The sequence below is a fragment of the Pituophis catenifer genome, unplaced genomic scaffold (assembly GCF_029215685.1).
Source record: "Pituophis catenifer annectens isolate HBS135680 unplaced genomic scaffold, rPitCat1.0.hap2 SCAF_7, whole genome shotgun sequence".
In the NCBI taxonomy this organism is placed as follows: Eukaryota; Metazoa; Chordata; class Lepidosauria; order Squamata; family Colubridae; genus Pituophis; species Pituophis catenifer.
In genome coordinates, this window is record NW_027256887.1 from 86,365,384 (window position 1) to 86,653,741 (window position 288,358).

The 288,358-nt window shown below is 43.9% G+C and overlaps 3 protein-coding genes across 6 annotated transcripts; all 3 read right to left on the reverse strand.

Moving 5' to 3' along the window:
- Positions 1-26,556: 26,556 nt before the first annotated feature.
- On the reverse strand, positions 26,557-114,492 carry PFKFB3 (6-phosphofructo-2-kinase/fructose-2,6-biphosphatase 3). Of its 3 annotated transcripts, none has more exons than XM_070948083.1 (16): positions 114,342-114,492; positions 51,118-51,243; positions 50,150-50,246; positions 48,150-48,216; positions 46,960-47,034; positions 44,289-44,345; positions 43,176-43,300; positions 42,592-42,799; positions 41,866-42,012; positions 40,415-40,519; positions 39,351-39,480; positions 37,853-37,915; positions 36,603-36,667; positions 34,790-34,966; positions 32,368-32,390; positions 26,557-29,474 (listed from the first exon to the last, which is right to left on the reverse strand). In XM_070948083.1, exons 1-16 carry the CDS (start codon positions 114,355-114,357, stop codon positions 29,468-29,470), a joined length of 1,488 nt encoding a protein of 495 aa, XP_070804184.1. In that variant the 5' UTR covers positions 114,358-114,492; the 3' UTR covers positions 26,557-29,467. The 3 variants fall into 3 exon arrangements, with proteins under 3 accessions (XP_070804184.1, XP_070804181.1, XP_070804183.1); XM_070948080.1 differs by lacking the exon at positions 114,342-114,492 and adding an exon at positions 64,206-64,657; XM_070948082.1 differs by lacking the exons at positions 32,368-32,390; positions 114,342-114,492 and adding an exon at positions 64,206-64,657.
- Positions 114,493-120,130: 5,638 nt separating this feature from the next.
- RBM17 (RNA binding motif protein 17) lies at positions 120,131-143,120 on the reverse strand. Of its 2 annotated transcripts, none has more exons than XM_070946879.1 (12): positions 142,953-143,120; positions 141,177-141,307; positions 136,855-136,971; positions 134,576-134,742; positions 133,239-133,336; positions 131,839-131,895; positions 130,655-130,790; positions 126,684-126,835; positions 125,457-125,533; positions 124,283-124,381; positions 122,434-122,506; positions 120,131-120,433 (listed from the first exon to the last, which is right to left on the reverse strand). In XM_070946879.1, the coding sequence occupies exons 2-12, from the start codon at positions 141,297-141,299 to the stop codon at positions 120,330-120,332; spliced, it is 1,203 nt and encodes a 400-aa protein (XP_070802980.1). In that variant the 5' UTR covers positions 141,300-141,307; positions 142,953-143,120; the 3' UTR covers positions 120,131-120,329. The 2 variants fall into 2 exon arrangements, with proteins under 2 accessions (XP_070802980.1, XP_070802979.1); XM_070946878.1 differs by lacking the exon at positions 142,953-143,120 and adding an exon at positions 142,753-142,923.
- Positions 143,121-149,448: 6,328 nt separating this feature from the next.
- Positions 149,449-160,965, reverse strand: THAP7 (THAP domain containing 7). Its single transcript, XM_070947191.1, has 5 exons — positions 160,888-160,965; positions 157,780-157,859; positions 156,175-156,327; positions 152,111-152,227; positions 149,449-150,429 (listed from the first exon to the last, which is right to left on the reverse strand). The coding sequence occupies exons 2-5, from the start codon at positions 157,857-157,859 to the stop codon at positions 149,874-149,876; spliced, it is 906 nt and encodes a 301-aa protein (XP_070803292.1). The 5' UTR covers positions 160,888-160,965; the 3' UTR covers positions 149,449-149,873.
- Positions 160,966-288,358: the final 127,393 nt, after the last annotated feature.

The window sequence follows — 288,358 nt, forward strand, 5'->3', positions numbered from 1 at the left end:
AATGGGACGAAACTCCTTAACCGTCTCACTCAGCAACCGGAAATTTGCGTTCAACTGTTGTCCTAAGTCGAGGACTCTGTGGGTATGTCCTCTGCCTGCAGGCTGGATTGTCTGTTTTTTCAATCTAGATTGGGGTGTCCAAATTCGTCAACTTTAAGATCTGTGGACTTCAGACTCCTAGAATTCTGGGAGTTGAAGTCTACAGGTCTTAAACTTCCCAAGGTTGGACATCCCTGATCTAGAGAGATCTGTCTTTTCACGGTTGCAAAGGTTTGCATGGGTGGGCTTCAAAAATTTTAGCAAGGGGTTCTCTGCCCGGTTACTGGGTGGGTGTGGCCATGGTGGGTGTGGCCTAGTCAGCCTCCTGCACCATGGGGGGGGCATTTTTGCCCTCCCTGGGCTCCGGAGGCTTTTCTCGAGCCTCCGGGAGGGCGAAACAGCCTCCCCAGGCTCCAGAGGTCCTCTGGAGGCCAGAAACAGGCCTGTTTTCTAAACTTCTGGTAGGCCTATTTTTCACCCTCCCTGAGTCTCCGCGCACGACCTGCACTTACCTGTATCCAAAATGGGCCACGTGAGGACTCCTGGGAGGGGAGGGGAAGGTGGGCGGGGCCAAACAGGAGTGGGATTTGGGGGTTCTCCGAACTGCACAGAACCTTAGCTAGAGGTTCTCCTGAACTCCTGCGAACCCCCACCCCTGCGTGCAGCAGAGAAGAGTAAACAATGGACAACCTTCCCAAACTTTGCAACCTGAGGAGAAAACCTCTGAATTCCCCTTTGCTGAGGACGAAGGAGAAACATCCTCTTCCAAACTTCTGCATTATTTGTAAATAAGGAAGTTGAGGGAAGAAGGATTTGGGGTGGAAATAGCACATCAAAACAACCCTCAAGGCAAGATAGGACTGCAGATAACCTGGCCTTTGTTTACTTATCATTGTACCTTGAGAATGCAGTCAAAACCATCCAATCCCGCTAAAAGATTGCGGAATGCAAAGAGTTTCTGAATTGCCTTTGCCAAGCTGAGGCCTGGGGGCAGATAAGGTCATCCTTATTTATCATTAGCGATAAAGCAAAGTCTTCTGAACATCGCTCCTCGGCTGGTTTATCACTTCTTGTTTGCAAGAAACCCAGGCGTCCCTTAGAGACAGCAGCTCTGCTACTGATAATAAGGCAGAATAACCAAATAGCGTCTGAAAAGTTGCCAAAGATGAAAAACATGGCTTTAGATCTCCATAAATTTTGTCTAGCTTCTTAGCCAAACAGTCTACCATGGCAAGAATTAATTTGCAGGATGTGTTGTCCCAGCTGAACTGTCCCTTAGACCAGCGTTTCTCAACTGTAACAGTTTAAAGATGTGGGGACTTCAACTCCCAGAATTCCCCAGCCAGCATAACACAGACACGGGGACTGGCATAGCATAGTTGGCTGTGGAATTCTGGGAGTTTATTTATTTATTTATTTAATTTGTATACTGCCCTTCTCCCAAAAGGGACTCAGGGCGGTGAACAACCAAAATTAAAATACATACAATACAAAAGTTAAGATAATTAAAAAAGATTAAATCAATCGGCCTCCCATTTTAAAACCCAAAGTCCAAAATTTTTTTTAAAATCCCATTAAAAACCCTTTAGGCTAGGCCAGCTTGCTGGAATAAATAAGTCTTCAGGGCCTTACGGAAAGTACGAAAGTCCGGGATCAGTCGTATTCCAGGAGGTAGCTCATTCCACAGGGCGGGCGCCCCCACAGAGAAGGCTCTCCCCCTGGGGGCCGCCAGCCGACATTGCTTGATCGACGGCACCCCGAGGAGGCCCTCTCTGTGAGAGCGTATGAGCCGGTGGGAGGTTATCGGTAGCAGCAGGCGGTCTCGTAAGTACTCTGGCCCTAAACCATGGAGCGCTTTAAAGGTGAGAACCAACACCTTAAAGCGCACCCGGAAGACCACTGGGAGCCAGTGCAGCTCGCGCAGGAGAAGTGTTACATGGGAGCGCCACGTCGCTCCCATAATCACCCGCGCGGCCGCATTCTGGACCAGTTGGAGCCTCCGGGTGCTCCTCAAGGGGAGCACCCGGAGTTGAAGTTGAAGTCCACACATCTTCAAACTGTCAAGGTTGAGAAACACTGGTCTAAACGACAGTTCGGCTGGGACAATTAATTCTATAAGTTAATTCTTCTTAATGTATGGATTGCTTGCTGCGGTTCAAAAACCTGCTTGGGGTGTAAACTAGTGGTGAAATCCAATTTTTTTTTACTACCAGCTCGGTGGGTGTGGCTTGGTGGGCGTGGCGTGGTTTGGTGGGCATGGTAAAGGAAAGGATACTGCAAAATCCCCATTCCCACCCCACTCCAGGGGAAGGATACTGCAAAATCTCCATTCCCACCCCACTCTGGGGCCAGCCAGAGGTGGTATTTGCCAGTTCTCTGAACTACTCAAAATTTCCGTTACCGGTTCTCCAAACTGCTCAAAATTTCCGCTACCGGTTCTCCAGAACCTGTCAGAACCTGCTGGATTTCACTCCTGGGTGTATCTCTCACCTTTGACAGATTAACAGAATAACAGAGTTGGAAGGTTTGGTCTCAGGTTAGAAGTCTCAGGAGTCTTCTAGTCCAAACTCACTTAAGAACACTCTCTCATAGGAATAGAAATTTTGGGCTTAATTGTGGTCGTAAATTCAAGGACTACCTGTAATGGGAAGACATCTCATTTCTCCTTTTTTTCAGACCTACGTACTCCTCGGGTGTCTTTGTGCTCCCTAGGATGCGAGTTTTTGGACATAAGTGATAATTTATGAAGGGACCTCTTATCCCGGTGGTCTTCCGGGTGCGATTCAAGGTGTTAGTTATCACCTTTCAAGCGCTCCATGGCTTAGGACCTGGGTACCTACAAGACCGTCTTTTGCCACCAATAGCCTCCCACCGACCATTCGTTCTCACAGGGAGGGACTACTCAGGGTACCGTCAGTCAAATTATGTCGACTGGCGACTCCCAGGGGGAGGGCCTTCTCTGTGGGGGCTCCAACCCTTTGGAATGAACTGCCCCCAGAGATACGGAATATCCCTGAACTCCGTGCTTTCCGCCGTGCCCTCAAAACCCTGATGTTCCAACAAGCGGGGCTAAACATATGAACATGTGAATGTTTTTAAAATGTTATCTAATTTTAGGTTCTATTTAATCGGGCCAAACTATGTTATAATAATAATTTTAATTAGCAATTTTATGATGTTTGTGTATCTATATTTTTCTTGACTGTACACCGCCTTGAGTCCTATGGGAGAAAGGCGGTATAGAAATATAATAAATAAATAAATAAATAAATAAATAAATAAATAAATAAATAAATAAATAAATAAATAAATAAAATACAATATATGAGGCAATATTTTCTTTAGAGGTAGTCCTTTGACTCACAACTTTTTGTTTAGCGACAGTTCAAAGTTACAGTGGCACTGAAAATAGTGACTTACAACCACTCCTCCCAATTTACGACCAGGGTACTATCTCCAAGAGTCACGTGGAAATTCAAAATTCAGGCGTTTGGCAACTGGCATGGACTTATGACGGTTGCAGCATCCAGAGATGACATGATCATTTCCGATCTTCCTAGCCAGCCTCCCACAAGCAAAATTAGTGGGGGGAGCCAGAATTTGAGAGCAGGGATCTGCAACCTTAAACACTCAAAGAGCCATTTGGACTCGTTTCCCACAGAAAAGAAATCACCGGGAGCCACAAAACCTGGATGGGCTTGGCCAACTCGACATCACTCACTCCCGTTCAGTAACATGACACGACCCCTTCCCCAGCCACGCTTACCCAGGTTTTGTGGCTCCTGGTCAGTGGTGGGTTTCAAATTTTTTTACTACCGGTTCTGTGGGTGTGGCTTTGTGGGTGTGGCATGGCTTTGTGGGCGTGGCAGTGGAAGGATACTGTAAAATCTCCATTCCCTCCCCAACCCAGGGGAAGGTTACTGTGAAATCCCCATTTCCTCCCGATCAGCTGGGACTTGGGAGGCAGAGAATAGATGAGGATGGGGCCAGTCAGAATTGTTACTACCGGTTCTCCAAACTACTCAAAATTTCTGCTACTGGTTCTACAGAACTGGTCAGAACGTGCTGCAACCCACCTCTGCTCCTGGTGTTTTCTTTTCTGTGGGACAGGTATCTCTATGTCTCTCTTTCTCTGACTATCTCCCTCTCTCATCTCCCTCTCATCTCTCTCATCTCTCTCTTTCTCTCTCTCTCCCTCTCTCTTTCCCTCTCTCATCCCACTCTCATCTCTCTCATCTCTGTCTATCTCTCTCCTTCTCTCATCTCCCTCTCATCTCTCTCATCTCCCTCTTTCTCTCTCTCTCCCTCTCTCTTACCCTCTCTCATCTCACTCTCATCTCTCTCTTTCTCTCTCTGTCTCTCTCTCCCTCTCTCATCTCCCTCTCATCTCTCTCTCCCTCTCTCTTTCCCTCTCTCATCTCACTCTCATCTCTCTTTCTCTCTCTGTCTCTGTCTCTCTCCCTCTCTCATCTCCCTCTCATCTCCCTCCTTCTTTATCTCTCTCCCTCTCTCATCTCACTCTCATCTCTCTCTTTCTCTGTCTATCTCTCTCCCTCTCTCATCTCCCTCTCATCTCTCTCATCTCCCTTTTTCTCTCTCTTTCTCTTTCCCCCTCTCATCTCACTCTCATCTCTCTCATCTCTCTCCCTCTCTCTCCCTCTCCCTCTCTCATCTCTTTCTATCTGTGTCTCGTGTGTGTGTGTGTGTGTGTGTGTGTGTGTGTGTGTGTGTGTGTGTTCCCTCGTGAACCATCTCCAAAAACAGTCGAGGGTTGGTGATTCTCAGACATCCAGGTCATGGTTGTCCGAAGGGTGCTTTTTTTCGGTTCCAATTGTAGTCGTAATTCAAAGACTACTGGTATATTTATGTTGTCAGGCACTTCATCAGGGATGTAGATCACAAAATAATCATATGCTTATGCAATTGCTATTTAGCAAGGATCAGATCTTGTTAGGAACCCTCGGGGTGTGTTCCCAGCTTACATAACCGGATAGGACAGTACATGCTTACAACTCAAGAAACACGCATATCATATCTACCAGTTCAGGAATGATCAGATTCTGCAGCATGTGACTCTGTGCACCTGGAATAACCTGCTTCCTCCTAATGAAGGCATTCTTAGTCATGTTTTCCATTTCAACCTTACATTTAATACCTTGCCTTCCCTCCAAATACAGGGGCTTCGTTGATCAGAATCCTTAATGTGCTTAACGTTCTCGGAACGAACGCAAACTTCATTGCTTTTTCTCTGCCCCAAATTTTTTGAAGGTGACTTCTGTCTTTGCAAAACTTTAGGAAGATTTATCCCCTCCCGCAAAGCTGTTTCCATCACGATAAACTCGGGTCGCTTTTGAATTTAAAAACAAAAAAACGATGAAGCCAAATTAGATCAGATTCCACAAACAGAAGTAATTACTGTAATGTTTGTTTTAATGTAGATCGGTATCATTTGTTTTAATGATAGGGTTGGAAGGGGCCTTGGAGGTCTTCTAGTCCAGCCCCGTGCCCAAGGAGGAGACCCTATACCTGTGATGGCGAACCTATAGCACGTGTGCCAGAAGTGGCATGTGGAACTCTCTCTGTGGGCACATGTGCACTGGCCAGCCGGTCTTCATGGACACCGAAGCACCAGAAAGCGGCCTGAAAATGGCCTAAAACATCCCAAAATAGGCTGTTTCCAGGCCCTCTTCAGGCCATATTTGGGCTGTTTTTTGGGCCATTTTCAGGCTGTTTTTCAGACCATTTTCCAGGCTTCAGGTGCTTTAGAGAATAGTTTGACTCCCTCTTCTTTGTGGCAGCCTCTCAAATACTGGAAGACTGCTAACATCTCACCCCAGTCCTTCTTTTCATTAGACTAAGGTGAAGGTAAAGGTAAAGGTTTCCCTCGCACATATGTGCTAGTTGTTCCTGACTCTAGGGGGCGGTGCTCATCTCCGTTTCAAAGCCGAAGAGTGAGCGCTGTCCGAAGACGTCTCCGTGGTCATGTGGCTGGCATGACTCAACGCCAAAGGTGCACGGAATGCTGTTACCTTCCCACCAAAGGTGGTCCCTATTTTTCTACTTGCATTTTTTTAATGTGCTTTCGAACTGCTAGGTTGGCAGAAGCTGGGACAAGTAACGGGAGCTCACCCTGTTACGCGGCACTAGGGATTCGAACCGCTGAACTGCCGACCTTTCGATCGACAAGCTCAGCATCTTAGCTACTGAGCCACTGCATCCATTAGACTAGACATACCCAATTTCAGCAACCATTCTTCCTAGGTTTTAGTCTCCAGTCTCCTGGTCATCTTTGTTGCTCTTTTTTGCACTCTTTCCAGAGTCTCAATATCTTTTTTATATTGTTTATGTAATTTTTGCTCACCAAAACTGGATGCAGTATTCCAACTATGGTTTTATCAGGACATTCATTATAACGTAGTATGAACACTTCACGTGATCTTGATTCTATCCCTCTGTTAATTCATCGTGCGTGTCCGTGTGTCCGTGTGTGAACCCAACCGATCAGGTTACTTGGAACCCTGATAGTATGCATGTGTGCATGCCAGAGCACTAGAAATCTGAAGATCAGCTGGCCAGCATGTGCACGCCTGTTTTTGGCTGTTTTTCAGGCCGTTTTCCGGCTGTTTTTGGCCCGAAAAATGGCCTGTTTTGGGGCTGCCTTTACTTTTACCTATACCTTAGTCCTGTGATGGCGAACCTATGGCATGCGTGCCACAGGTGGCATGCGGAGCCATATCTGTGGGCACGCAAGCGTTGCCCTAGCTCACCTCCAGTTCATTTGCGTGCGCCGGCCAGCTGATTTTCGGGTCTTCCGGGCCCACTGGAAGTTGGAAAACGAGCCGTTTCCGGCCTCCAGAGGGCCTCCGGGGGTTTGGGAAGGCTGTTTTTGTCCTCCCCAGGTTCCTAGAAAACCTCTGGAGCCTGGGGAGGGTGAAAAACGGGCCTACCAGGCCCAACGAGCCATCGCATGCCAAAAGTGGGGGAATGGCAGGAGGGGTCATGCAGGCATGCGCCGGGGGGGCGCATTGAAGTATGGGTATGCAACCCCCCCTCTCCCCGTACTCCACCCGCTTTTGGCACGTGACGGCAAAAAGGTTAGCCATCCCTGCCTTAGTCTAATGAAAAGAAGGACTGGGGTGACAGAAGAGAGAGTCAAGCTATTCTCTAAACCACCTGAAGGCAGGACAAGAAGTAACAGATGGAAATTGATCAAGGAGAGAGGCAACCTTGAACTAAGAAGAAATTTCTCGTACCTTGATGAACATATCTTTTCTTTTATGCACACTGAGAGCGTATGCACCAAGACAAATTCCTTGTGTGTCCAATCACACTTGGCCAATAAAAAAAATTCTATTCTATTCCTGACAATGAGAACAATTAACCAGTGGAACCACTTGCCCTCCAGAAGTTGTGGGAACTTCATCATTGGAGGCTTTCAAGAAGAGATTGGACAACCATTTGTCTGAGATAGTATTGGGTCTCCTGCTTGAGTAGGGGGTTGGACTAGAAGACCTCCAAGGTCCCTTCCAACTCTTAAAAAGAGCCGAGGTGGCGCAGTGGTTAGAGTGCTGTACTGCAGCTACTTCAGCTGACTGCTAGTTCAGCAGATCAGCGGATCAAATCTCACCGGCTCAAGGTTGACTCAGCCTTCCATCCTTCCGAGGTGGGTAAAATGAGGACCCAGATTGTTGGGGGCAATATGCTACTTAGTATACTGTCGATTGTTGTAAGCCGCTCAGGGTCCTCGGAGAGTGGGCGGCATAGAAATATGATTAATAAAAATAATAATAATAATAATAAAAACTCTGCTGTTCGGTTAAATAAATGAATCAAACAGCAAGCCACGAGGCAGGTTGATTCCTTAGTCTCCAAGCCTTCATTGTGTAGGAAGTTAGCACCCACCCCTTTCCTAGAAGAATGAAATATTTTAGGAAATATTAAAAAGGCAGAATATTATGTTTCCGTGGATGAGAAATGGAGAATCATGTTTTAAAGACGAAGCAGCTCTCACCTTCTTGGGCCCCCCACCACCCTTTGTCAATGGGCCAGAGGCAGAAACTCAATTCCTTCCCATCTTTGTCAATGGACCATCATCTGCAACACAATAGGACCCATCTAGCAACAGAAACTAACACAAAGGACCCATCTAGCAACAGAAACTAACACAAAGGACCCATCTAGCAACAGAAACTCACCACATGGCACCTGTAAAGATTACATCAGCCAGCAAGGCTAGCTAAGACCCCCACCCCCTGGGAGTCTGACAACCAATCAGGATACTCTTTCTGGGCCCCAGGAAGTTCAAAGCTCAGAGAGGGCATAAAATCCGGGGACTCGCAGCATCTCCCCCACTTTTCTGTTCAGGAACTCAAACCATGTGGTCCTGTCCACCATTAAACCATCTTTCCAAGCAGTCTCCATGTTTCCGGTGTCTTTTCCCCCACTTGGAGCTGAACCCAGAAGGATATTTCTTCTAACAATTGCATACAGGGAAAAAAATGAATTAATTCAAGGGAGAAGCCTTGGAAAGAGCTAACAAGGCCACCTTCCTTTTTCTCTGCCCAACTTCCTGCAATTAGCTGGGTTTCTGTCTGCCTTTTGTGGGAAGTTGTGTTGCCTGAATGAGAATGTTGTCTATGTGACCCAGGACAGGTTTTGCACGAAGCTCTGCGGTTCCCCTACAGTTGTTGGAGAAATGAGTCACGAAAACGAGAAGATGTGACTAAAAGCACCTTAAGAGATTGGCAGAGAGAGGGAAAATCCGAGTCGCTTTTGCTTTCTGTTCGCCGTCTGCCCGTAAAACAGAATCGGAAGGGGGAAAAAAGATAGTTTTTTAAATTACAGATTAACAGAGTTGGAAGGGACCTTGTAGGTCATCTAGTCCAACCCCCTGACAGATGGCAGTCCCGTCTCTTCTTAAAAGCCTCCAGTGATGAAGCTCCCACAACTTTCGAAGGCAACTTCTGTTCCATGGGTTGATTCTTCTCACCGTCGGAAAATTTCTCCTTATTTCCAGGTTGAATCTCTCCTTGATCAGATTCCATCCATTAATCCTTGTCTAGCTTTCGGGTGCTTTGGAAAATAGCTTATCTTCCATGGGTAACCATGAACTCAACTTTCAAGATTTCCTTCGAAACCTTTCTTCTAGAAATCTTGTCGTCTCTCTGTCCAAACTCTGGAGAAAGGGGCAATTTAGGGTGAGGGTAACGCAAAGGAGAGCAAGGCCAGGCAATTAGAAAAGTAAAGATTCTTGGCTTTATGTGATAAAGGAAGAAATGTTTTCCAGCGACTGGCAAATCCAAAACGTCTCACAACATGCCCTGAAAGCCATTTATTGTGTCTAATATTTAGAGACAATACGTAAAGAAATAAAGCTGAAGGTCAGAACAGTAGACACTATACTGGTTTTTCTGATTTTTATTTTTATTTTCCAAAGCTTACATTTTACACGAGTAACAAAAACAGCATTCGGATTTTCCATTCTACTTTGCAATCACAGTGCATTTTTTTTTCTCAGTCATAAAAAAAATAGAATTATTCAAAATGCCTTGGATAAAATCCAGGGGTGGGGGGGAAAACATGCATTTTTCTCCAGGCTGATTCTGCCCTTTGTATTTTATTCCTAATGGAAAACCAAAACACCAGGATAGGGAACCTGCTTTCTATAGTTACCCGGATTAATATGTCAACATATCTCAAAGATTTTCCTAATGAAACAAACATCTAATTTCTTTTTTTTAAGCCACAATCATTTTACTAAACTTTATTAAAGTCTGTTACCTTTTTAAAAAAAAATTGATTTATATGCCACCCTTCTCCGGAGACTCAGTGCGGCTTACAATGCGTTAAGCAATAGCCTTCATACTTTTGTATATTTATACAAAGTCATCTTATTACCCCCATAATCTGGGTCCTCATTTTACCTACCTTAGAAAGGATGGAAGGCTGAGTCAACCTTGAGCCTGGTGAGATTTCTTCTTCTGTATAAAGGTAAAAGTAAAGGTTCCCCTGGCACATATGTGCTAGTCGTTCCCAACTCTAGGGGGCGGTGCTCATCTCCGTTTCTAAGCCGAAGAGCCAGCTCTGTCCGAAGACGTCTCCGTGGTCATGTGGCCAGCAAGACTGAACGCCAAAGGCGCACAGAACGCTGTTACCTTCCCACCAAAGGTGGTCCCTATTTTTCTACTTGCATTTTTTACGTGCTTTCGAACTGCTAGGTTGGCAGAAGCTGGGACAAGGAACGGCAGCTCCCCCCGTTACGCGGCACTAGGGATTCGAACTGCTGAACTGCTGAACTTTAAATCAACAAGCTCAACCACTAAGCCACCGTGTCCCTTCTGTATAGATTCCCATAAAAATGTGCTGAATTAGATTTCTCCATGCTGTTTGAGGCGAGGATTCTTGTGGTCCTTGATTTACCATCATAATTGAATACAGAATTATAAATCTTGGGGTCATTAAGGGAGGTGTCCATGCAATCCCATCTCTTCCTGTTGTGGTCATTATGTGGAGCATGGGTTTCCTTGGGTGTGTGTGTGTGTGTGTGGAGTCCTGGAGTTGTTGAACAAATGGTCATATCTCAAAGACTATCTGTATTTTATACTTCTTAAAGCAAAGCATGCTTAAGTCTTTCTTTGGATTAACCAAATTGTGGCAGCTTGGATATCCAGATAACTTCCTGTCTTAAACTAAAATTGACATGGAATTGAGATGAAATTGAAAAAAATACTTTATAATTTAATACATGGAATTTTCCACAAAGAAAATGAGGATTTCTCTTTAGTTCTATCTTAATATTTCGGTTATATCAGTCTTCCTAAATTAGAACAGGTTTTTAGCACCAAGGATAAAATTTATCATTGTTTATAATTTCATGCTATGATTCGTGTCATGATTCAAAGTCTTTAAAAGGCTATGATATACTTAGAGATTTACCATCAATGAACGATACATTGGAAAATTAATAATTTCTGTGACGCGCTTGTAATTAATTCCCTTGGGTTTTTTTCATTATACCAATAGTAAAAGCCCTTAGACTTGTATACCGCTTAACAGTGCTTTACAGCCCTCTCTAAGCGGTTTACAGAGTCAGCCTATTGCCCCCTGCAATAATCTGGGTCCTCATTTTACTGACCTCGGAAGGACGGAAGGCTGAGTCAACCTTGAGCTGGTGAGGATCGAACTGACAGCAGATGGCAGTCAGCAGAAATAGCCTGCAGTACTGCATTCTAACCACTGTATCACCATGGCTCTTCCTTCCTTCCTTCCTTCCTTCCTTCCTTCCTTCCTTCCTTCCTTCCTTCCTTCCTTCTTTCCTTCCTTCCTTCCTTCCTCCCTTCCCCTTCCTTCCTTTCCTTTCCTTCTTTCCTTTTTCTCCCTTCCTTCCTTAGCACTTAGCAATAGCACCTATATATTTATACTTATATAAGTCCCCATATAAAGATAATCCTCAACTTACAACCACAATTGAGCCCAACATTTCTGTTGTTAAGTGAGACATTTAAAAGTGAATTTTGCCCCATTCTACGACCTTTCTTTCCTCCGCCGCTAAGTGAATGACTGCAGTTGATAAGTTAGTAACCCGGTTGTTAAGTGAATCTGGCTTCCCCATTGACTGCGCTGGTCAGAAGGTCGCAACTGGGGCCCGCACGACCCCAGGGACTCTGCAACCGTCATAAATATGAGTCAGTTGCTAAACATTCGAATTTGGCTCTCGTGAGAATGCTGCAAAGGTCTCATAACGGTGAAAAACGGCCATAAGTGACTCTGCACAGTGACGCTGCAACTTTGAACGGTCACTAAACGAATGGTTGTAAGTCAAGGACTTCCTGTAGGGTGTAATATCTTGACTGCAGATGCAGAAAAAGCTGTGAGAACTCAACAGCCAGCAATGAGCTCTCTTTAACAGAATTGTTTTGTTTTCAGGTTATTCCTCCTTGTGGAGGCCTGGCCGGAAGATCTCCCAAAGGGGGTTGGGGACTTCAAGGGATGGTATGCCAGCCTCTCCGGAGGCTTCCAAATTGGGCACAATGTCTCCCAACCCTCCCAGCTTTTTCTCCTTCGGAGTGACTTATTTTTAAAGCCGTGGGAAAGTTGCTTTCTGAAGAAGAAGAAGAAAAAAAAAACATTTCGACGAGACAAGCAATTTGGCTCCCCAAAGAAGGAGCTGAAAGGAGGTGCATAAAAACATTATTCAGAAGGAGAAGAAAAGGACACACATACACAAAAACAGCCTCCAAGGATTTTCATGGCCTTTTACTGGCATGTTACTAATCTAATACATTTCCCTCCCCTTTTCTTCTTTGCCTAACAGAATAACTGAGTTGGAAGGGACCTTGGAGGTCTTCTAGTCCAACCCCCTTCTCAAGCAGGAAGCTCTATCACTGGAGACAGATGGTTGTTGTCCAAACTCTTGTTAAAAACTTCCAGTGTTGGAGCATTCACAACTTCTGGAGGCAAGTAGTTCCACTGGTTAATTGTTCTCTCAGGAAATTTCTCCTCAGTTCTAGGTTGCTTCTCTCCTTGATTAGTTTCCACCTGTTGCTTCTTGTCCTGCCCTCAGGTGCTCTGGAGAATAGCTTGACTCCCTCTTCTTAAAGTTGGTTCAGCATCAGAACCAGTTTGGTGTACTAGTGACGGTGCTGGCCTAGAAACCAGGAGACTTTGAGTTCTAGTTCCACTTTAGGCCTGACAGCTGGCTGGGTTACTTTGGGTCAATCACTAGGAGACGGTGAGTTCTAGTCCTGCCTTACACTTGAAAACTGGCTGGGTTACTTTGGGTCAATTACTAGGGGATGGTGAATTCTAGTCCCACTTTAGGCCTGACAGCTGTCTGGGTTACTTTGGGTCAATCACTAGGAGATGGTGAGTTCTAGTTCCACCTTAGGCATGAAAGCCAGCTGGATGACTTTGGACCAATTGCCAGGAGACTTTGAGTTCCAGTTCTACCTTAGGCCTGAAACCTGACTGGGTTACTTTGGGCTAATCACTAGGAGATGGTGAGTTCTAGTCCCACTTTAGGCCTGAAAGCTGACTGGATAACTTTGGGTCAATCACTAGGAGACGGTGAGTTCTAGTCCCACTTTAGGCCTGAAAGCTGGCTGGGTAACTTTGGGTCAATCACTAGGAGACGGTGAGTTCTAGTCCTGCCTTACACTTGAAAGCTGACTGGGTTACTTTGGGTCAATTACTAGGGGACGGTGAATTCTAGTCCCACTTTAGGCCTGAAAGCTGACTGGGTAACTTTGGGACAATCACTAGGAGACGGTGAGTTATAGTTCCACTTTAGGCCTGAAAGCTGGCTGGGTAACTTTGGGTCAATCACTAGAAGATGGTGAGTTCTAGTCCTGCCTTACACTTGAAAGCTGACTGGGTTACTTTGGGTCAATTACTAGGGGACGGTGAATTCTAGTCCCACTTTAGGCCTGAAAGCTGACTGGGTAACTTTGGGACAATCACTAGGAGACGGTGAGTTATAGTTCCACTTTAGGTCTGAAAGCTGGCTGGGTAACTTTGGGTCAATCACTAGGAGACGGTGAGTTCTAGTCCTGCCTTACACTTGAAAGCTGACTGGGTTACTTTGGGTCAATTACTAGGGGACGGTGAATTCTAGTCCCACTTTAGGCTTGAAAGCTGACTGGGTTACTTTGGGTCAATTACTAGGGGATGGTAAATTCTAGTCCCACTTTAGGCCTGAAAGCTGGCTGGGTGACTTTGGGCCAATCACCAGGAGACTGTGAGTTCTAGACTTGCCTTAGCGATAAAAACCAATTGGATGACTTTGGGCCGCTCACTTTCTCTCAGCCCAACCAAACTCACGGGGTTAGTTTTGTGGCGAAAATAGAAGAAGGAGAATTAGGTATTTTCTTCACCTTGAGTTACTTATAAAGGAGTAAAGGAGGGATAAAAATAGAACAAATGAATAAATCTTTATCTTTTTTCCAGCTTTCCACGGATCTGTGATCGTTGGAAGGACAAAGGCATAGTGGGGACTTATCTTGGATGCCAAATCCTTGGCAAATGGAGAGAAAATGATAAGATTTGTTTACCTCCTGACTGACCGTCTATTGTTTAACTCTTCATGCAATTAATACTAATCTATTGTGTCTTCACTGGAATTGATAAGGAATTTAAGGAGTGGAAGTTTTAAGCCCATCGCTTTAGCTGGCTGCTGGCTAGAAAATAAATGCTTCACCTTTTGAATTTCCTGGCAATATACAGATGTCAGGAACACAGCAGCCTTGGAAAATGGCCTCTAATTAAAGAGTTCTTGATAAGGTAAACTAAATTTCTATGTCCAAAAATTGAACCAAAACACCACAGAATGTAGTCTCTCTTACCACATGGTTGTGTGAATCCAGCTATTGTTTACCACAATTGGTGGGTTTGTCGGTTGTCCTGATGACAGCAGTGTTCAATCAGCAGGCTCAAATTATCCTATTTTGGATAGTCTGGATTCTCTAGAAAAAGCTGTAATACTGGGAAAGGTGGAAGGAAAGAGAAAAAAGGATGATCAGCACCAGAAGACAGAATATGGTATCAGAATACCAAGATCTATCTATCATCTATCTATCTATCTATCTATCTATCTATCTATCTATCTATCTATCTATCATTAGAATACCAAGAGATAGATCTATCTATCTATCTATTTATCTATCTATCTATCTATCTATCTATTAGAATACCAAGAGATAGATAGACAGCCAGACAAACATAGAGATAGAGATTATATATATACATACATACATACATACATACATCTTTATCTATCTATCTATTAGAATACCAAGAGATAGATAGCCAGACAAACATAGAGATAGAGATTATATATATACATACATACATACATACATACATCTTTATCTATCTATCTATCTATCTATCTATCTATCTATCTATCTATCTATCTATCCATCCATCCATCTATCTATCATCTCTATCTATCTCTATCTATCTATCTATTAGAATACCAAGAGATAGACAGAAAGACAGACAGACAGACAAACATAGACAGAGATTATATACATACATACATACATACATACATACATACATACATATATCTTTATCTATCTATCTATCTATCTATCTATCTATCTATCTATCTATCTATCATCTATCTATCTCTATCTATCTATCTATTAGAATACCAAGAGATAGATAGAAAGACAGACAGACATAGAGATAGAGATTATCTATCTATCTATCTATCTATCTATCTATCTATCTATCTATCTATCTATCTTAGAATACCAAGAGATAGATAGACAGCCAGACAGACAAACATAGAGATTATATACATACATACATACATACATACATAATCTTTATCTATCTATCATCTATCTATCTATCTATCTATCTATCTATCTATCTATCTATCAGAATACCAAGAGATAGATAGATAGATAGATAGATAGACAGACATAGAGATAGAGATTATATATATTTATATATGTACATACATATATCTTATCTCTATCATCTACCTACCTACCTACCTACCTACCTACCTATATCTTGGTATTCTGTTATCATATTCTCTCTCTCTCTCTCTCTCTCACACACACACACACACACACACAAAATGGATGGATTTGGTTACAGCAAGAACCTGAAGGCCTACGTTGAAGTAGATGATCATTGAGAAGAAAAATTTTCTCACGAGTACCCAGAAAGTTAGATCGTTTATGTCTCCTCCCTCCCTCCCCCTCCCATTCTCCATGTCCAATTGCCTGTGTCCTCCTTTGCCTGCTGTGATTTTTGATTACCCTAAACTGGATTCACCCAATATGTGTTAAAAGGAGTCTGGCGAGTTCTTTGTTCGATGGACTGTGAAATCGCAGCCGAACCACAATCCACAGTGCCATTCCATTATCATGTTAGAGATAAGTAATATCTCGAATTATCTCAATGTAGAGATAACCTTTGTCCTTGATTTTCAATCGACTGCATATTCCAATCAACTTTAATGAGGCTGTTGATCTTCCCTTGTTTTCAGTTGAACTTTTTTGCCCCCCGTTACCGTTATCTTGCTTACAACATTGTGCCTCTCCCAAGATTGCAGGATACAATCTGAGTCGATCACTGGGACTAAAAGTTTATTCTTCCAAGCGTTCGGACTTGTGTTGGAGCCCCATTAATTAATTAATTAATTAATATCTCAGGGGCTTCCACAGAGAAGAGGGAGTCAAGCTCTTCTTCAAAGCCCCTGAGGGCAGGACAAGAAGCAATGGGTGGAAACTAATCAAGGAGAAAAGCAACCTAGAACTAAGAAGAAATTTCCTGACAGTTAGAACAATTCATCAGTGGAACAACTTGCCTCCAGAAGTTGTGAATGCTCCAACACTGGGAGTTTTTAAAGAAATATTGGATAACCATTTGTCTGAAGTGGTGTAGGGTTTCCTGCCTAAACAGGGGGTTGGACTAGAAGACCTCCAAGGTCCCTTCCAACTCTGTTATTCTATTCTATTCTATTCTATTCTATTCTATTCTATTCTATTCTATTCTATTCTATTCTATTCTATTCTATTCTATTCTATTCTATTCTATTCTATTCTAATTAAGTGTTTAGCAGCAGAATCTCTCTTCTGAGTCATGTTTAATTTGTTGTTGTGAAGGACACCCAGTTCCTTTTCACATGTATACTTCCCTTCCTATACTGGTGCTTTTTGTGTTTTCTGTTCAGATTTCAGCACTTTATAATATACTAGTTAATACCAATGTATAACGCCTTGGTAAGATCACACTTGGAATACAGCATCCAGTTTTGGTCGCCACGATGTAAAAAAAAAATGTTGAGACTCTGGAAAGAGTGCAGAGAAGAGCAACAAAGATGATGAGGGGACTGGAGGGTAAAACATATGAAAAACAGTTGCTGGAATAGGCTGGAAAAGAAGGATGAGGGGTGACATGATAGCAATATTCCAATATCTCAGGGGTTGCCACAAAGAAGAGGGAGTCAAGCTCTTCTTCCAAAGAACCAGAAGGCAGGACAAGAAGCAACAGATGGAAAGTAATCAAGGAGAGAAGCAACCTGGAATTAAGGAGAAATTTCCTGACAGTTCGAACAATTAATCAGTGGGACAACTTGCCTCCAGAAGTTATGGGTGATCCATCACTGGAGGTTTTTAAGAAGAGATTGGACAGTCATTTGTCTGAAATGGTATAAGATTTCCTGCCTGAGCAAGGAGTTGGACTATAAGACTTCCAAAGTCCCTTCCAACACTGTTATTCTGTTATCCTGTTACTTTCGAGTTTAGCCATTGAATTTCCTGGTGGTCTCTTTTCTACTTCATCCAAAATTAATTTTCCAGTATAAAATTGCGGGTATTTAAGCTACTGTATCTTCCTTTTTAAAAATGGGATTTTAGAAGGACGCGCCATCTTGCAGTGATAATATGTAATTGGGTTTTCATAAATAAGGAAGATCAGGAAAAAAAAAAGGAAGAAAAGATTCAAAAGCATTGCTACAGATGCTTTATTAAGGGTGTGCTGGCTGCGTCTAAGGAAGGCTTTTCGAAAGACAGAATTCAAAATAGCTACGAGGTAATACTTCACACAAGCAAACCGAGAGGCCTCTTGGGTATCTGTGTAGGAGGGGGGGAAAAAAACCAAGGAAAGTTTGAACAGCTCTTCCCTCGAGAATTAAGATTTCTCACTAGTCCAAGATGTTGGCTGGTTTATGTTTGCAAATTCGCCCTGAGTCTTCGGAAAGGGGCGGCATATAAATTTAATCAATTAAATTATAAATGTAATCAATTAAATTCAAACCCAAGCAATGTCACCAGTCCTTATTCAAACAGGCCCATGGAGTTTTATTTGTGCGACAGTCTCTTCTTGATCTTGGGTGGGCCAGTTGTCCAAGGTTGAAGTCTAACTAGAAGATGTGTGGACTTCAACTCCCAGAATTCCTCAGCCAGCACAATGATTCTCGGCCTCAACAATTCTAAGATCATAGACTTCAACTCTCTGAGCTTTTTGGGAATATGGTTGGACTAGAAGACTTCCAAGGTCCTCTCCAACTTTTCTGTTCTGTTCTGTTCTGTTCTGTTCTGTTCTGTTCTGTTCTGTTCTGTTCCGTTCCGTTCCAGTTCAGGACAGTCCTGATGTTAAACCAAACTAATCCACCATTAAAAGAGATTCTGGATCCTGAAATGTCCCATTGCAGCTGAAAATGGGTTGGCTGGCTTGCAGAAATACAGGCAATCCTCGATGTACGACCACAACTGAGCCCAAAACAATACTTTAATTGTTAAAGTAGCGACACGGTTGTTAAGTGAATCTGGGATTCCCCACTGACTTTGCTTGTCGGAAGGTCACAAAAGAGAGATCACACGACTACGGGACACTGCAACCGTCATAAGTATGAATCTGTTCCCAAGAGTCTAAATTTTGATCCCGTCACCACGGGGATGCTGCCACGGTCCTAAGTGTGAAAAACGGTCCTAAGTCACTGTATCCAGTGCTGTTGTAACTTCCAACAGTCACTAAACGAAGTGTTGTAAATGTGGAGGCCTACCTGTAGTTCGGGCAACATAAACCTGACCCAGGCAAGTCTCGAATATTTCCAGAAAAAAATTAGTAAGGAAAATGTATATTTGTAATAATAATGTAATAATGTAATAACAGCTGCAAGAATTGTGTATGCTCAAAATTGGAAATCAGAGAAAATACCGTTGGAAGAAGAAGTAATAAAAAAAAAAAATTAGACTGTGCAGAAATGAATAGATTAACTTTGATGATTAAAGATAAGGAGGAATCGGAATATTTTAAAACATGGAATTATTTTTATAGTTGGTTGGAAAAGAGATATAAATGACTGATACTATAATTGTGTAGAAATGATGATTATAATATTGATTTAGAAATGAAATGTTAGAATGGTTTGGATGAATATGAAGATAGAAGAAACTTATGGAAGATGGAGAAGAAGCCTAGAAGATAACACCGAGGCGTCACAGGAAAGGGAGGATTGATGTATTAAATGTTTGTTTGTCTTAAAAAAAAAAAATTACCCCCCCCCCCCAAAAAAGAAAGGAGATGGAAAATGAGGGTTCCTTGGTGCTCTCTGAGCTTGCTCATTTTCTTGCAGACGTTTCATGACCCAATTAGGTAACATCATCAGTGCTAGGAGGGAGTGGGGTTTACAAAGTAGAGGAGAAAGAGAATGGGGGGGGAGGAGGAGGAGGAGGAGAAGGACCGTGGGTTCCTTGGTGCTCTTTGAGCTTGCTTGTTTTCTTGTAGATGTTTCACGACCCAACTAGGTAACATTATCAGTGCCAGTAAGGAGTGCTATTTGCTGTCAGTTTATATTCTGGTGTCTTGCCTGTCTATATGGGTAGGGATGGCCTTAAGTGATTCTTTTAGTTGGGCTTTTTACGGATGGCTCTTTGGCAGTTTCTTGACTTGAGTATTGGTGTGAAGTTGACCTTGGAGTTAATCTCTGCTGATCTAGGATCTGATTGTTGATGGGGCCTTTTTGGGCTGGTTGATTGTCTCTTTTGCATAGTCTATAGAAGTTGTTAATGTTTATGTGTCTATTGATGGCTGATTGGTCAGAGTGTACCAGGGGTCTAGAAATTTTGGGCTGGTCTGGGATGCTCACATTTTCCCCAATGGAAACTACGGTTCAATCTGTCTATACGTGATGGAAATTAAAGAATTTCCATCATGTCTTCTGACTGCCGGTTGGCGTTCGTGGATGCGTTCCTCCAGTCTTCTACCAGTTCGTCCTACATTGTGAGCCACCGTGGCGCAGTTGTTAGAGTGTATTACTGCAGACTACTTCTGCTGACTGCCGGCTGCCTGCAATTTGGCAGATCGAATCTCACCAGGCTCAAGGTTGACTCAGCCTTCCATCCTTCCGAGGTGGGCAAAATGAGGACCCAAATTGTTGGGGGCAATAGGCTGACTCTGTAAACTGCTTAGAGAGGGCTGGAAAGCACTGTAAAGCGGTATATAAGCCTAAGTGCTATTGCTGTTGTGGTTGTTGCAGGTCTTATGTTGTTGTTCTGCCCCAGCTACAGACTCCAAAGAACGCAGCACACACAAAGTCCGTACAAACCTTAGTTTATTAATTAAGGACTATTAATGAGCTTTCTTAGTAGTTGTTTGAACACAAGTACAGTTTAAATCAGTCTTTTCTGAAGGGCTGTTAATTTAACTTCATGAACAGCCGACAAGAATCCAAAGAATAATAACTCAATTCTGAGGCACAGCATTTCAGATAACCGTAATCTTACTGTGGTTGGCAGAATGCCCAGAAGCAATTTGCAGGAAAACTGACAAAGAGATAAACAAGAGCCGAATCAAACTTTTCTGGAATCAAGACGCGAAGGAAGATGAATGAAGTTGTTTCCTGCAAATTGCATCAGTCGTCGTCCTTCCTTAAATAGGCTAGGGGAGTGGCCAATTAGCTCCAAGCCTTACTCTCGAGGAGACCTCCTCCTGAGACGCCACTCCTGCCTTTTAACAGCTCTGCTCGCTTGTGCATCGAGAAGAGGCTCCTCCTCTTCTTCCTCTTCACTTATGGGAACTTCTGGAGGTTCTGAAGGCCCTGGCTGAATCCCCGCCTCTGGCACCACATCTTCTACAGCCTCCTCGTCTGACTCGAGCGCCAGCTGCCCAGGCTGCTGGCGCAGCACCACACCAGCCTCCTCGCTGTCGGAATCAGCTACTAACTGCACAGACCGCTGACGGGCCACAACAGTTGTAGAGGACTCCTTTTTAAATATATATTTCTGGGGTTGCTGGGACTTTTGGTTTGCTTTGCTGGAAAATCCCAGTTGTAAAGCATGCTTGCTTTTAAAACCCAGCTTTGATCAGCAAAGGTTTATAGAGAACAAAGATGCTCCTATTTTGGAAGATTATCGAGAATATCTTTGAAGGACTCTTTGTCCTGCCAAAAAACCTCGGCCCTTGAGATGAAAGATGGTAACCGAGCCATAAGCAAACAGTTCGGATCTCACCTCCCTCTTAAAAATGGGACGGAGTGACCATTCCTATTGTCAGTCCTGAAACTGATCCTGCAACTTGTTTTTCTGATAATTTGAGAGCGGGCTAGAAAAATAAAAGTTAGGGTCTGTCTTCGCTCTTTAGGCTCAGGAAGTAAAATTGGAACACACGCACACAATCATGAGTGTCTCTGTGTGTATCAAAACACGGCAAGATAACAACCAGAGAGGAATTATTGAGTCTGCCACCTGCACCTCTATAACTACCACGTAACTATGTACTACCAAGAGCCTTGGTAGTACAGTGGCCTAAGGCACCCGGTTATTCAGCTGGTTATTAAGACCAGATGCCTGCAATTACTGCAGGTTCGAATCTCGCCAAGGCTCAAGATTGACTCAGCCTTCCATCCTTTCTAAGGTAGGTAAATTGAGGACCCAGTTGTGGGGGCAATAAGCTGACTTTGTATAAATATACAAAAGAATGAAGGCTATTGCTTAGCGCATTGTAAGCCGCCCTGAGTCTCCGGAGAAGAGCGGCATATAAATCAAATTAAAAAAAAAAAAAGAACTGTCTGGTTTGGCTCTGCAACCCAACAAGACGGACACAGACTTCAGAGGATCATTAGAACTGCAGAAAAAACAATGGCTACCAACCTGCCTTCCATGGAGGACCTGTATACTGCACGAGTCAAAAAGAGGGCTGGGAAAATATCTACAGACCCCTCACATCCTGGACATAAACTGTTTCAACTCCTACCCTCAAAACGACGTCATAGAGCACTGCACACCAGAACAACTAGACACAAGGACAGTTTTTTCCCAAATGCCATCACTCTGCTACACAACTAATTCCCTCAACACTGTCAAACTATTTATTAAATCTGCACTACTATTAATCTTCTCATCGTTCCCATCACCCATCTCCTTCCACTTATGACTGTATGACTAACTTTGTTCCTTGCACCCTTAGGATTTATATTGATATTGTTTCCTAGTATGATTTGATTGCTTATTAGTAACCTATGACTATCACTAAGTGTTGTATTTTATGATTCTTGACGCATGTATTTCTTTTTTTATGTACACTGAGAGCCTATGCACCAAAGACAAATTCCTTGTGTGCCCAATCACACTTGGCCAATAAAGAATTCTATTCTATTCTATTCTATTCTATTCTATTCTATTCTATTCTATTCTATTCTATTCTATTCTATTCTATTCTATCCTACCCTACCCTACCCTACTCTACTCTTATTCTTAATTTTATCCTATCCTATCCTATCCTATCCTATCCTATCCTATCCTATCCTATCCTATCCTATCCTATCCTATCCTATCCTATCCTTCTCTATTCTATTCTATTCTATTCTATTCTATTCTATTCTATTCTATTCTATTCTATTCTATTCTAACCATAGCCACCTCCTCTCCTTTATGATACAGGTAGTTGTTGACTTAAAACAGTTCATTTAATAACAAGTTACAATGGCACTGAAAAGTGACTCATGGCTGTTTTTACACTTATGACCGTCATGGTATTCCCCATGGTCACATGATCAAAATTTAGATGTTGAGCAACTGACTCGTATTTATGACGGTTGCATTGTTCCCGGGGTCATGCGATCCTCTTTTGCGACCTTCTGACAAAGAAAGTCAATGGGGGAGCCAGAATTCGCTTAACAACCGTGTTCCTAACTGAACAACTGCACTGATTCACTTAACAACTGTGGCAAGAAAGGTTGCAAAATGAGGCAAAAGTCGCTTAACAACTGTCTTGCTTAGCAACAGAAGTTTTGGCCTCAGTTGTGGTCATAAATTAAGGACTACCTACACCGAATCTGGGTTTCTACTGGGAAATCACTTCTACATTTTGTGCTTTCTGCAGGTAGCCCACAACTAACAGGCATTCATTTAGTGACCATTTGAACAACGCCACTGAAAAAAAGGCCGTAAATCGAGGATTACCTGTACATAGACATCTGGATTTTGTGTGCGAGATGGAAAGAAATGAAATTTTGACTGTGGGTTTTGTCAATTCGATACATATGTTGTTATAGAGATGATTAGTGCATATTAAGTATGTAGAAGTACATGTTGAGACTGTAATGCTACTATATTTTATTCTATGGCACGAAAGAGTTGGAAGTCAATGCTTTTCTTTTCTTTTCCCTCTGTACCTTACACTTCTTTTTCTTCCCTTTTTCTCCCCTCATTTTATTTATTTATTTATTGGTTCGATTTATATGCCGCCCTTCTCCGGAGACTCAAGGCGGCTTACAATGCGTTAAGCAATAGCCTTCATACTTTTGTATATATCTGCTTAATAGGGCTTTCGCCCCCCCTCCCCTAAACGGTGTTCTTTTTTATACAAAGTCAGCTTATTGCCCCCACAAACCAGGTCCTCATTTTACCTACCTCGAAAGGATGGAAGGCTGAGTCAACCTTGAGCCTGGTGAGATTCAGACTTGCAGTAATTGCAGGCAGCTGGTGTTACTTAACAGTGCATTAGTCTGCTGCGCCACCAAGGCTCTTTCCCCCTAGTTTCACTTTCTTTTGTGTTTTATAGCTTGAAAAACATAATAAAATTGATGATGTTACCCATTTAGTCGTGTCTGACTCTTGGCCATTCTATGAGCCAGGTCTCTCCATGTTTTCTGATCTTGCCTTACTTTTTTGAGTTGTTCTATGCTTTTGTCCTGACCTAGGCTTCACAAAGCAGACTCCGTGTCCCGACAAAACCCCTTTTTATTAGGCGAATGTGAATTCCTCTCATTCACATCCAGCAAAGTCCCGGCAAACAGTCTTTCCAGGGTGAATTTACAACCACAGACCTTATGAGGCTTGGAGAGCTGCCAGGCCAATATCTTCCAAACGCAACGCTGTACAAGAACATACTTGGCAAGGAGCCTCTGAGAGTCACAGATCTTCACACTAGTGAAATGAACTAATTGTCTCCTGCAAACTCCACTCCCCTTTCGCTCCTCTTTATTCCCTATGGGAGGGGCCATTCACCGTCCATCTCTGCCTTTACTCCCGAGTCGGCCCTTGTTCCTTAGCTGTTCCCTTCTCCTGGCAGCTCTGCGCATGTGCACATCAGGAACAGGCTCCAGCTGTTCTTCTGTCCCACTGATATCCGACTCCGAAGGCAGCTGATAACTGTCAGACGGCCCTGGCCCCATCTCTGCCTCCGATGTAGAGCCCTCAACAGAGCCTTCCCCAGACTCCGGGACTGGCCCATGTTCCTCCCCAACCTCCTCACTGTCCAAATCTGCTGCCAGCTCCACTGGTGGGCCACAACAGCTTTGGCTGGTGTCAGCTTTGATGGTGTCCAGACATTATGTTGTTTGGTGGTCTGGTTTCTTTACCGCTAACTCTTCCAAGCATAATGCCAAGTTTTGAGGTTGTCTCAAATAAATTGCATTTCAAACAAAGTCTTTGAAGAAAAACTCCTATTTATTAAGCACGGCATTCTAAACCCGACTCCATTGAAGCCAACACTGACTTCCAGCCCCCAAACCCTCCCTTTCCGTTCCCCACTCCCCTGCACTCATTGGCCATCTTCCAAGTCATTCTACCCCTAATCTACTCCAGCTCAAAGGAATTTCCCCCCTCCCATCCCATCTCCTAGGGGATATTATCTCCAGGGAAAATAAGTAGGTGAAAAGTCAAACGTCCCTTTCCAGACGCCTCCCTTCTCCTTCTTATGTCAGCACTAGAGTAAATGCAGCTTGAAGTGATGACGCATAATTGTTTTCTCCAGGGAATTTCCCTGCATGAATAGCAGACTTCGAAGAGACCCAAAGGTGCCTTTTCAAGAGGCAACTGGAACACACCTTTGGGACAACCCTGACCTGAATCTCCATAGATCTGAAGGGACCTTGGAGATCTTCCAGTCCAACCTCCCGCACAAGCAAGAGACCCTATACCCATGATGGCGAACCTATGGTACGCGTGCCAGAGCCATATCTGCGGGCACGCAAGCATTGCCCTAGTTCAGCTCCAGTGTGCATGTGTGAGCCTGTCAGCGGATTTTCGGGCCTTCCGGGCCCACTAGAAGTTGGGAAATGGGCCGTTTCTGGCTTCCGGAGGGCCTCCAGGGCGGTGGGGAAGGCTGTTTTTGCCCTCCCCAGGTGCCAAGAAAGCCTCTGGAGCCTGGGGAGGGCGAAAAAACGGGCCTACTGGGCCCACCGGTAACCTCTTTGCCGTCACGTGCCAAAAGTGGGGGAGCACGGGGTGGTATTGAATTATAGGTGTGGGCATGCACGCGCACGCCACCATGCTTTTGACACAGATGGCAAAAAGGTTAGCCGTCACTGCCCTATACCAGGGGTGGGCAAATGTGGGCTCTTTTACAACCTGTGGACTTCAACTCCCAGAATTCCTGAGACAGCCAAGCTGGCTCAGGAATTCTGATGTCAGCACTCCAAACTACATTCGTTCCAGTGCTGACATAAGGAGAAAAGGGGGCAGCTGGCAAGAGGACGCTTGACTTTTCACCTACTTATTTTCCCTGAAGATAATATCCCCTAGGAGATGAGATGGGAGGGGGGACATTCCTGGGAGCTGAAGTAGTAGATATGGGGAGAGTGATTTGGAAGATGGCCAATGAGACGCAGAGAATTGGGGAACGGAAAGGGAAGGTTTGGGGTCAGTAAGTCAGTGTTGGCTACGATATGATCGGGGACAGATTGCTGTGCTTAATAAATGAAAGATTTCATCAAAGACTATTTGTTTGGAAATGCAATTTATTTTGAGACGACACTGAAACCTGACATCTGGGAGTTGAAGTCCACAGGCTGTAAAAGAGCCACATTTGCCCACCCCTGTCCTATACCATTCTGGACAAATGGGAGGTCCAATCTCTTAAAAAACCTTCAGTGATGGGAGTTCCCACAACTTCTGGTGGCAAGTTGTTCCAACGGTTAATTGTTGTGCCAGGAAATTTCTCCCTAGTTCCAGGTTGCTTCTCTCCTTGATTAGTTTCCATCCATTGTTTCTTGTCCTGCCTTCAGGTGCTTTTGACTTCTTTGTGGCAGCCCCTCAAATATCGGAATACTGATCTCATGTCACCCCTAGTCCTTCTTTTCATTAAACTAGACATACCCAATTCTAGCCAAAAGTTAACATGGCCCAAATAAAATTATGATAAATAAATAACCTATCCTGATTTCTAAAGACCGATCGATCCAACCCAACTCCAACCCATCGTCCACTATCCACAAGAGAGGAGAAATTTGATGAACAACAAAAAAAAACCTCTCAATTCCGATAGTTCTAGTTAAAGATGGTATTTTAATTGGTCCGGCAATTGCAAAATATACAAATTTCCAAAAAAGGGGCAGGCCTGTTTTATAAGCCACGCTGCTCTTCACCTTCAGGGATGAGGGGGAAAGAAAATAGATTAAAATCATCCCGTACAGACACACAAAACTTAAAATTTCAATACAAAATTTATGAAGACTGGAACAGGGGGTTGTGGGGGGGGGAAAGACTCCGTGGTTCTGCGAGATCAATTAAATAAATAAAATAGCCTCTTGCTCTTAAAAATGGTTTTTTTTAAAAAAAAATCTAACTTCAAGTATCAAAGAGGGGAAAAAAGCCCCAACCAACCCGAGGAATCACCATTGCTACGATTTTAAATAGCATTTAAATAGGATTTCCATGCCATGCCCCACACTCACAAAAACCGTTACACAATCCCACAATAATACGGTAATTAACAGCCTTTTAAGCTTTCTCCCTCCTTTCAAACAGGAAAAATCCATTTCGTTCTGAGATTTCATCCCCCCCATTTCCTTATTTCCGTCTCTTTCAAGGTGGACAGCATTTGTAAGAAAACAATTTGGCCTAAAACCATTATTGTAAAATGCACTTTATCCAGAGAAGGGGGGGGTGGCTTTTTAGGGGGGGCAGGGTAAGGATGGGAAGTGTTAAGTTTTTGTTTTGCCCCCATTTGCTCTATTTTGTGGTGGCAGAATTTCAAAAGGAAATATCTGCCACAGAATTTCAAAAGGAAATATTTGCCACAGAATTTCAAAAGGAAATATTTGCCACAGAATTTCAAAAGGAAATATTTGAGGGTGGGAGATGAGGCCATTCACACCTAGGTAAAAGTGTTTTGTTTTGTTTTTTAAAAAAAGAAACATTCAGAATAATAAAAAATGTCTTTAAAAACCAAACAAAATTCAAAGAAGTTAATCTTAACAAGCAGAAAAAGCTTTTCGTTTACACTAGGAGTAAGGGCCCGATGGTCCCCTTATGACTTATGGACTTCAACTCCCAGAATTCCTGAGCACGGTTGGCTCAAGAATTCTGGGAGTTGAAGTCCACCAGCCATAAAGGAGCCATCAGTCCCCTACCGCCGATCTACATGGAGTCTTATTATAAACATATAAACCCTCTCAGATTAGCAAGTCAGCACTTAGGCCTTGGGTCAAACAATCCTTTATTTGGAAAATAAAAATCACCTTTATCGCCCTGCAACCGTCCGCTTTGGGGACCTCATCCTCACCTACCAGTTGTCTACTTCCTATCTCATCATCCTGGACAGCTTTTCCAGGGTCAACTTTGGCAGAACAGTTCAATCTTAAAAAAAGAGGGCTTGCGTTCGAAACTAGACTTATTGTTACTTTTGTCCGTCACACACACATCATCCTCAAGCGGTTGGCATCAACTTGAGACGACGCGCCTGGCGGCCCAAATTCCCTCAAAGTTCCCAAAGACTTAATTACGTTCGAGTATTTTAAATTATGTTGGGTTTTTTGTTTTTTTTTAAAAAGCGTTTGTTTTATTTGAGCCCGCTGTCGAATTGAGTGGCACACCTGGGAAACAGGAGAAACAGGCTGAGAAGTCACCAGGAGAAATTCTGGTCATAAAGGAAAGCAAGCTTATTTACTCAGATGTCCTTCAAAACTAGCAAAAACAATCATTTAAAACTAATACTCTACAACTACTGCTAAGAATAGTTATTTCAACATGTAAAAAAAAAAGGGGGAGGCCCATAATAAATCAATCCACCTGAATGAAACTAACCTTAACTTTGTTCCTAAACATGCTATTCTAATGCGTTGAGCACCTACATCAGCCGTTCTTCAACTGTGCAATTTTTATTGGCAACACATGATTAGGACAAAACTCTAGCCCTAGAACCCTCTCTCCCTTTTCCTTGATATGAAAACTTGCAGATTTATGCTGGATACACGGCGAGGGTCTGAAATCCGTTTCCAGTGGCTAAAACAAGAGTGGAAAGCTGGAAAAAAAAACAGCCTTGCCGGCTGTAAATTTGCAGATATCCACGAGTGACTCGGTTTGCTGGAAGCTCATTCGTTGTCGGTCGGTAGGAACATACCCTGTTTGCACCGCGAGATGCTTGTAACGTAAACGATGCATCTTATGACTTCACTGGTCTCCAAAGAGACCTTCCCACAAGCCACACACACAAAGGTGGGGGAAAGGCAAGGCGGGGCAGAATCCCCCAGTGCCTCTCTCTTAACACCGGACTTAAAAAAAATGGGCCTTTCCTGAGTGGAAAGTCCCCCACCCACCCTAGAAAAGAAGCCAGGGTGTGCCAAGTGTCGTGTCCCATCACTCTCTCTCACACACACACACACAAACATCCCAAAGCAGGGTCAGGACACAGTCCCTGTAGAGACAGGATGTTCAGGGGGACGGAACTTTTTATGCACCCCTAAAGAAGAGAGGAGAGGCCCTCGCTTACAAAAAGTGCGGACCAACTTTTCACAATTGTTTTATGGCCTCTTATCTCTCTTCTCTGCCTAGTCTGGGAGCAACTGATCGGGCTCTGTCTCGGACCAGTTCGCCAAGGACAGCTAAAATTCAGTGAACATCTAAGGTGGAAACGAAGAGATGGGACAGACTCACGAATGTTCACACTTTTCATCTCCCCTTTCGCCTCTGTCTTAGCTACAAAGCCCACCTAAGATGACCCTAACCCTTTTATCTTAAAGAGATGCTGGGGGTCAACATAGTAATCTTCCGCAAGGCAAGCTCGCTGCTTTAAAACCGAAACAAAACAGAATAACAATGACCAAAACTTGTAGGACGTATGGTGTGTAACAGAAGCACTTTGGTGCTTGCTGGAGTCAAATTGGAGTAGATGGGGGGGAAAAAACCAAACCCAGCTTTAAAATCAGGTTCAGATCCACAGTTTATATGCTGATGAAATAAAGTCTCTTTCTTTTCCTTTATTTTTTCCTCCATCTCTCTCTCTCTTTTTCTTTCTTTCTCTCTCTCTCTGGTGTTTCCTCCTTCCGCCGCTCCATATTTCTTAAGTCCAAGAAGGCAAGATAAACCAGCGATGGAGATCATCAACAGATCAACTGGAGTCGAACGGAGATGTTGTGGAGCAGGCTGCCAAGTTTCGGAGATGAATGATGGCACGGCGGTTGGCTTCCACCAAGGTTCCTGAAGTCCCGCCGAAAGAGATTCTCAAGGTTGGGTGTGTGGAGGATTCAGGTTCTGCCGACAAAGGAAGAAAAAAAAAAAGAGAAGAAGACCAACGTGAGATGGTGGCTTTGGGTTTGGAGAAATGGGTGGAGAAGCGGCTGAACTAGAACTAGACATGCAGAAGAGACAGTCACGGTAAGAAAAATGATCTAGAGAGGGGGACAAACGGGAGGTGGAGAAAAAAGGTTTGTTAGATGTGCGTGCAAGAGGTCCTGTTTCTCTGTACCAAAGGTTAGGCTTGTCCATGTCTCTTGGACCGAATTCTACAAAATAGTCAAACCATCTGCAATCTGCAGACAATTGATTGCGTTTCGAAGCTTCCTGCCTACTCACATAAAACTGACGATGTTACTTAGCTTGGTAATGAAACGTCTGCAAGAATGCCAGCAAGCTTAGAAAGCACCAAAGACCCCACCGTTCAACCCGGGGAGGGGAGGGGAGGGGAGGAGGGAGGAGAGGGGAGATGAAGAAGGCAAGGGAAAAGGGGAGGGGAGGGAGAAGGGGAGGGAAAGAGAAAGAGCGAAAGGAGGGAAGGGGAGAGGGGGAGGAGGGAAAATGGGAGGGTTGGAGAGAGGAGGGGAGGAGAGGAGGCCAGGGAGAGGGGTGGGAAGGAGAGAGAGAGGAGAGGGGAGATGGAGAAGGCAAGGGAAAAGGGGAAGTGAGGAGAGGAAGAGAGGAGAGAAGGAGTGAAAGGAGGGAAGGGGAGAGGAGAGGGAAGGAGAGGAAGGGAGGAGAGGGGTGATGTAGAAGGGGAGAAAAGGGAAGGAGAGAGGAGAGGGGAAGGGAGGAGAGAGAGAGGGAAGGAGCGAAAGGAGGGAAGGGGAGAGGGAAAAGGGGAGGGGTGGAGAGAGGAGGTCAGGGAGAGGAGAGGAAGGGAATGGAGTGGGGAGGGAAGGAGAGAAACCCAAAATGTTTGCAACACCTGTTACTCCAATACAAAGAAGTGAGGCTAGCTAGTCCAAATGTCACACACAACACAGCAAACTCCCTTTGGGGGGAAAAAATGAAGCTGAAAGTGTGAAGTGAAGCTGAAAGACCCACATCCGTATTTCAGTACAAGAAGAACAAAGACAAGGAGGTGAATAATAATAATAATAATAATAATAATAATAATAATAATAATAATAATAATAATAATAATAATAATAATAATTATTATTATTATTATTATTATTATTATTATTATTATTATTATTATTATTATTATTATTATTATTATTTTATTTCTATACCGCCCTTCTCTCGAAGGACTCAGGGCGGTGTACAGCCAAAAAAAAAGATGACCACCTGTCATGGGGCAGAAGGAAAGGCTTGCCCCAGCATTGCTCAAAGTAGGGATGTAGATGCTTCACCAGCACCCCAACATTAAATTTGGCTTCCATAACTACCTTTAAGACAAGTCTTCTCTGCTGCCCTTTTGCCCTCGCTTTGCTAACCCAGGAAAAGACGGTGGCAGAATTGATTCCAAAGAAAATTCAGTTTCTGAACTTCCCATGCTGCATTACAGGAACAGAGGTAGTCCTCGACTTACGACAATTGAGCCCAACATTTCTGTTATTAAGCGAGACAGTTAGATGAGCTAATTTCCAATGGTGGCGCAGTGGTTAGAATGCAGTATTGTAGGCAAACTCTGCCCACTGCCAGGAGTTCGATCCTGACGGGCTAAAGATTGACTCAGCCTTCTGAGGTCGGTAAAATGAGGACCCAGATTGTTGGGGGACACAGACTGACTCTGTAAACCGCTTAGAGAGGGTTGTAAAGCAGTACAGAGCAGTATATAAGTCTAAGTGCTATTGCTAATTCTCTCTCTCTCCATCCAATTTCCCTCATCTATCTAGGATCTGTCCGTCTATCTGTCTATCTATCTGTCTGTCTGTCTGTCTGTCTATCTGTCTGCCTATCTATCTATCTATCTATCTATCTATCTATCTATCTATCTATCTATCTCTATCCATCCATCCACTCTCCCTCATCTATCTAGGATCCCTCCCTCCCTCCCATCTATCTATTCTCTCTCTCTCTCTCCATCCAATTTCTCTCATCTATCTAGGATCTGTCTCTGTCTGTCTGTCTGTCTGTCTGTCTGTCTATCTGTCTATCTATCTATCTATCTATCTATCCATCCATCCATCCATCCATCCATCCATCCACTCTCCCTCATCTATCTAGGATCCCTCCCTCCCTCCCATCTATCTATCTATTCTCTCTCTCCATCCAATTTCCCTCATCTATATAGGATCCGTCCGTCCGTCTGTCTGTCTGTCTACCTACCCTGTTTCCCTGAAAATAAGACATCCCCAGATAATAAGCCCAACTGGGCTTTTGAGCGCATGCGCTAAAATAAGCCTCCCCCTGAAAATAAGCCCTCCCTGAAAATATTTAAACGCAGAGTTGGAAATCAGTTAAGGTGGCAAGAGGAGCCCCATCTTGCTCCACGTGCCCCAAAATAATAAGACCTCCCCGAAAATAAGGCCAAGCACTTATTTTGGGGTTCAAAAAAAATATAAGACAGGGTCTATCTATCTATCTATCTATCATCTATCTATCCATCTATCCATCCATCCAGTCTCCCTCATCTATCTAGGATCCATCCATCCATCCATCCATCCATCCATCCATCCATCCATCCATCCATCTGCTATCCTAGGCCAAAATACTATTCTCTTGGTGCATGAAAACAGGAAATGATTTTCTAACGGTTAATGACAGAAATGCAACAGCCAGATGGAAAATCAAAAGCTCAACATGGATTCTTGCCAGCAAAACCAAAAGTCACCGTATCGGCGAGATGGGTGGCATATAAATTTAATAAATGATTAAGAAACAAAGACACAGCCAGCCAGGCAGCAACGAAACAGGTTAAACCAACACACACACACACACACACACACACAAAGTTACTTACAGGCAAGCCTTCCCCAGTAATGGCTGTAAAGAGAGAAAAGAAAAAAAAGAGAGAAAAGAAATAAAATAAAGGGAAAGAAATCAGTGAAGGCGCATGAAAGCTTAGCAATCAGAAAATGGCAGCCCAGAGATGGAAAGCAATGGGGTAGAAGTAGATAAATCAAGAGACATGAAGCAGCTGATTCAGGATCAGCCTTCGTGCATGGAGAAGAAGCACCAAAAAACCAGCAACTAGGAGTCTTTTCAAACAAGGGCTGCTAATTGAGATCGTTTCAGACTTTTTATGAGAACAGTATTTCTCAACTTCGGCCATTTTAAGAGGGGTGGACTTCAACTCCCAGAATCCCCCAGCCAGCAGCTGAGGGATTCTGGGAGTTGAAGTCCACCCCTCATAAAATGGCCAAGATTCAAAACGCGGCAGTTTAGTATGAAGCCATTGTTGTACTGCTCTCTATCTGGCAGAAACACAGAAAAATTGTCTCATTTAAAAATAAAAAAAATAAAAAAATAAAAATGGGTCGCGTCAGGGCAATCTTGTTCCTTTGGCCCTCTAAAATAGCCTTGGGACAGAGATTACGAGCCAACAGACAAAATATTTGCAGACTTTCTCCAGGCTGAGGCTCATGGAGCCTGCCGGCAGTCGAATGCAAAAATGTTCCTTTTTTTTATTTTTCATTGTCTAAAACCATTCGGTGGCCTGGATCTCAAAGGAGTCACACCCCCCCCAAATAAATACGACGAGCAATTGATCTGAGGAGGGGTCCTTGGTGCTCTCTTGAGCTTGGTGGTTTTCTTGCAGACGTTTTATCACCCAACTAGATAACCTCATCAGCGCTGGAAGGGAGTGACAGGAGCAAATCATACCACCTACTAACACTGATGAAGTTACCTCGTTGGGTAACGAAACGTTTGCAAGAAAACCACCAAGCTCAGAGAGCACCGAGGACGTCTCACATTTCAACCCTGAGCTACAAATATTTTCCTCAGTCGGTAACTGATCTGATGCCCCTGAAATCCTTGGCTCCTAATTAGGGCCTAACCCAAAGGTGCTTTTTCAGGAGACAACTGGATTTTCTTGGATTTTTTTTTTCTTTTGAAGACGTTTCGCTTCTCATCCAAGAAGCTTCTTCAGCTCTGACAGGATAGTGACCTTAAGACATGGTTATTTCGCCAGTCCGGATTGGACTGAAGGGGTTTTTAAAGGGAGTTTTAATGGTTTTTAACACTTAATATTGATTTTATCTGTTTTTATTGCTGTGAGCCGCCCTGAGTCCTTTCCGGAGAGAGGGCGGTATATAAGCTTAAATAAATAAACAGATAGATAGATAGATAGATAGATAGATAGATAGATAGATAGAGGGGAATGGAAGGATTAATATTATATTCATTTAGATTCCCCACTATCTTGTCAGAGCTGAAGAAGCTTCTTGGATGAGAAGCGAAACCTTTTCAAAGAAAAACCAGAAAGTCCACTTGCCTCCTGAAAAAAAGCACCTTTGGGACAACCATGACTTGGATGACTGAGAATCTCTACAAACAATCAGGGCCTATTAGAAACTTTTGAGAAGGGTTAGTGGAGATGATTAAAAAAAAGCAACGTGCAAATCAAACCTACGTTCTTCAATGCATGTTCAAAAAAAAAAACGTTTAAGGAAAAAAAATGCCTTTCTGGGATTGTAGGCAGTCCTCGACTTCCAACCATCTGTTTTAGTGACCGTTCGAAATTACAACGGTGCTGGGAAAAAGGGACTTACAACTGGTCCTTCCGCTTACAACTGCAAGTAGCAGCATCCCCATAGTCATGTGATTCAAATTTAAGTGCTTAATAATTAGCACGTCATTATGACAGATGCAGCATCCCGGGGTCATGCGATCGCTATTTTTATGACCTTCCCGGCTGACTTCTGACAAGCCGAGTCAATGGGGAGGGGGGGGGGGGAGAGCCAGATTTGCTTAACGACGGCCTGATTTGTTTAACGACTGCAGTGGCTCGCTCAACAACGGCAGGGATTCGCTCAACTGCGGCAAAATAGGGGTGCAAAAACAGCCACTGCCTTGCTAAGCAATGCAAATTCTGGTCGCCATCTTGGTTGTAATTCGAGGACTGTCTGTATTCGGCGTGACTGATCCCCGTGGCGACTCAAGGGCTTGCCCAGTCGAGATTAAGCCGCTCACACCCTCACACACGCCCGTGCAAGTTAGTTAGTTAGTTAGGTTAGCTAGCCGAAAACATTTTGAACCCTCCAATGCTACCATGAGAAGGTCAGCGAGGAAGTGTGTCCGTTCAAACAAAAATTAAGCAAGACCAAGCATGTCCTCCTAAGATGTCACACAAACGGGACGGTCAGGCATGCTGGAAATTACGACCCACCATCAGCCATCACCACAAAAACACAACACCAACAAAAGAAAAAAGAACCAACTTGTCCGGGAAGCTGTACGGGGCCTTCCGGAGAGAGGCAGGTATGGACTGGTAAGGCGGCTGAAGCAGCGGCATGTTCTTCAAACCTGTTCATGCGAGGTTTTTTGACGGGTTCTGGACTGGCCAGAGGGACCACGCTATTACGCCTCATGAGCGCATGTGGTCCCTTCTTTGCGTCCTAGATCGGAGCGAGAGAAAGATAACAAAAATAACAACAACAATAATAATAATAAAGGGAGATGAAAGCTATCAAGAAAAACAAAAAGAGAGCATTTAAAAACAAAACAAAATGGGATAATCGGTTCACCGTCGCACACACAAAAGCGAAAGCAAAAAGACAAAAAAATTTTCGTCAGAGGGTCAGACTAGATGACCTCTGAGGTGCTTTCCAAGCCGGACGTTCTACAGTTTCTGGGAAACGGGATTTGAGAAGCCCAAAGAAGAACCAGATTTTTTTTCCTAGTTTTTTGCAAGCAGATGAAGAGGATGGAAAGATTTGGGGGAATTGGGAGCTCAGCGATGAGGTCTGAGGTCATTGTTTGATCCAGAGAGGGGTGTCCTACCCCCCCAAAAAGGAGGTGGGGTCAAACTAAAGAGGTAGGCGGAGCCAGACTGAAATCAACGTTCCATTAAACTTGACTATCTTTTTACCTACAAAATGTGGGATGGAAGCCAACAGCTTTTTTACCCTAGTGAAACATTTAGCGCTTAGCTTCAACAGTGAGATAAGCTGTAATATATAAATTTAGAAATAAAATTTGAAAGATAAATAGCTGATGACATTGATCGTTGAGAATCGGCTGCTTTCACTGAGGAGGAAGGTACCTGGACAGCAAAGTGAAGGCACAGAAGATCAAATCTGACCACTGTCTTATCTTTATCAACACTTTTAAAGGCTTGTAAAATTATCCAGTTCCTTTTATGCAAAATTAAAGCTTGCCTTTTCAGCTCAAAATTCCTACATTGGTAAGCTGTTGAATAAACATCATTTTAAAGGGGGCACAGCCTGGCTTTAAGCCACAGAAAAAAAGGCCTCTGATTGAATCAATTCTTATTCCTTATTTACTGGCCACAGTGATAGACTAGACTAGACTGAGTTGGAAGGGACCTTGGAGGTCTTCTAGTCCAACCCCCTGCTTAGGCAGGAAATCCTACACCATTTCAGACAAATGGTTATCCAATCTCTTCTTTAAAACTTCCACTGTTGGAACATTTACAACTTCTAGAGGCAAGTTGTTCCACTGGTTAATTGTTCTAACTGTCAGGAAATTTGTCCTTAGTTCTAGGTTGCTTTTCTCCTTGATTAATTTCCACCCGTTGCTTCTTGTTCTACCCTCAGGTGCTTTGGAGAACAGCTTGACTCCCTCTTCATTGTGGCAGCCCCTCAAATATTGGAAAACTGCTATCATGTCACCCCTGGTCCTTCTTTTCATTAAACTAGACATACCCAGTTCCTGCAACCTTTATTTCTAGATTTTATCCTCCAGTCCCTTAATAATCTTTGTTGCTCTTCTCTGCACTCTTTCTAGAGTCGCCACATCTTTTTTACATCGTGGAGACAAAAACTGGATGCACTATTCCAAGTGTGGCCATACCAAGGCATGATGAGTAACAAGATTGTAAATAAGATTTGCCGCCCTGCAGCTGGAAAGGCCAATAACTGAACTGGGAATCCTTTGCAGAGTAAAATAAGGGGCATCCGATGCTGAACATTTTTTTGGGAATAGGTGCCTGTGCGATAAGCTCATGAGGTATTTTGGGGGTGGGGGGGGGAAAGAGAGAGAATGGCCCCTTAGCAAGCCAGCTGCACTCACCTCTGGCCTGTCCCGGTGAGTATTCACAGCTTCAACATTCAGATAGATGGACTCCACTCGGCAACCTTAGAGAAAGAGGAAAGGAGGATGTGGCAGGATGAGGAACATGTCAGCACTTCAGCTGCGCTGTTTTAATCCGATTATGAGATTAAAACAGACTCAAGTACTTGGGGGGTGGGGTGGGGTGTTAAATGTAATTTAAATTAAATCAGTTGGGCAATTAATTCTTCAAAGCAACACTGAACCTGCAGGGGTTCAAACAGCACCCAGGAAAAAGCATTTTTTTGTCCTTCAGGAATGCCAGAGAGAAGAGCAAAGATAGTCAAATTCAAGTCAAAAGTATGAGAACAGCAGCAGTTATTATTATTATTATTATTATTATTTTTTAATTAGGGGACAACCCTGGGAGTTTTATATGCACTGCTCTGTGATAACCCTGGTTATGTTGACTAAAAAATGGGTAAAGCAAATAGGAAGTGAGGCACAGGGCAATTTTCCTGAGCTAAACCATCTGTTCTGGATGCAAATCAGCTAAGGTAGCATTATGGGGTATTGATCGGGGCTGATACAATCAATGCTAAATTGACTTTTGCATTCTGTGGAACCTCTTGAGCTGAACTGCCTTCAATCTTATCTTAACTCCTAGATAAGAGTAAAAGACGGGGAAGGGAAGGCAGTAAACCCTCCATTCTCTTGCTAAACAGACACAGTTCTTGATTCTTCCCTTGTAGCTTGGGAGATTTCCCCAGTCAAGTTGCTCATAGAGATAGTCTTCGATTTACGACCATAATGAAGCCCGAGATTTCTTTTCGCTAGCTAAGCCAGACATCTGTTAAGTTCAATTTTGTTCCCTTTTATGACCTTTCTTGCCACAGTCATTAAATGAATCCCCGCAGTTGTTTTAAGTTAGTAGTGCGATCCAGGGGTGGGTTCTACCTTAAGAGGTTGCAGAAAAAAATGCTTTTAAAAGCCTCTGACGATCAGGCAGCCCAGCTGGGATTGTGTCAGAGGCTTTTAAAGGCATTTTTTTTCCTACAACCTCTTTGGCCGGGGATGCGGCAATGGTCGTTAAGTGTGAAAAGCGGTCATAAATTACTTTTTTCAGTGCTTTTGCAACTTCGGTCGCAAAACGAATGGTTGTAAGTTAAGGACTATCTGTAACCACACCAATCGCCTCATGTGCCTGATTTTAGCCAAGCTGAGCGTGTTGTGCGAACACAGCTGTTCTCTTACGAAACATATTTGCTCACCGTAAGCCACAGGACTCAGTTTCAGGACTGTATGGAGAGGACATTTCAGATAGGGCATTTCTTCTGAAAGGCAAAATAAAATAAAGGATTAAAACCGATCGACTGGATTCATGCTACACCTGGACACAAACGGTCCCCCCATCCTGCTTCTACAACTCCCTTTTAATCCAGCCTTTTCAAACTTCAACTCCCAGAATTCAGAACGGTGCCCAGGGAATTCTGGGAGTTGAAATTGTCCCGTTTGAACAGAAAAAAAAAAAACTGCTCGAAATCCCGAAGGAGCTGAAGAAGCTTCTTGGATGAGAAGCGAAACGTCTTCAAAAGAAAAAATAAGAAAGTCCAGCTTCAGCTGGTGCAGAATGCAGCCGCGCGGGTAGTGATGGGAGTGTCCCAATGCTCCCATGTCACACTCCTCCTGCGTGACCTGCATTGGCTACCGGTTGCCCTCCAGGTGAGGTTCAAGGTGTTGGTGATTACCTATAAAGCCCTACATGGCTTAGGCCCGGGATATTTGGCGGATCACCTGCGGCCAGCAACAGCTCCCCATCGCCCAGTGCGCGCACACAGAGAGGGCCTACTTGGGGTCCCGTCGGCCAAGCAATGTCGACTGACGGCCCCTAGGGAGCGAGCCTTCTCTGTGGGCGCACCTACCCTCTGGAATCAGCTCCCCTTGGAGCTCCGGGTGGCCCCCGACCTTCGCTTTTTCTGCCGTGACCTTAAAACATGGTTGTTTCGCCAGGCTGGCCTGGACTGAATGGGGTTTTAATGGGAATTTTAGTTTCTTTTATTGTTTGAATTTTAATCTGGACTTGCTGTCGCTTATTGCTGTGAGCCGCCCTGAGTCCCTGTGGAGAAGGGCGGCATATAAGTCTGATAATAAATAAAGTTGCCTCCTGAAAAAGCACCTTTGGGACAACCTAGGTGACTGAGAAACTCTACAGATTTTTAACTCTACAATTTGGGACGGATACTCTTTGAATAGTGTGGGAGTAGGAATTGCTATCCAGAGGAAAAAATTGCAGACTACAGGAATCAGGAGCACCACTCAGGTGACCCTGAGGACACAGAGAAACCTCCAAGTGGCCTCAACGACCCTCTTAAAAGGATGCAAATGACCAGCTGTCTGCAAGGAATATAAATCCTTTCTTTCCCCATTATCCTGTCAGAGCTGAAGAAGCTTCTTGGATGAGAAGCGAAACGTCTTCAAAAGAAGAAAAAACAAGAAAGTCCAGTTGCCTCCTGAAAAAAAGCACCTTTGGGAAAATCCCAAAGGTGTTTATTTTTTCCAAAAGACAATTGGACTTTCTTGAAGTCCTTTGAAACGTTTCACTTCTCGTGCAACAAGCTTCTTTGGTTCCAGATCCTGCTTGAAAGTTTCTCCCCTGCTTGGTGGGTGGATGGTGGGGGGAGTCAGTTAACACCCCCCTTGCAAGGATCACAGCGCCCATCCTAAATTCATTTCTTCCATTCCTGCATCAGGGAAGTTGCAGAGGCCCACCTGCGCTTTTGTCGAGGAAGTAAGCCAAGAGGCAACGCATGACGGCCTGGTGACAAATCACAAGGACGTTTTCCTGTCTTTCCAGCTCCATGATGACCGGTTCCAATCTCTGCACCAGATCTTGATAGGACTGAGGAGTTTGGGGGAGAAAAAAAAAGGACCAAGAGAAGGTGATGAGAAACAGATTTGTCTTTCTGCAGAAATAAATGAGCCGCAGAGCCCGGATCTCCAACCTTGGCCACTTTTAAGACTTGTGGACTTCAACTCCCAGAATTCCTCCGCCAGCATCAACTCCCAGAATTCTAGAGAAACGTCCATCAAATGAATTGGTTGGCTGAGGAATTCTGGGGATTGGAGTCCACGAGTCTTAAAGTTGTCAAGGAAGGCTGGAGATCCCCGATTAGAGGAAGCAAAAACTATGCAGTGCCAGAAATGGGCAATCTTTTGGATCCTGTAAGAGGAATTTCCTGGCCTCCTTTAGTACAGGGAGTCCTCGACTGTTTTTCACACTTATGACCATTGCAGCATCCCCACGGTCACATGATCAAAATTCAGATGCTTGGCAACTGACTCGTATTTATGACGGTTGCGGTGCCCTGGCATCACATGATCCCTTTTTGAGGCCTTCTGACGGCCAAAATCAATGGGGAAGCCAGATTCGCTTAAAAATCACGTTACTAAGTTAAAACCTGTGGTGATTCACTTAACAACAAGAAAGGTGGAGAAATGGGGCAAAACTCATTTAACAAATGTCTCAGTCACAGAAATTTTGGCTCCAATCGTGGTCGCGAATTGAGGACTACCAATATGAGGACCAGTTCTAAGTCATATTTTTTTTAGCGCAGGTGTTAACTTCAAATAGTCGCTAAACAAACGGTTGCAAGTCGAGGATTACCTGTACACAATTGTTTTAATAATTCCAACATTGGCCCAAGAGCCACACGGGGTGGGAGGAAATGTTAAGGCTCCCGATTTCAGGTTTCAGGAGATCAGCACTAGCATATTGCTTGGGCATCCATCCCACCCAACGGTTAAAAACACACTTGGTGTGACAAAACACAAACCTCTCCTGATGGATAGCGGTAATAATATTTGTCTTGGTCACGTAGAACAAATTCTTCCGGATACTTTTCTTTGATTTCGTCATAAGTCATATCTTCACACACACCCTACAAAAAAAAAGAAAAGAAAAAAGAAATGATGAATGATGATGGAGAAGGAGAAGGAGAAGAGGAGGAGGAGGAAGAACAAGAGGAAGAAGAAAAGGAAGGGGAGGGGGAGAGGGAAAGGGAGAAGGAGTGGAAGAGGAGGAGGATGAAGAGGAGGAGGAGGAGGAGGAGGAGGAAGAAGAAGAAGAAGAAATAATCCACTTTACAGCGCTTTCCCAAAATTCTGCCAATCTTTACACCAGACTGTGCTCAGCAGCCATAACTCAAAACAAATTTCAACATCTGCTGTATTTTCATATCTATTTGGGGAATTTTGCAGAGGTCTTCAAACTTGGCAGCTTTAAGACTTGTGGACTTCGACTCCCAGAATTCTCCAGACAGCATAGCTGGAGAATTCTGGGAGTTGAAATCTACAAGTCTTAAAGCTGCCAAGTTTGGGGACCCCTGTCCTAGAGTGTCTCTGCCAGTCTGGACAACTTCCAGCTCTGTGGCCTTCAACTCCTAGAATTCTACATAATCACCTTGGTTATTCAGATCAATTGGCTGGCTGAGGAATTCTGGGAGTTGAAGTCCCCAAGTCTTAAAAGTTGCCAGATTTGGCCACCCTTGCTATGTGGAAATAAGTTCCAAACTCTCTTGCATTCTCTTTTTCCTTCCAACTTTTGCAAGAACTTCTTGTCCCCTTCTCTCCAAACAGGCCGGTCTCGGGCCCTTGGCACCTGTCCACCTTTGTTCTTATCTCATGTTTACAGACTGAGTGGAAACTTAATTCTCACACTCAGAACGGACGGGAAAATGAAGGGGGCCTTTCTTTCTCCACTAACCTAAGAGTGGTCAGCCAAATTCTTCTCAATCCTTCCTTGGAGAGCCAGGAGGGTCTCTTTTTGGAGAGAGAGTGAGATGGGGGGGGTGAAGGAAGAGAATGGACAGCTTTTCCCACCAATAGGTAAAGGTAAAGGTTCCCTTCGCACATATGTGCTAGCTGTTCCCAACTCTAGGGGGCGGTGCTCATTTCCGCTTCAAAGCCGAAGAGCCAGCGCTGTCCGAAGACGTCTCCGTAGTCATGTGGCCAGCATGACTCAACGGAAAAGGCACACAGAATGCTGTTACCTTTCCACCAAAGGTGGTCCCTATTTTTCTACTTGCATTTTTGACGTGCTTTCGAACTGCTAGGTTGGCAGAAGCTGGGACAAGTAACGGGAGCTCACCCTGTTATGTGGCACTAGGGACTCGAACCGCTGAACTGCCGACCTTTTGATCATCTTAGCCACTGAGCCACCATGTCCCATTCCCACACAATACCCTTGGGTTTATTCTGCAATGCTCCCCAAAAAAGTGGTTCTTACAGCATCAATTTCATTCAAAGCCTTCCACTGCTCATAGGGCAAGTCAAGAGCTTCTGCCGTCTGGATTGTCCTCTTTAGATGGCTGGTCCAGACTCTGAGATCATTCAGATTTTGCTCCTTGACAAAATTGTTCAGCTCGCTGGCAAACTAGAAAAGAAAGGAAATATACAGAAAATGATGACTCAGCTCCTGTGGGTTTGGGCTAACTGTTTGTCAGGGCCAAAGTATTTGGTCTAGACTCTAGCCCAAAGCTGTGGGCCAGACAGGAAAATTGAAAAAAAAATAATCCTGAAAATTACTTCCATTAAACTACAAAGACGTGTCAAAGAAAGTCAACAGAAACTGAACTATTCAAAGGAGATCTTCCCTCAAAGGGTTGGGGAAGATGGAACTCATTCAAGAATGTCTTCTAGACAACCACAAAGTTCTCCAGAAGCTTCAAGGTTCGCCACGGTTCCTGAAGAGTTCCTCTGTCTTCCAAAATGGTTTTATGGAGGAACAAACTAAAGAGAAGTTCGTCTTTTCCATAAAGCAAGCTCTCTCAAGAAATACTTTTGGAAATTGGTTAACCTTGGTGGTCACCACAAGCATTGTAAGATGTTTTCAGTGGACCTTCGCTGGCTTTCTGTGAAGGTCACCCCTTCTTCTTTGTGAAGGCAATTCTGGCTTACACTCCTACCACCCCACTCCCAGGTCCATTTACTCAGAAGTAAATGACACCCATACCTTCTTGCCTCTGCTGGAGAGCCCCGAGTCGCCCCCGATCTTCCCTTTGAGGTTGAATTCGCTCTCGCCGTGCCGACACAAGTAGATAGTCCGGGGTTGCACGTGGATGTTCATCAGGTAGTAGACAATCCGACTTTGGATGTGATCCTGGACTCTGTTCACCAGGTACCTTCGACCAACGTCGATCACTTTGATGAGCGACAACTCTCTAGGGGACGAAAACACAAAGGATGACCATGGTAGCGTGAAATAGCCCTCAAAGCCACAGTGAGATCAACTCTCTCAGAGCACTGATGATGTTACCTAGTGGGGTCATGAAATGTCTTCAAGCAAACAACCCAGGTCAGAGAGCACCAAGGACCCTAAAGTCCTCCTCCACCACCGCAAACCACACTCCGTGAGACTTCAAGGACTGATTGTATGTCCCTTCATTCCACGCCGTTGTAACTTTGAACAATCACTAAATGAACGGCTGTTAGCTGAGGACTACTTGTATTTTCAGCAAAGAAGCAGCTAGTTTGAGTAGCTTGAATGCAAATCTGGACTCAGCTGAACCAGGAGTAGTAATCCCGGTGTTTCCTGACCTGTCGTATCCATCCGGATCAAGAGGCTGGTAACTGGATTGATAGCAGCTGATTCTCTTCATGAAATCTTCCATGGCGTCCGTTGAGTTGCAGTCTTTATAATCTGGGCTGGACAGCTTGACTTCCTAAAAAATAGGAAAGGTTAAAAATAGCAACAAGCCCATCGTTATATCAAGTCTGTTTTAGCGATGTTAAAAAAAGCAGCGTTTGTCAACCTGGCCAACTCTTAAGATATGTGGACTTCAACTCCCAGAATTCCCCAGCCAGCCGGCTAGGGAATTCTGGGAGTTGAAGTCCACACATCTTAAGAGTTGGCCAGGTTGACAAACACCGTTAACAAAATAAAGTCCACAGTGTTCAATCTGTCTTGTGGCTAAGTCCTCGACTTAGGACCGCAATGGAGCCCCAAATTTCCATTGCTAAGTGAGACAGTTTTGCCCCGTTTTACCACCAGTGGTTAAGTTGATCGTTGAAGTTGCTAAGTTAGTAACCCAGGTTGTTAAGCGAATCTGGCTTCCCCATCGACTTTGCTTGTCAGAAGGACGCAAAAAAAGTGATCCCGTGACCCCAGGACACTGCGATCGTCATAAATATGAGTCAGTCACCAAGTGTCTGAATTTTGATCCCATGACCATGGAGAGGTTGCCGTGGTGCGAAAAACAGTCGTAAGACACTAGGTTTTTTTTTTTTTTCAGGGTCATTGTAACTTTGAACAATCACCAAACAAACTGATCAGTTGGTGAGAGATGTTCTCACTCAACTCTGATCCCTTCCAGTGGTGGGATTCAAATAATTTAACAACCGGTTCTCTGCCCTAATGGTTAGGTGGGTGTGGCCATGGTGGGAGCAAAAATGGGCCGCTGGGGGGGGGGCACACCATTTTGGCCCTAGTAGGCCTCCCTGTAGCCTCCTGGGAGTCAAAATGGGGCACCTGGGGACTCCTGGAAGGGATGGGGTGGGGCCAGCCAGCAATTTAACTACTGGCTCGCCCGAACCGGCTGAATCCCACTACTGATCCCTTCCCAGAAATATTATTCTTCTCCAGCCCAATCTGAAGGATTTTCTGGGGATCCAGACAGGACTTGAGGGACAGGAAACTCTCTTCATATTTACCATGATGTTGCTCGCCACCACAGTCGGGTCGTTGCAGACGGACTCAATGAAGAACACCTGAGGGAAGGAGAAGACATTAGAATTAAGGCATCATGGCCGTATGACTTTTCTATGCGCAGAAGTGGAAGGACAGTTCGATTCCTAACATGGACGGAATGGTTGCAGAAGTTGATGGAGTTGGCTGAAATGGCGAAACTGACCACTTTGATTGAAGAAAAGAATATTATACAGTCGTGGCCAAAATTGTGGAAATGGCTCAGGAATTCTGGGAGTTGACGTCTGTAGATCAAAAAGGGGGCATACTGTAGTGGCCAAAATTGTGGAAACCTTTTGGGAAAAGTGTATTTTTGAGGTTTGATGGCTAATCACACCACTTTTTTGGGGAGTTTCAAGATAATCCTATTCCACTGCTGGAATGGCCTGGGAATAGCCCAGACCTTCACCCAATTGAAAATCGATGGAGCCGACTAAAGAAACTTGTTAGTCAGAAGCGACCCAGCAATAAATAAAATCCAGTTAATAGAAGCCATCATTCAATCTTGGTTTCACATTAGAACATCTGCAGAACTCAAAGACTTGGTTCACTCTATGGGAAGACGTTGTAAGGCCGTCATTCATGCTAAAGGTTACCCAACTAACGGACATGGTGATAATTTTTGTATACCTCGTTTTTTCTACGTATTTCACTTTTCTTCTTTATACTGCAACTGCTATTCTAATAGCAAATCCTTCCTAAAAATTATTGCATTACATTCTTGATTAAATTATCTTTCCATTGATATATCATTTTATGGTACTACTACTACCAAAAAAAGTGGTATTATTAGCTAGTTTTAGAAAATACACTTTTCCTAAAAGGTTTCCACAATTTTGGCCACTACTGTAAGTATTTTTGCTTCTAAACTTTGTGGATGAAGTGGAAAAGAATGGAACTTTGATCTTGGGTTTTACCGAGTAGATTGATAGATCTTTATAGAAACGGCTTGCTCATATTATTATGAAAAAGCAAAAAGTTGTGATTTGATGTGAATGCCTTATTTTACTGGAACAGAGAGAGTTGGAAGTCAATCTTTCTTTTTCTTTTTTCTTTATCCTTCCTCACTTCTTTTCCCCCTCTTCCTCCCCACCGTTTTCCTATTTATTTTGTATTTTGCATCTTATCTTATCACCCAGTAAAAATGTATTTTACTAATGACTGTATGACTTTGCTGGATACAAGGTTGAAGGATCCCGCCAACATTTTTCTATGCAATTAAACACTACAGCTCCTGCAGAAAAGTCTTCCTCAAATCTTCAAGCAGAAGACAAGAAGGACTCCGTGACAGCCTCTTCTGCATATTAACTATTATGGCCACCATAAGAGAAGATTGTCCCACCTTCTCCAATCTCCCACTCTCCTAAGAATTCATCCGAGTTCTCCAACTTCTACAGATTTTTCTCGACTTACGAGTCCAAAATTTCCGTTGCTAAACAGGACAGCGGTTGAGTTTTGCCCCATTTTACGACCTTTTTTACCGCAGTTGTTAAGTGAATCGCTGCAGAACGCTAAATTAGTTAACACGGCTGTTCAGTGAATCTGGGTTCCCCACTGACTTTGCTCGTCAGATGGTCACAAGAGGATCACGTGATCCCGGGATACTGCAACCGTCATAAATACGAGCCAGTTGCCGAGCGTCTGAATTTTGGGGGGTGATGCTACAACAGTCGTGTGAAAAACGGTCGTAAGTCACTACCAGCTACTGGGCTGCTGTTATAACTTTGAATGGACAGTAAACATCATCTCCTTTTTATGACCTCATAATCCCTTGCGGGGTGGAGTCTGGGCAACTGAATGGAGCGAGCTGAGTGTTTACTGGCCAGATGCCCTTCCTGTCGCCAATGTGGAATTTTATTCAGCAGATAAATTCTCATTGTGCCCAGAGAGAGAGAGAGAAATATCTGCCTCTGCCTAGGATCGAACTCACAGCCTCCTGATTGTGAGGCGAGAGCTCCACCTCTAGCCACCGCACCACACTAAGCGAATGGTTGTAAATCGAGAACTACCCGTTTGTCCCGAGAAGCAGACCTACAGCCACACCAATGTTCTCCAAAGGGTTCCTATCAAATGTGCTGGGCGGAAAGGCCCATAATCCTTATGTCAGGTTTCGATGTCGTCTCAAATAAAATAAATTGCATTTCCAAACAAATAGTCTTTGATGAAATCTTTCATTTATTAAGCACGACCATCTGTCCCCGATCATATCGTAGCCAACACTGACTTCCTGACCCCAAACCTTCCCCAATTCTCTGCGTCTCATTGGCCATCTTCCAAATCACTCTCCCCATATCTACTACTTCAGCTCCCAGGAATGCCCCCCTCCCATCTCATCTCCTAGGGGATATTATCTTCAGGGAAAGTAAGTAGGTGAAAAGTCAAGCGTCCTCTTGCCAGCTGCCCCCTCTTCTCCTTCTTACGTCAGCACAAGAGTAAATGCAGGTCGAAGTGCTGACACCTTACCCTGCTGGGAATTATGGCAGTTGAAAGCCAGCCCTACCTGTAGGGAATTGGGTTGGGGAAAGATTTGAGTCTGGGCAAGGTGCCGGCTAAGTCCAGAGGGAGGGAACCTGTACAAACAGCAGTAGGCCAAGTCTTAAAATCCCCTCACGTTTTTGGTTCAAGAATGTCACTCACTTTGTATCCGTTTTCTTTGGCAAAATGCAAGACTATGGATCTTCGCTCGCGGGTTGTGTTGGTGGCGTCAAAAACCTGGGAAGGGAAGAAAGATAAAAAAAAAGACATCAGACGGCTCATTTTTGTCAGTTGGTTTTCAAGAAAGAGATAAACTTTTCCCAACCATCTTTAAATTAAGATGAGCACAATTGTTCTGCTTTCCATAATTGAAAGCAATTCCTCCAGCGTGGACATGGGATGGATGCGTGGAATAATTAAGAGTTTTGGTTTTTTTTAAGCTGGGACACATCCTTAAGGTCCCCAGGGCAATGTTTATCTCTTCTCCTCTTCAGAAAAGCCAGACTTCCATCCCACATATTTTTAGCTATCAAGATGCTAAGAATTATAAATTTGAGAGGTCCTTGGTGCTCTCTGAGATTGGTTGTTTTCTTGCAGAATTTCATTACCAAAACTAAATAACGGGAACTGATGATGTTATGAAACGTCTACAAGAATACAACCAAATTAGTGGTGAAATTCAAATTCTGTGGGCGTGGCAGGGGAAGGATACTGCAAAATCTCCATTCCCACCCCACTCCAGGGGAAGGATATTGCAAAATCTCCATTCCAACTCCACTCCAGGGGAAGGATACTACAAAATCTTCATTCCCTCCCCACTCCTGGGGGAAGGATACTGCAAAATCTTCATTCCCTCCCCACTCCTGGGGGAAGGATACTGCAAAATCTCCATTCCCTCCCTACTCCTGGGGGAAGGATGCTGCAAAATCTCCATTCCCACCCCACTCCAGGGGAAGGATATTGCAAAATCTCCATTCCCACTCCACTCCAGGGGAAGGATACAATCTGGGGCCAGTCGAGAGTTGGTATTTGCCGGTTCTCCGAACTACTCAAAATTTCCGCTACCGGTTCTCCAGAACCTGTCAGAACCTGCTGGATTTCACCCCTGAACGAAACTCAGGGAGCACCAAGGAACCCCTCATGTCAATCCTGAGTCACAAATATTCTCCTTTATTGGAATCATTAAGCTTGGACTCAGAGATCTTTAAGGATTCCTGCAAATTTAAAAACCACAGGGTAGATCTGGAGGAGGTTCGTTAAGACAATTTAAATTAGACCAGGCTGGGCTCTCCCGAATAAGGACACCTTTCACAAGATGTCTTCTCCGAGGTGCTTCAAGGAACGTCACTTACTGCAATCTGTCCACCTTCCTCAGACAGGTAGAGTTTGACGTCTCTCAAGGCACTTAAGGCACACTGTCTGTAAGGAAAGCACAAAAACGCCGATTAAAGCCTGTTTAGATCACACAAAGAGTTTAGAAGCAACTCTCCAGCTGTCCGTTGTAACTTCCAAATGGCCACTAAACGAACGGTTGTAAGTTCAGGACTATCTGTAGAGGTATGTGTAAGTATAGCTTCATCCATAGCCCTGAGGACTAGCGCCTTAATTGATACATAGGTAGGAGCTCGCACACATAAAGCAATTTTAGCCTCGATTTTGGAAAAGCGATGAGTCCGTTGGCAATTAAAAAAAAAATTCCTTTATCACTGCAGCTGAGGTTGCTGGTAGATTGACTCCTGCAAAGAAATTGCTTTCTCTTTGCCCGGCGAAGGCAAAGATTTTAGGCCATGGGGTTGCATGGAATCTGTTGTGGGCTTGTATGCCACAAAACCTGCGTTTGGGTGCCAATCCAGCTCCTTAGGAGAAGGAGGCGATTGTGTCTTGTTCAAACAGCCGGCTGGAACAGTCAACAAAGGACAATGTCCCCATTTACGAATTTAAGAATACGTCTGCGGATTTTTCAAAAGGACGGCCTCTCTCAAGTGCCGAAAGCAGGAAGATTAAAGATCTTTTTAAGATCTTTAAAAGGCCTTTTCACATGCTTGGAAACGTTCTACCCACGATACAGGTAGTCCTCGCTTAGTGTTGAAGTTCAAAGTTACGACCATCCTGGGAAAAGGGACTTATCTCATCTGGGTCCAAAGTTCCACCGGTTGGGCCACCTGCCCCCCCCTTTCGCAGTCACGTGATCGCATTTTGGGCATTTGGCAATAAAGCCACATTTGCAGCATCCCGTGGTGATATGATCGTGTTTTACAACAGTTTTGCCCGAAACTGGGACTTCTGGTTTTCATCAGAACCGTGCCATAGCACGCAATGGGTTTGCTTAAGGACCGTCATGTTTGCTTTATGACTGCCATGTTCACTTTACGACCGCAGCAAAAAAAAGGTAATAAAAATTATGATGGGCAGGCTCCATTATGGCTGTAACTGAAAGACTACCTGTAGTTCCCCCCCACCAACTTCATAATCCTATTATTTCCTGGTGGCCTCCCATTCAAATCTAGTCTGTTAAGCTTTCAAATGCACCTCTGCTTAAGGTAAGGTAAGGTAAGGAAAGAAAAGAAGGAAAAGAAGGAAAAGAAAGAAAGAGGGAAATGGAAGAAAGGAAAAAAGAAAGGGAGAGGAAGGGAGGGAGAGAAGAAAGGACAGGAAGGAAGGAAAGGAAGGAAAAGAAAGAGAAGGGAGAGAGAAGAATGGAAAGGAAAGGAAAGGAAAGGAAGGAAAGAAAGAAAGGGGGAAAGAAAGAGAAAGAAAAGAAAAGAGAGGGAAAAAGGGAAATGGAAGGAAGGAAAAAAGAGAGGGGGAGGGAGGGAGGTAGAGAAGAAAGGGCAGGAAGGAAAGGAAGGAAGGAAAGGAAGGAAAAGAGAAGAAAGAAAAGGAAAGGAGGGAGGGAAAGGAAGGAAGGAAAGAAAGAGAGAAAGAAAAGAAAAGAGAGGAAAAAGGGGAAATGGAAGGAAGGAAAAAAGAGAGGGAGAGGGAGGGAGGGAGAGAAGAAAGGACAGGAAGGACAGGAATGAAGGAAAGGAAGGAAAAGAAAGAGAAGGGAGAGAGAAGAATGGAAAGGAAAGGAAGGAAAGAAAGAAAAAGAAAAAGAAAAGAGAGGGAAAAGGGAAATGGAAGGAAGGAAAAAAGAGAGGGAGAGGGAGGGAGGGAGAGAAGAAAGGACAGGAAGGACAGGAAGGAAGGAAAGGAAGGAAAAGAAAGAGAAGGGAGAGAGAAGAAAGAAAAGAAAGGAAAGAAAGGGAGGAGGGAGGGAGGGAAGGAAGGGAGGGAAAGGAAGGAAGAAAGAAAGAAAAAGAAAGGAAGGAAGAAAGAAAGAAAGACCAACTCAAGGAAATCTGAGACTTACTTGCGGACTTTCATGGCCTCCTCGTTGTCAGGACGGAAGAAGTTGTAAGAGCTGTAATGTTTCACAGCCTCCCGGCGATACTCGCCCACATTAAACACTGCCAAAGCAGATGAAGATGTCAATCAAGCTTCTTATAAAACTTTTTGTGCCCTCTTCAGAATTCCTGGGGGTGGTTCTCCATCCAGGTTTGATCCTGCCTGGCCTGATCCAGAGACCACCTAGGCCTGCTAGATGCTGCAGCCAAGCTGGGATCATGGTTTATACACCCACAGGATCCACTCTTGGACATTAAGAGCACCCCACTTCAATAACTGTCGCTACACATATTCCGTACATAGGCAGGTAGTCCTCGACTTACAACTGTTGGTTTAGGGCAGAGGTCTTCAAACTTGGCAGCTTTAAGACTTGTGGACTTCAACTCCCAGAATTCTCCAGCCAGCTGGCTGGAGAATTCTGGGAGTTGAAGTCCACAAGTCTTAAAGCTGCCAAGTTTGAAGAACTCTGATTTAGGGACTGTTCAAAATTGCAATGGAACTGAAAAAAGTCCCTTATGACCGTTTTTCACACACTTATGACCACTGCAGCGTCCCCATAATCACATGATCAAAATTCGGACGCTTAGGAACCGACTCACACTTATGACGATTGGAGTGTCCCGTGGTCACGTGATCCCCTTTTTGCGACCTTCCAACAAGCTAAGTCACTGGGGAAGCCAGATTCACTTAACAACCGTGTGACTTAGCTAATAATAGCAGCCATTCACTTAACAACTGTGGCGAGAAAGGTCGTAAAATGGGGCAAAACTCCCCGATTGTCTCACCTAAGAATCGAAATGTTGAGCTCAACGCTGGTCATAACTCGAGGACTACCTGTATCCCCTCAGGTTGAAGGCCTCAAACCTGACGCTCGCAAGCATTTTGATTTTGCACCACCCATTTAAAAAAAAAACGATTTGCCTCAGAGCTCACCTTTCGTCGGCACGCCAATCCAGTTGAGGTAGCGGGTTAGTTTTTTGGAAATGTAGGTTTTCCCGCGAGCCGGCAGTCCAACCATCACGATTACGGTGGGGGAATTGGTGAGCTGCGGACCACATACTGTAGGAAGAAAGGCAGAAAGAAAGAAAAAAAGATAAGTTAAAAAACTTTTTTAGGGAGAGATGGGTTTGATATTCCACATTAATGTCGAATATATACATAAGGAGTGGTGCGGTGGCCTAGAAGTGGCACTCTCGCCTCACAATCAGGAGGCTGTGAGTTCGATCCTAGGTAGAGGCAGGTATTTCTCTGGGCACAACGCGGATATATCTGCTGAACAAAACTCCGCATTGGCGACAGGAAAGGCATCCGGCCATTACACACTCTGCTAGCTCCATTCAGTTGCGCAGACTCCACCCCGCAAGGGATTATGGGGGTCGTTAAAAGATGATGATGATGAATGTCATCGTTAAATGATGATGATAATGATGAATGTCTAATATATACATACCCAAATATACATTAAATAGCAAAAAAAAAAAAAAAAAAGAGGCAACCCAGGAAGTTTGGTGAGCCGAAATCTAAAAGGCTCACTTGCAAATGGACAAGGCTACTACTAAAAATCCAAACTCTTCATCTTGGTGAACAGCTGTAAACAGGGTGGATTTGATTTAAATCGAGTTGATTTAAATCACAATTTAAATCATGATTTAAATCACTAGTAAAAAGGCTTGATTTAAATCAACTCGATTTAAATCATAATTTTTAAAGAGCAACTGTCATCTCTGCTACTCCTTTGACCCACTGTTGACTCACCGACAGTCCCAGTGTTGCAGAATATACAGCCTCATGCTACATAACTAAGCTCCATTTCATGCTGAATAAGCTAAATTATTTATGTATTTTAAATAGAAAACTATGTTACGATAGATTTTTACCCCAAAAGTTTTTTATTAAAATAAATTCGATTTAAATAAAAAAAATCCGATTTAAATAAAAAAAATCTGATTTTTTTTAATTTTTTTTTAAAAAATGATTGATTTTTATCCACCCTGGCTGTAAATAATACCACAGGTTCACAGCCTCAGTCTTCCTTATCCACAGAATGGGGCTAATGCCACAAATAACACAGAACAGGTTGATAAACAGCAAGCACCTGTTAGATCTGGCAAAAAGAATTGCCTTGTGGAGAAGACGGGCAACCGACAAATTTTTTAAAAAATAAATAAAAGGCACATTGTGAGTACCATCAAGGACCTACATTTAACCGCACGAATCACGGGATTCCCCAATTTTAACCTTCTCCCCTCTCCTAATCAAATTCGCTCCACTTAGTCAAAATCAAAATGCAAAATGCTGTTTTGCGGCCCGGAGAATCTTGATCCGAGAGCCTTGGTCAAGGAAGCTGTTAAACCACATCCTTTCCTCCTCCCTCTTTAAAATACAACAAACCACAATGCACCTCGGCGATTAAACATACACCAGAAATAAAAACTGCCTGGATATCTTATCATTTTTCTCCACAAGGTTAAGTTTTTAGGCTTCAGCATCGCAAAGCTGAGGCAACTGTCCTAAAATAAACTTTCCAGGCATGATGCATTGGACTACAACTCCCATCAAGCTCAGCCAGGATGGCTGTTGTAATATGCCAGCAATCAGTGTGGCTTAGACCAAGGGTCTCCAAACTTGGCAACTTTAAGATTTGTGGACTTCAATTCCCAGAATTCCCTAGCCAGCAAAGCTAGTCCACAAGTCTTAAAGTTGCCTGGCTGGGGAATTCTGGGAGTTGAAGTCCACAAGTCTTAAAGTTGCCAAGTTTGAATACCCCTGGCCGAGACTCGTCTTAAAATATTCTTGGGATCTCTAAAGCACCACACAACATACCCACATGGCATTTAAAGGCCCACCCTATCATTCTCTAGACCACTGGACTTAAAAACTGATCTTTTTGGAAAAGTTAAGATTTTTTAAAAAATCTTTTAGGTTAAGGAAAAAAAAAAGAGTAACTTGCAATTAAATCTTACCCTGACTACCTTAAGTCTATACTTGCTGTCTTATAAATCTAGATGAATGGCTTTGCTAAACCCAGAACTGCCTTCAAATCAAATGTGGGCCTGTGATTTACATTCTCACTCCATCCAAAAGCTTCTGTGTCCAGTTCAGCCATCCATTCTGAAAAATATGGTATTTTGGCTCCTGTTTCTTGAATGACAAATAAATGTGTCAAGACTGCTAAATATGTTCATTGCTGTCATATTTTTGATACAGCAATGGCAAAGTGAAGCTGAATCACACAAGGAACGTTGGGACTGCACAATTTGCTTTCATGCATCACGCTAAGCCATAATGTGCTTTATAAACCACGATTCATGGCTTGCAGTAAATTCTGTCGCAGACCTAACAAACCTGGCCTGTAGAGAAGGCGGGCAAGAAACAGAGTGAAAAGGAGTGACGTGAATGAGTATTCCTCGCATGGCTGCATCTAAAGCTTTAAAAGATCAGGAATGGCATTTACTATTCTTGAGTCAATGCTATAAATATTGTTGGATTAGTATAATAAATAACACGAAAAGCGCATGGAATGGAACCCCTTTTTCCACATGGTAATCGAAGGCTACACTACTAAGGTTCGGTGAATGATTTATCAGTGGCAAAACAATAGTGAATAAACAGTGGTTATTGATATCAAGATTTTCTCCTTGGCACTTTAAATAATTTCAAGACAAGAGTTATATGCACATTTAGTGCTGGTCACCAAAATAAGAACACTTTCTTCCATTTTAGCAAGAAACCTGCTGCAACCAGTAGGAGATTTGCTTGGAATTTGAATAAAACCTGAATATGTACAGGCTTTAAACCCTCTGGACTTTTGCTCTTCCAAAATGCAGCTATTTTACAAATCAGTAGTCGCGCTTAAACAAACAAGCAGCTTTATTTGGGAGCAAATCCTTTTATAACAAAGTTAGGAAGGAAAAAAAACCTGAAAGCATCCAAAACCGCCGGTTTCACAGAAAGCATCTTGGATCTTTGCATCAAATAGTAATTTTTTTAAAAAAAAAAAACCCAACAATCCTGTGCGAAATGTATTTTGTCCCCTTTACAGTAGATTATGAAGTTCAGAGGTAGACAGACCGCTTTCGTGACTAACGGAGCGGATTAAAACACCCTTAAAGTTTACACCCTACAAACGAGACAAGAGAAAATATCAATATTTGAGAGATCGTAAGGGTATGTATGTATGTATGTATGTATGTATGTAGGTAGGTAGGTAGGTAGGTAGGTAGGTAGGTGTTTGGTTATTCGGGTTTTCTCCCACGTAAAATTGGAAGTGTCTTGGTGATGTTTCGACGAAGTCTCATTGGTCATTTGTCATCTTCAGGCTGGTGTGACGAATGAGACTTCGTCGAAACATCGCCAAGACACTTCCAATTTTACGCGGGAGAAAACCCGAATAACCAAAGATATATATATATATAAGCCTGATGATGGCAGATGGGATTCTGCCGAAATGTCGCTTCTACCCTTTTAGGGATATATCCACAATTACACGGGAAGAAACCCGAAATATTAACTATACACACATACATACCCGTGAAAACTTACATAAACAAATATATATATATATATATATATATAGTTCTTTTTCGTAGGTCTATATGTGCATTACTGTTCTAGCCAGGGTTTTTCCTACATAAATCAAGATGTTTGTATTGCCATAGTTAAGTGACATCCCATATCACTATTTTCTAGGCTTTATCAGACATTTAAGTAGCATTACCTCAAGTCTTACAGCAGACAACATAATGCTACTTAAATGTCTGATAAAGCCTAGAAAATAGTGATTTGGGATGTCGCTTAACTATGGCAATACAAACATCTTGATTTACGTAGGAAAAACCCTGGCTAGAACAGTAATGCATATATCTATATCTATATCTATATCTATATCTATATCTATATATGAAGACATTATTGCAATTGCTCAACTCAGACTCAGGAAGATAAAGGGAAGTGTCTATGCATTAGAAACCGTGCAAAGCTTTCGCCCAACCCTGCGTGCAGAGACTCACGCTGCCACTTTTCCCTAACTCCATCCTCAGCCAGCCCTAATGTAAGCTCCAGAGACTCTTACGTGGTGGACGTGCCATCTGGCAGAAAACGAATGGATCGCCCTTCGGAATCCTAGCTGAAGCATCCCTTCCCTGGAGGAGGAGCCAGGGGGTGAGGAGGTGGCATGCAAAACACACTCACGAATCCAAAGGCATCCAAAGCCAGCTTCGGGGTGCTTGGAAAAGGAGAGAAGCCACGCACCCGCCCCGTTGTGGGTTTTCCATTCTTATTTGCATTGGAGATGCACACAAACGCACGCACGCCAAGGCAGCTATTTGCATCCAAGATAGGTATTTGCAACTCCCCCTCCCCTTCTTCTTCTTCTTTTTTTTAATTTAAAGCAGCAGATATGTGCTCTGAGTAGAATTTCGCTTAGTTGGCTACCCATTCAGAAAAAAAAAATCAAACCCAGAGAACTGAAATACACAAAAGAAGCATCAGGGTAGTGGATCCTGGAAGGATGATTTAAAGACACAAAAGAAAGAATTTCCTTTGTGATTAAGCCCCCGGGGCTTAAGTGTCTGAGACAGCCCCAATTTGCAAAAAAATATTGGTGAGATTGGCTTCCGAGCTGAGGCTATAGATTTAACAAAACCCTCCAGAGAAAAAAGGACATTTTTTTATTTTTTTTGCATTCGGACAAGAATACAGCACTTCTACAAGGGATCCGAGATTGTTTTTAAATAACTTGCTTTCGTGGTGGTACTGAATGCCTAACGAATCTGATGAAAGACTCGTTAGAAAACTCATTCTTTTAAAATAAAGTCTCTACTTCAGCTCTTCCACTTTTCCTTCTGTCCTCAAAAGTCCCCCCCCCTACCCAAGACCCACTTACAAAGAGATTATCTGAGTAGCTCAAGGCAATTTTCAAGGAGGAGGAGGAGGAGGAGGAGGAGAAGGAGAAGAAGGAGGAGAAGGAGAAGAAGGAGAAGAAGAAGAAGGAGGAGGAGGAGGAGGAGGAGGAGGAGGAGAAGAAGAAGGAGAAAAAGAAGGAGAAAAAGAAGAAGAAGAAGAAGAAGAAGAAGAAGAAGAAGGAGGAGGAGGAGGAGGAGGAGGAGGAGGAGGAGGAGGAGGAGGTGCTACTACTACTAATCCATGTTAGGTTGATATTTAAATAAACCCAGTAGGGATTTTTCTCTATTAATTTGCAAAAGTCATGGCACAAACTGTTTTCACACAACATATTAAGCCAATACCAGACAAATGCATTAATCTTATCAGAATGACCTGACCTGTAAAACAAAAGATATCAACCTTTAAAAAAAAATAGGCAACCACTTTAAACTTCAGAGTTTTAAGAAGCTAGACTTATCAAAGATGGTTTAATTGGTCCTTCCGCATATTTCAGAAGGCTGGATTAGAGGACATTTGTGGTCCCATCTTAACTCCACAATTCTGTGATTTGGCCTCTCCTGTCAATGGCCCTGAATTGACACCTCCTAAAAGGGAAGAGAGGATCTGAGCCACAAAAGAATTCACACCCTTCAGATAAGACAACACAAACAGGAATCTCCTTGGCCTGCCCAATTGCTATCTCTTAATTCTACTGCCTTTGCAGAAAATAGGCATAAAACTATTATGTTGTGTTCACCAAAAAGCAGAGTTTTCTTACTGAAGGTGGTAGAGAGGAATACAGTATTAGGATCAGGGTGGATAAAAATCAATGATTTTTTTTTAAAAATCAGATTTTTTTTATTTAAATTGGATTTTTTTGATTTTTATCGAATTTATTTTAATAAAAAACTTTTGGGGTAAAAATCTATCATAAGATAGTTTTCTATTTAAGATACATAAATAGTTTATTCAGCATGAAATGGAGCTTAGTTATGTAGCATGAGGCTGTATATTCTGCAACACTGGGACTATCGGTGAGTCAACAGTGGGTCAAAGGAGTAGCAGAGATGACGGTTGCTCTTTAAAAATTATGATTTAAATTGAGTTGATTTAAATCAAGCCTTTTTACTAGTGATTTAAATCATGATTTAAATCAACTCGATTTAAATCAAATCCACCCTGATTAGGATTAAACGGAGGGGATATCTTGGTGTATTTAGTCGGGATGAAGAGATTATGTTTTTTGCAGCAAAGTAAAAGACTGGAAATTGATTTTAAAATAAAAACAACCAACCCAGGTATTTCTAAAGCCCAGTTTGGCACGCTTCTGAACCCAAATAAAACGTGCTTCACACAATAAACCATTGTTCTCTTAATGAACACAACTGTGATGATTTACAAAATTAGCAAATCTAGAAATGAAGTCCATTCTAGCTAGATGGGCCCAGATTTCTGGAGATTTATCGGTCTTTTCAAGTTCTTTGATGAATGACAAAAGCCTGCAATAACCCCAAGTGATTTCTTCCAAGCGTAATAGGAGAAAGGTCCATAGGGATTCCCCTGGCAGTTTTCTTTGAGCACATCTTTTCACAAATAATTCAGAGGAGGAGGAAGAGGAGAACAAAGGAGAATTTACAACCTATTATTTCTTCCTCACCTTCCCTGAGCCACTGCAGAAATTAGTTTCAAGAGACCGGTGGTGGCCAGGAAGGATTTGAAAAGGTGTCTTGACTTTCCCCATCTAAGGCTATCCAAAGTTAAATCAAGGAGTTGCCTCCAATCAAGAGTTTGCATTCATTCCAACAAGTATTTCCCCCACACACCCACACAATTGTGAGCCCTTCCAAGATAAGATACTGGGCAGAACTGCTGGTGACATCTGCCTCTCCCTTGGTGGCCTTTAAGGACAATAAAGGGAAGGAGGAAATGGAGAAATAAATGGATTAACACAGTGTTAAGTATCGTTTCCCCGCCTGCCCAGGTACATATTAGGACAGGAAACCAGAAGAGAAATCCTCGAAACGCAATTAAGACAGCAGCATCATAAAATTTGTATTAGGGTCTGTTGCATCTCATCCCTGGCTCTTTTTTTAAAAAGCTGGAAATGTATAATGGATAGAAGAGAATTATCTTTCTTGCAAATGTTTCATTACCAAACTAGGTAATTATCAACAGTGCTAGACGGATGATGCACTGATGATGTTACCCAGTTTGGTAATAAAACGTCTGCAAGAAAACAACCAGTTCCAACGACCCCACCCCGCCCTTTTCCTCCTTCTCCTCCCCTCCTCCCTCTCAGAAACTCTACTCCCCTTCTAGAACTGATGATGTTCCCTAGTTTGGTTAATGAAATGTTTTCAGAAAACCACCAAGTTCAGAGAGCACCAAGGACCCCACAGGCGTTTTGCTCTTCCTCCACTCTGCAAATCTCACTCCCTTCTAGCATTGATGATATTACCTAGTTTGGTAATGAAACGTCTGCAGACAGCAAACAACCAATCTTAGAGAGCACCAAGGACCTCACAGTTGTTAACTCTTAATGACCACATAATTTTTTTTTTCATGATGATCTATCCCTATCCTGGTCTTTCAACAACAAACTTGACAAAACTTTTAGGGTGGCCTCAAGTCTGGGCCAACCCAATGCACTACGTCTGGTTATGATTCAAGGTCCTGTGTGAAAACAGGAGCTAAGTTCACAACTGTTTGGATAAGAGCTGATGAAAAAGGTTGGGCTGCTTGGTTCGAGACAAACACAACTTTCACACTGAGCGAAGTAAGGGCTTCTGGGAGGTGCCTCCATCTCTGGGGCTTCACTTTCCAGTCCCGAGTCACCTGGCAGGACCGGCTCCTGATTCGACAGGCGGCTTTCGAGGATTGCAGCTGCAACCCAGCCTTTCACCAGCAGCAATGTGCAGTTATACCCATTCACACAGCTTTGCGGCCCATCCAAAAGGGTACTTACATAATTAGTTAATAACTCACACACAAGGGATACACATACACACACATACATAGTACCATACATATACATACATACACACATACATATAGATATAGATATATATATACACACATACATACATACATACATATTACAAACTATTCTAAAAATATGAGTTCCAAGTATATTAGTAAAGAAAGAAGCAGACATCCTGCGAGCTCCGGAACTTAAAATTTTAAAATAATTAAGTTCCGGAGCTCGCAGGATGTCTGCTTCTTTCTTTATACATACATACATACATACATACATACATACATACACACACACACACACACACACACACACACACACACACACACAGATATATACATACATATATACACACATACACACATATACATACACATATACACACATATATACATACATACATACACATATATACATACTTATACTCACATATACACACATAGTACTATACATATACATGCATATACATACACACATATATACATGTGTGTATATGCATATTCTTTCTAGCCAGGTTAGAGAGATGTGTATATGAGACACGTGTGTATATATATATATATACACATGTGTGTATATATACACATGTGTGTATATATATATATATACACACACACATACACATGCATACACATACATATACACACCCTCATATACTCATACACACACATACACACATAGTACCATATACATGCATATACATATACACACATAGATACATATATGTACACACACACACACATACACATATATACATACATACACACACACACATATACACACAAATATATTATATATACACATACATATATATGCTTATACGTCAAATCCAAGAAGTGAATATACTTTCTGCACAATATAAGATTACAGCAACTCCTTGACTTTACATTTGTTTAGGGACTGTTCAAAGTTACACCATTGAAAAAAGAGACACATCATTTTCCACACTTAACGACCGTCGCAGCCTCCCCATGGTCACGTGATCAAAATTACAGACGCTGGGCAACTGGCATGGACTTATGCCCCAGGGTCACGTGATTCCCCTTTTGCGACCTTCTGACGAGCAAAATCAATGAGGAAAGCCAGATTTCCCTCAACAACTGTGTTACTAACTCAACAACTGCAGTGATTCGCTTAAAAACTGCGGCAAGAAAAGTCGCAAAAACGGGGCAAAACTCAGTGAACGAGTGACTTGCTTAGCAACAGAAAGTTGGGGCTCAGCTTGTGATCGTAAGTTGAGGACTAACTGTATTTGGCAATCTCCCAGAATATAAAATAAGTGCAAAAAAATTTATTGTTTCTCCTCTGCAGATAAAAGTCTGGGCAAAGGTAGGATAAATTAAGCCATGTCAGCCGAGCATCCGTGTCCTTTAATCAGCACTACACAGTGCAGGACCGTAGCCAAGTGTAATCTAATCCTGCTCGTACCTTTCACAACAGCTTGGATCCAAGAAAACAAGTAAGTGGCTCTTATCACCCGACAGCAAAGGTTCATTTACCTGGCTCACCTTCATTGCCGCCAGAAGGTTCTTAAAAGGCCCAGGGGTCTGGCCAAACAGCAGAAAAAGTGGCACCCCAAATCACAAAGCAGTCACTGGAGGGGAAGCGGGGAGGACCTATGGGTCTAATCTGTACCCTTTCCCCAACAAGTAGTTCTTGATTTAAAACCGTTCGTTTAGTGACCAGAGATACTGGAAAAAGTGACATTTTGACGCTTTTGCCCATTGCAATGCAATCAGTGATCCAAACTGCAGCTTCCTGGGATCGTGTGATTGCCAATTTGTACACTTCCCAGACGGCGTCTGACAAAGCCCAAGGGGGGGAAGCTGGAGGATTCACTTCACCAACGTATGAATCGCTTAACAACCACGCAGCGATCCGCTTAACAACCGTGGCAAAAAGGTCTTCAAACGAGCCAAAACTCACTTCGCCCCCATCTCGCTTAGGAGCAGAAGGTTTGAGCCTCAATTGCGGTCACAAGAGAAGGATTACTTGTAGTCAAGGGGCGCAGAATCAAACAAGTGGGGAGGGGAGAAGGGAAGGAGGGGCAATGTAGGCAAGGCAACCCACCCTTCGCCCCACTCTTGCAGGCTGCAGGGCATCTTCCCAACTTGAGCATCCCGGAGACCGAGTGCACTTTTTTTCCCGGCCTCCCCACAGACGTCTCCGGGATAGTTTGGGTGGGTGGGACCCTCCACAGCTGCAGCGGATCACTCAATCTGAAAGCATCAACGGCCACACAACCTCACCCAGGGACCAGAAACGCTTCCTTGGTGCTCTCTGAACCTTTCCTTCAACCATATTCCCTTCTAGCCCTGATGATGGTTCTCCTTCTTCCTTCCTCCTTCTTCTCTTCCTTCAACCATATTCCCTCCTAACCCTGATGATGGTTCTCCTTCTTTCTTCCTTCTTCTCTTCCTTCAACCATATTCCCTCCTAACCCTGATGATGGTTCTCCTTCTCCCTTCCTCCTTCTTCTCTTCCTTCAACCATATTCCCTCCTAACACCGATGATGGTTCTCCTTTTCCTTCTTCCCCTTCATTCCTTCTCCTTCTTCCTTCCTCTTCTTCTCGTCCCCCTTCATTTCCTTCAACCCATATTCCCTCCTAACCCTGATGACGGTACCTAGTTAGGCCACAAAACATCTACAAGAAAACCACCAAGCTCAGAGAGCACCGAGGACCCCACAGCTCCTTCCTCTCCTCCTCCGTCCCCTTCATTCCTTATTCCTTCCTCTCCTCCTTCTACCATATTCCCTCCTAACCCTGGTTCTCCTTCTTCCTTCCTCCTTCTTCTCTTCCTTCAACCATATTCCCTCCTAACCCTGATGATGGTTCTCCTTCTTCCTTCTTCTCTTCTTTCAACCATATTCCCTAATACTGATGATAGTTCTCCTTCTTCTTCTCTTCCTTCAACCATATTCCCTCCTAACCCTGATGATGGTTCTCCTTCTTTCTTCCTTCTTCTCTTCCTTCAACCATATTCCCTCCTAACCCTGATGATGGTTCTCCTTCTCCCTTCCTCCTTCTTCTCTTCCTTCAACCATATTCCCTCCTAACACCGATGATGGTTCTCCTTTTCCTTCTTCCCCTTCATTCCTTCTCCTTCTTCCTTCCTCTTCTTCTCGTCCCCCTTCATTTCCTTCAACCCATATTCCCTCCTAACCCTGATGACGGTACCTAGTTAGGCCACAAAACATCTACAAGAAAACCACCAAGCTCAGAGAGCACCGAGGACCCCACAGCTCCTTCCTCTCCTCCTCCGTCCCCTTCATTCCTTATTCCTTCCTCTCCTCCTTCTACCATATTCCCTCCTAACCCTGGTTCTCCTTCTTCCTTCCTCCTTCTTCTCTTCCTTCAACCATATTCCCTCCTAACCCTGATGATGGTTCTCCTTCTTCCTTCTTCTCTTCTTTCAACCATATTCCCTAATACTGATGATAGTTCTCCTTCTTCTTCTCTTCCTTCAACCATATTCCCTCCTAACCCTGATGATGGTTCTCCTTCTTCCTTCTTCTCTTCTTTCAACCATATTCCCTCCTAATACTGATGATGGTTCTCCTTCCTTCTTCTCTTCTTTCAACCATATTCCCTAATACTGATGATAGTTCTCCTTCTTCTTCTCTTCCTTCAACCATATTCCCTCCTAACCCTGATGATGGTTCTCCTTCTTCCTTCTTCTCTTCTTTCAACCATATTCCCTAATACTGATGATGGTTCTCCTTCTTCTTCTCTTCCTTCAACCATATTCCCTCCTAACCTTGATGATGGTTCTCCTTCTTCCTTCTTCTCTTCTTTCAACCATATTCCCTCCTAATACTGATGATGGTTCTCCTTCCTTCTTCTCTTCTTTCAACCATATTCCCTAATACTGATGATAGTTCTCCTTCTTCTTCTCTTCCTTCAACCATATTCCCTCCTAACCCTGATGATGGTTCTCCTTCTTCCTTCTTCTCTTCTTTCAACCATATTCCCTAATACTGATGATGGTTCTCCTTCTTCTTCTCTTCCTTCAACCATATTCCCTCCTAACCTTGATGATGGTTCTCCTTCTTCCTTCTTCTCTTCTTTCAACCATATTCCCTCCTAATACTGATGATGGTTCTCCTTCCTTCTTCTCTTCTTTCAACCATATTCCCTAATACTGATGATAGTTCTCTTTCTTCTTCTCTTCCTTCAACCATATTCCCTCCTAACCCTGATGATGGTTCTCCTTCTTCCTTCTTCTCTTCTTTCAACCATATTCCCTCCTAACCCTGATGATGGAACCTAGTTGGGCCACCAAACGCCTGCAAGAAAACCACCAAAGCTCAGAGCCCGCGGAGGGACCCCCTCTCATTTTCAACCCGGAGATTAAGCGCTCCAGCGCGAGGGCCTTGGGTTGGAGGAAGGGAGGGCGCCGGTTGGGGAAGCCCGGGAGACAGCACCGCCCCCACCCCTCCGCGTGCGGCAGACAGGGCTGGCGACGACCCGCCCTTCCCTCCGCCATGCGCTGCGTGCCATGCCCGGCATCGCCACCACTAACCATCACCGCCAGCCAGCCAAGCCATCCAACCAACCAGCGCTCCGCAGCCGGGATGCTGGAGAGAGACCGAGCTCCGCCAGCCAGATCCGCCCGGAGTTTGCATGCAACGCCCGCAAAAAAAAAAAAGGATGATGATGATGATGATGATGATGCGGCGGCGATTACGGAGCTCTTGCAACGGGGGAAAAAAAAAAAAAAGATAAAACCCCAAGCACGCTTCGTGCAACAAGCAGCAGCTCGGCTCGCCTGCAAAGCGCTACCAAAAAAAAAAAAAAAGGAAGCGGCCGCTGGAGACGCTGCAGCGGCATCGCGGAGCTGCTCAGTCCGTCCGCCCCGAGATGATGCCCCGGATCCCCGCTTGGATCTCTCTCTCTCTCTCTCCCGCCTCGGAAGATCAGCCTCTCCCACCCGATTGGGTCTCTTTTTCCCCGGGGATCGGCTTTGATTCCCGGCACTTAAATGCCTCTTCCCGGCTTTGGGGTGTGTGTTTTTTTCCCCCCTTCTTCTCTCCACCCTTCCTCTCCTGGTTTGGTTTGGCTGCAAAGCCGGCATCTCTCTCTCTCCTTTTTTTCCCCCTCCGTCCATCAAATCCGGCCGGGACCCTCCGTCCTCCTTTTCCTCCCCCAGCCACCCCTTACTCACATCGGCGCGGCAACGTGGGGTGATTGTCGGGCGGCAGCCAAATCTTCTGGATCCGGCTCTGCGTCAACTCCATGGGCATCTTGGCGAGCAAGGTGTCGCCGCGCTCCGACTCCACCTTCGTTGCGGATGCGGGGCGAGGAAAGGGGGGAGAGGGAGGGAAGGAGGGGCACCCAAAAAAAAAAAAAAAAGTGGGGGGGCGATCGGTCGGTCGGGGTTTCTTTTTTTGGGGGGTGGGTGGGTTATTTATTGGGGAGGGGGTTTCCCCCGTCTGCTTTATCCTTTTTGCAAGAAATGGAAGGGGCGTCGGAGGGGGGGGGGAAGCCCCCAAAATCGACCCTTAGAATCCGGGATCCGCAACAAGTCCCCTTGCTCGGGCCGAAGGAAGCCTCAATCTCTTGGAGGAGGTGGGGAGGGGGGCTGAGATCGGACGGCGGACCTTGAACTGAACTGGGTCGGCGTGGCTGGAGAAATGAAGCGCGGCCGCCCTTGCGCTGCTCTTTTCTAGGAGCCGGCCGGCACTGTGACGTCACGGGGGTGGCCCCGCCCTGCTTTCTTTTCCTCCCCCCCCGACCCTTCCCCCCCCCGCCGCAACCGCTGGGAGGGGCGGCGGGATTCTTCTTTCGTTTCCCGCTGCTGCCCCCGCCAGGCGCCTGGCTGAAGGGAGGTGCGCCCGCGGGCGCTCTTGCTCTTTCTTTCTCTTTCTCTCTCTTTCCTCCTTCCTCTTTTTCTCTGTCTCTTCTTCCTTCTTTTTCTCTCTCTCCCTCCCTTTTTTCTCTCTCTCCCTCCCTTTTTTCTTTCTCCTTCCTCTTTTTCTCTCTTCCTCTTTCTCTTTTTCCCTTTCACTCTCTCTTCCACCTTTTCTCTTTCTCTCTTTTCTCTCTCTTTCTCCCTGTTTTTCTCTTTCTCCGCCTTCCTCTTTTTCTCTTCCTTTTTCTCTCTTTTTCCCTTGCTCTCTCTCTTCCACCTTTTCTTTCTCCCTCTTTTTCTTTCTCTCTTCCTCCTTTTCTCTCTCTTCCTTCCTCTATCCCTCCTTTTCTTTCTCTCTTTTCTCTCTTTCTCCCTTGCTCTTTTCCCCTCTCTCTCTTCCTTTTTCTCTCCCTTTTTTCTTTCTCCTTCCTCTTTCTCTCTCTTCCTCTTTTTCTCTCTTTTTCCCTTTCTCTCTCTATTCCACCTTTTCTCTTTCTCTCTTTTCTCTTTCTCCCTGTTTTTCTCTTTCTCTTCCACCTTTTCTCTTTCTCTCTTCCTCCTTTTCTCCCCCTTCCTCCCTTTTTTCTTTCTCCTCCTTGTTTTCTCTCTTCCTCTTTCTCTCTTCGTTTTTCTCTTTCTTTTTCCCTTTCTCTCGCTTCCTTCCTTCCTCTTTTTCTCTCTTCCTCTTTTTCTCTCTCCCTCCATTTTTTCTTTCTCCTTCCTCTTTGTCTCTCTTCCTTTGTCTCTCTTCCTTTTTCTTTCTTTTTCCCTTTCTCTCTCTATTCCACCTTTTCTTTTTTTCTCTCTTTCTCCCTGTTTTTCTCTTTCTCTCTTCCTCCTTTTCTCTCCCTTCCTCCCTTTTTTCTTTCTCCTTCCTTGTTTTCTCTCTTCCTCTTTCTCTCTTCATTTTTTCTCTTTTTTCCCTTTCTCTCTCTCTTCCACCTTTTCTTTCTCTCTTTCTCCCGTCCTCCTTTTCTCTTTCTCTCTTCCACCTTTTCTCTTTTCCTTCCTCTCTTCCTCCTTCTTTCTCTTTCTCCCTCTTTCTTTCTCCCTTGCTCTTTTCCTTTCTCTCTTCCTCCTTTTTTCTCTTTCTCCCTTCCTCTTTTTCTTTCTCGTTCTTCCCCACTCTCTTCCTCCTTTTCTCTCCTTTCTCTCTTCCTCCCTCTTTTTCTCTTCCTCTCTCTTCCTTTTCTCTTACTCTTCCTTCCTCTCTTCCTTCTTCTCTTTTCTCTTTCCCTCTTTCTTTCTTCTCCCTTGCTTTTTCTCTCTTCCTCCTTTTCTCCCTTTTTTCTCTTTCTCCCTTCCTCTTTTTCTCTTTTTCTTTCTTCCTCTCTCTTTCTCTTCCTTCCTCTCTCTCCCTCCTTTCTCTTTCTTCCTCCCTCTTTTTCTCTTTCTCTTCCTTCCTCTCTCTCTTTCTTCCTTCCTCTTTTTCTCTCTTTCTCTCCCCCACTCCTTGGAAATCAGGAACTATCCTCCCCAGTTTGAATTCTCTCAGGAAGTCTACAGTATATGTGGCATTCTAGAATAAAGCCACATAACCTCCTTTCTGGCCAGGCTAAGAAGCCGATTTTTGATCCATTCTCCACATACAGGTAGTCCTTGACTTACAACAGTCCATTTAGTGACCGTTCAAAGTTACCAAGGCACTGAAAAAAGGGACTTATGACCGTTTCCCACAGTTACGACCGTTGCAACATCCCCTGTGATCACGTGTTCAAAGTCTAGATGCTTGGCCACTGGTTCATATTTATGACGGTCGCAGTGTCCCTGCCGTCACGTGACCCCCTTTTGCGACCTTCTAACAAGCAGAGTCAATGGGGGGAAGCCGGACTTGCTTAAGAACTGTGTTACTAAATGATTCACTTAACAACTGTGGCAAGAAAAGTCATAAAAGGGGCAAAACTCAAAATGTTTCGCTTAGCAACATAAATTTTGGGCTCGGTTGTGGTCGTAACTCGAGGACTACTTGTATTTCAAAGGGAGCACACTGCAGGATTTTAGGGATCCCAGGGAGCTGCCTTAGATCAAGTCACTTCCTTTTTCTCTCCTCTGGATTTGCCATTCTCCAGATCTCCAGCAAAACGTTTTTGCATTACCTGCTGCCTGATCTCCTTCATCTAGCATCCCTAAGGACTTAATTAGGATTAAATAGCCCTCGATTTATAACCATTCATTCAACGACTAATTGAAGTTACAAAGGCATTGGAAAAACGACTTATGTCCGGTCCTCACACTTATGACCATCACACGAGTACATGATCAGAATTTGGATACTTGGCTACTGCTGAATCCCGGGGCCATCTGATCCCCCTTTGCAATCTCATTTTCCCAGAAGCAAAGTCAATGGGGGAAGGTGGGTTCGTTTAGCGACAACTTGATTCACTTAACAACTGCAGCGGTTTGGTTAACACCCGCGGCAAACAAGGTCGTAAAATCCGACACCGCTCGCTTAGCAACCCCCCCTTGTTTAGCCCTGGAAATTCTGGTCCCAATTGCGATTGTAAATTAATGACCTGAGGTGCTGCAAGACAGAAATACTGCCCTTAAATCAATGTTTCTCCCAATACTCTTCACCTGTCCGGGTCAAGGTGTTTCAGTCAATGGGCAGACACCTGGCTGCATTTATGGATACAAAAAATGCAATAAACTGCATTATAACTTAATGAACTTTCATGCTTATGTGGTAACCATGAGTCATCTTCTTTTAATGACCTGATAATCCCTTGCCAGGTAGAGTCGGGGCAACTGAATGGAGCTAGCAGAGTGTTTTATTGGCCGGATGCCCTTCCTGTTCGCCAATGCGGAGTTTTGTTCAGCAGATATATTCTCATTGTACCCAGAGAGAGAAATATCTGCCTCTGCCTCGGATCGAACTCACAGCCTCCTGATTGTGAGGCGAGAGCTCCACCTCTAGGCCACCGCACCACTCCCCACCACACCACACCACACCCATCAGTGAAATAAGGAAATTATGAGAAACTTACAGAAATAGGACAGTCCACATACAGAGGGAATGCCTAGACGGTGGCATTTTGGCTAGCATCTAACTTTATGCCACAAATAACCAAGTTCGCACAGGATGCTATACAGATAGTCCTCGACTTACAATCATTTGTTTAATGACCAAAGTTACAACAGCAATTTATTTTATTTTTTTTATTTTTTTTTATTTAATTTTTATTTATTTTTATATGCCGCCCGTCTCCGGAGACTCAGAGCGGCTTACAATGCGTTAAGCAATAGCCTTCATACTTTTGTATATTTTATACAAAGTCAGCTTATTGCCCCCACAAACCGGGTCCTCATTTTACCCACCTTAGAAAGGATGGAAGGCTGAGTCGACCTTGAGCCTGGTGAGAATTGAACCCGCAGTAATTGCAGGCAGCTGGACGTTAAATGCTGCCTGCAATTACAGCAACGAAAAAAACCCTGACTTATGACCGTTTTTCACATTCATGACCATTGCAGCATCCATCCCCATGGTCACACATGATCAAAATTCAGATATTTGGCCAACTGGCATGTACCGTATTTATGACATGGGGTCATTGATCACCGTGTGTGATCTTTCAACAAGCTAAGTCCACGGAGAAGCCAGATTCACTCAACAAACGTTTGACTAACTTAACAACTGCAGTGATTGACTTAAGAATTTTTGGCAAGAAAGGCTGTCAAATAGGACAAAATTCACTTAACTGTCTTGCTTAGCGATGGAAATTTGGGATTCTGTTGTGGTTATAAGTCGAGGACTACCCGTTCTATAATATCTTGGCAAACTGCACCATCGTATTTTGCAGGCACACTTTATGGCCTGGTGGGTTGTGAGAATCTGACCAACAATAGCTTATTCAACAAGCTTCTGGGTAAACAAATTGGAATTTCACATCATGTGAGCCTGGAAATAGTTCCCTGCCAGCATTAGTGTTTTCTAGGAAATAAGAACACTGAATTCAGGAAAAGAGATTTCTGTACAAACTATTTTAGATGGAACATAAATTTGAGGGATTTTTGGCTCCGTTAAGTCAAAACTTACCACTCTCCACAAAGACGGGAGAGGGAAAAACAGTCTGAAAAAGCGAACATGGGAAATTTGAGAAGAGAGAAAACAAGATTATTTATTTTTCTCCTTTCAAAAGTCAGGTTTTTTTTTTTGCTCAAGAAACTAGAAGAAAAGGGCTGTGGGTTTCACTGCGAATCAAAAACTAAGGAAATGGTTTTATTTATTTATTGGTTCGATTTATATGCCGCCCTTCTCCGGAGACTCAGGGCGGCTTACAATGCGTTAAGCAATAGCCTTCATACTTTTGTATATACCTGCTTAGTAGGGCTTTCGGCCCCCCCCCCTAAGCGGTGTTCTTTTTTTATACAAAGTCAGCTTATTGCCCCCACAATCCGGGTCCTCATTTTACCTCCCTCGGAAGGATGGAAGGCTGAGTCAACCTTGAGCCTGGTGAGATTTGAACTCGCAGTAATTGCAGGCAGCTGGCAGCTAAGTGCTATTTAACAGTGCTTTAGTCCGCTGCTCCACCAAGGCTCCTTGGTTTTGGATAAGATACGCTTAAGATAAATGGGCATGGCAAGAGGGAGGAAAAAAAACCCACATTTTTGGTACTGAAATGCAGGCTGCTTTCGGAAAGTTTTCAGTGCTGCCGATGGCAACCCCCCAGGGGGGTTTCAAGAAACCTGATGCAACTTTTAGACCAGAGAAATTACAGGGTGGGAAATTTTCAAGAACTTCCAAGTGATGTTACCCTGCCTGGTGGGATCCTAAGATCGCCCAGAGAGGTCATATAACTGGACAGGGAATGCCTGGAGCTAATTCCATATGCATGTTAGTCCGACCTTGCATCTTAAGACACTTGAAAAAAATCCATTTTTGGAGCTTTGGGACTCAGCGGGCGGGAGGGTGGGGGGATGGGGGAAGCTTGAGACAGGTTGGGGCACACAGGAGGCATGCAAGTCACCTGGCTTAGCTAGTGGTTTTCCAGGGTAACGTTTTGCACTGGGACTGCAAAACACGAGAGCCAGTTTGGTGCAGCGGTTAAGGCATCGGGCTAGAAATTGGGAGATTGTGAGTTCTAGTCCTGTCTTAGACATCAAGGCCAGCTGGCTGACATTGGGCCAATCACCAGGAGGCTGTGAGTTCTAGTCCCATCTTAAACATCAGCTGGTTGACATTGGGCCAATCACCAGGAGGCAGTGAGTTCTAGTCCCATCTTAAACATCAGCTGGCTGACATTGGGCCAATCACTGGTTGACATTGGGCCAATCACCAAGAGACTGTGAGTTCTAGTCCCATCTTAAACATCAGCTGGTTGACATTGGGCCAATCACTGGTTGACATTGGGCCAATCACCAAGAGATGGAGAGTTCTAGTCCCATCTTAAACATCAGCTGGTTGACATTGGGCCAATCACCAGGAGGCTGTGGTTGACATTGGGCCAATCACCAGGAGGCGGTGAGTTCTAGTCCCATCTTAGACATCAAAGCCAGTTGGCTGACATTGGGCCAATCACCAGGAGATGGTGAGTTCTAATCCCGCCTTAAACATCAGCTGGTTGACATTGGGCCAATCACTGGTTGACATTGGGCCAATCACCAGGAGATGGTGGTTGACATTGGGCCAATCACTGGTTGACATTGGGCCAATCACCAGGAGGCTGTGGTTGACATTGGGCCAATCACCAGGAGGCGGTGAGTTCTAGTCCCGTCTTAGACATCAAAGCCAGCTGGCTGACATTGGGCCAATCACCAGGAGATTGTGAGTTCAAATCCCACCTTAGACATCAAAGCCAGCTGGCTGACATTGGGCCAATCACCAGGAGACTGCGTTCTAGCTCCACCTTAGGTTCAAAGCTAGTTGGGTGACCTTGGGCCAGTCACTCTCTCTCAACCCAAGGAAAGAAGGCAAGTGGCAAACCACTTCCAAAAACCTGAACAGATTTGTCCATGCAGTCATGGACAAATGGAAGGAAGGAAGGAAGGAAGGAAGGAAGGAAGGATGGATTATTTAATAGTTGTGCTTTGCTATCATAGTGGCTATTAAGACACACACCTTAGCTGGGGCCTCACGTACTAGGGGTCCCTTCCTGTGTCTTTCCCCCAACCCTGTAACCTAAGTATGGCCACCGATCCAGCTGCTGATTTAAAATCTCCCATCATGCCCCCAGTATTTTATCACCCTAGAGCAGGGGTGGGCAATTGTGGCCCTTTTACAACCTGTGGACTTCAATGCCCAGAATTCCTGAGACAGCCTGGCTATCTCAGGAATTCTGGGAGTTGAAGTCCACAGGTTGTAAAAGAGCCCCATTTGTCCACCCTTGCCCTAAAGCATTCTGGGAAATAAAAACCGGTCGGTGAATAGAAAATGGTGGAACTCCACATACAAATCTTCAATTCCCCACCATCCCCTCAGACACCAAAAACGGCCAAGAACACAAACGCTTGCCCGAAATCAGAAAGTTAACCACCTTTTCCACCAGAACAAAGTGGTTATAGCATTTGGAAAAAAAACCACAACTTCATCTTGCACAATTGACTCGATGGGAGGATTTCAACACACTCCTCGGATTGCAGTTGAAAATAATTTCTTGGCAGCAGAGGCCAATCTCAGCTTCCTATTTAAAAAAAAAACCACAGTGTCTGTTGATGGCTCAGTATAAAGTATCTAAAGAGCAACAGGACTCACATCAATTCGTCAGCAAAAAAAAAATATCCAGCTGTACATGTCGCATAGTCTAAAATCCTAGGATTGTGACATCTTGTTTATACTAATACTGTAATGGGGGAACCAGGGTACGTCTTGTACCCTTTTTCACATAAAGATATACAAAATAGTACACTTCTATTCTATTCTCTTCTAGTTCAACCTCCGGTTTAGGCAGGAAACTCTATACCAGGGCTCTGCAACCTTAAACACTCAAAGAGCCATTTGGACTCCTTTCCCACAGAAAAGAAAACACCGGGAGCCACAAAACCCTTCCCGTGCCTGACTATTTCTTGAGTGGCCCCAAAACTAGCATATGTAGTTGAATTAAATGCTCTGTTTTCTTCTGAAACTTTACTTTTCTTGGATTTATCCATGGTTGGCCTACCGGGGGTTGAAAAGCTCAATAAATTGCGCGCCGGTGGGTGTTGCACATTGGCGGTTGTGACGCATATTTTGAGTGACAGGGAGCTGCAGCAGAGGGGTGAAAGAGCCACATGCGGCTCCAGAGCCGCAGGTTGCTGACCCCTGCTCTGTATCATTTCAGACAAACGGTTGCCCAATCTCTTTTTAAAAACCACCAGTGATGGAGCAGCACCCATAACTTCTGGAGGCAAGTCGTTCCACTGATGAATTGTTCTCACTGTCAGGAAATTTCTCCTTAGTTCTAGGTTGATTCTCTCCTTGATTAGTTTCCATCCATTGTTCCTGCCTTCAGATGCTTTGGAGAATAGATTGACCTCCTCATCTTTGTGGCAGCCCCTCTAATATTGGAAGACCGCTATCATGTCACCCCTAGTCCTTCTTTTCATTAAACCAAACATAACCCAATTACTGCAACTGTTCTTCGTATGTTTTAGCCTCCGGTACCCCTAACCATCACTGTTGCTTTTCTCTGCACTCTTTCTAGAGTCTCCACATCTTTTTTACGTCGTGGCGACTAAAACTGGATGCAATATTCCAAGTGTGGCCTGACCAAGGCATTATAAAGTGGTATTAACACCTCACGTGATCTTGATTCCATCTAGAGGTGGGGTTTCAGCAGGTTCTGACCCGTTCTGGAGAACCGGTAGCGGAAATTTTGAGTAGTTCGGAGAACCGGTAGTAAAAATTCTGACTGGCCCCGCCCCCATCTATTCTTTGCCATCTAAATCCCAGTTTATCAGGAGGAAATGGGGATTTTGCAGGATCCTTCCCCTGGATTGGGGAGGGAATGGGGATTTTACAGGATCCTTCCCCTGGAGTGGGGGGGGGGATGGAGATTTTACAGTATCCTTCCCCTGCCACGCCAACCAAGCCATGCCACGCCCACCAAGCCACACCCACCGAACCGGTAGTAAACAAAATTTGAAACCCACCCCTGATTCCATCCCTCTGCCTTGGCAGCCTAGGACTGTGTTTGGCTTACTACTACATTCTGCAGAATTTCTTCTAGTCCAGTTGGACTACCGAACTCTGAGTGGTGTTTGCCTGGTGAAAATACCCCCGGAGTTAAACCTTTAAGAAGGAAGAGGCCAGCAAAAGAGGAACGGTTTAAGCTATCAGCTGCTCTCCTCTGTGCCTGTGGCACGTTCCTCACGTTCCCCCGGGCCTCCTTGGCATTCATCTCGGGTTGCAGAGACACACAGACATCCGTCGGCAAACAGGCAGCCATTCTCAATCTGATCACCATGCAACCATGCGTCCCTCTCATGCGTAGAAGCTGCCTTCGGCTGGGAGTAGCAGACATACCTTGGCAAAGCGTCCAGAGACCTCCTATGACTCACCCGGCGGAGCTCAAAATAAACTGATGTTGCTGAAACGGCAACACCTTAAGCTGCTTCAGCCAAACAGGAGATCATCCAATGCCTCCGGGGTGAAAAGGTGCAAATTAGAAAAACAAACAGGGAGGACTCAACCCACCTAGAGTAGATGGGTCTCTCCTCTCTTTATTTCTGCTCCAAAGGAAGGCAGTCTCAACCCTGCGCCTACTATTCTTAGTTTTTGCAAAAGAAAATATCTTTCCAAAATTCATATTTTCCTTAATGTTTGTGTCTGGGTAAAACATCTTCTTGTGCCTTATTTTGTAGAATAGAATTAGAATAGAATAGAATAGAATAGAATAGAATAGAATAGGATAGGAAAGGATAGGATAGGATAGGATAGGATAGGATAGGATAGGATAGAATAGAATAGAATAGAATAGAATAGAATAGAATAGAATAGAATAGAATTCTTTATTGGCCAAGTGTTATTGGACACACAAGGAATTTGTCTTTGGTGCATACGCTCTCGGTGTACATAAAAAGACAAGATACATTTGTCAAGAATCCTAAGGTAGAACACTTAATGATAGTCATAGGGCACAAATAAGCAATCAAATCATACTAGGAAACAACCAATATCAATATAAATCATAAGCAGTGGTGGGATTCAAGTAATTTAACAACCGGTTCTCTGCCCTAATGATTTCTTCCAACAACCAGTTTGCCAAACTGCTCAGAAAGTTAACAACCGGTTCTCCCGAACTGGCTGAATCCCACCACTGATCGTAAGGATACAAGCAACAAAATTACAGTCATGGAATAGGAATAGGAATGAGAAGAAGAGAAGAGAAGAGAAGAGAAGAGAAGAGAAGAGAAGAGAAGAGAAGAGAAGAGAAGAGAAGAGAAGAGAAGAGAAGAGAAGAGACCTTGGAGGTCTTCTAGTCCAACCACCTGCTCAGGCAGGAGACTCTATACCATTTCAGACGAGCAAAGTCCATGGGGAAGCAAGATCATAAATATCATAAATATGAGCCAGTTGCCATACATCCACATTTCGATCACATGATGATGGGGATGCTGCAAAGGCCGTACGTAAGTGTGAAAAATGATTATGGGTTACTTTTTTCACTGCTGCTGTAACTTCGAACAGTCACTAAACAAATGAAAGTTTGTAAGTTCAGGACTACCTGTATCACTTTTTTATTTTTTTTTTTAGCAAACGATGTGACACAGGGGTGAAATGCTACGAGTTCGGACCGGTTCGCCTGAACCGGTAGCAATGGTAGCGGGTGGTTCGGAGAACCGGTAGCGACGGCAGTGCGAGGCTCCACCCAACCGCCCGATCACAATTACTTCCTGGTTTTAACCAGGAAGTCAACTGTCTTTTACCCTCTGCACATACACAGAAGGGTTTGCACATGTGTAGACGGTCTGTGTGTGCATGTGCCCTGCACGCGTGTGAGCAGAGCGGGTCCCCGCGTGTGGCACGTGCACTTCCAAACTGGTGGGGAAGGTAAGTAGATTTCACCCCTGATGTAACACAGAGGTGGTATTCAGCCGGTTCGGACCAGTTCAGGCAAACCGGTAGCAGAAATCGCGGGTGGGCATGTCCAACCACCCCGGCCCTATGCTGTCCTATTTAGACATGTTTTTGAGGCTGGGTGCATACGCGGAAGGCACAACAGTGAGCAAAGTGCATGCACGGAAAGTTGGGTGCATGCACGCTACATTTTTGGTGCTGGGCGAACCGGTAGGTAAATTATGTGAATCCCACTTCTGATGTGACACCAGTGGTGGGTTGCTTCAGGTTCGGTCCGGTTCTATAGAACCGGTAGTAAAACTCTGCCCACCCGTCACGTCGTCATCATGGGTAATCTGCGCATACGCAGAATCTTCCGTTGCGAACCGGTAGTAAAGGTAAGCGGAACCCACCAGTGGTGGGTTTCAAAATTTTTTACTACCAGTTCTGTGGGTGTGTCTTGGTGGGCGTGGCAGGGGAGGATACTGTAAAATCTCCATTCTCACCCCACTCCAAGGGAAGGTTACTGCAAAATCCCCATTTCCTCCTGATCAGCTGGGACTCGGGAGGCAGAGAATCGATGGGGGCGGGGCCAGTCAGAATTTTTACTACTGGTTCTCTGAACTACTCAAAATTTCCACTACCGGTTCTCCAGAACTGGTCAGAACCTGCTGAAACCCACCTCTGAAACCACCCCTCCATGACACCTGTTAAAACCACCTGTTCCTTGGTGAAATAACAGTCCTGAGCAAGAAATTTTAGGAGAAACGTCTTAACAACAGCAACGGTTCAACGGAGGGCCTAGTGAGTTGTTGAGTTTCCTTTTGGGGGGAAAAAAATAATAATGGCCATTTCTAAAGGATGGGGTGGATGATTGAGCTGAATAATTAAGACACTGTGGATGACATTTCCCTGTGTCATATAGTTTTATGCTATCACGCTGTACGTCTTGCGTCCAAGTGTCTGAAAGGGGTTTTCCCTACAGTATATCCCACGAGTGTGATTCAGTGCTGACAGGGGAAGCATTTCCTCACTTTGAATTTTGAATTGCCCTAGTCGATTAGTTATCATACAAGCTGCTTGCTTCCTGTCCATAAAAAGTCTACAATGATTTGAGCGAGTTAGGGTTTTAAAGGTTCAAATATGATTTTCCAGAGGGCCAGTGAGATTTGAGCTTTCTGGATCTAACTTACATTTTTCAGCCCCAAAGATCCTCTAAACCAGGAGTGGACAATTATAGTAACATTAAGACCTGTGGAGTTCAACTCCCAGAATTCCCCAGACAGGCAACTTTAAGACTTGTGGACTTCAACTCCCAGAATTCCCCAGACAGGCAACTTTAAGACTTGTGGACTTCGACTCCCAGAATTCCCCAGACAGGCAACTTTAAGACTTGTGGACTTCGACTCCCAAAATTCCCCAGCCAGGCAATTTTAAGACTTGTGGACTTCAACTCCCAGAATTCCTCAGCCAGGCAACTTTAAGACTTGTGGACTTCAACTCCCAGAATTCCTCAGCCAGGCAATTTTAAGACTTGTGGACTTCAACTCCCAGAATTCCTCAGCCAGGCAACTTTAAGACTTGTCGACTTCAACTCCCAGAATTCCCTAGCCAGGTAACTTTAGGACTTGTGGACTTCAACTCCCAGAATTCCTCAGACAGGCAACTTTAAGACTTGTGGACTTCAACTCCCAGAATTCCTCAGCCAGGCAACTTTAAGACTTGTGGACTTCAACTCCCAGAATTCCCCAGCCAGGCACCTTTAAGACTTATGGACTTCGACTCCCCGAATTCCCCAGCCGTGCAACTTGGGAATTTTGGGAGTTGAAGTCCACAAGTCTTAAAGTTTCCTAGTTTGGAGACCCCTGGTCGAGAGTGTTGTGCGAACGCAGACAGAACAGGGGGAAAGGGGGAAAGCATCTCTGTCACAATCCAGATCAGAACAATGAGGTGACTTTTCAGGGGCTTTTAAACCAGGAAACGACAAGCTTTTAGAAATAATCTGTTATTTTTTTAACAAGCATCTCTTTCCTAGAAACCGATTTACACAAAATGAAACAGGGGGCCGAGGAAGCAGAGACCAAAAGCATCACCGCCCCTGGGAAAGTTTTTTGTCACTGTGAAGTAATGACCCCGGGACAGAAAAGTGTATTTAGAAGAGACGGGAGTTTAGGCCCCATCTGAAAAGAGATGATTAGGGGCCTGGAGGCTAAAACGTATGAAGAACAATTGCAGGAATTCGGTATGGCTAATCTAGCGAAAAGAAGAACTAGAGATGACATATAGCAGTCTTCCAATATTTGAGGGGCTGCCACAAAGAAGAGGTGGGTCAACCTATTCTCCAAAGCAACTGAAGGCAGGAACAAGAAGCAATGGATGGAAACTAATCAAGGAGAGAAGCAACCTGGAATTAAGGAGAAACTTCGTAACATTGAGGACAATTAACCAGTGGAACAGCTTGCCACCAGAAGTTGTGGGCGCTCCATCATAGGAGGTTTTTAAGAAGAGACTGGACAGCCACCTGTCTGAAATGGTATATGGTCTCCTGCTTGAGCAGGGGGCTGGACTAGAAGACCTCCGAGGTCCCTTCCAACTCTTGTTATTCTGTGAGATCGGCGAGAAGGAGCTGAGCCATCTTCTTCTGTCCCCGTTCTGCCCCCAGGTCACACGCTGTTTGATTAGTTCATTTCCTCAAAGGGAACTTCCCCTCGATGAGTCTTACTTACTCAGAGCCTCCGGCAAGAGGCCGTCACTCAGTGCGGGTCTTGCCCGTTAATTGTGTCACTTAAGGTAAATGCTGCAATGGAAGAGAAAAGCAGTTTCATTTTGAAGTGCACGTCTCACAGGAGAGGATCACTCTGGACTTGAGGCAGGGGGAGTTAAGCTAGCTCAGGGTTTCCAAATCTTGGTAGCTTTACGATGGGTGGACTTCAGCTCCCAGAATTCCTCAGGCAGCATGCTTTAAGATGGGTGGACTTCAATTCCCAGAATTCCCCAGCTGGCATGCTTTACGATGGATGGACTTCAGCTCCCAGAATTCCCTAGTTGGCATGCTTTAAGATGGGTGGACTTCAATTCCCAGAATTCCCCAGCTGGCATGCTTTACGATGGATGGACTTCAGCTCCCAGAATTCCCTAGTTGGCATGCTTTAAGATGGGTGGACTTCAATTCCCAGAATTCCCCAGCTGGCATGTTTTAAGATGGATGGACTTCAATTCCCAGAATTCCTCAGGCAGCATGCTTTACGATGGGTGGACTTCAGCTCCCAGAATTCCCCAGTTGGCATGCTTTAAGATGGGTGGACTTCAATTCCCAGAATTCCCCAGCTGGCATGCTTTACGATGGGTGGACTTCAATTCCCAGAATTCCCCAGCTGGCTTGCTTTACGATGGATGGACTTCAATTCCCAGAATTCCTCAGGCAGCATGCTTTACGATGGGTGGACTTCAGCTCCCAGAATTCCCCAGTTGGCATGCTTTAAGATGGGTGGACTTCAATTCCCAGAATTCCCCAGCTGGCATGTTTTACGATGGATGGACTTCAATTCCCAGAATTCCCCAGCTGGCATGCTTTAAGATGGGTGGACTTCAATTCCCAGAATTCCCCAGCTGGCATGCTTTAAGATGGATGGACTTCAATTCCCAGAATTCCTCAGGCAGCATGCTTTAAGATGGGTGGACTTCAGCTCCCAGAATTCCCCAGCTGGCATGTTTTACGATGGATGGACTTCAATTCCCAGAATTCCCCAGCTGACATGCTTTAAGATGGGTGGACTTCAACTCCCAGAATTCCCCAGCTGGCATGTTTTAAGATGGATGGACTTCAATTCCCAGAATTCCTCAGGCAGCATGCTTTAAGATGGGTGGACTTCAGCTCCCAGAATTCCCCAGTTGGCTTGCTTTAAGAGGGTGAACTTCAATTCCCAGAATTCCCCAGCTGGCTTGCTTTAAGCATAGGAATTCTGGGAGTTGAAGTCCACATGTCTTCAAGTTGCCATGGTTCAGAAACCGTGAACTAGCTATAGGTAGTCTTTGTTTGGTAGCTGTTTGAAGCTACGACGGAGCCCCCAAAATATGTCTATAACCTGGTTCTGGAGTTCCAATGGTGGTACATACCCTCCGTGGTCACATGATCGCATTCTGGACAGTTGCCAACCGGCTCACCAATTTACAGCTGTTTTCAGTGCCCAGCACTCACCTGATTCAATTTTTGGTGTTTTTTTGCCAGTTTCTGCAAACTTTCGATTTCCGGCAAAAAAAAAAAAAGAAGTGCCCATAGTAGAAAACGGGCTTGTTTAACAACTGAGGCATTAACCACCCCTGCAAAAATGATCATAAAATCAGGCATAATGTCGAGTCCTGCCGGAGCTCGCCATTGATGGGGGGTGTGGGAGACGAAGGAGTGGAGATAAGCAGCCGCAGAGAACACACAAACAGTTCCTGGATAGCAGCAGTCAGGGCAATGATTGATGACGTTGCTGGGCCTCTCCGATTCTGCTGTCCTCGCTGCTCGCAGCTGTTACTGTTAAGGGAGTGGGGGGTGCTTGATTGATAATCACCGGATGTATGTTTAAGGGGCTGAGTTTTTGTTAAATAGCGCTGTGGTGTGATTACACCCAGCGCTGACTTTCAACCAAAACACCGACTTGTACTTTACTTTTGACTGCAAGCTTATCATTGCCAAAGTAAACCCTGATTCTCTGTGTGTTACTGGTGATTATTTCCTATCGCAGTTCTGAACGAACGACAAGCCGAGACATAATCACATGGTCACTCAGTTAAAATCGCCATGACTTACCACCATAATTCTGAATTCAAATTACGGTTGTAAATCTGTGATCAACTGTATTTTTTCCCCTCTCCCAGAATTCCCAGGCATTGCCAGGGTGTTCTGGGAAATTCCGGGAGATCATTAAACTGGGGACAACAGCCTTACAAATTTCACACTGGTGAAATTGATTACAGGTAGTCCTTGAGATACGACCACAACTGAGCCCAAAGTTTACGTGGCTACGTGAAACATTTGTTAAGCCAGTTTTGCTCCATTTTACGACCTTTCTTGCCACAGCTGTTAAGTGAATCACTGCCTGTGTTACGTTAGTGACGTGGTTGTTAAGGGAATCTGGCTTCCCCATTAACTCGGCTTGTCGGAAGGTCGCAAAAGGGGATCACGTTGACTCACGTGACACTGCAACCGTCGTAAATATGAAGCAGTTGCCAAGCATCCGAATTTTGATCACGTGACCATAGGGATGTTGCATGGGTCGTAAGCAGTTCATGGTAATCAGCCGGTTCGGACTGAATACCGAACTGGTAGCGGCGACTGCGGGTTGGCCCACTCCTCCCCCCACCCCATTGTAATACCATCCTATTTAGCCACGTTTTTGAGGGCTGGGCACATGCACGGAAGGCGAGCGCATGAGCAAAGTGCATGCACGGGGAGGGGGGCGCGCATGAAGCAAGCATGCGTTCGCACAGCGAACCAATGGTAAGAATATCTGCAACCCACCTCCGGTCGTAAATCTGAAAAACAGTCATCGGTCACTTTTTTTCCAATGTCGCCGTAACTCTGAACGGTCACTAAATAAAACTGTTGTAAAACGAGGACTACCTGTAGTGAACAAATGCACCTCCTCTCCCCCCCCCCCCCCCCCCCCCCCCCCCCGTTGCTTTGTAGCTCTATTCACACAACTCGCTAAAAGCTCATACACCTGTGTTAACCACACAGAAGTCTTGCAGTTTGCAGGAGTTGGAATTCTCCCCCCAAAAAGAATGATGGTATGATGGCTTAATAGGATTAACACCGCATGACTTCACGCTAAGCCATGGTTGAATTCCCATCGCACACTCAGCCACAAAAGAGTCAATATCGTTTTAGCCTGTATGGATCCAGTTAGCTTGTGAGCCAATTATCACTGACCCAAACTCTAAATGCTTATTCTTTTCAGATTGGTATGAACCTTCAAATTTCTAGGCTCTATTATCTCCAGATCTAACATGGACACTGAAATGGACACATACTGCATTCAATTTTGGTCGCCATGATGCAAAAAAGATGTGGAGACTCTAGAAAGAGTGCAGAGAAGAGCAATAGGGGACTGGACGCTAAAACATATGAAGAAAGGTTCAACTCCCAGAATTCCTAGCCCCTGTACGATTCGTGGACTTCAACTCCTAGCATTTCTGGACCCTTTATGACTTGTGGACTTCAACTCCCAGAATTCCTGGCTCCTTTACAACCTGTGGACTCCAACTCCCAGCATTCCTGGCTCCTTTATAACCTGTGGACTTTAACTCCCAGAATTCCTGGCTCCTTTACAACCTGTGGACTCCAACTCCCAGCATTCCTGGCCCCTTTATGACCTGTGGACTTCAACTCCCAGCATTCCTGGCCCCTTTACAATTTGTGGACCAACTCCCAGCATTCCTGGCCCCTTTATGACCTGTGGACTTCAACTCCCAGCATTCCTGGCCCCTTTACAACTTGTGGACTTCAACTCCCAGAATTCCTGGCCTCTTTACGACTGGTGGACTTCAACTCCAGCATTCCTGGCCCTTTACAACCGGTGGACTTCAACTCCCAGAATTCCCAGCCCCTTTATGAACTGTAGACTTCAAATCCCAGCATTCCTGGCCCCTTTACAACTTGTGGACCAACTCCCAGAATTCCTGGTCCCTTTACGACCTGTGGAATTCTGGGAGTTGAAGTCCACAGGTCGTAAGGGAGCCATAGTTGTCTACTCCTACACTAAGGCAAAAACACACACACACACACACACTTCACAGGTTGTGCAAATGTAGCTATGAGGTCTTTCATGAAGCTGGGTAAGCGGATTGTGTGAGTGTGGCCTGTAAAGGCACAATTGTGTGATTCAACAACTCCAGAGCTCCTTTTTCACTTCAGCAGGAAACCCAGATTCTTTTTTTTTTTTTTAAAGCAGAATATGAAACTGCACAGAACTCTTTGTATCTCAATCAGTGGGCAGAAGAATATGGAAAAAAAACCAACCCAGATTTCCATTTCCATGGCAAGGGCTTTGGGAGCTGGCAGGCTTGAGAAAAGTACCCTCAAAAACCGAATGCAAGTTGCCAACAGCATCTAAACAATGAAAGCGCCCAAAAGAATATGTTTTTGAGGAATAAAAGTCTCTGAGATGCCTATTTCATTGATTTTTTAAAAAATAAAAAAAATAAATTCAGCAGCTTAAATGCTGGGTGAATCTTAAAGGCGTTTCGTGGCTTTCTGATTTTGCTGTATGCATGTTAAAGAGGGAATAATTCTTCCTTAAACACGGGTGCTCGTTGGATGGAACGCGTGAGATTTCCGCTGATTAATTAAAGCGGTAGGCATTTACATGTGAATGGAAGCAGTGAATTGACTCCAGAATCACATGAAGAAGGAGTCTAACTTTTTTTTTTTTAACTTTCCAGGATGATCAGAAGGGGCAAGAGATTTGGACCAGAAGAGTTTAAAAGCAGTAAAGAAGAAACCCTTTCGGTTTTTACTCAGGTAATCCTAAACTTACAACCATTCGTTCAGTGACCATTTAAACGGCACTGAAAAAAAGTGACTGATGTCATTTTTCACACTTGAGATAGTTGCAGCCATCCCAAAAGGTCACGTGATCAAAATTTGGGGGCTTGGCAACTGACTCATCTTTATGACGGTTGCAGGGTCCCAGGGTCATGTCCAGTGGCGGGCTGCAACCAGTTCTGTGAGTGCGCGCATACCTAACACATTTGCGCACAACATGCAAAATACAGCAATTTGAAGCTCAGCTCCTTACCTTCTAAGGCAGCCCCGGTAAGTAGAACAGCGGAGGCACGGAAATAAGCTGTGCCACGCAAATCAGCTGAGCCAGAAAGAAGGAAATATAGGGCAGGATAGAGCAGGGGTGTGTGGGCGGGGCCACCCGATCACCAGAACTACCGGTTCGCCAGAACCAGTCTGAACCGGCAGCAGTCATCCTCTTTTGCGACCTTCTGAAAAGCAAAGTCAACAGTCCCTTTCAACCTTGTTATTCTACGTTGAGCATCTTGAAGTGAGGAAGATGATGTACTGCAGCTGTCACAAAAGCCAACTCAATCCTAGGTTGCATTAACAGAGGGATAGACTCAAGATCACGTGAGGTGTTAATACCACTTTCTAATGCTTTGGTAAGGCCACACTTGGAATACTGCATCCAGTTTTGGTTGCCACGATATAAAAAAGATGTTGAGACTCTAGAAAGAGTGCAGAGAAGAGCAACAAAGATGATGAGGGGACTGGAGGCTAAAACATAGGAAGGACAGTTGCCGGAACTGGGTATATCTAGTTTAATGAAAAGGAGGTCTAAAGTGACGTGATAGCATCTTCCAACATTTGAGGGGCTGCCACAAAGAAGAGGGGGGGGGGTCAAACTACTGTATTTTTCGGAGTATAAGACGCAGCAGACTATAAGTCGCACCTACCTTTTTTGGTGAGGAAAACAAGAAAAAGAAATCTGCCTCTGCCTCCCAGCAATTTTGCCTCCTTGCAGCAAACAGCAAATAGCCTACTTTGCTTTCATTTTCGTTTTCAGCATAGCTTGATTAACACAAGAAAAAAAAAATCTGCTCCCAGCAATTTACCTCAATGCAGCAAGCAGCAGAGGACCCTGCAAAACAGCTGAGAGCAAAACAGCTGAGAGCAGGGAGGCCGATCCAATCAACAAAGAGCCTGGTGGCGCAGCAGACTAATAGCCTGTTATTAACATGCAGCTGCCTGTAATTACTGCAAGTTCGAATCTCCCCAGGCTCAAGGTTGACTCAGCCTTCCATCCTTTCTAAGGTAGGACCCAGATTGTGGGGGCAATAAGCTGACTTTGTATAAATATACAAAAGTATGAAGGCTATTGCTTAACGCATTGTAAGCCGCCCTGAGTCTCCGGAGAAGGGCGGCATATAAATCAAATTAAAAAAAAAACTTGTGCTAATTAGACTATGCTGAAGCTGAAACGAGCTGTTTCTTCTTGCTGCTTGCTACAAGAAGGTAACTGCTGGGAGGAAGAGGCCAAAGGGTGGGGGCCAGTGGGTGGGTGGGGCTACATTCGGTGTATAAGACTCACCTAAATTTTCACAAACTAAATTTGCAAGGTGCGTCTTTTACTCTGAAAAATACAGTATTTCCCAAAGCACAGGAAGGCAAGACAAGAAGCAATGGATGGAAACTGAACAAAGAGAGTTACAACCGTTCATTTAGTGGTTGGAAATTAACCACAGGAGAGACGCAACCTAGAACTGAGGAGAAATTTCCTGACAGTGGGGGAACAATCAATCAGTGGCACACAGCTTGACTTCAGAAATTGTGGGTGCTCCAACACTGGAGGTGTTTCAAGAAGAGATTGGACAATTCTTTGTCTGAAATGGTGCGGGGGTTGGACTAGAAGACCTCCAAGGTCCCTTCCAACTCGGTTATTTCTGTTCAATATTCTGTTCTGTTAAAAAGATGTCCTGAACTTTAAGAAGGGACGCGGTGGCTCAGTGGCTAAGACGCTGAGCTTGTCGATCGAAAGATCGGCAGTTCAGCGGTTCGAATCCCTAGTGCCGCGTAACGGGGTGAGCTCCGGTTACTTGTCTCAGCTTCTGCCAACCTAGCAGTTCGAAAGCATGTAAAAAATGCAAGTAGAAAAATAGGTACCACCTTTGGTGGGAAGGGAACAGCATTCTATGCGCCTTTGGCATTGAGTCATGCCGGCCACATGACCATGGAGACGTCTTTGGACAGCGCTGGCTCTTCGGCTTTGAAACGGACATGAGCAGCGCCCCCTAGAGTCGGGAACGACTAGCACATATGCGCGAGGGGAACCTTTACCTTTAAACTTGAAACCTGCTCTTTCAGGGGAAGTTCGTGAAGCTCCAGAATGTATTTTTCAGGCTCATTGTCTGAACGTTACCCTCCCATCTGGCTGGGATTCCTACAAGGGTTGATTGCTGGAGCCCTTCCCGATGCCTAAGAGACTCTCCTGAAAAGCAGAGGGGGGGGGCAAGCTTTCGTTCATTTCAACCAGACCCAAAGTTTGCTTTGCAAAGCCCTCGAAAGCAGCTGACGCCGATGGGAAAATGAAAAGCTGAAAAGGGTTTTGACGCGCCAATTTTGGGTCGCGGCTCACAGCTTGCCCAGCACGGTTGACTTGGACACGGTTCTTCAGAGGGCACTGAATAAATGTTCTTTTGCCTTCCCGAGGGGGAGATAAGACGTGAAGGTCAGCCGGCCTGGATTTCTTTTCTAAAATTGCCTGGTACGGGCCAGAGGAAGTGCCAAACATCCTATGTTTCTGAATAGCCTCAGGCTGAAGAAAGAAAGAAAGAAAGAAAGAAAGAAAGAAAGAAAGAAAGAAAGAAAGAAAGAAAGAAAGAAAGAAAGAAAGAAAGAAAGAAAGAAAGAAAGACTCGCCAGAGAGCTGAAAAAAACAGGACAAGGAGAGCTAAGATTTTAAAAAAGGCAAGTTGGAAGGAGAGAAAGAAAAATGTGACTTCTTTTTTAAGTATCTGTAGAAATCTTAGCAATTAGAAAGAAAACAAGGTACTCACTGAAGCGCAAAAAATAAATTAAGAACAAGCAGAGAGTACAGATAGTCCTTGACTTATGACCACAATGGAGCCCAAAATTTATGTTGCCAAGCGGGAGAGCTAAGTGAGTTTTGCCCCGTTTTGCAATCTTTCTTGCTTGCCGTTGTTAAACGAATCATACCAGTTGTTAAGCTAGTAACAGGGTTGTTGACTTTGCTTGTCCAAAAGTCACAAAAGGGGATCACATAACTCAAGGACCAGCGGTGGGTTTTGTTGTGACCCATGCCCAAGTAGTTAGTATTAAATACAAACAGTTCGAAAACAAACAGAATTTACTAGAACAGCTGAGAATTAACCCATTCTCAGAGTAGTCCAAACTAAATCAAAACAAATTCTTCATAACACAAATTCTTCAGTCTAATCACCAACCTTGGTATAATTAGGCAAACTGCCAAAGATTTTTCCTGGCAAAAGTTCAGGAGCAGAAGACACCGACAAGAAATAAATGCAGCCAAACACGAAGCAAATCTTTCAACAGTTGTTTTCCAGCAAAGAGGCCAAGAACCGTTGCTGGTCTTTTAAGCCTTATGGGAGGGGCCAATCATCTCTTGGCCTTACTCCTGAGTCGTCCTCTTTGCTGTAGCTGTTCTTGCCTTCTGGCAGCTCTTCTCATACGTGCACTAGGAACAGGCTCCTCCTGTTCCTCTGCCTCTCTGCTGTCAGCCTCTGGAGGCTCCGAAGTCCGCACATCACTCCCTGATGGCCCTGGCCCCATCTCTGCCTCTGATGCAGAGCCTCCAGGACTGGCCCATGTTCTTCCTCAGCCTCCTCACTGTCCGACTCCGCTGCCAGCTCTGCAGGCTGCTGGTGGACCACAACAGGTTTCCTTCTGCGCATGCGCCCAGCCTCAAAAATGTGCCTAAATAGGACGGCATAGAGTCAGGGTGAGTGGGCAGGCCCACCTGTGATCTCCGCTACCAATTCGCTTGAACCAGTATGAACCGGCTGAATACCACCTCTACCCAGAACACTGCAACTGTCACAAATCCATGCCAGTTGCCAAGCGTCCAAATTTTGATCACGTGATGATGGGGACGCTGCAACGGTCGTTAAGTGTGAAAAACAGTCTTTAAGTCCCCCCCCTTTTTTTAGTGCCATTGTAACTTCGAACGGTCACTGTTGTAAGTCAGGGACAGTCTGTATTTCGAATTCTGACCAGGAAATGTTAGGAATCCAATTCCTGGAAACAGGAGTAACAGCCATTCTGGACACTCTTACCCATAAATATGTTTTTGTTGCAATAAGGAACTGTCTCTTGCCTGCCAGTGGGAAATCACCCTTGTAAACAAACTTTTTACAGCACCAGGTTGGCGTTAAATATCAGGCACAATTAAACTTGGAAAAAAACAGAGTTGGGGCACAGCTAAAAAGAAAAAAGAAAGCAAAGGAAGACAGGAGTCTGCTAATGAAGAGACTGTGCTGGAATAACATGTAATTTACACACCCCGCAGCTATATTTAGGAGGAAGTTGATAGAGGTAGGAGGTGAAAAACAGTTTAGTCCTAACTGGTTCTGGCTTGTGCGTTGCTGGGCATCTGAACTGCAGCCGACCACAAGCAATCATGATTATTTTCAGCCAACCGGTATTTTCCAGTGAATTTCTCTGCAGGTAGTCCTGGACTTACGAGCACACCTGGGGATGAGGATTTCCATGGCTAAGCGAAGTGGTTATTGAGTCGTGTGCAGTTTCACCCCCTATTTTGCCACGGTTGTTAAGCGAATCACAGCAGTCCTTAAGCGAGTCGCCTGGTTGTTACATCAATCCGGCTTCCCGCACTGACTTCGCTTGTCGGATCAAGATGTCAGGGCAATCACATGTCCCTGGGACAAGTCAGTGGTGGGATTTAAACAATTTTACTACTGGTTCTGCGGGCATGGCATGGTGGGTGTGGCTTGGTGTGGGCGTGGCAGGGGAAGGTTACTGCAAAATCCCCATTTCTTCCCGATCAGCTGGGACTCGGGAGGCAGAGAATAGATGGGGGCGGGGCCAGCCAGAGATGGTATTTACCGGTTCTCTGAACTACTCAAAATTTCCGCTACCGGTTCTGCAGAACTGGTCAGAACCTGCTGAATACCATCTCTGGAACAAGTAGTGGAACTAGGTGGCTCAGTGGCTAAGACACTGAGCTTGTCGATCAGAAAGGTGGGCAGTTCGACGGTTCGAATCCCTACTACAGGTCTCCTGCGTGAACAGGGGGTTGGACTAGATGACCTCCAAGGTCCCTCCCAACGCCGTTATTCTGTTACACAAATCCCTCTTGTGAAGGTAGTTCCACCAAACTCAGAAAGCAAAACCCATCCCCATCTAGCATGGATGGTATTACCAAGTTTGGTAATGAAACGTCTACGAGGCAACAACCAAGATCGGAGGCACCCCGCTCCTTTCTGGCATTGATGATGTGACCTACTGTGGTAATGAGAAGGAAGTCTGTAGAGATTCTCAGTCATCCAGGTCAGGGTTGTCCCAAAGGTGCGTTTTTCAGGAGGCAACTGGACTTCCTTTGTTTTTTTCTTTTGAAGACGTTTCACTTCTCATCCAAGAAGCTTCTTCAGCTCTGACAGGACAGTGTCAATCCTTCCATTCCCCACTGTCCTCTCAGAGCTGAAGAAGCTTCTTAGATGAGAAGCGAAACGTCTTCAAAAGAAAAAAAAAATAAAGCAAGGAGGTCCAGTTGCCTCCTGAAAAACACACCTTTGGGATAACGAGAAGGAAGGTGAGCTCTTTAAACCTCTTTTGTTAGTTTAAGCAAAAAGCACAGGGCTTTTAAAATGATTATTTACAAAGGTTTGCTCAGTGCAACCCATTTGCTTAGTGTAACTCTTACGCACCTGTAGAGACGTCTCTACCAAACCGGCGCAAAGGGCACCTTCAGTTGGTACCTAGGCCAGCTACCTGGGACTTCTGCCAAAGCATCAGCTGTGCTCAGCGTGAACTGCTGCTCGAATCCAAGTTTCATTCGCCATTCCCAGCTTTAGCCCGGATTTGTCACTTGTTTCAAATCAGAATAAGAGTCAGCCTTCCGGCCTGCCTTACAAAGAGACTGAGGGAAGAAACAGTAGACCAGGGATGGGATTCAGCCGGTTCGGGAGAACCGAGGTTAAATTTTAATCTGGTTCGGTGAACTGGTTGTTCCAAGGACTGGCTGACCCCTCCCACTCCTCCCCTCCCCTCCCCGGAGTCTCCACGTGGCCCGTTTTGGATGCTAGGAAAGTGCAGGGCACATGTGGAGGCTCCGGGAGGGCAAAAAACGGGCCTACCAGAAGTCTGGAAATGGGCCTGTTTCCGTACTTCCGGTAGGCCCGGTTTCGCCGTCCCCAGGCCCCAGGAGGCTTTCCGGGAGCCTCCAGGAGGGCGAAAACGGCCTCTGCTGGGTACTCCCAGGGGAGGCCGTTTTCGCCCTCCTGGAGGCTCCCGGAAAGCTTCTGAGGCCTGGGGACGGCGAAACCGGGCCTACTGGAAGTACGAAAACAGGCCCATTTCCAGCCTCCGGAGGGCATGCGAAGAGAACTGGTTGTTATAACCGGTGAATCTCACCACTGCAGCACCCCCATAAGTTGAAATACAGGTAGTCCTTGATTTACAACTTCAATTGAGTGGGCTGCTCTCTGAGCTTGGTTGATTCCTTGCAGACCTTTAATTACCAAACTAGGTAACATCATCCGTGTTAGAAGGAGTGAGGATGTTTCTCTGAGCTTGCTGGTTTTCTTGCAGACAATTTTCATTTCTAAAGTAGGTAACTTCATCAATGCTAGAAGGGAGGGAGGGCTTGTGTTCTGAGCTTGGCTGTTTTCTTACATACGTCTCATTACCACACGAGGTAATACCATCAGTGCAGCATAAGAACGGTCCAGGATAAGAATTAAAGGGGCGGGGTGGGGTCATTTCTCCTCCTTTGGATAATATTACGGTGTTACAACGTTCTTGCCCCACGTTCGGTCTTCCTTTGGGGCCCCTCTGCCAATGCCCCCGAAATCATAGCTGGAAAGTGGGACGTGCAATTCCTCCAACATTTTCTCAGACGTGAAAGCAAGTCAAAGCATTTTGACTCTCCAGCAACATTCCATGCTGAGAAAGAGCAATTTATCCATGCGCGGAAAAAGCTGACACTAGCACAATGTTCCGTCGGATTTACACAAGCTTAGCGACAACGTTGTGTAGGTGCCCGAGGCAGGGAAGTGGGGTGTGTGTGTGTGTCATCTTGCTGGAGTCGATGGCTCTACAACCTTGTTTGAAAAAGCCTGAAATCTGGAGGTGTCAAAGGAGAGAGTGAGTGTGAAGGAAGCTTCTCTTACGTCTGGTCCCCAGAACTGAATATTCAGGAAGATTTCCAAAGCTTCTGACTTGATGGAAATCTGCCAAATGCTTAGAAACCTTTGTTCTTTTCTCCGGCTGGACAGTTCTGCCAAGACGTTCAGAATCAGAATAGAGCTGGAAGGGACCTTGGAGGTCATCTAGTTCAACCCACTGCTCGAGCAAGAGATCCTACACCATTTCAGAAAAGTGGCTGTCCACTCTCTTCTTAAAAACCTCTAGTGATGAAGTACCCACAACGTCTGAAGTTAAGTCCTTCCACTGGTTAATTGTCCTCACCAATAGTGGGTTCCACTTACCTTCCCTAACGTTTCGGAATCAGGAGCGTCCGTGTGTGTGTGTGCTTGCTTCGCGCGCACGCGGCGCTTCTATGCATGCGCAGAGCATCTGTGATGACATCTGGATGGGTGGGCGGAGCCTCTGACTGCCAGCACTACTGGTTTTCCCGAACCGGGCTGAACCAGTAGAAACCCACTGGTCCTCCCTGTTAGGAAATTTCTCCTCAATTCCAGGTTACTTCTCTCCCTGTTTAGTTTCCATCCGTTGTGTCTTGTCCTGCCTTCAGGGGCTTTGGAAAATAAGTTGAACCCCCCCCCCCCCTTCCTTGTGGCAGCCTCTCAAATCCTGGAATACTGCTATCATGTCCGCCTTAGTCCTTCTTTTCTCTAGACTAGCCAAACCCAAATTCTGCAACCGTTCTTCATTAGAATAGAATAGAATAGAATAGAATAGAATAGAATAGAATAGAATAGAATAGAATAGAATAGAATAGAAATAAGAATTGGGATAGGCTAGACTAGGCTAGGCTAGGCTAGAATAGGAATAGGAATAGGAATAGGAATAGGATTAGGAATAGAATAGAATAGAAGAATAGAATAGAATAGAATAGAATAGAATAGAATAGAATAGAATAGAATAGAATAGAATAGAATAGAATAGAATAGAATAGAATAGAATAGAATAGAATAGAAATAAGAATTGGGATAGGCTAGACTAGGCTAGGCTAGGCTAGAATAGGAATAGGAATAGGAATAGGATTAGGAATAGAATAGAATAGAATAGAATAGAATAGAATAGAATAGAATAGAATAGAATAGAATAGAATAGAAATAAGAATTGGGATAGGCTAGACTAGGCTAGGCTAGGCTAGAATAGGAATAGGAATAGGAATAGGAATAGGAATAGGAATAGGAATAGGAATAGGAATAGGAATAGGAATAGGATAGAATAGAATAGAATAGAATAGAATAGAATAGAATAGAATAGAATAGAATAGAAATAAGAATTGGGATAGGCTAGACTAGGCTAGGCTAGGCTAGAATAGGAATAGGAATAGGAATAGGAATAGGAATAGGATTAGGAATAGAATAGAATAGAATAGAATAGAATAGAATAGAATAGAATAGAATAGAATAGAATAGAAATAAGAATTGGGATAGGCTAGACTAGGCTAGGCTAGGCTAGAATAGGAATAGGAATAGGAATAGGAATAGGAATAGGATTAGGAATAGAATAGAATAGAATAGAATAGAATAGAATAGAATAGAATAGAATAGAATAGAATAGAATAGAATACACAGAGTTGGAAGGGACCTTGGAGGTCTTCTAGTCCAACCCCTTGCTGAAACAGGAGACCCTATACCAGTAATGGCAAACTTTTTCGGCACCGAGTGTCCAAAAGGTCGCGCGGAAACATCATGTGCGCTCGTCAGGGCCACGCTCCGGAAAAGCTGAACTTCCGGTTTCTAGCGCGCATGCGTGCCCGACTATCATCTGGCCGGTGTGCATGAGCACGCCGGTTTTTGGCACTGCCACACGCGCGAAGGGATCGCACTGCGGAGAAGCCAAACTTCCGGGTTGTGGCAGGTATGCGCACTTGACAATCAGCTGGCCGGCACACATGCGCACACCGGTTTTCGGCACTGCCCCGCCCACGGACAGCTGATTGTCATGGGCGCATGCACACCAGAAACCCGGAAGACAAGCAGGCAAGGCCATGCAGGCCGGGCGACATGGTTTCATGTGCCACTTTGGGCACGAGTGCCATAGGTTCGCCATCCCGGCCCTATATCATTTCAGACAAATGGTTGTCCAATCTCTTCTTAACAATTTCCAGTGTTGGAGCATTTACAACCTCTGGAAGCAAGTTGTCCCACTGATTAATTGTTCTCACTGTTCTAGGTTGCTTCTCTCTCTCTTTTTTTTTTAAATTTGATTTATATGCCGCCCTTCTCCGGAGACTCAGGGTGGCTTACAATGCGTTAAGCAATAGCCTTCATACTTTTGTATATTTATACAAAGTCAGCTTATTGCCCCCACAATCCGGGTCCTCATTTTACCTACTTTAGAAAGGATGGAAGGCTGAGTCAACCTTGAGCCTTGGCGAGATTCGAACCCTGCAGTAATTGCAGGCAGCTGATGTTAATAACAGTGCTTTAGTCTGCTGCGCCACCATCCTTGATTAGTTTCCACCCATTGCTTCTTGTCCTGCCCTCAGGTGCTTTGGAGAATAGGTTGACTCCCTCTTCTTTGGGGCAGCTCCTCAAATACTGGAATACTGCTATCATGTCCCCCTTAGTCCTTCTCTTCATTAAACTAGAAATTAAAACTTTATTAAGGATGTTAAATTTAAAATGGGATTTTAAATTTGGGGTTTTAAATTGAGCCTATCATTTAATAATTTTAATTATTTTTAAGTTTTGTCTGTCTTTGTGCTTTTAATCAGGCTGTACACCGCCCTGAGTCTTTCGGGAGAAGGGAATAGGAAATAAATAAATAAATAAATAAATAAATAAATAAATAAATAAATAAATAAATAAATAAATAAATAAATAAATAAATAAATAAATAAATAAATGTGCTTAGTTGTAATCTTTGGATATTTATCATCTGGTTACTATATAGCAGGAGAATTTGGGTTAATAATTCAAAAAGCAAGTTTAAGGGTGTTCTGTGACCTTAACCTGTGTGGGCCAAACTACATGTTACACCAGGACCTCTTTTGTAACTGGCTCAGAATAGAAGCTCAACCGTATGATTTGGGTGCTGAAGATCACCACTACAATTTCAAGGGATGAGTAATCTTCCAGAGGAAAATCACTTGGGTTGGGGGGGGAAGGGGTTATGTGTGGGAAGGGGTGAGGGACAGGAAATCAGGAGAAAATAATCATTGCACAGAGGAAACAGTTTCTGTTTGCTTAAAATTCTGACGGAATCCTTAGAAAGCACACACCCATCCTATAAAATCAGTATCATGCCCTTCTTCTCCTTAGTTCCCTTGGTTAATTTAATTAATTTAATTATATGCTTAACCCACCCAGACTATTCCTAGGACATGGTCAAAAAAATCTGACATGCAGCCAAAATGATGCAATCTAAGCTTTACTTGGGTGTTTATACAGGTAGTCTCGACTTACAACAATTCACTTAGTGACCGTTGGAAATTACATCATCACTGAAAAAAAGTGACTTGGGACCAGGGGTGAAAATTCACTTACCTTCCCTAGCGGTTCGCGAATGTGAGCGCTTCACTCTCGCGCGCCGTCATCCGCACATGCGCAGAGGCCTAAAATGTCGCAAAAAAGTGACGTCATGACGTCCACGCGAATCCTCCTGCAGCTGCCGCTACCGGTTCTATCCGCTACCAAGCCGGATACAACCGGCTGAATTTCACCCCTGCTTAGGACCGTTTTTCACAGTTACGACCATTATAGCATCCCCATGGTCAGGTGATCAAAATTCAGATTTTTGGCAACTGACTCCTATTTATGATGGTTACAGTGTCCCGGGATCATGTGATCTCCTTTTACGACTTTCTGACAAAGTCAGATTGGGAAGCCAGATTCACTTAACAATTTGTGTTACTAATTTAATAAGTGCAGCAATTCATTAGTGGCTAGAAAGGTCATAAAATGGGGCAAAGTTCACTCAGCAAATGTCTCACTTAGTGACAGAAAATTCTGGGCTCAATTGTGGTCGTATGTCGAGGACTAGCTGTAGGCATCTCCAGACCATCAGAAGGAAAAGTAGATGGGGCTCCATAAGGCTGAGAACTAGAAACATTGAGCGCCCAAGTTTTGAAATCTTCCTGTAGCTAAAGAGCTTTGATGATTAAATTGTCTTCCTTCCTCTTTATTTCCAAACAATGCAACCGCTGATGGAACATTTTGATTGCTTCTTCCTCCAACTACTATTGTGTTTTGAAATAACATTAGAGTTGTAGAAGTGTTGGTCATGTCTAGGAAAGCAATCCCATAAGCAATTGAAACCCGGTTCAGTTACTAAAATCTTCTATATAAACCACCAGGAAATCAATTCCCAGATGAATATAGATTAACATCAAGATTAACATAGCAATCAAGAAATAAACAATGCCTCAATCAAGGAACTGTCAAACAAGGTAACAGTTTACTTTATTGATTAGCCCTTGGGCCATGTCTTTTCGTCGGGCCCTGAAAACTTATTTATTTCACTTAGCCGGGCTGGCTTGATCCCACAGCTTTGGTTAATTTTAATTGATTTTAATTGGGTGTTTTAAATTGCGGCCAAAAATATTTAATTATTTTTAAACTGTTTTTAAATTTTGTGTGTTCTGTTTTATTCTGGCTGTTCACCGCCAGAATAAAGTCCTGCTGGAGAAGGGCGGTATACAAATTAAAACAAATAAAAATAAATAAATAAATAAATAATAAATAAAAATGTCAAAGTGCAGAGTTCCAGACCCAAATTATTACAAAAATTTGATAAAAACAATATAAAATGGAATTGGATCAAATGCAATTTAAAATGAAATGGGAATAAAATACAGTTTAAAATGAAATTGGAATAAAATACAATAATTTAATATATAGATAAATAATATATAAAATAGACTCCTGCGAGTCCCTTGGACTGCAAGGCGATCCAACCGGTCAGTCCTACAACTCTGACTGCTCTTTGGAAGGCCAGATCCTGAAGAGGAAACTCAAATCCTTTGGCCACCTAATGAGAAGGAAGGACTCCCTGGAGAAGAGCCTAATGCTGGGAAAGATTGAGGCCAAAAGAAGAAGGGGACAGCAGAGAAGGAGGTGGCTGGATGGAGTCACTGAAGCAGTCGGCGTGAGCTTAAATGGACTCCAGAGGATGGTAGAGGACAGGTAGGCCTGGAGGAACGTTGTCCATGGGGTCATGATGGATCGGACACGACTTCGCGACTAACAACAACAACAAAAAAAAAATGATAAAATTATATTTCGATATCATCCCTACAATCTACCCCAATGAGTCCCACATATGCCAATCTCAACCGAATCATTCTGCTTAAGTATTGTGCTGTGTTGAATGTTATTTTCAGATTCTGGCCGCACATAAGGTAAGTTGGTTTGATAAGGGGATCCCAGTGGGTCATTCGTACGGTATATAGACCCAGGTACCTGTTTTCTCACCCCCTTTTAACAGATTAACAAAGTTGGAAGTGACCTTATAGGTCAACTAGTCCAACCCTCCGCTCAAGCAGGAGACCCTATACCATTTCTGAGAGTCCAATCTTTTCTTGAAAATCTAAAGTGATGAAGCTCCCACAACTTCCGAAGGCAACTTCTGTTCCATAGGTTGATTGTTCTCACTGTCAGAAAATTCCTCCTTAGTTCTAGGCTGAATCTCTCCTTGGTCAGTTTCCATCCATTATTCTTTGTCTGGCCTTCAGGTGCTTTGGAAACTAGGTTGACCCCCTCCTCTCTGTGGCAGCCCCTCAAATATTGGAAGGCTGCTATCATGTCTCCCCTGGTCCTTCTCTTCATTAGACTAGCCCAGTTCCTGCAACCGTTCTTCGTATGTTTTAGTCTCCAGTCTCCTAATCATCCTGGTTGCTCTCCTCTGCACTTTTTCTAGAGTCTCAACATCTTTTTTATAGTGTGGTGACCAAAACTGGATGCAGTACTCTAGGTGTGGTCTTACTAGGGCTTCATAGAGTGGTATTAGTACCTCACTTGATCCTGATCCCTTATACAGGCAATAATCAAATAGGATAAATAACAAGCTAACAGTAAACAGCTGAACCAACAAAAGCCATCAAGATCACTCCCAACAACATGGACAGGGCAAGCTACTGGACTATAAAACGAGAGCAAACCCCATTCCCTACTATCCCTGATGAAGTTACCTACTTGGGTAATGAAACGTCTGCAAGAAAATAGCCAAGCTCAGAGAGTATCAGGGACCCCGCATTTCCACACTGAGCTACCAATATTCTCCGCTATTGGGAAAGAACTATCCATCAAGCAAATAAAATATTGGGTGTCCAGTGGTTTAAGGCTGGAGGGAAACATCCTTGCAACCCGTCTTCATATATGTGCTTGCGGTTTCTCCAATGAACCAACTCACTCAGTGGACCAATTCCCTCGGCCACCAAAGCAACTGACCTTCTCGTGGTATTCTGAACTCTTTTATTTGACCACATGTGATTATTTCAAAGGAAGTTGCATTCTGTTAGGAAAAAAATATGAACCTCAGGAGCCTTTCTCTTGGAAAAGCGTGCAAAGGGTTTTAGGCAATGAATTTTTTAACAATTGACCCAGTTCATAAGAAGGAAAAACAAAGCAGATGCCAAGAAACAGCCCTTTCTTAAAATACTTTTCTACTTGGTCCAGGAAATGGGATTCCAGGTTCCTGGTAAGGAAGAAAGTTATTTTTATTTTCCAAAATCGGTGTGTCTAGCTGTTTACGTCTCTATGACCCAGCACTTTCCATAGTTCAAGAAATTCTTCTGAAAAAACCTTAATGAGAAAACCTACAACCCAACATTTGAAATCTCAGCAAAACTACGATAGACTTTTGCTCGAATCTACAGAATGGCCGCTAATCAACAGAAACCAATGATCTGACTTGGTCTAAGGCTGTCTCCATCTTGGGGAGTCTGTTCCCAACCTCACGTTTTCCAGATGTTTTCAATTTTCCATTCCCAGGTTTCCTGCGCTGTTTGGGGGGAATTCTGGGAACTGTATTCCCATGCAGCTGGAGGACACCAAATTGGGATGGTGTAGTAGTCTAAGCGGGAAGTGGTGGCTCAGTGGCTAAGACACTGAGCTTGTCGATCGAAAGGTTGGCAGTTCAGCGGTTCGAATCCCTAGTGCCGCATAACAGGGTGAGTTCCCGTTACTTGTCCCAGCTTCTGCCAACCTAGCAGTTTGAAAGCATGTAAAAAATGCAAGTAGAAAAATAGGTGGGAAGGTAACAGCGTTCCGTGCACCTTTGGCATTGAGTCATGCCGGCCACATGACCACGGAGATGTCTTCGGAAGCACTGGCTCTTTGGCTTTGAAACGGAGATGAGCACCGCCCCCTAGAGTTGGGAACTAAACTAGAGTTGCTAAGTGAGACAGTTGTCTAGTCAACTTCGGCCCATTTTTACGCCTTTACTTGCCACCCTTGTTAAGCGAAGCACTGTGGTTGTGAAGTTGGTAACACAGTTGCGACACAGCTTCCCCAGGTCGCAAAAGGGGATCACATGACCCCGGGACACAGCAACGGTCATACATATGAACCCGTCACACGACTTCAGGACGCTGCAGCTGTCATAAATACGAGCCAGTTGCCAAGCGTCTAAATTTTGAGCCCATGGCCGTGGGGATGCCGTTAATGGTCATTAAGTGTGAAAAACGGTGCTAAGTCCCTATTTTCCGTGCCGCTGTGACTTCAAACGGTCACTAAACGAATTGTTGTAAGTCGAGGACTGCTTGTACTAACCAGGTTCGATCTGCTTAGCTTTTCTAGGGTCAGCTCTCAACCAGACTCTTGAGCCTGCTCACCTCTGCTGGATCCATGCGCCCCCGGCTGCCATTAACTGAATCAACTGCCCACCAAAGGCTCTGACTTCATAAGGCTCCAATGACATCATCAAGGCTCCCGTTGCCACGGCAACCGGCCCAGCCACTTTACACAAGCCTGGTGATGTCATAAGTAACTCAGGCCCTCTGGCTTTACAGAAGCCTTAAAAAAAAAACGTGTGTCTCCATGCGTGCGCATTTCTCAAGATTGCATTGTTTTCTCCTTTTGTGTGTGTCTTTTAGCTCTGTGGCAGTCTTAGTCATCCAGCAACCATAAATACTTTTTAAAATGCTAATTGGGGGGAATGAACGCCTCCTTTTTCTTGTACTCGGAGTTCCCGAATGGCAATACAAATCTATCCACATGGCTGCATGTGGCAAATGTAAATCCCACTCAATTCACTAGGTTTTTTTTAAAAAAAGTTTATTTAAGAATGTTTTAATTCGGGCTTGTTGTTTTTCAACCCGAAGAACCGGTTGTAGAAGTTCAGCCTCAGGAATATTTCTCGTCTGGGTATATCAGTGGTGGGTTGCTACCGGTTCTCCCCGGTTCTTGCGAACCGGTAGTGGAAATTTTGAGTAGTTCGGAGAACCGGTAAATACCACCTCTGCCTGGCCCCGCCCCCAATCTATTCACTGCCTCCCGACTCCCAGCTGATTGGCTAGAAGGAAAAAATCAGGGCTCACTTGACAAAGAAGAGGAAAAAAACAAGAAGACACTGTAGCTTTAAATTGAGAAGCCAAGAAGCCTCCCAACTGATTGGCTAGAACCGATCCGCTCCTTGTAAACCACTCGGTGGTGGTAGATTGGCAATTGAAGCCAAGCTGCCTGAAAGCTGTTTCCGATGCTCTCGGTGGTGGCAGAGCGGGAAAAAACTGTTTAAATTCTTGCCGCGGCACTTCAAAGGGCCGCCCTACAGCTGATCAGTGGTAAAAGGCAGTGTGGTGGTAGATCAGTGCGCTCCAAAAACAAATGGGTAGACTGGTACGGCTCTGCAAGAAGTTAAAAATCTGGTAGACCAGTACCTCTGCTAAATCCTAAAGAATTGCTTGTCACATGACCATCTTATCATGTCCATGAAATAAGCCACACCCACAGAACCGGTAGTAAAAAATTTTAGAACCCACCCCTGGGGTATATATAACAGGATAATAAACTTGGGACATTGGAGGTCTTCTAGCCCAACCGTCTGCTCAAACAGGAGACCCTTTACCATTACAGACAAATGGCGGTCCTATCTCCTTAAAAGCCTCCAGTGTTGGCAAGTAGTTCCATGGCTTGATTGTTCTTACTGTCAGGAAGTTTCTCCTGAATTTATGGTCGTAGGGGCTCCATCACTGGAGGTTTTTAAGGAAAGACTAGACAGCCCCAATTTGTGACCTTTCTTGCCACTGTTGTTAAGTGAATCACTGCAACTGTTAAGCGAGTAACACATCTGTTAAGTGAATCTGTCTTTCCCATTGACTTTGCTTGACAGATGGTTGCAAAAGGGGATCATATGACCCCGGGACACTGCAACCGTCATAAATGTGAGTCACTTTATTGTTTTTCCTTCACTTTGAATTCCCAAATGCCAATTAGCCGCTTATTTCAGGTTGGGATCTCTTTTAAAGTTTAACGAATTTTTCCTTCCTACCTGTGAGTTGGCCAATCACTTGGTAACAATACTCCATTTCATCACCGCTCCTGCTCGATTCTTAGTCCAGTTGCCCCAGCTTGTAGCAGCTGGTTCAATGGCCGCCGCCCCCACCGCCGGGTCAAAGAGCTGACTCCAACCTTTCAAGGAACTTGCCTGTTCCTCTTGGTCTTCCGAGGCACCTCTCTCTCTCCCCGGTCCCTACAAGACGGATCCAATCCGAAGACCCCCCCAACAGCGGTTTGTCAGTTTGGGTTTTCACGAAGCTCAACGGAGCTTCGCTATTTCCCAACCAGTATCGCCGCGACGCTTCCCTTTTTTTCACCGCGACGCTTCCCCGGGACACTATAACTGTCATAAATGTGAGTCAGCTGTCAAGCATCCGAATATAAATCATGTGATGCACTGGTTGTAAGTGTGGAAAATGGTCATTAAGTCACTTTTTTCCAGTGCCATCAGTGAAATATAGAAAATATGTAAAGACAGAGATGTAAACAATTCTATGATTCATACAAATATGGCTGTTGAGACTATTGTGTTTAATATTACTATTATATTCTTATTAGAAGATATGTTAAGAGGGAGAAATGAATAGATTTATTATGCTTATTATTATTGAAGATTAGAGAATATCAATGTAATGAATACTGTAAATTCTAATTGCACAGAGATGCCTGTACCCAGATGACACAGTTTAATGGAAGATGAAATGTTCAAATTAAAAAAAAAAATTAAAATTAAAAAAGACTTGATTTGCACCTGTGGTTTTCCCACGGTTAGAGAAGATGCCCCCCCTTTTTTCCTGTTTTTTGCAATATCCCAAATTCCTTTCTCACCCCAAAATACAGGTAGTCCTCAAGTTACGACCAAAAGCCGAGCCCAAAATATTCTGCTGCTAAGCGAGACCTTTGTTCAGCTCGTTTCGCCCCATTTTACGACCTTTCTTACCACAGTTGTTTAAGCGAATCACTGCAGTGGATGAAAACTAGGCACAAAACTAGGAAGGCAAAGCCTCCCATCCTAGTTTTTTTGGGGGGGGTCCTGAGAATTTTAAAATGCACCCCCAAAAAATGATAACAAGAAGGGAGTCTGAAAAATGGAGAGACTTGATTTGCACCTGTTGGCTTTTCCAGGGTTAGAGAAGACACAGACCCCACTTTTTCTGGTTTTTTGCAACACCCCAAGTTCCTTTCTCACCCCCCTTTTCCCCAAATAACACGGTTTTTTGTTTTTTTGAAATAGATTTATTGCCAGTTTATGAAATAGGTTTATTGCAAGACCAGCCTTTGCAACCCCGCTTGCAAAGTCCCCAAACGCGATGCAAAAGATTTTTTTTTTCGACCGACCGGAGTGGTTTAAAAAAAAAAACACACACACACAAAACACCAGACAGACAGACAGACAGGCAGACAGAGAGACCGACAGCCGGCAGCTGCAAATATAAACACTTTTTTTTTTTTTTGCAAAATATGTTTTTGCTCTCTGCAAGCGCTCCACGCCCCGCGCTCGCTCGCCTTGTTGATCAGCTCCGCGCGTTCCGCAGGGTTCCCGGAAAATTAAAAAAAAAAAAAAATCACCCTCCGGGCACGGAGGAGACACGCGAAGGGCTCTCCGAGGAGCACGCTTTTTTCACGTGCTCGCCGGGCCATGCAGCGGACGCGTGCACGCTCCCTTGGCAGGCACGGAGGCAGCGAGTGGGCGAGCATCCGCCTCGCCCGTGTACCGGAGGCGGGGAAACCGATCCTTCTCTTTCTCCCTCTGTTTTTCTCTCTCTCTCCCTCTCTCTTTCTTTCTCTCTCTCTCCCTCTCTCTTCTTTCTCTTTCCCTCTCTTTTTCTCTCTCTCCCTCTTTTTCTCTCTTTCTCTCCCTCTCCCTCTCTTTTTCTCCCCCTCTCCCTCTTTTTCTCTCTCCTCTCTTTTTTTCTCTCTCTCTCTCCCTCTCTTCTTTCTCTTTCCCTCTCTTTTTCTCTCTCTCCCTCTTTTTCTCTCTTTCTCTCCCTCTCTTTTTCTCTCTTTCTCTCCCTCTCCCTCTTTTTCTCCCCCTCTCCCTCTTTTTCTCTCTCCTCTCTTTCTCTCTCTTTCTCTCTCTCTCCCTCTCTCTTTTTCTCTCCCTCTCCCTCTCTCTTTCTCTCTCTCCCTCTCTTTTTCTCTCCCTCTCTCTCCCTTTCTTTCTCTCTCCCTCCCTCTTTTTCTTTCTCTCTCCCTTTCTCTCTCTCCCTCTTTTTCTCTCCCTCTTTCTCCCTTTCTCTCTCCCTCTCTCTTTCTCTCCCTCCCCCCTCTCTCTCCCTCTCTTTCTTTCTCTCCCTCCCTCCCTCTTTCTCTCTCCCTTTTTTTTCTCTCTCCCTCTTTTTCTCTCTCTCCCTTTCATTCTCTCTCCCCCTCCCCCCTCTCTTTCTCTCTCTCCCTCTTTCTTTCTCTCTCCCTCCCTTTCTCCCTCTTTCTCTCTCTCCCTTTTTCTTTTTCTCTTCCTTTCTCTCTTTTTTTCTCTTTCTCTCCCTCTCTTTTTCTCTCACCCTCTTTCTTTCTCTCTCTCTCCCTCTTTCTCTCTCCCTCTCCCTCTTTCTTTCTCTCTCACCCTCTTTCTTTCTCTCTCTCTCCCTCTTTCTCTCTCTCCCTCTCCCTCTCTTTCTTTCTCTCTCTCCATACAAATATGCCTTTAAAAGGGTTTGAGGGTTTGCATTTGAGGAAGGGGACGGCACCTCCCTTCCCCAGGTTTGCACGCTGGGGGAGAGAGGGAGAACCATCAGGGAAGAACTATTCCCCGCTCTCCCGAAGGTGCTTTTTTTCCCAAGAGGCAACTGGACTTTCAGGTTTTTCTTTGAAGACGTTTCGCTTCTCATCCAAGACGCTCCTTCAGCTCTGACTGGATGGAGGGGAAAGAAGATGAAGAAGCTTCTTGGGTGAGAAGTGAAATGTCTTCAAAGGAAAAACCTGAAAGTCCAGTTGCCTCTTGGGAAAAAAAGCACCTTTGGGACAACCGTGACCTGGAGGACTTGAAAAATTCCATAGACCTATCCCCACTATCCTGTCAGAGCTGAAGAAGCTTCTTGGATGTGGAAGTGAAACGTCTTCAAAAGAAAAAAAACAAGGTCCAGTTGCCCCCTGAAAAAGCACCGTTGGGACAACCGTGACCTGGAGGACTGAGAATCTCTACAGACTTTTAGCTCTATAATTTGGGATGGACACCCTTGGAATGCTGAATTTATGTTTAAACCGAAAAAGGAGATTAGTATAGATCTATTTCAAGCTATTCAGCTCTCATCAGCTAGCTAGCCATACCATTCTGGGATTCGAACCCAGGCTACTTGCATATTGGGTAGATGTATTAACCTCTAAGTTGGAAGCGGTATGTTCCGTCCCATAATTGGGTAGACCAGGTCGGGTGACCCCGAGGACACAGATAAACCTCCAAGGGCTTCAACAACCCTCTTAAAAGGATGCAAATGACCAGCTGTCCGCAAGGAATATCAATCCTTCCGTTCCTCACCACAGCTGAGGAAGCTTCTTGGATGTGGAAGGGAAACATCTTCAAAAGAAAAAACAACAACAAGAAAGTCCAGTTGCCTCCTGAAAAAGCACCTTTGGGACAACTCTGGATGACTGAGAATCTCTACAGACCCTAAGGCTGCAATAGAAATAAAGCAAGATTTTCTCCTTCTTACGGCAGCTTGCAGATCTGCGGACTTCAACTCCCAGAATCCCCTCCGGCCAGCCTTGCCCCGCAGAAGTCCACGCATCGTTGTAACCTAGCGGCTAAGCGCTGCAACATCCTGCAGATCTGGGCTGCAATCTGACGGCGGCCACTAGAGGGCGGCGTTCTGGTTTCTCCTTTGCTGCCCCCTAGTGGCGGCTCCCGCCCCAGTAAGGGCTTCCCCTGCCTGCAATGCCAGCTAACAGATTCTTTTCCTCGCACAGCTGTTGATTTGGTTTGCAAAAGTACTGTACAGGGACTGCGTCATGCAGGGGAGAGGGTGCCCGGGCGGGAATGGCAGCAGCAGGTGGTTTTTGTGGTTGCGACAGCCCCTGCGAGGCAGTTCTCGGTATGAATTTTAAATATAGCTCCAAACGAACAATCCATCACACGGCCAACTGACCTAACTGGCACGCAAGACCTTTATAAGCTAAGAAGAATAGGACCAGAAAATCCGGATGATGACGTTCCCAAGTTCCGGTAACGCGACGTTCAGAAACTACATTGAAACAAGCTTGGAGAGCAAACTCCGGCCAAAAAGATCTTGGTGTTCTCCATTCGGCCGGCCGTTGCAACAGGTGGCATAAATGGGGCCTTTGAGTGATGGATTGGAGCCAGAAGCTAAAAATTATTGGAATAAAATTTAAGATATGGCTGGAAGAAATGATACAACGACGTATTGATTTAAAACCAGAACTGTTCCTATTGGGCAGGGTCGATAAAAATTAATGATTTTTTTTTAAATCAAAAAAATCAGATTTTTTGGATTTAAATCGGATTTTTTTTATTTAAATCGGATTTTTTTGATTTTTATTGAATTTATTTTAATAAAAAACTTTGGGGGTAAAAAACTATCGTAAGATAGTTTTCTATTTAAGATACATAAATAATTTAGTTTATTCAGCATGAAATGGAGCTTAGTTATGTAGCAGGAGGCTGCAATTCTGCAATATTGGGACTGTTGGTGAGTCAACAGTGGGTCAAAGGAGTAGCAGAGATGACAGTTGCTCTTTAAAAATTATGATTTAAATCGAGTTGATTTAAATCAAGCCTTTTTACTAGTGATTTAAATCATGATTTAAATTGTGTTTTAAATCAACTCGATTTAAATCAAATCCACCCTATTGGGTATCCTACCAGAAAAAAATTAGCAAAGAAAATATTTATTTGATTATACATGTAATAACAGCTGCAAGGATTGTTTATGCACAACATTGGAAAGCAGGGAAAATTCCTTTGGAAGGAGAAGTAATTAAAAAAAAGTTTAGATTTTTTTTTAACCTTCATTAAAGATAAGGAAGAATCAGAATATTTTAGAACATGGAATTATTTTTATTGTTGGTTGGAAAAGAGATTTAAATGATTAATTTTATAACTGTGTATAAAAATTTGATAGTAAGAATATGACTACAGGAATGAACTTTTACAGTGGATTGGATGACGATTAAGATAGAAGAAACTGTTGGAACAAGAAGAACAAAAAGAAAAGTAGAAGTCAACACCGAGATGTCACAGGAGAGGGATGATTGATGTTTTAAATGTTTATTTTTTTTATAATTTTTTTTTTAAAAAATTACAAAAAAAAAAGTTTAGATTGTGCAGAAATGAATAGATTGATGATTAAAGAAAGAGAAGATTCAGAATACTTTAAGATATGGAATCAATTCTACTATTGGTTAGAAAAGAGATAGTTATGTATAAAAATGTTATAATTAGAATATTTTATTAGTGATGAATTGTTGTAATTGATTCGATGAGAAGGAAGACAGAAGAAATAACAAAAAGAGGAACGATTGGAGACAACACCGAGATGTCACAGGGAAGGAATGACTGATGTATTAAATTAAATTTTAATTAAAAAAAAAAAAAGAATGATGGATTGGGGCTTGGTGTTATATTTAAAGCTGGCTTTAAGCCTTAGATTTTATTTGCCTGGGTTTTTTTGGATTCTTAATGAACATATCTTTTATTTTATATACACTGAGAGCGTATGCCAATATGGCCAATAAAAAATTCTATTCTATTCTATTTCCCTCCTAGTATCAAGAGTGGCTTTCTTTTTAACTTTTAAAAGCATTTTTTTCAGTCGAAGAGGTTGTAGAAAAAATGTTTTTAAAAGTAAAAAAACACAAAGCCACTGATGAGGTGGGTGGGGCAAGCGAGCGGCGACTGGGCTAGGGACCGGTTCTGGGGCGTGGCCAGCCAATCTTATTACTGGTTCTCCGAACTACTAAAAATTTTTTTATTACCGGTTCTTGTGAACCGGTGCGAACCGGGAGCAACCCACCACTGGACTTCAACTCCCAGAATTCCCCAGCCAAGGAAAGAAGAGAGAGGCAGAAGGCATTGATAGAAGAATTAGGGAAAGCCGAGAGGGAACTACAACATAAACCAGATAATAAGGATGTTAAAGAAAATTGGATGGTTATACGGCACAAATTAAACGTAATAGATCAGGAGGAATTGGCGTACAAAATGAAACGAACCAAACAATATTATTTTGAAAATGCAAACAAACCGGGCAGGTGGCTGTCCTATAGGTTAAAAAAAGAAAAAGAGAAAGGCATAATTCATCATCAATTGGAAGACCCGGAAGGCCACCTCAACAATAAACAGGAAGATAAATTGGAGATTGCCCGAGAGTATTATGCGGCTCTGTATGCGGAAGAACAAATTCCTAATGAAAAGGTGGTCCAATACTTGTCAAAAGAAAGTCTTCCAAAAATCGGGGAAGAGGATAAAGAAATACTTAATAAAGAAATAACGATGACAGAATTAAGAATGGTAATATCAAAACTTAAAAAGAACAAATCCCCAGGCCCAGATGGACTTCCAGGGGAATTTTATAAAAATTCGGATTTGGGAGAAATTTTGTTACCAAAGTTGTTAGAAATTTATAATGAGGCCCTAACAGAATCCAAAATTCCAGAATCATGGAGAGAGGCGTATATTACTCTTCTCCAAAAAGAAGGAGAAGACCCAAAATTAATTAAAAATTACAGACCGATATCCCTCCTGAATACGGACTACAAAATCTATATGGGTATTTTAGCAGGAAGGCTAAAAATAATTTTGAATAAATTAATACACAGCGACCAAAATGGATTCCTCCCTGGGAGGCAAATCAGGAATAATACAAGGATGATAATAGACATATTGGAATACTATGAGGAACACCCGAACAAAGAAATGGCATTGGTCTTTGTCGACGCCCAAAAGGCATTTGACAATCTTAATTGGCAATTTATGAAACAACAAATTATCCAAATGGAATTCGGATCAAATTTTGTCAATACGATATCCACAATCTATCAAAAACAAAAGGCTAATATATTACTGAATGGAGAACTAACTAAGGCTTTTCAGATTAGAAAAGGGGTCCGACAAGGGTGCCCTCTATCCCCACTTCTATTTATCTTAGCACTAGAAGTATTCTTGAGAAAGATTAGGAACAATAATGAAATAAAGGGTCTGACAATTAGAAAAGAGATATATAAGACACAGGCATTTGCAGATGATGTGGTATTAATCATGGAAGAACCATTAGAATCAGGCACTAAAATTCTGGAAGAATTGGGCAATTACGGGGAGGTAGCAGGCCTTAAATTAAATAAATCCAAAACTAAATTATTAACAAAAAATATGACGGAGGCAAGGAAAAAAGTACTGGAAGAATCAATGGAGATCCAAATCGCCAAGAAGGTAAAATACCTGGGGGTCTGGATTTCATCAAGGTGCTCGGCCCTTAGAGAGGATAATTATTTACCATTGATTAGAAATATTAAACAGGATCTGGAAAAGTGGGGAAGACTACAGATATCATTATTAGGCAGAATCGCGGCAATAAAAATGAGCATATTACCCAAGTTATTGTATCTATTCCGAACGGTCCCTGTTAAATTAGATAAAAAATTCTTTCTGGAGCTCAATAGCATCATCAGGAAATTTATTTGGGAGGGAAAGAAACCAAGGATAGCAATTAGGAATTTACAGGACAAGAAGGAAAGAGGGGGTTTCGGATTACCTAAATGGGAGTTATATCAAAAAGCTGCAAACCTAGTATGGCTGAAAGAATGGGCAACCCTAAGAAATAAAAGACTGTTAACTCTAGAAGGGTATGATCTCCAGAAGGGTTGGCATGCATATCTTTGGGATACTGGGAAGAAGATAAAAACTTACTTCCATAGACATAAAATAAGGGAGATCTTGATACAAATATGGGGAGAGATGAGACAGAAGCACTATAGGAAAATTCCGAGATGGCTTTCCACCATGGAGGCTATAATATATCCAAATGTATTAGAAATGGGTAAAACGTTCAGATACAATGAATTATTAGATGGGGGAGGGAACCTTAAAACAAGGGAAGAATTGATGGAACAAGGTATTTCTATAGACTGGTGGCCATATAACCAAATTAAATCCAGATATAAAAAAGATAAGGAGGAATTCGGCATTGAAATGAGCACAAATGGATTTGATAAGATATGGATGGGTACGGACGACAAAATTTTAGCTAAATTATATAATTATTTATTGGAGTATGATATGGCAGAGGAAGTAGTTAAAGAACCGATGTTAGCATGGGCCAAAAATATAGGACAGAATATAAATTTGAACGAATGGGATTCAATATGGAATAATAACCTTAAAATGACAAAGGCGACGGCTTATAAGGAAAACCAATACAAGCTGTTTTATAGATGGCATATGGCCCCAGCCAGGATAGCGAAGATCTACCCCAATTCGAGCCCTAAATGTTGGAAATGTGACCATCAGCAGGGTACTTTTTATCATTGCTGGTGGACATGTAATCAGGCACAAAAATTCTGGAGGATGATATGGGTGTGGATTAGAGAAATAATAAAAGAAAATTTTGATTTTGACCCAAAAGCTTTTCTCCTGGGAATTTTGAAAACTGAATATGCAAAAAAGAAAAAGTATTTAATTATACATATTCTGACAGCCGCTAGAATTTCCTTTGCCCAGTATTGGAAAGAAAAACAAATACCACCTCAAGAACATGTTATTGGAAAAATATTGGAGTGCGCCGAAATGAACAAATTGACTTCAGAAATTAATGACAGAGAAGATTCAGAATTTTATAGCGTGTGGGACATGTGGTACGAATGGATAGGGGAAAGAAATAAAGAAGGTAATAGAGATTAAATTTTAACTAATTAACAAAATCTATATGAATAGTATTAGATTTAGTCTTAGGGAGCTGAGCACTATTATTTTTAAGTGTTTGAAATTAAATCTAGCTCCAAGAAACAATATCAACAAAAGACAAGCAATAATGTATGCAGATGTATATATGTATATAACTGCACCAATGAACCGAAAATGTACCGATTGTATTACTATATGTTATAATAAAATCTAATAAAAAAAAAAAAAAAAAAAGAGAAGGAAGACAGAAGAAATAACAAAAAGAGGAACGATTGGAGACAACACCGAGATGTCACAGGGAAGGAATGACTGATGTATTAAATTAAATTTTAATTAAAAAAAAAAAAAGAATGATGGATTGGGGCTTGGTGTTATATTTAAAGCTGGCTTTAAGCCTTAGATTTTATTTGCCTGGGTTTTTTTGGATTCTTAATGAACATATCTTTTATTTTATATACACTGAGAGCGTATGCCAATATGGCCAATAAAAAATTCTATTCTATTCTATTTCCCTCCTAGTATCAAGAGTGGCTTTCTTTTTAACTTTTAAAAGCATTTTTTTCAGTCGAAGAGGTTGTAGAAAAAATGTTTTTAAAAGTAAAAAAACACAAAGCCACTGATGAGGTGGGTGGGGCAAGCGAGCGGCGACTGGGCTAGGGACCGGTTCTGGGGCGTGGCCAGCCAATCTTATTACTGGTTCTCCGAACTACTAAAAATTTTTTTATTACCGGTTCTTGTGAACCGGTGCGAACCGGGAGCAACCCACCACTGGACTTCAACTCCCAGAATTCCCCAGCCAAACTTTCAGAATTCTGGAAGCCGAAGTGCACAACATCTTAAAGTTAACTTAGGTTAAGTCCACATCTCAGAAATGAACAATTCTCCACCGTGGGGAGTTTTGCCCCATTTTACGACCTTTTCTTGCCACATTTGTTAAGTGAACTGTTGCAGTTGTTAAATTAGTAACACGGTTGTTAAGTGAATCTTGGCTTCCCCATTGACTCGCAGGAGTCTTCTCCAGCACCAGAGTTCAAAGGCCTCAATTCTTTGGCGCTCCGCCTTCCTTATGGTTCAACTTTCACAGCCATACATTGCAACTGGGAAAACCTTGATTATACCCTCTTTTGTTGGCAGGATGATGTCTCTGCTTTTTAGTATGCTGTCTAGATTTGCCATAGCTTTCCTCCCCAGGAGCAAGCATCTTTTAATTTCTTCCCCATCTATTTGCCAGGAATTGAGAGGGTTGGGTGCCATGTGTTGTGGCTCCGTTACCTGAGCCTGTGTCATCGGCAGGAGAGGACTCTAAGAGTGAAGGAAAGGAGTTGGCAAGACCTCCCTCTTCAGGACCCTCCTCTCTGGCAATGCCTTCGGTGTCCGCCGAAGGGCAAGAGATAGGGCCGGGGCCAAGCATGTCCACACAGCCACAGGTGGACAGTGATGAGGGTAATGAGTCTTGGCTGGATCCTCAGCAGCGTCGCAGAGATAAGCGCGTGCAATAGAAGAAAAGGCGTGCCAGAGATTAGGCTGAGTCATTGGACCACACCCCACAGGGTATAAAAGGCGGTGAGGTGGCCATTCAGACTCTGTGACGGACAAAACTAACTACTATCGAGTCACATTGCATCTTTGGAAACAACATTATCGGCCTTGGATTTATTTTACGAACTGGACAATTCTTGACTGTGGGTATTTTGTTTATTGAGTAAAAGTTCTTGGCAAGCAGCTACTGGATTGCTGCCAAGCATCTTATCGGAAGAATTGGTTGTCTGCCAGTTTATTTAACCCCCGGCTGTCTGTTTGTGTGTGTGTGTGTGTGAGACGGGGACAGAACATCATGATCTTAGTTTTCTTAATGTTGAGTTTCAAGCCAGCTTTTGCACTCTCCTCCTTCACCCACATCAAGAGGCTCTTTAGTTCCTCTTCGCTTTCTGCCATTAGAGTGGTATCACCTGCATAACTGAGGTTGTTGATATTTCTCCCGGCAATCTTAATTCCAATTTATGATTCATCTAGCCTTGCCTTTCTCATGATGTGCTGTGCATATCAGTTAAATAGGCAGGGTGACAGTATACAGCCTTGCCGAACTCCTTTCTCATATCTAGTATTAGCACATACCAAAAGAGTGTGTTTGTCAACATTACAGAAGGCTTGTCTGAACAGGGAACCCCAGCAAGTGTGAGTCAAGCAATGGGAAAGCTAAAGAAACTTCCAACAACAGTGCTTCTGATTAGCTTATTGCACCAAAAAGTGTGAGTGTGTGGGAGGAAGAGAGGTTGTATGCGACAGAAAAACAGTAAGCAAAAAAAAAAAAAAAAACTTTTTTTCCTCCTATTGTTTTGGAAGAAAGGTTTCCAAATTGGGACAAACACACTGATGATATAACCTACTTTGGTAATGAAACGTCTGCAAGAAAAACGACCAAGCTCAGAGAGCACCAAGGACTCTACTACACTTTTTAAATCCCCTTAATTATCTAATTATGTTCTCCAGCAACCGGAAGGGGGAAAAAAAAGATCCCAACTTGTTTTACTTTAAAGAAGTCAAAACCAGAAGTCTGAACTGACCCCAGGTGATGGGAGATAAGCCCAGGTATAAAAGCGAGCCTCCAAGTTTTAAAAATAACGGAAATTCCGTTTCCGGTTGTGGTTATACGTCAAGGAATACCTGTCCGTATTCATTGCAGTTCGTATTTTTTCAGGAAAATGTAATACCATTTTTGCAATTATAAAAGGCTAATTTACATTAAACAATATTCAGTTAACCGATAATTAAATGATTTTTGTTTGTTTGTTTCGAACAGCAAGAGCGAGACCCGAATGCAGAAGGAATTTGGGGCGTGGACATATGGCTTCCTGTTACGGTTTCAGAGGCACTGAAGAAAAAAAAAAAAGCTTGCATTTGTGAAAATAAACGCTCCTTTTTATTTCCGGGTTAAAGATAAAACTACAGAGGCTGAAAAAGATCTTTAAGTAAGTTCACACAGGATTAAAAAAACACTATTCTACTCCACGCAAGGAATCAGGAACCTCTAACTTTACTATCAATATTCCCCTCCCGATTGCAGGAAGAGGTCAACAGTCAATACCATCACTGACAATAGGGGATGAGATCTTGCTCCCCACAGAGAGGGCCCGCAACTTGGGTGTCCTCCTGGATTCACGGTTATCTTTAGAAGATCATTTGACGGCTGTGGCCAGGGGTGCCTTTTATCAGGTTCGCCTGATCCGCCAGTTGCGTCCCTTTCTGGATTGGGACGCCTTGCGCATGGTCACTCATGCCCTAGTTACCTCCCGTATGGACTACTATAATGCTCTCTACATGGGGCTCCCCTTGAAAAGCACCCGGAGGCTCCAACTGGTCCAGAATGTAGCCGCGCGGGTGATTATGGGCGCAGCTCGTTACGCCCATGTAACACCTCTCCTACACGAGCTGCACTGGCTCCCGGTGGTCTTCCGGGTGCGATTCAAGGTGTTATTTATCACCTTTAAAGCGCTCCATGGCTTAGGACCTGGGTACCTACGAGACCGTCTTTTGCCACCAATAGCCTCCCACCGACCAGTTCGTTCTCACAGGGAGGGACTACTCAGGGTACCGTCAGTCAAATTATGTCGACTGGCGACTCCCAGGGGGAGGGCCTTCTCTGTGGGGGCTCCAACCCTTTGGAATGAACTGCCCCCGGAGATACGGAATATCCCTGATCTCCGTGCTTTCCGCTGTGCCCTCAAGACCCTGATGTTCCAACAGGCAGGGCTAAACATACGAACATGTGAATGATTTTTTAAATGTTATCTAATTCTGGGTTTTATTTAATTGACCAAACTAAGTAATAATTTTAATTAGCAATTTTATGATGTTTGTGTGTCTATATTTTTCTTGACTGTACACCGCCTTGAGTCCTACGGGAAAAAGGCGGTATAGAAATATAATAAATAAATAAATAAATAAACAAACAAACAAACAAACAAACAAACAAACAAACAAACAAACAGAGTTACAGTAGTCCTCAATTTATAACAGTTCATTTAGTGACCATTCAAAGTTACAATGGCACTGAAAAACAGGATTTACGACTTTCATACATACGTCCTTTGCAGCATTCTCACGGTCACATGATCAAAATTCAAATGCTCGGCAACTGACTCAAATTTATGACGGTTGCAGAGTCCCGGGGTCACGTGATCCGCTTTTGCGACCTTCTGACAAGAACCAAGATCAGTGCAGAATCCAGATTCGCTTCCTAAGCCTGTTACTAACTTGACCAATGCACTGAACGATGGCAAGAAAAGCCATAAAACGGGGAAAACTCACTTAACCAATGTTTTCACTTAGCAACGTAAATTTGGAGCTCAACGGCGGTTGTCTCTCAAGGACTACCTGCATTTGACAAAATTGGACCTCCCTGCATCTAGAAATCTAGCTGCAATAGATAGGAAAGATGGATGATTGGATAGGTGGATGGATAGGAGAAAGAAAGGAAAAAGAGAAGGAAAGAGAAAGAATAGAATAGAATAGCTTTATTGTCCCTTTGAATGTACACTAATCGGCATACGTTAAAATGAAATTATGTTGTATACGGCTCTCAAAGGCTCACCACCTCCAATATACACTACTTAAACATGACAAAATAAATAAATACAAAATTATGCATAGACCGACATACATTATATGGCATGGAGAAAGAACACAGTCTAGTTTGGATGTATACATGTACATGGCGAGAAAAACGAATCTTGCGAGTTTACCAGATGGATGGCATATAGGGAACAAAGCTGTTACAGAATCTGGAAGTCCTGCTAGAAATACTTGGAAACTTCCTTCCAGAGGGAAGCAACAGAAACAAACCATAAAGTGTGTGTGGGGGGTCTCTAACAAGGTTTTGAGATCTAAGCACATAGCGCTTATAAGCAGTATCCTGATTGACATGAACCCTAATGTTCTCGGCTGTCCTAACCACTCTCTGAATGGACTTTCTATCTGAGGCGGGGGGGGAGACAGAGAGAGAGACAGAGAGAGAGAAAGAGACAGACAAAAAGGAGGAAGAGAGAGAAAGAGGAAGAGAAAGGAAGAGAGAGAAGGAAGAGAGAGAGAGAGAAAAACGAGGAAGAGAAAGAGAAAAAGAAGGAAGAGAGAAAGGAGGAATAGAGAGAGAGAAAGAGGAAAGACGAGAGAGAGAAAGGAGGAAGAGAAAAAGAAAAGGAGGAAGGAAGAGAGGGAGAGAGCGAGTGAGCAAGAGAAAGAGAAAGAGGAGGAAGAGAGAGAGAGAGAAAGAGGAAGAGAAAAAGAGCAAGGGAGAGAGAAGAAGAGAGAGAAAAATGAGGAAGAGAGAAAGAGAAAAGGGCGAAGGAAGAGAGAGAAAAAGGAGGAAGAGAAAGTGGAAGGAAAGAGAGAGAGAGAGAGAAAGAGGAAGGAAGAGACAGAAAGGAGGAAGAGGGAAAGAGAAATGAAGAGAGAGAGAAAGAGAAAAGGAGGAAGGAAGAGAGAGAGGGAGCGAGAGAGAGAGAGAGCAAGAAACAGAGACAGAGAAAAAGGAAGAGAGAGAGAGAAAAAGAGGGAGAAAGGAAGAGAGAGAAGGAAGAGAGAAAGAGAAAACGGTGAAGGAAGAGAGAGACAGAAAAAGGAGGAAGAGAAAGAAAAAGTGGAAGGAAGAGAGAAAGAAAGGAAGGAAGAGAGAGAGAGAAAGGAGGAAGAGAGAGAAAGAGGAAGAAGAGAAAGGAAAAGCGAGAAGAAGGAAGAGAGACAAGAAAAAGGAGGAAGAGAAAGAAAAAGTGGAAGGAAGAGAGAAAAAAAGGAAGGAAGAGAGAGAAAGGAGGAAGAGAGAGAAAGAGAGAGAGAAAAGAGAGAAGGAAGAGAGAGACAGAGAAAAAGGAGGAAGAGAGAGAGAGAGAGAGAGAGAGAGGAGGAAGAGAGGGAGGGAAGGAGAGTCCACGACTTGAGTTTTACAGCCTAGGGCAGTGACGTCTTGTTTTGGGGTTTCAAGAAGGAAGGAAGGAAGGAACTTTCGCTTTCGCTTCGGAGAAAGCAGGTCAGCCTTCGCCGCAGCTCCAAATCCACAGGGACGCCGCGCAAAGGAAGGAAGCCCATTCCGCGCACGAAGCCAAACCGCTTTTGACAGGGGTTCGGGAACCCGAAGAGCGAAGTCAAAAGCCGTCAAAACTCGGGGTTCATTTCACTCCTTGCCGGGAAAACAGCCCCCCCTCCTCCTCCCAGTCCTCTTCCCTGCCAACCCGAGCAGAGAAGCGCCCCCCCCCCAAACCACTTGCCCAGGTGAGAGCCTTACCTTTCCGGAAAGGCATGGCTAAAAGCGTCACGCGTGGAGCCCCACCGGTGCTCTTTGGCCCTTCGTGGATGCCACTGGAATCCTAGCCGGCCGTTCCCCCTTTTTTTTTTTTTTGCGCAACCCGCCTAGATAGGAACCGGAGCGCCGGGAAGGAAACCGACCAATTTGGTCAATTCTTTCTTGGGCGCGTCCCCGCTTTGGATCGCGGCGAGAGCGCGCGCGGCTTTGCGCCCCGCCCCGCCCAAATGCTCGCAGGCTCGGGGAGCCTTTTTCCCTCTCCTCCCTGCCTTGCTTTCTCCGTGCAAGGCAGAGGTGCTGCAGGTCGAGCTTTCTGCAAGGCGAGGATTGTGCATTGGAGGAAGGGAAGAAACGCAACTCCAAGGAGCCTGGATAGCTCTGCAGACAAGGCACTGCAATTTAACACCAGCTGTCTGCAATTAAAGTAAGTTCGAATCTCCCCAGGCTCAAGGTTGACTCAGCCTTCCATCCTTTCTAAGGTAGGTGAAATGAGGACCCAGTTTGTGGGGGCAATAAGCTGACTTTGTATAAAATATACAGAAGTATGAAGGCTATTGCTTAACGCATTGTATGCCGTCCTGAGTCTCCAGAGAAGGGCGGCATATAAATCAAATTAAAAAAAAAAACTCAATAGTAATAAAAAGTGGTACCAATAGTAATGGGCGCCTTGGGTGCAATCCTAAAGCAATAGGATCTTCCCTAGGAACAGAGGTCTTCAAACGGGGCAGCTTTAATACTTGGGGACTTCAACTCTTGGAACATCATCGGGCGTTGACAATTTCACCATTAAGTCAATTGCAAACGGCAGCTTTACTAGAACAGCTTACATCTGGTGAGGTATCTGTAACACCGGCAAACAGCCACATCTGCGTATCCCAGGTTTTTGGGAAGGGCTGTGTAAAGGTAAAGGTTCCCCTTGCACATACATGCTAGTCGTTCCCGACTCTAGGGGGCGGTGCTCATCTCCGTTTCAAAGCCAAAGAGCCAGCGCTGTCCGAAAACGTCTCCGTGGTCATGTGGCCAGCATGACTCAATGCCAAAGACACACGGAACGCCGTTACCTTCCCACCAAAGGTGGTCCCTATTTTTTCTACTTGCCATTTTTACGTGCTTTCGAACTGCTAGGTTGGCAGAAGCCGGGACAAGTCACGGGAGCTCACCCCATTATGCTGCACTAGGGATTTGAACCGCTGAACTGCCGACCTTTCGATCGACAAGCTCAACATCTTAGCCACTGTATAGATGGATACAAATGTCAAATCCAGGCTGAACATCTGGCGGTGTGTGACAAACCATGATGCTTAGCAATTTTGGGTTCTCCCAAAATTGGTTTCCTTGGGAGGGGTGCCTCCAGGTGGCTACCTCCTTGGAGATGGAAACCATCTTCGAAATTCCCTGCGCTGATCAGCCTTTCTCAAACTTGGTAACTTTTTATGTGAATGGACTTCAACTCCCAGAATTCCCCAGCCAGCTCATCTTCAAAGCTGCCTGGTTTTGGAAAAACTCCACAATGGGAAAAGGATGGAAGTTTTTCGATGCAGTGGGTTTTTTTTTTTTTTTTTTGGAGTTTGGAATTACAAATTGTCAGTTGGCGTGAGGCACTCTGCCGCTACACAATTGTGTAAGCCGAACAATGGCTTTTACTAGTGTCTCCCATCCAAGTACTAACCCAGTTTGATCCTGCATAGCTTTCTGAGATGAAGTCGCATAATGTTACTCTAGCACAGTATTTCCCCATCTCTGCAACTTTTAAGATTGGGCAGACTCCAAGTCCCAGAATTCCCCAGCCAGCGTGAGGAATCCTGGGAGTTGAAGTCCACCCATCTTTAAAGTTGCCAAGGTTGAAAAACATTGCTTTTCTAGGCTAGTGTGAAATCATTTCTTCTCAAGACATTTCCTTCCAAACAACCAATCCGCGATTATTTTTAATCCTGCTGTAAAAAGTTTGATTCCAATGGGTTTATTTTTTTAAATGATTTTTAGCCAGAGTAAAGATTTTGCTTTGATGTTGCTTGGCTTGAAATCACCAGAATTTTATTTCTCGTTCTCAATAAGCGAGTTAAGATTTTCTATTCTTCCCCAATCTTCTGAGATTGTCATCCTTTACTACCAACACGCATACTATGCCACACATAATCACAATCTTATCGTATTATGCAAATCTAGTGTGAATTGTTTATGGGGGATAATAGCAATTCTGACAGTTGACTGAATAAACCGTGAATCTAATAACTATGGGTTTATATGCTGTAAAAACCACCGTTGGGTTAGTGTGGGAAATAATGGGGATGTTAAGGCAAAATGATTACGGAGTAAAATAATCATAATTTACTCAATTACTCTGGTTTTCTGGATCCACAGAACATACCGGACAATTAATCAACCACAGAAGCTGGCTTGCTGTGCAACCCAGGCTGCAAATGTGGTTGACTACCTTGTGGCTGACTTAACTGTGTGAATAGCGCCAAGCCAGCCTGCCTTATGATAGGGACGCAGTGGCTCAGTGGCTAAAACGCTAAGCTTGTCGATCGAAAGGTCGGCACTTCAGCAGTTCGAATCCCTAGTGCCCCATAACGGGGTGAGCTCCCAGCTTCTGCCAACCTAGCAGTTCGAAAGCACGTAAAAAATGCAAGGAGAAAAATAGGGACCACCTTTGGTGGGGGAAGGTAACAGCTTTCCGTGCGCCTTTGGCGTTTAGTCATTCCGGCCACATGACCACCGAGACGTCTTCGGACAGCGCTGGCTCTTCGGCTTTGAAACGGAGATGAGCACCGCCCCCTAGAGTCAGGAACGACTAGCACATATGTGTGAGGGAAACCTTTACCTTTACCTTTCAGCCTGCCTTATGGGTATCACACATTAAGAGATAACGTGATGTCATTGAACAAAATTTTTTTTTTTCTGAAGAGTTCAACCAAGGACAGAATCTTCTTTTATCGCCAGAGATATGTGTCTTGTTGGATAGTCAAACAATGCTGACCAGCTTAATAAAAATTATATATATTTACAATTCACATTTTTGGTGCACCTTTCAGATAATTGCATTGGGAGAACCGTCCTTAAAATTCAGAATGGGGTGGGGGGGGGTGTCGTTCAGCTTCATGCTTTGCTCGTTACTATCAATGTTAGTCCATACTAATTAGCTCAAACTAATAAAAGACGAGGGAAATGTGAGTTTCTTTCCCATATTTGAAGAACACAATATGCTGTGAAGATGCTATACTAGAACTGGAGAGGACCAGTTTCAAATGCATCTGCAATTTTGGGAACTCGAGGTGTTTTCCATTGGACCAGTCGCTATTTCGGAACCTGGTTAACTTCACAGGGCTGTTATGACGATGAACGATTTGGGGGCGTTTTGATCTCCTGAAAGGTGACATACACATTTAATGAACAATATATTAGTCTCCTTTTCCTTTAAAAAAACAACAACAGATGTTGGATTTTAGAATGAATAGGTGGCTGCAGACGCAAAGAAAGTTAAACCCTAGTACGCAATCACAAAAGGAGAAAAAACAAAGATAAATCAAGAAATCACTGCAGAATGCAATACCTCGTGATTAATTCCTGAATACGAAGTGATCAAGTGATAGCGATAAAGAGACAACGTAAGTCAATTTTTTTAAAAAATAAAAACTATAAAAAACAATAAAACTATTGTAACGCTCTCTACATGAGGCTCCCCTTGGGGTGCACTCGGAGGCTCCAACTGGTGCAGAATGCGGCCGCGTGGGGGATTATGGGAGCGACGGGGCGCTCCCATGTGACTCCTCTCCTGCGCGAGCTGCATTGGCTTCTGGTGGACTTCCAGGTGCGCTTCAAGGTGTTGGTGACCACCTTTAAAGCGCTCCATGGCTTAGGGACAGGGTACTTACGGGACCACCTTCTGCCACCAATAGCCTCCCACCGGCCAGTTCGCTCCCACAGAGAGGGCCTCCTCAGGGTGCCGTCGGCCAGACAATGTCGGCTGGCGACCCCCAGGGGGAGAGCCTTCTCTATGGTGGCACCTACCCTCTGGAACAATCTACCCCCAGAGATACGAGTGATCCCAGACCTCCGGACTTTTTGTCGGGCCCTTAAAACCTATTTTTTTCAGTTAGCCGGGCTGTCCTGATTTTATGGTGGGTTTTTAAAATTTGAAATTGTTTTTTTTTTTTGGCTTTAATTTATATGCCGCCCTTCTCCGGAGACTCACGGCAGCTTACAATGCGTTAAGCAATATCCTTCATCCTTTTGTATATTTATACAAAGTCAGCTTATTGCCCCCACAACTGGGTCCTCATTTTACCTACCTTAGAAAGGATGGAAGGCTGAGTCAGCCTTGAGCCTGGTGAGATTCGAACTCGCAGTAATTGCAGGCAGCTGGTGTTAATCACAGTGCTCTTAGTCTGCTGAGCCACCAGGCCCACCAGGTTTTGAATTGAAATGTTTTAAATTATGGGCCAAACTTTATTTAATTACTTTAAATCTATTTTAACTTTTGTGTACAAATGTTTTACTTTGGCTGTTCACCGCCCTGAGTCCGAAAGGAGAAGGGCGGTATAGAAATCTGAAAAATAAATAAATAAAAAAGACTTTTGGGTTTTTTTGTTTTTTACTATTTCTAATCTACAGCAAGAAAAATCCTCTTATTCTTTAGGAATTCTCTTGAACCTTCAAACTATAGGGCTTCGGAGGCTATGATGAACAGCAAAGTCTAATAATAAGAGAGGGCTTAGAGGAGACCTGATAGCATCTTTTGATATTTGAAGGGCTGTCACAGGGAAGAGGAGGACGGATTGATTCTCCAAAGCACCTGAGGGTAGGACAAGAAGCAATATGTGGAAGCTGGTCAGAGGAAGATCCAACTTGGACATAAGGAGAGATTTCTTGACAGTGAGAACAATTAACCTCCTGGAGTTGTGGGTTCTCCCATCGCTGGGGGTTTTCAAGAAAAGCCTGAATAACCATTTGTCTGAGATGGTATAAAGTCCCCTACCTTGGGCAGGAAGTTGGACTAGAAGACCTCTAGGGTCCCTTTCCAGTCCTACAATTCAATTATTTCAGGGGCTCCAAGAATATAAGGACTTACCTTTTACACCAAGGTGGATCACTGGCCTATCCAGAATCTAGTTTTCAATCGAGTTCATTAGCTACTCTGGTGTCCCCCTATCTCACACACAACCAAGTGCTACCACATCTGAACAGGTTCACACAAAACACCACACTGTGATTCAGGGCTAGCTGAACAAGCTGTGTTTCCTGTCTTCGGTACCCTGTTTCCCCAAAAATAAGACATCCCCCGGTAATAAGCCCAATCGGGCTTTTGAGCGCATGAGCTAAAATAAGCCTCCCCCCCAAAAAAAATATTTAAACACAGAGCTGGAAATCAGATAAGACAACAAGAGGAGCCCCATCTTGTTCCACGTGCCCCAAAATAATAAGACCTCCCTGAAAATAAGACTAAGCGCTTATTTCGGGGTTCAAAAAATATATAAGACAGGGTCTTATTTTCGGGGAAACGCGGTATTTTCAATGTCTTCTATCACTTCTGATTTGGCAACAAATTGCACTTTCTCTACTGGTTTAACGGCAAACCACAGTTATCAAGGAAATCGTGGTTTGCCATTAAATCAGACACTGAGAGAGGGAATCAAAGCACAGGATGCGAAATAAAAAACCCCCGAAAGATATCCAGATTTACCATCAGCAAATCAGAAGAGGGTTGTGGAAATAGCCAAGAGACAAAGGCTGAAATCTTAAAACAAAAAAATAAAATAAAATAAACCAGGCATCTTTCAGGAATTTTATACTACAATAAAAATACAAATAAAAGTCTGTCCATCACAAGGAATCAGTAAAGGCCGTTCAAGGATTAGTTCCAGTTTGTTAGAAAAGACGTCAGGTCGCCTCTTTCCTCTACTCTCCACATGCAGCTGAAAACTTGTGAGATCGCCAGAGGGTCATGTGTCCCGGTTTGACAAAAGAAAATCAGACTTGTTCCGCCAGGTCCAAGACTCGGAATTTGTCCAGGTTGTAGAAACAGGCCTTCACCACTCGTCCTCCGAAGTATCTTCCATTCAGGTCAACCACCGCTGAAACCCAGGGAAAATAGGAACATTAGCCAGATTCCCAGATAAGAAATGAGAAGATAGGACCCCACTGAGTTAGTTTTTAAATTATGGTAAGCAGAGTACCCAACTGGGTCAAAATAGGGTAACATGCAGCTTTCAGATGGGTGGACTTCAACTCCCAGAATTCCCCAGCAGGCCAATTTTTCTCACCTGTAGCCACTTTAAGATGGGTGGACTTCAACTCCCAGAATTCTCCAGCTGGCTGGAGAATTCCAGGAGTTAAAGTCCACCTATCTGAAAACTGCCACGATTGAGAAACATTGGGAGGTGTTGATCTAAGTTTCCTGATATAGTAAAAAGCACACAATTAGTCCCCAAACCCCCTTTATTTATTTTAACGGCTGTGAATTCCTTTCATTCACAGCACTTGCTGAATCACCAAGAGTTTATAAATAGTCTAACAGAAGTCTGCCACAGTTCTTCGGATAAGGCTGGTAAACACCCACCTTCGTCTTCTTTGACACGCTGCCAAAGACCTAATTGGCAATTATCTTGGCAAGGCCAGACGGAAACAGTCAAAAACGGAGCTTCAAAGTACAAACTGACACCATCTACAACGTTGCTTCCTGCAAAGGCCCACGTGCCTTTGCTCTTCTTTTAAGCCTTATGGGAGGGGCCAATCATCTCCAAGCCTTACTCCTAAGTCGTCCCTTTTGTTTTAACTGTTCTTGCCTTCTGGCAGGTCTGCGCATGTGCACACTGGGAAAAGGCTCCCCCTGATCCTCTGCCTCTCTGATGTCTGACTCTGGAGGCTCCAGAATCTGCACATAACTCCCAGATGGCCCTGGCCCCATCTCTGCCTCTGACGCAGAGCCCTCGTCCGAGCCTTCCCCAGACTCCAGGACTGGCCCATGTTCCTCCCCAGACTCCTCACTCTCCGACTCTGCTGCCAGCTCCACAGGCTGCTGGGGGACCACAACAGGGATGGGTGGGTGGGTGGGTGAAGAACAGAGCGTTCCTGCAGCTGCCACGAACTATGACAATATTTACAGGTAATCCTCAACTTACGACTGTTCATTTAACAACAGTTCAAAGTTACGACGCCTCAGAAAAAGCAATTTACGACCTGTACTGGAATTGTGATTGCTATTCCACCCTGGTGGCCTTGGTCATCGCAATCCTGGGGCAATGGGCTCACGTTTTCGACTGACTGCAGTCTCCTGCAGTCACACGATCACAATGTGTGAGCCTTTTTTTTTTTTCCTGGTAAAAAACACCCTTTGGGGAATCGCTTAACCACTGCCATGAAAATTCTTGTAAAGTTAAAATCTGATTTGACTTAAAGACCGACACGATTTACGATGGACATTCTGGTTCCAATTGTGGTGATAAGTCAAGGACTCCCAGGGTATAAGGAAGGATGAAACATGAACATCTGGCTGATGGGATGGGATGGGAGAGACTAATATCGTGCAAGCCAGCTTATCAGAGCAAAAGATAAAAACTAGCTACAATTGGGGGTTTCCTATACAAAAGCGGTGGGTATACATCCATCTCCGCTCCCATTTGTGCAATCAAATACAGGTAGTCCTCTACTTATGACCGCAATTGAGCTGGAAATTTCTGCTGTTAAAAGTGAGACATTTGTTAAATGAGTTTTGCCCCATTTTACGACCTTTCTTGCCACAGTTGTTAAATGAATCACTGTAGTTGGTAAGTTAGTAACTCAGTTGCTAAGTGAATCTGGATTTCCCATTGACTTTGCTCGTCAGAAGGTCGCAAAAAGGGATCACGTGACCCCAGGACACTACAATGGTCATAAGTGTGAATCAGTTGTCAAGCATCTGAATTGTGATCATGGGATCGTAACTGGAAAGGTTGTAACTGGGAAAAACGGCCACAAGTCATTTTTCCGGTGCTGTTGTAACTTTGAACAGTTCGCTAACTGAACCGTTATAAATCAAGGATTACCAGTACAGCTTCTGAAATTTACAGGAAGTCATGATCGTGTGGTTATTTACCTTTAATTGCAGATTCTACTCTTTCGAATTCCAAAAATATTCTCACAGCTTCATCATCAGGAGCACCAGGAATCTGAATCAAAAAACAATAAAGATCAGGACCTGTACAACACAGGTATAACTATAGAACGGTGCAGCTGTAGAGGAGAGCTTTTCAAATTTGGCTATTTTGAGGGAAGTGGACTTCAACTCCCAGCATGCTGGCTGAAGAATTCTGGGAATGGAGGCTTACTCACCTTAAAGTTGCCAAGTATGAAATACACTTCTCTAGACTTTTGAGAAAACAGCTTTTGTGTGTTGTTCCTGAGGGTCTAGGACAGTGATGGTGAACTGGCGTATGCGCGCATCTGGGCCATGACCAGGATGTGGAACTGCTCAGGTTGCATGCGCGAACCCAAAAATGAACTTCCGGTTTCAGCCAGCTACTCTTCCAGGTTTCTGGCGCACAGGCGCGTGCGATGATCAGCTGGCCGGTGCACATCATCATACTGGAAAATGGAAGACCAGCTCTTCCAGTTTCTGGCACTGCCACATGCAAAAAGGCCAGTTGATCACACGCGCACCAGAAACCCGGAAGAGGAACAGGCAACGGTGCGCGTGCCAGGCGACATGGATCTGTGTGCCACTTCAGGCACGTGTGCCATAGGTTCACCATCATGGATCTAGGACAACTCATCACAGCCCACTCGTTGCAGTCCATTTGCCACGGCCAATTCACTGCAGCCAACTGATCACAGCCAACTACCGTATTTCCCCTAAAATAAGTCCAGGTTTTATATTAATTTTTGCTCCAAACAACGCATTAGGGCTTCTTTTCCGGTTAGGTTTTATTTTCAGGGAAATACGGTAAATGTATCCCTCTGGCTGACGATCTTAACTGGGGCTTATTTTTGGGGATAGGTCTTATATTACGAGCATCCTGAAAAATCATGTTAAGGCTTATTTTCCGGCTGGGTCTTACTTTCGGGGAAATACGGTAGCCATGGGACAACTCGTCCCAAGAGTTACAGTAATATCGAAGAAATGGGGGAATAGAATCATTAAAGAGAGGATGCCAAAGGAGGGACAAAATGAAATGTGAATGATAAAAATTTAAATTGTTTTTTAAAATTTATTTTAAATAATTAAATTGAATTGACCGTGGTGAATTGTCCCATTCTGCTTCCTGAGCAGTCGTGATGGACAGTTATCCCTTATCAGGGGGATCATCAGTTGAGATAAAAGGCAGCAGGGTGATGCAAATACTGAAAATTGTAGAGGCAGGATTATTTTCAAGGCTACATCATCCAGATTGATTCTGACTATCTGCTGCTCTGCACAAGGTTGACAGTTCTGTTTCTCCTTGAACTGGATGCCAAGTTCATTCACCCCCTATATTATGTTTTCCAAGAGCGGCAGAAACGTGTCAAGAGAGGTGGCCGTATAAATCTTCCAGATAAAACAACCAAATAAAGCTGTATGCAGGTGGGCTATCTTGGAATCTATTTCTAGGGATTTCCTCTTTCCATTCCATATGTCCAATTTTTCTAAACCGCCATCAAAGAACTGCTTTTAAATATATTTTCGGCATGTATATATTTTAAATCTGGAATGGTGCGGTGGCCTAGAGGTGGTGCTCTCGCCTCACAATCAGGAGGCTGTGAGTTCAATCCTAGATAGGGACAGATATTTCTGGGCCCACTAAGAATATATCTGCTGGAAAAAACTCTGCATTGGCGACAGGAAAGGCATCTGGCCAGTAAACACTCCATTCAGTTGCTCAGACCCCACCCGACAAGGGATTATGAGGATAACATTTTAAATCTGCTTTTAAAAATAAAATGTGGGAGAAAGGGATGCCAGTCAGTACCTCAAAAATCACACACTTCCCAACTTTGCCATATTTTTCACATTCTTCCTTCGTTTCGCCTTCAAGGTCTTCGTCCACCTCCCCAGCTCCAACCATATTCTGCAACAACGACAACAAAAGACTATGTTTGAAATGTGAATTTTGTTTCTTTACTCCCGGACTGAAAAAAAAAGTTTTCCTTTAAACGCGGAGAGATTTTTTCCCCACTAATGTCTATTTACTAAACATATTTCTATTCTGCTCAAATCAGAAAGACTCTTGGGAGCTTCAGAGAATAAATATACATATTTGCCATCATGGAATATCCGCAGTCACGTCCTTTTTATCTTTCTGATTGTTTTAATGTCACTTCGTCCAGCTAATCAAAACTAAAAATAACAGAATAACAGGAGTCGGAAAGGACCTTGGAGGTCTTCTAGTCGAACCCTCTGCTCAAGCAGGAAACCTATACCAGGGGTGTCAAACTCAAGGCCTGTGGGCCAGATGCGGCCCGCAGGGTGCTTAGATCTGGCCCATGGGGCTGTCCTGGAAACAGCAAAGGACCGGCCCACAGTGCCCCTCCCAGTGAAAATGGAGCCCGGTGTGTGTATGTGTGTGTGCATGGCCCTCCCGCGTCGTTTTCGGACACAACGGCCTCCTGCAGCCCTCTGCCGATGAAAACCCGGGCTCCATTTTCATTGGCAGAGGGTAACAAAACAAGAGGAGAAATGTTTCCCCTTTTGCATTTGAGCATGCAAGAAGGGACAGGAAAGGAGAAAAGGAAAGAGGAAAGACAAAGAAAAAAGAAGGAAAGATGGGAAGAAAGCATGAAAGGAAAAAGAAGGAAAGAGGGGAAGGAAGAAGAAGAAAAGGAAGGAAGATTATGAGAGTGAGGGAGGGTCTCAGGGAAGTCCTGCCTTAGCACTTAGCCATCACAGGTGCCCCCCTGACATAAGTGACGTCGAGCTGGCCACACCCACTATGGCCACTCACCCCCAGCCCCCCCCCAATCCTCCGAGGTCAAACACAACCCTGATTCAGCCTTCAATGAAATAGAGTTTGACAACCCTGCCCTATACCATTTCAGACAGATGACTGTCCAATCTCTTCTTTAAAAACTCCAGGCTTAATGCCAACTCAAACCTTGAAAATCACCAATTCAGGATGGCTGATAAATCAAACAGGGGAAACTTACCCGCAATAAGACAACTTTGGTTGGACATTTCAGTATTTCTGTTAAAGGGTTTGAATCCGATTTCTTTGATGCGTCTCCTATCCCAAAGAGGAAAAAAAGAAAGCCGTAATGGTTTTACATTAAATGTAATATTACTTAAGATGTGTGGACTTCAACTCCCATAATTCCCCTGCCAGCAGGCTGGTGGGGGAATTCTGGGAGTTGAAGTCCATACATCTTAAAAAGTCACTAACATTGATAAACACTGTAGAGTACTAGATTATCAAAGGCTGATCTGTGAGTCCAAAGAAATCTTGAGCACAAATTGCTAGATTCCTAGATTATTTATAAAGATGAAGACATTCTAAAACCAATTTTGTGCAGAACACATGTATACCAGTGCAACCGAAATAAGTACAGTTATCACAGCCTGATTTAGCATGAACAGCTGATTGGCGGTTGGATGGGCCTCCTGGAATACCACCAATCAGCTGTTCCAGGTTGCGGGGATCGCCAGAGCCCATCACTGCCTCCGCGCGTCACGTTTTTGGACTCTGCACATCACGTTTTGGGACTTCGCACGCTCCATTTTACACCGTTCGAGGCTGTGGGGATTGCCACAACATATCGCCGCCAATCACAACCTATGCATGTCGCATTTTCGGCTTACGCACGTCCTGTTTTCAGCCTCCACACATCGCATTTTCAGCCGGTTCCAGGGGGCGGAGATCGCTGCCGCTGCTCCCCAACTGTGGCAATCCCCACAGCCTGGAACGGGTCTATACTGGGGTGTGCGGAGGCCGAAAATGCAATGCACGGACACTGAAAATCGCTGAAGGGTGGCGGCCGGCGGGACTTCAGCAACATTCAGTGTATAAGATGCATCGCAATTTTCACCCACTCTTGGGGGAGGGGGAGGGAGGAGTGCATCTTATTCTCCAAAAAGGACAGTACTGCTTCCAGAGTGACCAAAGAGAAAGGTTAATCTCACTCAAGCACCAAACTTTCAATTAACACAATTTACAAAAAGGCTTCAGTCGATCAAGCTTGCTTAAACCTGTTACAAGTGGACGCAAAGCGAATTTAAAGCAAAGGAAAGCGATGGAGCCTTTAACGATGACATGGTCAAGATTGGTCCAGCGTTCTGCATCTTATCCCTATTGGCAACCACATTCCTTGGAGACACTGCAGTAAAAGGTCACCTTGGACCCCCCCCCCCAAAAACTTCCTAAGGACTCCCTAACTTACCTTTATCAGCAGCGTCTCCAACGATGATTTTGCCCCCCCTCTTGCTGGTTTTCTCTACCGAGAGGGCGGTGCTCAGACCCTGTTCGTGCTTCCCCAGTCCCTGGCCTTCTCTGAAGCCGTATTTCTGCATGATCTTGTGCGCCACCGTGCCTCTGGAGACAGAAGGGAGAATGAGCTGACCCATCAGGCGTGGGAAATCAAGTCATGTGGGCGCATTGGATGGTTCTCTAAGGCACCCTGTTATTAAGCTGGTTATTAAGACCAGCTGCCTGCAATTACTGCAGGTTCGAATCTCGCCAAGGCTCAAGGTTGACTCAGCCTTCCATCCTTTCTAAGGTAGGTAAATTGAGGACCCAGTTGTGGAGGCAATAAGCTGACTTTGTATAAATATATAAAAGGATGAAGGCTATTGCTGAGCACATTGTAAGCTGAGTCTCCGGAGAAGGGCAGCATATAAATCAAATTAAAAAAAAAAAAAAAAAAAAAAGCAGCTACCGTATTTTCCGGCGTATAAGACGACTTTTTAACACATGAAAATCTTCTCAAAAGTCGGGGGTCGTCTTATACGCCGGGTGTCGTTCTCCTGTAACCAGGCTCCTGTAACCAAAAGACTCTGACGAGCCTTAAATGGCTCTGGCGATCGAAGCTCTGACGATCCCAGCTTTGCTTGCTAATCAGGCAACTCAGCTGGGATGCCAGAGCCATGTTAAAGGAAAAAACTTTTTTCTTTTTACGTGGCTCTGCAAGCTCTGACGATCCCAGCTGAGTTGCCTGCTAATCAGGCAACTCAGCTGGGATCGCCAGAGCCCAGAGCCCTGTAAAAGGAAAAGTTTTCCCCCTCCAGCTTGCTTACCTTAGCTGCTAATCGCAACGCTTGCCTGAATCCATTCCATCAGCAAGCCACTCCCTGCCTGCAATCATGCAGGCAGGAGTTGTGGACTTCAACTCCCAGAATTCCTCAGTCAGCAAAACAAAGCTGGCTGAGGAATTCTGGGAGTTGAAGTCTACAAGTCTTAAAGTTGCCAAGGTTGGAGACCCCTGTTCTATTGGGTAAGTTTTTTTCCCCTTTGGGAGCTTTAAAAAAAATAGTCAATTGGGGTTTTTTTAGTTCTTCTTTTTTAGACCTAGCCATTTAAAGTTTAGGAAGTTTTAAATTTAGCTTTCATATAAAAATAAAAATAAAATAAAATAAAGTAATATTTGTGCAGCTTTCTGAGATTTAGTGTGTTTCTGTAGTGTTTCACTCTAACTACACAAACACACAAAATCTCACAAAGCTGTATGTGGAATTTTGTGTGTGTAAAGTGTGAAAGTTGTTTTTTTGGGCTTTTTGTGGCTGTGTGAGGTTCCTGCTTGTTGCAGGGGCCATTTTGAGTCTAGCACAGCTGCTTTTACATTGTGGGTGAGCCTGTTGTGTTGTGTGTGTGTAAAGTGTGAAAGTTGTTTTTTTGGGCTTTTTGTGGCTGTGTGAGGTTCCTGCTTGTTGCAGGGGCCATTTTGGGTCTAGCACAGCTGCTTTTACATTGTGGGTGAGCCAGTTGTGTTGTGTTGTGTTGTGTGTGTGTAAAGTGTGAAAGTAGTTTTTGGGGGGGCTTTTTTGTGGCTGTGTGAGGTTCCTGCTTGTTTCAGGGGCCATTTTGGGTCTAGCACAGCTGTTTTTACATTGTGGGTGAGCCAGTTGATGTTTTTTAATTTTTATTTGGTGTGCGTTGGAAGAGGGGCAGTCTTATACGGCGAGTATAGCCCAAACCCTATATTTTAACAGGAAAAGTCAGGGGTCGTCTTATACGCCCAGTCGTCTTATACGCCGGAAAATACGGTAGTCCCCGACTTTCAACAGTTCATTTAGCGCAGGGGTCGGCAACCTTAAAGAGCCACAAAGGTCTAACTGGAAGCCCCCCCTTCAATTCTGAAGCTGACCAGAAGTCTGGTTCCCACACCGTAGCGCGGTGTCCTTTTTCCTCTACCTGTCCTAACTGAAAGCCCTATCACTTGTGGAGCCGACCGGTGACAGGGAGCCGCAGCAGAGGGATGAAAGAGCCACATGCGGCTCCAGAGCCACGGGGTTGCTGACCTCTGATTTAGTGGATGGAAACTAATCAAGGAGAGAAAGCAACCTAGAACTAAGGAGAAGCTTCCTGATAGGACAATTAATCAAGGGAACAGCTTGCCTCCAGAAGTTGTGGGTGCTCCAACACTGGAGGTTTTTAAGAAGAGATTGGACAAATATGTGTTTGAAATTGTATACAAGACCTCCAAGGTCCCTTCCAATTATGTTATTCTAGCCACTGTTCCAACTTACAGCGGCACTGAAAGAAGTGACTTATGACCGTTTTTAAAACTGTTGCAGCTGCCCCATGGTCACGTGATCAAAATTCAGCTGCTTGGCAACTGACTCATATTTATGAGGGTTGCAGGGTCCCTAGGTCGTGTGATCTCCTTTGGGGACCTTTTCCTTCTTTAAAAAGACTTTTAAAAAAAGGAAAACGAGGGTAAACCTTCGTTTAAAATGCGACATCTCTTTTTCAGTTTGTTGCTATTTTCATTTTTCTCCTCCACAATAGCCCGGATGCAATTTTCATCTCTGGGCTCAGCAGCCGCTGCGTGTGCCTCCTCCACAATTAGCCATGATCTCAAGTGAAATGAGGGCAATGAGACGAAAGGAAAACATACCTGTGAGCTAACTGCAGCACCATATTTTAACGGCTTGAGAGCAGCACTAGCTGCATCAGCTATCTCGGTCAGTGGTGAAATTCACATTTTTTTACTACCGGTTCTGTGGGCATGGCTTGGTGTGGTTTGGTGGGCGTGGCAGGGAAAGGATACTGCAAAATCCCCATTCCCTCCCCACTCCTGGGGGAAGGATATTGCAAAATCCCCATTCCCTCCCCACTCCTGGGGGAAGGATACTGCAAAATCCACATTCCCAACCCACTCCTGGGGGAAGGATACTGCAAAATCCCCATTCCCTCCCCACTCCTGGAGGAAGGATACTGCAAAATCCCCATTCCGTCCCCACTCCTGGGGGAAGGATACTGCAAAATCTCCATTCCCTCCCCACTCCTGGGGGAAGGATACTGCAAAATCCCCATTCCCTCCAAACTCCAGGGGAAGGATACTGCAAAATCTCCATTCCCTCCCCACTCCAGGGGAAGGATACTGCAAAATGAGGACCCAGTTGGTGGGGGCAATAAGCTGACTTTGTATAAATATACAAAAGTATGAAGGCTATTGCTTAATGCATTGTAAGCCGCCCTGAGTCTCCGGAGAAGGGCGGCATATAAATCAAATTAAAAAAAAAAAAATCTCCATTCCCTCCCCACTCCAGGGGAAGGATACTGCAAAATCTCCATTCCCTCCCCACTCCTGGGGGAAGGATACTGCAAAATCCCCATTCCCTCCAAACTCCAGGGGAAGGATACTGCAAAATCTCCATTCCCTCCCCACTCCAGGGGAAGGATACTGCAAAATGAGGACCCAGTTGGTGGGGGCAATAAGCTGACTTTGTATAAATATACAAAAGTATGAAGGCTATTGCTTAATGCATTGTAAGCCGCCCTGAGTCTCCAGAGAAGGGCGGCATATAAATCAAATTAAAAAAAAAAAAATCTCCATTCCCTCCCCACTCCAGGGGAAGGATACTGCAAAATCTCCATTCCCACCCTACTCTGGGGCCAGCCAGAGGTGGTATTTGCCGGTTCTCCGAACTGCTCAAAATTTCCGCTACCGGTTCTCCAGAACCTGTCAGATTTCACCCCTGATCTTGGTCCAATCTCTTGCCCAAGACACTGCCTCAGATAGCAGCAGGCCAAGCCACTGTTAGCACTGTTTCCAAACTTTTAACTTCATACAACCGCCCTGATGCGAACACATGTTGAGAATCCCAACCTCTCCTAAAATATTCTCAATGGCTAATGCTTTTCACTACTGCCCCCTCGTGGACTTTTGCAGGAAGTCTGCCCAGCGCTCACCCCATATTTGCAAGGAAGGAATTGCTGGGCCCGGTTGGGGAACGAGGTCTCTCGGGCTCATCGTACATCGGAGGAGGAATGGCAGCCTTGGATGATGAACCACGAGGCCTTGACTCTTCCTCGTAGGGGGATAAAGCTGTGGAAAAGAAGACAGGACATTTTACCATCCAGGCAAAAATCGGTAAGCATCTATTCTTATGCTTTACTTGACCTTGTAAATAGTAGGTTTATTTTAAGGGCCTCCATCACTGTCCTATTAATGAGACAGAATCCCTCTATCTAATCAGTCACAGCTTCTTCCTTTTTCTTTCTTTTCTTGTTCTTTCTTTTTTTCCTTCCTTCCTTCCTTCCCTCTGTCTGTCTGTCTCGCTCTAATTTGTGGCTAACACAGTCTTTGGAAGCTAACAAAGCGTCTCTCAAGAGCTATAAAACAGAAAACAGCGGTTAAAATTGACTTCAGGATCCCACTACCTCATTCCTACACCCCTCCGTGTTCTTCCAATGATCAAATCTGTAGGTATGTTTCACGCTTGCTTTTTAGCCTGAGATTAAAGACAAAGATCCCCTTTCAGGCATTCCCACAGTCAAAGATCTCTATTTATGAATAGAGCCTTGATGGTACAGTGGTTTAATGCACCCTGTTATTAACACAGCTGCTTGCAATTTCTGCTGGTTCGAATCTCTCCAAGGCTCAAGGTTGACTCAGCCTTCCATCCTTTCTAAGGTAGGTGAAATGAGGACCCAGTTTGTGGGGGCAATAAACTGATTTTGTATAAAATATACAAAAGAATGAAGGCTATTGCTTAACGCATTGTAAGCCGCCCTGAGTCTCTGGAGAAGGGCGGCATATAAATCAAATTAAAAAATAAATAAAAAAAATTGTAATTTGCTTATTCGCACTGCTGAATACCAATAAATCAAGCCAGATGTCCAAAGCAATTGCATGATTTTGGAAGTAGATCCTTAAAATCAAAATGACGACGACAGATTGTTCTGGCTTAGCGACTGAACGGTTACAAGTCATAAAATTGCATCTAGTCATGTAGGTGCCTCGATTTACGATGGAAATTCCAAGGTCCACTTATTTATTCATATTTGTTTGCTGCCTATCTCACTGTGAGGTGAGATATGGTCGTAAGTCGAGGACTATCTGCAATTTAAAAAAAAATTATCTATATGCGTACGTTCTTTGTCCTTCTCAACCAAAGAAGTAGGTGGCGCAATGGCAGCTCCTCCCATACCTGTATAAGAAAAAATAAAAATAAAAATATCTATGTAAGCTATTATATAATAAATGTATTCATCTTTAAAAGGCCACAATTCTTGGGTGTGGATTGTTTTTTTTTGCTGCAAAACTTGTTGCATTAGAAGTCTAGATAGTTAGAATAATGAGAATTTCTTCCATAGACATTTAGATCACTCAAACATTAATGGGTCTATGATCAATTCCCAAGCAGGCCCCTAAGATGATTGACTATCATAGCTACTTCTCATGGTAGCCATAAATGGACCATTAAGCATTGGGCTGAAAAAGAACGGATTTGGAATGGATTAGTGATATAAGAGAAGAACAAAGAGAGCTGGTGGAGGGCGGAGTTAAACAAGTCATTAGCTTAGAATCCTTGTGTTGCCACAAACAATACAACTCCAGTCCTTCCTGAATTCTGCTAACCCTTATCTGGCACCAATTTAATGTGGAACTTTAACCTTAGATTCTTGTGTATAGACTGGAATAAAACGTCTATCCTACAACCATACCAACAGTCCTGATTCTTTGCGCTTGACAATCCCTGATGTGAGCAGAGTAGGGAAGCCAGCTATCTGGGTTTCTATTGTACCCATAAGCTAGTGCACTGCAGTCAGACAAAACCTTTTCATAAATGAGAAGGCACCAAGTAAAAATTGGGTCAGGAAGGAGAGATTCCAGCTTGATGGTCCTGTTACTTCAAGTGGATGTAGATGGGTTAGATGTCTATAGTAAAGGGGGAGATCTCATCTACATCCACTTGAGACAACCTAGGACAGGGGTGTCAAACTCAAGGCCCGTGGGCTGGATTTAAGCACCATGGGGTGCTTAAATCTGGCCTGTGGGGCGAGGTTGGAAATAGGGAAGGATTGGCCCACAGTGCCTTTGGCAGCCAAAACTGGCCGTGGGGGGTCCATGCGCCCCCCCATGTCCTGTTTTTGGCCTGGATGGCCTCCTGCAGCACCCTGCCAGCTAAAACAGGGTTCCCCCCCCCCCCCCCGGCATCCCATTTTGGCCAGCAGGGTGCTGTCCCATCTCCCCCCTTGACCGGCCCACGGAAAACTACAATGCTGATCCGGACCTCAAAGAATTCCAGTTTGACACTCCTGACCTAGGACGACAATTTTATGGTGGCCAAAAATAAGGAGGAGCCTGGTAGTATTTTTCTAATAAATTTTTATTAAAAGGCAGGCGTCTTCTGCAAAGTATGTTGCAGGTTACGAAAACCTTTTAAATAAAATTTATTGCTCACAGAAGGTGCTACCAGACACCCACAGATTACGTGAGATAAGAAGGTTTGATTCTTGCAGGTATTTGGTAACTGAGAGAGTTTCTCACTTCGTTTCCGCCTCTCCCTCTCATAATCTTCATCTTCATCCGAATCTGGATCCGGCCGTCTGGAAAATCCACTTGCCTCGTGTCTGTCTTTGCGCCTCCTTGAAATGGAAACAGAAAATAAGATGACAATTATCCCCAAAGGAAATCTGAATAGAACAAATCCGAACTATATTAAAACTAAAACTAAATGGGCTAAATACTTAGGGAATTCTGCTCTTAATTCTTTTCGTTTCCACTATCTACTTTTAAACTGTTTATTCCAATGTGTTTCAAAAGATTCTGATGAACAGCAAAATGATAACCTATTTGCATTGGCCATTCATGAAAATCAAGTAAAATACACTTCCAGTTCATAAAAAGGATTTTATGTTCAAAATTTAATTCTGCTTATATGCGCGTATTGGCAATCCTTGGCTTATGACCTCAATTAAGCCTCAAATTTCCACGGCTAAACGAGACAGGTGTTAAGTGAGTTTTGCCCCATTTTACGATCTGTCTTGCCCCAGTTGTTAAGTGAATCGCTGCCGTTAAGTGAGTCACACAACTGTCAAGTGAATCTGACTTCCCCACTGACTTTGCTTGTTAGAAAGTCGCAAAAGGGGATCGCCGCCATAAAGGTGAGTCAGTTGTTGCCAAGTGTTTAAACACTTTTTAAAAATAAATTTTATTTATACATTTTTCTTTAACATTCATGAGTGCTTAATAAACAGTGTATTGTCTGGGTCAATTTACCTATACATACCCTGTTTCCCTGAAAATAAGACCTCCCCGGATAATAAACCCAATCGGGCTTTTGAGTGTATGCGCTAAAATAAGCCCTCCCTAAAAATATTTAAGCACAAGTGCAGCTGGTCCCCACCATTTCCTCAGGTTAGGAAGACAGAGGTGGAAATCAGGTAAGACGGCAATAGGAGTCCCATGTTGCTCCACGCGCACCAAAATAATAAGACCTCCCCCGAAAATAAGCACTTATTCCAGGGTTCAAAAAAATATAAGACAAGGTCTTATTTTCGGGGAAACACAGTAATATCAATAACAACAACAATATCCACTTGTATATAGTAGTATTCTTCCAACTTCTAATTTCTACCTCTACTATCTAACCATTTGTAAAACAAATCCCATGTTAAAAAGTATTCTGTATCCTCTTTATCCTTTATGTTTAATGTTAACGCATCCATTTCCGCAGTCTAATATTTTTTAAATTATGCTTTCATCTGTACGAGTTCCCTCATTTTTCCAATATTGTGCAAATACAATTCTTGCCGCTGTCAACACATGTTGACAGGACCAAGTGTCTAAATTTTGATGATCACATGACCATGGGGATGACTCACTTCTCCCTTTCTTCAATCTCTTTCTGCCTCTCCAGCTCGCGCTGCCTTTGCCGTTCTTCTCGTTGGCGTTTTACAACTTTCTCGTAATCGTTTGGGAACATTGGATCGTACTCATCCGCTAAAGGGATCAAGACGTCTCCTGCTGAAAAGCCACTGGGGACAGGATCCTGGGATGAAACATGGAAAGACACAAGAACAAATAGTATCCAACGCAATTCTTCCCCAAAAAAGAAGAGATGTTCTGTTTATTTGCCAGAATAAGATGGAAGCTGTGCTCAAGTGAAAAGGCTGAAAATAAGTTAGCTTTTGCACCGATGTCAGAACTGTTTAGTTCAAACTAGCCATTTTATTTTATAATAATGTCAGGGGTTCCAAGTAATAGATCCATTGCAAGCAAGACTCCGAGGCAGGTAGATTCCTCAAAGAATAGCTTTATTGGAAATATCAAATTGGCACATATTGTTGTGGCCCGCCAGTGGCCAGCTGAACTGGCAGCAGACTTGGACAGTGAGGAGGTTGGAGAGGAACATGGGCCAGTCCTGGAGTCTGTGGAAGGCTCTGATGAGTGCTCTGCGTCGAAGGCAGAGAGGGAGCCAGGGCCGTCTGACAGTTATCAGCTGCCTTCGGAGTCGGAGATAAATGGGGCTGAAGAACAGCTGGAGCCTGTTCCCGATGTGCACATGCGCAGAGCTGCCAGGAGAAGGGAAGTTAAGGAACAAGGGCCGACTCAGGCGTAAAGGCACTGGTGGATGGTGAATGGCCCCTCCCATAAAGGAATAAAGAGGAGCAAAAGGGGAGTGGAGTTTGCAGGAGACAATTAGTTCGTTTCACTAGTGTGAAGATCTGTGACTCTCAGAGACTCCTTGCCAAGTCTTTTCTTGTACAGCATTGACTTTGGAAGCTATCGGCCTGGCAGCTCTCCAAGCCTGATAAGGTCTGTGGTTGTAAATTCACCTTGGAAAGACTGTTTGCCGGGACTTTGCTGGATGTGAATGAGAGGAATTCACATTAGCTTAGTAAAAGGGGTTTTGTCGGGACAAGGAGTCTGCTGCGTGCTTTTGTGAAGCCTAGGTCAGAACACATATCTGGTGAAAATCAATTCTGGGAGGCCCCTTGGTTTTCACCTATTTAAAAGTAAAAATTCCCTCCCCTCAATCCAAACAATCAAGTCACATGGCCCAATCAAGGCAATGTCTGCAGGTCTGGTGACATCACTCCTCTTTCTTCCGACCAGGTGTGAGAACGTCCTTGGTTCCCAGGGGAAAGTATTTTGTTTCGACTACACAACTCTAATTCCCCCTCCCTATCCCTCGCTCCAGCGTGGCAACACTGAAGCTCCAAGATGGCTTCGGCCAGGTCAACTTAAGGGTTGACATCCTGCTTACAAGGAGACAGTTCCTCATCTTTCATGGCACTTGCTAGTTTATTTTTCGGGATTCATTTCAAAGTGCCCATATTTATTTATTTATTAAATGTATTAGCTTCTCATCTTGCCGCATGGTAAATATGGGCAGTTTACAATATTAAAAGGTAATATTGTGTTAATTTATAATAATATAAATAAAATACTATAAAATCAAGCTAGCTAAAAAGATAGAGGGGAGGGAAGATGGTGGGAAGATGGGATCTGTTGTTAACCAATCAACCACCTCCAACACAAAGTGCCTTTGTTGAAGCTGCAAGTCAAAATGGCAGAGCCAGGCTTTTAAGCTCTTAGGGAAGGCCAGGATCAATAGCAATACCAATAGCACCTAGACTTATATATCACTCCGTAGTGCTTTACAGCAGGGGTCTCCAACCCTCGGTCTGTGGATTGGCAGCGGGTTGCAGGCAGCACATGAAACAGTCCCTCTGGTCCACAGAACCACCTCCGTTCATAAAACCGGTCCCTGGTGCCCAAAAGGTTGGGGGGCCACTGTTTTATAGCACTCTCTGAGCAGTTTATAATGTCACCATATTGCCCTCAACCATCTGGGCCCTCATTTTATTGACCTCGGAAGGAAAGAAGGCTGAGTCAACTTTGAGACAGTCAGGATCAAACTCCTGGCAGTATGCAAACGAGGATCCCAGAATGTGTGGACTTCAACTCCCAGAATTCTGTATTGGCTGGGGAATTCTGGATGTTGGAAATCGACACACCTTCACATTGCAAGATTGAGAAACACTGCCCTAGCTGGTCCTGATGGGAGACATTTTGCTCCAGAGGAAGGTTGCCCTCAAAGGGCTGACAGCCTCTTGGTCAGAATACCGCTTGGCCCATTTAATAAGCCCCATCTCACCTTCAAGCCAGCCGCCACGTGGGGTGGGGTGTCCGCTATCTGGCGCTCATCCGAAGCACTGCCTCGTTTCAGGTCGATGACGGGAGCAAGGACTGTGCTTTGTTTAGACCGCTGGCTCTAGAATAGAATAGATAGAATAGAATTCTTTACTGGCCAAGGGTGATTGGACACACAAGGAATTTGTCTTTGGTGCATAGGCTCTCAGTGTACATAAAAAGAAAAAAAAGAAAAAAAAATACATTCATCAAGAATCTTAAGTGATAGTCATAGGTTACTAATAAGCTATCAAATCATACTAGGAAACAAAGAAAAACAATATAAATCATAAAGATTTATATTGTTTTATAGTGAAATGCCAAAAAATTCAAACGCACATTTCAGACGGCTTCCAAGAATTTTATTCCATGACCTGTGTTTTGTTCCTCTCATCACAACCTGAGATTATAAAGGGCAGCAGAAAATAAATTTAACAGATAGATGGATATATAGATAGGAGGGGGAGGGGAGAGATCTTGCCATACACTAGATAGGTAGGTAGGTAGATACAATAAATAGATAGATGTAGATCGATCAATCGACAGATAGCAATAGCATTTAGAAATACCACTTAGACTTATATACCGCTTCACAATGTTTTACAGCACTTTCTGAGTAGTTTACAAATGTCAGATTATTGCCCCCAACAATCTGGGTCCTCATTTTACCGACCTCTGAAGGATATAAGGCTGAGTCAACCTTGACCTGGTCAGGATCGAACTCTTGGCCGTGGGCAGTCAGCCTGCAATACTGCATGATTGATTGATAGATAAAGATAGATAAAATAGATTGATAGCTTCAATTACAATTTCTATCTTCCCCATTCGGCACAGACATTGGAGATGGGAAGTGTAGTCCAAAGGCTCTATTACTGAAACATCAAGAGAATCCATGCTTCTAAGCAATTACCACCAGAAAAAGGCAATTTGATTGCATGTATATTTAACTGTGTTGACAATGATACTTAAAGGCTTATCAATATATTTAAATTTAAAGATACATCAGTATAACACAGACTGCATGTATATTTCAGTACATGTACATGACAAGATAATCTCTTAAGTATCTGATTTAATCATCATTTCCTCTTAGGTAAGTGAAATCTTGTTCCAGCTACTATACAGCATATTCTATTTAGATATAGGAATTAATTCAATTATACTAACACAGAAAGACCAATGTTTACAGAAAATGGCTGTACATTTTTAAAAAAATACTCTCACAAACTTCTATAACAATTGGAATATATCGGAATTCTTGAGAAAAAAACCTGCTCCAATGAAGGACTTTCCATTTCTTCCTTGTTCCGTTATTTTTAAATTTAAAATAAAACTACTCCCAGCATTGCTTACATAGATGGAAAAACTGCTCAAAACATACGCTTAACATTTTATACGATGCGGATGCTGCAAAATGACCTTGTGCTTCTCAAGACTGTCTTTCACATAATGAAAGTCAAATGAAGGTGATGAAATCTTCCAATTGTAGTACAAAGTGCTCCCCCAAGATATTATGATAATCTTATAATTATAATTCACAGGCTCTGGAGAACCAAGGGCTGATGCAAGAGAGCCCATTTAGCTATGAATGCTGAGAAAGGAGCAAACATTTTAGCTTCTGAAATATAATGCTCTAGGTATATTTTTAAAAACCCTGTGCTCAATCTGAGCTGTACAGCAACGGCCTGGTGTACAGGTAGTCCTCGATGTATGATCACAATTGAGCCCTAAATTTCTGTTGCTAAGTGAGACATTTGAGTTTGCCCCATTTTACGACCTTTCTTGCCACACAAGTGAATCACATCAATTGTTCAGTTCATAACACGATGGTTAAGTGAATCTGGCTTCCCCATTAACTTTGCTTGTTGGAAGGTTACAGGAACTGGGCATGGCTAGTCTAGTGAAGAGAAGGACTAGGGGAGACATGATAGCATCTTCCAATATTTGAGGGGCTGTCACAGAGAGGAGGGGGTCAAGCTATTCTCCAAAGTACCCAAAGGCCAGACAAGGAATAATGGATGGAAACTGAACAAGGAGAGATTCAACCTAGAAATGAGGAGGAACTTTCTGACAGTGAAAACAATCAACCCATGGAACAGAAGTTGCCTTCAGAAGTTGTGGGAGCTTCATCACTGGAGGCTTTCAAGAAGAGACCAGATTGCCATCTGTCAGAAATAGTGTAGGGTCTCCTGCTTGGGCAGGGGGTTGGATTAGATGACCTACAAGGTCCCTTCCAACTCTAATCTAATCTAATCTAATCTAATCTAATCTAATCTAATCTAATCTAATCTCTAATCTAATCTAATCATGTCGCAAAAGGGGATCACATACTGCAACCATAAATATGAACCAGTCGCCAAGCATCCCAATATTGATCATGTGACCGTGGGGCTGCTGCAACGTGTGAAGAAGGGTCATCTGTCACTTTTTTTCAATGGCGTTGTTCGAGCGGTCACTAAATGAACCGTTGTAAATCGAGGACTATCTGTACTTATTTCAAAGAATGTAAGATTTAAAAAAAGATGCACTTTTAGAGATAAAGAGTCAGAATGAGATTTTGACACAGGCGCTTAGCATGCTTTTAGAACAACAATGAACAATAAACATGCGTATAATGAAGAAGCTTATGTCAATATAGGCAGCCCTTGACTTACAACAGTTACTTAATGATCAAAGTCTGATGGAACCCCTAAAACAGGGGTGTCAAACTCAAGGCCCAGGGGCTGGATCTAGCCCAAGGGGTGCTTAGATCTTTTCTGATCCGAGGGGTTGCCCTGGAAACAGTAAAGGACTGGCCCGTGGTGCCTTTGCCGACTCCGTTTTCGCTGGCAGAGGGTTGCAAGAGGCCGTCACAGGCGGAAACGGAGCTCGGGAGCCCGTTTTTGCTGGCAGTGCACTCCAGCCGCCACTGACACAAGTGATGTTGAGCTGGCCACGCCCACTCTGGCCACACACCCCACCGCTCCAAGTCCAACCCAACCCTGATGCGGCCCTCAATGAAATTAAGTGCGACACCCCTGCCCGAAAAGGTATTTATGATCCCCTTCTGAAGTTCCAAGGGCTGCCTCCGCCCAGTCATGTGACCGCATTTCAGCCACATGGCCATAGGCCTGCATTTATGGCCATTTGCAAGGTTCTGCAGCCACATGACCACGATTTACGCCTTTGTCCAAAATTAGTATTTACTTCTGGTTTTCAACAGAAGCAACACAGAGCAGACAATGGGCTCGCTTATCGATCGTTGCAAAAAAAGGTATATAATCAGGTCAGTCACATGGGTTTATAACTGTAAAGGTAAAGGTTCCCCTTGCACATATGTGCTCGTCGTTCCCGACTCTAGGGGGCGGTGCTCATCTCCATTTCAAAGCTGAAGAGCCAGCGCTGTCCAAAGACGTCTCCATGGTCATGTGGCCGGCATGACTCAACACCAAAGGCGCACAGAACGCTGTTCCCTTCCCACCAAAGGTGGTCCCTATTTTTCTACTTGCATTTTTTACGTGCTTTCGAACTGCTAGGTTGGCAGAAGCTGGGACAAGTAACGGGAGCTCACCCCGTTATGCAGCACTAGGGATTCGAACCACTGAACTGCCAACCTTTCGATCGACAAGCTCAGCATCTTAGCCACTGAGCCACCACGTCCCATTTATAACTGTAACAGGCAGGCTATATTATGATCGTTGAGGACCACCTGTATAGCTAGAGGAATGTCTTGGAATGTCTATTTTTTGTCAATGAGCATTAGAGGTAACATCGATGAGAAGTATTATCAATTTAATTTGTGTCCCACTTTTATTATTTTTTTACAAATAACTCGTGGCAGTGAACATATCAAACACATATTCCTTCTCCTATTTTCCCTATAACAACCCTGTGAGGTGAGTTGTGTTGGGCTGGGCTGAGAGAGCTATTGGCCCAAAGTTGCCCATCTGGCTTTCAGACTACAAATCACAATCTCTTGGGGATTGGCCCAAAGTCACCCAGCTGGCTTTCATGCCTATGGTGGGACTAGAACTTACTGTCTCCTGGTGAGTGGCCCAAAGTCACCCAGCCGGCTTTCATGCCTATGGTGGGACTAGAACTTACTGTCTCCTAGTGACTGGCCCAAAGTCACCGAGTTGATTTTCATGCCTAAAGCAGGACTTGAACTCACAGTCACCTGCTTTCAAGTTTGGTGCCTTAATCAAACCTCTTTGCTAAATAAGGCATTTTACTTAGCAGTGATGCTCCCTGGGCAAGTTGATAATTTAAAAAAAAAAAAAAGCATTTTCCCACGGACTTTTACTGTACCTTTGCTTGAGTCAGAGCTGCTTTTTTCACTTGCAGCTGAGATTGCAGAAGCTTGAAATTTTTGGACCAGCCTTCTGTTTTGGAATCACTGGTTTCTACTCCCAGATCATCATAGAGGGACATTTTTTTTCCTGGTTCAAAACAAGGAAAGAGAAAAAAAATGCGGTTTTGTTTTGTATAAAACATTTTTTTCTTCACATTTTTATTTAAATATTCTACTTAACAGGTTTTACAGAAAAGAAATAGAAAAATACAGAAGGAAATACATTAAAAAGAAAACAGAAAAGGGGTATGTATACATAACTTAATATATTATTTTTATTTATTTTATCTATTTATTTCCTGCTTTTATTATTTCAATAAATAACATTCCTTTCTCCTATTTTCCCCATAAGAAGCCTGTGAGGTGAATTGGCTTGCTTAATTAGGCATCATGTACATTTCTAAATCTATGTCAGAACACTACAAGACATCTCAAAATCTATGCCACAGAAAAGATGTCATTTTCTCATTAGCAAAACATCAGTAGCACTAAGCTGTATTCTTACTTGACCAATCATAATTCATTCATCTATATCACATAGAATGTGGCATAGAATTGACATTTATACATTTCTTTATTTACATATAATTAAAAGCATTCAAAATAGGCATGGGTTAGATAAGCATGGGCATGGGCAAAACAATAAAGAAAAATTTTCCCACCCCAAATTGCAATAAATACAAAATACAATACAAAAAGGAAATATTTATCTTCATACCTAACTACCTATTTGACAAATTGGCCATCCAGACAACACAACCATGCACATACCATTCAAAAGAGACAATGAACAAGCCAAAAAAGGAACAAAAAGACCAAAACACCTCCACAACAATCAACACCCAGATGAGCAGAGATTAACACCAAGGTTAATATTAGATTAACAGCCAAAAAATTCCCATCAACACTAACAGGGCAAGCTCCTAGAATATAAAATGACAACAATTTAAAAGTGGAATTAAAATCAAATTAAATAGTTTTTGGCCCAGACAAATTAAAACCCCAATCAATTTAAAACCTATTTTAAAATTTGAATATATAAAATACTGTTCACGTCTCCTGCGTCATCAGGGGGTTGGGCTAGATGACCTCCGAGGCCCCTTCCAACTCTGTAACTGTTACTTCGAGCCCAAAAGTTAGGAATTCATCTGCTCATAGTGACAGGAGAAAGGAAAAATAGCTGCTGCTTTGAATTTTCATTTTATTTGTCTGTGTGTGTGTGTCTTTCATTTGGCCAGCAATGCCAGGAAAATACATAAATAAATATATAAATTTATCAAAATTTAAAAATAAATGTACTGGAAATACCCGATTTTTTTCCCTTTTTTTTTTTTAAAAAAAGTCCAGATTCCTAAAAAAAAAAAAACAGACCTTCAAAGTCACTCAACCCCGTTGTCGCAAACCGAGGATGTGGAGGAGGGGGGGCTGTCACGGACGGCCCTCTGCATATGCTCAGGAACCCGTTGGATCGCCGGGAGGACCAAAGTGGGGAGCCAAAAACAAAAAAAAAAAAAAAAAAAAAACGGGTCTTACTTCTGAGGAGGGAGAGATTCCCGTCACGAGGGGCTGAAAGAGACCCCCGAATAATCCTTCCCTCAGTACGGTGCCCTCGGCTCTTCTTTTCCCTCTTCAACATTCAGGGCGACTCTCCTAACAGCCAGGCTCTGTTAAAACGGACTCCAGCCTTTCCCCCCTCACAACAAAGTTTTTTTTTTTTTCCTTCTTCTCCTTACCCTTCCGTCGAGGCCGCAAGCCGGGGCCTCGCGTAGCACCCGAGGCCGAGAAGAGCGCCTCTTCGTCGGCCGAGCGAAGCTCCCGCGTCACAACTGACAGGAACCAATCAGGCTGCTCTTCCTTCTCAGCGCGCGGCCGGGAAGCGGCTTCGCTCTTGTTGGCCGCCGTTGCCGCCGCCGCTACAGGCCGTTTGTGCGCAAACTCCGTAGTGGCGGCGGGGGGTGGGGTGGGGGGGTGGAGCCTGATTCCCCTTGAAGGAGGGGCGGGAGCTACGCTGACTCCGTCCGCAGCAGCCAATGAACACAGGCCGGAGGAAAAGAAGTTCCGTAACGCTCTCATCGCAAACGGCTGGCTTCATGGTTGGTGTTACGCAAACGGCGTAACGGTAGAAAAGCAGCGGAGCCATGTGGCTGTATGTGCACGCGACAGGGCCCTCCTTCTTAACAGAATTATGGGCCCCGGGCAAAACAGTGTAGTGTGGCCCTTAAGACCACTACTCACAGGAATAAAAATGTAAATGGTCGATCAAATTAAACATGTATTTATTTTATTGGCATTTTCAACAAAACAGGTGTCGAAACATTAAATTTCACTTTCAAATCTTTATTTTCACAGCACAACATATATACAATGAGAGATTGGTGGAGTTCCCTCAGTGTACCCCCACAAACACACAACACAACACAACTCACAGTGAAGACAGAAAATCCCTAACCCAATAAATCAGTGTTTCTCAACCTCGGCCCCTGGAAGATGTGCGGACTTCAACTCCCAGAATTCCCCAGCCAGCATTGCTGGCTGGGGAATTCTGGGAGTTGAAGTCCGCACATCTGCCAGCGGCCGAGGTTGAGAAACACTGCAATAAATCATATTAACAACCCCAGTCCTATTGCACCAAAAACATGCTGTGCAGCAACAACTAATCAAGATAACAAACACTTGAACAATACAAGAGGCTTGAAAAACACAATAATACTCAGTAAGCCATACAGTTGCTGTATCTTTTCTTTTATGTACACCGAGAGCGTATGCACCAAGTCAAATTCCTTGTGTGTCCAATCACACTTGGCCAATAAAGAATTCTATTCTATTTATATGATACGTGGTATGATCCACGGTGGCACTGTTGTAGAATGATGGGACCAAACAACATTCCTTGGTCAGCCAGAGTCAGTTTATTTGCGCAGTTTCAGAACCAGATTTGTATCTGCAATTCGGAACAAGGAAAGAGCCCTGATATGACTGCTTTTATACATATCCAAGACAAAGGATTCTGCTGGCACATCAGTTTTCCAGATATGGTTAACATACATCCGTTACATGATAATTGACAGTTTTTTAATTACTAAATTCCTGCCCTAATTTATAGTACATGAGATAATTTTAGCTAAACATCCTCCTTAGTTCTGTATCCACTGTGGGTAAAATGAGGACGCAGATTGTTGGGGGGCAATAGGCTGACCATAAACCACTTAGAGAGGCCTGGAAAGCACTGTGAAGGGGTATATAAGTCTAAGGGATATTGCTATACAAGATATATATTGAAGGGTTAAGATACACAGGGTTAAGATACACAGATTAGTATGGGGCCCCTATGTTTCGTGGGACTGACGGGCAAGTGCCCATCAGACCCATATGTTAAAACAGCCCTGCGGTGTGGGTGGGGTAGAAGGCAAGTAGGCATTGCCTGTTGTGATCCAGGGAACAAGGGGACATCGCTTTCTGCAAGCCAAGGCGTTTGACAATTGGACGGTGGCAGAAGAGCATCGCTCTTGCCCAACGGGTTTGCTACAGTCAAGATACTTCTAAGGCCAGGTGGGTGGAAACCGATGTGGATTCAGGAAGGGAGAAAAAGGCAGCTCTCTCGCCTCCCCGCATTCCACTTACCATGAAAGTAAAAATAGAATAGCATATATACTATTTTATTTATTTTTTATTTATTTTTTTATTTATTTGATTTATATGCCGCCCTTCTCTGGAGACTCAGGGCGGCTTACAATGCGTTAAGCAATAGCCTTCATTCTTTTGTATATTTATACAAAGTCAGCTTATTGCCCCCATAAACTGGGACCTTTTAAACAGTGCTGGTGTTGTACAAGTTTCTGATCATCATATTCTAGTACAGTGATGGCTAACCTGTCACTAATTTTGAAGATATGGCTCATATAATAGACATAGGCTCATTATAATTAAATAAATTCATTTATTAATATATGTACCTTCCTTTCACAGAATACATTCAGAAAGAGCAAGGATGACAGTTAGAGGTGGTCTTATATACAGGATGGGCAGGGCTAACGGTAAGTATTGACCTATCATTGATTTAGAGGGAGGAGAATGTATATTAACCCTTGCTTATCTTATGACATAACTTTAGTTTATATAAAGCGAGGCATTTACACTTGACATAACCTTTTTGCCGTGCCAAAATCAGAGGGAGTGTGAGGGGAGCGTGCGTGAGTGCCCATACTCATAATTTAATGCCCCCCCTGCTCATGGGCATGCGACCCCTCTGTTCTCCTCCCGCTTTTGGCACACGATGGCAAAAAGGTTACTGGTGGGCCCAGTAGGCCCGTTTTTTTTGCCCTCCCCAGGCTCCAAAGGCTTTCTAGAAGCCTGGGAAGGGCGAAAACAGCCTTCCTCACCCCTCAGGAGGACTTCCAGAGGCCGGAAATGGCTCGTTTCCTGACTTCCAGTGGACCCGGAAGGCCCGAAAATCAGCTGGCCGGTGCGCCCATGCGCGCTGGAGCTGAGTTAGGGCAACACTCGTGTGACCACAGATATGGCTCCGTGTGCCACCTGTGGCACGCGTGCCATAAGTTTGGCATTACGGTTCTAGTATGTCAACTTATCATTCTAATACTTACATTCCTGTATTGATATTAAAAATAGTATCTCTTTTCATGTCCATCTAACCGGATTCTTTTGCATTCCAACTTCTACCTCGTGTTTCTAACCATTGATGGAATCTACTCCACTCCAGATGTATTAAAAAAAAAAAAAGCTTTTCTTTTAAAAGTTCTGGAAATGTTAATCAATAAGTTAATAAGCTAATCAATCTTGCTTTGCTGAAAGGATCTGATCTTTTTTTTTTTTAATTTGATTTATATGCCGCCCTTCTCTGGAGACTCAGGGCGGCTTACAATGTGCTCAGCAATAGCCTTCATCCTTTTGTATATTTATACAAAGTCAGTTTATTGCCCCCACAAACTGGGTCCTCAATTTACCTACCTTAGAAAGGATGGAAGGCTAAGTCAACCTTGAGCCTTGGCGAGATTCGAACCTGCAGTAATTGCAGGCAGCTGGTCTTAATAACCAGCTTAATAACAGGGTACCTTAGACCACTGTACTACCAAGGCTCTTGTTCTGAATGAGGCCTCTCCATCACATTCCTTATTCCAGCCGCCCGTATCTTGTGAACACAGAAATTGTTTTAGCTCCCAAGCAGACTTACCATATCAACCATCTATTTTTTCTAGTTTTTATTATACTTGTTACAGATTTATTTTGTAGCTATTGTGTATCTTGGTACTTATATTTTGTACTCTTTCTAAAACGATGGAGAAATGAAACGAACTCCTGAACAGACTTCGCATATGAACTGAGCCAATAGTCTAGCTCAGGAGTCTGCAACCTTAAACACTCAAAGAGCCATTTGGACCCGTTTCCCACAGAAAAGAAAACACCGGGAGCCACACAACCCTTCCTGTGCCTTGACTATTTCTTGAGCGGCCACAAAACTAGCATCTGTAGTTGAATTAAACACTGTTTTCTTCTGAAACTTTTCTTTTCTTGGATTTATCCATGGTTGGCCTACCGGGGGTTGAAAAGCTCAATAAATCGCGTGCCGGTGGGTGTCGCACATTGGCGGTTGTGACGCATATTTTGAGTGACAAGGAGCTGCAGCAGAGGGGTGAAAGAGCCACATGCGGCTCCAGAGCCACAGGTTTGCTGACCCCTGATCTAGCTACTTAGGGCAGATACATGAAGCCTTTGAGAAACAATTCACCCCTGAAAATAATGTCTTTATCCTGTGTGAGGATTATCCACTGCAAAACCAATTGTCTTCTTTCCTGGGTTTGACTACTCTTCTAGATCAGGGGTGTCAAAACTCGATTTCATTGAGAGCCGCATCAGCAGGAGTGGGTTCTACTTACCTTTACTACCGGTTTGCGATGGGAGCTTCTGTGCATATCGTCAATTATGACGTCCGGGCGGAGCCTCTCGCCGTTTTTACTTCCGGTTCTAAAGAACCAGGAGCAACCCACCACAGCGCATCAGGGCTGTGTTTGACCTAGCGGGGCTGGGATGGGTGTGGCCAATTCAACATCACTCATGTTGGGGGCGCCTGTGGTGGCCTGAGCGCTCTGCTAGCGAAAACGGGCTCCCGAGCTCCATTTTCACTGGCAGAGGGTTGCAGGCGGCCACAACAGGTGAAACTGGAGCTCGGGTCCTTCGCTATTTCCAGGGCGGCCCCGGAGGGCATATCCAAGCATCCCGCCAGCTGGATCCGGTCCCTGGGCCTCGAGTTTGACACCTCTGCTCTAGATTAAGACCTGGTATGTATTTAACTTTGCTTTTTTCTGGGAACTTTTTTTATGTAAGAACATTTACTACCGTAACTGATTTTGCCTTTGCGTCAGTGGTGTTTGCCAACCACAGCATTTCCTCTGGTTGATCAGGTCGCTTTCTATGGCAGCGAAAAGCAGAGTTTAGTTTATGATTTTCTACATAATAGCTATACCGCAAGTGTCCCTTGCCGTTTGTAATAATTGGTAGCAAATTCAATATCTAGGAGGCAACACGCTTCTTTTTGCACAGGCCTAAAAAAAAAAAAATTAGGTAGCTTCATAATTAGGGGAGAGATCGTGTCAAAAATTCTGTTAAGGTTCCCTTGATTGGAAATAATCTCGAACACTACCGCTCATTTGGGGAGCTTTATGCAAAATAAAACTTCCCCAAAAGAAAATTATTATGCATATGAGCTGAAACGAAGATGCTCCCAATGTTCAGTTTGTTTTATTGTATTAAATATTAGTACATTGAAGTCTACAAATTATAAGTCCCCACAATTTTTCCTATGCAATTCTTCAACAAGATTAAAGCATACGACTGAGTAGAATTCTCCATGTTCAATTTTCCCTTCGTAAGAAAAATGGCTTAGCTGTTGCTTTTAAAAAGGAAAAGCTAATCAAAGAGAGGCATTTGGAAACATCTCCTATAGGTTTGAAAGAATATTGATGGGTCGCTTGAGATGGCAGAACCTTGGCTGATCTCACTACAGGTAGTCCCCAATTTCCAACAGTTCACTTAGTGACCCTTCAGAGTTACAGCGGCACTGGAAAAAGTGACTTACGACCGTTTTTCACACTTACAACTGCCGCAGCACCCCCCCCCGTGGTCACATGATCAAAATCCCAACGGTTGGCAACTGTTTCGTATTTATGACGGTTGCTATGTCCTGAGGTCGTGTGATCTCTTTTTGCGACCTTCTGTCAAGCAAATTCAATGGGGGAAGCCAGATTCACTTAACAACCATGTTACTAGTTTAACAAACGCAACGGTTCACTTAACAGCTGTGGCAAGAAAAGTCGTAAAATGGGAAAAAAGCTCATTTAACAAATATTTTCCCCTTTAGCAACTCAATTGTGGTTGTAACTTGAGGACCACCTGTACGTTAAGCCACAGAAATGATTTTACTTATTACTACTATTGTAATCAAACTTCTTAATAAAATTATATTAAAGTGATTTTACTTAAGAGCAGAAGATCCGTCCCTTGATCCAGCAAGAGATTCTTGCATGCAAGTAGTTTTCTAATTACAAAACGGAATGAGAATCCAAAATGTCTTGTGTAGTGAGTAAAATATTCTGAAAAGTATTATGCGAGGAGCACGTCTAGAAAAGTTCTTACTCAAAAACGATACAGGGTTGACATAATTTGTGAACCAAAAGTTTCTCTTCATTATTTCAGCATTAAAAGTATTCTCCTGAAATTCCACATTTGGATTACGCTTCTCTTGAGCTTCAGCAATTAGCTTTGCTTCAAAGCGATGTCTAAATTCGTGTCCTAGCAGTTTACATACTGAAACAGCTAAATGTCTTCTCCAAAATTATTCCTTAGAGAACCAAGAATACAGAGCTAATTTTTCTCTTTAGGTAATTCAGATTTAAATCATTACCATATTTGTCTGGCAAAATGATACATGCAAATATATTGATTTTGTTGAGTTTTTGGTGGGGAGTTTTTTGGGTTTTTTTGTGATAATAAGCGGACCCTGCACCTGCGGGAATACGCTAGGAAAGAGTGTTTTTTTTTGGTGATAATATAATACTTTGTAAGCTTTTCATATCATACAGCCTTATAACTTAAAGCAGGAGTGGGCAACTGTGGCCCTTTTACAACCTGTGGATTTCAACTCCCAGAATTCCTGAGACAGCCAAGCTGTCTCAGGAATTCTGGGAGTTGAAGTCCACAGGTTGTAAAAGGGCCACAGTTGCCCACCCCTGACTTAAAGCATCAAAAAGATTTTTCTTCTATTGGGGCAACCATGACAAGCTCTAAATTCAATATGTCAAGCAGCTTTAAAAAAAAAAAAGAAAAAGAAATAGTATGACCCCCTCTAGGGCAGCACCGTAATGAAATCCTCAAAATAACGGTCTTTCCTGAACGTCTGTCCTCCAGCAATCGGGTTATCTTTCAACTGAGCTGGGACATCCACTTTATACGAAAGAAATATTCCTTTACGAATATAAGCATGAACCGTGAAGGGGAAACAGGGTTGCACGAAGCGGATTCCAAGTTTGTAGAGCCCCACGTTTTGCTACAACAAACATAACCTTGGAGATGGGAAATACGAGAGCCCAAGTTTGCAACGCCACCACCGCGCAAAGCAAAGGTTAAGTTTGGGCCGATTCCAGTCATTCAATGTCATTCAGCAGCTGCAATTCGAAGACCTGCAGGTGTTCCTTAAACCGCCGGTGCGCGTCGGCACTGTGGGGCCGCCGTTCGCGCTGCAACTCACAGATGCGCAGGCGGAGTCTCTGTTCGCGACGCCGGCAAGCTTGCAGCTGCCGCTGTGTTTTCCCCAGAGCATCCAGTGCTGCCTCGGCCCGCCTCTTCCAGAGCAAGGCGCTACCCACCTGGTAGCTGTGCTCATTTTGGATGTAGGCACCAGCTGGGGGTGGGAGTCGTAGCATGTAGAGGGAGAGAGAAACGGGTTGAGATGGTTCTACAGGTTCTGGGAGAGCTGGAGATGGCGAGGCCTCTTCTTGGCCAGTGGCAGCTGGTAATTGTTCCAGGGGTATGTCTGAGAGACTGGCCAAATTCTCTGGTTCCGACCCTGGGAGATCAGGCTGGCTTCGAAGCTCACCAGTAGTGGGAGCGGCCCCAGGACTTGGCAGCTCTTGCACGGGGAAGCAAGAGACATCCATGCACAATGGAGTTGTTGTCTCCTCCGCATTGTAGCAGCCGCAGCTGTGAAAAAGGGATAGAATCGAGGTCAGGTGAGAAGTTAACAGCTACCTACGTAAGGTGCGATGCAGAGTAAACCAGCAGAGGAAAACGTGATTACAGATGCAGGATGCCTATGTAGAACATATTCTTCCTATAGGTCAGGGGGTGCTTAAATCTGGCCCATGGGGCCGGGCTACAAATATTAAAGGATCAGCCCCCCACTTCCCTCACCTTGCTTTCATTCTCCATGGCCTCCTGCAGCATTCTGCCGGCTGAAAATGGGCAATACTATCTAGTTCAGGTGTGTCAAACTCAAGTGCTTAAATCTGGCCGTGTGCGTCCCCCGCGCCTCGTTTTCACTTTCTGTGGCCTCTTGCAGCACTCAGCTGCCCGAAAACGGGCCCAAAAAACAGGCGCGAAAACGTTGCCGTGCACCCAAAGATGGGCTGAAAACCTCCCAGAAAATGGGCCTAAGACAGGGCCTGTTTTCAGCCAGCAGAGTGCTGAAGGAGGCCATGGAGGACGAAAACAAGGCGCATGGAAGTTGTGCGTGGACCCCCCGTGCTGCATTTTGGCCAGCAGGATTCTGCAGGAGGCAGCTGTCTGGTCTCCCCCCCACCGCCCCCTCCGGCTCGTGGAGGAGAACTACAATGCTGATCCGGCCCACAAAGAAATCCAGTTTGACACCCCTGCTATAAGGAGCCAATATGGAGTGAAGTTTGGGCATGGGAAACATGGCATTTTCTAGGCAGCCCTGAATTATCTCTTGTAAGATGTGGATACGTATAGCAAAAAGAAGAAAAAGATGATTCAATTAAGCCACTAAATTACATTCCTGGACTGTTGTTTTTCACATTTTTAATATTCTTAACTTAATTCATATTTTTTTCTCTCTGGTTCCAGTCTCATTCCATTCTGTTATACATAAAATTCCTTTTAAACTTACTAATATATTAATCTATTAATGGCTGGATTATGCTTTTTACCGTTTTATCAAGAAGTAAGCATCATTATGGATGTACTGTGACCTACTTCTAAATACCGTATTTTTCAGACTATAAGACACACGTCCCCCTCTCTCCCCAAAAGTGGCTGGAAATGTCTGTGCGTCTTATAGAACGAATGTTGCCGAAGCCCCGCCCACTTGCCAGCCCCCACCCTTCGGCCTCTGCCTCCTAGCAATTTGCCTCCTTGCAGCAAACAGCCAACAGCCTGGTCAGCTTCAGCACACAGCCTGATTTAGCACAAGCAGTTGATTGGCGGTTGGATCAGCCTCCTGGAATACCAACGATCAGCTGTTCCAGGCTGCAGGTATCGTTGTTGCCTATCGCCGCCTCCGCGTGCCCCATTTTCCATGCGTCCTGTTTGGTGGCGAAAGGGGGGCAGTGGGGATGCCCACCTGGAATGGGCTGAAAATGGGGCACATGGAAGTATTGATAGGCGACCGTGATCCCCGTAGCCCTTGAACAACTGATCGTTGGTATTCCGGGAGGCCGATCCAACCGCCAATCAGCTGCTTGTGTTAAATCAGGCTGTGCTGAAGCTGACCAGGCTGTTTGCTGCAAGGAGGCAAATTGCTGGGAGGCAGAGGCAGATTTCCCCCCCCCCCCCAAAAAAAGCTTAGGTGCGTCTTATACTCTGAAAAATACGGTAAATATGCATAGGGTTACAGAGAACATGAGGTCAGAAGAGTGGGACTTACCTCTGCTTCTGTTGATACTTTGCAAGTTTGGAACTGTTTAGTTTAGACTTCCGGCGTGGCTTTGCATGAGGCTCAAATATCGTAGGAACAGCCCCTTCCTTGAGACGATGATAGCCGCTACAAAGGAAACAACCCCCACATATCAAAGTTGTTACCCCGAAAATCTGGACTCTGCATCGCTGGAGGAGAAGTCAGATCTTCTGAGGGCTTTGGAATTAGCTAAGTTACATTCTATTTTGAGTATTATTTCTCCAGCTTTTTCTATGTACAGACGTATTAAACAAAGTAATTAATTTTGGCCACATATATTTAGCCCTTTCCTTTCCTAATTCTGTTTGGTATCTACAACCCAGAAATCTTGTAATGAAATAATGTCAAATTAAGTTATGATCAGGTTAAATATATGATCTGTTTTAGCAATACTATCTAGTATACGGGTGCCAAACTCAAGGGCCAGCCTGGAAATATTAAAGGACTGACCTGTGGTGCCTCTGGCAGCTAAAATGGGCCACATGAGTCCCCCTGCACCTCATTTTCACTCTCCATGGTGTCCTACAGCACTCTGCCGGCTGAAAACGGCCCAAAAATATCCCACAAAACAGGCCAAAAGCCCAAAAATGGACCCAAAAAACAGCCAAAAACAGCCTAGAAAATGGGGCTGCGTGTGGCCAATTTTTGGCCGGCTGAGTGCTGCAGGAGGCCATGGAGGATGAATACGAGGCCTATGGGGGCTGCACACGGACCCCACCATGCCCTGTTTTGGCTGGCAGGGAGTTGCAGGAGGCAGCTATTCCGTCTCCCCCCGTCCCCTCCGGCGCGTGGAAAACTACAATATTGATCCAGCCCTTGTAGAAATCCAGTTTGACATCCCGATCTAATATAACTAGCCAAGATCCTTTCAAGATTTCACTCACACTTACTTTTTAAAATGGATTTACCAGGGTTTTTTTTTTTTGGTGGGGAGGGCAAGAGAAGAGTTCACTTTTAGTGTTATATACAAGTCTGTAATTGGTCACCCTAAGAATCTGCGCTACCAGGAGCCCTGGTAGCGCAGCAGACTAAAAGCACTGTTATTAACATCAGCTGCCTGCAATTACTGCAGGTTCAAATCTCACCAGGCTCAAGGTTGACTCAGCCTTCCATCCTTTCTAAGGTAGATAAAATGAGGACCCAGATTGTGGGGGCAATAAGCTGACTTTGTATAAATATACAAAAGAATGAAGGCTATTGCTTAACGCATTGTAAGCCGCCTTGAGTCTCCAGAGAAGGGCGGCATATAAATTAAAGCAAAAAAAAATAAAAATCTTGGGTTTTGGTGATTGAGAAGGGGGAAAAGGTGATGAGAAAATACAGGAATTTTCCCCCAATAGAGCCTAATCTTTTATCCTGTTGAATATATCATTTGTTCGGTTTTCTATAAAAAAAAAAACCTATTATCTCCAGTTTATAAGCTGACTTTGTATAAATATACAAAAGTATGAAGGCTATTGCTTAACGCGTTGTAAGCCGCCCTGAGTCTCTGGAGAAGGGCGGCATATAAATTAAAAAAAAAAAAGCTGACATTCTAGGAAAGAAAAAAACCCCTTGATTTCTGACTGGAAATCACATTCTAAATTTTCAGAATGTGAATATCTTTCGGGTCACTTTGACTTCCCTTCCTTAGCCTTACTCTCTGCTATCTTAGCAGGTAGAAACATGCCTCTCACCTTTTCTGGATCTGGAAGCTCAGCAGGTTTAAGTCTGGTTAGTACTAATGTGACACTAGATGCCATACCTAAAGATAAAGCAGGCATAGAAACAAACAGACGAAAAGCCATGGATCTTGTTTTAAAAAAAAAAAATCCTTTGGAAGATAGATAAGAAAGAGCCAAGTCCTTAAAGAAATAAAGAAAAACATGTCACCTAAACAAAAACAAAACAAAAAAAAAAAAAAAGAAAGAACTTGGGCCTGAGAACATGGGAAGCTTCTCCTCAAATCCTCTCAATAGCTACCAGAAGTGAAAATCAACAAGGCGAGAATTGCCGCCAGTATTGTAAATCCATAAAGCAAGGACTTTTAGGCCCTGAAGCCCACTATCTCTTTGAGTCATCTTTGGAAGTAGACTTAGCAACTTCTGCCTCTCTAGCTAGTGCCTAGCAGATCATAGTAAAGAAGGACGTGGGTAAGTGAAGGAGAATGTGAGTGTGTGTAAGAAAGGAAGAAGTGAGTTCTAGTCCTGTTTTTGTGCAATAGCATTAGCACTTAGAGTTATATACCGCTTCACAGTGCTTTTACAGTCCTCTCTAAGTGGTTTACAGAGTCAGCCTCTTGCCCCCAACAATCTGGGTCCTCATTTTACCTACCTCGGAAGGACGGAAGGCTAGTCAACCTTGAGCCTGGTGAGATTTGAACTGCCAAACTGCTGGCAATCAGCAGTTGGCAGAAGTAGCCTGCAGTACTGCACTCTGACCATTGCGCCACCACGGCTCGGTGATTTGGGTCAGTCACTCTTTCATCCCAACCCAACTCACAGGGCTACTGTGAGGAAAATAGGAGGAGGAAGGTATGGGTATGTTTTCTACCTTGAATTATATATAAAAATAATAAAAGATGGGATAAAAATAATATTTGCTGTCACACTAAATTCACTTGGGGTGTAGTTGTTAACCAGGGCTGTGAATATGTGAGCAAGAGATCATAAGACAAACCTGGGAGCGCATGTAGGTTTGTAGATTAGGTGGGAGAAATCAAAACAAACCCTAGAAAGGACAATGGTAAACCATTTTAAGAGCCACGGTGGCGCAGTGGTTAGAGTGCAGTATTGCAGGCTACTGCTGCTGACTGCCGGCTGCCTCCAATTTGGCAGTTCAAATCTCACGAGGCTCAAGGTTGACTCATCCTTTTGTCCTTCCGAGGTGGGTAAAATGAGGACCCAGATTGTCGGGGGCAATAGGCTGATTCTATAAAACCGTTTAGAGAGGGCTGTGAAGCAGTAGATAAGTCTACGTGCTATTGCTATTTTCAAACCGTTGCCAAGAAAATTACACGGACGTGCCTATAAAAAAAATCACCAGAGGCTGAACTTGACTTGAATGAGACTGTTTTAACTTTTCAGCTTTAAAAGGCATCTCAAGGTAAATCGTTTGAGTGTGTGCACACCTTCATTTATTTATTTTATTAAATTTCTATACCGCCCTTCTCCCGAAGGACTCAGGGCGGTGAACAGCCACAAGATAAAACACATAAATACAAAAATTTAAAATAGATTAAAAACGAATTAAATAATTTGGCTGAATTTAAAATACCCCATAATTTAAAAACAAATTAAAATTTACATTTAAAAAGGGGGAGAAGATTTAGGCCAGGCTAGCTTGATGAAATAAAAAAGTCTTAAGCGCGCGACGGAAGGTGCGCAGATCCGGGATCCTCCGTATCTCCGGAGGGAGCTCGTTCCAGATCGTAGGTGCCCCCACAGAGAAGGCTCTCCCCCTAGGGGCCGCCAGTCGACATTGTTTGGCCGACGGCACCCGGATGAGCCCCTCTCTATGGGAGCGTACTGGCCGGTGGGAGGCTATTGGTGGTAGCAGGTAGATAACCAGGTCCTAAGCCATGGAGCGCTTTAAAGGTGATAACCAAAACCTTGAAGCGCACTCGGAAGACCACCGGGAGCCAGTGCAGCTCGCGCAGGAGAGGTGTTACATGGGAACTCCTTAGAATGGTCATATCATGCTGTGCCTGTTTTCACAAATTTGTCAGAAAGCTGATGAGATTGAAAGTCGAGAGCCATTCCCACCCGGTCTTTTCTCCGGGAAGTAAGGTAGGGAAGCATTTCTAGAGAAAGCACTGGGTTACACGCTCCAGACTTTTACTTCTTTTTAAAAAAAGGTTTTTGAGTGAGTTGTTCCCCATATTCATAGTGTTTTAAAAACGAAGGTCAGATGGAACAGGCATACTGGAAGGACCATTTCTCTCCATAGGAAGGATATTGCCTATATTGATGCACATTACTGTCCTGCTGAAAACTGTCTACCGTATTTTAATTCTGCATCCTCTTTCGTGTTTTTCAAATATTCGAATGACCTACCTGGTGCCCACTAGTTCGAAGCAATTCTTCTCAAAGTGCTTGGAGCAAAAATAAACATATTTAGAGGCAGGGTCCCAGAGACCCTGCCCACTCATGTCTTTCCGCTGACAATTCTCTAACCATGTGGTTCGCCGTGGATTGTCCTTGGGCAATCTGTGAGAAGAGATATTAAGTGATTAACTCATGGGAGATCAGAGGTCACCTGCAAGATTATGCATATCTTTTTTCCCAAGCTCGAGTAAAATAGACTCAGGGCGGCTTACAATGCGTTAAGCAATAGCCTTCATACTTTTGTATATTTATACAAAGTCAGCTTATTGCCCCCACAAACTGGGTCCTCAATTTACCTACCTTAGAAAGGGTGGAAGGCTGAGTCAACCTTGAGCCTGGTGAGATTTGAACCTGCAGTAATTGCAGGCAGCTGGTCTTAATAACCAGCTTAATAACAGGGTGCCTTAGACCACTGTACTACCAAGGCTCTTTGATGGCAGTGTGGCTACCTCTGAAGGCCATCTACTGGGAGACTAGTGGGTTTTCTTGTATAATTGGTGGGCCTGGGGTCTGATCCAGCAGGGCAGTGTAAGTTATAATAATAATAATAATAATTTTATTGTCATTGTACGTGTATACACAGTATACCTATACAACGAAATTCACTTAACACCCAAAGACCAGGCCCAACACACATAACAATCTCAAAACACACCCCCCACCACCACCACAAATTCCCCATCCCTAAACCACCCAAACATCCACACAACAGACCACGTAATGCTGTCCAACATCTCACTTATGGTGGCCCTTTAGTTCATGGTTGAATGCAATTATAGCTCTGGGATAAAAACTATTCAGAAAATGCGTGGTCCGAGTTTTAATTTTTCAGTATCTTCTGCCAGAAGGCAACAGTCCAAAAAAATTCTTACAAAATGTTCATTCTTTAAAATCACTGATCCTACAAAGCTTGATTTTATGATGGTGAGACAGGGGGAAATCCAGCAGGTTCTGGAGATCCAGTAGCGGAAAGTTTGAGTAGTTTGGAGAACTGGCAAATTCCACCTCTGGCTGGCCCCAGAGTGGGGTGGGAATGGGGGTTTTGCAATATCCTTCCCCCCAGGAGTGGGGAGGGAATTGGGATTTTGCAGGATCCTTGCCCCGGAGTGGGGAGGGAATGGGGATTTTGTAGTATCCTCCCCCTGGAGTGGGGAGGGAATGGGGATTTTGCAGGATCCTTCCCCGAGTTTGGAGGGAATGGGGATTTTGTAGTATCCTTCCCCCGGAGTGGGGAGGGAATGGGGATTTTGTAGTATCCTTCCTCTGGAGTGGGAAGGGAATGGGGATTTTGCAATATCCTTCCCCCCAGAAGTTGGGAGGGAATGGGGATTTTTGTAGTATCCTTCTCCTGGAGTGGGGAGGGAATGAGGATTTTGCAGGATCCTTCCCCTGCCACGCCCACCAAGCCACACCCACAGAAGTTAAAAAAATGGATTTCACCACTGTGGTGAGATATCGTATGAAGCTGCAATTTTAACAAGACTAATCCTACCAACTTTCAGCTTCGTACGGAAATAGGAGTCTGCAAGGGCAGAGAATAAAAACATTTCTCACCGATGGAAAGAAATGCCTCGGTTGCGTGTTTCAGGTGTATCACGAGTGCAACAGCCAGTAGCAGAGCAGTGACGGGGCATCTGCAAGAGAGAGAAAAAAAAAACCCGTAGCATGTAACTCCCACTATTTTGAGGATCGAGTCATACATTTTTTTTTCTTAAGAAGAGAGAAGACAGGTACCCAGAAGACTCCAGAACCCAGTTAAAGTCCCAATATTCTCTACCAACAACTGTTGAAAGCAGGACTACGTTTAGCTTACAGAATGGTTTAGAGCACTGTTTCTCAACCTTGGTAGCTTGACGATGGGTGGACTTCAACTCCCAGAATCCCCCAGCCAGCGCTGCTCGCTGGGGGATTCTGGGAGTTGAAGTCCACCCATCTTCAAGCTTCCAAGGTTGAGAAACACTGGTTTAGAGCATGGGTGTCAAACTCGCCATGTCGCGTAGCCTACATGGGACGTTCTTCCCTTCGCGGAGCTGGGGTGGGCGTGGCCTGCACGTAGCCACCATTTGGTCCACGGGCTGCCAATTTTACACCCCTGGTTTAGCGCTACATTTGAATCAATGGAAGGATACTGAAATCACTGTATTAATTAGCTGCCAGAAGTATCGTTCATCCATTACTGTGGCTTCCGAAATATACCAGCAAATTGTGCAAACTTTGACATTTAAACTCTTCAACATGTCCTAAGACTCTGAAGCAGCTGAATATTTTGACATATACTGTAAATTTTGGGATATTTTCAATAAGAATAAAGAGCAGAACTATTTTTTTTTTCCCTGAGGCTCGGTAATGCACTGTATGCAATGCCAGATTTAATCCCCGGGTGTGACAATGTGCACCAGCATTAATTTTTTTAAAATGAACTTCCACGCAATTCAGATTTAAGGAAGCCTTTAGGAGGAAGAATTCTCCTTGCCAACAACCCAGTCGCGTGGGCGAGATACTTCAAGGTTAATTTAGAGACCTTCGTGCTTCCATTGCCTGCCGTCTTAAGTACCATTGATGCTGCAGTTTCCAAGACTGGGTTTGCATTTTATTAAGCCCTGCTTTGAATAGGCCATGGTTTCTAGAAGAAGCCACAACATAATTGCGACTTGCAAGAGCACAAGAACAAGTTTATACAGCAGGTACAAACACAACACAAGCAAACGCACCGCATACGGTGTCGAGTCTCAGCCCAGCTGCTGGATCTCTAATTGGAGGAAGTGGGATTGGGGAAACTCACTTTGCAGATAAACTTCCACCTTATTCTTCTCACCCTTCCTATTAACTATTTATTTATTATTATTTATTAATGAGATTTAAATGCCGCCCTATCTCCAGCCGGACTCAGGGCGGCTCACAACAGTTAAGAAGCATCTAATAAAAAGTTAAAAAATTAAATCCAAATCTCATAATTTAACAGTTAAAAGTACAATTAAGACTAACAAGTTAAAATTAAATTAGAATTAAAACCTACTTTATGACTATAACCTTGTGGCTTGTATCTCTACGATTTATATTGTTTTGTTTGTTCCCTAGTATGATTTGATTGCTTATTTAGTAACCTATGACTATCCCTACATGTTGTATCTTATGATTCTTGATGAATTTATTTTCTTTTTCTTTTATGTACACTGAGAGCGTATGCACCAAAGACAAATTCCTTGTGTGTCCAATCACACTTGGCCAATGAAGAATTCTATTCTATTCTATTCTGTTCCTCTATATTCTATTTCATTCTATTGTATTCTATTCTATATTCTATTCTATTCTACTCTACTCTTTGTATCTTAGGGTTTAAATGAGGGGTCTTAGGTGCTCTCTGAGCTTGGTTGTTTAGTTGCAGATACTGCCCTGCTAGGCAACATTATCAGTGCTAGAAGGGGTATTCTATTCTATTCTATTTCTCTATATTCTATTTCATTCTATTGTATTCTATTCTATATTCTATTCTATTCTAAGTATTTTAGGGTTTAAATGAGAGGTCTTAGGTGCTCTCTGATATTCTGTTCTGTTCTGTTCTGTTTATTCTATTCTATTCTATTCTATTCTATTCTATTCTATTCTATTCTATTCTATTCTTCTGTTTATCTATTCTTATCCCTATCCCTATTCTATTCTTTTCTATTTCTATTCTATTCCTCTATATTCCATTCTATTCCATTCCATTCCATGTATTTTAGGGTTTAAATGAGGGGTCTTAGGTGCTCTCTGAGCTTGGTTGTTTAGTTGGAGATGTTTCATTACCCTGCTAGGCAACATTATCAGTGCTAGAAAGGGATTTCTAGTCCCATTCCTATCCTAATTCCTATTCCATTCCATTCCTTATGCCGCAAGAACATGAAGTGGGGAATGAGGCTAACTGCACCTGGCTGACCTTGAAAAGCTCCATAAATCGGGGGCGGGGGACTTAGCTTGCATTTGGATGGAGGACCACCAGGAAAGGCGCCCCCTTGCCCCCACCTTTGCGAGGGACAAAGTGGTCCTGATGATGGGGCAGTGGCCAGCCTCATCATGGACCACAGGCCAAGGAAACATGCCAGACTCGCTCTTTAAAGAGCCACTTATTGGGATGGGCAAATGCGGCCCTTTTACAACCTGTGGACTTCAACTCCTTTTACAACCTGTGGACTTCAACTCCCAGAATTCCTGAGACAGCCATCAAGATGGCTGTCTCAGGAATTCTGGGAGTTGAAGTCCACAGGTTGTAAAAGGGCCACATTTGCCCACCCCTGGTTATTATAAAAAGAAAGGAGGACGGGGAAGCGCCTGGGGGGGAAAAAAACCTCTCCTTCCCTTCTCCAGTCCAGCCGCAAAAGGGGCTGGGCTGGAGTGGGGGGGGGGAGGGGGAGGAGCATGGAGCATAAATGGGGCGTGGCTAGAGCAGCCCGCTCTTTTTCTTTCCCCCCTCCCTCTCTCTCCACTCCCCCCTCCCCTCCGCAGCCTTCCTAGCGGGGGGGGGGGGGGAGAGCTGGCACGACGGATGCGGATTGGACACGCCGCCTTTCTCCGGAGGGTGGGGGGCATTGGCGGTTGGGAAGCAGCACGCGCAAGAACAGCTGCGGGGGGGGGGGGGAGTTCCATCCAATCCCATCCTCCCTCTTTCCCCGCGGGTCGCCTTACCTCCCCACTCCCATTGCTCGAGACGCCGGCGCCGCCGCCGCCGCGGCTTGAAAGATGAAGCGGAGAAAAAAAAAAAAGAGAGAGAATCGCGCATCTTCTCGCGATCAACTAAAAAGCCCCGTCACGTAGAGATAGGAACCGCTGTTTTTTTGTAGAGGTGCCCAGGTTTCCGGTTCCTGAGGCGGAAAGGGCTCGCCTCGCATAAAAGATCTTGATTGGCCCCTTCTGGGCTGCCGAGAAAAGCGCTGGGGGGGGGATCCTTTTTAGTTATATGGCCTCCCCCACCCCTCGGATACGGGAAACTTCCTATGCTGCCTTTTCAGTGTCAGTCTGGCTTTTGGTTAAATGTCAGATGGGGTAGCTCTGGTTTTTTAGCCATTGGGAACATTTGAGACCCTATGCACCAAAGACAAATTCCTTGTGTGTCCCATCACATTTCTATTTCTATTTCTATTTCTATTCTATTCTATTCCTTTTCCTATTCTTATTCTATTTCTATTCCTTTTCCTATTCTCTTCTATTCCTTTTCCTATTCTCTTCTATTCCTTTTCCTATTCTTATTCTATTCTATTCCTATTCTATTTCTTTTCCTATTCTATTCCTATTCTATTTTTCCTATTCTATTCTATTCTATTCTATTCTATTCTATTCTATTCTATTCTATTCTCTTCTATTCCTTTTCCTATTCTCTTCTATTCCTTTTCCTATTCTTATTCTATTCTATTCCTATTCTATTTCTATTTCTTTTCCTATTCTATTCCTATTCTATTTTTCCTATTCTATTCTATTCTATTCTATTCTATTCCTTTTCCTATTCTCTTCTATTCCTTTTCCTATTCTATTCCTTTTCCTATTCTATTCCTTTTCCTATTCTATTCTATTCTATTCTATTCTATTCTATTCCTTTTCCTATTCTATTCCTTTTCCTATTCTATTTTTCCTATTCTATTCTATTCTATTCTATTCTATTCTATTCTATTCTATTCTCTTCTATTCCTTTTCCTATTCTTATTCTATTTCTATTCCTTTTCCTATTCTCTTCTATTCCTTTTCCTATTCTCTTCTATTCCTTTTCCTATTCTATTTCTATTTCTTTTCCTATTCTATTCCTATTCTATTTTTCCTATTCTATTCTATTCTATTCTATTCTATTCCTTTTCCTATTCTCTTCTATTCCTTTTCCTATTCTCTTCTCTTCTATTCTCTTCTCTTCTCTTCTATTCCTTTTCCTATTCTATTCCTTTTCCTATTCTATTTTTCCTATTCTATTCTATTCTATTCTATTCTATTCTATTCTATTCTCTTCTATTCCTTTTCCTATTCTATTCCTTTTCCTATTCTATTCCTTTTCCTTTTCCTATTCTATTTTTCCTATTCTCTTCTATTCCTATTCTATTCCTTTTCCTATTCTCTTCTCTTCTCTTCCTTTTCCTATTCTCTTCTCTTCTATTCCTTTTCCTATTCAATTCCTATTCTATTCCTTTTCCTATTTATTCCTATTCTATTCCTTTTCCTATTCTATTCCTTTTTCTATTCTTTTTCTATTCTATTCCTTTTCCTATTCTATTCCTTCTCCTATTCTATTCTATTCCTTTTCCTTTTTCTATTCTATTCCTATTCCTACTCCTATTCCATTCCACAAATGCCTTTATTTCTTTTACGTAATAAGGAAGCTGTTTACAGGATTCCATAAAAGGCAGCGTAAGGTAGAAAAAAAAGGCAGTGCTTTTCTAACAGGAAGTTTAAAAGGCAGCAAATGTCCCCCCACCCCGCTTTACTGCAGCTTCCTTTTCTTCTTTGGTTGCCTGTTGTTGCTTTTCCGGAAGCGAAGTGTGTGATTGGTGTACATCTCCGTTTGGGAAGTGCTTCTCTCTATTCTTCCTATCTCTATAGAAAGGTACCGGCTCTTTAGGAACCGCCCTCCCTTCTAGCCAATCCCCGCTTAATCTGTTGCCTTCCGCCAGTCAATCCCAGCCTCCTAACTTTTATTACTCAAAAAAAACCTAGGACCAATTAAAAGCCTCCAGGCTGTGCAAAGGCGGGTTCTATTTTTTTTTATTTTTTATTTTAATTTAAATAGAAAGAGCAACATATTCAATATCCATATAAACAGTGTGTTGTCTGGTTACAATTCTTTTGAGCAATACCAATCATAGTAATAATGATCTTTAGTAGTAATCTCATAATTACAGTGCTTTTCCATCATCATATTAATACATATCAATTATTAATACTAATCAAAATTAATAAATTACAATAATGAACCCTAATAGAGAAATTAATTTCTCTTGCAATTTTAGAAGTTCTAACTTGTTTCTCTTATTTAACCATCAATAGAACAGATCTCATATCTCAAAATATTCAGTGTCTTCTTTTTCTTTTGATTTCAAGTGTTAATTTGAAAGGCAGGTTCTATTTTTTAAAGTGTTGGGTACTGTGGATAATTCAAGGAGGAAAAGAAAAATACAAATCAAATAATCCAACAACGTCATATTCTCTTTAAGGGAGCATTTTTTTTAGAATTTATAGGTAACATTGGAAAGATAAATGTATGGCCCCATTCAACCAATGGTTTGAAGATCTGATTACACTTGCAGCCTAGGAGCAGATTAGTTTATTTATTTTTTATTTTGTTTTTTTTATTTTAATTTGATTTATATGCCGCCCTTCTCCGGAGACTCAGGGCGGCTTACAATGCGCTAAGCAATAGCCTTCATCCTTTTGTATATTTATACAAAGTCAGCTTATTGCCCCCACAACTGGGTCCTCAATTTACCTACCTTAGAAAGGATGGAAGGCTGAGTCAACCTTGAGCCTTGGCGAGATTCGAACCCTGCAGTAATTGCAGGCAGCTGGTCTTAATAACCAGCTTAATAACAGGGTGCCTTAAACCACTGTACTACCTAGGCTCATATAGCTTATATAGATTGTGTTCTTTTATAAAAGCAATAAAATTTTATTTAATCCCCAAAAGTAGCTTTTTGTATTTAATAGTGCATCTTTTTTTACCAAGATGTTAACTTTGGTTACATAGAGAACCATCTATATTTCTTACTAACTTTAAGAAGAATTCTAACCTCAATAAAATGTGTGAGAATGGAGAAGACGGATTGACTATATACAAAACAAATATGGGACTAAAAAGTTGCAAATAGCTTATGAATGAAATATTTAGACAATTTTTCTTTTTACTTTGATATTTTAGTACCTATGGCGGAGTTAAAGAGTAAGGGGAAGTTAAGAGTTTATAGTTAGTTTGCTTATGTTAGATTATGTTTGTTAAATGCAATACCCTGTATTTTGCTCTGGGAAGTGGGGGGGGGGGGTGGAGGGAGGGAGAGGGGAAGGGGTGGAATTTGTTTGTAAAACATTTTAAAACTTTTCAATAAAAAAAATAAAAAATAAAATATGTGATAGGTAGGTAGATAGATGGATAATATTTATTAGAGACATTACTTTTAAGCCATTTTGATAAGGATTGTATCTTGAAAGGTTACAAGAGTAAGGAATACATTTTGTTCTTTGGTTGGGTTAAGTAATAACTTACCTAACAGGTGGAACAAGTGGCGTTGCAATGACCAGTTTACACATCCTTCCAACCTTGAGGGAAGAAATGTTGCAGGTCTGCTTCGACAACTGGACAGTATTTTGGACGACTTAAAATTATCCAGAACCTGTGATTTTAATGGCTTTATGTTTGAATGAACATCAATATATGTTTCCTGATGTTATACTTTGCCTGCAAGTCATATGAGCCATTGTACCCCTTTAGGGTTGCCAGGTCTGCTTCCAAAAAATAGCGGACAAGCGGGGGGTGTTAAGTAGTAAAAAAAATTAAAAAAAATTACAATTAAATTATATATTTTCTTACAAACATTTTAACACATATTAAAATAATCACTTCAAAACTTTACTTAAAATTCAAAACATCAAATATAATAATATGTAAAATATCAAATTACATTTTACTTTGCTGTCGTGTGTATTTTTTATTTGACTGCGCAGCTTTGATCAATTCTGTGTGTTTAAGGAATAATTCTTTAATTTCAGTACAATGTTGAGAAATATTAAAAAATATACAAAGTTCACTTCGAACTGATGCTACAAGCAGTTGGTTACATTCGTCAGTCCACAAATTGGAATGGAAGCTATTTTCTCCTTATCTAAATGATTTTTTGTGCTTGCATGCTGTGTGACAGCTTTTATACCATTATATTCAATTGTGAATGATTTCTGACACAATTTACAGTAGGCCGTCGTATTTGTTCTGTCGGTTTCGTTGTTGGTAATCCATGCAAAAGTAGCTTCCCAGTCTTTGGTGTATTTGCACACTCCTCTCTTTCGTTTTAAAGAATTCAAAATCTCACCGCTGTCACTCTCATCACTCGACGCCATTTTAGGTCAGTCGACACAAGCTACAATACATTTTAAAAATGTGAACTGTACATAATTTTATAATATACTTTTATTTTAATCTCATCATTAATTTTTTCGGAGAATCGAGTTCAATGGATATTCGATCTTTGTCTCATTCTAACTTATGAAAAAAAAGACAAAACGCGATTCTCCTATCCTTATTCTCTTAGACTGTACAGCTTTAGATTACGTACCATTTCATCATAAAGCTTTTGAATAAAAAAATGTCCACTATTTTGTGAAAAAAAATAGTGAACATAATGTGAAAAAAGCAGACTGTCTGCTCAAATAGTGGACACCTGGTAACCCTAGCAACCCCTTCACAGAGGCACAACTGAACCTGGAATGATACATCCTATTAAATAAGCTGGAGATAATAGTGTTTTTTTTATAGAAAACCGAACAAATGATATATTCAACAGGATAAAAGATTAGGCTCTATTGGGGGAAAATTCCTGTATTTTCTCATCACCTTTTCCCCCTTCTCAATCACCCAAACCCAAGATTTGACTTTCTACTCTTTGGAGTGCAAATTTAAAAAGTCTTCAAATACTTTTATTAAGATAAATCTGGTCAGGCAATAAAGATGTTTGGGTTTGGCATGAATTCCTTGGACAAAACCACAAGCATATGGTCAAGCAAGCTTGTATAGACAATATAATGAATATACAGAAAAGTCCCTGGAAATAATAAATTCACCCAAATCACCCAACCCAAACTGAGTGAGTTGCCATTAAAAACAACCAGGATGAAAAAATAATGGGAGAATACATCGATCTGTTTGCAGCATATGATTAACATACATGTGCTAAGTTAATGGTATTGATTAAGCAAAAAGCACCTTTTTTTTCATTTAAATTTCCTGAATAAATACTCTGATATTTTCCCCAGCCGCTATAGGAACTTGGTGCTCCATGGATAAAATAGGGATCCTTTTGTCGTCCCCAATTCGGGTCTGAGCCTGGTTTCGAAGCCAATGATGGACACCAGACACGAGGTGCAGGTTTTCTGATTGCTTTTTATTGGAGTACTCCAAGGAAAAGGGCTCCTGGCCAAAATGCCAAGAACCAAGGATTAAGAAAGCTTTATACCTTTTTACTAAAGAAGGCGGGACAAGGCGAGATAATAAGAAATATTATCTAATAAACATTTTAGTAATAATTGTACATTTTGTTCGATTGGTCTCTAACTGTCCCTATTCCTAAACCTTGGCTAATGAATGCCCCAGGAGATATCTAATACACATTTTATTGGCTGCAGGCCATCTGTATTCCTAATTTTTAGCTGAGGCCTGCAAGTTGTCTAATTTACTTACAAGTTTAAGATAGTGATGGGCTGTATGCTAAAATAAAGCCAGGTCATGACACATGCTTGAAAGTAAATCAGGAAGCCCTTAATTGTGGAGTGTGTCTGGCAAGAACAAAGAATGCTTATCTACAGGAAATATGCATGTGTAAATCTTGTAACAATTCTGGGTAGTTAGAAAGCTGATAAAAGTAACAAGAGTTAGACAACTTGTAGGCCTCAGCTAAAAATTAGGAATACAGATGGCCTGCAGCCAATAAAATGTGTATTAGATATCTCCTGGGGCATTCATTAGCCAAGGTTTAGGAATAACACTTGTACATCAACAGAGGAGGGAGTGATCAGATGGAAAGATTTGAGTGTTGTGATTATATGCTAGAGATATCAACTACATCCTAAAGTCCACTATAATCAGATGTTTCACTTCGCATCCAAGAAGCTTCTTCAGCTCTGACTGGATGGTGGGGAATTGGAGGATTTTATACTCCTTGCAGACAGCTGGGCATTTACATTCTCTTCGTATAAATCCTTCCCCCACCATCCAATCAGAGCTGAAGAAGCTTCTTGGATGAGAAGTGAAATGTCTTCAAAGAAAAACCAGAAAGTCCAGTTGCCTCTTGAAAAAGCACCTTTGGGACAACCATGACCTGGATGACACAGAATCTCCATAGGCAATCTCATACTACTTTACTAATGAAAATAAAGTGATTCCTGCGAATTTATCTACCCATCTCCTTCCTTGAGATCCCACAATCCTTCCTAAGTGGCTTTATGCTTAACCTAGCTGCTAACACCTTAGCTGTCAAATTGGCCATTCTAACCATAAGCAGTAATGTTATCAATATTTTATGCACAACTGAAATTCACTCTTAATGATTCTGCCAGAAGAACAGTAATTAATCAAGAGCCTTGGTAGTACAGGGGTTCAAGGCACCCTGTTATTAAGCTGGTTATTAAGACCAGCTGCCTGCAATTACTGCAGGGTTCGAATCTCGCCAAGGCTCAAGGTTGACTCAGCCTTCCATCCTTTCTAAGGTAGGTGAAATGAGGACCCAGTTTGTGGGGGCAATAAGCTGACTTTGTATAAATATACAAAAGGATGAAGGTTATTGCTGAGCACATTGTAAGCCGCCCTGAGTCTTCGGAGAAGGGCGGCATATAAATCAAAATTAAAAGAAAAAAAAGACATGGCTGATTAGGCCAAGGCAAACTCAGAACTTTATTCAAGAGATGTGGGCTGGCCCCAATCTGGCTTTGATTAACCAATTTAAAGAAAGTCGAATTAACCGCAGGATGGGTCAGTTTGTTAGGACATACCTTAGAGCAGGTGTCTCCAAATTTGGCAACTTTTAAGACTTGTGGACTTCAACTCCCAGAGTTCTGAGAGTTGAAGTCCTCGAGTTGCCAAGTTTGGAGACCCCTGCCTTAGAGCAGGGAACTGCAACTTTTAAGGCACTTGGACTTCAACTCCCAGAATTCCTCAGCCAGCATTGCCAAAGTTGCAAACCCCTACTAGAGGATTTGTTCCAAAGCTACGTGACTGAAATGGTTGAGAGACCTGGAAAAGAAAATATAAACTTTACGTTTTTTTCTACCCCAAATCTCTTCCATTGTTGGATCTATCTTGGCCAGTCCCAAATGGTGTTGATAGGACCAGCCCATGGAAACTCCTTAATGGCTTGGTATGCTGTCCACTCAGGGGTGGGTTCTACATTTTTTTACTACCGGTTCTGTGGGCGTGGCTTATTTTGTGGGCATGGCTTGGAGGTCATGTGGCTAGGTGGGCGTGGCTAGCTGGTCAGAGTCATTTCTGGAAGGTCCTCGCACTTACGACCCGACCCATTTGTTTGCTTTTAACACTGATCAGCTGTAGGGCGGCCCTTTGAAGCCCCTCGGCAAGAGTTTAAACAGTTTTTTCCCCTCTAGTCATCAGCTGGGACTCAGGAGGCAGCAATAGATTGGGGGTGGGACCAAATAAAACGTAAGAATAACGTGGGAGGGCGGGGGGGAGGGAGAATCGGTTCGGTGACGTCATATCGTCACCGCTACCGGCTCGGCTGAACCGGACTGAACTGGGAAGAACCCACCACTGTCTCCACTCCTTTTTTACATCCGCATGAAGCCCCTGGACGAGATGGTACAGCAGTGGCCAAAATTGTTGAAACCTTTTGGGAAAAAATGTATTTTTTGAGGTTTGATGGCTAATAACACCTTTCTTTCTTTCTCTCTCTCTCTCTCCCTCCCTCTCCCTCTCCCCCTCTCTCTTTCTCAAGATAATCTTATTCCACTGCTGGAATGGCCTGGGAATAGCCCAGACCTTAACCCAGTGGAAAATCTATGGAGCCGACTAAAGAAACTTGTTAGTCAGAAGTGACCCAGCAATAAAACCCAGTTAATAGAAGCCATCCTTCAATCTTGGTTTCACATTAGAACAGCTGCAGAACTCAAAGACTTGGTTCGCTCCATGGGAAGATGTTGTAAAGCCTTCATGCTAAAGGTTACCCAAGTAAGGATTAACTTGACATGGTGATCATTTTTGCATACCTCGTTTTTTCGATGGTGATCATTTTTTGTATATCTCGTTCTTTCTACTCTTTCCCTTTTCTTCTTTCTACTGTAACTGCTATTCTAATAGCAAATCCTTCATAGAAGTTATTGCATTGCATACTTGATTAAATGATCTTTCCATTGATGTATAATTTTATGGTACTACTCCCCCAAAAGGTGGTGTTATTAGGTAGTTTTAGAAAATACACTTTTTTTTTATTTATTTATTTAGTTGAATTTCTATACCGCCCTACTCCCGAAGGACTCAGGGCGGTGCACAGCCATGAAATAAAACACATAGATATACAAAATTTAAAATCGAATAAAATGAATTAAATAAATTTGGCTGAATTAATACCCATAATTTAAAATACCCATATTTTAAAATCCATTAAAATTTAGAATTTACACTTAAAAGGGAGAAGATTTAGGCGAGGCCAGCTTGATGAAATAAAAGCGTCTTCAACTCGCGGCGGAAGGTGCGCAGATCCGGAATCCTCCGTATCTCTGGGGGGAGCTCATTCCAGATCGTCGGTGCCCCCACAGAGAAGGCTCTCCCCCTAGGGGCCGACAGCCGACATTGTTTGGCCGACGGCACCTGGAGGAGCCCCTCTCTGTGGGAGCGTACTGGTCGGTGGGAGGCTGTTGATGGTAGTAGGCGGTCCCGTAAGTAACCAGGTCCCAAGCCATGGAGCGCTTTAAAGGTGGTAACCAGAACCTTGAAGCGCACCCGGAAGACCACCGGGAGCCAGTGCAGCTCGCGCATGAGAGGTGTTACATGGGAGCAACTTTTCCTAAAAAGGTTTTCACAATTTTGGCTACTACTGTATATTGCAAACGTGGTTTGATCGCATCCTGTGCCAAGCGCTACAAGCATACACCACAATTCTCAGTCCACAGCTGGTCTTCACATTCTTCCATTTAAGGTTGGTTTTCAAATCTTCCTGAAACCAAGCTGGCGTTATCGTCTATATGCCGATTGTCAACTCTTGTCTTTCTGCCCCGGCGAACTAACTGATGCTGTGGATGTCCCCTTCATGGTGACTGGAGTTCCCCTGGTTCATAAATTGTAGAGGACAGGTGGTGTTCTGTGGGAGATTCGCTACACCTGGGCTGGAGTTGGCCAAGTTGCAGAAGGTTCAAGAGTAGGAACATTATTTTTTTTTTTAAAGATCTTCTGTTCTCCAAGATGTAGGCCCTTACTTGTGTCACCAAGCAGGTCTGATAAAAGAAAATACAATAATAAAATTACATTTGTGGGAAATATAAAGACTCGGCATTCAGATAAATAATACATCACCTTTATATGATATCTGTTCAATAGAAAGAGTTCTTAGCGCAACTGGTTTAACTATCTATACCAGCGATGGGGCGTCCTGTTGGTCTTGAAGGGTGGGGGGGCATGCAGAACTGGTGCAAATGAGAAGGAGAAAAACTTTTCAATGGGGAGACTATCATACAGAGAGCTTTTGGTGCGATGGGGCGTCTTGTTGGTCTTGGGTGGTGGGGCGTGCAGAAGATCATAATTTATTTATTTATTGCGATTTATATGCCGCCTTTCTCCCTAGGGACTCAAGGCGGCTTACAAAATGACAACTTCAATACAAATCACAATACAATACCAAATTAAAATCAGTAACCCAATTAAAAACGATTTAAAATTATACCAATGTACCCACAAACGGATCAGTTTAATTGGCGGAAGAGCCACGTCTTCAGCTCGCGACTGGAGGAAAGAAGGTCGGGGGCTGTCCTGAGCTCAGTGGGCAATCCATTCCAGAGGGTCGGGGCTCCCACAGAGAACGCCCTCCCCCTGGGGGTCGTCAGCCGACATTGTTTGGCCGACGGCACCCTGAGGAGGCCGACTCTGTGAGAGCGCACAGGACGATGGGAGAACGGCTGGAGATGGTCCTGCAAGTACCCCGGGCCTAAGCCATGAAGGGCTTTATAGGTGAGCACCAGCACCTTGAAACGTATCCGGAGTGCCACCGGTAGCCATTGCAGCTCACGCAGGAGAGGTGTTACACGGGAGTATCTAGACGCCCCCATAACTACCCGCGCGGCTGCATTTTGGACTAGCTGAAGCCTCCGGACACATCCCAAGGGCAGCCCCATGTAGAGGGTGTTACAATGTAGAGGGTGTTATAATTATCATAGAGACAAGACAGAACATAGATACAAACATTTCCCAGAACGCAGATTTAAACGTAGAGACTCTCCAAACCCCAACAATAGAAAAGAACATAGAGATAGTTCCAGAGAGAGATACTCAGGGTCACTATACGGACTCACAAAACAGGGATACACTAGTAAATACCTCAAAAAAGAAAATATTTGGTTAATTGATTCGGGTGCAACCAATCATACCACATATGATGCTAACCTACTATCATCATTCATCAATGAAAATTCCAGTCAAGACATTCCAGACATCCAAACTAATGTCAAGGTAATTGGAAAAGGAGACATAATCTTAGCAGAAATTGGTAAAATAGAGGGGGTCTTAGTCACACCTGACATTCCATGCAATATACTAGCTGCCATACGACTTAGTCAAGACTTAGATATAGAAATTGAAATCAAAGCAGGCCAAACCTACATGAACAAAAACGGAAAGCGTATAGGAAAGACCATTATTATTGATGGCCTACCATACCTCAACACAACAGACACCAATCACAAACATACCAATCTACTTACAGCATCAAAACGAACAACCAATAATGATGCAAATAAGGATAATCAATTAGTGACTCAAGGAGATAAGCCCTCAATAGGAAAACTGTTGCATGATTATTGTGCACATCTTCTGCATAGAAAATTAGGTCATATTCAAGAAACTATTCAAGAAACAATGCTCCTGTTACAAGAAAAAATGACTAATAATCATGTTGAACTTAAATCTGATATTCACTCTATCGATCAGAAAATGAGTGAGATCCAGGAGTCCATCCATAACGAGAAAAAGATAAAGAAGGTCGAGACGAGAGTGTAGCAAAATGAGAGAAACCTTGACTCGATCGACCAGAAATTGATGGCACAGAATAGGGAGTTGGAAGACTCTATTATCCAGCTCGAGATGGACCGGGAAGCTTTTTACCTTCGTTTTCAGAATGTGGTGGAGGAAAAAGACGAAGACCTGGGAGATGTTATGGTGGATCTAATAGCTGGAATTTTACAACAAGAGAAAGATAATATTATAAAGGAGCTGGATGAAATTTACAGGGTGCAAACCAACTATGCCAGGAGGAATAAACTCCCTCGAGAAGTTCATGTCAGATTTGCCCGAAGGAAAGTGAAAGACGTGCTATACAATATAGTAAGAGATGAACCTATCAATTTTAAAGGCAAAGAAGTAATAGTACTGAAACAAGTTCCTAAGAGGGTTCGTGATCTGAGAAGGGACTACAGGTTCTTGGTGATACAACTAAACAAGAGAAGCATTCCCTTTAGATGGCTTATACCAGAGGGAATGCTCATCACCTGGCAAGGAAAACGGATTAAGATCGACAGTATAGTCTCCGCACAAGAACTTTTGGACCAACTGAGAAGTGAGGAGGAAGGCCAAAGTAGCAAGGAGGAACTGGATATAGCCTCCCAGGATGAGACCAACGCACAGTTAAAAAAATCTAAGGAAGATACACTAGAGGATAAGGAGTCAGAAGAGAAGGAAGCCAAAGAAACTATAGGAAAGAAGCAAAGACCACAAAGAGCTGTAAATATAAACGAAAACTACGTAGTTAGTTAGATAATGGAGGGTTGGAAATTGTTCTCGGTGAATGTAAACGGTTTAAACAACGGAAGGAAAAGAAAACATATTTTTTCAAAATTGATCAAACTTAACCCGGAAATAATTTGCCTTCAAGAAGTCCACATAAAGAAAGAGGAGAGGAAATATTTAGAATTTGAGAAATTTGGCAAATGCTTTACCTCTCTGGCAGAGAAAAAAAAAGGGGGGGTAGCATTATATGTAAAAAAAGGAATTGCTGCTGAATTTAAATATTCAGATGATAAAGGGAGATTTCTCGCAATTGAAATCAAGAGGGGTAATATCCCAATTTTAGTAGTAGCCATTTATGCTCCAAACAGAAACCTGGGAGAATTCTACAGGAAATTAAGCAATAAAATAGCTGAATTGGAATATACAAATATTTGTATTATTGGGGACTTCAACGGGGTGGTAAACCCGGAGGTGGACCACAAGAGCGGATTAAAGAAAAAAACTAAAAGGGAAAAACTCCCCAAAACCTTTTTTGATTTGGTTGATGAGCACAATTTAGTAGATCTCTGGCATACGCTACATCCGAGCGATAAGCAATTTACATACTATTCAAATCCCCAGATGTCCTGGTCAAGGATTTGATATGTTTTGGGTCAGTAGAAATTTAGGGTTAGATATTCATTCGGTTGAAATTACCCCGAGTGTTTGGGCTGATCACAACCCTTTAGAGATTAAGTGGAAGAGCCCAAATAGGATTAAACGAAGGAGATGGAGACTAAATACCCATAGAAGTAGAGTTTACTAAGAGATTGCAGAGGGACCTACAATTTTTCTTTCTGGAGAATGAGAATCAGGAAACTCCACCAACATGTGTTTGGGATACAATGAAAGCCTACTTAAGAGGATTAGTAATATTGCATAATATATATAACAACAAAGAGAAAAGGAAGGCTCAGAAGGATCTGCTGGCCCAACTGGAAGAAACAGAAAAGAGACTACAACAAGACTCGAGCGACATTAAAATAAAAGAGCAATGGATGACAGCAAGGCATAAATTAAATTTATTGGAACAGGAAGAATTGGCGAAAAAAATCAAACAATCCAAACAATATTATTTTGATAATGCAAATAAGCCCGGGAGATGGCTATCGTACAAATTAAAAAAAGAGAAAGAGAAGGGTGTTATAGATGGCCTGGAGAACTCGGAAGGCAGAATATTAGAGGATGAGGAGGAGAAACTTGAGTTTGTTAGACAGTACTATGAGACATTATATAATCAGGAGGAAACTTCAATCGATAATATTAATCAGTACTTTGCTAAAGAGAATCTCCCACAGATAAAGGAGGAGGAAAGGGAAGCGTTAAATAGAGAAATTACATTAGAGGAACTGAAGGGGGTAATATCCAAATTAAAGAGTAACAAAACGCCTGGTCCCGACGGCCTCCCAGGAGAATTATATAAAAACCAGAATCTGGCAGAAATACTCGTACCAAAACTTCTGATAATATGCAACGAGGCCCTGAGAGGCTCCAGAATCCCAGAATCGTGGAAGGAGGCGTTCATCACACTGGTAGGAAAAGAAGGTACCGATCCCAAGCAAGTAAAGAACTACAGATCGATCTCCTTACTCAACACGGATTATAAAATATTTATGGGAATTTTAGCGGGTAGGTTGAAGATAATATTAAATAATTGGATTCACCCCGACCAAAACGGGTTCCTCCCCGGTAGACAGATTAGGTCTAATATGAGAGTGGTGATGGATGTGCTGGAGTATTATGAAATACACTCCGAGAAACAGCTGGCCATCGTCTTCCTTGATGCCCAGAAGGCTTTCGACAACTTAAATTGGCGATTTTTGACCCAACAAATCCAAAAAATGAACTTCGGGGGGTATTTTGAGAATGCGATAAAAGCAATTTACGATAAACAGAGCGCAAATATTATATTGAATGGGGATGTAACTAAATCCTTCCGGATTGGTAAAGGGGTGAGACAAGGCTGTCCACTTTCTCCACTCTTATTTATATTAGCCCTGGAGGTATTGTTAAGGAAAATTAGGCAAAATAAAGAAATACGGGGATTGGAAATTAGGAATGAAACCTTTTAAGATTCAAGCTTTTGCCGACGATGTAGTGTTGATAATGGAGGACCCACTAACAACAGGGCCAAAAGTAATGAAAGAATTAGATGAATACGGGAAGCTGTCAGGATTTAAATTAAATATGACAAAAACTAAAATGTTAACAAAAAATATCCCAATAAGAGAACAGGAAATACTAGTAAATAATTTGGATATTCAAATAGTTAAGAAGATTAAATATCTAGGGATTTGGATTACTGCCAGATGCTCAACCTTAAAGGAAGGTAACTATACACCCTTACTGACAAAGATAAAGCAAGATTTGGATAGATGGAGGAAATTGCAAATATCGTTCCTCGGTAGGATAGCCACTGTCAAGATGAGTGTTCTCCCCAAATTACTATACTTATTTCAAACTACTCCTGTTAGTATTGGCAGAAAATATTTTTCGGACTTAAATGGGATAGTAAGGAAGTTTATCTGGGGAGGGAAAAAACCGAAAATTGCATTACAGTCCTTGCAGGAAAAAAGGAATAGGGGCGGATTCGGACTCCCAGTCTGGGAACTATACCATAAAGCGGCCAATTTAGTATGGCTACGAGAGTGGGCCTTATTAAGAGATAAGAGAATTTTACAACTGGAAGGGCACGACCTATTGAGAGGTTGGCATGCCTACCTCTGGGACAAAGGAAAAGGGACAGGGATATGTTTCCACCAACACAAAATTAGAGATACATTAATGAAGACATGGAAAGAAATCAGGCATAAACATTATTTAAAATACCCAAAATGGATATCCACAATGGAGGCACTGGTCCATCCAAATACGTTAGGTAGGGAGAAAATGGTCACCTACCAAGATATCTTGGATAACAGTGGTAACCTTATACCCAATGAGATGCTAAAAGAGCAAGGGATCCATATAGATTGGTGGCCCTATTTACAAATTAAATCCCGTTATAGTAAAGATAAACAAGAAAAGGGAATAGAGATGGAGACAAATAGTTTGGATAAGGTATGGCTAGGTAGTGAGAACAAATTATTAGCTAAATTATACTCCTACCTTCTTGAATACGACAGAGAAGGAGAAATATTAAAAGATCAAATGATCGCTTGGGGGAAAAACATCTAATCAAAGATAAATCTTGATGATTGGGAAGAAATATGGAATAGCAATCTTAAACTGACGAGAGCAACAAGCTATAAGCCGAATTTGTATGTTTATCAAAGGCTGCCAATAACCTCATGTGGCTCGACGATTTAATAACTACCATATGGAATGAACCCAGTTACCCCATCATCATTTGTGAAGATAACAAAGCAGCAATAGAAATTTCCAAATCAGATGCAGTGGGTCAAAGATCCAGACACATCGATATTAAATATAAGCATGTGAGGCAGTTGTCTAATATTGGATTCTTAAAAACCATACATTGTGAAACAAATGAACAAATAGCAGACATACTTACGAAACCCTTACCTAATAAACAGCATTTGTATTTAAGATCTAAGTTAAACATACAATTACCTTAGGCATTTAGAGGGGGTTCTGTTGCATATGTAAATGCCTAATATATGTTTCTGTATATATCTATAGTTAACTCCCACTTTATCTACATCATTTCCAACACCAATCCCACTTATCTCTGACCACTCCTCCCTTGTATATATATCGAATCCTCCCTGATTCTTGATTCTTCCTCTGTATCTCCTGCAAGATATCAGATATGAATAAATAGTTATTATTATTATCATAAAAGGCTCTGAGTAATTATTGGGCAAGATCTCAAATTCTGACAAAATCACACCAAAAGAAAAGGCAGAGAAAGATGAGCGGTTTCTTAGTACAGATATCCTGCCAGACATCAAGAAACAACAAACCGAAAATGAATATACCCTCTCAGTCATCAAAAAAGGAGATAACATGAAAAAGAAAATAATTGAACTGATAGAAATGATCTCGAACGATCCAAACCTGTTCGCGAAACTCTGCAATCTCATAGAAGACCATGGAGCAGCAATAGATGAGGAGGAAGCAGAATGCAGCCAAGATGAAGAAAATACGGTAGGAAAACCAAATACTAACTATATACCTACCGATGAAGCCAGTGACGATTTCGCGCCTTTTTCATGGCGGCCATCTTGCATGACAAACTCATTAAAGATGGCCGACCAACAACCAATGGGATTTCAAGATTTGAATCCCAAGGCGGGAAGCGGGGCCTACGAAAAAAACACCTACCTAACACCAGATTGGAGGCAGTGTTGGTGTCGGGTTAGGCTTACTTCGTGAGGGGGACGATCTGGTGAGCGAGGGATTTATGAAGCCTGGGCTGTCGTGGGGCAGTTTCTGTGCAAAAGGTACAGACAGCAAGGATAATTTTGACGTTTAATTTTATTGCAAGAGGTGCAATGACAATAAAGTAAACTAACTAACTAAATTTAGGCAACATTCAGAAGGGGACTTTTAACCACAAAATGTACAACGATCAAATATACAGAAGAAAATTTAGCCTTATTGGAAGCAGTTAACCACCTGCAGAAGGAGATGTAGAATACGTTAAGGCTTATTCAAGAGAACACACAAATGAGCAAAGACAGCAGGTAAGATAGGTAATAAATGTTGTGGCCTGCCAGCTGCCAACGGAGCTGGCGGCAGACTTGGATGATGAGGAGGTTGGGGAAGAAGTTGGGCCAGTCCTGGAGTCTGGGGAAAGCTCTGATGGATGCTCTGCATCGGAAGCAGAGATAGAGCCAGGGCCGTCCGAAATTTCCCAGCTGCCTTCAGAGTCGGAGATAAGTGGGGAAGAAGACCAGCTGGGGCCTGTTCCAGATGCGCATATGCACAGAGCTGTTAGGAGAGAACAACTGAGGAACAGGGGCCGACTCTGAAAGGCACACGTTAATGCTGAATGGCCCCTCTCTGGCTCAGGAATAAATACAGTAGAAGCAAAAGGGAGTGGTGGTTGCAGGAGACAACAGTTCGTATTTCTTTCGGAAGATTTGCTTATCGAGGTTCGTGCCTCAGAGACTTCTTGCCGGGAATTAATTTACAGCTTTGCGACTGGAAGCTGTCGGCCTGGCAATTATCCAAGCACTGATAAGCCTGTAATTTCAATTCAGCCTTTGGTAGGATTATTGCCTGGACTTTTCTGTGTGTGAATGTCATGAATTCACAGTACCTAAATAAAGAGGGTTTTTCGGGACAAGGAGTCTGTTTCTAAGGCTGGGTCAGAACAATAAAGGCTGTTGCAAAGGAACCTTTGGAGAAAGAGATACCTTCAAATCCCATTCTCTTGATTTCCTAGCAGTCCTGTTTACGTACTGAGAAGACTCAAGCAAAGGCGATGCCTTACTTGATGGAAAGGTAGTTCAATTTAAGATTGTAACCCAATGTGTTATCAAGCATCTCCGTGACGTGACTCAAAGGGGAAAGAATGCCCCAGAAAGAATGCAATTGTTGATGTGTCTGGTGGAACAGGCTGCCTGCAAAATAGCCGGCACCTGTGCAGCTGTCGCCTTGCCCCTTCCTTTAAGACCTCTCAACACCAGCCCAGCAATGGGGGGCTATAAAAATGAAGCAAAAAGATAGCTGGGAGATTCCGCTTTGGAGTGGATTGAGAGAGAAGGTGGATTATGTTAGCTTGGGGAATTCTTCTCCAGAAACAGGATTTATAAGAAGTAGGTAATAAGGGAGCATTAGCTGTAGAACTAGAGAAGAGTGGAGTAGTGTACAGCGAGCACTAGACTTTGAGTACCGGTATGTGTGTTGCGCCCCTATTTGGACCTAGATGTCCTACGCATGGCTACTCATGCGCTTGTCACCTCCTGTATTGACTACTGCCATGCCCTATACATGGGGCTGCCCTTGAAGACCACTCGGAGATCTCCGCTGGTGCAGAATGCGGCCACACGGGTTGTGATGGGAATATCCTGACACTCCCATTTTACACCTCTCCTACGCGACTTGCATTGGTTGCCGGTTGCCCTCCGAGTGAGATTCAAGGTGCTGGTGATTACCTATAAGGCCCGGGTTATTTGGGGGACCATCTGCAGCCAGAAACAGCTTCTCATCGCCCGGTGCGTTCCCACAAAGAGGTTTCTCTGTGGGCGCACCTACCCTTTGGAATCAACTGCCCCTGGAGCTCCGGGTGGCCCCCGACCTCCGCTCTTTCCGCTGCGACCTGAAAACATGGCTGTTTCGTTTGGCCGGCCTGGACTGATAGGATTTTAATTCTAATTTTAATTGTACTTTTAACTGTTAAATTTTTAACTTTTTATTAGATGTTTCTTAACTGTTGTGAGCCGCCCTGAGTCCAGCTGAAGATAGGGCGGCATATAAATCTCATTAATAAAATAAATAAATAATAAATATAGTGTAGAATATCTGAATATCTCAAATATGGATTTATACCAGCACCATCATGGCTTAGGACCTGGTTATCTATGGGACCGCCTGCTACCACCAATAGCCTCCCACCGGCCAGTATGCTCCCATAGAGAGGGGCTCCTCCGGGTGCCGTCAGCCAAACAATGTCGACTGGTGGCCCCTAGGAGGACAGCCTTTTCTGTGGGGGCACCTACGATCTGGAACGAGCTCCCCCCAGAGATACGGAGGATCCCGGATCTGCGCACCTTCCGTCGCGCGCTTAAGACTTTTTTATTTCATCAAGTTGGCCTGGCCTAAATCTTCTCCCCTTTTTAAATGTAAATTTTAATTTGTTTTTAAATTATGGGGTATTTTAAATTCAGCCAAATTATTTAATTTGTTTTTAATTTATTTTAAATTGTTGTATTTATGTGTTTTATCTTATGGCTGTTCACCGCCCTGAGTCCTTCGGGAGAAGGGCGGTATAGAAATTTAATAAAATAAAATAAAAATAAATAAAAAATCATTACTACAGTGAACAAAATTAAAGTACCTGCTCCGTGAGGTACCGTGAGAAACCACCCTGAGAGGGTGGTTTCGGTTTATCTCACTTTCTGGTTACTTCGAACGGCTTGAGACTCCTCTCCATTGTCGTTCCTTCTCGGCGCGCTGATGGAGAATCCAAAGGACTGAGGACCGGCGGGCGGAGGTCCTATATCGCAAGAATCACCAGGCGGCGGCTTGGGCGGTCAGGGCGGCAACATCAGCATCCTTTTTTAATCGGGCCTCCATCATATGGCTCCGACAGTTACAGGACCGCCTTCCTCAGGACGATAAGCATTTACACCAAGATATTAATAAAATCGTTGCGGCTGCGGAATTTTCCGCTGATGCATCCCTGGACGCCGCCAAGTTCGCCCTCTATCTCTTGCCACAACTGTAGCCTCGTGCCGACTCCTGTGGTTACGGCAATGGAAGGTGGATAACAAGTCTAAATGGCAGCTGACTTCCGTCCCCTTCAAGGGCTCGAACTTATTTGGTGATGCGCTTGACCCCATCCTCGTTGAGGATAAAGACAAGCGAAAAGTGATGCCGACCTCCTTCCGGCGGGGAGATCGTCGCTATTCGCCATACCCTCAACGGCCGCCCTTTTGGAAGGAGTCCGGGACCAGTGGGTCCTACCAGTTCCGATCATCCTCTCAGGGATTCTACAGACCGCCTGACAGGTCTAGCTTTCGGGACCGCGGCCGTCGACAGCCTTCCTTCAGGAAACCCTCAAGGGGCTCGGGCAACCGCCCCTTCCGAAACGGGAACTTGTTCGAGACGGAGATTCAACATCTCCTGGACATTCGGGCCATAGAGCCGGTTCCCTCCTGTCATCACGAGACCGGTTTCTACTCTGTCTTTTTCCTGGTGGCCAAAAATTCTGGGGGGTGGAGAGGAATCCTGGATCTGAAGGCGCTCAACCAGTTCATCACATATCGTCAATTCAAAATGCAGATGCTACGATCGATTGTGGACTGTATTCGACCCAGGGACCTGATGACTTCCATCGACTTGAAGGAAGTGTACCTGCACATACCAATCCGTGCGGCGCATCGTCGCTTCCTACGCTTCTTCTTCAACGGCCAGCATTTCCAATACCGGGCAATGCCTTTCGGCCTGTCGTCTGCCCCATGAGTCTTTACCAAGGTGTTGGCTGCTGTGGCAGCCTCCCTCCGGCTGATACCCATCCAGCTGTATTGTTACCTCGACGACATCCTCATCCTTTCGTCGACACCCGACCTCGCTATGAGGGATCTCGAGTTAGTGATTTCCACTCTTCGGTCGCATGGCTTCACCCTGAACGAGAAAAAGAGCTATCTCCATCCCACTACTCGGATCATACATCTAGGGGCGATCCTGGACTCTCAACAGGGCATAGTTTTTCTGTCGGAGGATCGTCGCCTCAGCATTCGTTCCCTAGTCCTCCAGGTTCTGTTGCTAACCCGGGTGCCGTTGCTGCTCCTGTCGACACTTTTGGGGAAAATGATACCCTGCATCTTCATTGTTTCTTGGGCCAGGTTCCACTCCAAACCTCTGCAATGGTACCTGCTACCTTTTCAGAAGACACAGCGCAGCAACTCCAGGTCTCAGGTCCGGCTACCTCAGTCAGTTCGCCATTCCCTACTCTGGTGGATCTCGCCATCCGTGCTCTCCGGGTGTTCGTTCCAAAGCCCCCCGCGTGTGACGGTGACCACAGACGCGAGCCTGATGGGCTGGGGTGCCCACCTTCAGAACCAGGTCACGCAAGGTTGCTGGTCTCCAGCAGAAGCAGCCAACGACATCAACTGGCTGGACCTTCGCGCAATCACTCGCGTTGTCGCACTTCAGCCTCTATTAGAAGACCAATACGTCCGCATTCTCACGGACGTGACGGCAAAAGCGCACGTAAATCGCGAGGGAGGAACTCGATCGGCTCCCCTCATGGCGGAAGCGACCATGCTATTGACTTGGGCAGAACGGCACACTCGGTCGTTGACGGCGGACCACATCTCCGGGACCGACAACCGCCAGGCGGATTGGCTCAGCCGTCAGCAGATCGACTAAGCCGAGTGGCGCCTCCATCCGTCTCTATTCCAGGAGCTGTCCGTCAGGTTCGGCCATCCCATTCTCGACCTTTTTGCTCATCCGACCAATACACAACTACCGAGATTCTTCTCCCGGTTCCATTGCCCCATGGCAGAGGGCACCAACGCCCTTCTGTGCCCCTGGCCACGGGGACTTCTCTATGCATTCCCCCCTCCCACTCCTGCCGAGGGTGATCCGGAAGATTCTGATGGAACGAGCGGACGTCCTTCTGGTCGCCCCCCACTGGCCGCACAGATCCTGGTTCGCCGACCTGGTGGAGCTATCGGTGGCCACCATGTGGCCAGGGCCATATTTTCCTATAGGCTAACTAGGCTTCAGCCTAGGGCCTTAAGATCAAGAGGGGCCTACACAGTGGTGGGATTCTGGGGGTTCGGCCGAGCCCTTTGTTAAATTGCTGGCTCGCCCGCCCCTCGCCTCCCACCCGCGCGGCGCCAGCCTACCGTAGCCAGGGGTGGGCAATTGTGGTTCTTTTACAACCTGTGGACTTCAACTTCCAGAATTCCTGAGACAGCTTGGCTGTCTGAGGAATTCTGGGAGTTGAAGGCCACAGGTTGTAAAAGAGCCACAATTGCCCACCCCTTCCCTAGCCTGAGTTCCGCTGCCTGGGATCCACGTGGGCTGCCACGTGGTTCCCCACCGGCTCCGGACGCAAGAGAGCAGGATGGAGAAAGCCGCTTCCACGCCTTCACTCACCCTCACTCTCTGCTCTGTTGGATCGTCGACCGTTCGCTTACCCCGCCCACTCCCAATCTATTGCTGCCTCCGATGGCTAGAGGAAAAAAAAACTTCAAATTCTTGCCGCGGGGCTTCAAAGGGCCACCCTAGAGCCAGTGCTGCAGCCGAACCCTTTGTTAAATTGCTGGCTTGTCCCGCCCCTCCGCACCACTATTTATTGCCAATAAATAGTGGTGGGCGAGTGGCGGGGGAGCCAGCAATTTAACAAAGGGTTCGGTGTTTTTTTTGTAATTTTATTGGCCCCCGGAGCTTCAGCATAGGCTAATTAGCCCTTGCTTAGATCGGCTCCCGACCCCCAGCTGATTTGCTCTCAGCTGTTTTGCTCACGGATCTGCTCCTTGCTTGCAAAGAGTGCTGATTTTTTCCCCCCTAGCTATACTGAAAAACGAAAGAGAAAGTAAAGCAGGCTGTTGGCTTTGCACGTTGGAAAATTAGACAGGCAGATTTCTTTTTCCTCACCAAAAAAGGTAGGTGCAAACAACAGGAAATTTAGGGAAAAAGAGATTTTAAAACACAAAAGAAAAAAAGCTCTATTTAACTAGGGAATTGTAATAATTGAGATACTATTAATTGTATATTGTGTTGAAAGCAGAAATGGTTAAGTTGTGGTTTGGAGGAACCGGTAATAAGATTGGCTGGCCACGCCCCCGAACCGGTTCCCGGCCCAGTTGCCGGTCGCTTATCCGCCCACTCCCAATCTATTGCTGCCTCCTGAGTCCCAACTGATGGCTAGAGGGAAAAAAACTGTTTAAACACTTGCCGCGGGGCTTCAAAGGACCGTCCTAAAACTGATCAGTGTTAAAAGAAAACAAATGAGTAGACCGGTGCCTGCAAAAATAGAAAAAACAGCCCCTTACAGCTTCAGCATAGGTTAATTAGCACAAGTTGATTAGATCGGCCTCCCAACTCTCAGCTGATTTGCTCTCAGCTGTTTTGCACAGAGCTCTGTTGTTGCTAGCTGCAACAACAGATTTTTTCCCCCTAGCTATGCTGAAAAAACGAAACTGAAAGTAAAGCAGGGTCTTTGCTGCAACGTGACAAAGTGAGGCAGAGAGAGATTTTCTTTTTCTTTTTCTTTTTCCTCACCAAAAAAGGTGGGTGCAAAACTGCAAACAATGGGAAATTTAGGGCAAAAGAGGAGAATTCAAGATTTTAAAACACAAAAGAAAAAAAGCTCTATTTAACTAGGGAATTGTAATAATTGAGATACTATTAATTGTATATTGTGTTGAAAGCAGAAATGGTTAAGTTGTGGTTTGGAGGAATATATGGGGGAAATTATTTGGTTTATTATTATTGGTAAATATAATTAATTGATTTGTAAGAAATTGGATTGCATGGAAATAATTGGAATATTCATGTTCATATTGATTAATATACAAAAAAGATAGTTATATAACTAATTGATTTATAGTAAAACAACTGTAATATTACATAATTAACCATTGTGAGGATGGATATAAAAATAGATGACAATGGGAAGGGGTATAATATAGAATAGAAGGGAAAAATTTAATTTGATTAAGATTAGAGATGAGGATGAAGGGTAATATTGGTTTTTTTAAAAAATAGATGAGGAATAAATATGGCAAAAAGGAAATATAGAAATTGTAAATTTAATTGAAATGACTAAACACTGTTTAAATTTGTGAACCAGCCAAATATTCTGTTCAAAGAAAATACATTGTATGTTTGTATGTGTGTTTCTAATTATTGCTATTTATTCATATTTGTTCTCTTTTATTCTTTAAAGTTTAACAATTAATTCTTTATCTTAATATCTTTATATTTGTTTGGGGTTGGCTTTCTTTGTCAAGTATTTGCAAGCCATTGGCACATATATCATACAGACACTAGTGGAGGCAGGAAGTGCCCCCACCCCTATGTGGAGAGGAGGGGCTTACAATGAGTATAAAACCCCCTCTAACCTTTCCACCTCGCTCTCTTTTATGTTTGTTCTCCATGAGACATGATCTTTGATAGGGGTAGTCACACACGCTGTGTGCCCCCTACCCTAATGGATATTAAGACAGCCTTTGTACATAGTTAATATGTTTTGTTATATGAATAAATACATTTATCACATTTATTCATGCATCTGCCTTTGGACTCTTCTATGCTCCTGGGTGTTTTCTACGATCCCAATTTCCACAGAATGGTAGCAGAGGGAATGGTAGCAGAACTCCACTCCAGGAGCTGTTGAAAAGGCGAGATGCCCTCCAAAATAACCTGTGAGAAAAGCTCCCCTGTTGTGACCAGAGGCCTTCAACGGAGGAGAACTTCACAGCAGCCCCAGTCTGAATCAACGATGGAAAACATTGAAGGGGGTTTCCATCCTGCTACACCCTGGCAGCCAGAGGCCACCCAGATGCAGCAAGAGATCCCAGGGGCCGAGCCAAGCGATGCTGGAGAAGGCTTCTTCAGCACTGACGAAGAGGGGGCAGAAGGACCAGATGAAAGCCTGGACAGGCAAGTGGCTGAGATGTCAGAAGAGGAGTGCAGAGCAGCGCTCGCCTGCCTCCTGAAGACAAGGGCAGCAGCCAGAAAGAGGCCTGAGGAGGCAGCACCAGAGATGCCTGCCATCCCGGTAAGGACTCCCCTGCCTGATCTCTCCAAGATGGCGCCTGCCGCCAGAGAGACTGCCCCCCCACCCAGTTTCCCGCCAAACAAAATGGCCGCCAGGCCACTTCCGGAGGCAACTTCCTCCAAGATGGCTGCTCCCCTGGGCACTTTGCCAGCACCACGAGCCAGGCCCTCCCCAGCTCCACAGCCCAGGCCTACAACGCCAGCCAGTCAGTTCAGCCTTCCAGCGGCCCAGAGGACCACTCCGAGCCCACAAGGCCCTTGCCAGGCCCCGCCTGCCATGGCAAACATCAAAGAGGCCATAGAGGCCCTGGTCGCTGCCCTGCAACTAATGGAGCAACCACCCACTGGCCCCCCCGAGGCCCCAGACCCAGCTGCCCACTCAAGGAGGGCCCCAAATCCAACCTCCCACCCCCGGAGGAACCCAGATGGACCTGCAGCCTCCCACCCCCCACTGCAGAGGCGCTCACCATTCACTGAATGCTCCAGGGAGGCCCAGGCTGAGGCCTCCGCACCTTTCTGGCCCTGCTGGGATGACCCGGAGCTGCAATCCTGCTCCTCTGATGGAGAAGAGGAGATCCAGAGACATTTCCAGGCCTACCCAGCCCATGGACCTCATCTGATGGGCCTCCAGTCTCCAGAAAGATCTCCAGGCCTTCTTCCCACTCCTCCAAGGCTTCCCCACCACATCGCTGATGTCCGGGCCTATTCTGAGGCTCCAGCCAGACCTGACTTCAGAGCTCAGAGAGGGAGATCGGAGCTCCAACAAGAAAAGGCTTTGGAGCATGCTCCATTTCCTGCACGTGCCCAGTTGCTTCAAACTACAGAAGGACTACAAAAAGGAGCCAGACCTAAGCAATCGATCCCAGGCTTAGGGATCCCAATGCCATTCACATCAGGATCTTTTCAGCCATTTGAACAACTCCCCATGCAGTTTAATGGCAATAATTTTGTAACTTTGCCAAATAATTTTGAAAAATTACATTTAAGTGGTCAGAATTTTAAAAAATGGTGTAAAGAGATTCAGATAATTCTCTTAAGAGAAAATACTCTGGACATGATCAAAAGACCACCCCCTTTACCTTGGAGCCCTGAAATTGAGTTCCTGCATAAAAGAGCTTACACAACTCTGTTAAGTTCTATAGACACAGCTCTGTATGCCAGTCTTTCAGACGGCCTCACAGCTCAGGAAGTTTGGACTGCCCTATATAATTTGTTCCATAGTGACAATATGGCTGCAACCAGCAGATTGTCAAGAATTTTCCACAACTATAAACTCAAACCTGGTGTCAAAATGGGGGAACATTTGGCAACGCTTAAAGCCATGAGGGATGAGCTTATACAGAGGGGGGAGCCTGTTTCTGAATCCACTTTAATTAGTGTGATGTTGAACTCCCTAGACAAATCCTGGAGTCCCTTTATTATTTCTCTAGAAGGGGTTTCTAGGGAACAAAGAAATATAGAATACTTTTCTGGCCGCTTTATTGAGGAAGATTTAAGACGCAGAGATGAGGAACAACAAGAAATGAAGGAGGCATATCACAGGCCTAGGCCTCAGAGGAGGCGCCAGGACACAAGTGAAAGGATTAATACCCTTCCCACCTGCTTTGACTGTGGTATACAAGGTCACTTTAAAAGGGAGTGCCCTCGCTCTAGGGCCAACACGGCTGGACTTAAGCACAGTAAAAATAAAAGAGGCCGTGGAAGAGGGGGAGGTGGTCATAAAGGATACCAATACTGTAGTGTCACTAGTGACAATCACACCTCCCAGGTAAAGGATGCTGAGGGGCTGTGGCTTCTTGATTCAGGTGCATCAACGCATATAGCCAACACGAAGCAACGATTTAAGGTTTTACACCCACTCAAGTCCTCAGTAAAAGTTGCCACTGGGGACAAGGCAGAGGTAACTGGGGAAGGCGTGATCAATGTGCCTGGTATAGGAGATGTCACAGAGGCACTGTATGTTCCCTCAATCAAGAACAACCTTTTAAGCATCTTAAAATTGACTGAGGATAAAAATGTAAAACTGGTTTTTGAGAAGGGTGGAGGTTATGTTTCCGAAAATGGGAGTGTTGTTGGCGATATTGTAAAAATCAACAATTTGCCTTATTTTTCCCCAAAAGCACAGGTCAAAAGGCACAAGAAACCTAACAAGAGGGCTCAGGGAGCTAACGCCCAGATAGAGCAGAAAGCTTCTGTGCCAGCCCCCAGGTTGTCGAAACTCAAGGACCCTGGACCTAAAACCAATGAAGCTTTTAAACCAGCTCCTAGGACATCCAAAGCCATTAAGGCTGAGCCCATTAAGGTCACAACTCCTCAGCCAACCCTGAGGAACTCTAAGGTGACCATTAATCCAGTGCCTACTCTCATTACTGAACAGACCAAAGCTTGTAATGGTAAGATACATAAGGTTGACAAAGTATGCACGGGTAAACCTTTACATTTGGATTGTGCTCATATATTACACCGCAGGCTTGGCCATGCCAGCTTCCCGGTTATTAAGAAAATGCAAGATTTTTCTGATGGGCTTAAGATAAAGAATTGTAATACCTATTTGGAATGTGCCATCTGTAAAGCAGCAAAATCTAAAACTGCTGCTATACCTAAGGTCTCTTCCCGTCGTGCAAGGTACCCTTATCAGCTGGTACACATGGATTTGGTTGGTCCTTTTAGACCCTCCCTTGGTAGGGGGCGTTATTTTTTAACGGTAGTAGATGATTACTCTCGTTATGGCCATGTATTTATTTTAAAGGACAAAACTGAAGTCTTTACCAACTTCAAATATCTTTACAACCAGATCCAAACGCAACACAAGGTGTGCATCGCTCAGGTGCAGAGTGATAGGGGGACTGAGTTTACATCCAAGATTTTTGAAAAGTGGATGAAGGAGAGAGGTATCCTCCATTTTAAATCATCCCCTCGAACTCCGTCCGAGAATGGTATTTCAGAAAGGAGAAATGGAGTGCTGCAGAATGTCATGAACTGCCTACTTGCAGATGCTGACATGAGCCAAGTTTTTTGGGCAGAAGCGGTCAAAATGGCTAATTATCTAGTCAACAGGACGTGGAGTAGTGCCATTAACCAAACCCCATACTTCCTGGTCCATGGAAGGAAACCTAGCCTCTCACACCTGAGAATTTTTGGTTCCTATGCCTGGGTCCATATTCCCAAGCACCTCAGAAGAAAGGGGGGCAAGGCATCAAGGAGGCTCAGATTTATAGGTTATGCAACCGGCAGCAAGGCCTCTAGGTTTGTAGACAAAAATAACCTTGTCATTGTCTCTAGATCAGCTTCCTTTGAGGAGGGGTCAAATTGGTCAAAAATTCATTCCAATGAACCCGGTTATTCCCCTATTAGAAGCGACACTGAACAAGCAGCACCATCTGAAGAGGATGAACCAACAAACTCCAAGCAACTGACCAGCGAAGATCCGGATGGTGATGAATCCCTACCTGACTCTGACGATTCAGACAAGGAATCTCTGGGTGACTTCACACCTCCTGCCTCACCTAAACGACCATATCTTCGCAGCGCCTGGGACAGAGGCCCGCCCCATTTTGATTGGAAAGATACCTCCGGCAGCTCCAATTCTGACACCGATGCTCCGGATGACAATGATGATGGTGAGTGGTCAAAACGCTCCAATAAAGGGGTGCCACCCAAAAGGTTGGACATTGGCTGTGTTGCCTCGGTCAACAGCGTTACCATGGCCCCTAAAACGTACTCAGATGTCCTCCAGCTTCCCGAGGAAGAACAGCGCAGGTGGAGGGTGGCAATGGAGCGGGAAATGGACAGTCTCAAAAAATTGAAAGTCTTCATCCCCATGGAAGTCCCCAAAAAGAGGAAAGCAATTGGCACCCGTTGGGTCTACAAGGTCAAGCCAATGCCCAACAACAAACTCCTCTATAAGGCCCGGCTGGTAGCACAAGGCTACGCACAGCGCTACTTGCAGGACTTTGATGAAACATACTCCCCCACCGTGAGAGCGGAAAGTGTGAGGGCTGCTTTGGTCACCGCAGCAGCACATGGGGAACACATTTTTCAATTTGATGTGCAAACTGCTTATTTACACGCACATCTAAAACAAGAAATTTACGTCAGAGGTGCCCCCGGATTTCAACGGCAGGAAGGCCACACCTGGCTTCTGAAGAAAAGTTTGTACGGCCTCAAACAATCAGGCAGACTGTGGTACAAATGCCTGACTAAAACTCTCAAATCACTGGGTTTCCATCCATCTCCAGCTGATAAATGTACCTTCACAAGGGATACCAAAGGGGGGCTGGAGAAAGTCTTAGTGTATGTCGATGATCTTTTATATATAGGGCCTGACAAGGGGGGAAGTATTATATTTGCCAGGACCCTACAAAAAAAGTTCACTCTAAAGTCTTTAGGATATGTGGACAAGTACCTAGGCGTACAAATCATCACTACACCAAAAGGTTTTGCTCTCTCACAAAAGGAAAAGATAGAGGAACTCTTGGTAAAATGTAAAATGGAAGATAGCAAGCCAACGGCTACCCCAATGCATACCGACTATTATGGGTTGGCACACAAGGATAGCCCAGAGTTCCAAAATAATACTCTATTTAGGTCAGTGATTGGCTCATTACTATATATAAGTAACTGGAGCCGTCCAGATATTGCCCTGGCCGTAAACCTGCTATCTAGACAAGTGGAACATCCTACCCAGTTCCACTGGTTAGCCATTAAAAAGCTATTAAGGTATCTCAAGACCACAGCAGATTACGTGCTTCGCTTGGAACCTGAGAATAGAGACAAGGCCCAATTAAAATGCTTCGCAGATGCGGACTGGGCCGGAGATACCAAGACACGTAGGAGTACTTCGGGCTTCTTGGTACTATTAAATGAGGCACCCATCCATTGGCATGTGGGGCAACAGAAATTTGTTTCGTGCTCCACCGCTGAGGCCGAATATGCATGCTTATCAGAGGCAGGGAACGATCTGATATGGTTTGATGCCTTAATTTCTAGCATCTGGACACCACCGACTTTGCCCATCCAAATTATAGAAGACAACACCGGGGCCATAGGCATTGCCAAAGCCTATGCGGTGGAAAAAAGGTCCAGACATATCGATATCCGCTATCAAAATGTTAGGCAACTAGTAGAGATGGGATTTATATCTTTATCACATTGTCAGACCAAATATCAAACAGCTGATATTTTCACAAAACCTCTACCAGCAGATAGGCACAAAGATCTGTGTAAAAAGTTATGTCTCACAGGGTAAAATCTGTTGTGCATTGTATTTGTATGTTTGCATGCCATTGGCTCGCAAGGAGGGGAACTGTCAAGTATTTGCAAGCCATTGGCACATATATCATACAGACACTAGTGGAGGCAGGAAGTGCCCCCACCCCTATGTGGAGAGGAGGGGCTTACACTGAGTATAAAACCCCCTCTAACCTTTCCACCATGCGCTCTCTTTTACGTTTGTTCTCCATGAGACATGATCTTTGATAGGGGTAGTCACACACGCTGTGTGCCCCCTACCCTAATGGATATTAAGACAGCCTTTGTATATAGTTAATATGTTTTGTTATATGAATAAATACATTTATCACATTTATTCATGCATCTGCCTTTGGACTCTTCTATGCTCCTGGGTGTTTTCTACGATCCCAATTTCCACAGAAATGTTGTGGCCTGCCAGCTGCCAACGGAGCTGGCGGCAGACTTGGATGATGAGGAGGTTGGGGAAGAAGTTGGGCCAGTCCTGGAGTCTGGGGAAAGCTCTGATGGATGCTCTGCATCGGAAGCAGAGATAGAGCCAGGGCCGTCCGAAATTTCCCAGCTGCCTTCAGAGTCGGAGATAAGTGGGGAAGAAGACCATCTGGGGCCTGTTCCAGATGCACATATGCACAGAGCTGTTAGGAGAGAACAACTGAGGAACAGGGGCCGACTCTGAAAGGCACACGTTAATGCTGAATGGCCCCTCTCTGGCTCGGGAATAAATACAGTAGAAGCAAAAGGGAGTGGTGGTTGCAGGAGACAACAGTTTGTATTTCTTTCGGAAGATTTTCTTATCGAGGTTCGTGCCTCAGAGACTTCTTGCCGGGAATTAATTTACAGCTTTGCGACTGGAAGCTGTCGGCCTGGCAATTATCCAAGCACTGAAAAGCCTGTAATTTCAATTCAGCCTTTGGTAGGATTATTGCCTGGACTTTTCTGTGTGTGAATGCCATGAATTCACAGTACCTAAATAAAGAGGGTTTTTTGGGACAAGGAGTCTGTTTCTAAGGCTGGGTCAGAACAATAAAGGCTGTTGCAAAGCAACCTTTGGAGAAAGAGATACCTTTAAATCCCATTCTCTTGACTTCCTAGCAGTCCTGTTTATGTACTGAGAAGACTCAAGCAAAAGTGATGCCTTACTTGATGGAAAGGTAGTTCAATTTAAGATTGTAACCCAATGTGTTATCAAGCATCTCCGTGACGTGACTCAAAGGGGAAAGAATGCCCCAGAAAGAATGCAATTGTTGATGTGTCTGGTGGAACAGGCTGCCTGCAAAATAGCCGGCACCTGTGCAGCTGTCGCCTTGCCCCTTCCTTTAAGACCTCTCAACACCAGCCCAGCAATGGGGGGCTATAAAAATGAAGCAAAAAGATAGCTGGGAGATGCCGGTTTGGAGTGGATTGAGAGAGAAGGTGGATTATGTTAGCTTGGGGAATTCTTCTCCAGAAACAGGATTTATAAGAAGTAGGTAATAAGGGAGCATTAGCTGTAGAACTAGAGAAGAGTGGAGTAGTGTACAGTGAGCACTAGACTTTGAGTACCGGTATGTGTGTTGCGTCCCTATTTGGACCTAGATGTCCTACGCATGGCTACTCATGCGCTTGTCACCTCCTGTATTGACTACTGCAATGCTCTCTACATGGGGCTGCCCTTGAAGACCACTCGGAGACCTCAGCTGGTGCAGAATGCGGCCACACGGGTTGTGATGGGAATATCCTGACACTCCCATGTTACACCTCTCCTACGCGACTTGCATTGGTTGCCGGTTGCCCTCCGAGTGAGATTCAAGGTGCTGGTGATTACCTGTAAGGCCCTATGCGGGTTAGGCCCGGGTTATTTGGGGGACCATCTGCAGCCAGAAACAGCTTCTCATCGCCCGGTGCGTTCCCACAAAGAGGGTTCTCTGTGGGCGCACCTACCCTTTGGAATCAGCACCTGCCCCTGGAGCTCCGGGTGGCCCCCGACCTCCGCTCTTTCCGCTGCGACCTGAAAACATGGCTGTTTCGTTTGGCCGGCCTGGACTGATGGGATTTTAATTCTAATTTTAATTGTACTTTTAACTGTTAAATTATGAGATTTGGATTTAATTTTTAACTTTTTATTACATGTTTCTTAACTGTTGTGAGTTGCCCTGAGTCCAGCTGGAGATAGGGCGGCATATAAATCTCATTAATAAAATAAATAAATAATAAATATAGTGTAGAATATCTGAATATCTCAAATATGGATTTGTACCAGCACCATCATGGCTTAGGACCTGGTTATCTATGGGACCGCCTGCTACCACCAATAGCCTCCCACCGGCCAGTATGCTCCCATAGAGAGGGGCTCCTCCGGGTGCCGTCAGCCAAACAATGTCGACTGGCGGTCCCTAGGGGGAGAGCCTTCTCTGTGGAGGCACCTATGATCTGGAACGAGCTCCCCCCGGAGATACGGAGGATCCCGGATCTGCGCACCTTCCGTCGCACACTTAAGACTTTTTTATTTCATCAAGCTGGTTTTTCTGTCGGAGGATCGTCGCCTCAGCATTCGTTCCCTAGTCCTCCAGGTTCTGTCGCTGACCCGGGTGCCGTTGCTGCTCCTGTCAACACTTTTGGGGAAAATAATATCCTGCATCTTCATTGTTCCTTGGGCCAGGTTCCACTCCAAACCTCTGCAATGGTACCTGCTACCTTTTCAGAAGACACAGCGCAGCAACTCCAGGTCTCGGGTCCGGCTACCTCAGTCAGTTCGCCATTCCCTACTCTGGTGGATCTCGCCATCTGTGCTTTCCGGGTGTTCATTCCAAAGCCCCCCGCGTGTGACGGTGACCACAGACGCGAGCCTGATGGGCTGGGGTGCCCACCTCCAGAACCAGGTCACGCAAGGTCGCTGGTCTCCAGCAGAAGCAGCCAACGACATCAACTGGCTGGACCTTCACGCAATCAGACTTGCGTTGTCGCACTTCCAGCCTCTATTAGAAGACCAACACGTCCGCATTCTCATGGACAACGTGACGGCAAAATCGCACGTAAATCGCGAGGGAGGAACTCGATCGGCTCCCCTCATGGCGGAAGTGACCATGCTATTGACTTGGGCAGAACGGCACACTCGGTCGTTGACGGCGGACCACATCTCCGGGACCGACAACCGCCAGGCGGATTGGCTCAGCCGTCAGCAGATCGACTAAGCCGAGTGGCGCCTCCATCCGTCTCTATTCCAGGAGCTGTCCGTCAGGTTTGGCCATCCCATTCTCGACCTTTTTGCTCATCCGACCAATACACAACTACCGAGATTCTTCTCCCGGTTCCATTGCCCCATGGCAGAGGGCACCAACGCCCTTCTGTGCCCCTGGCCACGGGGACTTCTCTATGCATTCCCCCCCTCCCACTCCTGCCGAGGGTGATCCGGAAGATTCTGATGGAACGAGCGGACGTCCTTCTGGTCGCCCCCCACTGGCCGCGCAGATCCTGGCTCGCCGACCTGGTGGAGCTATCGGTGGCCACCCCGTGGCCAGGGCTGGATTTTCCTATAGGCTAACTAGGCTTCAGCCTAGGGCCTCAAGATCAAGAGGGGCCTACACAGTGGTGGGATTCTGGGGGTTCGGCCGAGCTCTTTGTCAAATTGCTGGCTCGCCCGCCCCTCGCCTCCCACCTGCGCGGCGCCAGGCTACCGTAGCCAGGGGTGGGCAATTGTGGCTCTTTTACAACCTGTGGACTTCAACTTCCAGAATTCCTGAGACAGCTTGGCTGTCTGAGGAATTCTGGGAGTTGAAGGCCACAGGTTGTAAAAGAGCCACAATTGCCCACCCCTTCCCTTGCCTGAGTTCCGCTGCCTGGGATCCATGTGGGCTGCCACGTGGTTCCCCACCGGCTCCGGACGCAAGAGAGCAGGATGGAGAAAGCCGCTTCCACGCCTCTGTTGGATCGTCGGCCGTTCGCTTACCCCACCCACTCCCAATCTATTGCTGCCTCCGATGGCTGGAGGAAAAAAAAACTTCAAATTCTTGCCGCGGGGCTTCAAAGGGCCACCCTAGAGCCAGTGCTGCAGCCGAACCCTTTGTTAAATTGCTGGCTTGCCCCGCCCCTCCGCACCACTATTTATTGCCAATAAATAGTGGTGGGCGAGGGGCGGGGGAGCCAGCAAATTAACAAAGGGTTCGGTGTTTTCTTTGTAATTTTATTGGCCCCCGGAGCTTCAGCATAGGCTAATTAGCCCTTGCTTAGATCAGCTCCCGACCCCCAGATGATTTGCTCTCAGCTGTTTTGCACAGAGCTCTGTTGTTGCTAGCTGCAACAACAGATTTTTCCCCCTAGCTATGCTGAAAAAACGAAACTGAAAGTAAAGCAGGGTCTTTGCTGCAACGTGACAAAATGAGGCAGAGAGAGATTTTCTTTTTCTTTTTCCTCACCAAAAAAGGTGGGTGCAAAACTGCAAACAATGGGAAATTTAGGGCAAAAGAGGAGAATTCAAGATTTTAAAACACACACACAAAAAAGCTCTATTTAACTAGGGAATTGTAATAATTGAGATACTATTAATTGTATATTGTGTTGAAAGCAGAAATGGTTAAGTTGTGGTTTGGAGGAATATATGGGGGAAATTATTTGGTTTATTATTATTGGTAAATATAATTAATTGATTTGTAAGAAATTGGATTGCATGGAAATAATTGGAATATTCATGTTCATATTGATTAATATACAAAAAAGATAGTTATATAACTAATTGATTTATATTAAAATGTTGAATTTATATTAAACAACTGTAATATTACATAATTAACCAATGTGAGGGTGGATATAAAAATAGATGACAGTGGGAAGGGGTATAATATAGAATAGAAGGGAAAAATTGAATTTGATTAAGATTAGAGATGAGGATGAAGGGTAATATTGGTTTTTTAAAAAAATAGATGAGGAATAAATATGGCAAAAAGGAAATATAGAAATTGTAAATTTAATTGAAATGACTAAACGCTGTTTAAATTTGTGAACCAGCCAAATATTCTGTTCAAAGAAAATACATTGTATGTTTGTATGTGTGTTTCTAATTATTGCTATTTATTCATATTTATTCATATTTGTTCTCTTTTATTCTTTAAAGTTTAACAATTCATTCTTTATCTTAATATCTTTATATTTGTTTGGGGTTGGCTTTCTTCCCTTTCATCTTTTTTATTGTACAGCAATCTTTCTCCTCAAACCTACCACCTCTCTTTTCTTTCCTTCTTACTTTCTCTTCCTCCCCCTCTTCTTCTCCTCCCTACTTCCTCTTCCTTTCTCCTTCTCCTCCTCTCTTCCTCCCTCTCTCTCCTACTCTAATTTCCCTTCCCTTCCTTCATCCCTCTCTATTGCTGTATCCTTTTATGCATATGGACTACTCAGAGGGCTGAAAAAGTTATTTCTGACTGGTCCTCGCACTTTTGACCAGTCCTCGAACTTACAACTGTCCTCACATTTTACATTTTTGCCCTATCTTGTCACCATGGTGAAGAGAAGCAGTTGTGAAATGAGTGACATGGTTGTTAAGAAAGCTGCACGGGCATAAATGTGAGGATGGTCATAAGTGTGAGGACCGGTCAAAAGTGCGAGGCCCAGTCAGAAATGACTTTTTTCAGCCCTCTGAAAAAAGTCTATGCACATAGCCACGCCCACCCGGTCACATGACGAGCTACCCACGCCTACAGTCACGTGACCAGCTAGCCACGCCCACCCAGTCACATGATTGCCAAGCCACACCCCAACTAAGCCACGCCCACAGAACCTGTTGTTAAAAAATTGAATCCCACCACTGGTGAAAGGGCCTCATAAGTGGAATAGCCTAAGGCCTCTTTCAATCTAAATCCGGCCCTGCCCGTGGCGGATTCCGGACCATAGAATTTCTCTCAGCCAGGGGGTCATACTGCATCCAGATCCTCAATGGTTGCAGTTGACCGTCTGGCACTTGAGAGGATCCTCATGACCAAGGATAACTTGTCTGGAGAAGTTGTTTCCATCATCCAGGCCTCCAGGCGGCCTTCCACCACCAGAATTTACAATGCCACTTGGCGCTCCTTCGCTTCCTGGTGCGCCGCCAGACATTCTGATCCCACTTCTGCTTCGGTCTCCGATGTGTTGGAGTTTCTGCATGCTGGTTTCAACAAGGGCCTTGCGGCGAACACGCTCCGCAGGCATGTGGCAGCCTTGAACACCGTTCTTTCTACCGATTCGGAGGTTCCTCTGTCTCACAATTGACGGATTAGATCTTTTCTGAGGGGCGCATCTAATCTACGCCCTCCATGTGTCCATCGATACCCTTCCTGGGATCTCCCGCTGGTCCTCCGGGCCCTCACGGTCCCTCATTTCGAGCCCTTGGGATCTATTGGCCTGCGTTTCCTGACCCTCAAGGTTGTGTTCCTGATTGCGGTGACTTCGGCTCGACGGATCTCTGAATTGGCCGCCCTGTCGGTTCGAGAGGATTTATGCATATTCCATTCTAATTGAGTCGTCCTCAGGATGGATCCCTCATTTCTACCGAAAATCAACTCGGTTTTCCACTGCACACAGGAACTGGTCCTTCCCGATTTTTGTCCGGACCCCAGACACCCGTTAGAGGACCAGTGGCATATGCTTGATGTTCAGAGGGCTCTCCGTCAGTACATCAAGAGGACCTCGACATTCCGTCGTTCTGAAGCACTTTTCGTCTCATTTCTCCCGGCCTCTCTGGGCCAAAAGGTTTCGTCTACCACGATTGGACGATGGCTAAAAGCCTGTATTCCGCGTCAGGCAAGCCTCCTCCGGGCAAAGTCCTTCCTCATTCCACCAGGAGTGCCTCTACATCAGCTGCATGGGCGACGCAAACCTCGGTTTCGGAAATTTGCAGAGCAGCCACCTGGACCACCTTATCCCCCTTCATTAGGCACTATAAGATTGATTCTTTTGCGGCTGCGGATGCTTCCTTTGGCCGCTGTGTTGTACAGTCGGTCGCTGCTCCAGTGCCTTCCCCGGACCTGCCTGTTGTCCCCCCGATTGACTTGCGTGCGTATATCCCACGGTTTGGATTCTCACAGCAGTGCGCTGGAGAACGAACGTTGCTTACCTGAACGTTCCTTCTCAGCGCGCTGATGGAGAATCCAACCCTCCCTAACTTAAGGATTCAGGTCCGGCACCTTGACTATGGACTACCGTTGTCTTAACTGTTCTTCGTGAACTAAACTGACATCAGTCGAGCAGAAGGGGCGGAACCGAGGCTGAAGATTTAAAGTGATACACTCAGTCTCTGACAAGCTCAACGTGAACATTACCACACCTAATGGCTTTGTATTCTTTCTCCGGGACCTTTTTTTTCCTGACTATCATTGTTGAATCCCTGGCCACATACCATCTTTAACCCTGGTTACCTGGATGTATTCAGCGGCCGAGCTTCTTGTACTGTGAGACTCACCCCTCTCGCAGGCTTGGCCCTCCACATTATCAAGGGCCTACCTTGATGATGGGTTTTGGAACCCAGAGAGGTGGCGTGGCGAAGAGGAGGTTGAGGGATTTTTTATCCAAATTTTTAACTCAATTTTTAAGGGGTTCCGAGGGGGGGGAGGGTTGGATTTGAACTAGGGTTGTGGGTTTGGGGGATAACCCACTGAGGGTGGTGCCTGGTCTGGTTGGGGGTCATGGCATGGGAGGTGCGGGGCTCGGGGTCAAGGAGGGGGTTAGAGTTTGTACCGATGAGGGCCATTACATCAGTACTGTGGGTGGGAGGGACAGATACGGTGGGAGCAGGGGGCCATACCAGGTTGCGGGAGTGCGCGCTCGCTGTCTTCGAGCGGTAGCGCGCTCCGGCCCCCAATGCTCTTCTCGTTCCTGGGGTTACTCAGATCCTCAGCCCCCGGCTGATGTTATGCAACGCCAGGCCCGTGGTAAATAAAGCCCCCCTCATTTGTGATCTTGTTCAGGAGGGGGAAGCGGACCTGGCGGGTATCATGGAGACCTGGCTGGGCCACCTGGTTTCTGCGCATTTCATCAGCCAAGGTTTCAGGGTAGGGGTGGGTGGGTGGGTGTGTGTGGTTGTTATAAAAGGTCTTGGTCTGAGGGAGGCCACTGTTCCTCAGATTGCCGGATGTGAGTCCCTCCTTGTGAAGTGGGGTCATGGGGTAAAGATGGGCTTGCTCATTACGTACCTGGCTCTCTGCCACGTGGCGGCAGCCCTGCCCGAACTGCTCGTTATAGCCGGGGTGCCTGTTGATACCCCTAGGCTTATGGTTATGGGGGATTTTAACCTGCCATCTGTCGGTGAAGCGTCTGAGATAGCTCGGGAGTTCATGGCTTCCATGATGGCTATGGACCTGTCCCACTTAGTTAATGGTCCTACTCACACAGGGAGAAATACTCTGGGCTTGGTTTTTGTCTCTGGTCAGAGGTTGAGTGAACTTGATATAGGGGATATAGTGGTTGAGCCCTTATCATGGTTGGATCATTCTCTCCTTCGCTTTGACCTTCGAACCGCTACACCCCGCCGCAGGGAGGCAGAACTGATGAGGTTGTTCCGCCCCAGGCACCTGATGGATCCAGATAGGTTCCAGACAGAGCTTAGGCCATTTCCTGAGGCTCTGGCTCATGACTCAACCAAAGACCTGGTGGCCGCCTGGGATAGGGCAGCCGCTGGAGCTTTGGACCAGGTTGTGCCTTTGTGGCCTCTGACTCGGCGCCGATCTCACTTGGCTCCTTGGCTTACTGAGGACCTGAGGGAGATGAAGCACCGAAAAAGATGCCTGGAGAGCGGTTGGAGGGCCAGCCTTTCCGAATCCGACCGAACACTGGTGAGGTCTCATATTAAGATCTACCTTAGTGGTAATAAAAGCGGCAAAATTTAATTGTTTTTCCGCTCTTATTGTGTCATCAGATAATCGCCTGGCCGCCCTGTTTACGGTGACCCGCTCCCTGCTCCACCTAGGAGCGCGGGAGGACCCCTTGGAGGGTCAGGCTGAGGACTTTGTACAGTATCTGTATGACAAAATTGCTCAAATTTGGGAAGACTTGGACTCTGACTGGGTAGATTCGGAAGGGGTGATGGAGGCAGGTCTTGAGAACGTTATCTGGGAGGAATTTGATCTTGTGACTCCCGAAGACGTGGACAGGATTCTGGGTAGACTTAGCGCGGCCACATGTTTATTGGACCCGTGTCCCTCCTGGTTGGTGCTGGCTTCTCGGGAGGTTACACGAGGCTGGTTCCAGTATTAATGCTTCATTGAGTGAGGGTAACTTTCCCGCCACCTTGAAAGAGGCAGAGGTGAGGCCTCTCCTTAAGAAGCCTTCCCTGGACCTGGCAGTGCTAGTAAATTATCGTCCAGTCTCCAACCTTTGCTTTGTGGTGAAGGTTGTTGAGAGTGTGGTGGCGCGACAGCTTCCCCAGTACCTGCATGAAACGGTTTATCTAGATCCGTTCCAGTCGGGTTTCAGGCCTGGGTACAGCACGGAAACGGCATTGGTTGCGTTGGTTGATGATCTCTGGAGGGCTCGGGACAGGGGCTAGTTCCTCTGTCCTGGTCCTATTAGACCTCTCAGCAGCTTTTGATACCATCGACCATGGTATCATGATGCATCGGTTGGAAGAGTTGAGGGTGGGTTGCACCATGTTGTTGTGGTTCTCCTCCTTTCTCTCTGACCGGTCGCAGTCTGTGTTGGCAGGGGGGCAGAGGTTGACCCCGAGGCGCCTTGTGTGCGGGGTGCCACAAAGGTCGGTCCTCTCGCCCCTTCTGTTCAACATTTATATGAAGCCACTGGGTGAGATCATCCGTGGGGGTGAAGTACCACCAGTACGCTGATGACACTCAGTTGTACATCTACACCACGGGCCACCCCAATGATGCCCTTGAAGTGATGTCCCAGTGCCTGGAAGCCGTGCGGATCTGAATGGGGAGAAACAGACTCAGGCTCAACCCATCCAAGACCGAATGGCTGTGGTTTCCAGCGTCCCGATATAGTCAGTTGGTGCCATCACTGATTGGGGACGAGTCGCTGGCCCCCACAGAGGGCTCGCAACTTGGGTGTCCTCCTGGATACATGGCTGTCTTTAGAAGAACATCTGATGGCTGTGGCCAGGGGGATTTTCTATCAGGTTTGCCTGATTCGCCAGTTGCGTCACTTTCTGGATCGGGACTCCTTATGCACAGTCACTCACACCTTTGTCACTTCCCGCCTGGACTACTGTAATGCTCTCTACATGGGGCTCCCCTTGAGGAGCACCCGGAGGCTCCAACTGGTCCAGAATACGGCCGCGCAGGTGGTTATGGGAGCGACATGGCGTTCCCATATAACACCTCTCCGAGCTGCACTGGCTCCCGGTGGTCTTCCGGGTGCGCTTCAAGGTATTGGTTACCACCTTTAGAGCGCTCCATGGCTCAGGACCTGGGTACCTACGAGACTACCTTCTGCCACCGGTAGCCTCTCACCGGCCAGTATGCTCCCACAGAGAGGGGCTCCTCAGGGTGCCGTCGGCCAAACAGTGTCAACTGGTGGCCCCCAGGGGGAGAGCCTTCTCTGTGGGGGCACCTGCCCTTTGGAATGAGCTGCCCCCGGAGATATGGAGGATCCCGGATTTACACACTTTTCGCCATGCCCTCAAGACTTTTTTATTCCAACAAGCGGGGTTGGCCTAACTCTTTAATTTTAATTTGTTTTTAAAAACAGGGGTGTCTTAATTAGTATGGGCCAAATTTATTTAATATGCTTTTAAATTGTTTTTTAAATTTTATATTGTATCTGTTTTATCTTTGGCTGTTCACCGCCCTGAGTCCTTCGGGAGTAGGGCGGTATATAAATCTAAATAAACTCAAACTCAAACTCTCAATGATCAACTATTCCGAGAGATGTTCATTGGCGATCAAAAGGCAACTATGTGAGACACTTTTACAATCTTTTTGACACTGTTGTGGAGTGGGGGTGGGGGCACTCAGGATGAGTTTGTTGCACCAAGGGGGCGGTGGATTTAAAAAGTTTGGGAACCATTGGTCTATAGCGTTATTTTTTAAAAATAAGGCCACCGTTGCTGAACCACTCCAAAAGCTGATGACAAATAAGAGCCTTTGGGTCTGGGGGCACAAGCAAGCTGGTGCTTTCCCAGCAGTAAAGCGTCTCCTTTCGACTGACAGTTTTTTTTAATCCAGTACAATGACACTCTGCCATTGATACTCGGTTGTGACGCCTCTCCCTACGGTGTGGGGCTGTCCTTAGCCACCAACTTCCTAATGGGATCGCGGCCACGGTTGCCTACTTTTCAGTGTGGATAGAAACTATAGCCAGCTGGACAGGGAAGTGCTGACAGCAAGGCTTCTTTTGACATTTAATTTTGTTGCAAGAGGCGCAATGACGATAAAGTAAACTAATGTATGTTAGGCACATGTAAGGAACTCTTCGGAAAGAGACTTTTAACCGCAAAACGATCAAATATGCAAAAGAAAATTTAGCCTTATTGGAAACAGTAAAACCACCCGCAGGAGATGTAGAACACGTTAGGGCTCATTCAAAAAAACACACCAATGAGCAAAGGCCATGAGATTGTCGGACGATGAGGAGGTTGGGGAGGAACTTGGGCCAGTCCTGGAGTCTGGGGAAGGCTCTGATTGATGCTCTGCTGCCCAACATTTCCCAGCTGCCTTCAGAGTTGGAGATAAGCTAGGCATCGGGCCTAGCTATCTTCGAGACCGCCTGCTGCTACCAACGACCTCCCATCGTCCTGTGCGCTCCCACAGAGAGGGCCTCCTCAGGGTGCCATCAGCCTATCAATGCAGGCTGGTGACCCCTAGGGGGAGGGCCTTCTCTGTGGGGGCACCTACCCTCTGGAATCAGTTGCCCCCAGAGATAAGGAGAATCCAAGACCTTAGCGCCTTCCGCCGTGCCCTTAAAACCCACTTTTTCCAGCAAGCCGGGCTGGCTTAAGAAGAAATTTTAAATGTTTTAATTGGTTTGTATTTTTAATTTTGGGCCAAATTTATATATATATTAATTGTTTTTAATATTTGTACTTCATGTTTTTTAATTCTGGCTGTACACTGCCCTGAGTCCTCAGGGAGAAGGGCGGTATATAAATTTAAAATAAAATAAAATAAATAAAAAAAAATAAGTGGGTAAGAAGAACAGCTGCGGCCTGTTCCAGGTGCACATATGTGCAAAGCAACCTTTGGAGAAAGAGATACCTTTAAATCCCATTCTCTTGATTTCCTAGCAGCCCTGCTTACGTACTGAGGAGGCTCAAGCAAAGGCGATGCCTTACTTGATGGAAAAACAGTTCAATTTAAGATTGTAACCCAATGTGTTATCAAACATCTCCGTGACATGACTCACAGGGGAAAGAATGCCTCAGAAAGAATGCAATTGTTGATGTGTCTGGTGGAACAGGCTGCCTGCAAAATAGCTGGCACCTGTGCAGCTGTCGCCTTGCCCCTTCCTTTAAGACCTCTCAACAGCCAGCCCAGCAATGGGGGGCTATAAAAATGAAGCAAAAAGACGGCTGGGAGTTGTCGTTTTGGAGTGGATTGAGAGAGAAGGTGGATTATGTTAGCTTGGGGAATTCTTCTCCAGAAACAGGATTTATAAGAAGTAGGTAATAAGGGAGCATTAGCTGTAGAACTAGAGAAGAGTGGAATAGTGTACAGCAAGTACTAGACTTTGAGTACCGGTATGTGTGTTGCTTAGAGACCTGTGTGGTTGTGTTGTGTCTTTGCAGTTTTGGAGCCCACTGAGCTGGGTATGCATAAAGGAACCTGCGACATCCAGGGATGTATATTGAAATGATAGAGAGAATCTTAGTAAGGGGCGTCAAAACTCCATTTATGACTGAGAATGCATCAGCATTATGGTTGCTCTCAAAGGGCCGGGTGGGGGATGCCAGGCAAAGCTGAGAAAAGCATGCGGAGGAATAAGAGACCAAGACGAGTGCTAAAGCCATGTCCACCAGAGAAGCCTCACCGTCCCCCCTAATGTCAGCGGGTGTTGGCTCCAGGTTGCACTCTCTGCCGTGTGGCAGGGCCAGAGAGGGGAACGCAGCATTCACAGTGGGTGGGCAGGACAGGAGCGTGGGGTACAAGGCACCTGTGGACAAGGACGGCTGTGCCCTGCGGAACACCACAACCTGAGCAGAGGGGTTGAACACAGAGCTACCCGGAGAAGGATCTGGGCACCCGGTTAGCTATATGTCAGTCCCCCAGGCTACCTGGAGCCCTGAGCAGCAGAGGGCAAACGCCCAGCCTGGCTTTCTTGCTCCCGGGCCACCACAGCCCAATCCTACTTTCTTGAGTGGGTGAGTGGCTGTGCTTCCTTAGAGGGTTCTGCTGCGGCCACAAGACGAAGCAAGACCTGGCGAGGCTGGGCAAAGCAAGGCCAGATGAGGCTGGGTGTGATAAGTTGAAGCTGGGTGGGGTGGGGTGGGGCCAGGTAAGGCAAGGCTGGATGAGGTGAATGAGCTGCAGCTGCTGCCAGGCATTGCCTGCTCACCACTTGTGTGTGTGCCGAGAGGAAGCACCTGCCCAGCCACTCTGGACCAAGGCAGTGATGGCCAACCTCTCACCGTTTCCAGATCAGCCCGAGGGGCCGGATCCAACCACATAAATAAAAGCTTGAAACCCCCCCCCCCAAATATCTCTCTACGCTATCCTTTGTTAAATACAGGTTGGCCTTTCTAAAGGCACGTTTTAATGTGATCCCCTCGAATGTCCTAGATAGCAGGTGCTCGGGGTGTGTGAAATCCACCCACTGTTCATGTGATTGTCGATCTCCGGAATCGTTGGTTCACATCGTATTTACGTGCCCCCATTATCGGGAGGTAAGGTCAGAACTTATCTCTCCCATTTGCCAAAGATTTCCTGGATTATCTGAAAATCTTAGTCTTCGCTTCTTACTCCAAGATACTGATTCTAAGATTATATTAAAGGTAGCAAATTTTTTTTTGCTGCAGTCTTGGGATTTAAGAACCGGGGGAAGGGATGGGCTGGACCCATTGACTGAGGTTAGCTTTATTGATTGCCAGCGGTTGAGTTAGCTGGTGGTTGTACAAAGTGCCGATGTGTGGATTTTATGGAAATTGCAATATAGTATTTTCTACCTATGTACAATTTTAATCGACTATAGTCCATATAGATTGGAGCTAAAAATTTAAAATACATGAACTGTGAGTTTGACAGAGTGGTTTCCACCACTAATCTTGTTGCCGTACCGCACTTCAGTCTGGTCATGTGCCAGCTATGTGCCTTGGATGTTTTGGTTTTTTGGTCTATGACTGCAATAAAGTATGCTGCTGCTTCAAAAAAAAAAAAAACATGACAATTAGACAAAGTTATAGGCAGCAAGGATGCTTTTGACGTTTTAATTTTGTTGCAAGAGGTGCAATGACAATAAAGTAAACCAACTAATTAAGTAAGGTTAGGCACATGGAAGGAACTCTTCGGAAGGGGACTTTTAACCACAAAAATATACAACGATCAAATATGCAAAAGAAAATTTAGCCTTATTAGAAGCAGGGAAATGACCTTTAGGAGATGTAGAACACGTTAGGGCTCATTCAAGAAAACACACAAATGAGCAAAGGCAAAAGAGAGCAGGCAAGATAGGCAATAAATGTTGTGGCCCGCTAGCTGTTGTGGCTCCGTTGCCTGAGCCTGGGCTATTGACAGATGCAGACTCTGAGTGAGGGAGAGGAGTTGGCAAGGCCTCCCTCTCCAGGACCCTCCTCTCTGGCAATGCCTCCGGGGGACACAGAAGGCCAAGAGATAGGCCCAGAGCCAAGCACGTCCCCGCAGCCACAGGTGGACAACGACGAAGAAGATAAGTGCTGGCTGGATCCTCGACAGCGGCGCAGGGAGAAGCGTGCGCAGCAGAGGGGAAGACGTGCCAAAGATTAGCTGAGTCACTGGACCACACCCCATAGGGTATAAATGTGGGTGTGGTGGCCGGTTCAGTTTGTGACGAGCAAAAACTAGAAATAATCCATGATCTCTGCGTTACTGGACTTCTGCCTGCCTTGTCGGACTGCATTTGGACTAATCTTTGTATTGCTGAAACTTTGCCTGCTTTATCGGAATGCTTGCAGTCTAATCTTTGTTTTGTGTGAGTAAAGTCTGAATTGGCAGCTAGCCACTGGGTTGCTGCCAGCTTTATCTTCAAAGACTTTGTCGTGTGGCTTATTAACTCCAAGCTGTCTTTGGGGGTGCGTGTGTGGAACGGGGACAGAACACTAGCTGCCAGCAGAGCTGGCAGGAGACTCGGACAATGTGGAGGTTGGGGAGGAACTTGGGCCAGTCCAGGAGTCTTGGGAAGGCTCTGATTGATACTTTGCTGTCCGACATTTCCCAGCTGCCTTCAGAATCGGAGATCAGTGCGGAAGAAGAACAGCTGGGACCTGAGGAACAGGTGCCGACTTGGGAAGAAAGGCACACGTTAATGCTGAATGGCCCCTCTCTGGCTCGGGAATAAATACAGTAGAAGCAAAAGGAGAGTGGTGGTTGCAGGAGACAACAGTTCGTATTTCTTTCGGAAGATTTGCTTATCGTGGTTCGTGCCTCAGAGACTTCTTGCCGGGAATTAATTTACAGCTTTGCGACTGGAAGCTGTCGGCCTGGCAATTATCCAAGCACCGATAAGGCTGTAATTTCAATTCAGCCTTTGGTAGGATTATTGCCTGGACTTTTCTGTGTGTGAATGCCATGAATTCACAGTACCTAAATAAAGAGGGTTTTTTGGGACAAGGAGTCTGTTTCTTAGTTCTGCTAAGGCTGGGTCAGAACAATAAAGGCTGTTGCAAAGCAACCTTTGGAGAAAGAGATACCTTTAAATCCCATTCTCTTGACTTCCTAGCAGTCCTGTTTACGTACTGAGAAGACTCAAGCAAAGACGATGCCTTACTTGATGGAAAGATAGTTCAATTTAAGATTGTAACCCAAGGTGTTATCAAGCATCTCCGTGACGTGACTCAAAGGGGAAACAATGCTCCAGAAAGAATGCAATTGTTGATGTATCTGGTGGAACAGGCTGCCTGCAAAATAGCCGGCACCTGTGCAGCTATTTCCTTGCCCCTTCCTTTAAGACCTCTCAGTAGCCAGCCCAGCAATGGGGGGCTATAAAAATGAAGCAAAAAGACGGCTGGGAGTTGTCGTTTTGGAGTGGATTGAGAGAGAAGGTGGATTATGTTAGCTTGGGGAATTCTTCTCCAGAAACAGGATTTATAAGAAGTAAGTAATAAGGGAGCATTAGCTGTAGAACTAGAGAAGAGTGGAGTAGTGTACAGCGAGTACTAGACTTTGAGTACCGGTATGTGTGTTGCTTAGAGACCTGTGTGGTTGTGTTGTGTCTTTGCAGTTTTGGAGCCCACTGAGCTGAGTACGCGTAAAGGAACCTGCGACATCCAGGAATGTATATTGAAATGATAGAGAGAATCTTAGTAAGGGGCGTCAAACTCCATTTATGACTGAGAATGCATCAGCATTATGGTTGCTCTCGAAGGGCCAGATGGGGGTTGCCAGGCAAAGCTGAGAAAAGCATACGGAGGAATAAGAGACCAAGGTGAGTGCTAAAGCCTTGTCCGCCACTATAAAATGGATCCAGAGATGTATGAGGAAATATTGTGCATGTTAAAAAGTCTGTGTGAATGCTTAGGAAATGGCAAAGGAATTGTTTAAAGACACAGAAATGAATGTAGAAGCTATTCAACAATTGGGATAAAAAAAAAGGAGCACAATATTCAAAAAGTAGATGAGAAACTAGAAAAAGCAGGGGAAGGGGAGAATAAAAATGAGAAGCAAGAAGTTAGGAAGAGAGACGGCCAATATGGCTGGACCAAAGCTGGGGCAACCGAAGAAGCACTAACAAGCTATTTGTGAACAGAGCATTGACTGGGTGAAACTATTTTCAACTTCTACATTAGAGACCCATCCCTAAATAAGAGTTTATTCACTGGAAGCTTCTCCAAAGCATAGAGAAAGCAGTTAGTTAGTATGTGGAGACAGACTACAGATCCAAGAGGCCATGGAAATGCAAATGCTCCATTGGATAGTGGGCATTTCCTTTCTTGACATCACAAATGACACCATTTGACAGCATTTTGGTGTGACACTGATTACAGAGAAGATGAGAGAATGCCAGTTCCGCTGGTATGGACATGTCCAGAGAGCAGCACCTTCCACCATGGTCAAGACTGCCTACCAATTAGAAGTCAACAGCCGGCAACCTTGCAGCTGTCCAAAACAGAGATGGCAAGACACCATCAACAAAGACATGCAAAGTAACAGCTGTCTGGGGGCTCACAGGGGCTCAACCTGCTCCTTGCCCACTCTCTTCCACAAATCCTTTAGATTTGGGAACTTCCGAGCCGCTTCTTTGGATCTAAGCGGCTCTAACAGGCAGCGGGGCTGGTGGTCCAAAAACGGGACCGTCTTTCGTCGGCAGGAAGCAAACCGGAAGTCAATATTATTATGTGTGGTGGACTTGTAAGAAAGTGAAGGCTTTTTGGATAAAAATTTGGTGGGTTATGCAGAATGTTTTGAAGAAAAAAATTCAATTTTCTCCACAATTGTTTTTATTGGGTATAGTTAAGGGTTTTACATTGGGTGAAATAAAGTTGATATTGTATATGATAACAGCAGCGAGATTACTGATAGGTCAATACTGGAAAAATGAAGTTATGCCCACTATTGAGGAATGGACTTTGAAGATGGCCAGCTTTGCAGAAATGGCGAAGATTTCAGCATATCTAAAAGATCGCTCACAAGAGACTTATGAATGGGAGTGGAAAAAGTGGATAGATTATGTGCAGAATAAATATCAAACTAGGAAGTATCAGATAGCTTTTAACTGAAAGTATTATATAAAGATAGAAATATTTGAATTTTGTGAAGATGAAAAAAATATATTGGGGGTGGAGGGGTTCAAGTTTTATAAAAAGGGGATTTTGATTTGGATTATATTCTGTGGAAGTCCGGGGGGGGAGGGGTGGGTTAGGGAGGTTAGGGAGGGTTGGGGGGGGAAATGGGGAGAAAATGTAATTGTAAAAGTTTTCCAATAAAAAAAACAAAAACAAAACAAAAACAAAGACATGCAAACTGCGGGCCTAAACCCTGGAGACACAGCTGAGAATGCAAAGTGGTGTTCAATCAGAGATGGTATTCAGCCAGTTTGCACAAACTAGTGGCAGGAATTTGGCCATGGTTGCCGAACCAATAGCGATAGCCGGCTGGCCCCACCCCCGAACCAGTTCCCCAGTCGCTGCTCGTTTGCCCCATCCACTGCTCATTCGCTCGCTTGACACTTGCTCTGCCTATATGTACCTTCACTTAACCACGTGGTCCATCTACTCACCCACATGACCACCTGACCTCCTTCTGCAGCTTGCTGACTTCCCTTCCGCAGTGCCTGCCTTATCCCACTGATAATCTCCCATTGGCCAATACGCTCCCACAGAGAGGGTCCTCCTCCTCCAACCATGTCGACTGGCGGCCCCGAGGGGGAGAGCCTTCTCTGTGGGGACACCCGCCCTCTGGAATGAGCTACCCCCAGGGATACGACTGATCCCGGATCTCCGTACTTTCCGCTGGGCCCTGAAGACTTTTCTATTTCAGCAAGCCGGGCTGGCTTAAAATTTTTAATTGGTTAATTTTATGGGTAAGGGGTTTTAAATTGGGGAAGCCAAATTGATTTAATTATGTTTTAAATTATTTTAATTTTCATATTGTATGTATTTTAATCGTGGCTGTTCACCGCCCTGAGTCCTTCGGGAGAAGGGCGGTATAAAAATTTAATAAATAATAATAATAATCCCTAACAGAACTGCCTCCTCCTGCCTAAAAGTAAGCACCCCGCCCCCCCCCAAAGTCCCTGGGCTTGCCTGACTGGCTAAGCCGCCTCGGCTCCATCCCAAAGCGAGCCCAGCTAACTGGGTTGTCCAGTCCAGCTTCCAGCCGAATCCTGCACAAAACATGACTTCACAGTAGAGAAAGGTGTTCGTAAGAATGGAAACATTTCAAAATTGAGTCAGCACAGAAAACTAAAGGAGTCCAGCAAGCTTCTCTTAGGAAGAACGTTTTGCATCCAAATCTCTCATCATCTGCAGAGACAACATAAAACAAGGGGAGCAGGATGTTCTACCAAAAGCAGTAGATAAGGTATCTGAAAAATATTTATCTACTACTTCTGGAGTATTTGTTACAGTTTACAGTCTGGCCCACAGATGTAAACCATTTTCAAACATAGGAGAGGTAGAAATGCAAACTGAAAATGGATTAGATCTGGGAGTAGGTCAACTGCAGTGAAAATAGTGGCTTTCATTGCAAATGAAATTAAAACCAAAATGTTTAGTAAGATTATTGGGCAGAATCTAAAAATATGTTTTGATAATTGATGAAAGCCTCAACGCTATCATGCAAACCAGTTGTGATAGTTTTTGGAAAATTTGAGGATTCAGATAACCCAACAAGAGTTTTTGTTGAGCTTGTGGAATTGGAAAAACAAGATGCAGAAACAATATGTTCTTCAATGATGGGAAGTTTAGATAAAGTTGGGTTCACTCTGGAATATCTGCAAAAACATTTAATAGCATTTTGCTCTGATGGTCCCAGAGTTATGCTTGGGAGAAAATGTGGAGTGAGCACTAGAATAGCAAAATTTTGAGTTCCTAAACATCGTAATATGGCACTGCTTGGACCATCGCCTCCAACTGGGTCTAGATGACTCCATAAAGGACACCAAGCAACTGAACCATTATAAGATATTTCTAGACAAGATACACACCACTTTCCACAAATCCGCAAGAGTCAGTCAGAAACTTTTCAAAATATCAGAACAACTTGGACCTGAAATTATAAAAATTGGAAGAGTTTTGGGACCAAGATGGGCTGCCTGTAGTTTAAGGGCAACCATAAGGCGTGCTTATCCACTGCTACACCAGCTTTTTAATGGAAATGAAAAATACCAAGGTATGGCTGCCGGTCTTGAAAATATAAATTTTTTGGCTGATTTGGTCTTGATTGATATTCTGAACAAGATTTCCCTTCTGTCAATTGCATTGCAAGAAATACAGACATCATAAAGGCTGAATAAAAGACTGACTGCCCTGTTATAAAAAGGGGCTTGGTTTACTCATGAGTAAACATCTTACCACTACTTGCGAAGGCTGAGTCAGAACAGCATACTAGTCAGGTGGTATTCAACCGGTTTGGACTGGTTCAGGTGTTATTGGTAACAGAAATTTTACCTGGCTTAGTGAACCAGCACATACCACCTCTGGCCCCCCAACCCCCCTATTTATGTTGCCTTCACCATGCGGCCCAGCTAATCGCCTCTTAGTCACTCTACTCCCTGGTGGCAAAGCACTGTGTGGCACTCGTTTGCGCATGCGCTGCTATAGCTTGCCTGCCTAAGGTGACTTCACCTTCCATGGTGCCTGTGCTCCAACTGAGCTGCCTCCCACTGCCTACAGGTAAGGCTGTGAGTTGGGCTAGCCCCTCCCCATCCCCATCCCTGGAGCTTGCCACAGTCATCCCACTGTCCCCGGGGCTCGCGTGGCTGGTTAAGCAGTTTCTTCACCCAAGAAACCAAAACTGAAACAACAACAATCAGAATTGGCCTTGGATGATCCAAAACCATCACAAGCACCACAACTTCCACCACTTGAACTTGGAGAAGGCAGCAAGACAAGTATTGAGTCACCCGAGTCCGAAATTGAAATTAATTTTCCTGACTGCTGGAATGTGCAACAGCTGAGAAACTTTCAAGGTAAGTATGAGGGACTGGAAGTTTCAAACAAGAAATTAGATTGCAAGTACTGTGCGAAACATGACTTTGCAATAGAGAACGGTGTTCATGTGTCCAAAGGATGGAAGTTATTTCAAGAGGCGTCTGGGAAAAATAAAAAAGTATAGCAAGCATTTCTAAAGAAGAAAATGAAAACAACACTTTACATCAAAGGCTCACACCATCTGCACAAAGAACGTTAAGGGGAGCAGGATGCTATAACAAAAGGAATCGACAAGATGTCTGAATAGGCACGACTTGTAACATATTCAAAACTTTTTACAGCCTCACAAAAGAATGTAAACCATTTTCATGCATGGAAGAATTGATAGACTTGCAAACTAAAAATGGAGTAGATCTGGGAGTAGGATTGCATTCAAGGCCAACTGCAGTTGAGTGCATTGCAAACGAAATTAAAACCGAAATGTTTACTAGCATTATTGAACAGAATCTGAAAATATGTTTTATCATTGACAAAGCCTCAACTGCATCCTGCAAACCAGTTGTGATAGTTTTCGTAGAAGTTGAGGATTCAGAGGACCCACCAACAATTTTTGTTGATCTTGTTGAATTGAACAAACAAGATGCCGAGACAATATGTTCTTCAGTTCTGGAAAATTTACGTAAGGTTGGGCTTACCCAGAACTACCTACAAAATAATTTAATAGCGTTTTGCTCTGATGGGGCCAGCGTTATGCTTGGGAGAAAATCTGGAATGAGCACTAGAATAGCAAAAGAGTTTCCAAGCATCATAATATGGCACTGCTTAAACTATTGCCTCCAACTTGTTTTAGATGACTCCATAAAGGACATTAAGCAATTAAATCATTTTAAAATATTTCTTGACAAGATATACACTTTGTGAAATATCCAAACAATTTGAAATTGAAATCATAAAGATTGGTAGAGTTTTGGGACCAAGATGGGCTGCCTTGTTGTGGCCCCGCCCTCTGAGCCTATCTCATCGGAGGAAAAAAGCTCCGAACATGAGGGAGAGGAGTCAGCCAGACCTCCCTCTCCAGGCCCCTCCCCTCTGGCACTGCCTCAGGTGCCGGCCGAGGGAGAGGAGATTAGCCAGGAGCCAGGTGTCTCGGATGAGAGCAAAGGAGAGCCGTCATTCCTGGATGCACGCCAACAAAGGCGTGATAAACGGTTGCAGCAGTTAAGGAGGCGTGCTAGGGATTAGAACTGAGTCACTGGACCACACCCCAGAGACTATATAAGAGAGGGTGGTGGCTGGTAAAACTCTGTGACGAACAAAAACTAACTTTGGCTAGTCACTTGAACAACGTCTGAAACTGCCGAAAGGGATATTGTTTTGCTGGACTATTTGCAATGCGCATGTAATTTTATGTTGTCTGTTGCAGTAAAAGCTCTTGGCAGACGGTGCTTATATTGCTGCCAAGTTTGAGATAACGACCTGTGTGCGTGCCAAGTACTTTCTTAACCCTCGGCTGGCTTTGTTTGTGTGTGTGTGTAGACGGGGACAGATCATGCCTGTAGTTTAAGGGCAACCCTAGCTGTGCGGCGTGTTTATACAGTGCTACATCAGTATTTTCATGAGAATGAAAAATACTCTGGTATGGCTGCCCGTACCATATACTTTTTAAATGATTTGGCATTGATGACCGATATTCTGGAAGAAATCACACTTTTCAAATGCACTGCAAGAAAGTAATACAGACATCATAAAGGCTGAAAAACTGGTGACAAGATCAATGAAAGCATTTGAACAGCTTAGAAAGGGAAAGGGTCCGTACGAAAGGAAAGTTGATGGACTAATTACTTCAGAAACCTTCAAAAATATAAAACTTGTACAAAATCTTTGGTTTGTTGGAGTTAATCGGGAAAGGCTTTTAGAAAGCATCATAACAAATTTGAAGATAAGACTAATGGATTGTAAACGTTTAAAAACAGGTAGCCAATTGCAAGACACCACAAATAAATTACAATTTCTAAATTTTTTGGAGCCAGCGTACTGGAATATTGAAGATGTAGTCGTTCCATGGCCAGAAGCCATATTGCAGAAGTAGAAGTTCCACGGACAGCTGCTGAAGAACAATTGCGTGCATATAGTGACGCTTTTAATCACAAAATTAGTATCAATGATTATAGAGATTTCATAGAAAACGTTTTAAAAGATTCCAAGAGCTATGCAATTCCTGGCGGTATTAAAAAAGCTAAAAATATTGCCAGAACAATTGCTGTTAAGTTTGGCAGAAGCGGAAAGGGTTTTTTCAAAAATGAACCTCATATATTCAGAGAGCAAAAGTTGCCTAACCGTTTCTTAATTTAAACAACCTCATGACTATCAGTGTTATTGGCCTACCTTTTACAAAAGGACCCCCCCCCCAAAAAAAAAGTGGTATAAAATGAAGAAAACTGTTCAATAATTTTTTTTTTTTAAATGAACTGGAATAGCCATAACAAGTCAGCCAACAGGAACTGTTTTGTGACTGAGAAACAGGATTTGTTGTGAGCCATGTCAGATAGATTGAATCCTGGGCATAGCTTAGCTTAATTGTTCTATGTATGTAAGAGTTTGTTTGTCTTTGCTTGCTTGCTTCTCGTTCTAGTCCTTGCTTCTACTTCTTTGTCCTTGCTACCCCGTTGCAAGAGCTTCATGTATATTGTATACATGCATCATGCTTTATATTCTTGTATGTAAATAAGTTTCTTCTATCAATGAATCCTGCTGAATTATTTACTTGTGTGGTGGTTGAATTGCTACAGACTCTGGCAGGTTATGGGCCCAGAGCACACCTAGCCATAGTAAGACTGAACTGTAATCAAACTGCTGATTGCATTGGATGGCTGTAAAAAGGGTTCTCGGGTATTTGAAGGGAACTGTGAACTTGGGTCTTCAAATTCAGGTCTCTGAAGAATTAAAGTTGAAATGTTATGTTGACAGTGATTATGCCAATGATGTAAAAACCAGAAAGTCCAGAAAGCAGACAACTGTAGCCACTTCTAATGCAGAGGCAGAATTCATTGCTCTGTCTGAGCTTTGTTCAGAGGTAACTTTATATGTACAGCTGTTAAAACGTAAAAGTAAACGACGCCATAACAGTGTTTGAGGATAATGCTGCTTGCATTAGGATGGCAACAGGTGAAAGAGTAAAAAATAGAAGCAAGCACGTGGATATTAAACATTGTAATGCAAGAGGAGCCATCAAATGTAAATTAATTAGCTTGCTTCACTGTTCTTCAGAAGACATGAGATGGAGAAATTAAGGGAGCTCGGAATCATCAATAAAGAAGAGTTCCTGGAGGAAATTGAGAAAATGAATGATATGCTGGAATTCTCAAGAAGGGAGATGACGAAGATGATCTACAGGAGAAAGGGAGGCTGGATGAAGCAACAGGAGTTACAAGTTCGCTGTAGAGACAGTATATAAATATTTCTAATAGTTACATTAAGGGACATGTGTTATAACAGATATTTGTGTGTAGAAATAGGGTAAAGATGGTTAAGGGAGGTGGAGTGGGCAACCAAAGACTGTATATGGATGGCTCCTCTTCTCTCCCGGAGGCCTTATGTGGCAGAGAGGAAGTCTCTTTTTCCCCTCTAACCTGTTGTGGCCCCGCCCTCTGAGCCTATCTCATCGGAGGAAGAAGGCTCCGAACATGAGGGAGAGGAGTCAGCCAGGCCTCCCTCTCCAGGCCCCTCCCCTCTGGCACTGCCTCAGGTGCTGGCCGAGGAAGGGGAGATTGGCCAGGAGCCAGGTGTCTCTGATGAGGGCGAGGAAGGAGAGCTGTCGTTCCTGGATGCACGCCAACGAAGGCGTGATAAACGGTTGCAGCAGTTAAGGAGCCGTGCTAGGGATTATAGCTGAGTCACTGGACCACACCCCAGAGACTATATAAGAGAGGGTGGTGGCTGGTAAAACTCTGTGACGAACAAAAACTAACTCTGGCTAGTCACTTGAACAACGTCTGAAGCTGCCGAAGGGATATTGTTTTGCTGGACTATTTGCAATGCGTATGTAATTTTATGTTATCTGTTGCAGAAAAGCTCTTGGCAGAGGTGCTTATATTGTTGCCAAGTTTGAGATAATGACCTGTGTGCGTGCCAAGTACTTTCTTAACCCTCGGCTGGCTGTGTTTGTGTGTGTGTGTAGACGGGGACAGATCATAACCATTGGTAAAATACTTCCCATATCATAATCAGTTCGTTTGTGTTAGTATATTTATTTCTGCACATTCTTTATCATTGCAAAAGGAAAAAGAGGGATAGCCCTATAAATAAGAGAGACACTAAATGGTAAACAAATCTTGATGGAGCGAGGGAGAATTTTGATGGTGATTGGGAAAATATTAGAATGTGCAGAAATGACTAGACTAACACCAGCAATTAAAGACCATGGTTCTCGGACCTGGTAGCTCTGTCCAGGTCACATCCTTGGAGGATTCTGCCAGGGAGGGTCTCTCTATGCCTGGGGGTCATAAGTCATCCAGAGCCCCAGTGGCTCCAACTGGCTGCCTGGCACTTGAAAGGATCCTCCTGAGATGAGAGTGCTATTCTGAGGTCATCCGGACAATACAAGCGGGACAGGAAGAAATCTACCATCCGGCTGTATGTCGCTACCTGGAAGGTATTTATATCCTGGTGTTCAGCGCATGACATTAACCGTCTCAGCTTCTGTCCTCCCACAGGTTCTCAACTTCCTGCAGGCCAGACTCAACAAAGGATTGGCTCACAACACTGTCAAAGGACACGTTGCGGCCCTTTCTACGATCTTGTCGACGGGAGACAGGGAACCGCTGGCTCGCCACCGCGACATCCACACGTTCCTCCGTGGTGCGTGTAATTTACAGTCCCCTGTTATCCACCGTTATCCCACTTGGGAATTACCCCATGTCTTGCGGGCGCTCACTGAACCGCCCTTTGAACCATTACGGACCGCGGGCCTCAGATACCTCACTTTTAAAGTAGCCTTTCTGGTAGCCGTTACATCAGCGCGGCCCATTTCGGAACTTGCAGCCCTCTCCGTTAGGGCTGACCTCTGCGTGATCCATCCGGACAGAGTGGTCCTTCGGCTCGATCCCTCTTTCATTCCCAAGGTCAACTACCGTTTTCATAAGACTCAGGAAGTCATTTTGCCCAACTTCTGCCCTCGGACTGCCCATGCCTTGGAGCACAAGTGGCATACCTTGGATGTCCGCAGAGTCCTCAAAATTTACATTTCTCGAACCGCGCCCTCCAGAAAATCTGAGGCTCTCTTTGTGTCCTTTCAACTGTCCTCATTAGGCTATAAGGTTTCTTCCGCTACAATTGGCCGTTGGATTCGGGCGTGCATTGCTTGGACTTACAACAAGCATGCATTGCCGGTTCTGAGGTGCATTAGGGCGCACTTGACATGAAGCACAGCTACCACCGCTGCCTGGGCCACACAAGCATCCCTAGAGGATATTTGCCAGGCTGCTACTTGGACTACTCCTTCGCCTTTCATCAGGCATTATAAATTGGATGTCTTCGCTTCTGCGGAGGCGTCCTTCGGCTGGAGTCTTACAACAGGTGCACCTGGCCTCGGGAGCTCCAGACCCTAAGGCTGCCCACCCTTAGGACTGCCAAGATTTGGTATGTCCCATTCCTGACCCACTCCGCAGCCAATGGGGAGAAGGGGCGTTGGTCCTATTGTAAACCCCGTTTCTCCCATTCTGCGGAGTGGGTCAGCCCCCGCCTTGCTGGTCTGGACCGTACTCATTACTAATGCTATTGCTGAGCTTCTCTTTCAGGCTTCTCTGTGCTTGGTAATGTTTAATCATGTATTTATTGATGGGATAATTTCCCCTGTTCAGCTTTTGTTTGGGAGGAAAACTGCTTCATACAGAAGTTTGTTGGCTATCAAAAGGCAACTGCGTGAGATGCTTTTACAATCTTTTTGACACTTGTGGTGTTTTTTGAAGACAAGAATGCTTTGCTCAGGGATGAACTCAAAGAGATCAGGCATGACATTGCTTATTTATCAGAACTGTTTGCAAAGTTCAATGAAGTGAATTTGCAGTTGTGCAAGGAAATCTTATTAAGGCCAAATCTGTCATCTCTACATTTCAAAGTTAACTCTATTCAAGCGCAATATAGGCCGTCGCGAGCTATACCAATTTCCAAGCTTGTCTGAGCTAGAAGAGAAAGGTGGGATACAAGATGATGATCTGCAAGTTTTTTGTGACCATTTGGACATGCTGTATGTCTGAGCGATATCAGGATCTTCTTTTGAAGGAAATTCCAGATTGGGTGATAAATCCATTTTCAGATACGGAGGAAATTGGGGTGGTGGAGGAACAACTAATAGAGCTGCAAATGACATTGATCTGAAGCCTAAGTTTAAGAAATTGTACCAAGAGTTTTGATTACAGAAGGAAATTTCTGATTGCTATCCTGCACTATAGACAGTGGTTAAGAAGCTCCTTGTTGCATTTTCAACATCATATTTGGGGAAACGTGGTGCTTTCAGTGTGGTCATCCAACTTCTCTCCAAGCAAAGAAATTGTCTCCAGATTACTGAACGTGGTGATTTAAGACTCCTGCTAAGTGACTTAAAACCAGACATTGGAAAACCGGTGTCACTTCATCAAGCCCATCATTACATTAAGAATTTACTGAACAGTGAAGTAGTTACTAAATTTTACTGAGTTTACTAAGTTAGTAGTTACTAAGGTTCTTGATAAATGACTATCAGACTTTGAAAACCTGATTATCACTGGATCAACTGATCTTCTAGCGCTGCGAGACTCCCCCCTCTCACAGGCCTGGCCCTCCACGCTATCGAGGGCCTACCTGGATGATGGGTTTTGGAACACAGAGAGATGGCATGTGGCGAAGAAGGGGTTGAGGGGTTTTTAATCAAAATTTTTAACGAAAATTTTAAGGGGACCCGGGAGGGGGCTGTAGAGGTGGACCTGGGGGGGTCCATATAGCCACTGAACAGGGTGGTGGGTCAGATGGGCACAGCAGAGGGGATGGAGATAGGAGGTTGATTGGGGTGCCGGGGGGCAAAATGAAGGGCAGCTTAATTGAGACTGAGTGGGAGGGGCAGGTATGGCGGGTGCAGGGGGCCATATCAAGCTTTGGGAGTGCACTCGCGCTGCTTGCAAGCGATTGTGCACTCTGGCCCCCAATGTGCGGCTTGTCCCCCGGGTTGCACAGAGTCTCAGGCCCTGGGTCCTCGGCTGATGTTGTGTAATGCCAGGTCAGTGGTTAACAAAGCCTCCCTCATTTGCGATCTCATTACAGAGGGGGGTGTGGACCTGGCAGGGATTACAGAGACCTGGTTGGGCCATGAAGAGGGGTTTGTGGTGGGGTCGCGGGGTGCAGATGGGCTTGCTGACTGCGTACCTGGCTCCCTGCCACGTAGCGGCGGCCCTGCCCAAGCTGCTCGGCGTCATTGCCAGGGTGGCGGTGGATACCCCCAGACTTATACTCATGGGGGATTTCAACCTGCCATCTGCCGGTGAGGCGTCAGAGGCAGCTCGGGAGTTCATGACTTCCATGACAGCCATGGACCTAACCCAATTAGTTCAAGGCCCTACTCACACAGGGGGACACACTCTGGACTTGATTTTTGTCTCTGGTCAGTGGCTGAATGATCTAGGAACAGGGGATCTAAACGTTTTAATTGTAATTTTTTTTATTTTTTTACTACTTAACCAACGCCCCCCCTGCCCCCCCCCCCTGCTTGTCCGCTATTTTTTGGAAGCAGACCTGGCAACCCTACGTTCGTGATTCTGCACAACTTCTAATTTTCATTCGTGGGACATTTTGAAGTCAGAGGAGCTTGCTGCACTGAAAAGCATCAAAGGAACAACAACAGGGGAGGGTATCTATGAAAAGGTTTGCCAAACTGTGAATGATTTGGAGCTGGACTGGGCTAAAGTAGCCAGTGAGACTGATGGTGCTCCTAGCATGGTGGCATGCATGAAAGGAGTGGCTGCACGCCTTAACAGACAGACAAAACCACTCGCGTCCAATAGCCATACACCGCCTCATCCATTAACAAACGCTGTGTTGTAAATCACTGAAGTGGGACTCTGCATTGAAAGTTGTGGTGTCTTGTGTTAACTTCATTAGGGCACATGCCAGTTAGTTTCAGGAATTTCTATCTGAGCTAAATGTTGCCTATGAAGATATTTTGTACCATACAGAAGTCCATTGGCTGAGTTGAGAGAGTTTTGAAATGTTTTTATGACTTACTACCATGGGTTTCTCCTTTTCTAATTTTAAAAAAAACAAAGTACCAGAGCTCGAAGATGAAGAATGGAAATGGCACCTTGCCTTTCTGACTGATGTAACAGAGTTATTCAACAGTTTGAATGTGCAACTTCAAGGAAAGGGGAAGCTCATCTGTGATATGCATTCACATGCGAAGGCATTTGAAGTAAAATTGGACCTCCTCCTTAAACAAGTGAAGGAGGAAAACTTCTGCCATCTCCCTACTGCTCAAAAGCTGTTGGCTGAACAACCAACAGTTGCATTTCCAAACAAAAAATGTGTGGCTTCACGGGAAATGTTGCAAAGGGCGTTTCAAATGAGATTTAAAAAGCTTTGTGTACATGAACAGGATGTAACAGCTTTTCTGGAACCCATTTTCTATTGACATTGAAACTGTTGATCCGATTTACCAAATGGAACTGGTCGAAATACAGAATTTTGACTCTCTGCAAGACGCATTCAAGTCAAGCAGCCATACTAATTTCTATGCATCTGTCCCCCAAGACATATCTAAATCTCAGGAACCATGCATTCAAATGGTAGCACCCATGACTGTGAATAAGAGTTGTTCCCGAATGAACCATCTGAAAAATCTCCAACCAGATCTCCCAACACTTCCATCACTTGTTACGACCGACAGTGACAAATATGGAATGAGACATTGACTTTCTCATCAGCCAAAAGCATGGCCATACTTCCCATTGAATTAGCAGTATATTTATGTTGGTTAAAATTGTTCATTTTAAATATTGTATTATTTCATGTGTTTTTGCACTACAAATAAAGCTATGTGCAGGGTTTCATATTTGTTCATGTTTTTTTCAAACTATAGTCCGGTCCACCAACAGTCTGAGGGAGCGTAATCCCTCCTTAATGCACCATTGGAGGCTGAAGGGAGTTTCTGTTGATTCTCACCTTCTTCCAATTTCTCTCAATGCCAATCTTGGGGATTTACAAACCACTTGCTCCTGGGTTGATACTTGTGATAGACCTGTGCACATTCCCTTGAATAGTAATCTACTTTGATTGCACTTACGACAAGAAGCTCTCATTCGGGAGTATAGTAAGATCCTGTTAAATTCCTCTCTACCCATACATGGATACATTCCTGATCTCTTAAAATGCTGATTAAAGTCAAGAAATCCACCAATCTTGACAGCGCGTAAATTGATGGCCGATCATCAGAACACCACACAAAAGTGGATGGAAGAGTGGAATAGCTGTTTCCCCCAAGATGTCTCCGACATATCAGTCCTAATAGTATACCTCCAGGATTTAGCCTAACCCGACACATATGGGTGACGTATAATAGAATTAGAACAACTCATGGGGTGTGTACTGACTCCCTGTATAAATGGGGAAAGACACCTTCAGCACAATGTGATTGCGGGGCCCCTCGACAGACTATCCAGCATATAGTGAGGGAATGCCCTAACAGAAGGTATCCAGGAGATTCTAGGGACTTCCTCTGCATAACAACAGCAGCTACTGACTGGATCTCCAAACTTGACATTAAACTTTGAAATGTTATTTCTGTTTTCCTTTTAGGTTTTCTTACTGCTTTTTTTTAAATTGTTTTAAACCTGTAAAAATGAAGTGTTTTAATACTGTGTGTGACCAACCATACGCTAAATAAATAAATTGCACACCTTTATGTCTACTTTGAGGAGGAAGCTTCTCCAATTTCCCTTTTATCTTGGATTGCTTTCAGCTTCCTAAACCCCCAACACTTCTCACTAAGCCAGAACTCTTTGGCATCAAATGCTCCACAACCACTATTGCACCACTCTCGGATGCTTTGTGTTAGATCGGCGCAGGGAAAGGAAGATGCGACCAGCTCTGGTCCATTCAAAGCCTTCATACAATGCCAAAATTGGATAAGCGGCTGTGCTGCCGGGGCTCTTTATATACGCTCCGGAAGACTCAGCCGTCCAATGACAGTTGTTTAAATCTCCCGCCGGTGGATTAGCCAATCCCCGGCGGATGCCCTTATAAGGACATAAGACTTTGCTCTAGGGCTCCTCTTTGCTAAGCAGTTGGGCTGGCTGGGGAGAGGTCGTAAGGGGCAGTGCACCATATCAGCCCAGGTGCTACCGAATCCCTGGCCATCCAGGGAGCAAGATCATCACTAAGAACCAGGTCAAAGGACAGTCAAATTGATCGAGGATTACTTGGCAGCAAAAAGGTCAAAGGATGATAGGAAGGAAGGTATAGAAAGAGAATAGGTAAGCCTGTGTCATAAAATCATGATGGCTGCTGAACAATAAGGGAATTTTTTTCTTTTGCCGACAATCTGCTAATTTTGCTGCCAAAGTTAGTTCTTTGGCAGTGCTGCTCCATGGACTTAAATGGGAACACTTAGGAATGATCAAAGACAGCTTTTGGATGGATGCGGACCCACCTGGAAAGGGGGATTTCAGTTCCCTTTGGGAGATCCTCACAGATCAAGGATCTCTTGTGGCACCTTGTCAACAATGCTGTAAGATCGGAGTGTTTTCTCTTGTACCTTCTGTTAAAATGAAGGCAAGAAGCCGAACACAGCAGGATCTCCTTGCTATTGCTAGCATCAGAATAGAACAATTGCTTTCAAGCACACATTGTAAGTGACCTCATTGCATACCCAGAAATGCTAAAAACCTTCGTATCTGACGAGGTTTATGCCTCATGCCCTGTCCTAGATCTGGAACTCTTCATGTGTTAAGTATGAAAAAGAGGTTGAAATTTGTTTTAGTATAGCTTTCGGCTTTAAATTAAAAAATTCACCTTGACAACTTTGATTGCCTAGGCTAGCAGGAGGAATGGGTGAGCAGGGCATGGCAGCAGCAGATTGAGGTACTGGATGCTGGCATCGTATTTCCTGCATGCTTGCCAAATACATTTGCATCACTTGGTGGTCTCTCTGTTCTTCACTTTGCTTCTGCGTACGAGTAGCATTAAGTGAACTCTGCAAGATTCTGCCCAAGTCCTCTTTCTTGGGACCGCCCCTATAGAAATTTCGAATCATACTTACTAAATTTTTATGCCACCCATCTGTCCCTACAAGGCAACTCTGGGAAGTTTACAAATTAATTCGGGCTAGAGTCAGGTTGACTAAATGGATCTGAGCATTTACTGGCTAGATGCCCTTCCTGATGCCTATGTGGAGTCTGCAGCAGATACTTTCTCTTTGCGCCGTGAGAAACGTCGCTGCCTAGGATTGGACTCTCAACCTTCTGAATGGGATGAGAGAGTCTTCACCACTAGGTCCCCACACCTCTCACTAATTATACTGTACAGTAGTTATATAGGTTTACAGTATATACAAGGACAGCCATACATCTGGACACTGATGGCCAGTGACCTCATGGTTGACCCAAGTAACCCTGCATGGATTGCATCAAGGATAACGTGAAATGCATGGGCGTCACATCTGAAGATGCCCAGGATCGAGCCAAATGGAGATGGATATGCTGACAAGCGGACTCTGCCACAGTGCAGAAAAAGTGCTAAGATAACAACAGTTTCCTGACAAAAGATTATGGGCTCGCAGCTTGCAAATAAATTAGAAAGCAGCTAAATCTTCCACATCTACAAATTTTACACTGAAAGTTCCACAAGTTTGGTACAAATTTGCATGACGTCATCTAGAATTTCTTTACCCAATCATAGACATAACCATCCTGGACCGGGAGCCCCCATCACAAAGCAAGAACATCCAATAGTAAACGAGCAGAGGGTAATGGGAGAAAGGTAAAAGACATCCCACTACAGCAAATAAGCTGACCCTTATCTATGGAGAAGGTGGTGTCCACAAGAAAAAGGAACAGAACTAATGCACACACAGAAAAAAATAAGAAAGCGTTGAAGCAGAAGGTGGGGGGAACACTGAATATTTGAAGGCATATGAAGTGATAACAATAACTAGTTACATCAACATATGCAGTCAGAACATAAAAATCTACTACCACTACGTCCCATATGACAATCACAATGAGATCAACAATAATAATCAATAATAAAACTGTAATCACAAAAACCAGCACAACACCAGCATAACCAACTGGTTAAAATCTTGTTTTTACTTGGGGAAAAACTGTTTCAGCAGCCACATTTGTGGAAACCCCCCCCCCCACCTTTGAGAGTCTGGTAAGACCATGGAAGCTTTTGACGCCAGACTTGGTCTTACGTATGGACGAGTGTTTTTGGGCTTAGATTTGGGGGTTGGATTTTCTGGATCTTTTTTGCTTCCTTTGTTGGGAGCAGCTCAGCAGTTAAGAAGCCGAGCTTATTGGCTGGAATGCCGATGGCCCACGTTTAAGACCCAACCATCACAAGACAGGATGAGCGCCGTCTTCGCTTAGCTCCTGCCCACCTAGGCAGTTCAAAAGCATGCAAATGCAAGTACATAGATACCCACTTTAGTGGGGAGCAAGTAATGATCCTTGACGTCTTACTGGGCACATGCCTGCAGAAACTTCTTTTGATAGTACCGGCTCACAGCCTCAAAACAAGAGATGAGTTCCTCCCCCTAGACTCAGCAATGGCAAGCAGAGTTAAAATCTGCAGGGATTTGTTTCCTTCCTTGTGTTGGGGTAAGTTAGGGAGGTTAGGATGCTGCCATCTCTTCCCTTGGAGGGGTCACTTCTCCACTGCTCAGGTGAGAGCAGAGAGATGCAGATGGTAGGATGATAAAAAGAGGAAGGTTTGAGGTTAGTAAAATTTGGAAGAATGTCATGAAGACTAGACATTAAAATCCTGCCATTTTTGGTGCCAAGTCAAGATAAGTAAGCATAAAACTCTAACAAGTCGCCAGAGATGTCAACACTTTTTTCAGCAAGAAACCAAGATCGGAATTGGATACAATAGAATTGACTTTGGATGATCCGAAACAGTCACAAGCACAACCACTTTAACTTGGAGAAAGCAGCAAGTCAATGATTGGTGACTCCGAAATTGAAAATAATCTTCCTGACCGCTGAACATTGTAACAGTATGTTAGGAAATGGCTATTGCCTAACTGGTTGGGTTGGCAATATAAAAGGATGGTACAAGTGTTACTGCAAAGTTAAGAGAACGATTTGTTTGTTCTAAAAGATGATTCATTACTCATGGCTAATGCTAACTCAGTTTATGATAACACGAAGCCACATGATGAATGTATTCATTTACTTCATAGGCATTTGGGACATATAAACCTTTAAGGTGGTAAAAAGAACTGTAGAATTATCTGAGGGGATAAAATTAAAATCTTGTAAAAAAATACCTCAATTGTAATGCATGTAACCAAGAAAAGACCAAGGTAACCCGGGCAAACAGAGTCAATGGATTTACAAGTTGTAAATGGCAAAAAAACTTGGTGTTTCTCTGGAAAGAGAAAGTATAAGGAAACTTGTAATTGAGGAGGCCAAATGTAAAAAGGAAGAACTACAGAAAGTTATGAAAGGACGTTTTGTCTTCCTTAAAATGGATGCATGCACACGTCACAGAGTCAATTATTTCGCTATTAATGTTAGATTTGTGGATGAAAATAACAAAACAATAACACGGACCCTCGGAGTAAAGGACACTCAGGCACATCACACCAGTGATTACCTTCAGAAGTTAGTGGAGGGTGTTCTAGAAGATTTTGAAATTAAAAAGGAACAGATTTTATGTGTTGTGACAGATAACGCTTCTAACATGTTGAGCACAATTGAGAAGATGAAGGCAGATGAAGAAGGTATCAAACAGATATTAGACTTAGAGGAAGACAGCTCTGCAAGTATTAGAGAAAGTTTAGAAACTGAAGAGAATGCTGACATTTTTTTAGACAACTTTGTTGAAGAAGCATTGAAGCTTGCTACTATTCATCATATGCGATGTGCTGTTCATACACTGCAACTTGCCATAAGAGATGGATTAAAAGATCGCCATGCAGCTACATTAATTGGCAAATTACGGCAAGTAACTGTTGCAGCCAGGGCCCCAAAAACAGATGCAATTTTGAAAAGACGTGCAGGAAAAGGAGCCATTTTGGATCAAACAACTCGCTGGGGAAGCACTTATTTAATGGTGAAGCGTTTGCTTGAACTTAAAGACTTCATAGAAGAAATGGACAATGAAAATCTTGCATTAACTGCAAGCCAGTGGACACAAACAAAAGAGCTGGAGAACCTTCTTTCTCACCCCTTCACTGTCACCAAGAGGTTGCAATGTGATGATCTAACCCCGGGTAAATTCCTCTTGGAATGGAAGAGCCTGTTATATCGCCTGAACAAAAATGGAGGGTTAATAGCTGAGGGCATTGCATCTTCAATGATGAAAAGAGAGAGTCTTTTGCTGGAAAATGAAATCTTGTTAGCGGCTATTTATGTCGACCCAATGAGCCGACTTTTATTGAACAGTAAACAGATTGCTACTGGGAAAAAGGCCCTCTATGATGTAGCAGTTCGCATGAAGGGATTACGACCTGAAATACCTCCACAGGAGGATGGAGTTCTTTTAAGCAATAGTGGTAACTCAGAATCATCTTCTTCAAACGAAGAATTAGACTTTGATTCCTTCTTAGACAAAATGGAAGTTGCTAAAGGAAAGCGACGTCGCATAAGCGTTACAGAACCAGTAAATGTCCAAATAAAAAAATTCCAACAGGAGTTTTATAAAGCACTAAAAGAAGTTGAAAAGTATGATCGCTCATCAAAACTTACTGTTGAAGAAGCCATCCTTGTTTATCCAGAGATCGTTAGTGATGTGGCCAGAATAGTTACTGCAATGCCACCCACCCAAGTCAGTGTCGAAAGATTATTTTCAGCCCTAAAAATAATAAAGTCTGACTTAAGAGCCTCTATGAAAGAGGATCTGGCAGAGGCAATTCTCTTCCTTAGAACTCTACATTGAATTGATTTGCATTTGCTAAGCCTATAACTACATTTCAAGATTAATATAAACCATTTCTAGGTTTTACAGATTTTGTTTTTGGTTCATATAGATAAGCTTTGTTTTTGTTCTAAAACAACCAAATAATGTGGTTTGTATTTTTGAACTGGTAAAGTTCCTGTTCCTGATGTTTATGCCTGCTGCTACTATCCAGCAACTTGATTAATTAAATTAATAAAAAAAAATTAATAAAACTTTGTTGTTTTCATTGTGTTTGTCTTTTGCTTAAACTGTTCAATACAGTAGACTGTTGGCTTCCCAGCCAGTAGTCCTGTGGTAATGACATGTATGTTGCCTTTCTTTCCTTCAAGGAATGTATAAAATACATTCGCATATTAATACAGAGGAGTCGGAGTCGGGGAGTCGGAGTCGGAGTCGGAAGTACAAAAAACTGAGGAGTCGGAGTCAGAGTCGGAACATTTATCTCCCGACTCCACAGCTCTGTTTACAACTAATGAACCATTGGAGGTAGTGTTTGCTGATATCATTGGACCTAAAAAACCTAGTTTTTTAGGTTTAAGCACTCCATGGCTTAGGACCTGGGTATATACGAGATCGCCTTCTGCCACCAATAGCCTCCCACCGGCCAATACGCTCCCACAGAGAGGGACTCCTCAGGGTGCCGTCAGCCAAACAATGTCGACTGGCGACACCCAGGGGACACCTGCCCTCTGGAATGAACTGCCCCTGGAGGTTCGCATGATCCCCGACCTACACACCTTTCGCTGTGCCCTTAAGACTCTTTTGTTCCAACAGGCCGGGCTGGCTTAGAACATTAAATTTTAAATTGGGTGTTTGTAGGAGCCAAATTTATATATTTATTTTATTTTATATATTTATTTTTATTTATTTTAAATTGTTTTTAAATTTTGTGAGTATATGTTTGTTTTTATGTGGCTGTACACCGCCCTGAGTCCTTCGGGAGAAGGGTGGTATAGAAGTTTAATAAACTAAACTAAACCAAACTAACTAAACTAGTTTAGGTGGAGCCTGTTATATATTAAGCATATTAGATCATTTTTCTCGTTATGGTTTCTGTTACCTAATGAAAACTAAATAAGAAACATTTCAGCATTTGTCAAACTGGCTGAAGTTTGTTGAGAGAAAACAGAAACCTAAGGTGGTTTGCTTGGTAACCGATAATGGTACTGAGTTTTTCAATATAAAATTAGAAACTATGTTACGGGAGGCAGGTATCCAACGTAAGAGTTCTGCTCCTTATAGACCGCAACGTAATGTTTATATAGAACGCAGAGGACAAACACTGCAGGCTATGGCTCGAACCATGTTACCTGATTTTGGTTTGCCCGAGACAATCTGGGGTGAAGCAATAATGTGTGCTAACCATGTTTTGAATAACGTAATTAATACAACAACTGGTGAATTACCATTCACACGTTGGCATGGTAGAAAACCAGAGCTAAGCTATTTGCATACATTTGGAGCTCCAGCATGGGTTCATATTCCCTCGCAATTAAGGCGAAAAGGGCAACAAAGAGCAAGCAAAATTTGGAAGGATGTCATGAAGACTTTGTTAAAAACTCCGCCATTGCTGGTTCCAAGCCCAGATGAGAAAAGAAAAATAGGCATAAAATTCTGACAAAGTCTGCAGAGATGTCAACCTCACATCATTATGCATCAAACCCAAAACAATGCTCGGGGTGCAGATGTGCGAGATGCTGTAAACCAGACAAAGTGGCGGACGAAATGCAAAATAGTGACTCTGCAATGATGGGAATAAAGCAAAGAAGCTCTCTTTGTTAGATTGGCCCAGAGATGAGAGATCCGTAGGCTTATTGTTTTGAGGATTTCAACCTGGTTCTTTGAGGCCAGCGTCCGAGGTTGCACGGAATATATTTATGGCCCAACTAATTTATGGATCACACCCCCGATCTGGTATTTGCATTGGGGCAGTGGCATTAAGATCTGATTTTGGGGGGTTGTGTGTTAGCTGGCCATATTCTTCGCTTGCCAGAACATTGATATCCAAAAAACGCTGCATGATGGGAGCTGCCAGAGGGAAAGCAGAGGCTATGCAGACCACACAAAACTGGACGTCAGATGCTAAAAAGGTGACTCACGTAGAACAGACATCAAATGGGAACATGCTGCTGGGGATAGAACGCATTGGAAGAACCTTGTTGTCCTATGCGCTTTGCGCAAAAGGAACTGATGTGTTAATTTCAAATCCATTGTCATGAACAGTGTTGGCACCAGCTCTCTTCAACTGCTCTTCATCCAAGGGAGATCTGTTGAATAGTGGGTGGAGTGAAGAGGCAGACCAATGCCTCTTTATTAGCAAAAGTGAAATCTCAGCCAAAATACTGTCTGGCAGCTTGCCCTTTTATAGGGGCTGCCAGACAGCTCGACCAATCAGTTTAAACTGTTCTTCCCGCCTGAACGGCGGACCTGAGTGAAACCTTAACTTCTTCAGCTGGTGAAATAAAACTTTTCCCAGAGTCCCACATTCATGCGGTGGCGTACCAGGATATCCTCTCCACCAGCTCCGGAATACATTCCCAGTATTTCTCCACAATTCCCATTTTTGTAGCTTGTCAACCCTGGCTGTCTGGCACGCTTATCCAGCGCTACATCAGTATTTTCAGCGTTCAAATGAAAAATACCTAGGTATGGCTGCTCGACATTCTAAATGAAATTTCTCTTTCAAACGCTTAGAACGGGAAAGGGTGCATACGAAAGAGTAGATGACTTCAGAAACCTTCAAAAATATAAAATTTGTAGAAAATCACCGATTTGTTAGCCCTCCTCGGGAACCCTGTAATCCCTTAATTCAGAATCAGGGTGACTGGAGCATTTACTGGCTGGATGCCCTTCCTGATGCCTATGTGGAGTCTGCAGCAGGTATTTTCTCTTTGCAGCCTGAGAAACATGGCGCTGCCTAGGATTGGACTCTCAATCTTCTGAATGGTAGGAGAGCGTCTTCGCCACTAGGTCCCCACACCATTCACAAATTATACTGTACAGTACTTATATACATTTACTGTATATACAAGGACAGCCATGCATCTGGATCCTGATGGCCAGTGACCTCGTGGTTCACCCAAGTAACCCTGGATGGATTGCATCAAGGAGAACACGAAATGCGTGGGCGTCACACCTGAAGATGCCCAAGATTGAGTCAAATGGAGATGGAGATGTTGACAAGAGGATACTGCCATAGGTCAGAAAAAATGCTAAGAAGGTGACAGTTATACAAATGTTGACTGGGCTGGCGTGATGGATAAGTAGTTAAGGCAGAGATGTGCAACTACTGCCCCACCACCACCTGTGGGCCCTTGCTGGTCCAGGCTGTCTTTGTTCCAGAACAATCCAACTCCAATTAAAAACTCTTGAGACAGGCATCATCTCAAAACTTCAATTTATTAGACTAGGTATATTGGCACATCTGGGAAAACCCGAATCTTAAGAGAGTTCTGAGATTTCCCTCAGTAAATCAAAACCCCCAATCCAGCCCCTGCACCCATCAGTCCATCACATTGCCCAATCATCAGCTGTCCCAACTTGAGCCACCACTGCAACTATTCCTTCTCCAGATGCAGGAACACCATGACCGAGTGCTATTATGTCTTAACTAAAATCTCTCTACTAAATCCCCCTTTCTACTTTCCTAAGCCCAAGAAGGTGGCAGTGTGGAAGCTTCCGGTGTTAATATGGCTTCCAAAGCTGACACAGGCATTCTGAGAGTCCACAGGTCATAAAGGGGCCATAATTGCCCATCCTTTAGGTACACATATCTTGTTGGGATTCCACGGTGGAGGCGAGGGCTTAGGTGGCCAGTTTGTGGCAGTGGAACAAGAGGAAGGTAGTGGACCTGTAGGTGGTGTCTCGACTTCGAGCTGCTGTTCCAGCAGCTACATTTGTGGAGCCCCTTAAGTCTGGCAAGACCAAGTGACCTGTTGACCCCAGACAATAGTTTTTCACAACTTCGCCATGTCCTAAAGTGGTACATCTCTGAAAAAGTTGAAAAGCACTGTTCTAAACAACTGTTTGTGCCTGGTTGAAAGTGATTTGAGTGTGGCCATTTACCAGGGCCGGGTATGAAAGCGACCATGTCAAACCTGGAAACATACGTGCAACATTGCCCTCTCCTTTTAAGAACTCTCCCTCGCCTGGTCAGTAATTAGTGACCATAAAAACTGAGCAGAAAAGCAACTGGGCGTGGTGGTCTTGAAGGGTAGTAACAGTTTGGGGAACTAAAACAACCTGAAGCAGCCTAAGGCAAATAGAAAGTTATTGTTCTCCAGAAACATAGGACTCAAAAGTAGTAGCGGAAGAGCAGAAGCTGTAGTAGAACCGGAGAAGAGTGGAGGAGTGAGCAGAGTGTACTAACTTTTCAGCACTTTTGTGTGTGTTGCTTCATCAATTGTCAACATCATTCAATTCTAATTCACACAGAAGTTAGATGCTTTTTCAAGAGGTCCTGGACAGTTTTTGAGCTATGCAACAAGCTGCTTAGTTTTCTTTATAGGACAGGACCGCTTTCCTGTGCCTAGCAAACACGTCAAAACTTTTCCACAATGGGAAACAGCTCATGTGATGTGCTTACCTCGCCAACATATTCGGTGGACTTAATGAATTTACTATACCTTTTCAGTGGAATATTATTTTGTCTCTCACGCTCACAGTGAGAGACAAAATAACCTCGCTGAAAACTATGTTTACTTTTGCATCAAATGTGTAAATGAGAAAAAGTTGGAAAGCTTTCTTTTCCTGGCCCAGTTTCCGAGTGAAAATTTTCGAGTTGGAAATTGAAGCGGATGTGCAAAAAGAAATACATTTGTGAGCATTTAATGAACATCTCTCTGCAGCAACCTTGTGAAAGTTGGACCTTAAGAAAAGCAGGACAGGAAGAAAATTGACTCGTTTCAGCTATGGAACTGGAGAAGGCTCCTGCATATTCCCTGGACAGCAAAGGTGATTAGTAAAGCAAATACTGGAGCACATAACACCAGACGTGTCACTAGAAAGAAAAAAAAAACCACCAAATTCCCATCACACTTATTTTGGCAACATCGTGGGGGGGAATTCACTGAAGAAACCAATTATGTTTGGAAGAATTAGCGGCAAAAGGAAACCAGGTCAACCAAGAATACAATGGCTGGACACCATCAAAGCTGTCAGAGCAGCAAACAATTCAAATAAGTAGTGTAACATCACAAGACGTGGAGAGGCTTGGCCCATAGAATCAACAAGAGTCGGACAAGACCCAAGGGATAACATTAGCCACTAACTGACCCTCATGAAGTCCATACTGGAGTGCTTTCCAGACACAAACACATAACATCGATTATGTGCAAAACCCATTTGCCAATCAAAATAAACCTTAACATGTTGTCTGTGCCAATGGCACATTAAATGCTGCCGGATTTACTTCCAGAGCCAGTGCATTATCAGTGGCAGCGCACTGCCTGCTGTGGCTTCAGCACTGGCAGGCAGACTCAAAGCTGGCCTCTGCTCCCTTCAAGGAGGCTAGGCTGTTCAGGGAGTCTTTGGACCCCATCCTCATGGAGTCAAGGGATAAGAGGAAGGTTCTGCCATCCCTCTCCAGGTGAACAGACTATCACCCCTCGAATTATTTTCATCGCTCCTTGTTCATAACGTCACACACCGGTTCTAGATTTCAATGCCCTCAGAGGGTCCAATTTTGAGGGAGGCGTGGCCAGCATCATGGCGAGACAGGGCTCCTGAAGAAACGTTGACATCTCAGCTGTTCAGGGGTCTTAATTGACCAAAGCTGTCTGGTAGGGCGGTGGGACATGCCTGCCCACATCTACAATAAGGAAAACATTAAACAAGAATGGAGTACATGGGAGGACACCATGGAGGAAGCCATTGCTGTCCAAAAAAAATATTGCAGCACATTTGAAGTTTGCAAAAGAGCACCTGGATGTTCCACAGCACTATTGGCAAAACATACTGTGGACAGATGAAACCAAAATTGAGTTGTTTGGGAAGAACACACACCACTATGTGTGGAGAAAAAAAGGCACAGCACACCAACATCAAAACCTCATCCCCACTGTAAAACATGGCGGAGGGAGCATCATGGTTTGGGGCTGCTTTGCTGCCTCAGGGCCTGGACGGATTGTTGTCATTGATGGGAAAATGAATTCCAGAGTTTATCAAGACATTTTGCAGGGAAACATAGTGCCACCAACGGAAGCTCCGACAAAAAAGGGTGACGCAACAGGACAATGACTCAAGCATACAAGTAATTCAACAAAAAAAATGGCTTCCACAGCACAGAATACGCCTTCTGGAGTGGCCCAGTCATAGTCCTGACCTCAACCCGATTGAAATGCTGTGGCATGACCTTAAGAGAGCGATTCACACCAGACATCCCATGAATATTGGTACACTGAAACAGCTTTGTGAAGAGGAGTGGTCCAAAATTACTCCAGATTGTTGTGCAGGTCTGATCTACAACTACAGGAAACGTTTGGTTGAGGTTATTGCTGCCAAAGGAGGGTCAACCAGTTATTAAGTCCAAAGGTTCACATACTTTTTCCTCCCTGCACTGTGAATGTTTACATGTTATGTTCAATTAAACCATGGCAACATCTAATGTTTGTGCAGTATTATTTTAAGCAGACTGTGTTTTTCTATTGTTGTGACTTAGATGAAGTTCAGAGCACATTTTATGACCAGTTCATGCAAAACTCCACGTAATCCCAAGGGGTTCACATACTTTTTCTTGCAACTGTAGACTGGAAAAGTGGTATAAAGTGAGAAAGGATAGCAGGTGTGTATCGGCTTTTCACTTCCGGTATTGGAGCGGCGAGGAAAGCGAAGAAATCCAAAGGAAAAAATCTTGAATGAATTAAAAAAATAGTGATTGGGAACTGATTTGATTGGTTTATAAGTTCAAAATAAGTTCTGTCTCCCCTGGACTGTATTATGAATTTATTGTATAGGTTTACACTAAATATTAGTTTATTAATGTATTGTTTATATTCTTTTATGTTTGTTTTGTTCTTTGTTTTTTTTGTCTTCTTTTTAACTATAAATGTGAATTGATTTAAAAGAGCACATTTAAATTAAGAGGAGATAGAAGACTGAGTATTTTGAGAAAGACGGAAGGATTATAAATGAATTTGAAGTCAGTAGGAATAGTTTAAAAGAGTTGAAGTTTGAAACTGTTTTAGTTGAACGAATATACTGCAGTGCCATCTAGTGGCAGAAGAAAAAAGATTTGAACTGACTTTAAAATTTAAAGTTGACCTTGACACTGGCAGGACTGATAAGAAAACAGATGTTTAAGGGAGAGAGACATACTAGAAAGGGAAGAAGAGATTGGAGTGAAGACTTTTTTTACTTTTTGAACTTTCATTATTTTTTCATTATTTTTAATATTCTTTTTTGAGTCCTTTGAAGTATTGCTTTTTGGAATTGTTTATATACAGTATATTTCCTTTCTCTCTTTTATCTACTATTTGATGGTGGGAACAATGTATGGATAAGATCTTTTTCTTTTTTTCTCTCTCCGTTTGAGCGAAAAAAGAAGTATTTGTGGTTCGTTTAAAATGTAAGAGAACTTGGAAGGCAAGAAGAGTTTGAAGAAGGATAGTGATTCATTAATTCTTATTTTTACATTGCGCATTAGTTTTTGTTTTTTCTTTTGCTCTTTTTCTTCAGGATTTTTTTCTTTTTGATTGGTAGCATTTTTGGCATTCCTTTTTTGGGGACATGATTGGATTTTCCTTTTTCTTTTCTCGAAATCATCCAACGGGGTGGATTAGATACCTGGATTATAAATAGAAACCATAAGTGGATTACAAATTGGGTGCATACAACTCTTAAGAGATGAAGAAATTTACAGCACATCTTCATTCAACAGCAAGTACCTCCACGACAGAAACACAAACATCAGAAACGATGGATTTAAAAAATCTCATAGACGCTTCACGATGATTTGAAAGAGGATTTAAAAGAAGTGAAGGAGATGATTGGGAAAAATGAAGAAAGAATTCAAAAAGTAGAGGAAAAAGCGGATTTGACAGAAAAGAAAGTGGAGGAACTAGAAAAATTGACCTCAGTGGATAAAGGGCTCGCAACTTGGGCGTCCTCCTGGATACACGGCTGTCTTTAGAAGAGCATATGACGGCCGTGGCCAGGGGGGCTTTTTATCAGGTCCGCCTGATACGCCAGTTGTGTCCCTTTCTAGATCGGGACTCCCTACACACGGTCATTCAGGCACTCGTCACTTCCCGCCTGGACTACTGCAATGCTCTCTACATGGGGCTCCCCTTGGGGTGCAACCGGAGGCTCCAGTTGGTCCAGAATGCGGCCGCGCGGGGGATTATGGGAGTGACGGGGCGCTCCCATGTGACATGTCTCCTGTGCGAGCTGCACTGGCTTCCTGTGGTCTTCCGGGTGCGCTTCAAGGTGTTGGTGACCACCTTTAAAGCGCTCCAAGGTTTACGGCCAGGGTATTTACGAGACCGCCTTTTGCCGCCAATAGCCTCCCACCGGCCAGTTCGCTCGCACAGAGAGGGCCTCCTCAGGGTGCCGTCAGCCAGACAATGTCGGCTGGCGACCCCAGGGGGAGAGCCTTCTTTGTGGCGGCACCTGCCCTCTGGAACGACCTACCCCCAGAGATACGCATGATACCAGACTTCCGGACTTTTCGTTGGGCCCTGAAAACATATCTATTTCATCTAGCCGGACTGGCTTGATCCCATCCCTTCGGTTTTAATTTGAAATTGGTTCTAACTGGGTTGTTTTAAATTGATGGCCAAAATTATTTAATGTCTTTTAAACTGCTTTTAAATTTTATATGTTATTTTTTACCGTGGCTGTTCACCGCCCTGAGTCCTGTTGGAGAAGGGCGGTATACAAATTAAATAAAATAAAAAAATTAAATAAATAAATAAAAATAAAGAGAGAACAATCATTTCCTTAGAGATGGACTGTTCTGATTATTATCTAAAATTTCAAAATTTAGAGCAGGCATATCCAAAGTCTGGCCGGGGGACCAATTGCCGCCCATGTTCAAATTTCCACCAGCCCGCAGCCTCTTCTCCCTGCCAGCTCAGCATGTCATTAATCCTTAAAAGTATTTAAAAGTTTTGAAGCACGTAGCATCTGATGTGTCACTGGAATGCCACTAGAGAAAGCAATTAGGATTTGGAAGAGTTAGCGGTAAAAGGAAACCAGGACGCCAAAGAACATGGTGGCTGGACACCATCAAAGCGGACTTCATCCAGAGCAAGAACTCGCAGTGCAAGATCAGAAGACTCAAGCATCACCAAGAGTCAAGAGAGGACTGAATGGATAACGTCACTATCTAGATATTGGGGATGAGGAGCCCTGGAGGGAAAGCTGTTGGGTCTGGCCAAAACTGGACAAGGGGAGAAAACAATGGGTTTACAAGGTAATGGCTGCAAGAGGAGTTGATAAATGTGTAATAAAAGCTCTCCATGGCATGGACCATCAACTGTCTGGTGCACTTGTGCAGGCAGAGATGGGATGACTGCCTGGATCCCGCTATGATCAAGAGACTAACAGGAACCAGAAGAGCCTTCTCTGCCGTAATACTGGCCCTTTGGAACATCTTGATTCTCCCAGGATGAGGCCTTGCCCACCAACCTCCTGTCTGTCTGTAAGCAGAAAAAAACTGTTCAAAGCCAATATGGCTTGCAAGCTGCTTTTATGGTTTGTTCAAGAGATGGTTGCCTTAGCCCAAAAATCCAGATTAAAGCCGGAGGAGCTGGCTTGAATGCTTCTCACTTGCCTCCCCCACCCCCAATTGTACACCGCACCTCCAAAGGCCCAAATTGTCCTGCCTAATTGCACAATTTATACCCAGTGCATTCCCTCCTGTCCGCCACCCAATTGGCTGGCAGCTACTTGTTCAGTGCAGTATAATACCCAGGTAAAACCATGCCTCGGGGAATGGGCCAGGATGAAGGGCTGGGGTGGGGGCATTGGTGATGGACAGTTGCGGGCAGAGAGCCAGCAGGGGAGGAAAATCCACTGTGGTTTGGATGTGGCGGTTGGCTGGGAGCAAAGTCAGCACGGCCAAGACGTGGTGCCTAAACGTCCAAGATCCAAGGCTTTCATCCCTACGGCAGGACTAGAACTCGCGACCGCCCAGTTTCTAGCCAAGCACCTTAAATCTCTGCGCCAAAACGGTTGGTTTGATTTGACCTATATATATATATATATCTGTCTTCTTAAGTTTCCCATAGCTTCTAAACTAAACAAGAGAAAGAAAGAAAAACTTTTGAGATACTGGTAGGATTTTAAAGGACCTTGCAGAGTGCTCTGTAAGGATTTTTGGAAGATTTTAAGCTAGGATTTTAACCAGAATTTTAAACATTTTAACTAACTTATTTAACATGACGCGGGAAAACACCCGAGATTTTAATTTTTTGCATATATATCTCGCTGCCGAGATCGAGGAGTTATACCAACATGTTTTAGAGTTAAATTCCATCCTATGTCTGCTTCCATCAAACGTATTTTACGAAGAACAGCAATGGCATTATTGAGAAATGAACTCCATAACAAAAGGTTCTTATTAGATCAAACAAATAAGGATTTATTAACTTCGCATTTGAAAATAAGTAACACAGTTCACCCAATTCTGTGGGACAAAATAAAACTACTGGCCATTTGGAGAGCTGAAACTGAGACCTTTTACAAAAACAATAGACACCAAAAGAAATTTGAGTACTTAGAAACTCAAGGGAGACCCCCTAGAGTAGTACAGCACCATCTAAAACAGGTAGTTTATAACATCTCCAACAGAGAGCTGACTACAGCAGAAACAAGCGTTTTGGCAAAAGGCTTTAATTTTGCAGTAGCGCCCAGGAGAATTCCTGTAGAAACAGTGATATGTGAAGTGGAAGCTAGCTTAACAAAACTCAACACGGAGGATGCTGATAGAATTAGGCATGAGGTTACTAACATTATTTGCACTAGCAAACCCCCTAAGAGTAACCTGCCCAGGGAAGAATACAGAGCATTGTAAGAACTAAGAAAGGATGATAGTATAACCATACTGTCCGTAGACCAAGGCAATGCTACGGTGATAATGAATACGGTAGATTATGACCAAAAGTTACTCGAGCTCCTCCAAGACTCTACGTACAAACCCCTAAACACTGACCCAACCACATATTTAGAAAAAACTACCAAAGCCAAGATAAAGGCCAGTCCCATAGATAAAGAAGTTCAACAAACAATCATTCCCAGAGAGAAGTCATCAAAATGTCCAAAACTATACGGCCTCCCAAAAATACATAAAGAGGGCATACCCCTCAGACCTATAGTCAGCTCTACAGGCTCTCCGCTACAAAACTTGGCTAGATACTTAGCCAAACAATTACAACCATTTGCAGAATCGATTGCTTCCTATGTGCAGAACTCATATCACCTCATAGAAATTCTGAGAAACCAACGGATAGAGCAGGGTGACCAACTTGTAAGCTTCGATGTGGTCTCATTATTCACCCAAGTACCCGTTACAGAAGCTCTAGCAACGATCAAAAACAAATACCAGCCATCAAACCACATCATAGAATTGGCAGAGCATTGCCTATCTAACACCTACTTCATGTACGGAGGGCAAAGATATAAACAAATGCAAGGGGCACCAATGGGGTCACCACTCTCCCCAGTTATTGCCAATCTGTTCATGGAAGGATTTGAAATTAAAGCATTGGAACCAACTATCTATAAACCAAAATTATGGCTCAGATATGTAGATGATATGTTTGTCATCTGGCCTCATGGAAAAGACAAGCTAGACAATTTTCTAGCACACTTGAATAACATGCACCCGAAGATAAAGTTCACTATGGAAATGGAGAATGAAAATCAAATCCCATTCCTAGATGTACTAATATATAAGAGAACTGATGGCACCCTAGGACACAGTGTTTACCAAAAGAAGACACATACAAATCGTTACCTGAACGCACACTCACACCATCATCCCTCACAAATAAGTTCAGTGGCAAAAACTTTAATCACTAGAACTAAACGTCTAGCAGATGAGGCACATGTACAAACAGAGCTTAAGACCCTCACAGAAGTATTAATGGAAAATGGGTTCCACGAAAATAGAATTAGAACTATAATCCAGCAAGGGACAGTAGGACAGAGCAAAACCCAAGAAGAAGAACAGAATATGGGAACTGCCATCCTGCCCTATATAAAAGGGACCACCCATAAAATTAGTAAGATATTACGGAAACAAAAAATAAAAACAGTGTTCCGTACAGATAGAAAAATATTGATGATGGTGAGAAACCCTAAGGATAAAACTGAGTTGGAAAACCAGGGAATATACGAAATGCCATGTGCCTCCTGTCAGTCATCTTATATTGGACAGACAAACAGACGAATAAGTGTGCGTTTAGAAGAACATAAAAATGCAGTGAGGAAAGAAGAGCAAACTTCTTCTTTGGTACAACACATGAAAGCCACGGGACACAATATTGATTTTAATAAAACCAGAACAGTGGCGAAAGAGGAACATCTCAACAAAAGAATAATCAGGGAGGCCATCGAAATTGAAAAGAGGCCGCAGAATATGAACAGACGAGACGACGCCTCTAGGTTATCAGGTATTTGGGGACCTGCACTGAGAGAAACTCGAGTGTTAACATCAGAAGAGAGGCAGAGATTCCAACAAGCAACCAGTAATGTTGTAAGGCCTGCCAGAATTCTTCCTTCTTTGCAGAGGGTGGCTAGCAATAGGGAGAGAGAGAGGATCGAGCCAGAAGATAGGCTGAGATCTCAACTAACAATCAAGGGTGCTGGGATGCCTACCAGAATCCTTTCCCCTCTACAGCAGACAGATAATAGAGAATCTGAGAAAGCTGGGCCTGTAACACGCAGGCAAGCAGCTAGGATGAGGAAGCAGGAAGAAAAACTGCTGTCCTCCAATCGGGACACAAGAGTTGCAGACTAGCCAGCATAGTCAGCAGCAGCAAATATAGATAAGCGACAGTTCCGATCTCGCAACAGAGAACCCATAGCTTCTAAACGAAACAAGAGCCTGAAGATGACAGGGTTGTGAGCCTATCGAAACGTTGCTATAAGAAAAACTTTTAGTCACTAGTAGGATTTTAGCTGAGGTTTTAAAGAACCTTGCAGAGTGCTCTGTAAGGATTTTTAGAAGATTTTAGCTGAGATTTTAACCAGAATTTTAAACATTTTAACCAACTTATTTACAATGACGCGGGAAAACACCCGAGATTTTAATTATATATATATATTCTGTAGATTACATAGGCTCCCCTTCTACAGAATCTTGCCAAATTTCTTGCCAAACAACTTCAGCCCTACGCAGAATCCATCACCTCACACGGTACAAAACTCATTCGACTTCATAGAAACAATAAAGAAACAAAGCCTACAACCCAGTGATCTACTCGTGAGTTTCGATGTCATATCTCTCTTCACCCAAGTGCCTATTAAAGAAGCGTTGACAGCTATCCAAAACTAATACAAGCCCCACAAGCACATCCTAGATCTGACCAACCACTGCCTAACCAACACATACTTCATCCACAATGGACAAAGATACAAACAGATAGAAGGAGCACCTATGGGATCACCCTCTCACCTGTCATCGCCAACCTATACATGGAACACTTTGAAACCAATGCTTTAGATAAATCTGAACACAAACCCAAACTCTGGCTCAGATATGTAGATGACACTTTCATTATTTGGCCACACGGAAAGAAAAAACTGGACAACTTAACTTCCTCACACATCTCAACCACCTACACCCCAAAATACAATTTACTATGGAAATAGAGCTAACAACCAACTCCCCTTTCTGGACATCCTAGTCTACAGGAAACCCGACGGCTCCCTAGGACACACCATCTACTGGAAAAAAACACACACAAACCGCTACTTAAACGCTCAATCACGTCACCACCCTGCCCAGATCAACTCCGTAGCTAAGACTCTCATCTCCAGAACCAAACGCCTAGCCGACGAAGTCCACCTGAAAACTGAATTACACACTCTCACAAACGTATTAATCTCTAACAGATTCCAAAGAAACACAATTACCAACCCTAATCCAAAGGGAGACACCCCCCAAGAATCGAGACACGGAACAGGACAACCGCATCGCCCTCCTCCCTTTTTTTTCGGTAACCTGAGATTTTTCATTAAGCTGGCACCTATCGCCTGTGTAACGTAAGTCACAATTAATATTAAACTGTCAAGAAACTTCAGGATTCTGTTCATCTTGTTATGGTTGCTTGTCAGGTTCCCAACTGAAGAAATAAGACAGAACCTGGTCTGTTGCTTCTTTATTTACCTCCTGGCACTTACTGACAATCAATAAAGAACTTCTTAGGACTACTCCCTGCCACCTTTTATACAGTAAGCACCACCCACCCAATCACGCACTCAGTTCCCTCCCACGTGACCCAGGAAGGAGAAGGACAGAAAGAAGTGAAGGCGAAGCCAGCATCCGCCAGTCCTACAGCCTACATCAGATGCTCTAGCCAGTTTCTTTTCAATAAAGTTCTCCCTTCCCTGGCTCCCTTCCCTTCCCTGGCTGGCTAGCCAGCCAAAGTCTTCCGGAGTAGCCAGGGACAGCAGCAGTTGCCTCCTCTGTTCTCATAGCTGGTGACGTCATTGCCATGCGGCTGCCTCTCAGCTATTTAGCGGCCACGCAGCAGTCTGGCAAAGTTCCGTGGGCTGTTGAGAGTGTCTCTGGCACCGAAACAAGTGAGGCACTACACGGAGGAGCTTCGCTGCTCCGTGTAGTGCCCTCTGGGGTGGTGTTTGTGCTGGCAGCGTCCCACCCGAATGGCAACTCCGGGCCGGCTGGCACGCCAAAGCTTGACAGTTGCCTTATGAACCATTAGCTTAAAAAGACAAGATTTTTTATTACAAAAAACCATCAGTCATATGTAATTAGCAAATTGTTCTGTTAACTGGTTGTTGAGAAGCTGTTGCCAACGTGTCGGTTATCACTTTCAAAGCTTTTAAGTATGGGTCCAGTTTATCAGAAGAACCGTCTCACCAGATTGGGATTGGTTTCCCCACCTGTGTCAAAATAAGGAGCATGTTGCGGTCCCTGTCAATGGATTTCAGCTGGGTTAGGGCCTTTTCTGCCATGGCCCCCGCCCTCTGGAACATCGTGTGGACATCTACATGCACATTTCTGAAGATCTGCCAGTTGGGCATGGGATTTCAGCAGGAGATGATTATTCTGGAGGTGGCTGATGGATTAAGACAAAATCAGTGGTGGGATTCAGCCAGTTCGCACCACTTCGGGAGAGCTGGTTGTTAACTTTCTGAGCAGTTTGGCAAACTGGTTGTTCGAAGAAATCATTAGGGCAGAGAACCTGTTGTTAAACTGCTTGAATCCCACCACTGGACAAGACCCCAAACTCATCTGGGAAGGCTATGTCTCCAACGTGAGACCGTCTACACGGTCTCACGTTGGAGACCGTGTAGAATTTACAACAGCGCCTTTGAAAGTCTACCAAAGGCTTAACTGCTGAAAAATCCACCTGAATCTTACGTTCACCTATGAACTGGTGTTGAGCACGCACCGAAACACCCTGAGAAACCATAAAATATTCCCATGGCCAACTGTGGACCATGCTGCAGTTCAACATGGGCTACTTTCAAGCCAGATACATCTCTGAATCTATCCTTCACTTCTCCAATGAAGGGAATGCATTAGAAGCTGAGGATTCTGGTATAGAAACCTCTCTGAAAAGGTGACCCAGGTTGTTTTCTGACTTAATGTCAGACAAAGCCAATCAGCGTGTTTAAGAGTTTTGTCAAGGCAAAGTAAACTTCAGGTCTCTAAAGCTAGAATGCATCAGGGAAGGTTGAAGAAATAGCCAGCAACATCCTTTAGATGTGTCCACACGAAAGTGTTATTTCTTCTCCCAATAAGGCAGAAGAGAAACAGAGATAAATGCCCAGTCATCCATGCCAGCTTCATCAAGGGGTGATTTTGGAAAATACTGCGCCCGTTTGACTTAACAGCTGCCACACTAACAAGATCAATGTTAGACTAATGATACAATGAGGATCATAAACGGTTGCATTAAATCTACTCCTACTTGCTGGCTCCCCATTTTGACCAACATTGTACCACCAGCCCTACAAGGCAGGAAGCCTTAGTGAAGGAGTACAACGAACTTATGAGAAACCTACTTCTTCCTGTGCATGCTGATCTTCCTCATCTATAAACTGGTAGGCTTACATCCTGGAAGCACTCTCTAGCACTGACTCAACAGCTGTCTTAACAACTTGACAAAAACACAAAGCCAAACGGGCTGCTGATCGCCCAGATACAGGCATACGTTGATGACTCTACACAACATATGCCAAGTTTTAATCTTCCTTGACAGCATCGGTCAATTCTGAACAGGAACCACACCTAACATGGTGTCTACCAGGACTCATTGTTTAAGTGGGGTCTTGTTTCTACCCCTCAGTGTGACTATGATGCACCTTGACAAAAATATCCACATTATGTCCGAATGTCCATCAAGAATCCATGTATACGCTAAATAAATAAATTGGAGCATTTTAACTATGGGGGAATGTGATTATGTGAAATTAAATCATTATTTTTGTCCTGTAGGTGGCAACCATCAGCCCCTTTCTCCACCAGAAAGCTCAAGGAGGAGACTACATTTTTCAACTACCCTTCTGTGTCTATGGGAAGCATCTCTTTTCTTAGCTTAGGGAAGTCATGGAATCGGCGATCCACCATTTATTGGAGAATAGGGCCATTCAGCAGATTCTGCCAGACCAGCGGGGGCAAGGCTTTTATTCAATTTTGTTTGTCATTCCAAAGCCCAGGGGGAGGGGGGGGAATTCTGAACCTCAGGAGACTTAACAGGCATCTCATCTACAGACGATTCAACATGCACTCCCTCCATTCCATTCTAGAAGGAATCCAGGAGGGGGGACTTCTTGGCTTCTGTGGACCTCCATGTCCCTATTTGTCCAAGTCACAGGCAATTCCTGAGGTTTTGTTATGCAGGGTGCCATTTCCAATACGTGGCCCTCCTGTTCAGCCTGGCATTGGCCCCTTAGACATTCACCAAGATCATGGCAGCGTACCTCAGAACCTTGCCCATTCGGATTCAGTACTATTTGGACGTTTTGCTTATCCAGGGATCCTTCTTGCCGCAGGCGGATAAAGATAAAGATTCATCATAAATCATATATCATAAAGATAATTTCTTATACTTGTGTTTGTTATTATTTTGAACACTGTTCCATCACACTTGGCAATAGAAGGGGTCTGTCAGATATTGCCTGCATAAGATGCACCAGAGACTAGAAGGGGTTAAGTCTTTACAGACATCACGTGTGACTATATCAGCCAATGAACTCTCTTATTGGACTCTTACCCAGAAGCCACTTGGATATCTCCCTCTTTTTTCTTTCTCTCTAATCTTTCTCTCAGCGAGACAACACGTGAACTTCTCTCTCCTCTCAACATCTGAGTCATACAGTTAGGGTAAAATTGTAACAGGACACCCAGTTCATTATCGTATGCATGTATATATTTGTAAATAATAAAAACAACCTTTTCAACCTGAAGCTGTATTGACCAAATAACTTCCTCATAGAACCAAATGAGCACGACCATCAATATATATCTGATAAATGGTAAATGGTAAATGATAAATAAAATAAACCCCTCAGCCCATCCACCCCAATGTCATTACTTCCTGGTTTTAACCAGGAAGTAATGTGTTTTACCCCCTCTGTGCATGTGCAGGTTTTGCACATGTGCAGTGGGTCTGTGCGCACATGTGATGCGTGCAGGGCGCATGCACTTCCGAACCAGTAAGGAAGTTAAGTAGATTTCACCCCTGGTTTAGGGGGCTGAAATACACTGCTCAAAAAAATAAAGGGACCACTTAAACAACACAATGTAACTCCAAGTCAATCACACTTCTGGGAAATCAAACTGTCCACTTAGGTAGCAACAACACTGATTGACAATCAATTTCACATGCTGTTGTGCAAATGGAGTAGACAACAGGTGGAAAGCATAGGCAGTGAACAAGACATCCCCAATAAAGGAGTGGTTCTGCAGGTGATGACCACAGACCATTTCTCAGTTCCTATGCTTTCTGGCTGATGGTTTGGTCACTTTTGAATGCTGGCGGTGCTGTCACTCTAGTGGTAGCATGAGACGGAGTCTACAACCCACACAAGTGGCTCAGGTAGTGCAGCTCATCCAGGATGGCACATCAATGCGAGCTGTGGCAAGAAGGTTTGCTGTGTGTGTCAGCGTAGTGTCCAGAGCATGGAGGCGCTACCAGGAGACAGGCCAGTACATCAGGAGATGTGGAGGAGGCCAACAACCCAGCATCAGGACCGCTACCTCAGCCTTTGTGCAAGGAGGGACAGGAGGTCACTGCCAGAGCCCTGCAAAATGACCTCCAGCGGGCCACAAATGTGCATGTGGCTGCTCAAACGGTCAGACTCCATGAGGGTGGTATGAGGGCCCGATGTCCACAGGTGGGGTTACTGTGCAGGATGTTTGGCATTTGCCAGAGAACACCAAGATTGGCAACTTCACCACTGGCACTCTGTGCTCTTCACAGATGAAAGCAGGTTCACACTGAACATGTGACAGACGTGACAGGGTCTGGGGACGCCGTGGAGAACATTCTGCTGCCTGCAACATCCTCCAGCATGTCCGGTTTGGCAGTGGGTCAGTAATGGTGTGGGGTGGCATTTCTTTGGGGGGGGGCATACAGCCCTCCATGTGCTTGCCAGAGATAGCCTGCCTGCCATTAGGTACCGAGATGAGATCCTCAGACCCCTTGTGAGACCATATGCTGGTGCGGTTGGCCCTGGGTTCCTCCTAATGCACGACAATGCTAGACCTCACGTGGCTGGAGTGTGTCAGCAGTTCCTGCAAGACGAAGGCATTGATGCTATGGACTGGCCCGCCCGCTCCCCAGACCTGAATCCAATTGAGCACATCTGGGACATCATGTCTCGCTCCATCCACCAATGCCACGTTCCAGGCGTTGTAGGGAGGTCATACAGGCACGTGGAGGCCACACACACTACTGAGCCTCATTTTTTACTTCTTTTAAGGACATTACATCAAAGTTGGATCAGCCTGTAGTGTTTTTTTCCACTTTAATTTTGAGTTTAATTTCCATGTGTGGCCGGAATAGGACATCTTGAAGAGGTTGGCTTCACTTTAAACTTTGGCCTCGGACACTGCGGTGACCCAAGGCTCGGCACAGAGCAACACAGCCAAAACAAAGGCTTAACTCCTCTTTATTGCTCCAACTTCCCCCTGTAAAGTCCCAGCATTCAACATTCGCAGTAAATCCATGAGGCAACATGCACCTCCTAGCTTGCCGTTTAGTGCAGAGGAGCAGCAGTTCTGAAATCAGCCACAGTTCACCGAATTTGGTTCCTTGTCACAGGAGAGTTTACTGGGACTGAAGCACAATCCAGAGTATAACTGTATCACTGCAAATTCACACATAGCCAAGCCAAGCCAGGCCAGCAAGGCTGGCAGGGCAAGGCACATTAAAGTATCCAGATGTTGGTAACAGCATGCGAAACTTGGAAAAAATGTGAACGCTTGTTCCAGACAAATGCCCCCTCCCAATGGCCTCTCTTTAAATTCCATTCCCCAGGTGAGCAGTGTGAAGAGGGGCAGGGTGCCCTCCTCCTGAGTTTATTAGATTGTCCTGCACTGATCCTGCCTCGTCTCCATTCTCCGTACTCATGGGCCAGAGGTAATTGTTCATCACCAGAGCTCCATGCTGCCTGCCCTCTCCTTCCCCCTTGCTTGGTCATTCTGCTCCCTTTTCTCTCCTTCATTGGCGACCTTTCCCTGGCCCAAGGGACTGTGTTGTCCCTGTCAGCTCTAGCTCCGTCTTGTCCTCAGGCTCTGATGGGGCCATGGCAGTCATACAGCAATTCTAAACAATCATCACCCTGTCTTCAGACATGAGGTAGCTGGTCCTCAACTGCAGAAAACCTTAAAGAGGAAGGAGATTGTGTGGACTTGTTTCAAGCAGGCTGTGAGTTTGTATCGAGAGTCTTGATGAGCTGTGGTGGTGCAGAAATAGAAAAGAAAAATCCACCTCTCAGGAACGTTTGATACACTCAGTGGTTGTATTCTTCTGGATGTCCGCAAGGATTAAAAATGGGGGAACCATTTTAAAGAGGTTCTTCCATTTCCTTCATGGCCAAATATTCACAGGGAGCTGTGTGTTGTGGTCAGCCAGCAGCCTGCGGAGCTGGCAGCAGAGTCGGATAGCAATGAGGCTGAGGAAGAACATGGGCCAGTCCTGGAGGCTGGGAAAGACCCGGATGAGGGCTCTGGGTCAGAGGCAGAGATGGGGCCAGGGCCATCGGGGAGTGATGTGCGGACTCCGGAGCCTCCAGAGGCTGACAGTAGAGAGGCAAAGGAACAAGAGGAGCCTGTTCCTAGTGCACGTATGAGAAGAGCTGCCAGAACCCAAGAGCAGCTAAAGCAAAGAGGACGACTCGGGAGTAGGGCCAAGAGATGATTGGCCCCTCCCATAAGGCTTAAAAGACCAGCAACGGCTCTTGGGCTCTTTGTCGGAAAAGGTTGATAGACTTGTTCCTGTCTTGCTGCACTAATCTCTGGTCGGCAACTTCTGCTTCTGAACTTTTGCCAAGAGAAGCCTTTGGCAGTTTGCCTAATTATACCAAGGTTGGTGATTAGACTGAAGAATTTATGTTATGAAGAGTTTGTTTTGATTTAGTTTGGACTACGCTGAGAATGAGTTAATTCTCAGCTGTTCTTATAAAGTCTGTTTTGGAACTGTTTGCATCGACTACTACCTACTTGGGCCTGAGTCACAACACTGTGTGAGGTGTACACTCAATGCAAAGAAAATCTCTAGAAAGCAAATGTTAAAGAAAAGAAAGTACTATAGCATACTGTGTTAACACCAGACATCACTGGTAGGCAAAAATCACTAAATTCCACTTTATTTTGGCCATGACATAAGGCATTTACAGTATGCTATTGCTCAGGTCAAATGAAATGAGGTCTCAAAAATAGGGTGAAACCATCAAACCCAACAGCAATCAAATTCACTGGAAAAAGTAGTTATGCTCAGAGTCAGTGGTAAAAAATTTTTTTTTGAGGTCGCCCAAATATACAGTGGCTAGATACCATCAAAGCAAACACCAGTCAGGGTATAGAACTGAAGTCATGTCAGACTGAAAAACTTCTGGAAAAGCATCCCTCAGTCCAAAACAATTTGTCAGACGGGTTTTGCAGGAAATTCTCCTGCCCTGGGCCCTGTTCCCCCATCCTGCAGGCAACTTTGAAGGAGGCCACAAATTCGCTGTGTAAAATCTGCAATACAAACAATTCAAAACAATACGGTATCTGTTGGTTCCAGATTGGCAGCTATTTCTGAAACTATTATGGATTTTCTAGTGGATGGTGTGTGTGTGTGTGTGTGTGTGTGTGTGTCTGTTTGGAGTCATCTCCAGATGTGGCTCAGAAGCAATTGTTTTCCAGAAGGATGTATGGATATTCAACGAGGACAGATGCCTCTGCAGCTATGTATGGAGGCTCCAGATGAGTAGGGAATCTCTTAAAAGCGACTCCTCAGTTCAAGTCGTAACAGCCAAGTCAGAAATGAGAGAAGGGTGGCAGATCATGCTCTCCAGCTCCGTCGACGGCAGGGAAGTGAGCATCCCTGAGGTAGACAAAGCTAGCCACGAGTGGCTGTGTCATCCAGCCTGGGTGTTCCCTCGACTCTATATAAGGCATTCAGCTGAGAGGCGAAATACTGCCCACCAAGGCAAGGCATGCATGGGGCAACAATAGGCAAGTCACTGCCAGGACTTGTAGGGGAGCCTGCTGTACCCCGGAAACCCAGAACCATATCCTGCAAGTCTGTGATCTGACCCATGATGCGCGTTGCGCATGACATAACCGAGTACTCCGGTGCCTCGAGAAGCTGCTGCATCAAGCAGACCTCCATATGAGATGACCTCCATCCACCTGTGATGTCAGGATCCTCCATAAAACAGGACTTGATCGTGGAGATGTCCAATCAGCTGTGGGTCCTCGATGTCTCCATCGTTTCCGGATACCGTTTGGAAGATATCTGGGACCTTAAGACCATGAAGTACGGTCCTGACTGCGTTGCGGACATTCTTCGCTAGGCCGCTGTACCAGCCACCACCCCGGTGTGTCATCTTCCAGTCGTGGGTTGCTATACCGTCCGTCAGTCGAGGGACTACGGGCCTTGGGCCTGAGCCATAGAGACTTAATGGACCTGTTTGCTGGCTATCAGCGGCTCGCTCAAGTGCTACGACCTGTACATGCACGGGACTAAAAACTGATTTATTGCCCAGATTGCTCTGTTCTGATCAAGCATTTATATGGTTTCTCTCCTGTACGGTATCTCTTATGTCAAGTTTCCAGGTCAACAGCTCCAGGTAGCATGAGCTGACTGGGGCTTCCACTTTGGCATCATTTTGATGATAAAAATGAAGGACTGGCTGCCAATGAAGAGGAATGTGATGAGAGTTATGAAGAGGCTTTAGACCAAACACAGGTGTGCACTACTTCAAAAGAATAGATTAGAAATAACTAATGTCACTAAGCAGAGCATAAGATACGGTGTTGGTCTATGAGCCACTTCTGCCATTAGCACAGCCACTTTTTTAGATGCTGGCTTGATCATCAAAGAATTGTAGTTGACCACAATAAAGTCAAGAGAACCCAAGAAAAAATTATGAAGTCTCTAGATCAAGAATTTGATGAACTTTGTAAGAAGGGCGAAATAGAATGCATCTTCGACGGCCATGTAAGATGCAACTAAATTTGTGCTGAAAGGAAACAACTCAGACCAGCAATTCCTCAGTGCCATCAAAGAACATTATTCTGTGTGTAATGAGCCGGGTGGAAGATAGCTTTATCATTTCACTCAAGAGAAAGGCTCAAAAACAGGATAACCTGCTGAAATGATTGCAGATAGTCTGGTGAATTCTCCAGTGTGCTGAGCAGAGAATCCAAAGAATGGGTTAACTCTGCCTTTCTGCCCAGAGACTGAGTCCTTTTAAACTTTATAGCCAGGCCTCTCTTGACTGTGTCTCAGTTTTGACTCAGTCTGAGCCCAACAGAGATGCATTTTAAGAGCTCCTTAGAGCAAAAAGACAGAGTTAAATTCTTTGGATTCTCAGCTGTTTTTCGGCAATGAGGTTCCCGGGCGATCAATACAGCCGCTGCAGCAATCCGCTGTTTGGCACAAGACCAGCACAGATTTAGCAACCAATCAGCTGCCTTTCAGAGAACAGTGTGGTTTTCAGATAAGCAATACTGCAGGGTCCTAAACACGGTGAGACTATGCCTCATACTCCAACTACTCTCCAAATCCGAGATTCTTCATACATTGCCCCATATCAGGAAAAAACACAAAAAGAGGTCTCATGGAGGCCGCAGTCCAGTAGTGGAATCTTAATCGGTTTGCTGGCTGCGCATGCACGCTGCATGCGCACCACGCACCGAATGAGAGGTGCACACGTGGGCAGTGCACGTCAAAAGGAGGCATGGGGTAAGTAGAACAGCGTGCAGGGGGGGGGGTGATCAGCTGTGGCGCGTGATTTTTTTTTCTTTTAAAAGCATTTTTTAAAACAAGCGGCAAGCAGGCAACCGGGCAATTGGGTGGGCATTGGCCGGGGGGGGCAGGGATTAGCCTAAATCCAACCCTTATTGGATATTCAGGCTATCCGGACGGCTCGGGCGGACCAACAGAGGCAGGGATTCTACTCCATCACATTTGTAGTTCCAAATAAGAGTCTTGCTGGACAAAGGATTCATACAAAGCGGAACTGACCCACATCTATACTGTTATGTTCTGAGTAGTTTCTGGTTTCTTGCCACAGTTAAGCAGAAAGCCCCATGTGGACTGTAGACTTTGTTCTGTAGGGCTATATAAACAAAACTTCTAATACCACCAGACCCTCCTGTAAAAGCCTACAGCCCATTTGTAAACTGCTTAACCCTGCTGGCTAGACCAGAGTATGAAATCAAGCAACACAAGGATAAAACTCCTTTGGTTGAGATTGGCTTAATTTACAGAATCTATAGATTCAGAAGATTTTAAAGATTAATATACAATTGAAGCCAGAGAAGCTAAACTTTTTGCCCGAGAGAAATTCATTACACAACGTTGCAACTTTGAGTGTCCCGATTGTCTGCTCCTCCTCACAGCTCAACGAATTAGGGAGGTTTGTCCTGAGCCACTTCTGAATGTTATTACCTAAATTTTGGGTTTAAAAACTACTTCAACCGTTTGTTTTTTGCTTATTAATGGATTCTGCCTTTCTTAATCCCCAGTATCCATACTATGATGCTAGAGTGGCATTCCTATGCTTCTGGAGAACTTAGGTCTGGAACCAGAGCCACTCATAAGATTCATGACCTTCCATTGTTCTCTTCCCCTGGAGCCAATTCATCCTCTTTCCTAGGACTCTGCATTTTATGCCCAATATTCAGTTTTGAAGAAGTCCTCACTACTACCCTCTCCTCCAAGCATTACTGCAAATGTCTTAGAACCATCTGGATAAGAATCCTAAATTTCATCTAGCATTAATAATCTTTCGATTTGTTTTAACAGCCTTAGAAACTGCTCCGATCTCTGGCAACCGGGTGGGCGTTAAAAGACACACACTGCAGAGTTATGGTGCCCGTCTGCATCACCGGACCAAAATCACACCTTAGATCTGATGCTAGATCGTGTCAGTCGAGAGACCGGGACACTGCATTCATCCAATAGGCTGTTTGAGCAACAGCAACCTTGGTTATTCATACTTTGGAACTGGGTTACCCAAAGTTGCCGTCTTTCAGTGGTTTCTACCAATCCCAATTCTATTCAGCAAACTGGCTATATTATGGGTCCTGTCAGCCAAAGAACATCGGCTGGTGCAGACGGACTAGGGGTGCCTTTTCTTCTATAGCTCCCGTCCTCTGGAATATTCTCCCTCTGGAGATTAGGATGACCTTGACATATTGGCTCTTTCATTAAGGCCTCAAAGACCTGGTTAAGTGTCTGGGGCCCCAGGCATGTTAAAACCCTATTTCCTAAATTATAATCCATTTTATAAAGTGTTATCTGCTGTACTCCACAAGGGGGCTCCCTTCACAGTACTCCACACTGGGGCTCCCCCTCTGGTAAGGGGGCGAAACCCAACATTAGAAATTATGTTTGGTCTGGACATCAAGGCTTTGAGTGTCCTTGAGGACAAATGTATGGCCATTTGATCACTTGGTCTGGAAGGATTGCCACATCGTCTTTTAGTTAAAGTATCCCACCCATTTATTTATTTATTCTTGCTTTTGGAGATGAAACTAAAAACGTTGTTTATAATCAAGTTTTGTATGAATATTGTAGGGAATTTGTGAAACATTTTACTAGAGAATTTGTATATTGTACTTAACACTTTTAAAAGCCTGTAAATAGGATTAGTTAAATTTGATGCTATGCATGAATTCATTCCTTTTCCTGTCTAATACAGGATTGGGATAATTAAATATCCGGGCAACTCCGGTTATCAGCTAACCCAGAATAAACCATCCAAGGATACATAGCCTGAGAACAGAATGGTAAACTACATCAAGAGGTACCAAACATCAAAGCTGATCCTAAAACATGAAACCAATACTATTGGACATTGATGGGACTAATCAAGGGGAGAAGGCCAGGAAAGAAAGAAAATTGTAATAGTCTGATCCCAATGTTTTCTCTGTAGCCTCAAAGAAATCGGAGTTGAGGGTTTTTCTTTCCCGTGTCCAAGTCAGGACAGTTCTGACACCACCCCGTGCACAGCAGCTGCCCTGCCTCTTGAGCTCTCTTCTCCAGGCAACTCTACAACATTGGCTGCATAAGTTGTCTTGAGGGAGAGTTGGGGGGAGGGGTAGTTTGTGGGAGTTGTGTCACTGTGTGAGAAAAAAGCCGTCTAAAGCAACCAGAAAATGATACTTTCCTCCACTAGTTAAGACTCACAAGGGATAGTGGTTGGTGGTGCACTTAATGGGGAAGGAAGAGTGGCAAGCAGCAAGTAGTAGCTTGTAAATGCTTGTGTTGTCTACAGAATTGTGTTGTTGTGTTGGGTCTCATGTTTTGGATCCCACTGACTTAATAAACCCATGACCATGTGGTAGCAAGGTGGGACATCCACAAAAGAGGTGCACTATCCAAATGAAGGTGGCAATCATACAAGTTGCACGAATCACTCCATGAAAAAGTAACGTAAGCTTGGGTGAAAAACCATGCTGCAAAAGTAAGGAAATCTGGACGTTGCACAAATTGGCTAACATGCTACTGCAAAACCCAGACTTTGTCGTGAGCGCCTGAGTCTGCCCCACGTATTGGCCATTCCGAGACTGCCCTGATGGGGCGGCTGCTTCCCCCTGCTAGGTGGCCTGGGCAGCTGGGCCCCTCCTGGGGCAGGGGACATTCTCTTCTTTTGAACAGCAAAAGAAGAGAGGAATAGCTGTGTATATTCAAGAGTGGCTAAAACCTAAGCAAATCTATGCTGACGAGCATGGAGAAGTACTACTGATCGAAATAGCAACGAATCAGAAACTAATATTACTTGCGGTACTTTATGCGCCGAACAACAATCAGAAGGAATTCTATCGTAAACTGCATAGGAAAATAGAGGCAGAACATGAAAACATGCCTAGGTGATTTTAACGCAGTTGTTGACATTAAGATTACAAAGCAACAAGAAAAAAAAAAACAAGAAAAATAGAACACTGCCAAGTACGTTCTTTGAGATGACACAAGAATTGAATTAACAGGAAATACGGAGAGACCTAAATATAAAGCAGAATCAATACACCTTTTATTCAAGCCACCGCAAGAATAGATACTGTATGGTGTGGGTGAATTGAGAAGAGATGTAGAAGAAGTAGATATAATGATAAATCCCCAGGAAGACAATATTCCCTTGAAAGTGAGATGGAAAGGACAGGAGAGGCTAGGAGATGGATGTTGAACCAAAAGATCTTGAAAGAAAAAGATTACGTGCAAAGAATGGGATTTTTAAAAGAAAACAAGCTATGTTGTAAAATTTGTGGGACACGACCAAAGCGTATCTTCGAGGATTAACGATAGCAAACGTGCCACGAATAAGGAAAAGAGAAAGCAACATTCCATACTTCAGGATCAACTTAAAAAACTGGAATTAGCATTCCAAAGAGAGAAATTGGGACTGTTGGGGGGGGGGAATCACTGCCCCTCCTCTCTACCATGGGTGGGACAAGGACGGCTAAAGGGACAGCTGTGACCCATGGGCAGGTCTGTCCCACACTAAGCCAACATGGACAAAGGCAAAAAGGACAGATTCTACCTTAGAAAAGACTATTTTGATATGGACAAGCATCTTTGTTTTTGAACTGTTTGATCATTTGCCCAACTGTGCCTTGAAGGTAGTTCTGTACCAACACTACAGATCTTAAAAGCAACAGCAAGAAGAAAGTCTTCAATGAATTAAAAGAGGAAGAGCAGCAAACTTGGGAGGGAGGCAGAAAAGAAAAATGCACTTCCAGAATATACTGTACTAATACCTTGCAGACCATAGGGTGGCATTCCTATGCTTCTAGAGAATTTAGGTCTGGAACCAGAGGCACTCAGAAGATTCATGGCCTTCCATTGTTCTCTTCCCCCGGAGCCAAATCATCCTTCTTCCTAGGACTCTGCATTTTATGCCCAATATTCAGTTTTGTAGAAGTCCTCACTACTACCCTCTCCTCCAAGCATTACTGCAAATGTCTTAGAACCATCTGGATAAGAATCCTAAATTTCATCTAGCATTAATAATCTTTCGATTTGTTTTAACAGCCTTAGAAACTGCTCCGATCTCTGGCAACCGAGTGGGTGTTAAAAGACACGCACTGCGGAGTTATGGTGCCCATCTCCATCACCGGACCAAAATCACACCTTAGATCTGTTGTTAGATCGTGTCAATCAAGAGACCGGGACACTGCATTCATCCATAGGCTGTTTGAGCAACAGCAACCTTGGTTATTCATACTTTGGAACTGGGTTATCCAAAGTTGCCGTCCCTCAGTGGTTTCTACCAATCCGAATTCTATTCAGCAGATTGGGTATGTTATGGGTCCTGTCAGCCAAAGAACGCCAGCTGGTGGAGACGGACTAGGGATGCCTTTTCGTCTATAGCTCCCATTCTCTGGAATATTCTTGTTAGATATTAACAAGGAAGTTTTCCCTCTGGTCCACTGTTTGGGCAGGAAGATTGTTTAAATGTGATTGGCTGAGCTCCCAGACAGCTCTCTATATAAAGGGGAGCTGTTAGAGGGATTGCTGGATTGGGATAAAGAAATACCTGGGCAACGCCAGGTTATCAGCTAACCCAGAATAAACCATCCAAGAATACATAGCATGAGAACAGAATGGTAAACTACATCAAGAGGTACCAAACATCAAAGCTGCTCCCAAAACATGAAACCAATACTATTGGATATTGATGGGACTAATCAAGGGGGAAAGGCCAGGAAAAAGAGAAAATTCTAATACTCCAATCCCAGTATTTTCTCTGTAGCTTCTTGAATTTTATTAGTAAAAGAACCTTTCACTTGAAAGAAATCAGAATCGAGGGTTTTTCTTTCCCGTGTCCAAGTCAGGACAGACCTGACACGACCCCCTTTGCACAGCAATTGCCCTGCCTCTTGAGCTCTCTCTCCAGGCAACTCTACAACATTGGCTGCATAAGTTGTCTTGTGGGAGAGTTTGGGGGGAGGGGGGTAGTTTGTTGAAGAGTTGTGTGTCACTGTGTGGAAATGAAGCAATCTAAAGAAGCCAGATACTTTTCTCCACTAGTAAGACTCACAAAGGGTAGTGGTTGGTGGTGCAGTTAGTGGGGAACGAAGAGTGGCGAGCAGCGAGTAGTATCCTGTAAATGCTTGTGTTGCCTACAGAATTGTGTTGTTGTGTTGGGTCTCATGTTTTGGATTCCACTGACTTAATGAACCCATACAAGTTACGGTAATCACTCCATGAAGAGGATCCAGGCCGAAGCCCAGCTCAGAAAGGCCAGGCTGTCCTTAGAGAGCATCCCCTGCCCCTGCCGGGGCCCAGCTGCGAGGCCACCCAGCAGGGGGAACCAGGCACAGGGAATCAGTCTTGGCCTGGCCCAGTCCACACGTGGAGCAGACCCAGGCGCTCAAGTACCCTTGTGTCCCAGAGAATACCGCAAAGAACTCTGGGAGATGTGGCCCTGTGGCAGAAGGCACGCGGAAGGAGGCCTAATGCTAGCCACCAGCTTTCCAGCATGCAGGTGATGTCACGCCGATGGGAATATATACGGTGGGCATCGGCTGCCAAGAAAGTGATGATGGAGTGTGTACAGGCAGATGTTTCTGTTTCCTCAACTGGAAGCTTGGGTGAAAATAACATGCTGCAAAAGGAAGGAAATCTGGATGTTGCAGATTGGCCAACATGCTACTGCAAAAACCAGACCTCGTTGTACAGGAGTGGGGAATTAAATTTCCTAAGGGACTACATGAGAAACTGGGACTGTTTCTCCCAGAACAGTCAGAGGAAGAAGAAAGCAGAAGGACGGAAACAGAACGATTCAAACGAGAAGGCGCGAAAACAAGAGCGCAGAGACTAACAAGGACAAATAGAAGACCGAGACCCATATACAAAGCATAAGATGGAGGAAATCAAGATGATTTCAATTAACATCAATGGAATGAACTCACCAGCAAAAAGGAAACAAAACACTAGTAAGACTTCAAAAACAGAATATGGACATTGTTTGCCTACAGCAAGTACATATCAAGAAGCAATATGGTAGTATACTAAAACACCCCAAAATGGAGAAATTGTATTTCTCCCTTGCACAGCAAAAGAAGAGAGGAATAGTGGTGTATATTCAAGAGTGGCTAAAACCTAAGCAAATCTATGCTGACGAGCATGGAGAAGTACTACTGATGAAAAAGAAGGAATTCTATCGTAGTTTACGATAGAAGGAAAACATGCCTAGTAGGCGATTTTAACGTAGTTGTTGACATTAAAATTACAAAAGCAGCAAGAAAAAAAGAAACCAAGAAAAAAAGAACTCACAATCAAGAATAGATATGGTATGGATGAACCCGGAATTGAGAAGAAATGTAAGAAGTAGATATAATGATAAATCCCTGGGCAGACCATAATCCCTTGAAAGTGAGATGGAAAGGACAGAAGGAGGCAAGGAGATGGAGGTTGAACCAAAAGATCTTGAAAGAAAAAGATTAAGTGCAAACAATGAAAAAAAGAAAAATTGAATTATTTTTTAAAGAAAACAAGAAAGAAGATACTTCTTTGTAAAGTTTGTGGGACACGACCAAAGCGTATGCTCGAGGATATGCTAGCATAAGTGGCACGAAGAAATAAGGAAAAGAGGAAACAATATTCCATACTTCAGGATCAATTTAAAAAACTGGAAGTAGCGTTACAAAAAGAGAAATTGGGACTGTTGTGGGGGATCACTGCCCCTCCTCTCTACCATGGGCTGGACAAGGACGGCCAAAGGGACAGCTGTGACCCATGGGCAGGTCTGTCCCACACTAAACCAACATGGACAAAGGCAGAAAGGACAGATTCTACCTTAGAAGAGACTATTTTGATATGGACAAGAATCTTTGTTTTTGAATTGTTTGATCATTTGCCCAACTTCGCCTTGCAGGTAGTTCTGTATACCAACATTACAGATCTTAAAGCAACAGCAAGAAGAAAGTCTTCGATGAATTAAAAGAGAAGCAAACTTGGGAAGGAGGCAGAAAGAAGAAATGCACTTCCAAAATATTCTATTAGAGGTTCTAATCTATTAGGGGAGTAATCAAGAGGGAAGGCCAGGAAAAAGAGAAAATTGTAATACTCCAATCCCAGTATTTTCTCTGTAGCTTCTTGAATTTTATTAGTAAAAGAACCTTTCACTTGAAAGAAATCGGGAGTCGAGGGTTTTTCTTTCCTGTGTCCAAGTCAGGACAGACCTGACACGACCCCCTTTGCACAGCAGCTGCCCTGTCTCTTTAGCTCTCTCCCCAGGCAACTCTACAACATTGGCTGTGTAAATTGTCTTAAGGGAGAGTTGAGGGGGGGGTAGTTTGTGGGAGAATTGTGTGTCACTGTGTGGAAATGAAGCAATCTAAAGAAGCCAGATACTTTTCTCCACTAGTAAGACTCACAAAGGGTAGTGGTTGGTGGTGCAGTTAGTGGGGAACAAAGAGTGGCGAGCAGCGAGTAGTATCCTGTAAATGCTTGTGTTGCCTACAGAATTGTGTTGTTGTGTTGGGTCTCATGTTTTGGATTCCACTGACTTAATGAACCCATACAAGTTACGGTAATCACTCCATGAAGAGGATCCAGGCCGAAGCCCAGCTCAGAAAGGCCAGGCTGTCCTTAGAGAGCATCCCCTGCCCCTGCATTATTTTTTAAAGAAAACAAGAAAGAAGATACTTCTTTGTAAAGTTTGTGGGACACGACCAAAGCGTATCCTCGAGGATATGCTAGCATAAGTGGCACGAAGAAATAAGGAAAAGAGAAAACAACATTCCATACTTCAGGATGAACTTAAAAAACTGGAATTAGCATTACAAAAAGAGAAACTGGGACTGTTTTGGGGAATCACTGCCCCTCCTCTCTACTGTGGGCTGGACGAGGACGGCTAAAGGGACAGCTGTGACCCATGGGCAGGTCTGTCCCACACTAAGCCAACATGGACAAAGGTAGAAAGGACAGATCCTACCTTAGAAGAGACTATGATATGGGCAAGAATCTTTGTTTTTGGACTATTTGATCATTTGACTAACACTCCCTTCAAGCTCCTCCAACAAGAAGGAAGTCTTCAATGAATTAAAAAAGAGCAGGAAGGGAATCAGAAAAGAAAAATGGACTTCCAGAATATCATATTAGGGGTTCTAATACCTCGCAGACCTCCAAATCTCTAGGAGTGATCTGAAAAGGTTAACATGTAATTGACAATGGCCAGAATAGAAGCCTCCTTCAACCCATCAAGGTTTGTCCTGTACCTCAAGTCAGCAATTGCCAAGGTTTTGTTCCCTGCCATGGTTCAACGAAACTGAGGGTGCATCTATTGTCCTCTAAGGGACAACTACAAAGAAACCAAAACATTTGCCTAAGGACACCAAGTATGAATGAGTAACGTCCAACAAAGACGGCAATCAACTGGATAAGAGAAAGTCCGAGAACAAGGAAGGCCAAGGAACATGCAGTGCCAAACGTTTCAGGGAGATCTGAAAAACATCAAGCTTAAATGAAAAGGATATGGAGGCTGTAACTACAGACCAAGAATCAGAGTATGCTTCTAGCCCAATGTGCTTGGCACAGGATGTGAAGAAATGAACATGTGCAACCCATACAGTAGCAGATCCAGATATGAATCCCTGCCCTGCCTCCCCCTCCAGTAGAGTTCCAGCTACTGATGTCCTAGAGACATCCTTTCCAGAAGGATATATGGAGATTTTAGAGACTTGGTCTTCAGGAGGTGACTCTAGAGGCAGTGGTCTAGAGGAGATATGGTGGCTCTAGAGGCAGTGGTCTATAGAGGAGTGTGTGGTGGCTCTAGAGGCAGTGGTCTAGAGATATGGTGGCTCTAGAGGCAGTGGTCTATAGAGTAGTATATGGTGGCTGTAGATGCAGTGGTCTATAGAGAAGTATATGGTGGCTTGAGGCAATTGTCTATAGAGGAGTATACAGTATGTTGGCTATAGAAGCAGTGGTCTATAGAGAAGTATGTGGTAGCTCTAGAGGCAGTGGTCTATAAAAGAGTATATGTGGCTCTAGAGGCAGTGGTCTATAGAGAAATATATGGTGGCTCTAGAGAAAATTTATATAAAATGTTTTATCGTTGGCATTTACCCCCAGCAAGATTGGCGAAAATGTTCCCAAACAGACCAGAGGAATGGTGGAAATGCAAGCAGAAGCAAGGAACATTTTTTTATGTGGTGGACATGCCCAGAAGCCAAGAGATATTGGATAAAAGTAAGAAAATGGCTGGAGGAACTCACGAAACAACAGATTTAAAACCGGAATTCTTTTTTTTTTTTAAGGTATCGTAAGAGGGAATTATTGTTAAGAAAACTCAATCTATTATGTTATATATAATAACAGCGGCTAGAATGACCTATGCGCAAAACTGGAAAAATGATAGGATCCCCTCCGATGGAATGGTGATAAAAAAAGGTGCTAGAATGTGCGGAGATGGATAGGCTAACAATGGAAATAAAAGAAAGAGAAGAAATGGAATACTATTTGATTTGGGACACATAGTATAATTGGTTAGAGAATAGAAGTAAAGAGTAAGAATATAAATGTAACAAGCGGTATTGTAAAGTTAAAAGTGGATGCAATTTCACTGAACTATGGCTGCAATTTGAAAAACTTGGTTTACGTAGGAAAATACCAGGTTGATATATATATATATATATACTGTATGTATATATATATATACATTTTGTGTTGTCTGCTGTGATAAAATGTCTGATAAAGCCTGAAAGTGGTGATTTGAGATATCACCCAACCATGGCAATACAAACATCTTGATTTACGTAGAAAAAACCTTGACTAGAAAAGTATTATACATATAATCCTACGAATAATATATATATATGTCTCCCATAAGTCTCAGAATAAACAACACAAAATGTCTGACAGGCCTGAAAGTGATGATTGGAGATTTCATCCCACCATGGCCATTTAACATCTTTCAACATAGGAAAAACCCTGATTGCAAAAATATCACACATTTATACCTATGAATTAAAAGGAATAAATATTTGACCTTTACAGGTAGGAGTCATAAAATATGTGTGTGTCTGGCTGAAGAGGTTCAAAAAAACCGAAATAGTGCTATCCCAGTCTCCCATAAGTCTCAGAAGAAACAACATAAAATGTCTGACAGGCCTGAAAGTGATGGAGATTTCATCCCACCATGGCCATTTAACAACTTTATCTACATAGGAAAAAACCCTGATTACAAAAATATCATATATATATATATATATATATGTTATGAAACTACAATAATGGTATAATGTATAGTACATAACTGGAAAGGAGGAATAATGAAAACAACTGGTATGTACATAAGAGTTATACGGATACCGGAGCGCTGTGAAATTGTGATACAAAATGAAGATAACTTGCTTAATAAAAACTACTACTCTAGAGGAGTATATGGTGGCTCTAGAGGCAGTTGTCTTTAGAAGAGTATATGGAAGCTCCATGGGGATAGCCATCTTCTAGATCAATGTACAGGGGCTCCAGAGTGACTTCTGCAGGAACATATTGGGGGTCCAAAATGATTGTCTTTGGAAATCAATATTGAATTGAGCTATCAACTGATTTTGATCTCAAGTGAAAAGGCTCAACAAATATGGCTCCAGAATTAGTGTTGCCTCTGTAGGAATGGCGGACGATACTGGAAGCGAAGGACTTGCTTTCTTCTGGATATTTGGGAGTCAGAAATGTGGGGACAAGTGGGGGTTCCACAATAACTTAAGACCTTCGTTTGGGAGATCAGTGATTTACAGTAAGTTGAATTGGTTGGTGTCCTTGATGTTACGGTCCAATTTCTCCGCCTGAATTTTTTAATCTTTGATAAATTTTCATCTTATTCTTTGTTTTTTAATCTGTGTCTAGGTCGAACCTAGTAGGAACAAAGTGAGCCAAGGACACGCATTCAAACGCGGCAAAACCTAGCTTTAACCCCCACAAACTGACCAGAGCCTCAGAACATGACGAGTTGGTAATAGGTTCCTTGTAAAGTCAGCGCTGGGAGCATCCACTTCTCAGTGTCTTTTCAAGTCTCTGGGCCCCACCCCATTTATCCAGCTGCCAACACAGTCAGTGATGGGAGACAATTAAGGGAGGGAAAAGTTGGACTTGGGGATTTTGGCACGAGATCCTCAGTTCTGGATTTGCATTACAACAACACACTTGTGACTTCTAACGAAATTATACCTTATTCAGTGAATGGAGCAAAGTATCGTTTCTATTTAGAGGTTTAAGTGGTGGCAGGTCTGACGCAAAACAAATTGCAGAAACAGGTTACAGAATTCCGTTTATACCAGCGTTCCACTTTTCATGCCACATTTGACAATAGAATCGGGGAAAGCCTGCAGTGATCACCAGTGGAAGCGAAGCGAGGGAAGTCAAGGGAGCAAGATTGGCACAAAACCACAGCATTGTGAACAGTCATTGTACAGATACGTTTGTAAATCATCATCTGGATTGCTGTTGAGACCACGGCGTTGGCAGAAAGGGTGGCTTCTGAACCAAAATTGCACTGCAGTAATAAAATCTCTTCCGATAGCAGTCAGAGCACCAGATCAACAGACACACTATGACCTGGTTGAATGTGGGAGCCATTTTCTTCCATTTCTATTCTCACCAAGGAAGCAGGAAGAAGCCTACCACTTTCTAATCCCAAGTGATCAATTGTTGGTTAAGGCAAATGCTTCCAAGAGCCTGTTTGAACAATGTCCCATCCTTGGTAATGTTACTAGAGAAAACTGCTCTTGCCCACTAAATCTCAAAAGACCAAAAATAGGGAAAGGAATGGTGAGTTGCATTGGCTGGTTTAGTACCAGTTTGTCCGAGAATGTACGAGGCCTGGAATTAAGGTGAATTCAGCAGCTTCGGCTAGCCAGTAACCTTGTAGCAAGATGGCTGGCGAATTTTTATAAATAGATGCTCAACATACCCTGCGCGGCCGTCCTGGGAACAGGGAAAATCACCCCACAGACCTTCCGAGCTGTTTTTGCTGGGCAGAGGGGGTTCTAGAAGGCTGTTGGTAGCTGAAAACTGTGCTTGGAAGCCAGTTTTCACTGGTAGAGCGCTTGGGCCACCATAGGCAAATCCCAAAAGGTGGCAATGAGCTGACCACGGCCACTCCAGCCACCCCCCCCCGAGGTCAAATACAACCCTGATGCGGCCCCTCAATGAAATCGAGAGTTCAACACCCCTGGACTTTAAAAGCATGCAACCAATTCTTTTAATGCTACTTCTGTCCTTGATCTATTCCCGTTCAGATGCGATCGGGTCTGTGCCTTTACCGTTTCTCCTGTAAATCATTATAATCTGTTGACTCAACTTGCTTTCTTTTACATCCGACAGCCCCAACTCCTCCGAAATGAAGACTGGTGAATAAGCGACAGAGAGAAATAGTGTTATGTTGTTACAGCGTTTATCCAGTCCTCCCCATATGGCAACCTGGACTTCATTGATTTCAGCTATCCTTGGCTGCTGGGAAAACTCAGGAAAGCAAGTTAACTTTGCATTTTCTGGCTTTTGCTAGATGCACAAGGGTTCCCCTTCCCAAGGCTTAAAAAATATTTTAAAGGGTCAAGGGGAAAAAAGTTGAGAAAGGCTGCATTAGAACCAGTGGTGGGTTTCTACCGGGTCACCCCAGGTGTCATCACGGATGTTCTTTACCTGCGGAGAAGCACTGCATGCGAGCATGCACACTCAACAGTTCCAAACCAGTAGCAAAGATAAGTGAAACCCACTACTGATTAGAACATGTACATGTACCAACATTAGAAAATGTACAGGGTAGTAAGCAAGACACTGGACATCGCTATTAATAAGCCGTTCAAGGACCATCTCCACATCCAAATAAATGAATACATTGAACACAGAATGGTAAGAAACCAGTGAGGGAATTTCTTGAAGCCTGACTTGCTAGAACTTGTGAACTGGGTCAAGAATGCGTGGGACAAAATCAGTGACACACCCATGCAATACGAGCAGGCTACATGGACAAGAGGTACTGTCTTAAGTAGATCGCTATTGCTAAATATGAGCAATTGGGACCAATGGTTTTTGAACAAAATAGACTCACAAGAAACTCAGACTGGAATTCAGGGTGTGAAGAGTTTTGATGTTATCGAAGATGATATGACTATATTGGAATAAATTGTTGAATTTTAATAAATTGATTTGTTGTACCATACATGAGCATTGTGGTTTCCCTGTGTGTGGGTCTAGGGTTTGCAATTGTGCTTTCCCTGTGTACAGAGCTGCTGATCTTCTAAAATACTTGATCATTCTTTCTGTGGGAGATCAGATTGCCCTCAAAGGGGCCAGCACTTTAAAGGGAATGATGCCCAGACCCTTTATCTTCCTATATGTTGCATTTACACCCAAGCAAGATTGGCGAAACTGTTCCTCAATAGATCAGCGGAATGCTGGAAACGCAAGCACAAGCAAGGTACAGTTTTTCATATGTGGTGAACATGTCCAAAAGCCAGAAATATTGGACTAAAGTAAGAAAATGGCTAGAAGAAATTACAAAACAACAAATTGAGTTAAAACCAGAATTATTTTTATTAGATATAGCAAAAGGAAATTATCGTAAGAAAGCTCAATATTATACCGCACATAACTGCAGCCAGAATCGCCTATGCGCAAAACTGGAAAAATGATAGCACCCCCTTCGATGAAATGGTGATAAAAAAGGTGTTAGAATGTGCAGAGATGGACAGGCTAATAATAGAAATAAAAGTAAGAGGAGAAACAGATTTGATTTGGAACACATGGTATAGTTGGTTAGAGAATAGAAGAATAAGAATATAAAAATTTGAGAGATATGTATTTTTAAGTTAAAAGGTTTACATATAAACATATAAGTATTTAAATGGTAAGAACAATGAAAATAAGTGATATGTATTTATGAGCAATACCGATACTGGAGCGCTGTAAAGATTGAAAACGTGGTATAAAATGAAGAAAACTGTTCAATAAAATAATAATAAGACTTCTTCCTAACGGCAACCCACGACTCTGGAGCCTCATGTGGCTCTTTCATCCTTTTGCTGAGGCTCCGTTGCTCAAAATCTGCGTCACAACTGCCAATGTGCAAGGCACCTGGCAGCAGACAATTTATTGAGCTTTTCGACCCCCAGTAGGCCAATCATGGATAAATCCATGAAAATAAAAACTTTCAGAAAAAAACAGAAAGTTTAACGGTGTGTGGGCAGATTCATTTGCTTTCAACTGCTGACTGGTTTACCAGTATGCTTAATTGGCAAACAAGACAAAGTCAAATGTTGTAAAGACATTTCCAGAATAAACACTCAGCCTTTGGTAAAAAAAAAATACCTGGATGGAGAGAAAAAAAGCCATTTCGGAACTGTGGCTAATGGGTCCAAATGGCTTTGTGTGTTTAAAGGTTGCCGACTCTGCCCTAACCAGTTCAGCAACTGATGGCTACACAAGATGAGCAGGGAGGCAACTGGGGGTGGCAATGAGGGTGTAGTAGAGAAGGAAGGTGGGTTGCGTTATTTTGGGGAACACTAAGAGGAGTCTGAGGCATCCTAAGGCAAAAGTAATGAATTACCACTCTCCAGAAATAGGACTTCACAAGGAATTAATAGGAGAAAGAGTAGGAGCTGTAGAACTAGGGAATTGTAGAGCAGCGAGCACCAGCTTTGAGTGTTTTTGTGTGCTGCCGCTGCCTAGAGACTTGTGTTAGCTGATTTTGGAGCTTACTGATCTGGGTATACATAAAAGAACCAATGGGGGACTTCCGGTGGCACCGTAGGCGTTGAAGACACTCCTTTGTGAGCGCCAGCCCCGCGATCGCGTAAAGCCGCTAGAACAGCGCAAATCAGCTGTCTAGTGGCTTGGAAACTTTCTCCCCCGGAAAAGGGGAGGAAGAGAGTAGACGGGTGTGGGTAGAGCTCCCCAAGAGCCCCAGGAACAATTCTGGGGCTCGAAGGGCGAGAGCTCCCTGGAAGCCCGACAGAGCTCCGGATCCGGGACGTTTCTGCTTTAAGCAGAACAAGACGCCACGACCATCCCCGCAAACAACGCTTTGAATAAAACATTGGATTTGGAAGCAGGCTGAGCAAAGCCAGGAAAGATCAGATTTGCAAGTACTAAACTTTAACTCTAAATGTGCATTACTTCCTTCTGAGTTATTAACGGAAGAAAGTGAAAGCAAGATTGCGATTGAGTTTTAATGGGGCGTGGAAAGTGAAAGCTAAAAGGAAAGTTTCGTTTAGCGCTGGCAGCCCCTGTCTAAAACTAGAGATCTTTGCTTTGAAAGAAAGAAGATTTAAAGGCTAAAAAGACTATAGTAGTGATTTTAAAAAATGATTGATATTATTTAAGGACTGGAAATTTTTGGACCTGGTGGATTTGTTCTGGTTGCTGAATAAATTCAAATTGAAAACTAAAAATGGCTTCAAAAGACTGTTGTCCCTAAAAGTGCTGGGAGTTCGCCAGCTCAAGTGTCCAAATTGCAGTCTCTCTCTGCTCCAACAGAACCATGAATATTAACACTCGAAGTGGGACTGGGGGTCCCCAGGAGCTTGGGAGCCTATAGCTAGGTACTTGCCCTCTGCTGCCCAGGGCTCCGGACATCTCATGCCAACTTCCATGTGGCCCGAAACGGACAACTGAGGTGTTTCTCATAGACAAGGATTTAGCATTTGCCGCTAGCAAGGGAAGTCTCAGCTGCTCCCTGCTCCAGACACAGCAAGCCTCAGCAAGCGTTCATGCTCTGCATGTTTGATCGTACATATGACAGTGGTGAAATTCAGCCGATCTATCTGGATCACACAATCCAATAGCGCTGGGAGACTCCGCCTACCTGCCCATCATGATGTCCCATTTTTGACCCTCTGCGCATGTGTGGAGGTGGTGCGCACAAGCGTAGCACATGCACGCTCACATTTGCAAGCCAGTAGGGAAAGGTTAGTGAATTTCACCCCTGGTTTGTGAGCAACTTTTTTTCTCTGTGATGAGTGAACAAAAGCGCACACATCACTTATCATCACACTCACTTATGCACACCTCCACTCTATCCATGAATTGAACATCAAACAAGAATGAACTAGTAGGCAAGAAAAGATGCCAAACATCCAGCTCGGACAAAAGGGCACAAGAACTGTTATGTTTTTCTTTTGTTTTAAAATTTGTTTTACCAGATTGATTTGAAGTCATTTGTTCAAATTTGAAATGTTAATCCTGTTAGGCTCACTTCTTAGGCATAATGCACTCCTGAACTAATATGATAGTCTTAAGTGCAAGTGGCCTTTTGAGGGCAACCATAATGCCGATGCGATCCTCAATTAAATTGAGTTCGATACCCCCTAGACATAGGTAGCCCCACTCACAAGGAGTAGCAGAGGGAAATCAACCTTGAGACTCTACGTGGCTTACAAAATGGAAATTATTCCACAATATAAAAACCCTTAACTTTAGCCCATGGCATCAGCAAGCTGCTTGCCATCAGCCACTTGATCAGTTCCTTGTCTATTTGACAGTTGAGATGGACAGCTATCTAAATTATTCAAATTAATCACAAACATAGCTATTTGGCTACTTCTCCATAGATAGCATCCAGGAATGGGTTAACTCAGTCTGAGTCTGAAAGTTGTGATGACACGCCTCCTCTGCTTCCATCTCTAGCTTTTAGACTCAGTCTTAGCTTGGACAAAACATGTTTTCTAGCTACTCCATTCCTGAATGCTTTTCACCAGATTCTAACAGAGAAATACAACATCATTTGCAGCGGCTCCCAGTTTCGACTGGTTGAGCCAGGCCGCATGGGTGGCAATCAGACTGCCGGATGACAGATCTGATAGGGCAGCACTTACGAGCCTCACTCTGCGACGCTGACCCTGGGGCTCGGTAACAACAGCCCTTTTGGCCTGATCACCTGGGAGTTGCCTGAGTGCAGCACAGACAGGATGCTGCACGAGCATAGCTCTGCAGCGCTAGCCCTAGGGCGTGAGGAAGAACAGCCTGCCGCGCCATTTTGAAGCCTGTTCAATCTGCCGGAGCCGAAGGTGCATGTGACAGCAGGGAGTTTTCAGGTTGTGGAGCCAGTCTGTTCCCTCCCATTTACCCTCAGAGCACTTGGAGCTGCCTGATCCCTGTTCCCGGAAATGGCAGACCGTTTCGGCCTCCTGATAAGTCGATCTATTTCCCACCCAAGACAACTGCCAGCTCCCCAGGTTTTACGCCTGGTTTGCGACACCAGGGGCAGAGGGAGTTGATGCGCTACGCAGTCCGTGGCCCTCCAAGATGGCTATACGCCTTACCTCCTTCTGCTTATTCTGAAGGTCATCAGGAAGCTGCTGGAGGAGGAGGAACTTCTGCTTCTGGCCCCCCACTGGCCCAGAAGGCCTTGGTTTGCAAACCTGGTAAACCTGTCAGTAGCTCAACCCTGGAGGATCCCTCAGAACAGGGTCTCCCCTCAGCCAGGGGGCATTGGTTCATCCGGACCCACAGTGGTTCCAAATGACCGCCTGGCATTTGAGCAGAGCCTTCTGAGTTGGGACAATTTTTCCTCCAGGGTCATCAAGACAGTTCAGGCTTCGCCCAGACCCTCGACTAACCAAATATGTAACGGCCCATGGAAGGCTTTTTGTGGGTGGTTTGCCAACGGGGGATTGATCCCTACGGACATTTCCATAGCCCAGATCCTGGAGTTTCTCCAGGAAGGACTGGACAACGGGTTATCCCCAAATACAATCAGGAGGCAAGTGGCGGCCCTGTCCTCAGTTTTGGCATGTGGAGCCGTGGACTCCCTCTCCCAGCACCCCATGGTCAATCGGCTCCTCAGGGGAGTGACCAACCTGAGCCACTGATCGTGCACAGGTACCTGACATGGGACCTGGCCCAAGGTCTTAAACTCCCTTACCGGGACCCTGGGTTTTACGGCTGGACCCCTTCTTCATCCCCAAGATAAACACTTGGTTCCACAGAGCTCAGGAACTTGTGCAGCCGAACTTCTGTCCTGAGCCAGGTTACTACCTGGAATGTAGATGGCACACCTTGGAGGTGAGGAGGGCCCTCCACATTTTACATCAAAAGGACTTCTTCCCTATGGAATGCGGAATCCCGAATCTCTTTCCAGTCTGCCATGCTGGGCAATGCTGGGCGTCCCAAGTTTGAGGTCACCACCTCAAACTTGGGACGGTGTATCAGGTCATGTATAGCCAAGGCCTATGAGATCCAGGCCTTTCTGGTTCCTAGGCGAGTAACTGCCCATTCTACCAGAAGCGCAGCCATCACTGCAGCATGGGCAATGCAGGCCTCTCTGGAAGAGGTTTGTTGAGCAGCTACCTAGTCCTCTCTATCTCCTTTTATCCGCCAGTATAAACTGGACACTTGCGCTTCAACTGAGGCGGCCTTTGGCAGGCGGGTACTTCAGAGTGTCCACACAGAGCAGGGGACTTTGGACCGCATCACGGCCCACCCATAGGACTGCCAGCTTTGGTATGTCCCATTCCTGGATGCTATCTCCACCACTATGGAGAAGGGGCGTTGTCTTACCCGATCGTTCCTTCTTGTTGAGGTGCTGATAGCATCCAGTCGCACCCGGATTGGCATCCGGTCCTGGGTCGAGGGGATATGACTACAGCATGGCACGGCATGTCAGGCTGCATCGACGCCTTCGCCAAAAATTAGCAAGTCCCCAATTCCACTCTACCCTTTTATCTGGAACTGTAGAAATTTGAGTAAAATAGAGAATGGTTGCCAACAAATTGAAAAGTGCTTGAAACGTTTGCAACATATTGCAAAGCAAGCTGGTCAAGACTTAAATGTATTGCTTAATGATCAAGTTTGACGGAGAAGATAAAACTCCAGGATATATTATTTTCCATTTGTTCTCTCTCTTTTGCATAAAATGTTTGAGCATAAATGGTAAGGACCTTGTTAAATTGGTTGTCCATCAGAATAATGTTACTGTGTTCGCCTTCAACTATTAAACCTGGAACCACTTAAATTTAGATTGTTCCCATCCTGCCAACTTTTTGAAACCCCCCTTTTAAGACCTTGTTGTACTAATTCACATTTTGAGTCTATCAAGTATTCCTAATTTATGATATTATTCTGCTTTTAGTCTTGCTACTTTTGTTCTTAAACTTGTACAGTCTAAAGAAACTCATGGCAGCAAAAACAGAACACTATGTTGCTAGTTCCTGGACAAAGTCTGTTTTTAACATGTTTTAATTTTGTATTTTAGATTTTCATCATGCACCTTATTTTATGATGCTGACACAAACTGACCAAATGCTTTAAAGTGAGCATTTCTATAAATCAAATATTGTTCAAATGGTAAATACTGAAGGACCCCCACGCACAAATTAGTGTCAAGAGTTTAACGAGCAGAATCATAACTGGGAACCTGTCCCAAGGTTTCTTGGTTAAAAAAAAACTTCATTATCAGGAGTTTGAAAAACTCTTTAAAAGTTTGTCTAAACACATGCATTTTTGTCAGGCAAAAGGTTGATTTATTGATTTCGTAGGAACACTTTCCCAAGTTCCAAAGTTGTAGGCTAATTAGGGCTAGATTATCCTAGGATAGCACCCCAAAAAATCAAGCAAAATCATTTAAAGGGAATTAAAAATTAAGCCAGATGCATGACCCTATCATCGTATGGAAAAATAGGAGGAAGGAGTATTAAGTATGTTTGCTTGCCAAAAATAGAAACCAACGTATCCATCTGTTATGGGGAAAATAGAAAGGAGTATCAAGTATATTCACTGCCTTATTTATAGAAAATAAAAAGTGGGAGGTTGAAATAAATCTGAAGCAAGTTTCACCAAAGTATTATTAAAATAGGTACTACACTACCAGAGTCCTTCACATTAACGAAAAGTCTGCCTCAAAATGAATTTTAAAAGCCTTGTCTTTTCTCTACCCACCAAGCTATCACAAATGAACTCAAATGGAAGACTTTATCAGAAATCTGCATGGATCAAAACAGAGGAAGTTTTATTTTGTCAGGAAAAAAACCTATAAGTAGGTAAACTTGGAACTATGAAAATTAAGGGTTATTTCTTTCCATTATCTCAGCAAACTTAGGTAATTGTTTTTAGAAATGTTAAAGGTCACCCATATTGACTGTTGCTGAGCAGAAAGGAATTGAAATTAGCTATCAAATGTTTGAAGTCTTTTGAACGTTGTACAAAAGGCTGGTATAGGATATACAGAGCACGCTCGTCTTGGATGTGTTGTTTTTGTACTGCAGCAATAAAACGTTGATTTCTTCTTGCCCTGCCTGGAATTTGGAGGGTCACACCAAACAACCAAACTTCCCTATAGTTTTTTTCTGGTGAAGGAGTATATGAATCAAACTAATATTGGCTGTTTGCTTTTATTATGAATTGCTTATGCTACTTTATAATTGTTACTGATTAAACCAATATTTGCTGTTTGCTTTTGATATGATATACTGCTAGAAATCATTTATTAGGAATTAAGCTTTGTTATTGGCTTCTGCTTATATTATTGTATACTGTCAGTAATTATTGGTTAGGAACTAATTCTAACTTAGTAAATTTTAACCTTTAATACTGGTTGGCATTAGTGCAAAGTTGGTTATCTCACTGCTGTGTCTCGCTTCTATTCTTGGCTTCAAAGCTAGGCTTTAAAGAAGAAATCATTACGCAGGAATATCAGGCCCCATAGACGAAGGAACCAGAGTAGTGAGTTTTCCTGCCTCATAAATTCTGAATCCTGAAAGCATTTTGCTGAATAAAGGGGGGAGGGAGAGCCGCCCTTACACAAGGAATACTATAGGAATACTCCATGGATAAGATCGACAGAGACAGGGCCCTGAACAAAACCTTTTGCCTCTAATTGGGTAAACTTTGTTTCTATCTGCGTAAAATGTATATAATACTCTGAGCCACTCTCTCAGGGATGTAGCTATTCCTTACACGCATTTTGTTTGTATGTTTTGGATACAGTAAGTTTTATTTTGTCAGGGGAAAAAACTAAAAGTAGGTGAACTTGAACTATGGAAATTAAGGGTTATTCCTTTACATGTATCTCAGCAAACTGAGGTAACTGTTTTTAGAAATGTTAAAGGGGTTTCTGGTCACCCAGCAGAAAGGAATTATGAAATTAGCTATTAAATTTTTGAAGTCTTTTGAATGTTGTATAAAAGGCTGGTATAGCATATACAGAGCACAATCCTTGTCTTGGACGTGTAGTTTTTTTACTGCAGTAATAAAACATTCAGATTTCTCTTGCCCTGCCTGGAATTTGGAGGCTCTCACACCAAACAACCAAACTTCCCTATAGTTTTTCTGGTTAACAGTTGTGAGGGCTATTCAAAGAAAAAATGCAGCCATTTTAACTTCAAGGCAATCTTTTATGAAACAGTCAAATCTTCAAAATAGAGAAAGCCACCCAATTTTTTCTTTAAAAGCCCAATAAAGCAACCAGGGAAAAAAACCTTTTGTAAATCCCTGTGCTGGAGAAAATTAAGCACTAGGAGTTCCAGCTGCAGATTTTTTGCTAAAATCTCCATTATCTCCTTGCAAAGCTTCTAAATAAGAGCTTAAGTATCCCCTGGCTTTTAAATTACTTCAAAAATTTAAAAGGTATATTGCCCATAAATATGGAGGTTCAAACAGGCCAGCTAGTATGTATTCTGTAAAAACTTTGTTTTTAGGCCTATGCTGCATTTCCTCTTTCCCATAACTTAGAAACAAGGTTGCCTAAAAAAAAAACTCTCATTGTGTTCAAAATAAACCCAGATACCTAAAACTTAAACTAGTTTTGAATTACTGTAATTTGTTTCATGTATTGTAACTGAATAAAAATATTTGCTGCTGGGCATAGAAAAGGCTAGACTTCGTTTAATTTTAAAAGAAACTCAGAATTTTTTTTTTTAAAAAACCATCTTGGTTTAAAATTCCAGAAGTTAGCATCTCTACTTAATGCTTAATTAATTTAACTAAACCAGCATTTAACTCTCAATAATTCAGAGCAAGTCTACACCTCAGAATGACCTGAAAATTGTAGTAATCAAGTCCCTTAAAAGGCAACAGGAAATTAAAAAGCTGTTTTTTGTAAAACACCCTTTTTTCCATCAGAAATGAAGAGGGCCATCTATGCAACAGTAATATATACTTCAGGACAATACCAACTCCAAAATTAAAGAGGGGATTCAACAGAAAAGTTTAAAAAATCTTGACAGGACATTTCCAACTGAATCTGACTGCAAACCCTGAAAACGTATTTGTTAATAGTTTGTAACTATCCAACCTTGTAGCTTAGTTTTTCATTAGAGCTTAAGTTTGAATTTCTCCCCTCCCCTATTTTTATTTGTAACATTCCAAGCCTGCACATTTGCAAATGTTGTAAATTGCCATAAAGAGCTGTAAATTCTAATGGGGACTTTTAAGCAAAGAAAGAGCAATGATGAATTTTCTGGAACTGAGTCCCTTAATGCAATTTTCAGTCAGTTGGGTGGGGGGGGCAAGTTGCCCTGCTTAAGTCCATTTTGTCCCACACAAATTTGAAGGAGCAAACTTGCAATCAAATTTAAAAGGGCATTCAGGGGAACATTCATTTTATATTTTTATTTATTTAGTCAAGCATGTATGAGAAAACAAGTTTGAATATATTAAGTATAAAGAGGTATAAGTATATACATATTGAGTATGAATAAATTTTTCTACTTGATGAAAATATTTTATCAAGTATACTGCACTTTTATGAGATGCAAATAGAGGTCCCTTTAAATCAATTTGTGCTGAAATAAACTTTCTTCAAATAACTGGGTTACGAAGTATTTTATAGCAACCTGCCCGCCCTAGATATTGCTATTCCAGTCTGTTTGTTTGGCCCTTGTTGTTTTTTTAAGTCAAAATGGTATCCCTAAGTGCAAAGAATGAATGTTGCATGTCCTTTGTCTACATTAAAAAAATCAAAGTGTCTTTTTGTAAATTGAAATGGGTGGCAATATAAATCACGTTTTGTTCAAATGGCCAATACTGAAGGACTGTTACCTATTGAGATCTGTAGAAATGTTCCAAAACTTATTGTTAGGGTAAAAAAATGATGTATACAAATACTTTTAATCAAAAATTTAAGGAAATTTTGTCAGGCAAGAGGACAAGTGTATTTATTCAATATGAAAAGACTCATTTCCAGAGAGTTAAGTTGTTGGAAAATTAAGGCGGGATGGTTCCAAAGATAGCAGAAACACAGGCCAAATAAGTAATTAAAAATTAGGAGCCAAATGTCTATCGTTGTGTGGAAAACATGAGGAAGGAGTATTAAGTATGTTTACTGCCTTATCTATATAAAGGTGGTATAAAAATCTAATTTTATTTAGCTTCAAGATATAAGGCTTATTCCATTTTATTAACATACTGTGTCACACTTATTAATGAAAAGCCTGCCATCACTACAAAATTGTTTGAAAAAGACTCATCTTTTCTACCTCAGAATCAAGAACTTAAAATGGAAGAAATGAGAGGGGGGATTAGGGAACTAAGTGTATTTTGGCAAAATAAACCTGATGCAATAGTAACTGGGCTAGGAATCCCTTTCTTTGTGTATATATGTGTATTTCTCCTCAGCCAGGTATTTTCCTACGTAAGCCAAGATTTTCAAAATGCAGCCATAGCTCAGTGAAATCCCATCCACTAGTTCTATAGGCTTTATCAGACAGCAAATAAGCAGTTTGCTGCCTTTTGGGAGATTAATATACATCTATTTCAGACTAATTAGTCCTCCTCAGTTAGCCACACCCTCATCACGTTTCCTCCCCGTAGGAGTATGTTTTCTTCTCTTATCGTAGGCCCTTTGTGTATTTCTCCGTATGTATTTCATGAAATTTTATTAGAGATGTTGAAAGGGCCTTAGGAACAGCAAGGCAGCCATTTAACTTGAAGCTATGAAATGTGGTTTATTCTTTCTTTTGAAGACCAACCCAAATCCTTTTAGCAAATTTTAACAAAGCAACCCCCAATTTTTCATCTTTGAGAAGTTTTGCAAAAGCTTGTGTTTCAGAGTAGTATTAGAAGCCCCAGTTAACTTTTTTTTTTTTGCTTTAACAGCTCCTTTATCTCATTACAAAGTTTCTAAATTTAAGCTAAATTGAACCTACCCACCTTTCCCTTCCTATAAATTAAATAGGTGGACGGCTTCTGAACAGACAACTCTTAAAAACTTCTAGAACTTTAATTGCTTTCAAATTCTGCTTTTTTAAATTATTTTGCAACTTTTTTTCCCCAGAGTGGCATTTTCAGCATTAACTAAAAAAAGTGTACTACTTTAAAAAATGCTAAACTTTTCTTATCGAAAGAAACCCAAATTCTACAGAAATCCCAGGTATGAAAAAACGCAGTAAAAATCAGCTTTTAACTAAGTTTGCTTTAGCTAGCTTAACATAGAAGATAATGTGGCATATAGGAAAGAGTAGACTTAGTTGAATTTTAAAATAGAAGACCTAGAAACACCCAGCCCAAGATTTAGAAAAACCCACATCTGGGTTTGAAAAAAATCCTAGCAATGGCAACTCTTGTTTTTAAAAAAGGCTTTTCTTCCATTTTTAACTAAGGAAAATCCCCACTAATTGAAACTGAACGTGGGAAAACGCTGTAGAAAAATGTTTTCTTGATATAAAGGCTTATCAGGTTCCCTCAATAAAGCCCCACATCAGAACGAACCGAAAATAACTAAAAAAGAATTGCAAAACAGGCCCCTAACGCAACAGGAAAATAAAACGCGATTTGTTCGAGTTAAGCAGCATTATCCGCTTTTCCCCCCCAAAAATGAGCCGAGCCAGGTCGGCAAGCAAGGAAAATATACTTTAGGACTATACCAACGTCAAAATGAAAGGGGGGATTTGAGATTGAAAGCTTTCTTAACTCTCTTGAAAAGACATGTCCAGCTAAATCTCCTGACCGCTGTAATGCAAACTTATTGATAATAGATTGTAAGTCGTTCCAACCTTGTAGCATATTTTATTAATGAACTGAAGGTTGACTTGCCAGCTGTTCTCCCCCCCCCCGCGACCTCAATTTCAATTTGGAACATTCCAGGCTGGGCCATTTCCCCACCCCACCCCCGCCCCACAAATTGCTTTAACTGCAATTGCAGTTAAGGAAGTAGTTGCAAATTCTAACGGGGGAGTTTTAACGGTTGCGTGGGTTCCATGCAAAAAAAAAAAAGGAAAGATAGTCCGAATTTTGCCCTAGTCAAAGCGATTGTCCGCTGGGTTTTGCTGAGAGTGCAGTTTGCAGTCTCTGCAAAGTTTCTTTTTGGAGGAGAAACTGCAATTTGCAATGCAAAATCTGAAAGGATGGCCAGGGAGCTATTCTCTGCTGATGGAATTATCTTGCCTTCAACACCCAGGACTGTACATTTTTCACTGGATGCAAATTGCATTTTATGCAAATTGTATACACTGTGTGCACAGTTGCACTTGAGTTGCAGTTCCTTTAAATAAATCCTGTGACATAACAATAAACTCACTATCTGCAAATAATAATTGTGCTATAAAGTATGCCCACCCCATGCCTCGATAATACTGCCTGTTCATTTGGCCAAAGGTTGATACATCAACAAAGTTCTTTGTATATTGTCAACGTAGGTCAGAAAAGTCAAAACTGGCAGCTATGACATTGCAATTGAAATGTTGACTGTTTTTAATGTACATTATTAAAAGGCACGTTTGACATCTCTTGAGTTAAAGGCGGGGGAACCTAACCACTTTGTTCCAGAAGATTTTTCTTTTAAATTCAGGTTAAATTTGAAAAAAAACAAAATTAAAATCAGGTTTTGACATAAAATATCTTCTTTCCACGTTATTCAATTTTGGTGTCCCCCACTCCAGATGGCTCATAACAGTGAAAAAGATAAAAATGCATCAATTCAAAAGAAAATCATCTTAATTACAGTCTTAATTTTTGTAAAATTATCAGCTGTTGGTATTTGACACGGAAAAATTGTCTGAAGTATACGAACCTACTTCTCATTTATGCTGGAAATGTGAATAAGAGGACTTTTTAATCACTTTTGGTGGATGTAAAAAAAAGCTTTAAAAATTGGATTCAAATACATATATAAATTCAGAGGATTTTAAAAATTAATATACAACTGTAGCCAGAGATGTTTTTTGGGACTGACTGACAAAAAGTTGGGGGGGGGGAGGAAATCATGGAACTTTGTTTTTATATATGATAATAGCAGTGAAAATTCTATATGCAGAAAGGTGGAATGTTTGACAGATAAGAAAAATCAATGGCGAAGATGATGGAGCCTGCTGACAAGGCATAACTACAACCCCGTGAGGTGGATTGGGCTGAGAGAGAGCGAATGGCCCATGTTCACTCAGCTTGCTTTCATGCCTAAGTCAGGACTAGAACTCCCAGTCTCCTGGTGATAGCCCAAAGTCACCCAGCTGGCTTTTGTGCCTAAAGTGGGACTACAACTCACTGTCTCCTGGTGATAGCCCAAAGTCACCCAGTTGACTTTCATACCTAAGGTGGGACTAGAATTCACAGTCTCCCAGTTTCTAGCCTGGACCTTCACCACTAAACTAAACTGTGGAAAATACGTGTTAGATGGCTCGTGCTGCGGTCATGTTCTTTGTGAATGATCATATTTGGGTTCATTGTAACACCATATTGTTGGCCTGCAAAAATAGGTTCCTTGGATCACAGCCTCACTTCTTGATTTATATACCAGATGTTTATCCCACCTTTACTAATTTATAAGTAACTCGAGGCAATGCATATATAAAAAGAATAGATATGGCCAGGCTTGAACTGTAAACATCAGGATGAAGTGAAATGAATTGAAAAGATAAAAGGCAAGGTTATCTCTATTTGCATATTTTGGTCCTCGCTGTGGGCAAGCCAGTTTTCCTTGGCACAGAGTTTAGAAATCTTTATCATTGGCACAACACATAGAAGAATGACCGGAAGATTGATATACAACTTCAACTCTCATGATTTTAGTAGGAGTTGGTACATAACCACCCACCGTGTGGGTGGTTATGGGAGCGACGTGGCGTTCCCATGTAACACCTCTCCTGCGCGAGCTGCACTGGCTCCCGGTGTTCTTCCGGGTGCGTTTCAAGGTTTTGGTTATCACCTTTAGAGCGCTCCATGGCTTAGGACCTGGTTATTTATGGGACCGCCTGCTACCACCAATAGTCTCCCACCGGCCGGTACGCTCTCATAGAGAGGGGCTCCTCCGGGTGCCGTCGGCCAAACAATGTCGACTGGTGGCCCCCAGGGGGAAAGCCTTCTCTGTGGGGGCACCTACTCTCTGGAATGAGCTCCCCCCGGAGATACAGAGGATCCCGGATCTGCGCACCTTCCATCGCGCTCTCAAGACTTTTTTATTCCATCAAGCCGGCCTGGCCTAAATCTTTCCCCTTTAAAATGTAAATTTTAATTTGTTTTTAAAATTATTGGGTGTTTTAAATTTGTCTCGGCCATATTGTTTAATTCGGTTTTATTCTGTTTTTAAATTTTGTATTTATGTGTTTTATTCTGTGGCTGTTCACCGCCCTGAGTCCTTCGGGAGTAGGGCGGTATATAAATCCAATAAATGAAATGAAAATGAAATGAATAGGTGCCAAATTGTGGCTCAGGTTTTTCAACCGGATAGGTAAACAATTTCCTCTGACACCCTTGTTTGAAAATGCAACTTCCTAGATGAGTAAGATGTGTGTGTGTGTCTCTCTCTCTCTCTTCAATTTTTGCTCCTCGCAGTGTGAAGAAGGCGTTAAAGAGTTGAGAAGATACAATCAAACTGTCTTTCTGCCGACTGGTTCTCCAGAAGAGAGATGTTCAGACTCTCACAGCACCAGATAAAACTCCCTTCCCAGTTGCTCGGAGGCTCAATTCAAGAAGACATGGTTTCTTTGAGGCCTATACTTTGAGTGGCTTGTGGTATATCCAGAATTTGGCTTCCTTCTCACGTGTAGCATGTTTCCAATATACCGGACAGGCTGGAAAACGTAAGTTAACTTGTGTTGTGGCGAATATATCTGTAGCTCGGGTGTAGAGTGAGGGTAAAGATTCGTTTTACGGTTTTAACTTGTGTTGTGTTGCAATTGTCATTTGAATGTACATACATACATACATACATACATACATACACCCATAAAGGTTCCCCTCGCACATATGTGCTAATCGTTCCCGACTCTAGGGGATGGTGCTCATCTCCGTTTCAAAGTTGAAGAGCCAGCACTGTCCAAAGATGTCGTGATCATGTGGCCGACTAAATGCCAAAGGCACACGGAACGCTATTACCTTCCCACCAAAGGTGGTCCCTATTTTTCTACTTGCATTTTTTTACATGCTTTCGAACTGCTAGGTTGGCAGAAGCTGGGACAAGTAACGGGAGCTCACCCCGTTACACGGCACTAGGGATTCGAACCGCTGAACTGCTGACCTTTCGATTGACAAGCACAGTGTCTTAGCCACTGAGCTACTGCATCCCTTAGACATACATACATACATGCATATAAATGTTTTCAACCATTTGTTTGGTGACTTTGAAGTTACAACAGTTCTGAAAAAAGTGGCTTATGAACATGGTTCACTCTTACGACTTGCAACATCCGTCTCATGGTCACTTGATCAAAATTCAGATGCTTGTCGGGGTCGTGTGATCTCCCTTTTGTGACCTTCTGACAAGCAAAGTCAATGGGGAAGCCAGATTCACTTGACAACCGAGTTAGGAACATAACAGCTGCAGTGATTCACTTAACAACTGTGGCAAGAAAGGTCATAAGATGGGGCTAAAATTCACGGAACAAAGGTCTCACTTAACAACAGAAATGTTGGGCTTATTGGGGTTCATAAGTCGAGGGCTACCTGGATTCTAGCAGTTTGGTTTTCTATGGATGGATGGATTTGTTTGTTTGTTGAGAATACCTGTATGCAGTTTTTCGCACGAAAACTACAGAACTGGCTTTTGCTTCTACTGTGCTTATTATTATTATTATTTTTTAATTTGATTTATATGCCGCTCTTCTCCGGAGACTCAGGGCGGCTTACAATGCGTTAAGCAATAGCCTTCATCCTTTTGTATATTTATACAGAGTCAGCTTATTGCCCCCACAAACTGGGTCCTCAATTTACCTACCTTAGAAAGGATGGAAGGCTGAGTCAACCTTGAGCCTGGTAAGATTCGAACCTGCAGAAAATTGCAGGCAGCTGTGTTAATAACAGGGTGCATTAAACCACTGTACTACCAAGGCCCCTTATTTGGTTCTATCAGTAAAGTTATCCTTTTGGTAAAATAATGTCCCAGGAGTTTATTTTTATTACATATGTCAACAGGACGGTGGATAGCAATTTTAATATGTTTGTGAACTTCAACTCCCAGAATTCCCCAGCCTGTGTGTTTTTCACCTTTGGCAGCTTGTCAGACCCCCGAAACCAAGAAAGACACTTAGCCAATATTTAAAGAAGGTTTCTGAATTGTTCCACACCTATAGACAGAACTTTGCCCAGCTAAAGTAACCTACTACCTACATCAAACATATACTTTGGAAACTATTAGGGAGAGGCCGTCCTCACCCTCTCTCACACACAAAATATCCAAATGGTTGTTTCCTTACTCCTCTGCAATGCATCTCCTCCCTTCTGGGAAGCCATCCCACTCCATTCCATCACACAATTTTAAGACATGTGGATTTCGACTCCCAGAATTCCCCAAACCAGCATATTTTTCAAACTTGGCAACTTTATAAGAGACATGTAGACTTCGATTCCCAGAATCCCCTAGCCAGCATGTTTTCCCAGTTGGTAACTTTAAGATAAGAGGATTTCAATTCCCGGAATCCCCCAGCCAGCGTGGGTTTTTTTTTTTTTTTTGGTTTTTTTTTACATTTGACGACTTTAAAATATGTGTGGACTTCAACTCCCAGAATCCTCCAGCCAGTGAATTTTTGAAACTTGGGAACTTTTAAAATGTATGTGGACTTCAACTCCCAGAATCCCCCAACCAGCATGTTTTTCGTAGTTGGCAACTTTAAGGTACGTGAACTTCAACTCCCAGAATTCCCTAGCCAGCATGTTTTTCAAACTTGCAACTTTAAGATCTGTGTGGACTTCAACTCCCAGAATTCCCTAGCCGGCATGTTTTTCAGACTTGTAACTTTAAGATGCTTGTGGACTTCAACTCCCAGAATTCCCTAGCCGGCATGTTTTTCAGACTTGCAACTTTAAGATGCTTGTGGACTTCAACTCCCAGAATTCCCTAGCCAGCATGTTTTTCAAACTTAGAACTTTAAGATACTTGTGGACTTCAACTCCCAGAATTCCCTAGCCAGCGAATTTTTGAAACTTGGGAACTTTAAGATGCTTGTGGACTTCAACTCCCAGAATTCCCTAGCCAGCATGTTTTTCAAACTTAGAACTTTAAGATACTTGTGGACTTCAACTCCCAGAATTCCCTAGCCAGCGAATTTTTGAAACTTGGGAACTTTTAAGATGTATGTGGACTTCAACTCCCAGAATCCCCCAACCAGCATGTTTTTCATAGTTGGCAACTTTAAGGTACATGGACTTCAACTCCCAGAATTCCCTAGCCAGCATGTTTTTCAAACTTGCAACTTTAAGATCTGTGTGGACTTCAACTCCCAGAATTCCCCAAGCAACCAGCTGGGAGTTGAAGTCCACTTATTTAAAAGTTACCATGTTTGTAAACCTCTATGCTAGGTCGTGAATTCAGCTATAATTGCAGTAAACATTGTAGGAGAGAGCTATCTACTGAATGTAGATAGCTCTCTCTCCTATCCAAATTGGCAAAAATATATATATATATTTTCGATTGGCAAAATATATATATATATATCCAAAAGCGTTTGGTAGCACCTTTTCCAACTAAGCAATTTGATCAAATTTTATTAAAATTGGTTAGTCAGAAAAGGTGTTGCTAGGTTGCCTACGACTAAAATTAGCAGATAGGTAACTACAAGCCTATGATTCCGCGTTGCAGATCCAAAATGATTTATCATCGGCTTGTGATCATCATATTGAATGAACATTTACTACTGGGAAATTTGACAAGCAAGTTAAAAAGGGAAGCAAAACCCAAGTTTAATCACGTTTCGCTGCCTAAAAGTGGATAGTAAAAACTGCACATGATTTCAAGTCAGCAAATAGTAACCCCTTGAATTTGGGGCCGCTGCCCGTAGCCCATATTGCAACCTTGCCAGTTATCACGTAAAATAAGAAACTCCTTAGGTATTTGTTATGCAAGTTTAAACCCAAACCTAAATAAAGTTGGCAATCGTGTGCTGATATATCCAACAGATCAATAGAGCAGTATTTCTCAATCTTGGCAACTTGAAGATAGCGGAAGGGGGGAATTCAACTCCCCAAATTCCCGAGATGGCATAACTGGTTGGGGTATTCTGGGAGTTGAAATCCCCCCCACCCACACATCTTCACGTTGCCAAGATTGAGAAACAATGGCTAAATAAATTAAAACCAGTACTCCCAATTGCAGTTGAAGGGCAATATAGGGCAAAGGGACAAGTGGTATATGGTATTCACCAACCATTAACAGGCCTATGAAGTTTTTCAATAGTCTTCAAGGGCAGCCCCATGTGGCTAAATTTAAGCAGTCTAGACAAGTTGCAATGAACTACAGGTATTCCTCGACTTACGATCACAGTTGATCCCCAGATTTCTGTTGCTAAGTGAGACCGTTGTTAAGTGAGATTTGCTCCATTTTACAACCTTTCTTGCCACCGTTGTTAAGTGAAGCACTGCAGTTGTTAGGTTCGCAACACGGTTGTTAAGCGAATCTGGCTTCCCCGCAGACTGCTTGTCAGAAGGTCGCTAAAGGAGATCACATGACCCCTGGACACTGCGACCGTCATAAATACGAACCAGTTACCAAGCATCCAAATTTTCATCACATGATCATGGGGAATGCTGCAACGGTCATAAATGTGAAAAACAGACATAAGCCACTTTTTTCAGTGCTGTTGTAACTTTGAACGGTCACTAAAGAAATAGGTTGTAAGTCAAGGACTACCTGTATCAACAAATTCCCACAATTGTTAAGTCCCAGGTGGCGGGGCTGCAAAACTCTCAAGTTAATGCTGGTATTCAACAAGCCATGATTCATCAGAAGCATGGTTTAGCCAGGTCAGTTACCGCGTGTTAAAACAACATGGCTACAGCACTTTTATTGGTTGGCTTTCCTACGTGGAAGAATGGGACAATTTAACAGGTGCATGGCCGTGCCTACTTCACTGGCAGTCCAGTGTCCAAATTCACAGCTATTTGTCCCACACAGCTGATTGGCCACGGATATGTGTCTATTTGCCCCACGCAAATAGACACATGTAGCCTATTGGCCACGGACAAGTGTCACACTCGGAATCGGCCAGGATGAGGGGACGGAAGACCAGTAGCAGGGGGAAAACACTGGCGGAGAGTTAGCCATGGTGGGTCGGATGCAGTGGGGGTCCAACCCCCTGCTCAAGCAAGAGACTCTGTACCATTTCAGAGGGAGGGGGGGCTGTCCAGTCTCGGAACTTTGAATAGTCACTAAGTGAACCGTTGTAAGTAGTGGACAACCTGTAATCTAAGAATTCAAATATATGTAAAGGAGAGAGATTGGGACAGGAGTGTTTGCAGGGAAAGGTCAAAACATCAACACAGCCAGTGATCAAAGCCTGACCCCCTTCTTACGTGGATCGCCACAACCTCTATGGACCCTGCTACTTTCTCCTATGAATTCCTCGGGGGTGGGGGGAACAGTATTTATTCCGTGCCACAAAGAGAGACCACTGTCTTGCAACATGCTTTTATTTTAGAGTGTTTTAACAAACTGCATCCCTGTTTGGTTTGGTGGCAGTAGCGCCTCCGATAGAAAGTCCCTACGGAGAGTGGGGAGGACAGGCGAGAAGGTTATAGGAAGCTCGCTTCCTGTTATTCAGGGTACTGATTATAAGCACTATGTGCTTAGAGCTCAAAGCATTGTTAGAGACCTCACGCACCCATTTCACCATCTGTTTCTGTTGCTCCCCACTGGGAGGAAGTTTCGAAGTATCTATAGCAAGACTACCAGATTCTGTAACAGCTTTGTTCCCTATGCCATCCATCTGGTAAACTCGCAAGATTCGGTTTTCTCGCCGTATAGATCTGAACTAGACTGTGTTGTTTCTCTGTGTCATATAATATATGTGGATATATATAATAATAATAATTATTATTATTATTATTCTTTAGGTCTGGGATCACTCGTATCTCTGGGGGTAGATCGTTCCAGAGGGTAGGTGCCACCACAGAGAAGGCTCTCCCCCTGGGGGTCACCAGCCGACATTGTCTGGCTGACGGCACCCTGAGGAGGCCCTCTCTGTGGGAGCGAACCGGCCAGTGGGAGGCAATTGGTGGCAGAAGGCGGTCCCGTAAGTACCCTGGCCCTAAGCCATGGAGCGCTTTAAAGGTGGTCACCAACACCTTGAAGCACACCCGGAAGTCCACCGGAAGCCAATGCAGCTCGCGCAGGAGAGGTGTTACGTGGGAGCGCCCCGTCGCTCCCATAATCCCCCGCGCGGCCGCATTTTGCACCAGTTGGAGCCTCCGGGTGCACCCCAAAGGGAGCCCCATGTAGAGAGCGTTACAATAGTCCAGACGAGAAGTGACAAGTGCTGTTCTGATCTGTTCTGTTTGTTTCCTGCTTTTATCATGTTGATAAATAACTCAAGGCAGCTAACATATCTAATACTTCTTCCTCCTCTTGTTTTCCCCATAACAATGTTCCTGTGAGCTGGACTGGATGGAGAGAAAGAGGAACCTTAACATTTAGATAACCTTTGATCCCATAGCTGAATTGCTAAGAATGAAACTACTGGCTGATTTAAAGAGGATTATTGGACTTGGCTAATACTGAGATGGAAGACCACAAGGAAATCCCAGCCAGGGTCTTGACTGAGAAGTTCTAAAGAAAAATGAATCCCCCCAAAAAAGGAACAGAAACCAATTCCAAGCTCTCCCCATCGTGGTTATGTTCACTTAGTCACAAGGGGATGAGTTCAGCTGGAGGGAGATTTTAAATTTTAACAGTAATTGACCCTATCATTCAGGCTTTACGTGCAATAATCATCTATTTATTATTGCAACATATATTTACACTGCAATAAAACATTGAAATCCGAGTAATCTGAATAGTGATATTCAGAGGTGGTATTCAGCCGGTTCGGGCGAATCGGTGGCTCCAACAATCAGCTGCCCCCCCATCCTGTCCCTTATTTTCTGCTTTCTAGCTCATCTCAATCGCGCAGCACAGCCGATTCCCTCCCCCCTCGCTGTTCTACTTACCGTTGCTGACTTGGAAAGTAAGTAAGTTAAGTAGTCCTTGACTTACAACAGTTCGTTTAGTGACCATTCAAAGTTGCAACACCACTTATGACTGGGTCTATGATTATGTGGCTATGACTATGGCTTATGATACTTAAGACCATTGCAACATTCCCAGGTTCACATAATCAAAATTCAGATGCTTGACAACTGACTCATAGTTATGACGGTTGCAGTGTCATAACTATGAGTCAGTGTCCCTGGGATCATGTCATCCCCTTTTGTGACCTTCTGGCAATCAAAGTCAACGGGGAAGCCATTTAACAATCGTGTGACAAACTGCAGTGACCCACTTAATAACAGTGGCAAAATGGTCGTAAAATGGGAGCAAAACTCACTTAACAACTGTCTCACTTAGCAATGGAAATCGTGGCCTCAATTATGGTCGTACGTTGAGGATTTCAACCTGTATTGAAATATTTTATATTTGATACGACTATTAGGATATTTCTATTTTAATACGAATATTAAAGCATTCATATTTCCTATGATAGTTAAATGTTATATTTAATATGAATCTTAAATTATTCATAATACATTCATATTAAGTAGGTAAAAGGTCAGGGGCCATTTGCCATGTAAAATTACCATCCTTTAATCAGGAAACATCCAGCGTTAATTATTCATTGTTTTGGAGAATTTCCAAGTTGCAAATAGATATGTTTATATATATGTGTGTGTGTGTATATTACTGAGTCCAAGGTTACGTGTTGAAACTTTTCCAGGATTTCGGAATCAGAAACGCACCATTAATTTTTTTTTCTATTTTCCATTTCTGATTCTGTTTCCCTTTCTTGTTTAGTTTCCCTTTCCCCAGATTCTTCAAATACAGTACTTAAAAGTATTCTTTTCGCTCCCAATAGATAAGACAGATTTTTTTTTCTACCTTGAGCAATACTCAAACGCTACCCAAAATGATAGGTCGATTTATGCAAACCCCCTCACGAATCAGGAGTGTCCGGGTTCGAAAATCAAGATGGCAGATGTAAGACGCCCGGAGTCACTAAGAGTGATTGGGCAGCCATATAAAGTTTCTTAAATAAATAAATATATGGCAGTTATGATCACATGCTCATAAAGTTCTGCCCCTTTTTGAACGCACCTGGGACATTCAGGTGGGATGGGATAGGATCAGGGGTGAAATCCAGCAGGTTCTGACAGGTTCTGGAGAACCAGTAGCAGAAATTTTGAGTAGTTCGGAGAACCGATAGCGGAAATTTTGAGTAGTTCAGAAAACCAGAAAATGCCACCTCTGACTGGCCCCAGAGTCGGGTGGGAATGGAGATTTTGCAATATCCTTCCCCCAGGAGTGGGGAGGGAATGGAGATTTTGTAGTATCTTTCGCCTGCCACGCCCACCAAGCAACTCCACGCCCACGAAGCCACGCCCATAGAACTGGTAGTAAAAACAATTGGATTTCACCACTGGATGGGAGGGAAGGGAAAGGAAGAGAGAAGAGAAGAGAAGAGAAGAGAAGAGAAGAGAAGAGAAGAGGAGAGGTTGGAAATTAACTTGGAGAAACCCTACACCACGAGGTCCCTGATTAAAAACTCACCATATCTCCAGGATGAGAAGTCTCATGTTCCAAGATCCTTTGATACCTTCTAGAAATGGGCAGAATTATTTTTGTAAGAAAATTCTCTGATATACCTTAGGACAGAGGTTGGCAACCTTAAACACTCAAAGAGCCACAAAGGTCCTAACTGGAAGCCTCCGTTCAATTCTGGAGCTGACCGGAAGTCCGGTTCCCCCTTCATAGTCTCCTCCTAGCGCGGCATCCTTTTTCCTCTGCTGACTGGAAGTCGGTTTCCCCACCATAGAGTCTCCTCCTACCACGGCATCCATTTTCCTCTACCTGTCCTAACCGAAAGCCCTGTCAATTGTGGAGCCGACCAGCAACAGGGAGCCGCAGCAGAGGGATGAAAGAGCCACATGTGGCTCCAGAGCCGAGGGTTGCTGATCCCTGCCTTAGGAGCATGCCAAATAGGGCCTACCTAACTTCCTCCCTTCCTCCTCCTCCTCTTTCTTTTTCTCCATCACTACCTCCTTCTCCTCCTCTTCCTCCCTTCCATACACATACATTCATATTTATAAATGAGGTGCAGCACACTGAACCATTGTGCAGTAACCACAATTAGGTATTTAATTCATTAGTATAGCACAGGGGTGTCAAACTCAAGGCCCGGGGTGTCAGGTTTCGATGCTATCTCAAAATAAATGAACTTCCAATCTTTAAGGAAATTTTCTCTTTATTCGAGCACAGCAATCTGATCCTGACTCTTCGCGGTCAGTACTGACCTTTGCCCCCCAATCCCTCTCTTTCCGATCCCCAATTCTCTGCTTCTCATTAGCTATCTTCCAAGTCACTTTCCTGATTCCTTTCTTCGTCAGGTCACAGGAATGTCTCCCCCCTCCCCATCTCCGAGGAGACGGAATCTTCAAAGGGATTTAGCAGGCAAAAGTTCAGGCTTCTCCTCCCTTTTCTATGTCAGTTCTGAGACACTGACATCGGGGCCGGATCTGGGCCACAGGGTGCTTAGATCTGGTCCGTGGGGCTGCCCTTGAAACAGCGAAGGACTGGCCCGCAGTGCCTCTGCCAGCGAAAACGGAGGCCATTGCAGCTGAAAATGGAGTTTGCAAGGGCTGCGTGCGGCCCTCCCGCGGGATGGAAACGGAGCTCGGGAGCTTGTTTTCACTGGCAGAGCTCTCAGGCCACCAAAGGTGCCCCCAACATGAGTGATGTCGAGCTGGCCACGCCCCCCCCCCCCCCGGCTCCCTGAGGTCAAACACAACCCTGATGCAGTCCTCAATGAAATCGAGTTTGACACCTCTGGTGTAACGGATGAACAAATACATGATTTACAGTCTGGATCTGGGCAGCCTTGCCAATCCTTCTGGGTCACCCCAAGGCCACCTTAATCCAACCTTTAGGTTCCCACCAAGTCCATCCAGATACCTTTTGGGCTCCTCAGAAGCAAGAGATGGAAACCTATTTTTCTACTTGCATATTTTTTTCGTGCTTTCGAACTGCTAGGCTGGCAGAAGCTGGGACAAGGAACGGGAGCTTACCTCGTTACGCGGCAGTGGAGATTCAAACTGCTGAACTACCGACCTTTCAATCGACAAGCTCAGCGTCTTAGCCACTGAGCCGCCACGTCCGTTTTGCTTGTTAGCAGGTCGCAAAAAGCGATCGCATGACCCTGGGACACTGCAGCCGTCACAAATATGAGTCAGTTGGGCCAAGCCTCCCAATTTTGATCTCGTGACCTTGTGGAGGCTGCAGGGGTCATTTAAGCGTGCAAAACGGCGATAAGTCCATTTTTTTCCCCCAGTGCCGTTGTAACTTCAAACCGTCACTAAACGAACCGTTGTAAGCGGAGGGCTACCCTGTCCATTCCAAATGTCCGTGCAAAGACAACCTATTTATAAGTCGATAATAAATAAGGCTGCCTTGAAGTTCAGTTGTCAAGACACGGAGGAAGGACAGGCAGATTTTTTTTAAAAAAAGAAAATAAATATTTGCATATCCGATTCATCTGGCCAGCTTCTCACAGAAGTGGGAACAGAAGTTGAACCGGAAGACTTCTCCCACGGTTGTTTTAGAATTCAAAGGGCCTTGAAAAATCCCTACAGAAAAACCACATTCTAATTTGAGCAACGTTTCCAGTTTCATGTCGACTGGAAACCATCCTGAACCAACTTTTAAAGGAAGTTAATAAGTAACAGCGGAAAACCCACGTCCTCTCCTAGGACAACCTATTTAAGCCACTCCAGGATTGGAACACAGTCCCAACTTCTGCGATGCGTCAAGGATCCAGAGATTACTTC

Excerpts from the sequence above, each read along its gene's own strand:
- PFKFB3 (XM_070948082.1), bottom strand. The coding sequence starts at position 64,284 with ATGCCCATGGAGTTGACGCAGAGCCGGATCCAGAAGATTTGGCTGCCG. Across the intron at positions 44,346-46,959 it reads CCAAAGAAAACGGATACAAA|GTGTTCTTCATTGAGTCCGT; the intron begins GTGAGTGACATT and ends TCCTTCCCTCAG. Across the intron at positions 39,481-40,414 it reads ACCGCTATCCATCAGGAGAG|TCCTATCAAGATCTGGTGCA; the intron begins GTTTGTGTTTTG and ends CAAACTCCTCAG.
- THAP7 (XM_070947191.1), bottom strand. The coding sequence starts at position 157,859 with ATGCCCCGTCACTGCTCTGCTACTGGCTGTTGCACTCGTGATACACCT. Across the intron at positions 156,328-157,779 it reads CGAGGCATTTCTTTCCATCG|ATTGCCCAAGGACAATCCAC; the intron begins GTGAGAAATGTT and ends CTCTTCTCACAG. Across the intron at positions 152,228-156,174 it reads TTCGAACTAGTGGGCACCAG|CGGCTATCATCGTCTCAAGG; the intron begins GTAGGTCATTCG and ends TTTCCTTTGTAG.
- RBM17 (XM_070946878.1), bottom strand. The coding sequence starts at position 142,855 with ATGTTGAAGAGGGAAAAGAAGAGCCGAGGGCACCGTACTGAGGGAAGG. Across the intron at positions 136,972-141,176 it reads CAGCTCTGACTCAAGCAAAG|AGCCAGCGGTCTAAACAAAG; the intron begins GTACAGTAAAAG and ends ATTCTATTCTAG. Across the intron at positions 133,337-134,575 it reads GAGATTGAAGAAAGGGAGAA|GAGGCGCAAAGACAGACACG; the intron begins GTGAGTCATCCC and ends TTCCATTTCAAG.